The sequence below is a fragment of the Acanthopagrus latus genome, chromosome 22 (assembly GCF_904848185.1).
Source record: "Acanthopagrus latus isolate v.2019 chromosome 22, fAcaLat1.1, whole genome shotgun sequence".
Lineage (NCBI taxonomy): Eukaryota > Metazoa > Chordata > Actinopteri > Spariformes > Sparidae > Acanthopagrus > Acanthopagrus latus.
Window position 1 is genome coordinate 3,775,590 of NC_051060.1, and position 288,358 is coordinate 4,063,947.

The 288,358-nt window shown below is 41.5% G+C and overlaps 9 protein-coding genes and 1 long non-coding RNA gene across 12 annotated transcripts; 3 read left to right on the plus strand and 7 right to left on the minus strand.

Annotated features, from left to right (window-relative positions):
- Positions 1 to 27,810: 27,810 nt before the first annotated feature.
- On the minus strand, positions 27,811 to 29,660 carry LOC119012010. The gene is made up of 3 exons (XR_005072329.1): positions 29,273 to 29,660; positions 28,902 to 28,976; positions 27,811 to 28,072 (listed from the first exon to the last, which is right to left on the minus strand). It is a non-coding gene; the product is annotated as an uncharacterized LOC119012010 (long non-coding RNA).
- A 49,085-nt stretch (positions 29,661 to 78,745) lies between these two features.
- On the minus strand, positions 78,746 to 92,824 carry slc35f1 (solute carrier family 35 member F1). Its single transcript, XM_037087497.1, has 8 exons — positions 92,458 to 92,824; positions 90,049 to 90,224; positions 84,455 to 84,582; positions 83,729 to 83,888; positions 83,469 to 83,625; positions 82,510 to 82,562; positions 81,835 to 81,989; positions 78,746 to 81,314 (listed from the first exon to the last, which is right to left on the minus strand). Exons 1-8 carry the CDS (start codon positions 92,550 to 92,552, stop codon positions 81,081 to 81,083), a joined length of 1,158 nt encoding a protein of 385 aa, XP_036943392.1. The 5' UTR covers positions 92,553 to 92,824; the 3' UTR covers positions 78,746 to 81,080.
- Positions 92,825 to 93,851: 1,027 nt separating this feature from the next.
- Positions 93,852 to 101,011, minus strand: nus1 (NUS1 dehydrodolichyl diphosphate synthase subunit). The gene is made up of 5 exons (XM_037087198.1): positions 100,407 to 101,011; positions 99,205 to 99,336; positions 96,500 to 96,652; positions 95,310 to 95,409; positions 93,852 to 95,103 (listed from the first exon to the last, which is right to left on the minus strand). The coding sequence occupies exons 1-5, from the start codon at positions 100,804 to 100,806 to the stop codon at positions 95,013 to 95,015; spliced, it is 876 nt and encodes a 291-aa protein (XP_036943093.1). The 5' UTR covers positions 100,807 to 101,011; the 3' UTR covers positions 93,852 to 95,012.
- A 2,435-nt stretch (positions 101,012 to 103,446) lies between these two features.
- Positions 103,447 to 113,899, minus strand: serinc1 (serine incorporator 1). The gene is made up of 10 exons (XM_037086753.1): positions 113,741 to 113,899; positions 111,533 to 111,694; positions 109,052 to 109,245; positions 108,364 to 108,443; positions 107,676 to 107,813; positions 107,287 to 107,456; positions 106,674 to 106,764; positions 106,318 to 106,459; positions 105,930 to 106,154; positions 103,447 to 104,645 (listed from the first exon to the last, which is right to left on the minus strand). The coding sequence occupies exons 1-10, from the start codon at positions 113,777 to 113,779 to the stop codon at positions 104,507 to 104,509; spliced, it is 1,380 nt and encodes a 459-aa protein (XP_036942648.1). The 5' UTR covers positions 113,780 to 113,899; the 3' UTR covers positions 103,447 to 104,506.
- Positions 113,900 to 115,297: 1,398 nt separating this feature from the next.
- On the minus strand, positions 115,298 to 131,724 carry hsf2 (heat shock transcription factor 2). The gene is made up of 12 exons (XM_037086563.1): positions 131,632 to 131,724; positions 130,918 to 131,026; positions 128,060 to 128,187; positions 127,274 to 127,398; positions 125,607 to 125,682; positions 125,156 to 125,217; positions 124,454 to 124,532; positions 123,204 to 123,337; positions 121,675 to 121,959; positions 120,081 to 120,183; positions 118,481 to 118,547; positions 115,298 to 118,106 (listed from the first exon to the last, which is right to left on the minus strand). Exons 1-12 carry the CDS (start codon positions 131,722 to 131,724, stop codon positions 117,781 to 117,783), a joined length of 1,587 nt encoding a protein of 528 aa, XP_036942458.1. The 3' UTR covers positions 115,298 to 117,780.
- Positions 131,725 to 138,250: 6,526 nt separating this feature from the next.
- LOC119012894 (mRNA decay activator protein ZFP36L1-like) lies at positions 138,251 to 141,639 on the minus strand. The gene is made up of 2 exons (XM_037087106.1): positions 141,496 to 141,639; positions 138,251 to 140,282 (listed from the first exon to the last, which is right to left on the minus strand). The coding sequence occupies exons 1-2, from the start codon at positions 141,547 to 141,549 to the stop codon at positions 139,269 to 139,271; spliced, it is 1,068 nt and encodes a 355-aa protein (XP_036943001.1). The 5' UTR covers positions 141,550 to 141,639; the 3' UTR covers positions 138,251 to 139,268.
- A 2,059-nt stretch (positions 141,640 to 143,698) lies between these two features.
- On the plus strand, positions 143,699 to 151,528 carry psmc6 (proteasome 26S subunit, ATPase 6). The gene is made up of 14 exons (XM_037087193.1): positions 143,699 to 143,854; positions 144,228 to 144,307; positions 145,188 to 145,227; positions 146,090 to 146,142; positions 146,737 to 146,804; positions 147,313 to 147,427; positions 147,604 to 147,691; positions 147,850 to 147,911; positions 147,999 to 148,122; positions 148,373 to 148,434; positions 149,490 to 149,610; positions 149,700 to 149,780; positions 150,907 to 150,978; positions 151,075 to 151,528. The coding sequence occupies exons 1-14, from the start codon at positions 143,770 to 143,772 to the stop codon at positions 151,191 to 151,193; spliced, it is 1,170 nt and encodes a 389-aa protein (XP_036943088.1). The 5' UTR covers positions 143,699 to 143,769; the 3' UTR covers positions 151,194 to 151,528.
- Positions 151,529 to 153,943: 2,415 nt separating this feature from the next.
- On the minus strand, positions 153,944 to 203,589 carry tnfrsf21 (tumor necrosis factor receptor superfamily, member 21). The gene is made up of 6 exons (XM_037087470.1): positions 203,125 to 203,589; positions 191,143 to 191,851; positions 186,498 to 187,076; positions 170,037 to 170,302; positions 159,631 to 159,919; positions 153,944 to 156,508 (listed from the first exon to the last, which is right to left on the minus strand). Exons 1-6 carry the CDS (start codon positions 203,149 to 203,151, stop codon positions 156,279 to 156,281), a joined length of 2,100 nt encoding a protein of 699 aa, XP_036943365.1. The 5' UTR covers positions 203,152 to 203,589; the 3' UTR covers positions 153,944 to 156,278.
- Positions 203,590 to 215,049: 11,460 nt separating this feature from the next.
- On the plus strand, positions 215,050 to 272,555 carry LOC119012417 (CD2-associated protein). Of its 3 annotated transcripts, XM_037086236.1 has the most exons (19): positions 215,050 to 215,464; positions 229,083 to 229,240; positions 235,545 to 235,722; positions 238,869 to 238,969; positions 239,548 to 239,674; positions 240,053 to 240,231; positions 244,274 to 244,358; positions 244,746 to 244,840; positions 246,522 to 246,620; positions 248,300 to 248,353; positions 252,035 to 252,071; positions 252,891 to 252,953; positions 257,219 to 257,369; positions 257,623 to 257,732; positions 261,703 to 261,818; positions 262,588 to 262,671; positions 266,205 to 266,428; positions 266,982 to 267,045; positions 269,132 to 272,555. In XM_037086236.1, exons 1-19 carry the CDS (start codon positions 215,461 to 215,463, stop codon positions 269,171 to 269,173), a joined length of 1,971 nt encoding a protein of 656 aa, XP_036942131.1. In that variant the 5' UTR covers positions 215,050 to 215,460; the 3' UTR covers positions 269,174 to 272,555. The 3 variants fall into 3 exon arrangements, with proteins under 3 accessions (XP_036942131.1, XP_036942133.1, XP_036942132.1); XM_037086238.1 differs by lacking the exon at positions 229,083 to 229,240; XM_037086237.1 differs by lacking the exons at positions 215,050 to 215,464; positions 229,083 to 229,240 and adding an exon at positions 232,558 to 232,668.
- A 9,819-nt stretch (positions 272,556 to 282,374) lies between these two features.
- Positions 282,375 to 287,663, plus strand: LOC119012831. Its single transcript, XM_037086988.1, has 3 exons — positions 282,375 to 284,966; positions 287,210 to 287,370; positions 287,505 to 287,663. The coding sequence occupies exon 1, from the start codon at positions 282,562 to 282,564 to the stop codon at positions 284,416 to 284,418; it is 1,857 nt and encodes a 618-aa protein (XP_036942883.1). The 5' UTR covers positions 282,375 to 282,561; the 3' UTR covers positions 284,419 to 284,966; positions 287,210 to 287,370; positions 287,505 to 287,663.
- The last annotated feature ends 695 nt before the right edge of the window (positions 287,664 to 288,358 follow it).

A 288,358-nucleotide genomic window follows, 5' to 3' on the forward strand; every position in this document is an offset into this window, starting at 1 on the left:
GAAAACGTGAAAAGCACACTGAGAGGCCCAACCTCTGTGCTGCCTCTTTTAAGCCCCAGTTTGAGAGACTGTGCCAAAGTTGGAATGAAAAGCTCATTTTGCCTCTTCCTCTCAACAGCAAGGTATCCAGAAACCCCTCCAAGGTCTCCTCAATCCAAGAGCTGTGTTTTATGAAAAGGCAATATGCTTTGAACGCTGCGTTGACCTGTTTGGCTTAGGGTGTAATACTTTTATTTAAGCTGCTGAGAGGAATAGTATTTTTCAGTAGTTGTAAGTAGTTCTGAACATACACACACGCACGCACACACACACACACACACACACACACACACACACACACACACACACACACGCACACACACACACACACACACAAACACACATCTATACTGGATCTGGTATTTACTTCTCTAAAGCCACTCTTAGAAATAACTTTGATGCACTTCAAATGCTTCATGAGAACTTGGGGAATTCATGAGTGTAACCACTGGAGACGAAATGCTTGATGCAGCACAGACACTGTGACTGTGTGTTTTCTCTTGTTTTAAGTGAGTGAAGTGACTGAAATGCTGAGATTTTTTCTTTGCCTTCTGATGATGGTGTTCTAAAGCAACAAAATTAAAAAGGTCTTGGTACTAAACATAAGTACTCTGCACAATTAAATATAGCCACAAGCGGAAAATTGCAGGTTCAAGCCAGTTTTGCACTCAACAAAAGGAACAGCGCAATCAACCAAAATTACAGCCATGAGCAGCGACGAGTAGGTTTCAGATGGGGTGCAAAAAACTTTTGTCCCTGTTCAATTTGCCCTTCATTAGTTGTGAATGTAACTCAGTGTATATTCAGGAGATCCAAGGGTGTCACTAGTAAATTTATATTATATTGCCGGCCATTGCCATATTTAGGATTGCTTAAATACAGCTTGATTTATGAGCAAATATGCAATGAGCCTTGCGTATTACAAGCAATCAATATGTCATTTAAGATTTTTGTTCAGAGCATGCACACAAAATTGGAAATTCTGTTTTCTCGGTATGGGGAATATGTTTGGTATTTGTGGTGCCCCCTGAGTCTGGGCTCAAAATGCTTTGTTAGACCTATTAGCAAATAGTTACTGAAGATACTTACCAAGATGTATAATGATTAGACAAATAGTTGCGATTCTAAAAAACACTCTAAGAAGTTTTGGGACTGATACATATTTCTAAGTGAATCTCAGTCCCTCATTGCCGTATACTAAATTTGGTGTTGATCTAATGGAAATTTGAAAAAGTGTGTTTACATTACTGTTTCTCAGTTTGTGCAAAGAAGCACAAAAATCATGCAAGGATTTTATGGTCCAAAAAGCTTTTTTTGACAGCACATTGAACCTTAATTACATCACTACCAACTGGCCAATTTAGCTTTTTTGGACACACATCTCTTAAAAATAGCAAAAAGTGCTTGTAAGCTCTATAATTTGGTGATACCAGAATATAATGTACTGAAGCTCGCCAAATGTTTTAGAACAGTGTTTTCCACTGATGCCTTACTCACTGTGTCACAACCGAGATTACCAGTAATGTAGATCTGTTCTCTGTTTACGTGATAAGGAAATGTTAACACACATCAGGAACTACACAAATGCCGAGGAGCACAGACACCCATGATGCACAAGAGACATGGCACACAGATCTATCTCCCCTGGGAAGAAACGCAATCCCGTATGGTAAACTGAGACTTGGCATTTAATTTTATAGTAAGTTATTTTAATGTTTCACTTGCATCACCCAGAATATCTTCCCTTTTTTTATTAATTGCAGACATTTTTCATTGCATTAACCGTATCTCTTTATGACTCTAGCACAACGTGAGTGAGGACATAGGCAAATCGTCACCCCTAGTGAACGAGGCAGGGCCGAGCAGACCCCTCTGCCTGTGGGTGTACCTGATCAGCTGCTGTAGAGACACTGGCCTCACATCCATGGTCCCACTTTACTCATTTCCTTGACTATGCTTGGCTAAGTTTCGCAGGTGGGGATATCTCTGGCACTCCACTTCCCAGTTTCCACATTACATTCTGTGACAATAAATGGCCTAACATTGAGTGACTCAGCGTTTCCAGTTTGCTCATTGTGCACAAAAGTAGAATGTGCCATGTGACTGACAGATGTATAGTTTATGTGTTATATAATTCTACAGGTCTCTGAGCCAACTGTATTACTAGTCATTCTGACACCTGGCCACACCTTCATTTGGTGCTTGTTGCATACTCCTAACCAAAAAACACCAAATAATGTAATTTATTGCCTAGACCTCAATAATCAACATCACAATTTCATTCTCAGTAAAAAAATGTTTTTGTTTTTTTTGAAGCAGGATAAGGCCACTGTTATTTGGACAAAGGGTGACTCTATGTCAGCTCTATGTCCCATAAAGGAAACATGAAGAGAATATGTGGCATGAATACATTTTGTCACCATATGAAAGCTGCACAGGAGGCAGGGACAAAGGGTGGAGCCCCTTTGGAGCTTGAGGAGGAGGTTGGCAGCAGTGATCGAAAACCCTCAGGAGGCCAGACCACGAATGGAGAACCACGAGCTGAGGTCAGCCAGGCAACCAAGTGGAAACCGGGAGCTGATGTCGGCTGGATCGGCAATAGGACCAGAAAAGCAGGTGCCGGCAGAGCTGACGATGGGGAACGAAAAGACCCAGGGACTGGAGACGCCTGAACCAACCCAGCGTCTGGAGATTTGTCAGCAAACCCAGGACCACAAGGGGCGTCAGCCAACCCAAGAACAGATGAGCTGTTCCGCAAAAATGAGACTTGTGGAAATCATCTGAGGTGCAATTAGCCTGGAGGCTAGCGGACAGGCTGGCTGATTAAGGAGTTGGAGCTAGAGATAAGCAAGCTCAGGCTGACAGCTGGGAACCTGGAGCTAAGGCTTGAGCAAAGAGCTGGGAACACCGGCTTGAGGGTGCTGAAGAAGTCTTTGGCCCATGCAGCTAAAAAAAATACAAAGCCAGGGTAGTAAGGTCACTTTTTTTATCTGCAACTGATAGTGCAGCTTCTTTATGCCTCCACTAATCAGTCAGATGACCTGAATGAGCATTAGTTCTTCAATCAAGTCAAAAAGTGTATCTCAAATCATTCCTACAAGGTCCATGTCTGGTGGGATGGTACTGTCACAGTACCTAAGAGAAGGAACTGAACGCAGACACAGAGGCAGGCACTGAACCCATCCTGTGTGACAGCTCTTAGCCCCTGAACCTTGAGTTTTAGACCTTGCTCTTGGGTTCCTGGTTCAAATTCCACCCAGCCAAAACCACCAGATACACTCTTCCATACCCTCAATAATTTCACTGTGAAACTCCGAGCTCAGAAAAGGTAAAAAGTAGCAGCTCAACCAGCAAACCACACTTATTATATGATATGATGTATTTATTAGTAGGGACAAAAGAAATGCTCCTTTAATTCATCCTGCTGATTAGCTCATGTGTACAGGTGTGCACAGCAGCATTGATAATTTGACACTTAGCACAGACTTCTCCACCCAAACCCCAAACCCTTATTTTATAAACTTCTGGTAATGTTTGAATTTGTTCATGTTACTAATTTATCAAAAAGAGATTTAAAAAAAAAAAAAAAAAAAGCAAGACACACAGAGGCAGGAAGATTTTAAAAAAAAGGCAAGCTTTGTAAGCAGCTGTTGAAATCCCCAAATCAATAATGCTAAATGTAAGTGACAAATGTAAGGCAGGCAGAGGAAAGTCTAAGGAAAAAACTGAGGACAAATCAGAAGCCACAGAGAACAAAGCATTGCCACAGAGGACACATGAAGGCCGGGTCACAGGCACCGGAAGACAGGGGACACAGGGGACACAGATGAACCAACAAAGAGTGCAGGGAAAATGAAGGCTTAAATACACGGCAGGAAAAAGACACGGACAGGAAGTGGAAAGTAAAACATGACACATGAGGATATAATCTACGAAAGTAAAACACATCTAACCAAAAACCGAGACCATTTGGATAGAGATTGGGATTCGTCCTCCCCCAACCAGCAGAGTCTTTTCCACCAAATCCAACTTTGCTTTATTGTTAGCTTCTTGACATGACTGTCTCTGACAGTTATTTCAAAACAATGTAGACGTGGTTACACACCACTACGACTAATAAGACCTCTGTTGTAAAAACTGCACATGTTTAGCTTGGCTTTGATTTCCTGTAAAAGATACTAATAGTTTTTCCTCATTTCTTCAAACAATAAAGCATTTCCCAGGGGATCATAGTTAGTGCCTACATGGGGGAACTGTTGAGCACTGAGAATAGCCCCCATACTCCCTCATGTATAATTGTGAAGGATTTGCATGTTTCCACCACAGAATGGAGGATGTGAGGCATGTTTATATACAAGCAGATTTCTCCCTCTCTCCCCTTTACTCTGTGTGTGTGTGTGCGTGTGTGTGTGTGTCCAGCTCTTTGAGTCTTGTCTGAACCCCGCGTTACCCTCACACAGTTCCCATGGTGAGAAGTTTCTGTCATCCCACAGTGTGACACAGATGTTCACTTTTTTTTCATGTTTACTTTGTTGCAGGATGTTTTCCTGTGTGTCGGAGCTCTCTGCACGTGCTCTGACTTTCGTAGGCAGGGAAGCAGAAACCACATGACACATTCTTCCTGCTGAAGAGCTGCTGAAGACAAACAACCTCTACTGATCGAAAAAAGAACTACGGGACACTGCACATTGTGAGAGAATACCAAAAACGTTTGATATGAACTTATACATTGTATGAATGTACTGTGTTGTACATTTTATGTAAGCGCATTGCATGTCAAAATGTATTTCCTCAATTTCTTTTACTGGTATTTTTGTCTACTTTTTTGATCAAAGCTCAAAACAATGTAAGGGTATACCAATCAATTGTGCATCACTTTATCTACATCTGTTGAGGGCATTAACGCCAAAACCCTCCAAGATTCATCTTAATTGATCATAATATTATGCTAACATTTGTTTTTTTTAATGCTTGTGATGTCACTTATGCTGAAGCAGACATCTGTAAACTTAATGAGCAGTCAGACTCCTCTTCTGAAACCTGACCTTTGTCTGTGGTTGAAATCATGAAGACAGGGCTGTACAAAGGTACGCTAGCAAAGCTTTAATGGCAACACTTAATAAATGGTACATTCAGAGTTAATTCCAATTTGGGCAACAAACAATTAAACAATTTAAATCAGAAATTGAAGTTTGCCTTTCTAGTTTCCCTTTCCACCACTCTCAGTAACAATATCCAAACACACAACACTGTAAGGAACAGAATAAGGCGATATAATATGGCCAGTTAAAAGTCATCATAGCTCTGGTTTTTCTTGAAGACATTGTTTGAGAAGGCTTTTAAATACATGTTTTACATAAAGCACTCCTTATTGCAACTAATAGAGTAAATTGAGTTCCCTTCACTAAAAACATGTGTCCAAAGTGGTACGCCTATATAGCACTGATAAGTAAAATATAGGGCCCAGTGGAAGAAGCTTGAGCATATACAGGATTAGGTAAGGATATCTCTGTCTCAACTTTTTTTGTTCTTTTTTTTCAATTCTTTCTGTGCTAAGTCATCCAGCTTTACATTACAGCTCTCAGGACTGAAATTTCAAGCAAGTTTTTCTGTATATCACACACACAAAAAAGATATTCTGTGGCTTTATAAATATTACAATAAGAAAGAGTCTTAATATTTATGAATATAAGTGGTGATTATTTGTGTTGGCCATACCAAAATAAATGACTAAAAATCCAACCCTGTCTGTATTTCACAAAAATGTTTCAGCATTTTCAGTAACAAACCATATATTTTAATGATTTCTTAATATTTTCTGTCAGTTATTATCAATGTATTTGAGGTTAGAGTATCAATACTGATCAATTTCTGTCACTACAGTAACTTATTTCGGATCAGTATTCTTCATCATTGACTTAAATTAAGTAAACTCTGAGCTAAATTAAAAAAAAAAAAAAAAAAAGCTCCTCTGTACCTGAATGTAATCCACTGTCCCCCATGGAACAAAATCATTCAAACAAGTTCCCTTTAAAAATATGAAGGCTCCTGTCTAAAACGTGATCCTCCTCTAGCTAACCACAGTCAGGCCAGTTGTGCTAGCGGTAGTAATGTGAGATTGATTATTCATCACTCCATCATTGTTCTAGATGTTTTTGTTTTTTTTTTCCTTGTTTTTTTCCTCAAGGACGGTCAAGATGAGAAGAAAGATGTGAGAACTCAGAAGTAGGTAGTAAACCTTCACTATTTTTTCTCTCATTGTGCTTTAGCGCACCTGGTTTGTACTTCCTTCTCTCCAGTTTACCACTGAGCTTGATTACAATTTACACATGTTGGCTGTTGCCTGGTCTCTCTGCTTATTCCTATAATATAGGCTAATTCTTACATATACTTTGAAAATGAATATTTAGTACATAATAATATTAAATTACTAAACTATTAAACTTCTTTGATCTTGTTATCTCAATCAGTTCAAGTGATTTAAAAGATGTGATAGCTTAGAAATGTATTCAATATTACAAGTGTGAAAATGTTTCACCATAAAATTGAGTAGGCCTACATGTTTTTAAAGTTTAGTTTGAAGAGGCAAGGAATTAAACGGAAACATAAAGTGACATCTTGTTATATGTCTCCTCCCAGCACTAATTCCTCACATTAGTCACATATAGTCCACATAGTAATTTGTTCAATGCACACACTCAACATATACTCTCATGACCGACTGCCAGGTTAAAGTCTTGAACTAACATTAGCCTCTGCTCTGAGCTGCACATCTGTGTAAGTAAAATTAAAGGCTTGTGGTTGGCAAACACCACCGCAGGCTGTAAACTGGATTATACATAAACTTAAACATTTTGCACAGAGGATGAGACTGCTGAGCTCATCTGTTCTTCTTTGAAGAATGCCAATAAATAGGCTGAACTCAACTGCCATTATTTTGGATTAAAGAATCTCTGTGTGGAGTGACCATCATGTTATTCCTCAGCCGTCCAATGGTCAATTCACCAACTTCAGTTCAGTTTTTTCAGACAAATGGAACATTTATGATGGTGGGGGGTATTCCCCTAAATAATATTGCTAATAATAATAGCACCTTAAGTTATAGATTGTTTTAACAGATAAAGCAAAAGCAGGATTGACAGAATCAACTCAAACTCAACAGTTTGTTTCAAAGCAGAGGGGCCCTGATGACAAAACACGGTCGCCTTTGGCTTGACAACCTATGCACGTGTAACATTACAATTTTTCTGCAGCTTACAACCAGGAATGAGCGACAACAGGGGCCTCATTTAAGTATGGGCTATGCTGTGGAAATCAGCAAAACAAGCTATATTCTGGAAGTATACACACTGCACATTCTACACAGCATTCTACACTGCACACATCCCTATAACTGTTGCTGCTAGGTAGCTGGTAACTAGCATTAGCTGGTAGTTTGCTCAGAGCACTCTCGTATCTCTTATCTACTCTTGTAAATGCAAAAATGTCACCATCATGTCAACCCAACAAAACAGCTGTCACAAATGTACCTCAGTCTAAAAGGCTAGCCAGCATAACAGTTACTCCAGCTGTGACTTATGCTGACACCAACCGCCAAAGGAGGCTATTGCTGATGCCATAGATTTTTTTGGGCTCACAGGCTGCGTGCTTTGTGGTACTTTATGATGAATGCCAAATTTTGGGTGCACTACATCTGCTGCACTAGCTTGCTAATAGCTTTAGTAATACATCCATCTAGCCTTAAGGAAGACTCCGATCATACACACTGAGTGCAAAGTCCAAAGAAGTGCACGCAGGCCGGCAGACATAAAGACAGATCGCCTGATCTTATCATGACAGCCTGTTTGTAGAAATCATTGTAAAAAACCACGATATCAAAAATGGTTTCCTACCAGAGGGATGATTTACCATACATCAAGGAACAGTCCTTTATTGAAATTGTTACTGTCATATGTAGAACACCCAATTTTACTGTGAAAAACACAACATTTGTGTAAAGCTCAATGGGAAATAATGGGGAGTGATCAGACTGAAAAACTGACGTTATATTTCTGTCTGTATTCCAGATTTTGCTCATTTTAAAAATGTGCTAGTCCACATATTTTTTTTTTTTTAAGGCTTATTGGTAATAACCATACAATAGTATTTTACATAATGGCCCAGTAAATCAAGTGATTTCTAGTAAAAAAAAAAAAAAAAAATAGATTAAAAAAAAGGCCCATTTTTTACTGACATTGTTATATTTTAAAAACAGTGAATTGATTTTCCGTACAGTTATTTTTTTCTTCATGAGGTCAAATATATGCAAGGGCGACCAAAGGAACCCACAACAGGCGTATCATGTCATCCAGATAAAACTACAACAATTCAGAGAAAATTATGAAACGGCAGGGTGGCTTGCTAATTGTAAAGAGAGCGAGAAGAAACAGACAGATTAACTTACGAGGACAGAGAGGGGGAGACAGGGATACACTGAGACAGACTGACAGATGGAGAGAGGGAGGAGAGACATGACTCTCATCCAGTGATAATGGAAATCTATTAGGCTGGCCAACAAAATGTTTAGCTGTCATTTCTGTAGGAGGTCATTTTGTTTTTCACTTCAGAGGATGTCCTCCTTTCTTCTCTTATCCCCTTCTTTTTTTTCTTTTGCATCTCGCAACTTCTACCAGGGGTCGTACCTGACATGGATCTCATCAGCTTCTCTGTCGTACTACTAGTCCACTTTTCTGAACGGATGCCTTGTCAAGGATAAATAGCGGTGAGTGGCTGTAAAGTTCAGTATATCTGTCTATATCTAACATCATAAGGCTTGAGACTCATTAACACTGTCATGTTCGAACAGTGCAATAGCTGACATTAAGAAATGCATAAATCCCCGCATTGCACAATTTAATCGATTTCAGCTTTTTGTCCATCTCAGATATTCAAGTCCTTCTTTGGTTTTTGGTTTTTAATTAACTAGAATACTAGAATATAGATATTTTGTTCCTTATGGAGACTTGGCACAAACCAATGGATTGCTGCCCCCTGGTGCTTCCTTCACTACTTTGTCTATGTCTTTAACTGCTGTATTAAAAGATTTACATTAATATAGATGATTGCGCTGAATCCCAAGCCATGCAGTTTTTTAATCTATAAACTCATTCAACACTCACCTCAGCAACGTGCCGCTGGGAAAATCAAAGCTGCCAACTCTGCAGGAATGTGGGATGGCCAGCAGTCTAATTCATTTTCAATGTCAATATGTGCACATTTTCTGCAAATTCAATGAATAATCGAAAGTTTCCACAGTGAACGGCCTTCTTTTAAATTGCATTTTTAATTATATAATGGAATCATAAAAGGTACCTGCTCATATTTGGTTATTTTTCTCTTCTTGTGTAGAACCTTTGTGCAAAGAACAATTAAGTATGCAACAAAATATGAAATATTAATAAGTAAAATATTAAATGATAAATAATCCTTTTTATTTGTAAACAAAATAAATGTATGGCTAAAATGTGATTTTTGTGATGTCTGAGTCTGGGATTCATTTAAAGCACTTACATGTACTTTAGTGACTCTCATCTGTAGACTCTTACTCTCTAAAAAGAAGGTAAAAAGAAGTTTGTGTTGTTTGACTGTGTTAAGGCTACATGTCTGCGTTTTTCTGGTCCATGACAGACGTACATACCCAAGCCACATCCATGCAACAAAAGTAGCCCATCTCTTGGGTCTTGGCGGGTCGGGGTCCTTTTCCTGTTTGGTATCACCCCTGTTCTCCCCAAGGACGATGCAAAATGTTGTCCAGATGAGAAACTATTATCCTTAAGAGCTCTAATGCGACACACACACACACACACACACACACACACACACACACACACACACACACACACACACACACACACAAAACAACAACAACAGAGCACATACAGTACATCACATTAAATGTCATATTGCACAGCCTTGTATGTATTAACAATGATGTGGGAGAAAAGGAACAGCGTAAATTTCCACTGTTCTAGCTTGTATCAATACAGGAGGATTCAAATGTATATCTTAACTTAAACAGGACTTTACCATTAACCCTTTAGAGGCTATCATGCCAAGAACATCAAAGCCTGTTGAACAGTCTCGACATTCTTTCTGAACAGCTAAACTCAGAACTTTGCGTTGTGAAGGTTTTCAGACCTTTCCCTTAATCATTGTTGTATTCTAGTTGGCCTGCGGCTGAACAATTAATTTTTTTTGACATGCAAGTTATAAACAGGTTAGCAGACACATAGGCTGGAGGCTGGGCAATCTCTCACGGTAGGCTAAGAGTAGGTCAGCTGACCTGGGCAGCTTTGCTTGGTTCTGAATGTTCTGCCAGTCTCTTAAATTGGTTTATATAATGTAGAAAGCATTTTCCATGTTGTAGTTGGCCTACCTGGCTGATCAAGGACTCATTTTAGTCCTCTTTTTCCCAACTTTTGATCCAAAAGGCGATCGTCTGTTTTTGTGCGCAGCACCCCACAGTGTCTCCCTTTGAACTGCTCTGTTAACGGTTTTAAACAGCTCCTGATTAAGCTTTAAAAAGCTTTAATTCATTTAATGCTTTTTTTTTATTTGCAGATAGGATTCTGCTAGTCTAACAATTTTGAGCCATCAAGTGAAATGATGACAACGCCTAAACATCATACCATGTCTGTAGGAGTTTAATTTATGGTAAACAGTGGTTCAGTGAAGCAAATGATGCCAACAGGTTCAGAGAAGGAATCAAGGCTCTGGAATATAGTTTTGCACATTTTTAACAGGTATCAAGTAGACAGGCATGTGAGTCACTGTAAAATAAAATTCTATGCAATTTTAAGTGAAAATACTGACAGCTGTGGTTGCCAGAACTTCACTGTGAAAAAATATGGTTACAATGATATAACGGTACGTTTTTTTGGCTACTTTATTTTTCACAGGTTATGTTCTTTACCATAGTAGTACAGGTGATCACTACAAACACTTGAAGAAACTGTTTGTGAATTTACACATTCTGTTAACAGATAAAGAGTAACAGTCATTGAGTCAAGACTTTACTAAAGAGGGTGCTCAACATGGGATAGAGTCTCACACACAGACATGCCCAGTAAACTGGATCCTAAAGTGTGCACTTTCATCAGTTCTGCTTGAAACCTTGGCCTGGGACCCACTAGAAGGCGGCGAAGGTGAAGGCGAAGGCGAAGGCGAAGGCGAAGGCGAAGGCGAAGGCGAAGGTGAAGGCGAAGGCGAAGGCGAAGGTGAAGGTGAAGGCGAAGGCGAAGGCGAAGGCGAAGGTGAAGGCGAAGGCGAAGGCGAGGACCCACTGGAAGGTAGCGATGGTGAAGAAGAAGGCTGGGACCCACTGTGTTTTGCTGTGGAGGGCCCGAAATGAACATCAAACAGATGGTGGAGATAAAGGTGGGGATGTGGTCATTCACACCCTTGCTGTCTACACTGAGCATGAACTGCCTAGAGGCATAGCAGGAGGTTGAGAAAAGAAGAAGTACACCAAGACAACAAGAAGTAGAGAATAATGAACAGAAATCAAGTCATTACAATCCAAAAAGTAGTCTTAAAAACTGCTACCTATGGCTCTTCTCAGCACCTCAGAGTTCTCAGAGTTTCATCTGTCAACTCCTTTGCTTTGGCAAGAACAAGTGCTGTTCTGCACACGTTTGTTGTGCATTCTGTCCTTGTGAAATCTTTACAAACATTTTTCAGCCCAAAAATGTTATCTGCGTGTCCAAATACATTCGATTTGGTTTGGAGAAGACAATCCCACTGAAGCACTAGTTCTTGCTATGACGAATCTATTACACTTCAATGGAGGATAAAACACCACTGAATTGGGAAGAACCACAACAAGCACGTTAAAACATGACGTGCATTCCATATAATATGTATTTACATTAGACTAGACTAGACTAGAATAGAATAGAACAGATGTTTATTGTCATTGTTTGGAAAACAACAAAACACAGATAGCAGATCTTTGTTTGGCAAATAACTAAAATTTATGAACAAGTATGAAAATAGATAAAAGTAGTACAAATATATACAACAAAAGTAAAATATATACAACAAGATAAATACACAAAAATTCAAGTGAGTATATAAATGAGGTGTGTGAAGGGTGGTAGTGGGAGGTTTGCACTGAGTGGGGTCCTTAGCAATACAGCTCCACACGCTCCACTGCCCTCATCACCTGCTACAGGACCTTCCTGTCCTGTGCTGTGCAGCTAGAGAACCACACCTGCAGCAGCAGGTCAGAGGGCTGTCTATCGTTGACCAATAGAAGTTGGTCAGCAGGTAGTGAGGGAGGTGAGCATGCTTTAGCTTCCTGACGAAGTAAAGTCTCTGTTTGGCTTTCATGGTGAGATGTGTGTGGACCAGGTGAGGTCGGCAGAGATGTGAACCCAAAGGAACTTAAAGGTCTCTACTCTCTGTACCTCCTCCCGGTACATGTAAAGGGCAAAGAGTTCTGTGTGTTTGGATTTACGGAAATCTACAATCAGTTTCTTGGTTTTTGAGGCTTCCAGATTATTATCCGAACACCATTCTGTCTGATGCTGAATCTCCTCTCTGTAGGCTGACTCGCTGCTACTTGTTATCAGTCCTACTATTGTCGTGTAGCTCAGGCTCCTTCAGTAAAAACTGAATATAAACTTGCAACACACAATAATGCATGGTGTCACAAGAAAGATTTCAACACCCCTCTAACTGTCCTCTCAGAATGTACAGCTTGGTGACTGCCTGCAAAACTTGTTTGCTCTTCTCAACACAAATAAAGTGCTATAAAGTTCAAAAGGAGCCGACCCTTTTTTTTCTTTTAGTGATACCCCAGTGAGCTCTTGAAAGTGGACTGTCATGCCAATCTACTGGAACACAAAAGACCATTCCTCCATGACGGATTGCAGATCTGTTCTGTTGTTGTCTATCTCTTTTCATTGGAAGTTGTAGGTGCAATTCACAAGAGGTTAAAATACCCTAACCCCTAACCCTAACACTTACCTCACCTGGGCTGAAGTTAGAAGCTTCATTTTTCTTTCTTCTCCCATTTCTACCTTTTGGTGTTTCACTCACAGGTATGAATTTCATGTCCCAACTTTATGCAACCACAAGTGTCCTAAACAGCTGCTGCTTTTCTCAGCTGGGACTTCCTCTGAGTCATTCTGACCCCCATTTGAGCATGATTATCCTTGGAGCTGAAGGCTTACATAATAAACTTGAGCTTGTAACTTTCAGACCAGTGAGTAATATCATGCTCCCACCGAATCACCTTCTATGATCTCTTGCAATAACTGTTGACAATTGGCAACCATTTTTTTCTGGAGGCTTGTTTACAGAAGTACTAGCTTTCATCAGCTCAGAAACAACAATTCAGATCATCTCTCTCCATAACTGTAGGCTTGATCTTTTCCCCTCTGGATTCTGGAAGCTGTCTACCCCATCTGCAACACTGATCGAGTGGCTGGGCAAGTAAGAGAGAGTAGCCCCATCCACACTGCCCTTTCAGTACAGGAAAATGCACCAATTCACTGCATTGTCATCTTACCGCTGGAGGTAGTATCAGAGCCACAGCTGCGGCAAGATGGCTTCTGTGTGGAAAAGCCGGAGGACCGGATCGGGAGTGTGTCTGACTGATGGTATTAACAGTCTGACAGCAGATCCAACAGATCCTTCACTGTAATGTGGTAACTGGTAGTGTCTGGTAGCAACTTACATGATAAAACACCCAGATGTCAATGTCATTATGTGTGCCGTCACAACTGTTCTGGATCTACAGCGCTGGTGTGCTATATGAACTGATACACTGGTGTAGCTTTTCACCAGAGCTCTTTGCTTCAGTGTGTACAAACATAGGCAGAGAAATGCGATAATGCAGAGTCTCTTTGTGAAAAGGGCCAGAGAGTGAGGAGAGTGAGGAGGAGACTGGAGAGGTCAAGGCTGACTGGCTGTGGATTTCAATGTTCTGTGCTATAAAACAAAAAACTGAATTTTTGTAAAAATTAACCAACTGGTTTGTTACCAGGCAGCCACCAGTTTTCTTAGTTGGATCCTTTTTTGGATGAAGTTAAAATCCCTAGTGCTCTCCATCCCCAATGAGTGTAGTGTTTTCTCTGATTTACTTAGCATTGGGACTGGGAGGTCTGGCAACACCTTAATAATGGCACTGGATATGATCCTCATTAAGCTCAATTAACACCAGAATGATATCCCAAGACATTCGTTGAATGTGAATGTGATAACTGTGCTTCAATTGAACCCTTTGACATCCATCCATCCATCCTATGATGGAAATGGTTAGAAATCATTCAAGTCACTGATGTTCAGACACTGCATCTTTTCATTGTGTTTCCTAACTAAGTAAAGATGTCAATGTACATTGACACAAAAAAATTAACAGTGTCCTTTTTTATCAAAATAGGCACTAGTTCAAACTCCACTGTATCAATGTTTCCTATGACAAGGGATTGTCCTTTTTTGATGTTCCCTTATACAGTATTTCAACTGTGACCTTTGTGTTGGTCTCAGTGAAGCCAAGCCATCTTGAATGGCTTCACTGTATAAGTAAATTGAACATCCTTTGATTTGCAGGACAGCTTGACCAATTGATCCCACTGAATGCCTACAGCATCTGGTTTTTCTCAGAAAGAGTAAGGCAGAAGTTCTTCAAATTCCTTGCACGTCTCTTGAAATAGCTGTGCCTATTTGCAAGCACATTGTCAACAATGTCTTTCAGCTTCAGAGTCAACTGCCACACATCATCTGCTGTACTTTTTACTCTGTCGCCAATTATGACATGCAGCAGTCTCAGAAAATTCCAATTCTGTATGGCATGTCCTGACAGTTAAGCTGCTTGAGGGCTAACCCCACTTGGCTTTGTAGAACCGTAAGAGGTGCAGCATTTTAATTGTTTAATGCAGTGATTCAAAGTGAAGTAAGTTTACCATGACTTTTTCTTCATGAAATACTTTAGATTGTTTAGATTAGAGTGTAACATCATAAGACAAAACACCTTTGCAGATGTTATGTTCTAGACAAGGTGGCAAACCTGGCTGACAGACATTGAAGTACTTCAAATAATTGAATACTGACTCGAACTTTGCCCTCTCAACATCTGGTGATCCGGTATTTTCAGTCTGGAGGTGATCAACAGCAGATTTGTAGCTCTCAGTGGTGAGCCCTGGTCCGCACAGATTTGGATCATCACCCTGAAATTCAGATTGGGTTATTATGCAGTACCTACAGAAATATTGTGAGTGCCTGATATGAGGCCACATGATCTCCAGCAATGCAATACAATGTTCCTCTGACTACTGTCTCATCTAATACTACAGTCCCATTCTCCTCTGATTCCTTTAAGTCTGCTTGTAATTTAGAGAACACTTTTGCATGCCTAAATTCTTTGAAATCTTTCTGCCTGCACAATAAAACAAGTGAATGTAGTTTATCAGACCATACTTGAGATGGTAAATGGCATCCTAGTATAGCACTACTTTGAGACTGCACTCTTGAGTATGCTATCCTCATTTGCTCTGTATGACATGCAGAGAACAGATAAAAGCCCCAAAAACTTTAGAAATGTCCTCATCTGATAATTGTTATTATTATAAAAAGATCACTGAAATGTTCTGACTTCATCTATGCCAATATCTGAACCTGCCTCATACACGTGAGTGCCAAAAGCATCTGATTCAGTTGGAAAGGGTGATTACTAAGGAGCAGATTCTCAATACAAGTCACTGATATGAATATCTGCAAAATCTCTGTTTCCATAACATATGGACGGTAAATGAAGATTTGACCTTGAAAACGTGTGTAGCCTCTCACTGTACGTCCTTCCACTACATGCTCCCACAAGTGAGATATTAGATCTCTCATAACTTGACACAGGTTTGACACAACTTTGACACAACTCCATTGCATACTTAAAACCGTGCGGGGAGTAAGGTTAACAGGTTACATGTTGAATTTAAAATATTACCATAATTTACCAAAGGCACGTTTACATCAGGTGTTTTTAAATAGCAAGTCAAATGTCAAATTTGCAGTTGCCAAAACAACATCCTATGATATCTTTTACTTTTTCATTTTATTTTTTTTAATTGAGCAACCAAGGCTGCCTGTTTTATCATAAATCGTACAGATTTGTTTTTTACAACCACTTTGTCTGTTTCTTTTATCCCAAAGGTGGGAGCTGAGCTGAGGAATCTTGTGGGACCAAGACTTCAGAATTTTAACCTGAGGCAGTATGTATTCCTAACTGCGATACATTGGACCATTATAGAAGAATGGCCAACTAAAACAACTGGTTTTATTTACATTTGGACAGTGATTGATTGGCCAATTATTGTTCTGTATAACTGTATAGTTGAAATTATACAATATAAATATAAAGTTTTTTGTGCAGTTAAATCTTCAATTGTAATTGTAATTGTTGAGTTGAAACAGTAACTCTGTAAAAAAGTTGATAGTAACATTTCCATACAGTATTTTTATTGCAGTAATTTTGTTGTGGTAGTTATTACAGCAACTACAGGATAATTGTTGCTGGTAAGTTACTGTAAATTCAACAATAAACATTTTACACTCTAAGTTACAAGCCCTGCCTACTTATTAATAGAACCATATGTTTTACTCTGTCTATTTCATAGAACTGAGATCGGGATTTCTAGGTCAAATCAGGATTCTTACAGATGTAAGTGACAGCCATGTTGTTGACACTAGCTTTGTGGCAGTGGTGCCAACAGCAATACCATATTGATCAGAGAATGTGAAAAGGTTTCTGTTTTAACCTTTGGTATGCCGTAAGTGTAGAATGCCTTCTGTTGTGACGCACCTATGTCACAGTGAAGTAACTTTGGTATACAATGTACCTTGACTTGCGTGACTGAACATACACTGCTCAAAAAAAATTTAGGGAACACTTAAATCATTCATCAGATCTTGATAAACTAAATATTCATGTTGAAAAATATTTACAATTTACAATTAACATTGTATAATTTGTTGAGAACAAAATGATGTTACAACGGTCAATGGAAACCGAAATTATCAACTGACTAAAGGTTGGAGTCAAATAGAAATTGAAATAACAGGCTGATCCAACTTGTATAAATTTTATTGCAGCAAGTCATAATGTGACTCAGTAGTGTGTATAGCACCTGCATGCCCATGTGTACTCCCAACAAAGTCTGGGCATGTCCCTGATTAGTCAGTCTTAGAGAATAGTGTCCGAGAGGATCTCCTCCCAGACCTGGGTCAGGGCATCAGCTTCTGGACAGTCTGTGGCAGTAGTTTGCGGTGTCAGATACACAATGTCCAATAGGTGCTCAGTTGGATTTAGGTCAGGGGAATAAATTGGCCAGTAAATGGCACACTCAGGGCCCACTGCACCAGCATAAGGCCTGATGATGGTCCAAGGATATGCCTCCCCAGGCCATTACTAACTGGACAGAAACATATACACCAGTAGCCTGCTGGAGGTCATTTATTCATTTCTCCTTGCAGAAAGGAGCAGATATCAGTCCTACTACCTGTGTAATGGCCAATCTCCTGGTATCACATCAGTGCTATTGAGACTATGCTGGGAGACACAGCAAACATTTGTCCACCTGTGCAACCTGATTTGGCTGCAGGTACCGTCTCATGCTACCATTATTGACTAGCGACCAACCGATAGGGATTTTTTGGCCCGATAAAGATAGCCGATATTAGAGGGGGTGCAATCACCAATAGCCGAGTTATTAATTACACGGGAGATCTTGGCCGGGGACGCTTTTGAAAGGGGCAATGAAATGTGGCCTATAATTGTTGTTCCATGATGTTTTCATGTTTACAGTTACTTATTTCATAAACTAACATACCGTGGCTTGTGGAAAAGGGGGAAAAGTCCGCTGGTTGATCGGCTGACTGGTCAGGTGGTCAGGAGCTTTCGTGGTGTAGAGTAGGGGAGGGACTTCACTGAAATGTGAGCTGAGCCAAAGTCTCTGGCTGAGCTCAGCATGCCCCACTGGACAAAATAAATCAGTATACCAGAGCGTGATGTACTGATTGATAGAAATTGGGCCGTTCTATCAGGCCCCGATATATCGGTGGCCAATAATCGGTCGGTCACTATTATTGACGAGGACACTAGTAGAACACCAACCTAGAGAAGAATCAGCCAGGAATGATAAGGGGAGAGCATTTGTTTGTGGCCACCACATGCAAAACCATTCCCTTTTTGGAGGTTGCATTTCTTGCATTTGCCTCTCCATTGCACCCATTGTTACTTTCATTTGCACCAAAGCAGGTAAAATTGATTCACAATCACTTGTGCTTCCTAAATACATAGATTGATACTCCTAAATTTAACTGACTTGGTGTTATACTGTGACAATTAAGTGTACCCTTGTTTATTTGTTTTTAATCTGTGTACATATTTTAAGAGTATGTATGTATGTAAGTAAGTATGGTCTTTTCCTTCAACTAACCAAGTAGTTCTTGTGCGTTTAGTGCTGGTTGATTGAATTATATTGTGCCTAAACCTTCCCATACTGTGAACATTATTACCAGTCCAAAGTCATACAAGGGAACAGTATGTCAGTTGGCTTTATTTTGACAATCTAACTGGACGTTATTATTGCCAACTTGACAACAGAGCCATTCACTTTGAAAACTGATGCTAGGGGGTAGGTAGAGCATCATAGTTTGAAGCAGAAGACTACTGACCAAGCTGCCATATTTGACGTGTTAAGAGTGAGAAAGTGTTGCAGTGGTAAAACATAGAGCTCTATGCCAAAGGGAAATACGATTTAGCAGGCTTCGGCTACACAGATTATTCTTGTTAGTGTGATCAGTTTATGCTTGGTTTGGGTCTGGAATTTGTTGACCACAAGAAAAATATAGAACATCACTCGATTTATTCTTTAATCTCTTTCCAGTTATGAAAATCTGACAGTCAACCCACGCTTCACCCTCCACCCTTCTGGCTCCAGATACACATGACCAGTCTATAAAAAAGATGACAGCTTTGGGATGAGTGACATGTCAATTTGCAATTACCTAACCATGATTTGCATGAAGCGTGTGCTGAAAGTTAGGACATGCAAAAGATCCGATTTTTGTAAATTTCCTGCCTGGCTGGAGGAGTTCTCTGTTCTTATGTCTGAGCAGATCTGTATTCAGAGCCACAAAGTTCCTGCAGGAAAGAGCTGCTGCAACACTGGCCTGATTCTCTCTGTGCAGATTACAAATTAACATTTTTTCAAACTCGATGTAAAAGGGAAATAAAAAGGAAAAGGGGAAATAAAAGTGTTTTGATCACAAGGACGCACACACCCAGACACACAACTCAGAAAACAGTGTTGTGCTGTTTTAATGGTCTGGACAACTGAGCCCCTCTGCTGTTGGTTGTCCATTTAAGCAGCCAAACTTGGCAGCGGTTCAGATCCTCTCTTTACATGCCAACTTCTCTCTCGCTCACTCGCCTTTTGCCTCTCTCTCTATATCTCTCTGCCAACCTTGACGCCAGTCTGCCTGCCTGTCAGGACCAATGCTTCAGGCTGCCATTTAACAAGCCAAGCCCAACTATTCAGACAATGCCTCAATGTTCAGAGTTGCTAATGATTATCTTCTGGCTAAGTTCCTGCTGTCTTATCTAATATCGAATATGTCATTGTTTCCTATTAACTGCTTGAAGGAGATGAGTGGTGATATGCTAATAGTTTCAGTAATGGGGCAGGTAATGGTTAATGGTAATTATTTGCTTGCTAGTTACACTACTGAATCCTGTGGATCTGGTGAGGCTGCTGGACATAGCTTGAATACCAAAGCAACTTGAGGACACCCCTGCAAGCAAAGAAGAGTAACCCAGAGTGATATCCAGGCCAGGAAAATCCAGCAGACACCACAGATTTAATACACATGCCTTCCTCTCATCCTCAGTACACTTAGTCCTTTAGAAAACTGACCATTTACAGTTGTTTGTATTTATTTGCAAAGCCTGCAAACAACGAAATCATGCCTAAACCCTCACTGTCCAGTAAATCAACCTGGTTGTAATTTTACTCAAAACACTTATCTCCCAGTGACCGAAAGCACAACTGAATACACCTCAGTTCGGAAGGCACAGCCTTGATATCTTACACTGCATTCCCACCATCAGGTATTGTTGAAAGCAGCATCTTTTTTTCTGTCCAGCAGTTACTTAAAGGGAGCTCTCAAGTGCTTGGACTACAACTTAACCAAGGCCACAGTCTTCAACCTCTCTGAACGGGCAACAGACTGTTTTTGTGTTGAATAAAAACACAGCCTCTCATCCCTACCACGCTGGAGAAATGGACCATTGCTGAGCCTTGCTTTGTTCACCCGAGTGGACTCTGTGCTACAGCGGCAATGCCATTCATCCACACTGAGGAAACAAGCTTGATTAATGAGGCATACGGACACATGCAATTGCCAGTGCAATAAAAGTAAGAGAGGCTTCATTAGTGTCTGGGCCTAAGTAAGTATTGCAAGCTTAAAGATGCATTTATTATGGTTTTGTGGACTACAGTGTCCTGTTTTTGCGCTGCTTCTGAATACCTTAAAGTACTGTGAATGCTGTCTGCCCTTGTGCTCATCACAAACTGATGAGCTTTTCCATTTTGTTTTCCAACAAGGACCAGAGGAAGGTGACCAAGCCTGAGTTCATTCATCGGCATCTGAGCAATGGAGAAGCAACCATTATGTCCCTCAGAGGTCATTTCCTCCTCCCTGCTATATGCGGCGTATAAACTCTTTTTCCCTTTTCTGTCTTTTTCCTATCCACTAACCTATACATCCATGCACACCTCTAAGCCTCGAACATATGAGGTGGTATGCCAGTCAACAGCTTCACATCTTTACACCTTGGTGATGGTCAACTTATAGTGGCACAGTACACATGTTAGATTCAAGGCTACAACAAGCACCAGCAAACAGATATGCAATGCCATTGTATGAACTTTGTGAATTTAAATAGGCTATTGTACAGGCTCTAGTATATTGAGAAAGAGATCAATTTTCCACATAGAGAGGTATCGGCTAACAATATTGTCATCATAGTGTGTGCCTGACCTCAACACATCACTAGTTTAATTACATTATTAACGTCAAAGCCCGTCTAACATTATAATCATTTCATTCTTCCAGCAATCAAATTTACAGCTTTGACAACTGGATTTACTTATTATTTTGTATATGACGCATCTACCTTGCTCTTCCTGCTTACCTTATCGGTGACAGCCTTATGGCATGGGGCACACTGAAGCTGTATGTGCCAAATAATATGAAGTCAAACAAAGTTGTAGACTTGGCGCTACACTGTTCAACTGTGGTGCCTCCGCCACTGCCTCAGTTACATGGTAAGCTAGCTGGTAAGTCCACAGGATTGTTGACATTGTAGAAGAGGAACGCTGCCTTTTACAAAGGCAGCAAACAGCCTTTTCTTTGTGATTTTTGCCATCTACAGTCAAGAACCCAAAATACTACTTGTTACTGTCCACTCAGGACAGCTCTACTTACTATTTCCCCCTCATTTTTGTAGCAAAACAACACAATAGCAATGTTACATTAGCTTACGTTGCTGATAGGTCCTAGGTTAAGCTGGTTGTGAAATTTTAGAGCGCCCTCTGCTGGATCACAAGGCAATTGATGGCAAATAGCCAAATGTGCTTATAGACTGTACAGTTGTGACAAGTTATCACAGCTGTGAACAACACAGCAGTATGTTCCTTAGACACACACACACACACACACATCAAGGGCATTAATTGACCTTGCAGAAACACAGAGGGAAATCTAATTTTACTGGCCTCACATCCTAAATAAAATCAGTTTAGCCTTCATTTGCTTTCACAAACCATGTGATCCTGCTTACCCCACCCGCACACACAAAGAAACATGCACACATGCACACATACATGCACACACACAGACACCTTCAACATGTCGACAAGCCTTGTGACCTTGTCACAAGAACCGACATCAATTTAATTTAACTTTTGGACTGCTGTTGGTGGCAGCTTGTTTCCTATTTCCTTCCTAATTGGACCACTGCAGTACTGAGTTAAAAGATATATAGTGAAAAAAAAAAAACAGGATTTTTGCAGTTTCTTTTTCTCTAAGTTCTCTCTCTCTCTAGTTATTATGTATATGAGTAAATCAGAATCAGAAATCAGAATCAGAAATCAGAATCAGAATCAGAAAAAGCTTTATTGCCAAGTACGGTGTTACACATACGAGGAATTTGTTGTGGTGATATTGGTGCATGCATCAAATAACTATTAAGTGAAAATATAACAAATTAACAATATAAACTATTTAAAGAATAGAAAATATAACAAATTAACAATATAAACTATTTTAAAAAGTAGAAAATATAACTATACAATATAAATATATATACACAATCTGTTTTTTGGGTAAAAGGATAAAAGGATGTGTTGGTTTAACCCACCCAAGCTGTGTTAACTTGTTTTTAAAATAAATCAGTTGTGTACTCTCATATATTGTGCTGTAAGTAGATCTTACTCCCACATCACATTAACTTTTTCCCTTACAACTTGTCATCATATTATTTTCAAAAGTTAAATGAATGTGTGTCCTGATAAAAAGCAATTGAGGATGTCCATGCTGCAAGTGGGCAGAAAATACTTTTGCTCGATTCGTTTCCCCTCCAACCACACAATGGTAGACAACTGACAGCTCTAATTAGCTAACGTGACACAAGTAATTTTAGGTGATAATGGCAGCTGGTAGCATTATGATAATCCAAACTACAAGTTTGTTTAAGTGGTGGGAAATAACCCGATTCCACTGTCCCAGACCATGAATGAGCAGCTGGGAATAAGCACAGATAACTCCACTCCAACCCTTTTTATTAGATGCCTGAAAAACATAAAGTTGTAGTTATATGGAATTGTGTCAATGCAGGATGATTAATCAATCACATGTCACAAGGACACTGGCAGTTTGTGCTCATTTTCGATGATATGCAAATGTGATATTCCAACAAATTGTGAATATTTTCCGAAGACCTATAATAAATTCATTACTGAACCAAACTTTGTGAAGGTTTTTTTTTTTTTTTCTTTTTTGACAAAGTAGTATATGTTCCACTCATTCATCAAAGAAAAATGACAGCTGTAGAACTCATTGAAACTCAAAACTTCCATGATATACATTTCCAAGTGGATGGAACCTAATGCAGTTTTTGTCCGGGCTGAGGAACACTGGACCAGCTCGATACCCTCCGCAGGGTGCTCAAAGGTTCAATGAATGGATGGATGGTGGATGGAAACTTTTGACTGCAACTGTATATAACCCTTCCATTTACAGTCCTCTTATTACTAGGTATTTTTACCCAGTCATTACATATAGCATTTTATTGGGTAATCACCTCTAGAAATAAGTAAGTAACTACAGAGAAATAACTGCTGAAAAAAACTTCACTATTACCCATCAAATCAGTCAACTAAGTACTATGTAGTTGCGACCGGTTTAGGTTGGTAATAAGTGATAATTTTGAACATCCAAGGAAACTAGGCAACCAATTCTTGGAAACACCGTCTCTTATTACCCATCAATTCAAGTTACAGTTGTAGTTATCCATGGTCTATGTTGTAACAACCCAAGTTTGATTATGTATTATCTAGACATTGAGATAGTTTTTTCAAATAAATCACTTTTTTCTGATAAATGTCCATAATAAAGTTTATTTCATTCACCTTGGACACTATGCTTTTATTTAAGTTGAATAACTGCATCCCTCCTTAGTTGGTAACACACACTACCAGAACTGTAGAGTTGTCATTATGGTACATCCTCTTAAATACTGATGTTTTTACAATTTACTCAGTCAGTAAGATGAAGTTGGACTGTAACAAAAAAAAAAACCAACAAAAAAATAAATAAAAAACTGTCACTTTGGGGATCATTGTCAACATCTGGGGAACATTAATGGGAAACATTCTAGTATCCTTCCTGGAACATTTAACTAGCCTTCCCAGAACATGCCTGGAACAGAACAGTAAGATAGTTTGTACATCAGGAAAAAATTGACATTTTGACATCATGGGAACATTATGCATAAACATCTAGCAAATGTTTCCAGAACGAAAAGAAACATTCCCAGAATGTTTGAGGAACCAAAATTTGTTTCGGAGACCATTTGTATCTGGCACTGATGGTGTGAATTGTCCTGTAACTAATTCTCCAGCCATTTTTAAACACCTAGTAAGACGAGGGTTGCTTTGCTGGGATTTCATTGCAAATACTGGTAATCTGCATCATAAAACTGTTTGGTGTAATAAAATTGATTCAGGGATTAATTACAGAGTACTACTCAGATTGTGCTGCAAATACCTAATGTTTTTATGGGATCATTCACTGCAGTTTTACTTTTTCATTATGTGCCAAACATGCTGGTTTTGTACATTTGTGGACACACTCCCAAAGCCTGAAACAGGACACTTTTTTCGACTGGGAAGAAACATGGCAAGCAAAGCTTAGTTACAGCTCAGATGAGTGTTTAGATGGTGAGCTAGGGGACTTTACCACCTTGACAAGAATTCTAAACAGGATAAAGGTTTAGGTTTTAATGTGAGTGATATTAGTCTTGTCTTAAAAACTGTGGTTTGAGCTTATTCTGAGCAAAACTATCACTATCGAGGGAAAGATAGTCACAGGTTTGAAATGTAGACATTTTACCTAGCCCATACTGTGCCTTCCTCTTTAAGATCCCAACTACAGCACCAATTATTGTCAAAATGTAGGTATAATCCCAGTCTTACTCAGTGCATTAGTTAGTAGTTCCCATTGAAAAGTCACTTTGCAAAAAAACAGAGTACAATCCTGTGACCACCAAAGTGGACAGTCCACTTCTCAAATTTTGTCCATGAAAATCCCAGTCAGTCACAGAGAATTCATCTAACCTCCCGCCAATAATGCAGGATGTCTCAGAGCAACTCAATGGCCATGGGATAGAAACAATCGAAATGTATTTTTATTTTATTGTATTTTCTTTTTCTATAAGTAATGACTCAGCACAGTAAATTAATCCATTGACTTCCCCCTGATGCCTATTTTGTCCACAGGACCAGTCTAATATATGAAAGTGAGGACTCAAACCCATTTAGAACCAAGAAATGTTGGGCTGGAAAAGACACAGACCAAATCGGCACTGATTTCACAGGTGGTTGCTATTAACAATCAGTTGAATAGTTAGTCGCCTAATAGACATGACATATATAGCTGACCCTCTTTGACAAGACGGTTCATAGGTTTTCTGTTATTTCTCACTGACTGACTGATATGCTTTAAAAAAAGCAACACGTCTGCCTTAACCAGGTCAAACAGTTTGCCACAAATAATTCACAACAGCGTGTACTTTGTCCACAAATTGCATTAAGCAGGCTCAGACAGAAGACTGGTTGCCAGGTGTAACATCTTGGGTTTTTCATGTTTTTCACATTAGTGAAACAGGGTCCTGGGTACATATGTGTCAAGAGGGTTGTCGGAAGAACATTTAATAAGAATTAAAAATGCAGAGCTCGGCCAGAGATTATAATATATTGGCCATGATCAGACTAAAATGGTGTGTGTGTGTGTGTGTGTGTGTGTGTGTGTGTGTGTGTGTGTGTGTGTGTGTGTGTGTGTGTGTGTGTGTGTGTGTGTTTGTGTGTTCGCCTTGCCATTGTAGACTTGTCTTCCTCTACACCATATGAGTACTGTGAGTCAGGCCAGCTGCACTACCTGTTTGATCTTCAGTCGATCACAAAGGAGGACATGTGATGCTGTCACAATAGCCTCTTTCACATATGAACTCCAGAGAATATCCAGAGTATCAGGATCAGGATATTGTCCAGATTTATTTCTTCACACATGCATCACACAACAGGAGACCATCCATGTCAGGTGTGTTCACATATGTTGAAAATACTCTATATGGTTTGGGCAAGAAGCAGCACCTGGGTAGGTGGCTATGACAATCATTCTCCGTAATGATGACGCATTGACATAGATACTACTAGCAATTGGACATATCCACAATACAGACGAAATAGTGAAGTGTTATATACAGGTAAGCAGAGAAGAGTAACACTCGGTACATGAAGATCTCACCATAAAAAAGAAAGCGGCAGCATTTTGGATCTGTGTCCAGCAGCAGCATGAACGGGCAATGTGGAGGCATGAGAGACTGAGAGGGGAAATATTCTAGGCAGATGTTTTGCAGAACCTTGAAGGTGAACAGTTTAAACACCATTTTCACATGTCCTGGTGTATGTTTGTGTACGTGTTACAGCTGATTAAGCCAGCACTAACACAGAATATTACACATCGCCGACAATCCCCATCTGCCCTATTCACACATGTGACTCACCCGGATTTAGGGTGATTGAGCTGGCAGGGTAAAGTCTGGGGCAAATAATGCAGACATTTGTGTTCACACATACAGCTCCCCTAAGTAAACTCTGGATAAATCCAGAGTTACAGTGCATGTGTGGAAGGGGCTTACTACTCATCTCAACTGCAGTGGTGTGTGTGTGTGTGTGTGTGTGTGTGTGTGTGTGTGTGTGTGTGTGTGTGTGTGTGTGTGTGTGTGTGTGTGTGTGTCTAATCTTGTTGGGACCGGAAGTCCACACTGGTACCAAAAACCGGTCTTAATGCAGCAAAAACATAATTTCTGAGATCCTTGCTGAGGGTGAGGGTTTGGTGTGTGCGTGTGTGTACGTGCGTGTGTGAGAGAGAGAGGGAAATAGAGACACTGAGCACATGTGCATCACTTAAAGTCATGTTAATCCAATCAGCGTGGTTCTCAACAACTTCCACTTGTGTTTGGGTGTCTCTTCAGCACAGTGTATTCTTAGTCGCACACATGGATTAAACACAATGTGCTTTCTGTGGCCTGCACATGGTTTTTGCTTGCATCCTGTCTTGTTGTATCATCGTAATTTAATAAAGCTGCAGCTATTTTCAGTTATATGGCTGAACTCTCTCCTCTGTGTCAAACTTTCCACCTCTGCCTAGCCTATAGTGCTTCTCTTTGACCATTTTCACACCAGACACTGTGTATGTTTGGGCCCATCCAACGTGCGTAAACCAACCAAAAATAGATGACTGAAAGAGTGTGTCACGCTCAACCTCACATTATGGTCTGTTTTCTACTTTTCCAGAATGCTCTCCGGAGCAAGGGTAGTTTAGTAAATAGATCATATACCTTGTCAGACTACTTTATATCAGTATAATTCTTAATTCGATACATCATTTTTTTCAGACGTGATGATGGAAATATCCAAGGAGTCAGCCATTTTGCCTTCTTTCTTATCTCTGTTATGAGTTGCACAGTTGCAGTACCACTCAGGCAGCTGGCAAAGATCTCATACTGACATTGGGGTCACTTGCAATGTAATGTCGATTTTACTTTGATTTTCATTTGCCTGTCTTTTAAGGGAAATGCCAACTGAATCTTAATCAGTTCCGGCAATGGATGGTGAAACATTTATACACCAGCGTCCTCAACTTCAGCATGTGGAGTGGCAACGCACCAGGCCAGGGGTGAAAATCAATGTGTCGAGATCGGAGCTGGAGCTGATAAACAACCCCGACCCCGAAGGAATGCCGATTTTACCATTTCCCAATGAAGACAAAAGCCAGGGGTAAGTGGGTGTAAGTGGGTTTTTATCCAGTGCAAAAGGGGTATCTCCTCTTGCTCTCCCTCCTCCCCCCCCCCATCCCACCTCTCTCTGTGTGGGTGTGATTGTACACGTGTGTTGGAGCAGAGCCCCACCAGCTGCATCTGATCCTGTAATCGGGACTACAAGAACTCAGCTCTGCCTCGTCCACCTTGCCAGATCATAGTACCTGCTCAGTTAGTCTGCATGCCTAATCCTGTTCTCCTCTCCCAGTAGTTTTGTTGGCTCTGCTCTTGCCCCTCTGTCAAGCCTTCGGTGCCATCTACCCTGCTCTCCTGCCCTGGAGCCCCGCTCCGCTCAGCTACTCTCTGGATTCCTCAGCCACGGCTTCCTCTCTGCTAAGCACAACCAGGCACAAGCTCAGTTCCCCAAGCTTACAGCTTTCGCCTCTGCACGGCTCCTCTCTAGCTCACACCCCATCCCTTTAAAGCTGCAATAAATATTCTTCTTTTATTGAACTCCAGTCTTCTACCCTCCCTGTGTGTCACACTTGGATTCTTTAGCCTCGCCTTAACACAGAACACCATCTTGACTCCATTTATGGGATTCTCTGAGGAATAATCCACAGCAAAAACATCAAAACTGATCACCTGAGTTTGTAACATGTGCTATTTGTTGAGAACATACGCTGAAAACACCCACCACCCATGTGCATTTATTCATTACAGTGTGTGGGCTTTGTTGCAAGTCATTTCACTGTTTTTCCCGATGATTTTGTCTGTCTGTCATGTACAGTGGCCAACAGGTGCAAATCACAACAGCAAATCCTAATCACAACGTCAAGTTAAAAAACACCTCAGAAAGTGAGATAATCGACAGTTGGAAACCATCACTGCTAATTGCAAAACCACGACGACTTAAAGGAGAACTTTGATTTAATCATGCAGCTTCATTGCTCAAGCTACCCTTGACTTGCCAGTACCGAAGACGCAAACACATTTGGTCCAACCATTACAGGCTCTGTGAACAGAGAGTTAGCATTGACAGTTAACAGCATAGGGTCAGAACTTTACACTGTGTTTTAAGCTTCTTAACATGCTCCAAATCTCACCCCAAAAGTTATGCAACATCAGCAGACACCTTACAATACAGCACTGTAGCGTGTATGACTCAAAATGAATTAAAAAGTAGATAAAACAGTGTGTTTGTGCATGAGCTACATACCGGTTTGTTGACATCCGTGTCTTCCGGTAGCTAAACCAAACTAGTCAATCCGTCGAGCGTGCGCTTACTCCCTCACTGGCGGAGACAGAAACGTATTCCAGCATTTTCGTTTTTCTGTTCATAACGCATATGTCCATGTTACAGCCTGTCATGAGCCATGAGCCTTACAATAGCATGTTAAGCCTGTTGAGCACACGCTCGAGACAGGTTTAAGTGACGATATTAGTGATTTTTAGTGTGGTCTTAGACTGTTGACACTGCTGTATGCGTGTATAAATAACCATATACATATACATACATACACACATATGTGTACTATAGATAAAAACTGTAACATGAATTTCAAATGTGTGACAGCTTTTTGAACTTACCTAACCTTCAGTACATAAAATAGTCCTGTGCCAAAAGTGTGGCAAGTGGGCTACTCTTCGTCCAATATTCTTGTCATGAGAAAGTGTTTCTGGATGGTTGACTGATCTGCTTATATTGCGGTCATTATTGCCTGTCACATAGCATGTACACTAAAGATCTGCAGTATGTCTCATGACTTTGAACCCAGTGTTAAGATCTCCTGTGCCCTGGTTCAGGAATGAAGCTGAACTCCGTGGCAATTTGACATCTTGTGGATTTCTGTGTCTGTGAGAATAGAGGCTCTGGTACTGGTGTGGGAAGGCAGTGCATTTCTCGTCTAACAGCTGGGAACAAGGGTTGGACAGAGCCTGGTACACAGTGGTGCTATACTTTGTACCAATCCTGACACCTCAGGCCACCAAGAACGGCCCAGTATGGTGCCCTCTCATTCTAGTTTCCTGTGCAAGTTCCCCTGACAACATGACATCAAAGCAATTTTTGACTGGATTAATCTCACAAACCATATGCTTTGCAACTGTGGCATCTTGTGGCCCAGAGAAGGTTCAAGTCTTGTTAAAGACTGGTAAGGCTTTATGTTAAGGTCCTCATCATAAGCATTAGATGATAAACTTCAAAGTCCTTATTGGATGCTTATCAACACAATTAATCCTGTATGAGTGGGGGACAGCATAAAAATGTTTATTACCAAACTATTCATTAATAAGTACTAACAAGAAACTTGTTAAGACTTTTTACGAGAACGTAATAAGTTTTCTTTTTTTCTTTTTTCTGAATTTGAATCTGAATCTGAATTAAGTCTCACTCAATCTTTGCTTTAAGTGGGAGTAGTTCTGGCCATCCCAAAGCTCCATTCTTCCAAGGAGGGATACATGACAATAGCCTTCTTTCAGCTGAACACCATGACATATGATTACCCCACCCCTACATCTTCCAAATTTGATAAGATAGCGAATATCACCTTAGATGTTGCTACAGAGAATACATCATAACTCTCAACAAACACTTCCTCAATTCTTCTCTCTATCCGTGGTTTCACCGACCCATGCAATTTTGGTGGAGGTGGCCAAGTGAGGGAAACATGGATGTGAGTAAGAGACTTTGGATGTCACACTCTAGTGTATACCTGAGGAGCTGCTTCACCTATTTTCTCCATCACTATTTGAAAATAAGTTTCATGATAAGGAGTGTGGTGCAGGGTAAACGTTTGTTTCTGTCCATCATTCATTGATTTTTAAATGATGATTTCAAACATGTAAAAACAAAAACATGAGAAGAGCAATGAAAACGGAAAGAAAAGCAACCCTTGACAAGAAATTCAATTAACAAATAATAAAAAAAAAAGAAACAACAGTTGAAAAGGAACAGGAAGAAGTATACACTACAAATGTATCTTGCTCTTGCTGGTTTCTCCAATCTTACCAACCTAAGCTTTAACTGCAAACATCTCTGTGTAGCATGATTTGTTTTTCCACCTTACAAAGACTCAAAACAATAAATCATCACCTTGCTATTTTGCAGCGACCTAGAAAAAGCACAAGCGACAGAAAAAGTCTTCTGTCTCTTTGCACCTAAGTCACAAGAAATCAATGGGCAGTGTGACCAATACGTTGAACTCATTAGTGTGTGTGTGTGTGTGTGTGTGTGTGTGTGTGTGTGTGTGTGTGTGTGTGTGTGTGTGTGTGTGTGTGTGTGTGTGTGTGTGTGTGTGCGTGTGTTCGTGTGTGTGGGTGTAAGGCAGGCATTGATGTGAGTCTATGGCCCCGCATATATGTGTCCATGAATAACCCTTTGTCCAAATGATGTACTATCCAGTGGGTGCCAAGTATCTACCCAGTGTTTCAAAAGCCTGGTTAGTGGGCCTCCAAGCCTCATTATGAGCCTGACTGCTATTATGCCATGGACACACACACAGACACACACACACACATACACACTCACACACATGTGCATGCATATGAACTCAAACCTATAGCAAGACCAGTCCTAAACTTATCTTAACCCAAATCTGAAGATCGAACCTGCAGAAAAACAGGTCTTAGGTACAAGGTGCAGGAAAACCCACTAATCGAGGCAGCACCCAGCCAAAAGAGGCCTGGTCAGGGTGCCAGTGCCCAGGGCATCACCAGGGAGGTTGCACCCAACAACCCGGCACAAACACTGCATTTCTTCAGCAGCGAAAGATCCAGCTTAGCAACAGCTTTGTCTATGTCCTATTGGCCAAACTCAAACAGCACAAACAAACACATGCACAGATGCACAAGGAATATACACACACACATTATCCATACTCTCATTGATAGGCTTTTCATGTACAAACCTTGAACATTAGGAGCTGAAGAAATCTAGGGATACCAGGGGGTGTTACATAACACCAACTATTAAGATGAATGAAAAGCCCTTTAATAGTGATGAATATCTTTTGCAGCAGGAGTCAGAGAAAAACAGTCTCTATCATTCGATCTTTTTAAGACATCAACATCTCATTCCACTCTAGTTTTCCCCGGAGACATTCCCTAACATGCTGTGTATTGACTGCCACTTAATCCATAAAGCAAACAGTTGTATAACTCACCTCAGAAAAGACATCCGAGTGCGATGAACTAAAACAGAATGATATCCTCTTGTCCAGTCTTGTTGACAATGCCTCTGTTCAGGTGTGTCTGCTCCTTAATTTTTGGGATGAAAACTCAAGAGCTCCAGTCACCAGAAATACATTGCACATTATTTACCTGGTCGGGGTGTCCATCCCCCTGCTAGCTCAAAGCCGGGTCTTTAGCTGGAGCTGCCACCTAAGTCTTGAAACCCTTAGGATTGTGGGGAATTGAGTCTTTGGCCCCTTTTTTTGTAACAGACAGGGGGTATGTGGTCTCATAATAATATCAGTTTCAAAGCCACAATTAACGGATTCAGCTGTTCAAACACTGGCGATTTCAATCAAACAGACTTCAGAACTTTTTCACCCAAATGTCAGTGGCAGTAGTATTAGTAGTTAGTATTCTGCTAACTGAACATTTAGAGAAATCTACATTGTGTGCGGTAATGCAAAGCCAACTTTGGTGGAACGTAGGTCACAATGTGTGATGATTACAGATTTTCCTATTCCCACATTTCTGAATAGATTTTCTTTGTCATTGTATTGGTGTATACAATGGAATTCAGGTGCACTGCCTGTGCAGAGCTCCAACATACAAGACTATAAAAAAAAATTAACAAAAGCATAATAAAGAACAAGATAAAATAATGGGCTGTACATATAAATCTTACATGCAGCCAACTCAGTCATACACACCTGAATTCACATTTTGCTACCATATGCACCTATTGAGTTCTGCTGATACTGAGTCATAAGTAAGAATACAAAACTAACTTGTTTGTGTCCAGGTCAGAGTAGCATATCCATGGAGGATGGATAAATTATGCCTTCAGCATCTCCTGGCTGTGGCCCTGAGGTGAATTTACTTGGAATTACTTCACAGGGAGCATCCAGGACACATCTTGATAAGATGCCCAAATAACCTCAACTGCCTTCTGCACAAAAGAGCAGCAGATCCTCTTGTGGATGTTTGATCCATGTGCCTAAGGCTGAGCCCAGATGCTTTGTTGCTTGTATCTATGATTATTCAGTAATAAACGCGCTGTGCCTGGATGTGCCTTCACTGCCAGTGTCAGACACACACAGTGTTAAACACACACAAATAAATATATACACTTACCATTTAAAGCCTTATAAAATGTATTTATTGCAGGTACACTTTTTTTTTTTAATTCAAAGTAACTTTAGATGAATCTTGCCACTACTTTTCTGTTGTGATGATTGTTTATCCTGCCGCTATGGCAGGAAGAGGGGGGAAAGTTTGGAAGTCCTTGGTTCAGGGCTCCTTAATCCAGGGATCTATATGGCTCATCTGGTTTAGCTCACCATCAATCTTCAACTCAAGTTGAAAAACCTGACCTGCAGTCATTGGCATGGCCAGAATAGCTCATTAATCTATTGCCTTTGTCATAGGTTAGGCATTCTAAATTCCTTTAACTAAAACGCACACACACACACACACGCACGCACGCACACACATGCATGCACACACTCACACACGCACGCACACATGCACACATGCACACACACACACACATTTATTAAAAAAAAAGGTAAATTATACAATCAACGGATTTTAAATAACATAATAACAATAATGGATATCTAAGTAAAGTAAGACTACATTTCTTTATTTACATAACATGGTTTGCATGGATTACAAACTATAAAGGCAACAAGTGTCCATGTTGCTGGACATTTGTAGGATTCCATGCAAAAACTGATGTGAAATTGAACATACAATGTCTTGCAAAGCATTTCATGGGAATGTGTTGGCAGTGGATAATGTTGCAATTCAATACATAAGCATCTTTGACACGAAGCCAGAGCTGTTACTTTGTTACACTGTTGATTGGGTTAATGCATTTTTTGTTTTAAACTAAAATCATGTCCGGATCTTACTAGTTGCTCCTTAAAAGCTAAAAGTTTTGACAACACCTTTTCATCACAGCTATGCAATCAAATGGGCCTGTAGATTTTACAGTCTGTTGGGGTTTTACCACTCTTTTACCACACTACTGTGATAACTCCCTCCACCAGGGTTTGGGTAAGAGAGCCAATTTGGAAAGCCTCTGTGTACATATCCAAGAGTACTGGGGCCAGTTTACTCGCGTAACATTTAAAGAATTTGGCTGTGGAGCCATAGAGGCCAGGGGATTTACCAAATGGAAGGCTGTTAATGATGGCCACAACCTCCTCCACATTAATGGGTACATCTAATGAATCAGGTTGTTCTTCTCTTAGAGTAGGAAGTTTGAGGCAGCGAAGGAAGGGTCTAACATCTTCACTGTTTGCTTGTAACTCAAAAGCACACAAGTAGAAATACAAATATCTATACTCTGTACTACGTTAATGTCTGTAGAATTAGTTACAAGCTCCCCCCCACCCCCTTGATCTCTAATCACTGGGATGGCATTCATACTCTGTTTTATGTTATCTTGCCAACATTCTTCCTGCCTTGTCCCTCTCTTCAAACTGCCTCTGTCTGCCTTGGCTATGAATTGGGCATAATCAGCGTTCTCAGTGAGGACAGTGTTAAACTGAGGCTTAGGGAGGTTAAATGTATGGGTGTCATGTCTTGCTTATAGGCATCCTCTGCTCTCTGAATTTTCGGCTCTAATTCAAGTTGTTTTGCCATGTTTTGTTTTTTTCTTAAAGGGACAGTGTGTAATATATCAAGTATTTAGCACCATCTAGCTGTGAGGTTCTACATTGCAACACTCCTTTGCTTACCTCTCCCGTTCTGAAGACATTGGAGATGTTCCAGAAGCTACAGTGGCCCTGACGGACAGGAAAACATTTTCAAAATATCCCAACAGCGTCGAGTATTTCTACTGATTCAAGTAATGAGGTAAAGATGTAGTTAGTTATTAAGGCAGCGACGAGCGCTTTTGCTGAGCTCCCTCTCAGTTCCACAGTCAAGCTGGCTCTGAGCGAAAACGTGTTTAGCCTTACTATGTACAACCACATAGTGCTTTGTGTCCCTCTTGGCAGTCCATAGTTTTTTTTTAAATCTGGAAAGACATGGAGGCCTCCATAGAGCTTGCCCGTGCTATGTATATTCAGATAGGTAATTCTTCACTCAGGAGGATAAGTCAGATTGTTGGCAGAGGTAATCGTACACCAATGAGGACTTACTTATGAACAAAGACGTTGGTTGATTTGAGTTAATAAATGACTTAAATTGTTATACACTGTCCCATTGTGGCATGTTGAATGATATGCTCTGAGGAAAGTTTTCATGGCTTCCCATGATAGACCCATTAAACGGGCTGCTGGTGAGTTGGTTTCTTTGAAGAGGGTAATTGGGGCTCTCAAAGAGTCTCTGAAGCCAGTATCCAGAGGAAAGCTTGAATTCATTCTCCATCTTGGTCCTATTAAACGTATTAAGCGCAAGAATGTTGACAATCACTTGGGCATGATCGGGGATGTAAATACAATGCTACAGGATATTGTGAAGGATACAGTGGGATTGGAAAGAGCCATGAGGCAGGGATTGGTATGTACAGTGTAATATCTGAATGTTGGATTGACTTGCATAGATTGTGTTTATTACATAGTTTCTCCTTGATGTAATTAGGTATCTTACTCAACCACAGTGGAAGCACAAAAATCTTTCCGTTATTTATCATGTTCTAGTGTGTTTATTGTTTATATTTCCCGTTTAGTGTTTTATGTAGAAAACTGACCAGAGGCACTTTGCTGTTCAGTTGCTTCACTTCCTATCTGACTCGATCTGCTCTGTGTGGGTTGACTCGGTTGCAGTCCACTTCCAACAGAAATGGACGTTGTTGATGAATTTTTGTGTTTTTTGTGATATCTGGTCAATGCGGGTGAGAGAGGAGAGTTGGGAGACATGACGGCCTTAAATTAAAATATTTAATGAAGCTATATTGAGAAAAGCAAAGCTCAACAGTGTTCAGTAACATAATGCAGTTCTGAATGACACATCTCTAATGACTATGTGACTGTTTAACCTGCTACAGAAAACCCTTTGGAAACATGATGACCTAAGTCACGTTGAATCTGTTGGTTATGTAAGGAAAATTGGGCAGGAGGTAGACCCTGACCTGTTGCCCTGTTTCACTGACTCCATTCCGTTACCTCACTTGCATGTGACTGTCTCTTTGCTGCTTGTGCACAACACTAAAACCACTGCACTGCTTGAGTCAAAACAGTGCAAATGGACTGCATGGTTGGTCTTGGTCTTTCTCTGCTTGCTCTTGGTGAGTCTTAGGAGGGGATCAAGGATGGTTGTCATCTCCTCTGCTCTTGATGCAGGCTTTGTGTGTGCAGTGGAACATGTCCAGAATCTTTGCCTGGAACATGTTTGACTCCGATCTGTCAACATGTGCTTCCAGTGAGCCCTCGGAGTCAGGTCAACTGGTGACTCTTGTTCTAATTAAAGGGAAAAAGTTGTCAGTATATTTCTCATTTATTTCTCAAAAGTTCCCTTCTCCTCCTCATAGACCTGCAAATGTATAGTAATGCGGTTGTTCCAAAAAGAGAATAGGTTTTAGTAGTCAACAAAAAATAATTTGAACAATAAGAAGAAAGAAGAGCTATAAGTCTGAATTAATGGTGTCCGTGTGATCTCCTTCAGGTCCATCAGATTAATGTCACAATTAGTCAAATAGACTTGAAATCATGGGAACACGTGGTAGCTAGCTTCCTTTTAAATGTTCAACAATAATTAGATGTTTAAATAACTTGATACCAACCTGAGCTGTTGATAGAAGAGACCAAAGATTTTACCATGAGCCTCTGGCCGAGGATTCTCTTGATCATCAAACCTGAAATGCGTTTTCGTTTTACAACCAGCTCCACTTCGAGACTTCTATCATTTCTCTGACATGTACTGCTGTTTTAGACTCTTCCACTTGTTACACAAAATGGGGCAGGGTTTGTCAGATCCTTTCGATCCTTTCTTAAACCCTGGTAAATTGTGCACTTGCAACTTGCAATCTTTTTTATTCTTTTTTATTTAAAAAAAAAAAAACAAGCTTTAGATCTATATTCACTGTGTTATAGATTTAAAACATTCACTAAAACACTCTCCAACAGTGTACTCATAGTATGCACAATAATTTGCAGGCCAAGTTTGCTCGTTATTGGAAAGTTAACATTGTGCACCTTCCAACAGGCCAGCCATCTTCCTCTCCACTGATGGTAGGAGTCATAAGTAGCTGCTCAGCTCAGCTTCCATGGCATCCTCCAATTCCAGAGTCGATGGAGGGGAGACAGCACTGCTCTCAAAGAAGCTGCCCAAAGACTGCTTTCCCTTCTTAGTGAATAACTGTGCCTCTGCTGCACTTTAAGGCATCTGCGTGGACTACAGTTATGCGCTGCCGTGGCGGTCAGAGACAGACTTAACACAGATCTGGTGGAATTTGGAGGTTAAGAGCTCGGCACTGATCTAAAAGGGCCCATTATTAATTTGAATAAGTCAGGAAAGTCCCTTGGAGCCATTTCAAAGCAGGAACAGGTCCTAAGATCAACTGTACAAACAACTGTAACTATAAAGTGAACTGGTCAGGATGGACAGGGCTAGTCAAAAACCTGCACTGAATCAGAAGCTACAGGTGTCAGTGTCCAGGTGTGTGTCAGGTGTGTTTTACATCAACTTGGGCTGAGAGGCTGCTGTGCAAGAAAGAATCTCTTGTTCCAGAGGAGGCACCTTGGTCCTTACTTAAGTTTGCTGCTGATCACAAAATTAAAAAAAAAAAAAAAAACCTCCTGGAGGAAAAATCTGTGGTTAGTTGAAACAAAAATATACTTGTTTGGCCACAATGAGCAGCAAAATGTTTGAAGGAGAGAAGGTGAGACCTTTAACGCCAAGAGCGCCATACCTACTGTCAAGCATGGTGCTGGCAGTATTATGCTTTGGGGCTGTTTTGCTGCCAGTAGATCTGCTGCTCTAAATTAAGTAAATAGAATAATGAATAAGGAGGATTATCTCCAAATTCTTCAGTATTATAAAATCATCAGCAGAAGATTGGGTCTTGGGTGCAGTTGAGTGTTCCAACAGGACAATGATCCCAAACACAAATCAAAAGAGGTAAAGGAATTGCTTAAATCAGGTTAGAATTGAGGTTTTGGAATGGCCTTCTCAAAGTCCTGACGTGAACCCCATCAAGAACATGAGGACTGGGCAGGAGAAACAAGTCTGTTGGATTGTGAGATTTCTCAATTAGAACACAAAAGGGGCTTCATGCCAGCAACTTGAACATGCAACAGTCTGTGCAGGCCCGCATGGAAGGCCATTCTCTTACCAGGCTGAACTAAACCTCAGGACAAACTTCGAGCTGTGTTCAAAGTCACGAGGCTTGCAGAAAGCACAGAATCAAAACTAATGGTGACTAAATTCCAAAGAAACAACTACACTGTCATTGTCTAAATACTGGTTATGAAAATGTGGATGTGATGTTTTGTTTAGTTTTGTTTTGTAGGCAGAAATGGGCATGCCCTACTCCAGGAATGCTGCATTATATAAGGAAACGTGCAAAACACAGAAGGTCAGTTGGTAACAGTACCATGAACATAGCGACAGGTCTCTATGTCTTTGTGCATATTTGTGTGTTGTGTGTGTGCCTGTACGTAGTTATGCATGTGTATAATGCTGTGCACACACTGTCTGTGTTCACCACCGACATGTTTCTTCCTTCCTTCCTTTCTTTTCTCTTTTGTTCTTGCTTGTGACCTTGCTTCTTGCTGCCAAGCGCTTCATAGTTCACTGCTTTATGACTGCAGACTGGTAGATAAAAACACAGAACACAATGTTCACAAACTGTTAATCGGAGCTTTTGTGGCCAAATAAAATAAATAAATAGAATTTTCTTCGCAGCCTCATGTTGTTTACGGAGGCTTTTTTTTTTTTTTTTTACAGACTTACTTACAACTTTATCACACATTATCTTCATATATTCACATCTCATTCCTTATTTTTTGCAAGTCCAACATTTTTCCAACATTTGCAACTGTTGTGTGTCTGTGTGTGTGTGCTATGTGCGTGTATGTTGGCCCCCTCTCAGGGGGTATAATGCTTCCAGTCAAATCTCAGTGGATTTGTAAGTTTTTATTGAAGTAGAAGTAACTCAGCTGCTTTAAGGCTTCAGGAAATTGAAGCACTCTTGAAGGTGAATTTTTGAGGGGAGCACTTTGACTTTGTGGAGTCTAAAAGTACAGACAGGCATGTTTTGAGTCAAATAAAAACAAACACTGGGTTTGAAATGAAAGGTGAGTGAGTATGAGCAGCTATATTGTTTGTTCATGCCTCTGGTCAGCAAAGGGTGCAGTTCTTTTGATAGGTAATATGTTTAAAGGTATTTTCAGTTTCAGCTCAAAGTAAATTTTAATTTTAATGCAAAGACACAAGTAGATGTGCACAGGTACACACTTGTTCTCTGCAATGTCAACAGAAATGGAAATTTGTGTCAATTAAAAATTTTCAAATTATGTGGTTGACCTAATCTTATGTCCATTTAATTTTTCGACCAGAATTAAATTTGAAGAGACATTCACATCAGCTTGTCAGCGTCAGCTGACTCATACATATTCGTAATGCATTACTGGGCCACTTACAATAACGATATAGAATAATCAACTACAGTCTGAATCTGTATTATAAGCTGTTCAGACCTGATATCACAGTGTCTCTTGAGTGATCCGATTACAAGTGCGCAGCTCCAAATACAGGTGTGAACAGCCCAAGATGCACTGAGGACACATTTGTGATCGAGCCAGCTTGTCTGCTTCTGTGTCTAAAGTCTGTCTTGCCCCCCAAAGCTGTTTGAACACACTATTTCATGCCATTTAAATTTTTACACAAACAACATTTATTGACCATAAACATCAAATTTACAAATACACTAAACAGCTACTTATATAGGCTACTTATTTGATGCCTATAGAGAAAGTCCTCATAAAGAAAAATGTCTTGTTATTTCCTTTTCCTTTGAGTAAAAATTTGTCTGTCCAGTTATATATGTGTGTATTTACATCTAGAGCAGGGAAGTGAGTTCCCATCACAAGTGGTCACTCGAATCAAATTTAATGTGCATGTTAATGGTGTGAATTGAGTGCTGGTGTAAAGCTGTCCACTTGAGATCAGATCACTCAGGATAGATGTTAATACCAAATGTGAACAGCCTCCCAGATTCAAATTTCCAGTACCATTCATCGTCATCGCCATCATGTTGGTGTTTTTCCTGAATCTTCATAATAAAAGTTGCATAATGACATAATTGCAAATGACCAATTAATTTACATAATTACCTAGAATTTTGGTAAAAGACTGGAATAATGGAAGATGGTATCCATTATAGCATGCAGAAAACTAAAAACAAATGGAAAATAATAGGTGAACCTATAATAAATGAACAGTGTAATGAAGTATCACATAGCATCAAATGCTTTCTTTCACCTCCATAAAATGGGCCATATACATTTTATCAAAAAATCAGATGCTGAAATCCTCACACATGCCATAACTCCTTTAACTAAAGTTGAAGTTAAAGGAGAAATGTTCCAAGAGTAAAGTTAGTTACAGTGTTCCAGAAATACACCAACACAAGGTGCAAAGCTATGAAATCACAAGATTGTGATTGGTAAACTGCAATGATGGTCCTGAAACAACAAATATCACTCAAGTTCTCCCCACATGGGATTCGGGCATGTAATACAATCTTGGATCCTGATCATTTCTACTAGTCCAACAACCCAGTTTGTCCTCAGAGTTAAATTAAGTTAGAATACATATCATGGATGGATTATTGGACCCAGGATTACTGGGTTGTAGGCTTAGGCCCAAGGGCCTGTGATTTCAGTTAGCCCCTAAGCCTGAGCAAACACTTCCTTGTCAGAGAGTTAAAAGGTTCAGGCATATGTTATTATAAAGAAGATATTCACTTTAAAGTAGTCCCAGACAGTTTGCTGGATCAGATGGAAAAAAAAAATACCTCTTGCAGCCTAATGTTTTAAAGTCAGTGTTTAAAGGCCAAAACCTTTCTTCAAACCCTCCAGGCTCTGTGGGGGAGCAGAGAAAACAGCAGGATACATGTTCAAATATTAAAGTGGAGGTTGCTGTTTGTGTGAAAACCATAAACTTGTCCGGCAACCACAGTACCTCAGTTGGTAGAGTCCCATGCACAGGGGCTGTGTCCTCACTGCAGTGGCCCGGGGTTGAAGTCCAACCTGTGGCTATTTGCTGCATGTCATCCCTGTTCTCTCTCGTCCTGCTACTGTCATCTCTCAAGCTGTCTTATTGAATAAAGTCATAGAAGTCCAAAAGAAAACATGTCTCCTCGAGGTGAATTTTGTTTACACAAGAACTCAGTTCTAAGAAGCCAGTTTAGTTAGTTGGACCTTGACTTTGGCCCAAACTGAAATATATGACGACCATAAGATTACCGTGAGACTTTCTACAGTCATTTGGGGTCCTTAAACGCCCCTCAGGAGTATTTTGGTAATTTTATAATATTTGATATTTTCCCTGACAATGCTCTGCAAATTTTTTTTTTTTTTTTTTTAATAATGACATATGACTATAGCATAAGCTGTGTGTCATATGTCATCCTCTAGTGGGGCTTATAAAAGTGTTATGGCTCCTTTAAGAAACAGTGCATACTGTGCGAATGGTCAAGGAGGCAAGAGAGATAGCCCTGGTGCATCAGGCTTTATAATTTAATTTTAGTGCCTGGCTAAAAATGTAATTTTTGTAGTGGGCAAACCCCTGCAATTACACCATCACATGCACTGTGGCTCAAAAGCTTGCATTGTGACAGAGGGATGTTTAACACTCGGTAATTTTATTTGGAGCATCACAACCCCTGGCCATGAGTCATTTGGTTATCATAAATTAAGCCATTTGGTCCAATAAAATTAGGAAAGGCTAGAAGAGCCACGCGATTAAATTATTTTATTTCTATTCAAGTTAGTGTTAGTTAATCAAGTTAGTGGCGGAAGTCGCTCTATGGGCCCCACAACACAGAAGATCCAGGTGATTTAACGCTGGGTATTTGAGCCGTCTTGGCTTCATGTGTCACTGAGCAGCTTTCATAGGAATGAATGGGCCTCCACCTCCAACTCTGTGTCCAAAATTATAATATAACATATTAAGTTCAGAGGACCAAAGGGGAAAGTTCAGCAGAGAAGTCGTCTAGTGCCAATAACTGTACAGTACAGGCTACAGTTTGACCATGGATACACTCTGCTGCTCCTCCATACACAAGAAAACCTTCTGTTTCAGTGAAAGCACAGACCCTGCCAATATTCCTGCTTTTTGGCCATGGTAATAGCGATGCTATTGCTAATCCAGTCTAGTATTGTTGATCTTGACCTGTTGACTGTTAGACAGGAGGGCCTTTAAAGGGTAAACTGTATTAGACCTGGTGATCTCTTGACTTGTCACTTAGCACCATTGTCAAAATATCATCAGACATTAGCAAAATTAATTACATACGACTCACCCTGAGCTGTACTTGTTAGGCCTTTTTTTCCACTTGTTATTTCGAGTGTCTGACACTTCACAAAATGTGATTTAGTCCACTTTAGTTTGTACATCCATGCATGTTTGTTTGCCAGTTCACAAATCTGATTGGTTTTTGTTTTTTCTAGCCAGCACATTCACATCAGTAGCTGGCCCTCCTTCAGTTCAGAGGGTGGTCGTTATGCCCCTCAAGCTGTTTGGTGACTGCCAAATTTAACAGAATGTAAGTAAATGGAATGATAAATGGACTGCATTTCTAAAGCACATCTCTTGTCTTAGCCAGCATTCAAAGTGCTTTTCAACACAAGTCAGCGTTCACACATACATTCATGTAGCAAAGGCTAACATGCAATGCACCACCTGCTCATCAGGAGCGATAACCATTCATTACCACATTCACACACTGTTGGGACAGCCACCTGGAGCGATGTGGGCTTCAACATCTTCCCCAAGTTTGCCCCATAATGCAGACATCAGGAGTTGGACTGAGCCTGTGACAACTTGGTGGACGACTGCTCTACCTGCTGAACCATAGCCAGCAACAGAGACACTTTAGGTGGCTAAACATGAAACGTTGCCAACCCACACAATCAAAAGTTCAGGCCATCTTCGAATCCAATTTAAATTTTACTTTATTATTCATCATAAGTGGCTGACAATGTTGCCTCTTTAATGCTGCGACCAGGTCAGTGACATTACCTGCAGACTGCTATAACAGGGTGGTGGTTCCCATGGGAGAGCTGAAAACATGCTTCCCTTTCCTGAGACAGCTTATGTCGGGGTGCTAGAAAGAAGATCCTGACTGATCCAGATAAAAGAGAAGCAATGTGGGTCCACCCTGGTCATGTTACAGTCGACCACCTCGATAAGGCCATATGATCCATCTGGACCTTGTTTTAGCTCGCTTTGACATTGTAGTCTGCCACAGTGTCAGTAAGACCGGAACAAATGATGATTGCATAGAAATAGAAATGATTTCCTGGTCCTGGTAAGTCAAGAGATGTTTTTTTTAATGTGTGTGTGTGTGTGTGTGTGTGTGTTGTGTCTGTTGAACAGAGGAACTTATTTTGCACTGCCTTTACATGTGTATTTAGTAAGGGATTTTTTTTTTTTTTTAAAAAGGCCCTCTGCTGGACACAAACCCTGGACCTGTGAGACAACACACATACTCAGGACTACACATAAACAATCATACAGGCACACGGTGTGAGGGAGGGGATTAATTAAAGGCAGAGAGGAAGTTTCTATGAGACAACCAGGGGGTCTGTTTCAGGAAGGAGGCTGAGCTTAATTCTCAGCTCTTGAGATGACTAAACCTGAATTGATTAAACCTGAGACAGGAGTTTTTCAGTTCCAAAACATCGGATTAGAATTAGTTTAATCAACTCTGAGTATGTTGCCTGAGAGCCTGAGAGAAGTGTGTTGGGAATGATAAAAAGCCATCTTCATTGTTGTGTGCTGATAAGTTGTAATCATGTGGGGGGGGAAGTTTTACCAGAATAATCTAAGTTCCTTGATTTAGTTTCAGTCTTTAAAAAAAAGAAAAATCAAGCTTTTTAGAAACATTTTTTCATGTGTGACACCAAGTGACATGATATAATACACTATATTACCAAAAGTATTCGCTCACCCATTCAAATGATCAGAATCAGGTGTTCTAATCACTTGGCCTGGCCCCAGGTGTATAAATTCAAGCACTCAGGCATGCAGACTGTGAAACAAGACATTTGTGAAAGAATGGGCCGCTCTCAGGAGCTCAGTGAATTCCAGCGTGGAACTGTCATAGGATGCCACTTGTGCAACAAATCCAGTCGTGAAATTTCCTCGCTCCTAAATATTCCACAGTCAACTGTCAGCTCTATTATAACAAAATGGAAGCGTTTGGGAACAACAGCAACTCAGCCACGAAGTGGTAGGCCACGTAAAGTGACGGAGAGGGGTCAGCGGATGCTGAAGCGCATAGTGCAAAGAGGTCGCCGACTTTCTGCACAGTCAATTGCTAGAGAGCTACAAACTTCATGTGACCTTCAGATTAGCCCACGTACAGTACGCAGAGAGCTTCATGGAATGGGTTTCCATGGCCGAGCAGCTGCAGCCAAGCCACACATCACCAAGTGCAATGCAAGGCGTCGGATGCAATGGTGTAAAGCACGCCGTCACTGGCCTCTAGAGCAGTGGAGACGCGTTCTCTGGAGTGATGAATCACGCTTTTCCATCTGGCAATCTGATGGACGAGTCTGGGTTTGGAGGTTGCCAGGAGAACGGTACATTTCAGATTGCATTGTGCCAACTGTGAAATTTGGTGGAGGAGGAATTATGGTATGGGGTTGTTTTTCAGGAGCTGGGCTTGGCCCCTTAGTTCCAGTGAAAGGAACATTGAATGCTTCAGGATACCAAAACATTTTGGACAATTCCATGCTCCCAACCTTGTGGGAACAGTTTGGAGCGGGCCCCTTCCTCTTCCAACATGACTGTGCACCAGTGCACAAAGCAAGGTCCATAAAGACGTGGATGACAGAGTCTGGTGTGGATGAACTTGACTGGCCTGCACAGAGTCCTGACCTGAACCCGATAGAACACCTTTGGGATGAATTAGAGCGGAGACTGAGAGCCAGGCCTTCTCGACCAACATCAGTGTGTGACCTCACCTATAAACACTCTCCTCAACCTTGTGGACAGTCTTCCCAGAAGAGTTGAAGCTGTAATAGCTGCAAAAGGTGGACCGACATCATATTGAATTCTATGAGTTAGGAATGGGATGGCACTTCAGTTCATAGAATGAGTAAAGGCAGGTGAGCGAATACTTTTGGTAATATAGTGTGGATGCATCTTGTTTTTAGTGAGCAAGGAGAAATTAAAAGGCAGTGTTACACAAACAAAAAATGTTTCCTCTTGAAACACATTTTTTTGCGCTCGGCTTTATGCATATTTCCTGAATAAAAGTAATCACTCTGTTCCACAGATGAAAAACAATATATTTGTTCACCTGAAAAAAATATGGAAAACAAATTAAGGAATTAGAATGATTACCCTGTACAAACTTGTTTCCCACAAGCTTGCAAATCACAAACAGAGAGAAAATAACTTAGCTCAGACTTAGAAAAGGGATCACCACAATAATTGTTTCTCACTCGCCCCCCAGGCCTTCTGTAATACTATGATTCACCATGGCAAATGGTAAATAAAGAGTGGAGACTCCATTTTAATTCTACAGAGCTAGAAATATGAACGCAAGTAAATGCAGACCATGACATTTATCTTAAAGACAGGAGTGGAGAAAGGAGTCAATAAGTTTGCTAGTACATTTTATTCAGTATAATCCGCAAATGTAATGAAATTTTTTAAAAATTGAACCTTGCAGAACTTGGGAGCAGATCTATTGCTGCCGCAATTGCTTAGGGTGTTTTAACATATTAGCAAAACATTACAGACTGGACTGGAGAGCCGGAATCGACATCTGCAATGACCTAGTTAATGGTCCCATATTATACTTTTTTCATCAATGTCACCAGTTGTCAGAGGTCCAACAACACTATATTTGAAATGTATCGCCCCAAACCCATCTGTGGTCTTGAATTTCAGCTGTCTAAAAGTTGCTCAAGTGAGCTTTACTGAGAGCAGGCTGTTTCTGTGCCTGTACCTTTAAATGCTAACGAGGTCTGTCTGTCAATGTCTGCCTTGCCTGCTACATGTTTCAGAACGGTTAGTGTGTCTGAATATGTTTCTTAGCTTGTTCGTATGTGCTGTTATATTTACTACCATGTAGCTAATGGCTAACAGCTAGCAAAAGCTGTGTTTGTCTCCAACACAGTCTCTAAACTCTTGGACACTGTTCGCATCGTCTCTGTCTCCAGTCTGCACATGTTTCATGACTTTTTACTGTGACAACCAAGCTCCCTCGTAATATTAATCAGAGGTGGGGGACTCGAGGCACACGACTTGACTTGGAGGACTTGAGACTTACTTGACTAACACTGATGAAAGACTCGACTTGACTTAGACTTTACACAGATGACACAGTCTTGGCTTTTCTTTCTTTTTTTTTGCGCATATTGAGACTTTAGTTTCGTTTTTGATTCTTTGCCCTCTGCCACTGTATGATGCGGTGCGCGCCAGAGTGGCACTGTGGCAGACAGGATCAGTGGAGGAGAGGCAGCATGGAGGGAGCTCCGAAAATCATCAAATTTGGACTCAAAGATTATTTCAAGCCTGGGTGATTTTGGCCGCCGTCTTGGTTAAAGCGTGTGTGTGTGTTTCGATATAGTGTCTTCAGTGCGCACAAAGACATTATTTTAAATGTAGGCGCGCATTATGCGCAGTACGCAAAAAATTTGGACAAGCTAGCTTCATTTTCGAATAAGGTGCTGTGGACTGATGAAACAAAGATTGAGTTATTTGGTCATAACAAGGGGCATTATGCATGGTGGCAAAAGAACACAGCATTCCAAGAAAAACACTTGCTACCCGCAGTAAAATTTGGTGGAGGCTCCATCATGCTGTCGGGCTGTGTGGCCAGTGCCGGTACATGGAATATGGTTAATAAAGTTGAGGGTCGCATGGATTCCACTCAATATGAGCAGATTCCTGAGGATGATGTTCAAGAATCAGTCACAAAGTTGAAGTTACGCCGGGGCTGGCTATTTCAACAAGACAACAAACCAAAACACTGCACGAAATATACTCAGGCATTCATGCAGAGGAACAAGTACAATGTTCTGGAATGGCTATCCCAGTCCCCAGACCTGAATATCAGTGAAAATCTGTGGGATGATCTGAAGCAGGCTGTCCATGCTCGGCAACCATCAAACCTAACTGAACCGAAGATGTTTTGTATGGGGGTATGGTCCAAAAAACCTTCATCCAGAATCCAGACAGTCGTTAGAGGCTATAGTAAGCATGTAGAGGCTGTTATTTTTGCAAAAGGATGCTCTACTAAATACTGATGGCGTAGTCATACAATTCTATACCCTGACTTAAAGACTACATACACAATTAACAATGTATTGAGTTTCTTGGTGTATTTTAGAGCACATAAGAGGACACGCAGTGTTGTGGAGAGAGGAAGTGGCCATATGAAACGCAGATTTCATTTGCTACACAGTGAAATCAGACTAAGCCCAGAGAGAGACAGCAGAGTTATCACTGTGTGTGGTATTCTTCACAACATTTGCCAACAAAGGAATATCCCACAGCCAGAGGATGATAGTGACAATGATGGTGATGATGGTGATGATGATAATGACAATGTGTTCCACTTGGATGAAGTGAAACAAAGTGGACTGGCATACAGGGATCACTTTGTTAATACACTATGGTAAGACAAAATTATATAAAATACAGCAAACCGCATTTAATCCAAAGCCATTTATTCATTTTTCATTTTCTATATTCGTGAACTGTGATATTCACTCTTCAATTTCATGAGCTTCTCTTTTTTCTTTCAATACTTTCTTTTTCCATCCAAGCACATGCATTTCCAGCGTAATTTTTTCTCCGTCAGGGGTGAGGTAGTGGCACCTGCAGCAGAAAGGAGAGGGGTGGCAGGAGGTGACAGAGGCCCACAGCCACTGAAGGAAGGCTGGAAGAGGAGCTGCAAGAAGAGGAAGAGCATGTGGAGGTGGAAGAGGAGAACATGGAAGAGGAGGATGTGGGAGAGGAAGAGGGGGGCCTGCAGCTTCTGGGTGTTGATCCTCCCTGTAGGGGAGAGATATTGTAATTAGGATCCTTACCTGTGAATACGTTTTTGGTAGCTGGGTGTCATTTCCTGTTTCATTAAATATCACTATGCATACATTTTAGTGTCTGATTATTGCATAATGCTTACCCCTCTATCTCTGACAATAACAATAACATAGCTGGGTCAGCTGCACCCTCAACACCAGTGAAACTGTCTGTGTCTGTGTCTGACACCAGCATGCTGTACGCCACTGACGGGACTGGGGACAAAGGCTTTGGTGCTGAACCTGCTCCTGCACATATAATATTTCAATGATATGTAAAACATAGGCTACCTTACATTTAAACATCTTCATATCAAAATAGCACTTTGGATAAAACAAGACTGTAAACATAAAGATTAATTTGTATTTGGCTTTTGTAAATTGCATTGTAAATTAGCAATGTTAATTCCCACCTGTTTTCTCGATGGCTCGTTTGTAGGATGCAATCACAGCCAGTATGAGATTGCAACGAATACCACCGTTTCTTGCAGTCGGAACGTGATACTGCTGGGAACGTAGCGTTGATGTTGAAGCTGATGCTTTCTCATGCATCCCGTTTTGCTTTGCTTGTTACCCCGGAGCCAAATTTACCCTTGATTGTGTGTCTAAATTCAAGCACCAACTGGGCCGGGAGCAGCAACTGGTCCTGTGACCTATTGGGCTTTCTTGTCCTTTTCTTTGTTGTTTCCATTGTTTCCGTTGTTGAACTTGATCGGGCTATCATTTATAGTGTCACAACATAGTCCTATTGGATAATTGGCCTACGTGGACATGTTAACGTTTTTCATCGCAATCTTCTAATTTTATTTGGCCAATTGTGGAGCATGGAGATGCACGTAATTCTCCTCATAAATACATTTCTTTATCCAGTATCTTTTCATAGGCTTTGTCATGGGCTTGTAGGCAATTTCCTTATTTTCACTTCATGCATTGCGTAGCGTAAATGACTTTTCAATGGGCTGTCCTGTCACTCAACAACCAATCACCGTTGTCAACGCTTCTTAAGTGCGTCCTTATAAATTGACGTCATCCATAGCAACAGAGAGTTACTTCAAGTTTAGGAGTTCACTGTTTTCATAACTAAAAGTAGGTCTCCGCGGCTTTGTGAATTACTTTTAAGAAATGATTCCTACATAAAAAATTGTAGTCCAATTTAGGAGTACCCCTAACGTTAAGATAAAAGTCTTTGTGAATACAGGCCCTGGTCAGTAGCTCAACACTTGTTTAACGATCTAGGTATCCCTCAGGCATCAGTTCTTGAAGGGCTTGCTTAGTGAAGTAGTATAAAGAGAGCAAGAAAAGTTCAAGTTCGAGGATGGTTCGGGTGGTGGGGTCAAAAGTCAAGACTGATTTATGTAACGTAAGTGAACGTATGTTAGTGATGATTATTTATTTATTTTATTATTTTTTGCCTAAAACTTAACCAAACTGCAACAATTTGCCAGCATTACTAACATTGCAAAAGTCATATGTCATACATAGTCAGCACACTTTCTTTTGAAAGTCTTACCAGATGTTGCATGTAATATTGTAGTGCTAACCTGACTTTGGAGACTTGGAGAAACAAGCATGACTAAAAATAGAGCAATAGGTGGGGCGTCATAGTCTGAACCTTGACCTAAGCCTAAGTAGCGAGCTAACTGACAGAAAGTCATGCATGCTGACAGCAGTGCAGGTAACAACCCTGAGACAACATACCGGCTGGAGCATCGTCGGCGAGGAGTGGCTGAATGAGCAGGGTTGAAGTAATGCTAGCATGATGAGCTGATGGAAGCAGGTACATAAGCTGCCAGGCAGATGCAGTTGAACAGAAGGAGGGAGAGAGACACGCCCCCTGTTTTCACCAACGAACACAGACAGAGAGGAGGGAAAAACACTAGAGGAAAAAAAAAAACACAAGGAGGTTAATTAGTGTTATGGCACTATCATAAAATAACACGACATTTTCAAAATAAACAGGAAACAAAAGAAAGACCCAAAACCATGACATCTCTCAGAGTCTATCTCCTTTTGCTTCATGTCTCTGCGCATTTATGAGGACCAGTGATAAAGCTGCATTGTGAACAAAGTGTTGAAATGATTATGTAAGGAAACTGTCTAGAAAGAAAAAAAAATCTCAAACATTGTGACATGATACTTTCTGCAGCAATGAGACCAATCCTTAACACACAGATTTCAACGATCAAAGCTTTCAAGTTCAATTGAGAAATCCTAGCATATCACGGACCGTCTCTTCTGTTGGGCTCTCATCTCTGAGAGATGAGAGTAGGAAGAAGTGTTACTATGCTTTTGGCAACGAGAAGAGGAAAACCACAACAACATGACAGTTAATTGCAGGAACAGTAGCACGGTAAACCTGCGTATTTTCCCTCGACAAGTGCGATATCAGCAGTCAACAGCAATATTAAGTTCATGTGTACTAGCTTGTAGCGCCAGTGCATTTCTTTGTAGTCGAAGGGAAGCGGCATCATGCTAATGTCGCATGCTAAGAGGCTGCTCTCTGTGGTCTGTGACTTTGTACCTGACAGAACTGAGTGAAATACAATTATTTATGACATTTGATAAACACCAACAGCAGCGGTGTTCATAAACTGCAGTTCCGAAAAGACAACCATCCTGTGTGAACATGTGCACATGTGTACTCAAATGCAAGAAATGAAACTCGTGCTTTCCAGCAGCAACTTCTGTGGACTCAGTCCATACAATATATGGGCATGATGGCGCTTCCCTTAGGCGCACATCATGTTAAAGCAAGATGATTATTATTAAGTCTCTTAGTCAGGGCTCAGTCAGGGGTGGTAAAATATACCACACTGTGAAAATATACTCCAAGTAAAAGTATATTAAAATACAAAAGGTAAAAGTACTCTCTCTGCGGTAAAATAGTCTTTGTGTTAGATTGCTATTTTTGATGTTTGTGGATAAATATTACTGCTGAAACAGTGCAATAGTTGCCTCTAAGATATAGTGGAGTAGAAGTATAAAGTTAGATCAAATGAAAATACTCATGTAAAAACCAAGTTCCTCAAGTTTGAGCTAGAGTACAGTGCTTGAAGTAAATGTACTGAGTTACATTCCACCACTGGTTACAACTGTGGAATTCTTCAGTAAATGACAGCCCTGCAGGCTGTAAAGGTTTTATTTGACTATTTTAAGACATAAAGCTGCAGCCACAGCCTACACATACATTAATATGTATGTTGCATATTATCTAAACACTGCATTGTGTAGCCAAAGCTATGTGTATATTTTTGTGAGGACTGGACTCATTACCAGGCAACAGAGCAACAAGCTCAATTTTATATCTTATTATGTTTTAAATGAACCTTTTTTCGAAAATGTATTTTGTCAATGATAATATTCATTGATCTTGGTATTCTATAGAAGATATTCTATGTAGTACATGCATCATTACATATTATGTTGTATGTATTATCCTGAAATAATAGGGGCAACACTCATGGTTTTATACTTTTACTTATTTCACTTCAGGTGTTCAGAATATCAACACAGTTCAGTTAATATAATTGTACTGATCGAGATGCTGCCCTAGCTTCCTTCTCAGCTAAATCTATCACTGTGCTAAAATGCCTCTGCTATTATTAAGCCTGTGATTGCTCAAATGCTCCACAGATACAGTGAACACTGATGGAAGCACAACAGTCTGGTTTGGTTTCAACAAATCCAAGTTGAAGTTGCAGCTTTACACATACTGAGCTGCATGAGGTTTCCCTGACCCCAGAGCACAAAATTACCCACTGAATGCGTTTGGTTGTGTGAGAGGCGTAATTAACATTCCCTGAGTATTTACAGTCAATTATTCAACACAGTGGCTTTCTGTGGGAGCTACTCATTACTCTAACACTGTCACAGTGGGAACAAATCCTCTCTTTAAGGGAAAGGAATCTTCAGGAAAAGGTTTTTGCTCATAGGAGAAAGGGTTACGTTAAAGGCCTTTGAGCTGAGTACTCTTCATCTTAACAATGCTCAAAGGTTATTTGTTGCAGCACATTCATGAACAAATAATGAAAATAATGAAATGGCTCAGATTTTTAAATGAGAGATGATACACGGCCCGAATGATATCCACCAATCTCAAAAAATCATCTGAGCAAACGTTAAAAGAGAAAGTGAGTATTGTCGTTCATTGCTGCACAGCCTGGGATGGAGTGTTGAGTGGTTTAGCATTTTAAGCCCACGTAAATATACAGAACTGAGTCAAGCACTCTGAACTGCAGTTTCCCACACTGCTCAGGATATACAATCTTCCCTTGTCAAGGTTTACAGTTTGATAAGTGCATGCATGTTACAGGATCGTTGTGCGTATCCGTTGGTTTGATATAAAACAAACCGACTGCCACCCTGACCACCCAGATGCATAAGCGACGTACAGACACACTCAGAGGGTACATACTATAAAGACACACAGAGATACACACACGTTTAAACCCTTCGACCACTAAACAGGCATGTAGCTCTGAAGCAGCCAAGCAAACATGTAATTACACCTCGTTCTCAGATGCTCCTACTTCCTTTTTTACAGAGCCTCTCTTTTTTTTCTCTTCCTCCGAGTTCTTCTGAATGACCACAGGTTGTAACTCATGTGGTTGTAGAGACGCCACGAGGGAGGATATACATTGGGACATTAACATTCCTGATGGGTTGGCACAGGTTACTATGAAGGAGCTGCTTACAACTTAGTTAAAGTTGCTCACAAGCAGAAGGCAACTCCCACAACCAAGTTAATAGTTAACACAGGACTCCTTTCTTGAAAGCAAGCTTTATTGCAAAAGCAACCTGTTTATAAGCACAGTTACAGCAGCTTCTGTCAGCATCGCCACTGTGTCTACACATGATGTGTTCATCCGTTTTTTGGCATAGCTTAAAGCCCCTTTGCAATCACTGTAGTTATGCACTTAAAATGGAAGAAAATATACATTTACAGGTATGTATTTGGCAGAAACTTTGTCCAGAGAGATCATATAAGTTTAAATCCAGGTCACAGTAGATCAAGGAGAGGCCTTCAAGAATAAGTGCCTTGACCCCAAGTTCCACATTGCACCTGACACAGGGCTTACAGGTGCATGAAGTAATGTAAATCCTAGCAAATGTCATTTTTTGACAGTTACCAATGGATTAAGAAAAAAAGAGAGAGAGTAAGTTTGCTCTCTCTCATTGCACCAGCTGGGGAGATGATTACACTAGACCGGCCAGATCTCCAATCCACTCAGCTGGCCCTGTCTTTGGGCCAGTGCCGGTAGGTTTCATTCATTGCCTAAGAAACTGTATGACTCAGACACACTGCTGTATTATCGCTGTGGACTCCTGTTCTGGAGTCCTGGTATGTAAGTCTTGCCTTGCTGCCTGCACCACTGCCACTCTGAAAACAGCAGTTTGAATCAATTTATACGCAAGACAAAATAAACATCTTTGCTGCTATAGCTGTTTTTTGTTTTTCCTCAGTTTCATCTGACTTCATCAAAATTCACGGCTCCACTCACATCCCCATCCAGATGTGACAGCTGCCTTAGTCTGATCCAGCAAAGCTTGAACCTGTACCAAATCCGAGATGTGGAACGGATCCTCGACACTCTGGTCACCATGGGCCCTGCTGTCTCCATCTGCCAGAGAATTGGACTAAACATGTGTCACCACCTTCCACGTTGCAGACCACTGGAACTAGCTGGGAGCTAAGCGCCCCTTGTCTGAAGATCCCATGGACTTTTGCTAGCAGGGGTAAATGTGGTGGGAAACCCCTCTGCCTCCACCACCTCAGGACCTCTAGCTGATCAATACATTTTCCATTCTGGACAAGCAGGATTTCCCTAGTCAGTCGCCGCGACCCTCTTTGTCCATGGATTGAGATGGTCACAGGTCGCCTGCACCCTCGAAGGATCTGCCTGGGTTCCCCTCTTCACTTTGTCGTTGAATACCGTTCAACCCTCATCCCGAGACCAGATCTCCAACTGAGAGCCCCACTGCCAGGAAGGTTGCCACCCCCCCTCTGCAATAGTGCCAGGATCCACCTACCCATCTCCTAATGGCTAGCATAGTGCACACACGGTGGATGCCTTGCCGCTCACGCTTCTGACAATGCCCAGCCAGCACTCCCACGGCCACTCTTCTTTCCCACAACTTTGATCATCAGGGAAAGGAATGTGTGCTTTTAAAAAGCAGTTACACTCTTTTTTTCCCAGTGCCACAGTCACCACAGGAGTGGCTGCCATCACTCCGCTCCTCAGTTAAAAGAATAATTGTTCATGTGGGAACGAATGACACCCAACTTCTTCATTCGGAGGTGACAAAAGCTGTCTTTCTTTATGTCCTCAAACACTAAGGTCAAATCCAACCATTGTACGCGGTGCTGGTCAATTCAGCAGACTCTATAATCTTCACTCTTGGCTGCTGTCAGCTTGCAGAGCACAAAATGTGGCTTTTATCGGCAATTTTAATATATTCTGGAATAATGTGTCCTTTTTAACAAGGATGGTGCTCATCCAAACAAAGTGGGCACTCGGACGCTGGCTGCTAAAATGACTGTTTATGTCGCTCTCATACCCACCTGAAAGCCCCTCCTCTTCTTCTAGGGTTCCTAATCAATCTACCGACCTGCATATTGCTGCCCCCTGCCTTTCCCTTGCACTTTCACCAAGCTCTCCCCTGTGGAATGACCTGAGTGCTGTCCAACCCCTCTCTTTCCTTGTTTTCATTACCAGCAGGCATCATTACTCTAACAGGTCATATTGCTGTCCCCATGCAAAAGTAAAAACCTCAAGTTGTGGGATAAATGTTGCAAATTTCTGTTCATTACAGAAATCTTCTGGAAATACAAATTATTATCATGCTTCTCTGATTAGCTGTGCCCTCTTAAATACAGTCTGTGGCCAATAAAACTTTTATTCTAAATGATTTCATCTCCACCAGTACAACAGACTTCATGTCTCTTACTGAAACATGGCTTAGAGCTTGCAACTTAAGAGTTTTTCCTGAACTATTCCCTCGCAACTACATATTTTTTTCACTCTCCTAGACTCAGTGGTAGGGGAGGGGGACTTGCAGTTGTCTATAAACAAACATGAACTGTACCCTCATCTCAGTGGAAAATAAAACAAGCTTTGAAGCAATGATGTTCAAAATTACTCTTGAATCCCCCTGTGCTGTATTATTGACTTTTACCCTCCTAAACCAAATAGTAATTATTCTGAATGTGAATTTTCTGTTTTTATTTCTTTCATTTCTCCTCAGTTATGATGACATTTTATTGGTTGGTGATTTTGATATCTATGTTGATGACCCAAATAATTATTGTGCACTAAGTTAATGGTGGCACTCCATCATTCATTTTGGAAGGGAAATTGGGTAGCCATGGCTAGGACAGAAAAAACATTACAATTGGAAGAATGTGCCGTTCTTTTATGTCTGAGAAAGATTTTTTTTTTTAAAAAAATAAAAAATAGAGGCAGTGTCTGTGCTCAAATGCTTAAACTTTGATATCTTATGTGCAGTGCGTCTAGATCCTGAGACAGATCTTCCTGCCACTTGTTCAATGCAATACTTCAATTTCACCTTTACAATAGACTGCAGTGGTAGGGGAGGGGGACGTGCAGTTGTTGACAATTTGACAATTCTGTTGACAATTCTCCCTGACATAATTCAAATTGATCCACTGTCTACAAATGCTGTATATGACTGCTGTTCTACTCTTATACAAATTCTTATTGAACAACAGCATTGCTAATAGAGGCCAGCAGTTTGCCAACAAATGATGACAACTGAGCCATTTCCACGTTGTACAAGCAATTTCTATTCATGGCCCATAAGGCCCATAACGGTCTACAAAGTAGACCGTTTATCTGTTGTATTTGAATAACATTTTAGACAATAAGACACTAAATATTATCAATAACAAATATTGTTGTGATATGCTTAAAGGTACTATATGTAAGAAAAGTGGATTTTGGAGTTACTTCCCAATTTGTCAAATAACGATGCTTTGGGATTGTAGGATTGATAGATAGATAGATAGATAGATAGATAGATAGATAGATAGATAGATAGATAGATAGATAGATAGATAGATAGATAGATAGATACTTTATTGATCCCGATTGGTCCCAAAGCGTAAGTTTTTGACTAGTTGAGAATTAACCAAAAGATCTACTTTTATTACATATAGCACCTTTACAGCTGAGACATAACATTGATGAAGGATTGTACAGGAGTCAACAGATCTGACTTTCTAGAAAACAATTTTAAGGGGACTGCAGTGAATTAATTTTCACACCCTCTTTTTATCATTTCTTCATTTCATCCCTGTTCTCTATACAGGTTTACAAAGTAGCCTACCAATTAGGGCAGATACATCGCCCCTGCCTAACACAGAGAGAGAGCAGAGCACAGACCCCCCCCCTTAACAACTAAGCAAATGTTATTTCAGAGACAATCTGAGTATTTATAGCCTCAATAACTCAATCTGCTTCATTACACAATCACAAAATCACACTGGAGAGGCCTTTCACAGGCCTACAGAAGAAGAGTCCATTGTTGAACTCTTCTAAATCTAGGGCCCTGCTGCAGCTTCCACTATGCCATCATGCTTCAGCCGCGTTAGTCTTCCTGTAAAAGTTGATTGCAGTGAAAAGCAGTGATTAACTCACAAAGGTTACCGTCTCGTAGGCTTCAAGTGTGTGTGTGCGTGTGTGTGCATGTTGTGCTTGTGTCTGTTATTTGAGGCTGTGTGGTTAGGAGGATGTATCCAGAATGTCTAAGTAACTTCACAATAGGGGGTTGCCCTGTGAAAAGGCCAGAGCTGAGCCAAGACAAAGAGGAAAGCTTGCCTCTTGAAGTGCACCCATTTTGGTGGGGTGGGGGTGGAATTGGAAGGAACCTGCTGAGAGCAGTGTTTAATGGTACTTTTAAGAATTGAAGGTAAACCTATTCTAGTTAAGTTCTTGAGGTCATACTAGGAAGAAATGTCGATTTATAGAGCTTATACTTAAAGAATAGACTGCACTGGATTTCTGTATGTGTAACACCCTTCACTGTTGGGACCTCACCACACGGTCCTAACAATAGAGAGGCCTACACGTAAAGTCAAAATCCTAACATGAGGCCTCTGCGTACTACCAAAGCCTGCAAACAAAGGAAAAGCGTGACAAACCCAAGCAGTCCACTAAGTCACACCTGGTTGTTAGGTGTTTACAGATTCAAAATACTGGTGTATTAATTGGCTGAAAAGGCACATGAATGCACCACAACTGAGGGGCAACAACCATGATGTGAGAATAGTTTAAGTACACCTGCGACTCATGCAGTCCCACCTTAACATGTTGCTTGAATCATCAGCTTTCTTCTGCAGTGCAGTAGTTACTAAAATGGAGCACCCTAATATCTGGATTTCTGGAGATCTGCTTAGTGTTTACTAAACACTGCACCAACTGAGAACCGGGCTCCAAGTGTCTTTGATCTTGAGGCAGTGTCTAACACCATCATCTCGGGGGTAGACCAATTGACCCTCCTGCAGGGAAATATCTTTCACGCGTTGATCATGGAGCTTCTTACGTTGATCAGCTACAGCCTCCAAATGCTTTGTAGCACCCTTAAATGCATGACATAGCCAGGTCTGATGTTCCACAATCCAATCGTGGGTGCAGAAAATCAACAGGTAAATAAGGGTCTTGGCCAAACATCAAAAAGAATGGGGAGTCACCAGTGGACTGATGTACTGTGGTGTGGTATGAGAAGGTGACTTGTGGCAAGTAACATGACCAACCCCTTTTCTTGGTGGCAGGCAGAGTGTGCAAGAACTGCTCACATTGGCCACTACCAGCTGGATGGTAGGGGGTTGTGTGACTTTTATCAGTACCATGCATACTGCAGAGTTGTTGGATGAGGTTGCTCTCAAAATTCCTGCCTTGGTCTGAGTGGATACGACCAGGCACTCCAAACCTGCAGGACCACTTGTTGACCAACACCTTGGCCACTGTAGAAGCCCAGTTGTCATGGATGGGGACTGCTTGAGTGTATTTTGAGAAGACATCTGTCATCACAAGGACGTTCTCCATCCCATTCTTGGATGGCTCCAGCATTGTGAAGTCAAAAGCAAGTATTCGATTTGAGCGAGGGGCAAGCAGATGGTCCATGTAGTCTTGGGCAGCATGTCGGGTGTCTTTAGCTACCTGACAATGTTCACACACCTGGCACCACTGCTTGATATTATGGTGCATCCCAGGCCAATAGAGCACCACTGTCAGACCACATTAGTTGTTTGTTAAATGCCTTTATGCCCATGCTCATGATGCAGCTGTAGCAGGACCTGGCTCTTTAATGACATGGGTACCACTAGTTGCAGAACCTCCTCTCTCTGGGGCGGCAGACTTGGCAAAAGAGCACCCCATCTTGGTAAGGGAAATCTTAGATGGTAGCCTGAGTAGCCTGGGTGACTGGATTAACGTTGAAAGCCTGCTGCAGTAATTGTGGGATGGGAACACCAGAGGCTACAAAGTCTATTGCAAACAAACTGGCTGGATGTTGTTTGGAAAGGGTGCCAGCATTCTGATTGTTTCAACCTGGCTTGTACTTGATGGTAAAATCGAATGCTGCATGTTGGGCAGCCCAGTGCTATTCTGTAGCTTAGCTGTGGACAAATGACTGAGGGGGTTATTGTATGTGTAAACAACACATTTCTGTCTTAGTAGGTAATCTCAAAATGTTTCAGTCATGGCCCATTTTAGGACCAGGAACTCCAATTTCATTGAGCTATAGTTGTCCATGTTACGTTCTGTGGGCTTAAGGCCACAGCTAGCATAGGTGACAGGTCTGATGTTACCCTAATGTTCTTGTGAGAGCACTCAAGAGGGATAACTTTTCCAGTTTTGCTTTTAGGTTTTCTTGCTGCAGGCAGTCCAAAAGAGCATCCAACAACCCAACAGTGGAGGAGAAAACAACATCATCATCAAGGAACAGTAACTGTAACTGACAAAGGTTCTCTCCATTAACTTCTGGTAAGTACTTGGGGCATTGCACACCCAAATGGCATTCTGTTCCACTCGAACAGGCCAAAGGGACAGCAGCATGCACTCTTTATTTTGTTTTATGTCTGTGATTGGTACTTGGTTGTATCCAGCAGCCAAGTTGAGGGTTGAGAAACAGCGTGCCCCAGACAAGGCATCAAGGGACTCTTTAATATGGGGAAGGGCAAATGCATCCCTGTGGTCTTGCTGTGCAATACTGTGTAGTCCACACACAAACGGAGACTGCCATGTTTTTTCTTTACCAGCCAAATGGGGGAAGCAAAGGGGCAACTACTTTCCCTGCCGCCGAAGTTTGTGACATTTTCATCCCAGACTTTTGAGGGGAAGGAATTAAACGCCTGTCCCAAATTGCCAGCTGGTCCCAAATAAACGCCTGGTCTGTTAAGTGATTGAAACAAATAAACGCCCCGGCTATTATTTGGTATGTTACGGTATGATAACTCTCCCGGCCCGGGGAGAGAGACATGCATCGGTTCGGCCCACAGTGCTCAGCTGCAGACACAGCAGAGAGGTGACGAGACATGACTCATCATGACTAACAGGCATCAAGGCTACTCAACAGTACCTTACTGACCCGCCCCCAGCTATTTCATTCATAAAAACAGGGGCCTGTGGCAACTCTGGACAGCTGTTTTTTGTTGGGTTTTTTTTTTTCGTTTTTTTTTCTTCCTTCATGGGCCCCTGAGAGCATCTGGGCCCCAGTGCAGCTGCATTGGTTGCACCGCCGATACTTACGCCACTGGCCTCAACTACTTGCAAGAGTGGAGCTTCTCTTGGCCCCAAGGTTCAAGATGCTGCATAAAGAAACTCTCAGTTATGGTTGACACCGACACTGAACCAGACATGGAACTCCAACTCTCCCCATTAACACGGTAATGTGTGGGCAAGCTGCAACCAGATTTTCAGGATTAACAACAGAATCTGAGCCTGAGGAGCCCCAACCTGAACTTTGGCTCAGTGGTTCAAGGGGAGAAATTTTCCCTGGTTTGGAGGGTACTGCCTAACAATGGAGCTAGTGGGCTCAGTTACTGAAGTTGGCTGAGCAACTACATACACACCATTATACTGGGAGCTCCATTACACCCACACATAAAAAGGTCATAAAAATCCTGATCAATAACGGTGTGATGAGCGAGTGGGCAAAATAAATCCTTAATGAGGAAAATATTAACAACATTACCTGCAGTGGTCTTCCAGCAGCAGAAACCATATGTGTATTAACATGCACATTTGCACCGAAAAACTTTGATTATTTAAAACTCCTGACTTGCCGACAGCATCAGTTAGTATTTCATGTTAATGAATGTTCTGTGTTCTTTTACGCACAGAAAGGTCATACAGTCCATATTGATAAAGTAAACCAGTTTTGAATGAAGCAGCTATCCTGATAAATCCTGACATCCTGGTGAATATTGAATAAAGAATATTTATTTCAGAAGCTAAAAGTTTAGTTCTTTGTCTTCTGCAGACTTTCCTCTCTAGCTTTTAGTTTTGCCGATTAAACCTGGCACTATATTTGTTACAGTCACATTACTGTGCAGGGCAATGTTAATAATTGAAAGCAGCTTCTTTAATCATAAAATCAGAGTTTACGTGTGGTGTGAACCCGTCTGTGCTCTTTAAATAGCAGGAAACAGACTACACCTTTGACTTCAGACCAGCTTTTTGTTTGACATTTACAAATCAATAAGTTTTAGTTTGCACTGACCTGAGGATTCATCCTAAAGGCACGAAGAAGATCTTAAGACCAGATGGACAATGTTATCAAAGGCAGATAACTGTCTTTATCTTGCCTGTCTCTGCCTCCATCAGACAGTGGTCACACAGCTGAAACATTCAGCCCTATTAACACCAGGGGCCAGATGCAGACACAAAAACACCCAAACACATTGTCCCGCTCACTTTATTTTTTCCCTTTAATTTACCAGGAAGTCCCCTTTAGATCAAAATCTATTTTAGAGGAGGGATTTCAAGGTAGAAGCTTGACAATATACCTGGGTGCTGTATGGTCACTGCCCCGCTGCTCCTCAGGCATGGCTTAAATGCAGAATACATAACATTTGTCAAATCAATAATACAGGGGTGTAATGACTGCTTGGGCATTGGAGTTAATGGAGGCTCTTGCCAAATGGATAGAATTATCAATACAAGGATGTCTATATTACTTTATACCCAACAGCTAACTGTAAATCAACACAGTTCTACAATCACTGAGACTTAGAGAACTTTACCAAAATTTTGAATTATTCCTTTAACTTTGCTGTAGTTGCCATCCACAGGCATTAAAAAGTGTGTTGGACAGAGTACGAGAAGCAGTCTTTAATGGTTATTTTTTTCTGGTTTGTATTTGTATTTAATTCTCAACTCCTCTCCCACCATCTGCTTACAGGCCTGACCTCATTTCATGCAGTGTTGATACCATAGCCGTGACTTCAGCCCTCACTAATGATATCCTGTCTTTGTAGTACCCCACCTGACTGAGCTTACTTTCAATTGGCAGATGAGAGAATGGTACATTCTGGTGATTCCATATGGTTTTGCTCTGCTTCTTTCACACACACACACACACGCACACACACACACATTTTCACTACCACATGACAAAATCATAAGACATTATATTACCTTTACACCTCTTTGTCCTACAAATATCTAATATCCTGTTCAGTGGATGAGCTGTATGTCTAAAAATGTAAGCCTTTCACTGATTAGCCACCTGGGGTTGTTAAATGAAAGTGACTGAACTGTGACTCGGTCTCCCGGGGTGAACAGCAGAAAAGCATCAGTAAAAACAAAATGAATATACATACGAAAGTGTGCGGCAGCTGGCACACAGATTAAAAGCGATCACAACATTTCATGACAGTGACTCTTTGTACTGTGTGCAAAGAAACTTCTTTTTTAATAGTATTGTAACAGCTCTTGGCTTGGTCAAGCAAGATGCAAGTCTTGACTTCACAGTTTATCTTCTCTTTTATTGCATAATTTCAGGTTTGCAAAATACAATTAATGAATCATTAATCCGTTTATGTAGTAAAAAAAAAAAAAACATATATATTTAACTGTGTATGGGCTATTATCTTATTTATCTTTTTCTGTCATAACGTTGGTTAGGATTACTTATCATAGAGACCCCAACAGAACTCATATTATAACACAAACCCTGGTTTGAATGATACTGATACCATGTCAGACAGAATTCATGACTGCATAGCTAAACATTCAGCTGAGTAATGGTAAATAACGGCTATCAACCCATGTGTGTTCTTTGAATATCTCTGTGTGGGCTTCTGCTAGCATAACATACCTGAGATATGTGGGGAAATGGGAGAAGTACAAGCTCGGCTGTCAAACTGTGCATTCCTCCATCTGTATGTGATGTGGTTTCGCTTGAAGTTTTGAAAGATTGCTCGTGTTCCCGCGTTTACATGCAAAAGACTTGTTGCATATGTCTCAACTGGCATTGTCTGCATAGATTCTCATGAGGTATAACCATACTTGGCTTCCTCTCCGTCATTTCCACTCAGAGCTCTGTGTTTCTGTCTGTGCCAGCATGTGTGTGAAATGACGGACTTAATTTTTTCAATGCCGTCAGCAGAACTGATAACGACGGAGTTTATGAAGTGAAGTCAGAAAATGCAGTGCTTCCATGTAACAACATCAGTACATACAGTGCCTGTACCATTATTGGGAGCCAGATGAGTTGCAAGATATACAGTTGCAGCAATTACCAGTGGATATGTTCAAATCCTGCTGTATTATGTTGATATTTGACTCAGTTATATTAATGGCCTAATCATTCTGCTGTCACTAATCATTTTTTCAACTCATGTAATGAAATCCCACTGCAGCGTTCAGTCATTGCTTTTTGCAATGCTGTCTGAAGAGTGTCTTTGGAAGCTACACAGTAAGATGTGAGATCAATATAAGACAAACATTGAGTGCTCTGTGATGTGATGTAATGCTCGCAAATCATTGTCATCGCTATGTTGACTTATCCTGCACATATTTTCTTTTGCATTACATAAAATTTGTTGTGCTGCCACTTTTATCCAAAGTTTTAAAACAAGTTATATGTTAACAGTCACTGAACAACACTAGGGGTAGTACAACACTCAGTAGTCTAGTGTTTTTTTGTACCCCTTGAGTTCTGCGCCATGCCAGTGATGTTCTGGGCAGTTTTAATCACCCTTAAGTTTCTGTAAGAACATTTCTCGTCTTTTTTTTTCCTACCAAGGTGGTGATGTGACCATACAATGTAACGGTAGTTACATACTGTGATACAGGATCAGAGTTTAATAATGTACCGCGTACTTTGATATGGACTGAAGTGGACATACTGTACGTCGAAATAACAGTGTGTACCTAGTAATAGATAGATAGATAGATAGATACTTTATTGATCCCGGAGGAAATTCAAGAGTGCAGTCAGCAGGTCCAAGTACATCTTAGTGTGTGTTTGTGTAAAACAAGATCCATGAAGGCGTAAATCAGTGTACAAACCTACATTTTTTTAAACCCATTTCTCAAGTCACAAGTCCTAACACAGGCAATGGGAAATGATATATGTATTACTCTTTCACAGCAAAACATAAGAAAAACAAATGCATTATTTTATTCAAAAATATAAAATTATAGGATTGATTTTGTGAAATTTATTTGGTTCACATTGTAAACATGAAGCAGATACATGTCCTGTATGGCTTCCAGCTCTGGGTTACAAAACCAGCATAACATGGGAAATAGTGTGTGTGAAAAATAATTGTCTGAACCCACTATGTTCCAACAGAAGAGGTAAAGCCCCAGTAACCTCTGTCTAAAATGGCTTGTCAGACGGTCACATAGCTTTATGTAAGGGTCTCACCAGGCTCTGCCAGTGCGGCTGTGGTTCAGGAGGTAGCGCAGTCTACCACCAATTTGAGGGTTGCTGGTTTGATTCCCAGCCGCTGCAGCCTACATATTGAAGTGTCCCGTGCTCCCGTTGGGTCTCTTATCTGTTAGTGAGCATAAATGGTTATTATTATTGCTCCTGAAGCCTTGTTTAGTATGAATGGATGAATGATGACTTGTGTTGTAAAGCACTTTGATAAAGTCAGTAAGTCAATAAAGCTAGACAGGCAATATGTAATTACAGTCCATTAACCACTGAATTGCTTCTCAAGCTTGCTGTGTTTCTACACTGCACATTTTACAGTAGCCAACAGCCGTTAGACTACAAAAGAATTGGACACCGTGTGTACTAAATGGAAATCACAAGTGCTGAAACATGTGCTGTGTCTGTTGATTTGTTCTGGCTTGCAGCTTTGTCTCAAGTCATTTCCCAAACACATGAGAAATTATTTTCATGACCTTTCGAGAAAGAACTTCCTCTGAAAGGAGAGAGCCAAAGACAAAGAGAAATGGGTTTCATAATGTTTTGAAAAAGACCGTCCTTAAAGGATGAAGAGAGAGGAGGAGACGAAGTGCAAAAACCAAAGAGGTGTGTTTTATTGTGCACTACAATAAAAGGTAACACTTTTTGGTGAGATCATTTGTTTTGAATTTTGGGCAGGGTGGGGTGAAATACAGCACCAGTTAATAAAGATAAGTTAATAAGTTAATAAAAATAAAGAGGCATACCTATTGAGTTACATTTAATCAAACATTGTTTGAAAGTGCAGTAAAATTCAAGCTTTGGCAGTCTAGGGTGTGTAATACCTGCTTGGCCTACTCGAACATATTTATTCATGAGGCTAAAAAATAAATCTGCTGAGGTCAGCGGTAACACAAGTAACTTTTTTTTCTTCAGGGTCTTTTTTTGTGCTGCTAGACTTCAATATTAATCAGGTAATGAGAGAGAACAACAACTATAAAACCAGTGTCCAAGTACTCCATCCAATGGAAAATGTCTGTTCTTTCCAACTTCTCTGTGTTCCAGCTCCACAGCACAGTTCAGTATGCAGTCTCTTACCTGTTCGGACATCAACACACACACACACACACACACACACACAGGCCAGGTCTGCGTATTAGTCAGGAATGCTTTGGTCGTACCTACCTACATATTTAAAACATAGATCAACTCAGCTGACTGTATAACTGTGTGAGATGCCATAGCCATGAAGCTTTGGGACTGCGTTTCTGAGCTCATAAGTGAAGTTTGAATTACATGGAGGATAGTGGGTTTCAACCATGGAAACCATGAAAGCGGGGTTTGCTTCAATAAGATGATTTTTTTGTTTTTATCAATTAATCGAGATCTTGACTCATTTTCGACGCGTTACCCTTTTCCTGTGTTTTATCCTTTTAAGACCATCCCACTATCTGATTCAGAGAATGGAGCTTGGACAAAAAGGAAAAAAAAAGACTTCAATCAATCAATCAATCAATAATTCTGTCTTTATTTGTATAGCGCCAGTTCACAAAGAAAGGCATTTCACGACCCCCCTTTGAGCAGGTCTAAACCATTCCCCTTGATTAAGTTATTTACAGAGACCCAACCTTTCCCCCATGACCAGGCACTGGGCGACAGTCGCAAGAAAAAAACTGCCTTTTAACAGCAGAAACCTCCAAGCAGATCTGCCTCGACTGGTTAGGTTGAGAGAGAGACAGAGAGAGGGAGAGAGGGAGAGAGGGAGAGAGGGGCTTAGGGGCAGGAGCGGGGTGAGGGAGGATGGGGGAGGAGCAGTGGGAGAGACGGGGAAGGGGAGGTACAGCAGCCACAGCAGTAATATCAGCTTTACTAACTGAGATACGAGTATTAAAGCTAAAAGTATAATAATAATAATAATAATAATAATAATAATAATAATAGTAATAATAATAATAATAATAATAATAATAATAATAATAATGACAATGATAGTAGAAGTCAAGCAGGACCACAGCAGAACCTGCACAGAGACTCTGGGGAAGAATCTAAGTCAGTAATATGTATTAACGAGACATGAATGTGTACAGTTAGAGAGAGAAGAGCTTAGTGCATCATGGGAAATCCCAAATCCCAATTTGCAGGCACTAACTACAGGCTTCATCAAAAAGGAAAGGTTTAAATCTACTCTTAAACACAGAGAGGGTGTCTGCCTCCAGAACCGACAGTGGAAGGTGGTTGCACTACAGAGGAGCTTGATGGCTAAAGGCTTGACCCGGGTATTGAACTTCGGTCACGTGATATCTGCAGGTTTTTCTCAGCCAGTGTTTGTCAATAATCATTCCACAACTTCATTGCAGTTTTTTAATATGCAATGACCGCAGTTGTCCATTGAGGCGCTGTCTCAGCGCCTGACTATGTCCACATCCCAGAATGGAGGCAGAAAGAAAATCAACACTTAAAATTTTTTGGGAAGAGATTTCTTCCATACCAAAGAGCTTTCAGTGTCAGGCAGTGTCCTGATAGATGAACAGGTGAGGGGAGTATTGCATCTCTTAAAGGTCTTGCCTAAATGGTATGTATGGCCCATAAAATCAGCTATTAATTTAACATTGCAAAGCAAGTTCATTCTAGGCAGTTAAAAAGTAAGAATTCATGTTACTGACAAGATTCGGTAAATGGTTGAGGTCTAAAAAATATGGCTGCTCAATCGGAAGAGGTGGAGGGGGGCAGCAGAGTGCAGGGAAAGACAAGGAGTCAAGGCTAGGAATCGATTCAGCTGCAGTGGCATCAGGCGCATGTTAATGGAGAGCTGACTTTAACATGATATAAACATCACTTTTTATTCATCTTCCTAGATCCAATAAAGCCAGTGGTTCTGACCCACAATGGCTGGAAAAATTCACCTGGCTCAGACACAACGAGGAGGGAATGACGTGTTATGTATGCCAGAAGCATAGCAGCCCCACACAGCTTGCATCTGGCTTCGTGGGGGCAGCCGTCCACTGCTTACAGGCTGGACAATTTAAAAGGCCACGAGATGAGGGATTGCCATAAAGTGGCAGGAGAGAAGGAGAAACGCCTCAGAGAAGGTAGGACTTAAATTCAAGCTTTTCTCTAGAAGTAAAATACAAGTCATTAAAACTCGTTTGACAGAATGATCATTGAATAATGAAAAAATCATTAATTTTCTGTAGACGCACAGGTGGACATGGACCACAGGGCTCTTTAAGGCTGCTTTAAAAAAAATGAATGCCCGAAGCAGAAATGTTGAAGTGTCCTTGAGCAAGATACTGAACACCAACTTGCTCCTAAACAGTAGTTGGCACCTTGCATGGCAGCCTCTACCATCAGTGTATGAATGTATGGGTGAATGTGAGAAGTGCTTTGAGCACTGGAAAAGCACTATAGACATACAAGTCCATGTATTATATTGAAAGTCATCCAGGATGACAATAGACCTGTTGAGTTTGAGTATTTCATGGTGAAGAAATAAATGGAGTTGGAAAAAGGCTCCAGGATGCATTCCCTGGCCTGATAACTGTCCGCTGTGCGGCACATTGCCGCAATCTGGCGGTGTCAGACTGCATTAAGGGCAAGACGTGATGCTCCGCATTCTGCTGCCCGGAATGAGCCAACTGATCAAGGCTTATATGCCTTTGTCAGGGACCAGTTATTTCCCCTCTGCCCTTTGCCTGATGCAAGATCCACTGGAAAATGTTTGGTTTTCAAAAAAAGAAATGCATATCTTCTCCCAGCTGGATCAGGAGGTATGAGAACAATATCCAGGTCCTTGGTTTTCCGGTTAATTACCGATATTTCTAGCTGACCTATTATGTTTAACCTGAGGTCACCGTGCTGAAGACGTCCCTGACAGAGCTGAGAGAGAGCAGCATGGTGAAAGATTGCTGGCCTGGCTTCAGTCTAATACTGGTCTGAAGATTCCTGCATATTTCAAGGACGACGTCTGGGACAGATTCAAGAAAAATTTAAGTGTGAATGAATTTAAGTAGTTAATGTGGAAACATAATTGTTTGATATGTCTTCAAGTCTTTTTACAGCTGATGGAGCCATTTCTGACTGCACTGACTGAGAACATCAAGACCCAAAGACCAGCAGTTTATCAGTCTTCAGTGGGTTCTCTCCAAGACAGATTCTGACAATGTATCTGACAGCGTATTGGCAAGTGGGGAGGAAGAGACTGGCAGAGCAGTTCCCGGAGTCTGACCCTGTGAATGAGTGAGACTCCTACAGACTGAGGGTACAAAGCCCTGACCTGAAGGTGCTATATACCAGTTACACTAACTACTCAACCATGACCCATCTTGGTTGTGAAGAATAATTCTATTTTCGCCCTCACTTTGCTCCGCTGCCTCGGCTCGTATCCCCTGAGTCGTCAGAGCTGTTTCCAACCCTGAGCCTTGTAGCTGCCACTGCCCTCGCAGTCCTCCTGTCCAGACATCAGATGTGGACAGGCTATTTTCAGCACAAAAGATTTTATGATGTGATTGAAATCACTAGCACTATTTATTTCTCACTAGCGCTAGCATTTAAGTCTATCTGAACAGATTTTTCAATGCAGGAATTTGGTCTTTTGTCTCTTGAAAAGTTGAAGAGACCTCTGTGCAACAGACTGAAGGCGAGACATTTGGATATGTGCCGCAAGGTTTCCATTGATGGACCACACCAAGAGGACTACAAGGAGTGCATGAGGAGGTTTTATCTGATGAAAAATAGGAGGCTGAAATGTTCTGCCTCTGGCTATGAACCGTGTTGATAAAAACAATGCAACTACGCTGTAATGGGGCCACATTTTGATGGTTGTTATGTTTGAAGGCTTAATTTGTATCCTGTGAGCTGCTTTTCCTTTTCTTTAAAAAAGAACAAACAAAAAAAAACATTGGTGTTTAAAGGAAGGGACCGTTTAAGGTTTTGGCACTTCAACGGAAAATAAGTGTATTTCTATTTAAAGAACACACTTCAATAAAGATATACTTAAATACTTGAAACTGTGGTATGGGTAATTGGCATGAATTCAAAATGGTATGAAAATGACCAATCAAAAGATTTTTGTTAAATTTGGGCACAGCGGTGGCTGTACTGACCTCCTCCACGCACACTTTGATTTGCAATGTTGAAAAATAGTTATGCATTGTTCTTCTGTGAACCTGCTTGGAATACCTCACAACCGGGTTGGTTTAATATAAGTAACACCCAAATCACACCCATGACTAATTAAGAGTCTAAATACAACCTCTTCGTGGTGTCCGCCTCATTTTGCAGATCCCAGATTATTGGCAGTTTGACAACAAAAAGGGAGTTGGACAAGACCTGAACGCACTTGTACCATTCACCTTAGACTATGTGCCACAGATCATTTAAAATAAGGCCCCATCTGGTGACTGTTATCACTATCCCTGCTAATATCTCTATTAATATCAGTAGTATTGTTATCCACACTAACGTGAAGTGGCTAGAACTAACTAGAATGACAGAACAAATTGAAATTTCTTTGAATTTTGGATCTGTTTATTCTGAATGAGGTGTTGTACTCTCAATGGGCTTTTAAACTGATTATAATCACAACATTCAGCCCCATGTAAACACTGCCAGTGTCATATTCCAATCAGAAGGATTGTGAAACCGGCAAACAAATATACACATTTTAACAAAAAGCTGAATCATCTTTGAATTTGAAGAATTGTTACCTGTCATTTCTTACCAAGTTGCTATATCAGCATGAATTTTATTTTCAAAACATTTCACTCATAGGCTTTTGTTTCAAAATTCCTGTAAACGTGAATGAAAATGTGTCACCTGGATGGTTGTAATATGCTCTGATCCCTGCTCCTCCATAATCTCCTCTGTGTCCAAGTTAAAGAATGTCCTAATTACAGCCATTTTAAAAGCATGGGTGACGTCTTTTGATGTGATATTACCCTCCAATCCAATTATCCCAACACTTGTCAACCTCACTCAGCAGTCATGGCTACTAGCCTGAAAGTTAGGCCTGGCCACTTACTGTTTTTTTTTTTTTTAATTCTTTCAAATTCACCATGCCTCTATTGCCTCTATTGAGTGACTACACCAGTCTGAACCTCTCTGTCTACTTAAGGTTTATTACAGGATGATTAACAAGGCTGGAATTCACTTTTCTGCTCAGGAGAGAGTGACTCTGTATTTCAGGCTGTGTGATTTATCAAGCACTAACGTTTACTAGTCACACAGACAGCTGGCAATATGTTGAATAATTTGCTTGCTTACATTTAATGTTGGTTTGTTCTTAGTGAGCCTTTGTGTGAGGGCAGGAGGACTCACCCACACCTACAGTACCTAAGCACACAGGGAAAGTCAGACACACACACACACACACAAAGAAAAAAATATAGCTCAATGATACAATGATGACATTAATGATGGCCTCTGAACAGTGACAAAGCATATTGTAAAACAGAGTACGGAATTGTTGGGTTTGAAATTTGAAATATATGTTAAATAATAGACTCCACTTTAGAATACATGACATGTGAACGACACTTTTTGAAGATGTTCAGTTGCATAAAAACTACTGAAGGGATTTCCGTGAAACTTGAATGGGGGATGGGTCTCAGCCAAGAACAGACCCTATTTCCTTTTGGTGTTGATCGATCTGGATAAAGGAGTCCAGGAATTTCCTCACACTTTATCTAGTGTTGCAATATGTTTAGATAATGACAATCAGGCCTTTTAAGGTATACTGATATCTATGGGTGCATGCAGATCCAAATAAATTTAAATACATTTAACTTGATGTTGGAGTAGGCTTGATTGAATTAAAGGCGCTGTTGGGCCTTGGTGGAGGTATGCACTCCTTTGGGCAGTGTTGTTTAACCCCAAGCCAATAAAAGCAGCAGGATATGAGCTCAGGACAGCCCCTATACCAAAGGAGTTAGGATAAAGCCAAAAAACGCACGTAATAACAGAATGTGATAATTTGCTATTCGTTCATGACAAATACTCAGCTAAACGCAGTACAAAGACAATAAATGGAATGTTTTGCTCGTCAGTGTCATTTAGGTTCTAGCTCTTAGGACTATACACATTTATTTCATGCGATCAAATAAAACATCATGAAAGGGGGAGCATGGAATTAATTGAACATAACTCAATAACCTGAACCAATAATATCAAACTTCTGCAGATTTCTTCAGGCCATGGTTGGGTATAGGTATACAAAAGCATTTTGAACCACAACCATAGGGGGCGCCAAAAACACCAACACAATGTGTACCTCAAAACCTGGTGGACAGAATTTCCCAAATTTGACCAAATTTTCTTGGGTGAAAACAGCTTGAACCTGCCTAATATGCAGCTACATCTGATATTCATGAGTGTATGCTTTTTCGGTCTTGTTCAAACTGTGCCCTTCTCTCTCTCTTTCTATTGGTCTGTAGTCTGTCTGGGTGTGGTGCAAGTCAGCCTGCATGCCTGCAACCATCCGCTTGTGGACTGAACCCTCTCTGACATAATGTGTAATTTGTAAGTCATATGTAAAGTGATGTGTTCAGGTCAAGTCTTCGATGCTGTGAGACTGAAAGGTTAATACAAGCAGCTGATAGACAGGCCCAAAGACTACAACAGGAAAATGCATTTTGTACAGCCCATACAGCTACATGATGTGGTGGAATATTATTGGAATAATATCGTTATTCATTCTTCCCTCTGATCTCCAGTCCTCTCTGTTTGTTTGGAGCGGCTCTCTAAATCAGTCCGTCCATCTGTGCCACAAATCTTCATTTTAACTGGTTCATCCTGAGTGACTGATTGTCAATATCATGTTTCAAAGAGGCTGGGACAGCAGCAACAAAAGACAAGGAAAGTATTGGAGTGCTGCAAAACACCGGATTGGAACATTACTAAGGTAAACAGGTTCAGTGGTAACAGGTGACCAGTATGATAAGCAGGTATGAAAGGGGCGTTGTCCAAAAGCTCAATAGTTACAACCAATAATGATGTTCAGGTTGACCACATTGAAATACATTTCACAACACTTTGTACAAAGGATATAAATGTGTGTTAAGGAACACTTAATAAAGGACTGTCTGTAAACACACTTGATTTGCAAATGACTGCATTATATTTGTTTGACACAGCGTCACAACTTTTCTAGAATTGGGGTTGTACACCATCTCCCCTCTCATTAAAAGCTGCAGGTCTGTGTCTGCTTTGTTCTACCCAACACCACTCCCCCCCGCCCCCCCCCCCCCCCCCCCCCGCCCCCCGCCCCCCCCCCCCCCCCCCCCCCCCCCCCCCCCCCCCCCCCCCCCCCCCCCCCCCCGGAGACCCCGCCCGCCCCCCCACCCCCCCCCCCCTCTCTCTCTCTCTCTCTCTCTGTCTCTCTCTCTCTCTCTCTCTCTGTCTGTCTGTCTGTCTCTCTCTCTCTGTCTCTCTCTCTCTCTCTCTCTCTTTCTTTCTTTCTCCCTATCTCTCTTTCTATCTCTCTCTCCCTCTCTCTCTCTGATGTAGTGTGTAGATGGGGCTGTCTGTAGCTTGAGGGGGAACGAACAGGAGATGTTTTTATGAAAAGTTCCTGTAAGAGAAAGATTTTGAATGTGTGTGTGTGTGTGTTGTGTGTGTGTAGTGCTGTTATAAGTAGCTGGTACATATACTTTCATGAAAGAGGTTGAAAGTCATAAGTCTCTTTCTTTCTCTTTCTGTTGGTTGGTGTTAGGTCAGATTCATTCCTATGAAAGCTGCTCAGAGGCACAGGGATAAAAGTTGAACTTCCTGGGTAGAAAATTACCCGTATTTTCCACACTGTGGGGCCCGTAGAGAAGCTGCACTTGAGACACCCTGGCTTACCTCCACTAGCTCATGTTATCAGACAGAGTGGACTAAATTATAGTCCTTTCACATTGGTAATCCATCAAGGAGAAAACTTATTTTATTTTAATTGTTTTGTAATATAATCAACATTAACAAGGACACATTAACATTAATAATGGATTAATAATCCTTAACTAATAGTTAACTGATGTGTAAGTTGATCATTTACTACTGGTGTTTATGTTATTTAAGGTGGTTATTCATACATTATTTAACAGTTTATTTATAGTAACAATAATAAAAAAAAGTTACATTAATTGACAACAGGTGACCCAGTGGCATATATACTTCCACATCTGAACAAATATTAAGTGTTACCCTTATTATGATACCTCAACAATCTGTTAATTATGGTCGGGTAATTTTCAAGCAGAAACTGAACAGTTCTTCACATTTCAGTTAAGGTACTTACGTAATGTGGTTGAATAAGATGTTTGTTAATGTGTATGTATTTAAGTTTTCAACTTTGATAATATGTTTTTTATAATGTTTATTAAATACTTCACAATAATGGAACACTAATTTACATTAGTTAATGTATACATATTCTACAATAACTAGTGTAAATTAGTGTACCATTATTGTAAAGTGTTACCAATAACTGTGAATAGACTGTCAAGAAATGTGAATTAACAAATGAAAATGTCTGACTGACATGCACTGGTGCACTTTTCTACAGTAGATGTGATTCTGGCCTTGTTTGATTGGCATGATGTTGAAGTTGTAGATGTGATGCATTTGAATGATTGTGCATTTTTTGCTGAGTAACCCTGTACCAGGCCTTGCCCTTTGAATGCATTGTGCATTTAAATACTGTCACATCATAACATTGCCTAAAATCACAAAAAAATGTCTTTTCATAGAGAAATTGTTCATGAAATGACATGTAAAATGAACACCAGTGATCGTTTCATATTTTCAAATTTAGATCAGTGATCATCATGTAATTATACTAAGAGTGGACAACTTTCACCAGCAGCACTAAAGTTAGAAAGCCTAGATGCTCTTAAAGCTGATAGGCCATACAAACACATAAGACGAATGCATTCACTAGTGCTGGCAGCACACTGGCTCCGTTAACAGCAGTCAGGTTTTGCCATGAATCAAGGATTCCATCTAGTGGCCAATGATGACCACACATTTTCAGAAATGTTTTTCAGAACAGTAACAACCTCTTGAACTCTGACCGCTCTTCCTGTGATTAACTGCTGGAGGGCTCATAACTCTCATTTAGGGGAGATAATCCGGTTACAACAACCCAAATTCAAAACCTTGGAAAACAATGCAACAATTTGCAAATTTTCTAAAAACAGTAATATTAACTATTAAAAGGTTCACAGAATGAACATTTCTGCACGTAAAGGCCAAAACCAATAATGGATGCCTGTGATTCTCAGTGCATCAGGCAGCTCTGCATTAAAATCAGACATGTTTGTGCAGGATAACAACAAATTAGCTCTGAAAATCATTGTTGGCAAACATAGCCTGTCGCTGCATCTGTAAATGCAAGATTCTGACATAAAAAGAGTGACATATCAACAACATCCATAAAACACTGCCAACTTCTCTTCTGTGTGAGGCATAATTTAACCAACATCAGCTTAGCCATCTGGCAGGGCCAGCTACCAATACCTGACTACACAGAGATCACATTAACACTCAAACCATGAATAGACCAAATACACTCAACACATGTGCATTTCATCAACCACAGTTAACAGTCCTGTGCTTAGCCGTGCTACCTAAGCCCAGCTCAACTTTACCAGTCCTTGTAAAAAAAGGTGCTGGTGGTTCCTTAGCTGATGCCAGCCTGGGGAAAGTTTTAGTCCCAATGTTAAACAGTGGCATCCTGCTGTGCAGTGTCTAATGAGAGAAGGTGGAGGAAACGGGTTGCTTCCTGCCTTTGCAGAGGTAGCAGCTTTGTGCTCACTTGCATTTTGTTTCCTCTTGCTCGTGGAGTTACAGCTGGCCATGTCTGTGTCACAGCTGCTGATGCTAACTGAGCTTGGGTACTAGCAGGACGTTGCATCACACTAACATCTTCTAATTCCAACGATAATGTTGTCATTTTAGCTTATGTTTTAATGCTTGGTCCACATTTGGCCAAAAACTGTGATTACCCCTTTTCCTTTATTATACAGCAATGTCAGACCTAAATATTTAATAGTATAATCCCTCAGTGTTTTTTATCAAGTTTACTGTTGAAGAGCTCCAGATGTTGAGGTTATCACATTAGAAATAAATGTTACATAAGTGATAAGATAAACATTATCATGTGGAAATATAGGCATTGCTGCCTTATTTGCAGCAACAGTGCTGTGCTTTGCTGCAATAGGCTGCAATTTTTTCATATTGTCGTCAAAAGGGCTAAAATTGTCATTGCATTTTGTGAAATGACACACCAGACACCACCAGTCTAAAGAGGAAAGCCTGGGTTACCAAAGCAAGTTGATAACCATTGTGGTGCCATTGTCTCTGGCCAGGGTTTTTTTGGTTTTGTCGGGCCACCTCACGCAAAAATAAATGCATAGAACTTGCAGCTGCATGGCTCAGAGCTTCAGCGTCTCACTTAGTTCCCACATGTGAGGTGTGGTGCTGATTGGGTGATGTATATTTGAGTTACACTTGCTTCCTGTGTCATGGCGTAGAAAATTCACTGTGGTGTAATTGCCATAACCCGTTGCTGGAAGGCACATGTCCTCCAGGCAGATTTGACAATGTATAGATGAGTTAAAATAGCAAGTTACAATACTTCACATTCACCCATTCACACAGTGATGGCAGAGGCAGCCGTGCAAGGTGCTGTGATTTGTTGCTCTTGCCTGTACACACAACACCTATTGCATGTCTTTCAGCCACTACTGCTTCCGCTTATGTGTGTGTACTCAAACAAATTGAGCACTTTGGTGTATATTAACTCTGATTGCAGGTTAGGCTCTGTTTCTATTTGGTTTGGACAGAGCTGCACTCTATTCCACACCTGGTCAGTGCAGGATGATGATGGTCCACTTGGCACAAGTGTTCACTTTACATTTCAACACTTAACTGAAGAACATTTTAAACCTCGACACTAGGCACAAACCTGTCAGGCTGGGTGTTCTGACAAAGACACTTTATTTAAGTATAAGTAACACTGTTGTTAGTACATTGACAATGATCCAATGCACTACATCAATCAGAATACAAAAGCCAATGAAAAGAGGAGAGTAATGGAACCAGACCAAACCAACTGTACAGTCTTATTTAAGGTCCAGTCTGTTTCTCATGTAAATCAGAGGGCAACAGCAAAGTCCATGGCTTGCAACGTCATGTTTGAACAGTGTTTCAATTGGGACTCAAACAGTTAAAACAGACAAACGATACATGAGGCCATAGGATGCTCTCAGTCTGCACACTGTGTCTGTCTGGCATCACTGTGTTGGTGTTGTTCCTTGAACATCATAATTAAAGTTGTTCCAGGTCTGTCATTACAACTGACCAATCACGCTGTCGCGATGTCACTGCACTGATGGTGTTGTTCCAAACCTATCATGTGTACAAAAAAAAATAAATAAATAAAGTGATGTCTGGTTAGAAAACAAAAATACTTGGTAGACCAACATGGTTCGGGTAATAATAGACAATCGCAAAAAGGTTTAACAGATGTTACAAAGGTGAATTTCTCTAATGTACGTGTTTTGCAACATCAGTTATGATGGTCCAGGATCAACGCTCATGCTGTAAACTGAGCAGGATGGACCAACCAAGGTTTTACCCACTTATTTATTGTGATTTGGATGGTAAGGCATCCCAGTAGTGGCCATTGAAAACAACTACTAAAGACGTGTCACTGCAAGTGGTTGTTGTGTTGCAAATTGTGCTGATTTGGCTGCTCACACTGAAACTGCGAAACAATAAGAAAATGAATAAAGCTTGTCTTTCTTTTCCCCTTTCGACTGACAAACAGCAAAAATGGAGGGATCAGATTAACATTGGCAAATTGACTTCACTTATTTTGTCCTATCAATAAGGAGAAATGAAATAGAAGTACAAAAAAACATGAACCCTCAGAATGTTACCCATCAAGTAAAAGTATAAGAATACATCGATGACAAAGGCCCCCTAAAAATATGACTTCATAAAAAGGGGTTGCTGCGGCTAAACTCGGTCCAGGTCGGAGTACATTCATCTGAGTCAGTGCGTAAATTGAGTGATGTCGGGGAAAACAACTCATCAGAATCTTTAAATTTAAACCTCAACATAATTTAGCAAACTAATCTACCTCTTTCACAAAGTAATTGGATCATACATTGTCCTTTCCAAGTAGCTAACTTAAACATCATAGAATCAATCAAACAAAGCTTAACATTTAGAATTGTTTGCTGTTGCCACTGCTGAAACAATCTGTATGAGCAGCAGTAGTTAAAGCAGCGACAGGGAGTTTTTCCTGATGTCTCTTTATGACATACATAAGCAAATGAGACCATCAGTCAGATGATTGGCTATTTATATGCAGTTATTCTTGATTCCTGTCACAGCTCAGACTAAAGAATTTATAGCATGCAGACCAGGAGAGTCTGCTTATGTTTTCCCAGGGATTTTTTGCAGTTTGTAGTACAATAGTCAATGAAAAGGAAGCTCGAGGAGAAATGTCTTTTGATGGCAGACAAGTGACAGCATACAATCAAAAATTGATCAGTGGCCTTAAGCCTCAAACTATGTCGCTCTATTCCTCAAGCTTAAATTTTGCATGCAAAGGGATCTGTTAGCGATAATTCATAATATACAGAAAAACCTGTATACATAAGTAATATATAGATAAAACTGGCCAATTCCAATCCCTGGTCGGTCGATTGGTGCATTTCTAGATCAAATTACCAACATGTTTAACGCACACTTTTAGTGTGACATAACAGTCGTAATTCCCGGCAGTTAGACAATGTAATTTTACAGGCAAATACATTTTGTTTATGTAAAAATAAATAAAAACTATTTCTGCCATATGCCTCTATTCATCACAGCTAGACAGAAATGATGGCTACGTTTTGTTTTTTTTTAAATATGGTCACATGACAATAAATGTCCACGGTTGCCTAGAAACAGGAGATGGCCCATCTTACTCCACTCTCCCCTGTCGCTGTTTCTGCCAGAATGAGGGATTAATATGTGCTGTCAGATAGCACATATTAATCCTGTCACTTCCTGATTGGTGGTTTTGTTTGATTGAATACATCGCATTATCATTAGTGTGGTCAGAGTCAGCCCTGGGTATGGGCAGTATAGGCTAATGCTAGGGGGCGCTGTCATCCGCGGGGGGCGCCGAAAACAGTTTAGAAAAATAATAATAATAATAAAAAAATATTTATTTTTTTTTTACCAGTGCCAGTACTACTGTTATTTTTGAAATATCATATCAGCCCTCAGCAACATAACGTCATAGCAAAGAATATTAAATAACGGGGAGGCCTTTTTTTCTGGGGTGCCGACTAAAATCTTGCCTAGGGCACCAGATTTCTCAGGGCCGGCCACTGAGTGTGGTATCAATTGTGTATAAGTTTATAAGTCTGATGGTCAGATGAAGCCTTTGGGGATTTCTGAAGTGAACACAGTGACATCTTGTGGCTCATAAAACTTATAGCGGCTCTTTATAACCATCACACCTATCTATAAAGGTTGGAGTCTCAGAAGTGTGCAAAATGTTGGAGAAGTTTAAATAAATCTGCATGCTTTTGTTCTGCATTCAATTTAGTTATGTTACATCAAAACAATTATGCATTGTCCAAAAAGCCTAGATATATTAGAGTTTCTGGCATGAACCATCGATGTACCTTTTTGGTGTATTTGCTATGGAACACTGGTCATATTTTGAAGCCCCCTGGTCGCGGTTGATATTCAGGCTATCTGATATCTCATATGAGTCTCAATGTGATGGGACTGGAGAATGGAATGTGCCTACTTTATTTATTATATCATTACTTGGTATCACAAGGCAATGATTATTTCTCTAATGTACATCAATAAATGTGCAAATCGCAGACAGTTGGGTCAAAAAGTCTGAGACAACTAGCTAAATACTTCTACTTTGCTTTTTTATGTAATGCTATTTTCACTATGAATGATAATATCAGCTTAACAATACCATTTCTGAATGTGCATGACTCTCGGAATATCTCAGTATTTGGTTCGTCCCTCTACAGCGTAGCACTGGCTTCTGACTCATGATATCTCAGCATGATCTGACAGTGTTCCACAAAGCTTCTTGTGATGTCACAGGGTGCTCGGCTTTCTCAGTCTTCAAGTCTCCCCACACATGTTGAATGGGGTTGAGGTCAGGGGACTGTGGAGGACGGTCCAGGACAGTCAGGATTCCTTGGTCTTCCTTGGCCTTCAGTAGTCGTGTCAAAGCTTTGAGGTGTGTTTGGGCTCATTATGCTGCAGCAGTATGAATCCTTCTCCAGAAAGATGGAACCAGAGGGTGAAGCATGTCTCTGAATGATGGAGTGGTGCCTCTCCTCACTCAGGGTGGAGTCAGTTCTGTGCAGGAGTACGAAAACATCTTCCAGCACCGTGCTTCACTGTGGCGTTGAGACGCTGTGGTATCGTGCTCTCCTCTGTTCGTCTCCTTACGTAACACCCTTCTGCACACACACACTAATCTATCACTGTGATTCATCAGTAAGTAGACCTTTTTCATCATCCACTGTGAAATTCTGGCATTTCTGAGCCCACCTCGAGTGTTTGTCCTTGTTTCCCTCCTGAGAAGTGTTTTGGAAACTGCTGCTCATCCTCTGAGACACTATAAGACAGCCTTGTAGTCGTTTTTTTTTTTTTTTATCTCTCAGAGAACTAAACTTGACGTATTGATGTTCTGATGGCCGCCCTGATTGTCCCATTTCTGAGTTTCATGCACTGACCGCTGAGAAACGTTTAGTCTCTCCATGATTTGAAACTGAGAAAGCCCCTCTTTGCTACAAATAACAATTTGATTTCTGACACTGTGATTTACTTTCTGAATCATAAAGTTTATGATTATTTCCAGGTTTACATGACAAGATCTGAGAATTTCAATGTGCTATCAAACCTTTGGACCTCCTATTTAGTTAAGCTGTAAAACTTTCAAAGCCATCAAACTGATTGAAGCACTTTCCAAAGCAGCAGTTGTGTTTGATGCTTCGGCTGTCATCAGTGATGTGATATTATATGTTTGACACGAGCTCTGGAACAATGGATTCGAACAGTGCGCTTCACAGGACTGAAACAAGCTTCAGTAACATCTGGCCATCTCTAGTTAGAATTGCTCTAAATATGATGCGAATAACCTTCTCCCAGCCTGAGGAGGATCAATTACAACAACAGTGAAAATCAAGTCTTAAAAACATACAATGTGCATCCTGACTTCAAACATTTTTCCTTTACAGGAACAACAAATGCAGGGTCATAGCCACGAGTCAAACTCCCGCAAATACAGCTCCCTCCCAGCACTCCAGCAGACTCCAAACATAACATCTCTAATTGTATTTTATTATCATTATTCAGATCTTTCATCAGTTCATCGTGTATGTTTTTCCTGTAGACTCTATTTCTCAAGATAAAGTTGTTAATGTTGGTTTTAAGCCTTCATAATGACATTCTGGAGGATTAATACTGTTTGATAATTTGTTTGTTTTTTTGGTGTAAAAATAGTCATTTTTTTTAAATGCATTTAAATTCTCCTAGGACAAATGTATGATTTGACTCCAGTCTGTGTTTCACTTACTGAGCCTGTCTCTGAATTTGAGCAGGTGGATTTAGAAACACTGTAGAAATTAAATGAATACATCTTCAGCATATAAACGGGTATGAGGCACAGACATTCTTTACAGATAGAAAAAGAAAGCAAGAGATGTAGTAGAATTACAATACCTTACATGAATGATCATTTTCAGTCACTTCCGTCTGCTCACAGTCTTTGTTCACAGTGAACCCAACATTTTCACTCATGATGCTGCTTGTTTTAATTACATCTTGTTCATTCATTTTTCAGGTATTTTTTCAGGTATTTGGGTACGTGAATTTGTCATATATATATATATTTTTTTTTTCACTGAGGAGTTGGAGACTCTGTCTATTATTACAGGCCATAAATCAGAACCTAAACCTACTTGGGTGATCAGCCAGCTGCCCTGCACAGACTGGGTCCCATCAGCGCTGTTTCTTTGTATACAACTGCGGGTAGAATCTGGAGACTGCAGCTGACTCACTGATCCACCTGGCCGACAGACAAAAGTCCCTCCCACATGATCTTAGGCTACACGCACAGGAAGCTCCTCCCCTGCCTCAGGGCCCAGGCTGGTGTAGGTGACAGAGGGCTCCAGGACACCAGGACTGAGTGGAGGCTGGTCGGTGGCCGCCTGGCTACCTGTGTTCCTGAACTGCTTGTAGACTCTCGGGTCCTGGGCCACATAGGTAGACGAGGAGGAAAAAAGAACCAGGCCCAAGATAATAATGACGAAAGCCAACAGGTAGAGGCCCGAGAACTGCAACACAAAGGCAGACAGACTTAAACCTAATGGCTTATCTAAATGTAAGTAAATACAAATCACTGTGCCTGTTGTGTAGTGCTTATGATAGTGTTCCCCAGGGATCTATTCTAGGTCCACTATATATTGGTGACAACAGACTCATGAGGTTGCCTGGATCAGCTTTGGTTCTATTCATCCCTGTCAAAGGTGTGTGTGTGTGTGTGTGTGTGTGTGTGTGTGTGTGTGTGTGTGTGTGTATATATATATATATATATATATATATATATATATATATATATATATATATATATATATATATATATATACACACATACATACATACATACATACATACATACATACACACATGCATACATACATACATACATGTGGAGGAGCCATTAGATAATTACATCATAGTGTGCGTCTGTCTATTATCCAACCTAAAATTAACTTGACGTCTGATGTCTGGATGTCTAGACATCTTTTCACCTGCACATCTACAATGGAAGGCTGCCTGCCAGTGTGATACTACCTCGTAGTGAAAGAGGAAGAGGCCACAGAAGAGGCTGTACAGGTCAGCTGTGAGCAGAGACAGATTGACTGAGGTGGCACTTGTTCTCTTCATCACCACTGGCATGAAGCTGTAAAGGCTGAACATGAAGGCACTGAAACCAACATAGAAAAGACCTGCGAAAACACAGAGGGAGCAAATGATTTCACATTGCATTTACACCCCGCAGCACTGAAACCACTGACAGCTGATCTCGATACAAAGCAATGTTCTGCTGGGAAACCTTGGGTCCTGGTATTCACGTGGATGCCACTGGACAAAGAGCCCTGGCACACCACAAAAAGCACAAAAAAGAGCTTAAGGTGTTGACCTGGCCTCCAAATTCCCCAGGTCCTAATCAAACTTGATCACCTATTGGATGTGCTGGAACAAGTCCGATCCATCCCCACCCCCAAACATACAGGACCCAATGGATCAACAACAAAGGTCTTGGTGCCAGACACCACAGGACACCCCCAGAGGTCTTCAGACCATGCCTTCACAGGTCAGAGCTGTTTTTGCTGCACAAGGGGAACCTGCACATTATTAAGCAGGTGGTACATTGCTTTAAACGCCAGAATATTGCATTCTGTGATAATACCACTTGTGTGTATGACTCTAAACTTGTGTGAGTCTGAGTTTGAAATCCACGCTCACCTATCTGCCAGTCCCAGGGAACCTTCAGTAGCTCCTTGTGTTCCATGATGGCCCTGCAACAGAAATGACTAGAGCTATTTTCACAGTCCTTGCACAATGAGGTCCCTCAGGCTCCAGGGTGGCACATGCCCCCAACATTCTGTCAAGTGCAATTAAACATTTTCATTGGTCACACCAGTGCGCCAAATATTTAGCAGGCCTGATTCAAGAAATGTACACCAGCTGGGTGTATAGTGTATGCCTTTGTATTTTTTGTTGATTACGTTTAGTAGGATTTTATGCACATCTTGCACACGTTCTAACCCTAACCCGCATGAAAGTTTCAAGAAAACAATTTTTGCCTGGCTGCTGGGGCCATTCTGTGAGTCTGTGTTTGCTTCATCTACTTTCTTACTGAACATAGTTAATGCATGAATGTTTATGCTCAGCTGTCTAGGGCGCTGTATTGTTTTTTTCTTTTAACAGTTTAATTCAACTTCCAGCTGCTGAATGTTGGCAGACTCCAACAGTTTGCTCTCATGGAATTCTATCATCTCCACCTCTAGTGGCTGGCACAATGCTGTCCTCGGTGTGGCTGTTGAAGTGGGCTGGTCGAGGAGCGTTGTGGTCCGTGTGGGTATGGAGTGCTGGTAGCTAAAGGCTGGGCTGCTGAGTCTGATGGAGCTTCTCAAGACCAAAGTCAGCAAAATCATATTCATATTCATCATCATATTCATTTTGCAACCTGATAAAAACGGCATAAGATTAGAGTCAGTAAGACTTGTTGAGTTAGGGGAAACTTGATTAACTGAAAAACTGTCTACGACAAAACTCTTGACTGATTTATTAAATGCCTCAATTTAGTCTTCGCGTGTGCTCCAGCCTAGGCGTAAGATATCTGACCAGCTGGTGAACAGAAGGCTCAAGCCCTGGTGGTGCAACTGACCTCAGCGTATCTCACCCCCACCACACGAACTCACAGCTGGATGCCGCTGAAGAAGGATCCAAAAAGTCCCATCATGCCGAGAAACTCCACACGGCTCAGGTTCTTCACAATGAACTCCTCACAGACGTTGGAGATCCCGTACAGCGTAGCTCCCCCCAGAACCAAAAGATCCCCAAACAGCTTCTGCTCCCCTGGACAGATGAGGGACAACAAGAGACAAAGATGCGTCCACATATACCTGCATCTTGAGCTTCACACATACATACAGTACATATGCCAGATCAAGGTGCTCACCAAGGCCTGGCTGCCGACCAAGTAGGACGTCAGCTCCCACCATGCAGCCGACACCCAGCAAACAGAGTCCTGTCCCAACAAAATGGACAGTCTTGTACCTCACCAAGAGAAAGAACCAGGACAGCAGCAGAACCACCGGGATGATAAAGCAGTCTAACAGCTGAGGGGGAAGACCGAGACACAGAGACAAAAACGTTTTCAGGAAGTTGTTTGGGGCCACTTGTTCCAGTTTACTGTATGTTTACATGCATGCCATTTTGCATTTGGCAGGCCGTGTTTGCAATATTCTCGCTGCGTCACAAGGTGCTTTAGCTACAAAAGCTAGTTATCTGAGAACCAAGCATAACGTTTCTGATTCGCCAGGTTTGTTCGAGAGATAATGAAACATAACTGGGTTTCTGAAGACCTGGGTTTATTTTTCCTTTGGTCATTTTCAAATATACATGAATTAAAATGTACTTTACTTCATGAACATAAAGTTACAGAGAGGAAAAAGGGGCAAAAGAAGAGAGAAAAATGTGTGCTGTTGCTATCTAGTTTATGACTAATGTACAGTAAAGCATTGTGGCAGTTTGGGGGGAATAAATAGTAACGCAAATAAAAACACAAATGGTCCCATGGTCAAACTTGTGTGGGTGATGAGAGGCAAAGTTTTGCTTTTCTTTTTTCTATCTGTGTAAACACACCATTCGGGTAAATCAAGTTTTCACATACACACACACCGACCTGCACACTGGAGAGTGTGGTGTACTGGTAAGCTTTAAGGACCAGATAGTTGGCCTCGATGTCTATCAAACCCAGGATCATGTATTTCCACCAGCGCTGCTTCAGAATAGCCAGCAAGTTCCCCTCCCCTGGAAAAACAGAGACAGAGAAGATACAGAGATACTGAAGCATCATTGTGTTGAATACACGTCATCAGGACTATATACTGCATGTAATTTAATCACCTTTATATATTTAGGGGAGTTTCCGTGAGAGCAATACTCTCTCACTCAGGATTCCCTGATGACATTTACACAGTTCACTGCTCAGTACAATCACAGTCTGATCTGCCAGCCACTGGTAATATAACATATACTCAAATATGTATTTGGGTCAGAAAATTGTAACACTTAAGCTGAAGTCATTTAATTACTCATTTTTAACCAACTCTGTAGCAACCCTAGAGGTCATAAATGTTTCTATTTGTCTCTGTTTGTCTCTTTCTGGGTGCTGCCTTGAAGCCAGAAGTTAAGAGTCAGCTCCTCTCCAGTTCCTGTCAGCTCTCCTCTGCTGTCCCAGACTCCCAGCATGTGTGATTGTGCACAAACCATGTTTGTGCACAAGGAGGACAGGAAGAGGGGAGTCTCACTTTCATGTTGCGCCAGGGTTTCCCCCAGGCCCTGGTTGTAACAACCGGGGGCTTGTCTGAATTTGGATCTGAACCCGGGACCTCTCGCACCGAAGCAAGAATCATACCCCTAGACCCCGGACGAGCCCCCACTTGTTACAACCAGGGCCCAGGGGAAACCCTGGCACAACATGAAAGTGAGACTCCCCTCTTCCCATCCTCCAAGCACCACCAGCAGCGAAGCATTTTTAAATAGTTGTATTTACAAACATGGTTTGTGCACAGTCGCACATGCTGGCAGTCTGGGACAGCAGAGGAGAGCCTACAGGAACTGGAGAGGAGCCGGCCCCTTGAACTCTTCCAGGCAGGAACCAATCAGCTCACCGGGACAACCTACCATCACTCAGACACACCTGCAACCAATCACACACACTCATACTCTCACTCAGGTAAAGGAGGGTTAAAACAGACAAATTGAGACATTTATGACCTCTAGGGTCGTAACAACTCAAAGACTTTATGTTAAAATACAGTATAGGCAAGTCTGGGAATGTGATGAAAGAAATACAAGCTGAGATAAAGCAATAGCTCTATTATTTTTTTCTGACAAGAGGCAATCATATATGCATTTTTACTGATATTTTGACAGCACAATAGAACGAAACAATTGCGATATATTATCTTATATCATTTGAAAGTCATGGCTGTTCACTGTCCATGTTGTTTTTTTTCCTCACAGAGATTTCTCCCCTTAAATAAAACCAGGCTTCTGTGTTTTCTATTGGTTTGGCTTCATAGTTCTTCGTCTATGTATAACTATTTGTTACTTATTTTAGCGGTCTCATTTATTGCCATGTTGTCTTGTCTTCAGTGTGTTATGAATATTTTGCTGAAAGTGTGAACATTTGTTTTAAAACAAATCTCTATCCCTGTATTTATGTATTTAGAGGACCTCTGCATCAAATGCACAGGCTGAACAAGGCAATAAATAGATACATAGATACACTGTGTATATACACTCAAATACACTGTGTATTTACACTCAAATACACTGTATTCCTTTCGAATACAATGAGTACATACACTCTTAATACACAATGTACATAAATTAAATACACAGTGTATATACACTCGAAAATACAGTGTTTATACACTTGAATACACAGTGTATACACACTTGAATACACTAAGTATATACATTCGAATACACTGTGTTCTACACTGGAATACACAGTGTATATACAGTCGAATACATTCGAATACACTGTGTTCTACACTGGAATACACAGTGTATATACAGTCGAATACATTTGAATACACTGTGTTCTACACTGGAATACACAGTGTATATACAGTCGAATACATTTGAATACACTGTGTTCTACACTGGAATACACAGTGTATATACAGTCGAATACATTTGAATACACTGTGTACATACACTTGAATACAATGAGTACACACAATCATAATACACAATGTACATACATTAAATACACAATGTATATACACTCGAATTCACATTGTATTCGAAATCCACATATAAACATAGTTTTAATTAAGCAATATATTACACAAGAGGGTGTGCTTTACCATCATTATTGTCATAACAGTGATGCAGTCAGGACTGGGGTGCTTGAGTCAAACATATAATTCCACAACCGTTAGCAAGAAAAAGATAAAATCAGAATGAATGTTTTCATATTGTGAGGCAATTGGCTCTCAAAATAAATAAAAAACTTGCTGATTTTCTCTCAGTTAGTCCAGGGCAGGGTTACATGGGGTATGGCTAATAACTGGATCAGTCATGTCAGTAGATTTCTATGGAAGGGCAGCTAACTTGAGCTGACGATAATGTTTTCCAAGACATCATGGGAGTTCACAAAGTGATGAAATACCACACCTACAATGTCAAAACTGCCTTGCTAGCTTGATTTTGTTATAACTGTCGTGGCAACTGAAAACCAGTCGCTTGTCTAGTGCAGATGAGAGTCGGTCAGAACACCAAGTTCGACACAATATTTCTTTTCTAGACATGCCCTCGCGAGCAAGGGCCACACATCAGCAACTCATAGATGTTGACTGAAGAGACACTCTTTTCAGTTCTTTATACTACCAGAAAAACAATACTCATAATTATATCAGTCAGAAGATTAAACAGCAGCTCAATGAAAACAAAATTGCCAGCCTCTACACATCTCCTCAGGATAAACATAAAACTTCCTACACACCTTAACCATTGTTGTGTGTCATACATCAACTTATTCTCAGATACACAGAAGAGGCTTCACAAATCCCATTCAGGATGAACTATACCATATACTCTTCACACAAATACATCCATTCAAACTATGCAACCGGATGATTATTATAGGACAGAGCTCATGTCTGAAGCCAACAGACACAAGATTTCACTTAACATAATAAGGGACATTTGAGAATTTCAGAAAACACAGATTTAGCTTTTACTCCATGAACATGACATGTATCCTTAAGCTGTTTTCGGGTGTTTTCATATTAGGTATGATTGTTTCCAAAGTGTTACAGTGCACAAATGTACACACTCAGATAAAGTAGGTCACAGTATGCAACTAGTGGGTTTGCAATCTGCCAATATATACAAAGTAGCAAACGCTTCCTTCATCAACACAGCATAGCAGTCTTTGCAGTCCACGTCCATGGACTAGGTACAGTTGCTTACACCTCTGATTCGGACCATACGCAAGTACACGTGAGCTGATACCCAAGTACGGTACACTTGTATTGACACTGATCAAAGAAACTGGACTCATGTCAACTGCGCAGGGCTCCGGGCCTGGATCCCAGATGTGAAAGCACCCTAAAAGCACCATAAATGATATTCATTGCAGGCAGAGCAGTATTTCTACTGCTGAGCTTGATGTGCTGTCATGCTGATTTGTTATAATCTGATAAATCAATCAGATTGCTTGGTCAGAATGACTTGCTGTATGATGTGGCTTGTTTCCCTGTCAGCAACACCATTATCATGGTGATTTAACTGACAGAATGAGAGTGCTGTGTGTTTTTACTGACATGTTCATGGAATAATGTCACATTGGAGAATTTCCTCCTGAATCGGAGACAAATGATGTGTTTCCAATACACAATTTTTGCTTTTAAGTTTAATGCGGTTGTAAGAATGCCTCAGTCAGAGGCAGTCTGTCAATTGCCAAATGTGGGTATAGTTTCTGTAACGCTCTCCACCACACTGACAGCTAAACAGTCATGTAATAAAAAACTATCCTGAGAGTTGCGTTTGCTCTCATTTACATATCGACATAGATGTTTCTATGCTTTTCAGACAGAGATTCCGCAATATCGCCACAGCAAAGGCTCGCCTCCGCGACACCTTTATTTGTTCACACTGAACCAAGCAGCTTCAGCGTGTCATTTCATACAGCAAGCCGGGGTCGTGGAATCAAAAGAGGCGTGTTGGTACACATCATAACATTGAGATCAGTGTGCGTGTTTTTATGATGTGTTTCCACCTAGGAATCTAAAAATATCTCAGCAAACTGTAATGGATCGTGTTATATGGTGTTATAATGTGATGTGACTAAGATCCTGATCCACCATGCATCGCGGAAAGTGCTCTAAATGACATCACATTATCGCCATCAGTAAATAGCTAACCCTGTCCAGCTCTCACTTGTCGAGAGAGATGTTGTTTTCCCAGGGGGAAGTTCACTGAAGACTCTGTAAGAAGGGCTGGCCGTCCCAGTAATTTTTCCTCATTAAATGTAGTGACATATTTTTATATATAAGTTGCCAAAGATGATTTCTACAACAACACAGTAGGTCTCACTGGTGGGGACAGATTCTGTTTTTGTGCGGAAGAGTGACAAAGAGTGGGTAGGACAGACAGGATGACAGACACTTTCCACGTATAAATTTGGCATTTCTTGCCTCATATAAGATGCCAAAGACAATAGCTGCTAGCACATTACTATTGTCCGGTCTTGTAATGTTGCTATGTGGGCTGAAGTGTGAAACAATTTCACTGAAATCCATTGAAGGATCTGTTTAGTTGTCAGACTATGAACGCAATCCAAGTGTCACACCCCTATTCTGCACTGTCAGCTTACCCTTACACAGACGACAATTAGCCTCAACTCCAGGGGCGGAACAAAACTGTGCCCCAATTTTGCCTCAGTAACTTTTAAATAAACATCAAGAAAGAAACGGCGTAATATATCTGCCTTGATAAGGAGGTGTGAAAGGAGCAACAGACTGACAGGAACTTTAAATCTGTGCAAATGGCCACTGAGGTTTAAAATACAAAGGCCTACCTCTCTCATCACTTGTGCTTTCACCACAGCAATACCAGCCAATGAGACCATTATATTACAGTGTTATGTTTGTGAACCCCTGATCTATACAAGCGTCGCAGTTCCAAGGGTCAGCAATTCAGTATCTGACCAATGTTATGGCGTTGAATGACCAATTCAAAAGTGTTTTGTGAGGTCACAGTGACCCCTGACCGTTGACCAGGCAATTCTAATCAGCTCAGCCATGAGTCTGAGTGATTGTTTGGGCCAGATGTAATGACATATTCTCCAAGCTCTCCTGAGATATCGCACTCACAAGAATGGGAAAGTTATACGAACTGTTGCCACAGCATGGAATCCAGTACAAAATGAAGATGAACACAAAAAATAGTATATCTCTCTGGTTTCCTGCACAGAAATGATCTGAGTTTCACAACACGGACTTGTTTAAGGTAGAGATTAAGGTCGCCTCAGGCTGGCCGTAGTAGTGAGACTCAGAGGTGTGGTCTTGCTTACTATGGCCCTGCTCTTGAGAGGGTTCACCTCCCGGTTGGCTCAACTCGTTAAACTAGTAATGGAAAAATCAATAAACGTGGCAAGGCATGGCCAAAAGTGCTGCCCTAACCCCACCAGTTTCAGCATTATTGTATAACTCCGCACACACACACACACACCAAACACACTGTGTCTGTCTGTACCTTGCCGGACTGCCAGCGTGGTGGTGTAGACCAGAAACAGCAGGATGTAGTTGAGAAAGCTCTGGAACACCGGCGTGTTAGCGTGGAAGTCATCAGCCAGGTACTTGCTGGTCAGACTGATAGCGCAGATTAGTAAGGACAGGGCCTGACCCAGGGCCAGGGTCACCAACAGGTCCCTGCAGAGGACAAGAGACATGGACAAAGAGTCAGCGTTTCATTAAAGATGATTTCAGATCACAATCATAAGAAACAATATACTTGTTTACATCATCTGGCTAATGCTTTGTGTTTACATACACACATTACATTTTGAATTCTATTGAAGTCAGATCATTTCTTAGCTTTAAATCGTCATTCTGAAAAAATACTGATTTTAAGTATAATAGCTGTAATGAAATTACACCATCGGCATATAAATTGGTTCTCTATAAACCTCGCTTTCACTATGCCATTCAGCCTGCCAACCAGGCTGGAGGTTTTCTGCGAAAATGAAGGCAACATTACAGCAAACACAGGAAGCTTGTCTGCCATTCCATCACCAAAATAGGAACATGACCCTCTGACCCAGGAAGCGATAGAACAACTAAACAGATCGGGCATTCACTTGATGGAGAGCACCGGTGTTGTGTCAAAGTCTGGAGCTAATTTTGTGAAGAAAGGCACAAAATCAAATCTGATTGAAACCAATGAATGTAAAAAAGTTTTTAAAAAAAATAAAAAATAGATGGGTATGGTGCCTTCCCAGGGGCACCTCAACAGTGCCCAGGAAGTGAACTGGCACCTTTCATGCTACCAGCCTACGACTGGTCTGGGTTGTTCTTGAACCAGCAAATGAACTGAGGTGGATCATTTTGGCCCTCAGAGCAGTAAATGTGGTGAGGTGGTGTTTTCACCCATGACTGTTGTTTGTCGGCTGGTTTGTCGGCAGGACTGCACAAAATCGAACGAATGGTTTTCCATGAAACTAGGATGGCGGATGGGTTTGGACTCCACCATTAGTGCCACCACTTCGACCTTAAGTGCTGATCTGGATGAAGGGACGGATGCTGAGCTTTTTGTTCACTGTCTTTAATGTTGTGGGTGTCTGCACGGATCTCGATCAATAACATCAGCTGTCATTTGGTGGCCAGTTTCATGAGTGAGCGCAACTTGTTGCAGATACAGGGGACTGTTGGGCCTTGGCCAAGGTATGTGTCCTATGAGTGTCACTCTAGTTATGAATGGAATCCTTTGAAAACAAATCTGACCATCTGGAATAATGTCCAGCCTTTTCACTGCCTAATTAACTGTGGCTGAGAGATCGACCCAATACAGTGGATATGTTTTTCACATTCTTCACGGACACGGACTGTGTTGGATTTGTAGTCTGTCAACTTGCTTGACATGTTGTGTTCTTCGCATTGTATATGATCCTGCTTGGCTCAATCTGCCTACTTTCAGGGTGCAATCTGTATTTTTGGTGAAGAAATGGTAAGGAGACTATTTTATAACTGAATAAAGTGAATAGACAAACTGACCTTAAAGGACAACACGTATTGTGAATTCCATATCATGACCTCGTTCGTATCAAAATACCGAGTTTGAAATTCTTCTCCACAACTACACAGTGCTCTTTTAATAATTACATTACAGAACATTCCTCTGTGGCAGCACCAGTAACATCACCATGCACACAGACACACACATGCACACACGCACGCACGCACACACACACACACACACTCTGACATGGGACTAATATGATAGTCTCAAATTCAGTTTGCAGCCAAGTATCCAGTCCAACAGCCCCAGGCGCCACAGTCACAGAAGGAGCCAGGCATCAAAGACAAGGAGATGGCAGGTAAGGGTGGGGGGGGAGAGAGACAAGGTGTGTCTGTGTGTGTGTGTGTGTGTGTGTGTGTGTGTGTGTGTGTGTGTGTGTGTGTGTGTGTGTGCTCATCCAAGAGTACATGTCTGACTGAGGTGTGAGGCAGCTGGAGACCAAACAGGGAGAGCAGCCATTGTGCAGCACAGCCACAGTACAGGCTGATGAAGCAGCCATGGCATCCTCCTGTGCCAGCAGGCACCAGACCAGCACACCGTGCCCAGGCTGAGCTCCAGTAGCTCAGGGTGCAAAATGCCCCGACTCAAACACACGCGCGCGCGCGCGCACACGAACACACACACACACATACACGACGTGATGTTCTGCTAAGGTAAGATGCTGCAAGGTTGTTAGGCTGACATCTGTTGCACCACATGCTTCCTGCAGCAGCACACTGATGTGACGGTGTTACAGGTTGTGTGTGGAACAAAAGGCTCCGTGGCCGCAGTGATGCTGCTGCTCAGACTGAGCAGAGAGCGGACGGAGCCTCTGCTCGACTCAGATTAGCGCCGTCATCATCATCATCATCATCATCATCATCTTACCTGGTGAAGACCCTCCTGATCCGCTGGTAAAGGCTCGGAGCCGGGGTGCCCGTACCTCTGGGAGCGCTCTCCACAGTGGAGACGACAGAAATCATCCTTCCACAGACAGTGCGGAGATCAGCGCATTGTGCTCCGAGGAGGACCGGAGGAGGAGCGGGGGGAGAGTGAGCAGCGCAGCGGACCCTCCTGCTCTCTGACGCGGGCAGCAGAGCACAACACGGCGGCCCCGGGAGCGGTGGTGGCGCGGACCTGCTGCTGAGTGTCCTCCCCGATGACAAACCTGACCGAGAACCCGGAGCTGCATTTAACGCAGACGACGATGTGACCACGAGGTGGCGTCCTTTCACCCAGACAGCCTCCAGGGATGAAGACGTAATGGCTGATCAGCACACACACACACACACACACACACACACACACGTGTCCTAAAGAGTGTGTGTGGTTCTCTGCACACTGAGGCCTCTCCACAACTGAGGATATCAGTATATCATTTTACCTCGTGATTTATAACTGGAATCGTGTTTGGATTGTCCTCCCAGCCTCGCCCACTGTGTTTTCTTCTTCCAAATAATTTATCAGACAAACTCCACATTTGAAATTTCTTGAAGTTACCCCCCTCAAATGGCCACACTAATTACCTCAAAACGTACTGAAAATGATCCCAATCTTATTTTTCTGATATTTTTCCATTAAGCAGTTCATAAATAGCTGGTAGGCTAATTTCGTTAATACATTCCATCTGGATACTTCCTACTGGTTTCTCTGCTTATCCTGTAGAGCACTGGAAAAAAAAGGTGGAGTGAAATTTCCTTTTAAAATAAGCTTTTCCACTCAAAAAAAAATAAATTACACAGGTAAACTACATACACGCACATGACATTAGATTTGTTACATTGCCACTATCGCCGACATGTTTCTTTAAACTATGAAAATAACCCTCTAGTGGAGGATCATTCAAATAGTAGTTTGACAAAACAAACTAAACTCAGTGTCCACTTGCCAGCTTTTTAAGATTCATCATTTATCAAAAATCATCTCGGGTGCTGCACCGGCTGATGGAGCTTAGCCAAGTTGTCAACAGGAGACACTGATACTAAGTTAATCAACATTAGTTAGTATGCAGGTGAGTTAAGACTACCAGCAGTACCAGTACTGAGTCTGTGTTTGCATGTGGGTCGATGAGATTGTCATTCTAGCTAAATGTGGAAGACACAGATTCAAGGCAGATTTTGCTTTTTAAACAGAAAAATCTGAAACTCGAGAGGGCAATGGACAGTGTCGTCAGTAGTTCACATGCACCACTGTCGATAACCACATGTAGACCCCCTTGCTATTCAGGGGCTGGAAAGCAAGGGGGTGAACTTTAAAAAAAAAAAGAAGCGTAACGCAACCTCTGTTTCAAGGTTCATTTATTTGTCATTTGACAACACAGGGAACTATCACAGAAGCAGTTTTGAGAACCTGACACTACTACTCCTGATGTATATATGCCTGTTGACATGGGCACTGGAAGAAGAGCAGTAGGAAACAGAGAGGTCATTGCCCCTCTTCCCTCACTTTACACCCCTGTCCCACAACTGTTCTGAAGCGGTCATGAAACATTACAGGCGTGTAGTTGAAATCAAAATTAAGACCGAATTGATGGGTGCAGTCTGACCCATGAGCACTGACAAATCATGTAGTAACGACTCATGGGTCAACACGGTGATGAGCATCACAGCTGGTGTGATCCCCAAAAATGGACTCTACTTTGCCATGGAATTACAGAAAAGTCCATTTTGTGTCACTTAAGAATGAGAGTGTAGAGTCAGTAGACAAACAGTGCATTTCTTTATTTCAGAGCTTGGTCAGTCTAACGGGAGCTTTAAACAAACCTCTGTATGTGTCTTAAGCAACACTACACATGAACTCAAGACTGAAGCTGGAGGCCACAGGGACAAACACAGAGCCACATACATTTCTAATATTTACACATTATTAACCACTCTGTCCCAAAGCTCAACTTCAGCTGTTCATCTCCTGTGTTGATAGTTGAGATTCTCCCTAACATGCAGCTATATTTCCCAGGATGCCTCACGAGGACGGGTACAAAGCCTTGTTTCTTCTTTGATATCTGCTGAGTGAAGGCAGTAAACAGCAGCTGGAGACCGAACACTGAGACAGTGACCCAGAGGGTTTGAGAGGACAGAACAGGGTTTGTGGAACACTGAATCTGTGCAGACAGTCTTCTCATGTCAGTGTGTGTCTCTGATGTGCTATTGTCTCTTGGCTTGGAGAGTATGTTCCAGAGGTCCTGGAATGCAAGTTTATCATAAGACAAGAGCTGGCGGCAGGAAGTGAGCTGGCTGGCTGTGTCTCCTGGTTTCCTCGTCTTTTAGCTGTCTCAGTCTGTTAGAGAGCCAGGAGATGGACAGAGTCGGGGGGGAGGAGGAGGGTCGGGAAAGAGTAGTGAGAGACAGTGAGCCACGGAGGGGTCGCCGCCTGTTCAAACACCCCTCTGACTGTGAATCCCACACTTCTCTCGATATATTAAGAACCGGACGCTGGCCTGCACCTCACTGGCCAAGCCGCTGTTGACAGGTGCCGTACTGCTGCAGGGCGCCTAACAAGTCTTCGTAGGAGACATTTCTGTGGGAGGGTAGGGAGCTGAGGACACAGAGCAGGACACACATTTCAGACACGGGAAGTATTACACTGTACGCAAGCGAACACAGCCAGAGAGAAAAACACTTGCACCGAGAGCTCAACAGTGCCATCTGCTGTTAATGCTGAAGGGCAAATGCAGTGCCTCGGTCATCAATATATTTAGGGATACAGCAAACGCGTGGACTCAAAGATGCACAGCAGCTTACATGAATTCTGTGAGTCTGATGTGCCAGGGGAGGAAGCCCAGTGTGCTGTCCACCGGACCAAACTTCACCACCAGCTCCGGGTCTGGGATGTTCTTTGACTCTGAAACAAACACAAAGACACACAGCATGACTTCAACTCATTTATCCATATGAACTCTTTATCACCCTGACTTCAAACACAATATAGAGGTCAGCAGTTCAAAACATCAAACATGTGAAACTTGCATTCAACCCTACAAAACATCAACAACGGCCACCAGCTGCTAAAAATAGATGCTGTTCTAAAATGTTGAATAACCTTTAAACTGCTGATTTTCTCCACATGCTTCAAAACTTGTGTGAAGTTTGGTCAAAAGTTTCTCAGCTTTTCACTTGTATCACACGTCTTGTTTGGGCATTCAGGGGCTCTGCAGGGAACATGATTACCTGATCACGCTCTGCAGCATTGACTCGTCAGTGAAACCCACAGTTTCACCCACAGCGGGCAATGGTTGTAGCCATGCTACTGTTTTTGTTCACGTTCAGTGAATTTAATATTTATCTAATAAAAATATTTTACTTTTATTTCCTCTGTTATGATTCAGTAACCTTTCTATTTAGTCTCTGAACTTAACCCTAAACCTACATCTACGTGGTCAGTAAAGGAAATATGTCACCTGTTTTTCACTGAAAATCACGGAGGATAATATAATAGCTGTAACTGTCTTAGGAAAGGTCAGCTGAAGACAAAACATCATCCTTTTAATTAAAAATAATACAAAACTGAGCTGGTGAGTGCCCTCCCCAAACAGCTCAACAACCATTCTTACCTGGGCTCATCTCATCCGAGCAACCAGTGTGAAGGCTGGTTGGGTTGCAGCCCTAATGACTCTGAAACTCTGTCAGGACACTCCCACACAGAGTTTAAAAGACCACTACTCCCCTCCAATTAGTGAGAACTAAAGAAGCCTCTTGGATGAGAGGTGAAACATCTTCAAGAAACTGAAAGTCTGAAACTGAAAGACTGCTGCAGCTGTTTGCTCTGTTTTTATATACCGAATGCGAAGAACATATAAAGCTGAGTCATGCTTGACTTCATGTGTAAGTGATCACAAATCGCTCTGCATCCCACACACAAGACACATTCATTGTCCACCAGACAAATGAAAAGAAATAACATTTTACACAGACACCCAGCAGTAAAGTGGTACCTCTGAGCAGTATGTCCAGCATGGAGACGCTGATGTCCTGGGAGCTCCTCTCTTTGTTCTCCACAGAGCGACAGAGCTGCTGCGCTGCCTGGACGATGCTCTGCTTCCCGTCCTCTGGAGACAACACCTTCACTGTGGGCCTGCAGGAGACCACTGACACACCCACACCCACACACAAACACACACAGAGACACACACACACACACACACACACAGATACACGTACTGACTGTTACTGATGCACATTTCCCTAAGAAAGAACATCCACCCCTCATATTTTCAAATATAAAAATAGATAGTTGTGTTTCCTCTCTATGAAACCATGTTTGAGTGACTGTACAGCATCACTGGCTACAGGAAGTAAAATGTGAGGAAACATTAATGACACTAAAAAAGACAGGGAGGATTAAATATTATGCACCGTGCTGTATTTTAAGTCACCTGTTTTACAAATTTCAGTTTGTGCATAAAATCAGCTGGATGGAAAAGGCAAAAAATATATATTTTTTAAAAAGTAAATTCACATATGGATGCAACATCTCTAACAATACATGAAACAAGCAAATGCTATGTTTCTGTTATGTTATCTACACTGTACAAATGTGTGCCCTCTGCAACTCCTTAATGACATCTAACTACAGCAATAGCATTCTCAAAGTGTTTGTCTATCGCAGCTGTGGGTGGCCACAGGTTGTTTTCAGCTGGCTGTCTGTACATGTGGGGCACATTAGGGTTCCATTTGGATGGAAACACGGTTAATATTTAAGCTGGACCTGTCTTTTTATTTTCTATAGCACAGAAGAGTTTTACTCTGTACAGCTTATGGGCCCTATTTAAACAGTCACATAATCAAAAAGGCAAGGAGCTAGTGTGTATAGGGACTCCCTTTGCTGGTCAAACAGCAGATAATCAAAGAGACTGTATTCACACTCTTAATTAGTCATGGGTGGTTTTTTTTTTTTTGGGCACAACATATTAAACCAATCACAGGGTCACCTCCCATCCTCTTTCAGAGCCAGGTGTGACCAGATCTGGTGCATTGCTATTTATACAGCAGCGCTCTACCCTGCCATTTCACAATCATCTGTCCCATCAACAGCTCTGTTTGACTGCAAAAACGCTGAACCACAGTAATCCTAGTGGCTCTTCCATTTAGCTAGTAGTGAGTGTGTTTATGACAGATTGTTGCTCCTGATGAACAGGTGGCACACTGCATGGTAATCTCTGTAACCACTGTGTGTAAATAAGCGAATGCTGGAGACGCTGAATGCCTTGCAATGTGTCTTGAGAGGTGCGTGAAGTGTGCAATGTAAAAACAGCACATTTACCATTTGTCTGGTATCCTTCATCTCCCAAAACTACCTAGATGAAAAACTGATAAATACCTTTTGGATGTACTGAACTAGTGTGAGATAGAAAGCTGTGGAAATGGGTTTCTGTGAGTCAACTGGTTGGGTAAGTTCTTTGTGTCCTGGAAGAATGGCCTGAAAAACTAGTCTCCCACCACGTGGAGAAATGCAACACCTTTGTCCCGGTTTTCATCTGGTGAAACAACAGAACAGGGAAAATCCACTATACTGAACCTGTTCTTACATGCTCTTGTCATTCTGCAGTCTCTCTCCCACTCAAGACACACACACGTTTGCCAAAGGACAAAGATTTGAGGAGCTTTAGTTCATTTAATCCAGAGGAGATGATTTCAAGCAGATGCTAACATTATGTCCACCAGTTTATTACTTTTAGCACTTTAGTGACACATTTTGGATACAAATCAACTCTTCTGAAAGCATCAGTAGAGAACACTTTAGGTCGTGACAGTGTGTGAAATAGAAGCTAGTCTTGTTGTGGACTGGTATGTAGCGCTTTATAACCTCTACATGCCGTTTAACAAACAAGATTAGCATGATCCTCTATGTGATGTTTCAGTGTACAGTGAGCTGATGTGTCAAAGCAGAGTTAATGAAACTGTTATTGGGGCAGCTGTGGCTCAGGGGTAGAGCCAGCACCTTTTTAACGAAAGGTTGCTGGTTCGATTCCCCTCGTCTGCTTGTAGTGTCCTTGGGCAATGTGTGTGAATTTCTGTAAGTCACTTTGGACAAAGGCCAGAGATAATGTGGATGAATTGTAAAATCTAACCACTATAGTGTGAAAATACTGCTGTTACTTTTCAAAGCAATAATTCCCTAAAACTGTGCATAGTTGTAGTGAAAAGGCAGACAGATTTGTGCTGTGTTTGACAGAGCACCATTTAGTAAAATTCCATTAGTTGTGAGTTGAGTGGGCATTTTTTCATCATAGAAACAGATCATCAGATTGTGATGTTTACTGCAACCTGTAACAAGATCTATTGCCGTCCTTACGACACAAAGCTCTGCTCTCAGTGGAACTGCTCCAGTCTCAGACTCTGACAAGGTGCAAGGCTACAGAGTGATGCCATGGATGTATTACTAAAGAGCTTATAATACAATACGTAATATATTTTTTATATTATTACCTCTATGGTGGTTACTTTGGACAAAAAGTAGCACCCTTTTTAATTCATTCAATCCTGACCTGACTTTTGTTGATCCGGAAATGATCCAATCTGTGACTGAAATTTCTGATCAATCCGAACCGTGAGTTTGGTGAGCTGTTGCACGGACACTTGAGAACACGTACGCACACTGATTTTAAGAACAGGGGACCGAGCTTTGCCAAGTCCTTACCGTGGCGCTGGTGTTCATCTGTACCATTGGTCAGGAACTCCACATTGCATTTGGATCCCTCTACACCCAGCAAGTCTTGCTGCTGTCTTACTATCTCCTCCAGCATACGGGAGTTGTTCTTCCGGAAAATACCTGAGGGGAGAGGAGCAATGAGGACGATAAGCACATCATTCAATCTTGAGCAAAATATAGTTGCATTTATTCCAATAAGATGCTGGAGGGGAGAGAGGCAAAGTAACAGGTCTCACAGTATCACATACTGTAAGTGATCAATAAAAATGGCACCAGGATGTTCCAGGATGAACTTCATCATCTCCAACAGTGAGCCAAGAACAAGCATATGCAATGAGGAACCAGCATTGAGAGCTCTGCACTAACATTAGCTTATTATTCTCTTTTTTTCTATGTTCTTAGTTTTATCAATTTTAATCAAAATCTTCTGTAAAGTTTATTGAGCAGTGCTGGTTCTTAGTTAGACAGACAGGACACAGATACAGGAGACGAGTTGATGAGAATTGAGCATGCATCAAATGATATTTGAGAAAAAAAAAAGAAACAATAAAACAGGTTTACATTGGATCTGAAGACACACTTCAAGCGAAATGAAGTTGCTTTTGAAATTATCTCATTTATTCTGATCAATGATCTCTTGAGTTGGGGAATTAGTCTCCCTTTCTGCCCCAAAGGATCCCTGTTGAGACCACAGCTTGTGTTGTAAACCAGGAACATGTAGTCTACGTGTGTGTGTGGTCATCACAAGGTTTGACCAGGCGCAGTCTCTGCCTGATGGTACAACTGAGCCACGTAATGTAGAATGCACTAATATAACCTCTCCAGTCACATGACATGACTGAAATAAGCCCCAGGAGGTGGATCATCTTCCTGGTGGGAGGGAAGATCATTTTTCTACTTGTATAAATAATGTTCCCAGGAGTGATGAAACATCATGAAAGTCAAATAGACTTATCAAATCCCACACAAAGGGCTTCTTGATAACGAAAAGATAAGAAGAAGATTGAGCGATTCAAGTCTTATAAACTTCCCCATGAAGAAAACTTTAAAACCCAAATAAAATCATGGGCCTGAGGACAGCTCCTGTCTGCTGCTCTGTACTATAAATGTAGCTTTTTTTCTGATTTAAAAACCCATTTAACAACATCAGTGTTACGTTATTGTAGAAAGGTAAAGAGTAAAATGGTTACCGTGATGATCGTACACGCTGACATAAGATATACCGACAGCCATACACCAGACCACCAGGTTTGCGATGTCCGTGTAGCTGAGCTCTTCTTCCGCCACCAACAGGCCGATGTGTACCGGCAGCTTCTCCAGAGATCTGCCGTCAGACAGCCACCGTGAGCGGCGACTGGCAGTGCGCTTTCCGGTCACCGGGTTAGCGTTAGCATCGGGGTTACCATTCAACTTCTTCTGCTGGTCTGGGAACCCGGCCAGAGCCAGAGGCAGGAGCAGAGCGGCCACTGCCCGCTCCCACAGCCGGCCCTTCCAGCTCCGTAGCCGGACACGGAGCCAGGAGACGAGCGCTCTATTGACGTGGACCAAAAGCAGCAAAAGCCGCCATAACAAGCCGTACAGCAGCGCCATTAGTTCCCTTACTTCTTCGAAGTAAGGTGTGCAGGGAGACCGCTCAGAGTTGGTGGTACAGGGGCTGTAATCTTCTGTATTAGCTGCCTACTAAATCAGTGTCGGCGTTGCTTACAGCTCAGTCCACCTGCCGCCATCTTCCTGTCTGCTTGGCAACCCCTGACCCTCAGCGTGGTACACGTAGCACGCTGATTGGACGATGTGAGAGCGACGCGATGCTGCGTCTTCTTCTTCGGTGGCTTCGTTTACGTTGCATGACTCCCTCTGCTGGTCGGCTATGTCTTAGAAAGTTGCCAGGTTTGCCCTCATCGAAATCATCATGTCTGAAAAAAAAAAAAAACCTTCACTCGCCATTATCTGGAAAAATGCAAATATTGAATTAAAGTAAGACTAAGTCAAGTCTTCCATCAGGGTTAGTAAAGTCATGTGACTGAGTCCTCCACCTCTAATAGGCAGGCACTTGATTGTAAATATTAATATCTTCTTACTCATTTATTCTAATGTTTCCAATTGTTTAAAAAAAAGGGTGACACTGAACATGAGTGGGGTGAAGACAGTATATTTTGGCCTATAGGCAATAAGTAATTGAGCTTATGAAATAGTCACATGATTCTTAAATAAAATTGTATTTGTTGGTAATTAGCGATTCATGGTGTCTAAGTAAAAGCCACAAATGGATTGGACTGATCTGCTCAAGAGATGGTCAAAATATAAACAGCTAGAAACTTCTGGTAGAGTTATTCTTGACAGAAATTTGGCATTTTGTAGCTAAAGAGTCAAAGTCATGGACCTTATTTCCAAAAACATTTGTGCAGTAGTCAGTGGAGAGAGACAATTAAAGTCAATAAAATCACAGTTTGTTGTAGAGAAGAAGGTGAAATATCATGTCGTTTTTGTTAAAGCGCTCAGGGAGCTACATCGTCCCACTCAACATACATCACCAACACCAACATGGCCGCCAACGGGGCTCACAAAATGTAGTAAGAAAGGTGACAATCACAATAAATCTGTTCATATTTACAAATGCAATTGTGTGAAAAGAGAGTTGGTCAGTTCTGTGAGCTTCTAATATACAGGAGCAGCTCTACAATGTTTTAGTCAACAGTTGGAATGTTGGCTGTGCTTTTTAGTCTTATCATTGGTTTTATGACAAACTGTCACTTTCTCGAGTTTGAAAATAATCTTTTTAATTCAGAAAACATCATTTGTGGGGGCATCGTGGAAGCTGTGAAAGCAGAAGACATGCACTCATATCCAACCTCAACCCAGAGGTTACTCCACTCCCTGATTCAACTCAGTGTAGGCCTACACCAGTTCAAAAGGCAGCGAAAAGCAAGACTACTTACTCCAAGTTGCAAGACAGTTTTGAGGGAAAGAAGTGCAACTGCAATGAAAACTGCAAAGCAAGCCGGTGATGACTATCAGAAAAGAGTTACAGTCCTGGAGGACAAAATGACTGAGACTGAACACTGTAACAGGAGATGGAACCTGAGGCTCTAAGGTGTATTGCAGAAAGAAGCTCCAGAGGTTAAACAGCGCTTTGTGGACGTCTGTAGAGAAATCCCAAAGATCGGAGAAGACTTATGTCTCCACAGTGACATGAGTCATTGATTAGAAAGAGAGAGGGCAGCCAGACTGGGCTGGTAGTAACAGGGCTTACATCCAGATCATCAGAAGAAAGACTGCCGAAATAAGCACAGGAGTCAGTGGCATAACCAATATTAGGAGGTAAAAAATTCTATGATCAATATTCAAACATTTTTCGCAGTTGTTCCTCTGATGGGCTTATCAAACACTTGTGACAAAGATATATAACGGAAGCAGGATATTTGACAGGTTATCAAACACATTAATAGTCTAAAATGACAGCAGTGCACCGAAACAGTAAACGTCTATGGAAACTTAATAATATGAATCAGCCCAAGCATCTTTCTCTACACTGTGTTTTTTGAAGCCAAGTTTTCAACAGCAGGAATTGGAGGATAGAGTAGGAGTAGGAGAGACACTGTCCTTATTATCCACAGCCATGCTGGGATATTTGGGAACGACTTTGACGTCAACATCAATATACTCTGATGTATTATGTCGCTGATGATGTATACTCTTTGTACTTCTTTTTATATGCCAGTCTGTGCACTCTTGTGAATCTCTGTGTGTGTGGCATTTTGGCAAAATGTGGTCTTGGACACAACTTCTTCACAGGGAGTGGCAAGTGAGATTTTTTCTCAGGTGTGATCCAAGTGATTTCATTTCCTGTGTTGATGCCTTGGAGGGAAAAAAGTTTTTGTCAGGATAATCATTTAGTTATCTTAATTTTCTTTCCATCTGTGGAAACATATAAAACTAAGAATAAATAAAGTATAGTATAAATAAAATCATTTGTGAAACTGAGCAGAATCTGAGTTTAAAAAAAAAAAAAAAATCAAGTCAATGTCAAGTCAAAATGATGGCTGACATTTAGAGTTCCACTGATACTTTCATGTTTCAATCAGTGCAAAGTGAATATTAGAAAACATCTGCTGCCCTAATGAAATATGCTCGGCAAGATCAACAATAATCCACAGGACACGCAGCAAAGATTTTTCATTCTAATAGCTGGCACAGGGCCCAGCAACACAGGCAAGGAGCAAAACACGTTGGCCTTTTTTTTTTGGGTCAGTTTTATTAAACGATTTACAATATACTTTTACATGTCAAGAAGAAAATCATACGAGAAGGAAAGCACAGGTGAGACACAGGTGAGAGCAAAAGTCTAGCCACAATATCTCTGCCAAGTCTGTGAGAAACTACATGCTAATGCTAAAACAATACCAAATAATTTATCCACAAGTTTTCAAACAATCAATTTCAATTGAACATTTGAAGTTATAATTCAACGCAAAATCAGAAGCAACAAAAACAGGAATGCCTTTGTTTGTGTGTATGTGCCCAGGAGTGTGCAAGCTCCAGAGTAAACACAGGATAACAGATGAAGAGAACACCACCCGCACGGCGCTGCACAGCACTGCTCACGCCTGGTGATGGTACAAGTTAGTGAATAACACTGAGTCGCTCTGCTGTGCTCACCTGTCAGTGCCACAGCTGGAGTCCTGCCATACACAGTTCAGATCAAAGCATTTTCTCCCTTATTTTACAAATAACAGCATGTTCATATGTAATACTACAGTCAGATTTAATCTGCCGCTGCCGACGGAGGGGGGGGTGGGGGGGCACCCATCTAAGCCATTATCATCATCCTCAGTAAGTCTTAAGATACAGCTACTGTTAATGTCACATCAAGTTTGAAAGGAACAGCATGCAGCTCTGTCTTTATAGAAAGAAAACAAAACCATCCACGAGTAAAACACAGGATATTTACAATGTCACTGGCATGGGGAACCACGACAACAGGCTGCTGAGGATTCACAATGATATTACACCAGAAGAGACCGGGCTGCCATCAGAACGGGGACAAGTCGCTTTTTAACATCCTTGTTAGCTCTCTATTCATCAGCCCCGCAGCGAGGGAGCTCCATCAGACTATAGACAATCATCACCAAACCAACAGCCCTGAAGCATTCCAGCCAATCTGATCGCAGCCCTAGCCTCTTCAGCACTAAATGATGCAGGGTTAGCCATCTAATGTTTTACTGACTGATGAAACATAACACGGGTGAAGCAGAGCATTAATGAGTGTGTGAGCTGAGGGACAATGTGTGTTTCAGTCAAAGTCTCTGTTGACCAGGACCAGCGGAGCCACCAGCGTCCACACGTACAGGGCGATGCAGATCCAGCTGGAAGAGATCTTCACCCACACCGACGGCCACTTGCTGGTCATGGCCTCGTAGTTGGAGTCAGGGCTGCAAGGAGAACAGACAACAGAGGCACACATTAGCCAACAGAATTCTACTCAATTCCAACTAAATAAAAAAAAGTGCGGTACTAAAATACTAAGAAAAAACCTCACTGAAGCAGAAATATGAAATATTTGAGTGAGACCACATACAAACATGTGGCCATCAATATTTTTTGGGGAGGAGTTAAGCGTGAGAAAAGCAGAGGATTAACTTGAAGTAATCTGGTCATTTCACATACCATCAGTAAATGTCAGGTTATCAGCCAGAAATCTAAGCAGAAACTTAAAGGTCGCTCATTTTCAAGTTGATGATTTTATTTTTGGTTTGAACACTTGCTTTGGTTTACACAGTTTAATGCTCTAACACACGTTTTTTCATTATATCCAGTGCTGCAGATCGTCCAGATCCAGGACCATAGCAGTGTAATGGCAGGGAGAACCCTGCAGTGTTGGAATGGAGGAAGAAATCTGGACTAATAAAAAATTTAAAAAAACAAAAACATCCACAGACACCCCTCCAGGGACACTTAAAAAAACATTATTTTCTTTGTGGCTGTTCTGGCAATATCTGGACAGACCGTAAGTGTCTGTGTCTAAAACATTCAAGTGCCAGTAGTTGAAGCCACAGAGAGTTTAGAGCAGGGAGAAGAAAGATAAAACTAAGCAGGTGTAATGCCACTCCAGAGGAGGACAGACTTTGTTTATTGTGTGAGCGAGGTGAAATGGAGAATGCTGTTCATGTCTTGTTTTGCTCTCCTGTCTGTGACGATGTTAGAGATGTACTTTTTACTCATATATCTTCCGTTTATGCTGATTTCTTTTGGTTGGATGATTATAACAAAATGTGAGCTGTGCTTCAGGAGGGGAACCTTCTCTGTTGCAGAATTCTCTGTAAAGCTCAGGAGAGGAAGCAGAATATTTTGTTTTGGACGGAGCGTCAAAATAATTTGTAATTTTGGAATGAAATGAACAGTTCGACCCCTGCAGCTGTACTTCTAGTTTCATGTAAACCCCAGTTTCTCTGTGCCATGAAGCTTCTTTGTATTCCAGTTTACTAAAACACATCAATGAGTCACCTTGCACTGGGTGAACTGTTCCTTCATTACCATAAACACACACAAGTCTATTTTGACACAGTCCCACATGCCACATGCACTACTTCCTCCTGTTTGCTGATCGTTTTCTTCTTCTTCTTCTTTGTTACATTAACCCTTTAACTGCATTACTTCTGACTGTGTGGCAGTACTGTGATGTACAAACAGCAGCTCCTCTGCAGAGTGAAGCCTACCTGTACCAGTTGGTAAGTGTCATCATGATGTAGAGCGACGCCAAGAACAGCATGAAGTGGAAGAAAGAGTAGGAGTAGGTGACGGCCTCCTTCTCATTGTCCACGGCTCTGTTGGGACCGTTGTCCTCCTCGAAGCTGTCAGTCTGAGGCCCGTCCTCGATCAGAGCCGACTCGTCGCTGGTCAGGGTCAACTTGTTCACCTGGGCATTGGAAGAATTACGAATGCTGGTGGACAAACAGGGGAACAGAGAGAAGACAGAGAACATGCTGCTATTAACTGTCTCATTAAACAACACAAGAGACCAACAGTCATTGTAAGCACCCTGCAGGCTGGTCTGCAAGTTTCCATAGGTGAAAACTCCAGAGGTACTTAAAAAGACTCCCTCACCTGGAGTAGAGGACACACATGAGGAAGAGGATCAGTCCCACAATCCCCTGGGCATCCCACCACTGAACCACACGCTCCTGACCTGCAGGTGTGGTGCTGTTCAGCCCAATAATACCCAGAAGGCTTGGATTACATTTCCTGTCTGTGAGACACAAGAAAACAGTTACTCACTGCTGACATGTATTCACTTTTCATTATATGTACATCACTCATGGGTTACTGTAGGCTGCCTTTACGTTTTGGGGCCTTGACAATCAAAACTAAGAGCTCAGCACAGATTACTCATGTACCTGGGAACTAGGGATGCACTGAAAGCTCTCCTGTACACAGTTTAAAAGTTGTGAATGTCATGTTACCAGGTTCATTGGTCATGGCAGACCAGGTGAGATACATGGTGTAAAGGGTGACCAGGGAGGACTGCAGCAGGCCGGATCTGGGCTGGGACTCCTTTATACAGAGAGCAGCTGGCATTAGTAAAAGCAATTCCCTACGGTCCATTCTACGTGCTTTAACATCACACGTTTTGCATTCTGTCATCTGTACATCAGTGACATTCTAAATCTTATGACCTTTAGACTGAAATGTTATAAAGTGAAAATTAGAGATGCACTAACTGAATGGACAGGGGCTGGCGTCTGTATAGTCCTGGATTTACCAGTATACACTGCATAAATGCTTATAGGAGGAAGCTAAAATTCACTAAATTCACACAAATTTGGTCACAGGTAACTAATTTACTCAGACATCTTTTTTTTTTTTTAAAAGAAATCAGAATTGACCAAGAAATGTCCCAGTGATAATCACCAGTGATAACGTCAAAGTTTCTTAGGTTTAAGTTAATTACAGTCCATACATTTGCACACACTTCTGATCATCCTGATAAGGCCACCCATGGCTGAATTCCCTGTCTCCAACTGAGTCATGCACATTCCTGCTCAAAAATAAATGTAAAAGAGAAGTGGTGTGAACCTGGATCTGAGGCAGGATGGACAACACAGAGGCGCCGACACAGAGGAGCATGTTGATGCTGATGAAGACCTTGTTCTCAGTGCAACCATCAGAGTGGGTGTAGTAGACGTAGAACAGGACCAGAGACACCAGAGACAACAAGTAGTTCAGTGCTGTGACCGACAGCAGGGCTGTGGACACACAACGTAACTTCATTATACATGTGCCTGGCAGACTGAAAAACGGCTCTCAACAGAGACCAGATTTTCCATTTTCTACTTCAAGTCCTTTTAAATACATTTCAGGTATTGTTTAAATCCATCACTGTTAGATGAAACAGCTCTTGTCGGATTGTTACTCATCAAGTTTCCACCCATATGTTTAGCCTCATAGGAACACTGTCACCATACCTGCATACCAGCAGCGAGAATTGCCTTCCTCCATCTTCTCCACCCAGGATTCATTCCAGGAGTGGGCGAAGTCAATGAGTAAAACCAGCTGGATGAGAATGAAGCAGAAGGCTCCAGCCATGCCGGCATAGAACCACACTGTGGAACACATACATAACAGGGAACTTTACTTCACCATCACAATATCCGCAGGTGTCCATACCCCCATAATAAGACATTAAGGACACAATTACTGCCATATAAAACGAATTTAAAAACCAGAATGAAGACACAAATATACGAAACGTGTTTTGTGGACACTACATTGGCCAGCACAAGCTAACTCTTTGTTGACATGACAGAAACAGAGTAAAACCTTGAAATTTGGTGATCTGTGTATTCAGATGAACTGCAAGGCTCTTTTTCTGTCTTTAGTTGTTTATCTATATAATATAATATAATAACATTTACAAAAGTTAGTAGTGAAAACAGTGTTCTGTACTTATCTATTGCAACGTCCACCTTAATCCCACCCATTCCTCCGGGCCCTACCTCCACCCACAACATTGGGCTATATCTTTTTTTAAAAAAACATGTTGGACGTTACAAAAAACTTAGATGAGATTGGCTAATTCCTGTAATGTGTCAGTGCAATTTATGTTGCGTTTCATTTAAGAGGAAAAACACAAGAATGGAGAGGAATAGTTACCAGTGGTGAAGGGGCCTTCTGCGATGAAAAATGATCCGATAGTCAGGGCAGCTGCTGCAGCAAACTTGAAGAACCAAAACCTGCAATAAACAAAAACAAAAAATTTTTTTAAAGTCTGAAAGAGTTCCCTGGCAATCACTTCCAACAGTTCTTACATCAACCTCTAACAAGGATCAAGAAACCAAAGACTTTCTCATCCAGTTATACACTCATGACAACACCGGTGTAACTGATTACACCGAACTATATGTAGCGTGCTGTGCTGAGTTCCAGCTAATGTAAACACGAGTTTACTTTAATTATGATGTAGACCAGTCACGGAGATGTGATGTGTATAGTGAATTCAGCACTAACAATAACAACAGTTATTCTGAGCATTTGCCGACACAATCAGTTTGAAATATGAGAAAGGTTAATTTCTCAATGAGGCAACAACTCCGCAATCAGTTCCATGGTATCATCCGTGCAGTAGCTGCACAGCACATGAGAGTGATGCACCATCTAGTGACCACGAGGCTCTCCTATTTTTTTCTTCCTCTGTAACGATCATGTGATCCTCTTTACAGATCAAACCCCATTCGGTAAGATTGCTGGCAGTAGCAGTACTGCTGCAGAAACAGCATCTGTGCGGTAACAACGGCAGTGGGTCCCAGGCGTGAGGTCCTGCGTTGGATGGATTCTGACTCACCCATTGTGCAGTGCTGCTCGGGGGTCCTGGCTGCTCTTAACTTTGACCATGAGCAGAGAGAAGAGCAGGAAGAACATGGCCATGCCGAAGCAAACGCGGTACACAGCCTTGTAGCCAACCAGCACATCGCAGTTCACATGACCCTCCACACCGGGAATAGACGAGCCCATCCCTCCTTCACAGAAACCTGGAATCTACAGCGGCACACAGAGCACAAGCCATGACACAGCAGCAAGAAACAAGAAAATCACCTTATATGAGAACTGGCAAGTAATGCAGAACAGTGTCCCACGTGCACTAAGAGAGCTGGATCATGATGTGGTTGATTATTTCTAGCATCAAGGAAAATTATAATGAAGCAATTGTTTTACACATTTCATACTGAGTTTTACAATGTCACGTCCATAATGCAATGAATTGTGAGAAATTAAATGAGTGAAGTCTGGTGAAGTCAGAACCCCCAAGGCAGACTCTCTGGAAGTCTGCAGAATATCCCGTTGACGTCCTTTACAAAGGGCCCTTGTGGACAGTATGAATTCTGGGTTTGGACGGCCCTCAGCACTCACGGAATTCCCACCAACGCGCCTGCAAATTCTGCAGTCTAAAAGGTCAGAGAAGTCTGAACATTTGGATGCAGCTTAACAATTTTAAACAGGGAAACTAGTTAAATCCTTCACTGTGTCAGTTTGGATTTCAGTGAAATACCTCACTGATCTTTGATTTAATTTCTAAAAACTGATATACAAAGACAAATCAAACACCTGCAGAACGTCGCATATCAGTCAGGCACTCTGACTGCTGTGGTGTTACAACAAAAGTCGTGAAAGCAATGTTTTCTGTTGCTGCAGATGTAGAATTTTAGCATCAACATCGGGGTAATGGCAGAATAATAGACGGAATGAAAAATCAGAAAAAGAAATGTAAACAAATAGAATAATGTAGTCCTAAAATCACTTAGCATGTTAGCACATCCGATTCCCTCATCTTAAAGTCTGCAAGGTTTTTATGTGTTTTCAGTTAAATGTGTGAAGTAAGATGTGTGGTTACCGCAGGCTGGAGATATTCACATGTTGTCAGGGACATTAAATGTCATCACAGTGAACACGGAGACTCATCTGCTCATTAGTTCGTCTTTACAGGCCGACTTTAGTTACAAATTATTCTAACTCTGACTTTACAACTTGGACCTCGATCAGTTTATGGAAAACGTGTATAGTAATTGTGCAGTAAGAAGCTACGCAGTTGGAACATTTAAGTCATGTGACCGTAATGTAGTCTGTTTATAGCCCAACATTACCTTTCTACTGCTAGAGATTTAATTTACTCTTTGAAAAACACAAAAGAGGTTGCTGAAGAAAACACGTTAGTATAGTAAACTCATAAGCAAATGAGTTTGTCACAGAGATTATTTTCAATAATAATCCCAAATCCAATTCAGTAATCAGTAAAAGAACTTTGGGGTTAGCTACAAAAACTTCATCGCTACACCACTCCAAAAAAATGTAACAAAAGAATCATGACAATTCATCAGCAACTTCAGCACAAGACGGGATGTGGATGAAAAGTGTTAAACGTGCTAGCAGTTCTGAAACAAACCATGTTTGCCTTCATTATTGCGGCCAGTTAAGACCAATATACTCTGTTTTCTATCAAGCAAAAAACTTTTGGCTTCTAAGATAAAGATACATGAACACAAGTTCAGAAATGAACACGTATATTAAAAAACAAATTATCATCTCTGCCATTTTCTACACCTTCACCCAGTAAAGGTTATTATGAACCTCCACATGTAGCAATAAAAAAGTAAATAGAACAGGGTTCCAGTTCTTGTATCTAACAGCAGTGTAGTTATTTGTTCCGAGTCCCAAGTCAAGTCACTCCCTCCCTCAGGATACTGCAGTCTGTCCTACAGTATCTGGTCTTTATGAAGGGAAAGACAAGGTATCAGTATCTGCCTGACACTGATTTTATTTGCCAATTTATCTCACATGTTCAAAAGGCATAATAATGAATTGTATGTGTTCTAACTGTATTGTATTCTAATTATTAATGATCACTTAAACAAATGTAATCTGACAACACATTTACAACATAGTTTTTTGCGTCTGTATACCCTATTTTAATCTCAATCAAAAATGATTCCCCCCCTTCACTTTTAAACAGAAAACCTAACAATCAAAATGAAATAAAATCAAAAACTCAACTGAAAAAAATCAAATGAACATCTGAGTCCGTAGAGTTGTCATGTCTTAAGTTTAGTCAAGTCATCAGTCTTCAACTTCAAAGTTATTGTGTCAAGTTACAAATTATCAAACAGTGACTCGAGTCCACATCTCTGATAATCAGCAATAATGTGAAATTTCACATCAACATCGGTCATCCAGACCATACAGTCATTCTCCTGTCATTGTGACCTGTGCAGAAATAATTCACTGGCCACTTGATATACTGCACGTATGTCATATGAGGAATCTTACGTACCTTCTTAAGCTGCCCCTCCATGCCAGGCATCAACATAATACAGGCAATACCCACTCCCAGCAGCAGGAAGAAGGCATAGATGAGACGAGTCACTGTCGAATTATTTCCACTGGGACAGCATCGACACAGCAGGCAGGGGGCGCTGCCGCACAGGCACGGGATCTACATAAACAAATCAGTATTGGTATTAATAACTTAGTCATTACTGTTACTACTGGGCAAATAGACAGACAGAAAGACAGACAGACAGACAGGCAGACAGACAGAGAACCACTTGCCCTCTACCTCCTGTCAGTGCTACGCATGTGGAGTCAATGTGAAGTAACAACACTAATCAGTAACAATTCTCTACACTTACTTATAGTTTTTCTTTCTTTTGAGGCCAAAATTATTCAATACATTTTGGCAGACAGTATAGCAACATTGGCAAATGCAGTGTTGTGCTCCAAATGAACGACATATCATACTGTGTTGACACTTGTGATTTAACACCTCCCCCCCAATAATTCTTCTTAATAAAGCTTCATTTTATAGGTCTGGAAAAGTCATGGAAAGTACGTGGTAATAACAAACACTGTGAAATTTCTTGGCATTATCCCCAAATTACCACATAGTTGTTAAGTAAGGATATGACACCTCCAGACACTGGGTGGGGTCGTTTGTCCACTCTGATGGAGGCAGACTGAGCTTTAGCATTTTAATTTAATTCCTATTTCTATTTGATTTAAAATACAATTTATTTGATTCTTGGCAAATATCTAATTCTATACTGAATTACCTTTTAAAGCCATTTCCATTCTCATCAATTCAACAAATCCACCATTTTAAATGTACTGTTATCTCAAAATATAAAGAGTGACATTAAACTTGAGTGGGGTGAAGACAGTATTACTGGGCCTCAATAGACAATGATGGAATTAAACTTGGGACATGGGACATTAGTCAGTTCATCCCTAATTTTAAACTTGTGTTTGCTGGTAATCATAAATGTACAGTGGCTAACTGTATTGACAATTCTGAAAATTGCTCCAAATTTGGACTGAAGTGAACTGAACTGAAGATTATGAGGATGTAAACAATATTAACCGACTGAGTTAACCGACCTGCAGGCGTTAAGACGCAGACCAGTTGAATGTTTCCTGAAAATATATTCAAGAAATTACCAGCTTCTGATGCATCAGTTCTTAGAAAATAATTGTATTTTTTCATACTAGGGTAAATTTCAATACTGTGGTCATTTGTACTACCTACCTATCATGGAATTTGCAGACCTGTAAAAAGAGTGTTGCCTAACTCTGTTTATTTTTATCTTAGTTAAGCTTCGGTGTCCTTGTTTGTATCCCTGTAAACTGTTCTTGGAACAGTGCTTCAGTAGATGGGAGGGACACTTAAAACTCGAGTCAAATTCCTCGCACACACGCACACACACTTGGCTCTGCGGGCTGATTCGGGCAGCTTGGGCCTGAGTGTATGTTGATGCTCTCTCTCTGAGTCTTATGTCGCAATAGGAGCAGCCTGCTGACTGCGGCTCGTGTATTTCTGTACCTGTTTACATGACAGCGCTGCTTTCACTGGCGCTTTGCTGACGTCATCTTCAGCTACATGTTTACAATCGTCAAAAACTGCAGAGAGCACTCGAACAGACACACAGAGATACACATAGATACATACACACATACATAAATGCATACACACATACATAGATAGATACAAACAAACACACGCACACATAAATGCATACACACATACAAAGACACACACACACACATACATATAAACATATATGTATACATACATACATGTTGTAGGCTGCCACATTTGTCAGGGCTAATACGTCATCAACAACAGCGGCTACATGGCAGTCTGTCTGTCTGTCTGCTGTCTGTGGTTATGTAGGTTAACGTTAGCTGGTATCTAGACAAAGGCAGCCGTCATGTAGTCAGAGGTTTCTTCCGTCATTACACGACACCAGTATCTATTCAAATTTTTCACTCAACCCTTTGTAAGATGATGAAAAACAGCCGGTAAGCGAATAATAAGCAGCTCTGTTGTTTATGTCTGTCTGCGCCACAGTCTCTCAGCCTGGCGGCCTGCTGCTTTGTGTTATTGCGCAGTCATGACCGCGTTTGTTAAGTCGAAGCAGACACACACACACACACACACACACACACATACACAAACGGCACCGTCCACGTAAAGGCTACTTACCCAGCTCGCCATGGAGCACAGTCCCAGAACGGCTCCCATGATGGCCGATGTTTGTTCTCGTTAATGTAAGGTGAGGCCAGATAACTGCTGCTCCTCGGGCTCCGATGTGTTGTATTCCCAGAAGATGGATGATGCTATCCTCTCACTTCTTCTTGTGAGAGGGCCGCTGGTTTAGATGTACATACTTGGGTTGCTGCCCTCCACAGGATGACTGAAGAACTGCACCCTGCACCCAGTCTTCACCCAAATAGACTTCCTGCCTTAAATGTATGATAGGCTGAAAAAGTTCCAGTTGATTATTTAATGTTATGTATTTATTTATTTATTTGTTTATTTATTTATTATCATTAAACTTGGCACAATAACTGGATGGTGTGCAAATGAGTTCCAGGAAATATGAGCCATGTGTGCCACATGGTAGTGCTATAATCCACAAAACAGCATTCAATTTTGGAAACATTTTGCAAATAAGGACAGTATGTCTGATTGACTTGAAATTAGACGAACAATTTCAGGCGAAGTCGCAAAATGTACTCCTGGATCCTTAATGCAATGTCCTTCCTTGTACCATGTTGGTCTGCCATGTTTGATTTCATGCCAATTAGCATAAACTGAAGAACACTAAAGTGACTACTTTTTCAAATTTGATTCAACAAACACCAAATTGGGTATACCGTGTTGTGGGAATAGGATACACATTTCTTTAACTGTTTAGCAAAATCAGTAGGGCTGCTATCAGTCATATCATCAGACAAGAGAATAAACAAGATACTGTCAGGGGCAAATAAGGTCTCAGAATGCTGCGTGAGATAGAGCAGTGGCATGGTCCAACATTAAGTAAAAAAAAAAAAATTAAATTATGTTGTCCTTCAAGGTTAATTTATTTATTCAGTTTATTCAGTCATGAAAACAGAGAGTTTATTAATTTAGTTCGTTTAGAACTCTTTATGAACATCCTTCTCTACTCATTAAAAATGTCCTCAATAAAATGACATAGGCCACCTTTAAAGTACTCCTTTTAGGTGTGTTTATGGTCATTTTCTTGCTGCAGTAGAAATGCAAATCATGGATAGACTACGTTTTTGTAAGGGGGCAGTTTCAGAATTCTGATCAGTTGTATCCAAAGTGGGACCGTACTGTCGGAAGTTCCGAGGTAATTGGAGATCCTCTCTTAAAAGGCAAGAAATCATTTGTAGGTTTCATGTGACTTCTTCACAATTTTAAGAAAGTACATTCTTATCAATGTGCAACAACAAAATCATTGTTATTGAACAAACTTGAGCAACATATCACCAGAGTAACTCCACACTCCTGCTGATCACAGCACATCCAACAGCTCTTGAAAAACAATGCTGAGGAAAAACTGAAGTTCATGACAGTAAGATTTATTGCAGGACTGTTGTATTAGACTGGTTTTAGCTTGGTGTACCCCACAAACTGGACCCTGAGTACACGACTCCATTCATAGGATCAGTTGTTTGGTGCTGCACATAGGTATAACAGAGAAATGAAATAGTTTCGCTCTCCTCAATGTAATAAGAAGCATTACAATTGAAGTTTCTTAAAATGTTTTATTGTAACTGCAAGACTCGCAACAATGACAGACAGCTTGTGAGATGTGAGCAGGGCACAGAGAGGTCATGTCACCCCTGTGACGTGTACCGCAGACTATAAACAGCATTTGTGTTTTTCTACTAGGGGTAACAGACAAAGGATGCAGGCACTTCTATATCAGAAAAGAGACACGAGGAGTTTCCCTTTATCAAATTATATACGACAAATACTGAGGCTACCTAACAGCCCCAGCTCTATACCAGAAAATTGAGGGAGAATCATTTACAGCTATTCCACAGGAAACAGTGACTTCTTGATTCTGTTTTCCTTCCAAACTGGGAACTCTGCTGACTTGAACAGAAATGGAGGAGGTTTGGGTATTTGAGGAACAACTGACAGAATCAAGGAGTGTTTGAAGATGTGCTGAGTTGGTTTTCATGGTTGGTTTCATCCATGACAACCCTCAAGTTGCCATGCATGTCCAGAAATACTATACAACTAACTGCTGACATAGCTAATTTATTACTGTGTATGTGTCACATTCCATCACCATGACCTGTAAAGATTTTTGTTGTTTCATGACTCGTATCAAGCACGTGAAAACGTCTGATGCTTTAACAGCGTGGCTCCCGATTACCCCTCAAATCAACAAATGTGATCAATTTAGCTCTTACTTATGCTGGATACTTATACAGCAAGTCTGCCGTAATCATTTAAAGGGATAGTTAAGATTACACGGAAGAATTGGGGTCGTATGAGTTACTTATCCATAGGCAGTGTATCACTTACATTTGAGGGCGAGCCACCAAACTGCTTTGATGAAAACAGTAATTTTAGCTCACTCCACACAGGGAGTGTTGGTCTTGTGAGAGAGCAATATAATGGTACAAAACAAACTCTCAAACTACTTTTACTCAGACCATTCAGTTATATTACTGTAACGCTAAAGCAATGCAGACCATTACAGGTGTTCAGTTCAGATCTGATGTGGTTTTGTGTTTGCGAATGGACACAGACGTTTCATCAGTCCCCACAGTCAGTTATCTACAGCCTGAGAGGTGAAGCCAACACTGTCCACACGTGTGGACACTGGGAAACAGCTTTTGGTTATGTGACTCTTGCTCAACAGGTTAATGTACAGTCATTAGTGAGGATCATGTTTCATCCCAGTCTCTAGAATTTCCATAAACGGGTTGAAAAAAATTCACTGCCACTAGGCCGAACACAGAGAGCAGTCAGCCCCGGCTGAAAACAACCCATCTGAAGGAATGTTGCTTTGTGAAGAGTGTCAGCTCTGTGAACAGAAATGTAGCAAAAATAAACAAAAGTCAAAATAAATACATTTTAACAAATACATACAAAGTTTCTGTCAGTCTCAACACAGGTCAGAGACCAGATGTGTTGCAATGCTTTATGAGACAGTGAGCTTCTGTCTTCAGATCCAAGAGATGGAGAAGCCGTGCGGTGGACATCAGCGTGCTGGTGTCCTGTGCTTACACCAGACACAATTTGTGCCTCTCATGTCATTTTTACATACAAGACCATTGCGTTGAAGAAACCATTCAAGTCCTGAAGATAACGATGGTGACCCCCTCAAAAGGAAGGGTTTCACTTTCAAACACATGGCAGTCAAATCTGTTTAACCTATTGAACCCTTGTATTTATACAGGACAGTTTTTTTATGAATAATGGGTTACACACAGCACAGAGAAGATGTGATGGAGGGAAAAGATGGAGACAGACAGTGTCCCAGGGATATGAGAATCATGGGATATTCTAAACTGTGGTAATGCCAGAAAACTACTGCTTATGTAAAACAAAACAAAAAATGTCATGGTCTTGTCACTTGCCAAGTTATTGTTTTTCTTTTTATTCTATGAGACAAGACTGTTTTGTGTTTTTGTACAAAAATTAGTTAGCATTATTGCACTTGCTGTTCTCTTGTGTGTTTAGTGACTTGCTTTTCTCTAATGTGTTTAGTGAATTGCTAGATTTTCAGTGCTACAACATTAAATATGTTAATGAATACCCCATGTTTGAATGATCAAGTGTTTATGTTATTCAAAAGGAAGCTGCTCAATCAGACTACAGTGGTTTCCATGTTCAGTACACTGAACATGGAAACATGGAGGTTTCTGGATGTTAATTCTTTATGAAAAGATATAACGATACTATATGTATAAGATGTGTGTGCATTCTGTTTTGACTGAGTTTATGACTCTGAGAAGAAAAAATGCCATTATTAGGTTCAAAGGGTTAATAACCAGCCAGTGATTGTTAATCTAGTACTATTATTCTATTTGAAGAAAGCATGGCTTATTTCTGTAACTCAAATGTTATCTTCAGTGCAAAAGTCATCCATTTAAAAATGTGTACATGACACAAACCACAGATCTTCTTCCACCAGCCCTGTGCTTTCCTCAGTTCTGTTCATGCCTCTCAAAAAACGTACATCTCAGTTCTGTTCTTGCTCACACTCTGTCAAGCTAAGTGGACTCTCGGGTCTCGGGACCAGCAGGACTGAGTTCACACAGGTAGAAGAGTGTCTCTGCGCTGGCCTCGGCCTCTGTCAGAGGCTCCAGGCGGATCAGGGAGCTGCAAGGTCGCTGCCTCAACTCGAAGCTGTTGTCCAGCAGCTCTGAGGGTGGCTCAGCCTCCACCCGAGTATCAGAGCTGGAAGAGGGCTGGAGGTGACTGGAGGAGTCGGCGCTGCTGCTGCTGCTGCTGGTGGCCAGATCCAGCTCTTGAGGAGAGGTAGTGCCATCGAGGAAGGCCAGCAATGGACAAGTGGTGTACTGGATCAACTGCTTATCTGAGAACAGGACAGAGGGGGAATCAGCTGTAATGACAATACAGCTCAACACTTGCTAAACAGCCCACCATCACTGTTATGTTGTAAAAGAATGCTGTTCATCCCTCCAGTGCAGTTTCTCACATGAATAGTAACATAAAACGTTTCAGGTATTGGGGAAGGAAAAGTAGTTAAGCAACCATGCTGCATAACCATGCAGGCTACGATCAGGCGGCAACAAACAATTCACTAACCGATTAATCAGTTGATAACTTCTCCAAGTAATCAGTCATTTAATAAATACTTAGTAAGGTGCTTGAAGGTGATGCAGTTGTATGTTCTTGTTCCATGTAAGTTAAGGCAGAAGTGCGACTGTCAGAGTTTCCTCCACTTACCTGTGTTGCCTTCGTCTGTCCTGCCTCTGTTTAGCTGCGCCGTGTTCTCTTTGCAGGACAAACTCTCCTGGAAATACCAGGAGAAAAAAAGATGAATACAAAACTAGCTTCAAACCAAACAAAAAGTAACAGTCTCGTTTTTAAAAATATAGATGGGGACTGAAGCATAGTTTTACATTTTCTGAAAACTGTCTTACAGACAAAGTAAATTGATGAAGCCACGTATGACAGCCAATGGTCACGGTAATCTTTCCATCTGTCCACATAAAGCAATCACTCGGAGTTCTAAAGCTCAGCTGAGACTCATGAGGCTTCAGCAGTCTTAGTTAGATCAAGTGGATATTTTGCAGAATAACTTTATTTCACAGCACTTATACTTGGATGACCTCCACACTGACATACACAGTTTGCACTTGTAGACTCTTTTTCATCCTCAGTGCTTTATAGCATTTAATCATTACTGTACTGCCCTCGTCCTTTCCAACTGCTCTAAGACTTGACACAGCACTATCTGCTACCAAGCTACCATTAAAGCTACCATGTGCAGTTTGAGGAGGTATTTGAGGGGTGTACTACAATATAAAATCAATAGGTTAGCGATATATGTTGAGCCTCAAGCCAGAGTTTTCAAAGTCATTGAGGTGGCTCTTTTTAACATGGCTAGATCACCATGCGATTCACACCTAATCAGGCTATATAATGTGCCTCTGCACAGCACGGTCCCATAACAAAAGCTCTTCCCTTTAATTCACACAGATTCTCATCTCAGGGAATATGTTATTCATGGCAACTTGTTGTGAAACACAGTAATGTCACAGAATAATGCCACGTAAACCACACGCATCTCGTATTTCTGTTGCCACGGGAAACTACATGCAGTCAGTTGGTGAAAACTGTTTTTCATTTACATTACAAAACCATATCATCCATACACTCCAAGGATCATTGTCCAACAGATTTTATGTTTTCAAGCTTGGTCCTGATTTGCAGTCAAGTACAGTTTATAATGCTGGTATTGCAGGTAATAGATGCCCATTAGAAAACATATTATAATATATGTAATTGTCACAGATATTTTTCAATCAATAACATTATATGGCTAAAAGCTTAAGTGAATTTCATGTACATATGTCTTCAATTATGGGTCAGTGTGAGACCCACTGAGACAACGAGTCGAAATACTTTTATTTTGCTAATTTGGATCTATGGATCTACTTTGACAAGTGGCCTCAGATTTTTTGACCCTACTGTAGACAGTGAGTGATAAAACACACTGATAATTTTCTGCCACCATTCTTCCTACTCTGCCTCATTTGCAGCAAAAGTGTTGCTTATTCCTTTAAGAGCTGTTATATATTAAACATAATATATTATTAATACATACAATATTATTTATATTATGTTCCTCTTGACTAATGTAGGTGGATCATGATCAGTCCTTTTTGTGGAGAAGTGCATAGGAACCTCATGAGGACAATTTGGGTTAACAAAGAATGTTTTTTAGGTTTTGTCAAGTGAGCTCACACAGAGAGACATCACCTGTGCTCTGTAATGCACCCCTCAGGTGAACAGTTTTTAGTTTTGTGTGGGATAATTTTACCTCTAGGGGATCAAAATCCATGCTGAACTGTTTTCCATAAAGCATGGCCTGGAAATCCTCCAGACTGCAATCGATACTGTCCAGATAGTCCATCAGCTCTACCCTGAGAAGACACGCACGCACGCACGCACGCACGCACGCACGCACGCACGCACGCACGCACGCACGCACGCACGCACGCACGCACACACACAAAAGCTCCATCAATAACCAATGACAAGTCTCACCCAATTGAAGACATGACTGACATGCCGGAGGACTAGCTTGTCAGAAATATTGGTTGTTTGCTTTGTCCTCGAATAGAATGAATTGTGACTGGCAGTTAAATGCTGATCTGGACAAGCAGCTGAGGTTTCCAGAGCACAGCGCCCAAACAACACTGTCCAGATACAATCATCCTTTATAATGCCACCAAGCAGGTGATCATGTTAGAGCTCACTGAACCCTAGGAAGAGTGCATCGATGAAGCGCACAAGCATAAATGCATCACCATGTCTGGGCTTTGCAGGCCAGCCACTCTGCAGAGCCATGAACCAATATTAACTAGTGGTACTGACAGATAAGAGGGCCATCAAGTCGATCACAGATGCCGCTGAGAAAGACGCCAGGTGGCTTCTTGGTTAAGCGTTGCTGGGGTGCAAACCGGAGACTGATCACCCCAGCTGGGTCGCCTGAGTGAGTGTGTCTGATGTTGAAAGACATGAAACACTTGATTACACCAGGTTACATCACTAATGATGCATCCCAGCGCATCAAAAAGGATGCCTTGTTAAGGCAAAGTACCATCTCCATCATGATAGAAGCCTTCACTGCATTATCTAACGTTATTTGGTCATTCTATGTTTTGCATTGTATTGACATCCAAGCATGAGTGATAAAATGGCTTAAAGTGAAGTTACAGACTGTTGTTACAGTCTGACATTCCTTTAATTAAATTCACCACACCACATCAATGTAAAAAGCACATTTGCAAGTACATCTTACTTCAGTGTTTAAATAGCTCCATAAACATTTAGTATTAAGTCAATACTAAAGAAAAGTCTATGTATGTGTAATGCTGCCATAGAAATACAGTGATACATTATTTTCCTGATAAGACATCTGACATACAGGGTCTGTTATTTTCATTAATATCACACTAGATGTAAGATAATGATTAGATGATTGAATAAAACATTAAAATATTAATTAAACACATGATAGCTATAGATTGATATCTATGTTGGTTAAATGAATTGTAATATTAATCTGGCAATAAAAAACATGTCTACTTTACTTATCATAAAGGAAAGGCTAGATTAATGAATTAAGCCCCAAACTACATTATACCAGCGTGGAGTGGAGTGAAGCAGTTTGGGTGAACAGTACTTGAAAAAGCTGCAAGCAGAAATACCAGGAGCCAAGCAACATGGTCGTTCTATACAGGCACTGCACCAGTATAACAGAAAATAAAAAAGTTTATCAGTTTTAAAATTGAATTCAATTAAATATAGGTTTTACAATGATTGCATTCTCTTTTGAACTATATTTTTTTGTTGTAGGTATCAGGGTTGTGTGTATTTCTAACAGAACAAGAATTATGGTTCACACTTACTTGCCCAGCAGGTTAATGTTCTGCGATATTGCTCCATTCTCATTTAATATGGAGTCCATCATCTTGACAGGGTCCTCTAGACTGAGGAAAGAGGGTTTATTGAGCTGCAGGGCGCTGGTTGGTTCGCTGCTGTCTGAAGTCCTGCTTCTTTGGCTGTCATCTGCTGCTGAGCCACCAGCCTCTGTTTGAGTCTGTTTGATGTCAGCTGTGCAGCTGGTGCTCACCTCCGTCTCTGCTGGCTGCAGCGCACAGCTGTCCAGCTCCACTTCCATGATTTCCACATCTCTGAAGGAGGATAAGGGATATTTTCAAACAGCGTGTCAGTAAAAAATATACTTCTGCCAATTTAAAAGACTGAATTGATGAGGTTGCAACACTGTAAATTGTCTGAGGGAGATGTGAATCTTTGGCACAGTTATTGATTACTTTTTACATTTTTTTATTTACATGTACAGTGTATTTATCTGTCTTTTGGGGGGGGGGGGGATGTGTATTGCTACTGGACTGCAGATTTCATTATGAAGGACTTGGGCAACACAGTTTACTAATCTAGTTTTACCACTTTGTTCTCATATCCAGTTTGCCCCCATCATCTGCCTGTATCTATGTGAATGCAGCATAAGTCATGTATTACTTTTCAGATTACATTTTTAATATCCTTTCTATCAAGTTAAAAACCATAGACCTCCGGACTTTGGGAAATTTCAATGACATTTTTAAAAACTCTCTCAGATCATTGATACAATGCATTGCCACAGGGCTGAAAACAGGGCTGTTTTTCTGAGTTAATTAAAAGTTGACTTTTCAGATGATGATGTTCTTGACTGTGATGCAATGTAGTAGATTAAACTGTTCAACAGTATATAAAGTAGTTCAAATTAGCTAAACCTTAAACAACATCAGTATTAACACTGAACAGATTCATCAATGCAGCAGTGATATTACTCCAAAAACATCAAATAAAGTAGTAAAAGATTGACATACTGTTTTATGTTTAAAACAATAAACCGGCAATTAATCTATTAAGTTAACAAGAGGCCTGTTTGTGCTGTCACCATGGAATGCACTCTACTCATAACTCACACAGAGCAAGGCAGACATGGTAGTATAGAAATGTATAAAACATTATATAAACAAAATTCTTAATTTATACTTTTCGCTCACTGGCCCAGTGGCCATACTGGTTATGTACTGACCCAATGCTACATTTTACTGGCTTTAAACCACTGGGCAAACCATTGGGTAACATTTCAGTTTTTTTTCCATCTACATGGCAAGATTTTCCTCACTTGAATAGAGGGTCTAACTACCACAGAAGTTGTCATTCACTGTACAGATTGTAAAGCCCATTGAGGCGATGTTATTGTGATTTTGGGCTACATGAATAAAATGTATTTGATTTGATTAAATGTCCCCCAGTTTTTAAATACAAAAGTTTCCTAAACAGCTAAGCATAATGGCTAAATATAGATATAGATATAGATAAATATCCCATCCCACAAACTTTTTGTCTCGTTAAATAGTCTCACCCTTGTTCGACGGCTCTGGGTGAACCCTCTGTGATTTCAGCTGTCACTTCAGCGTCATTCTCAGTCAGATTACAGATGATAACTTCATCTGATGTCTCTGAGACCTTCACACCATTCAGACTGTTGACAGATGACTAAACAGGATATAAACCATCAAAATCAGAACACTTCCTCTAGAACACATCACACATTCAACACAATTTATTTTTTTACAAAAACAAAAACATAAAGGCTTAATAATAAACTATGAGAAGTAACTGATTAGGTCAGGAATACTCTGATTCACTATCTGTATTATTTTCCATGTGTATTAGTGATGATACACCTACATTCTCACAAGACCTGCCCTACACCACCTCTGATTGGTTGAGCTTTTTATCAACTTGGTAGCTCACTGTTACCAGACTGGTAATGTCTGTTTCCAGTCTTGTGAGGATACACGCCAACCTCTTCTGCTGCTCCTTTTTGGGTCACTCATCCTCAGAGCCCCTCTACACTGTCAGAGTGTTTCTGGGCTTACCAAGTAGAGCCCAGAGACACTGCAGCTGCAACAGCCAGTTGTGGTGGTGTGTTTCCCTTGGCAACTACAGCACACAGTCTGCTGCATGAGCTCCACCGTGGGTTGTTGGTTTTAGCAAGCAAAAAGCAACCACAGCCTATTTTCACCAGATAGCCGCTGAACATATACTGAGGAAAAGCACACCAGAGAGCTAATTCTTGTGTTTTTTTATGGTCTGATTAACAGCACATTTATTGTGTCCCAGTGAGCTCCCTTGATCTGTCTGGTTGTACAGAGGACTTCAAGGTAACACTGGGTTATGTAGGACAGGAGGACTTTCTCAGGGTTGTTTAAAATAGCTAGCGGTGGAGCTGATGTAGTGGACTTTGAGCCGTAGAGCCCCAGTAAACACACCATTATTACTGGTTGATACAGCTGCAGTGTCTCTGGGCTTGTCTGGTAGACAGGACTGACTGGGTGGTGAAGCAGTGGCAGGGTAATCCAGGTGATCCAGACAGAAGGGGCAGAAGACCAGGAGAGAGGCTGAAGAGGTTGATATGTATACCTGCAAAACTACTTACTGCTTAACTGTCAAAAACAGACATAACTTGGCTACTGTGTGTTTTAAAAGTTGAAGTCGAACATTGAGAATGCAACCAACAAAGTGAACTGACCAGATCAGAGGGGGAGTAGGGCAAGTCCTGCGAGAATATAGGATCCACAATAACGCATCATCGCGCCATTTACTGACCTGCTCCACACACACTTTCTCATCATAGATCTGATCAATGTATTTGGGCTTTTTTCCATTGCTGTTCATAAGAACTGGCCTGTCAAAAAGATGGTGACATATTAATATTTAAATAAAAAAAAAACAAAAAAGGTTAATCAAGTCCAAATTATTACATGACGAAAACAATCATTTGCTGTAGTTCCATTATTTATATATCATTAAACACCAACAACAGTTACAGTTGAAGTGCATTTCAAAGTTAACACTAAGTCAAACAACTGATGTCTGTAATGGTGCCTGTGGGAGTGATTCAGCTTCATTCAGTCATTTGACATGTTAACATGAAACAGTTTGTTATTCTGTCCACAAAGAATGTGATTATTTGGTCAACGTAACTCAAACCACAGTGTTAGTAATCAAATAAGCCATCAATTTCAACATTTTGAAGTGAGATACTGTAAATTTGACTTTGTATTTCAATGCTCAGATTTGGTGATGGTCTTATTGAAAATAGGAAATAATTCAAACAGCTACTGTGTAATCTTAAATCAGTTTAAACTCGATTTTTGGAAAAGGTGACAGCCCTAATACTGACCCATTGATTTTAGATAGTGACCACTTCGCCAATGCTAAGGACTGTGTGTTTTGATAGTAAATCATTAAAAAGGAGCAGTACTCTTTCTAATCCCAGCTAAAGGATATAATCTAGTGTGAACTCACCTTTTGCGCTTTAAATTCAGGATGCGGTTGTTCTGTACCAATGTGACGATGAAATGTATCAGCTGAAAAAAGAACAGACTTAGACTGAGCAGAAAATCATTCGCTAAGATGCCAATGATGAACACAATCTGCTAGCTTTGGTTACATTAGACATTTCAAAACAAATGTACTGGTGTGTTCAACACTTAAAGTGTCAAGAGTATATCTGAGGCCAAAAATCACAAAATAACAATTGAAGCCACCAATGAGTTCATGGTTTGTATGCTTATCAACAGGTCATATGTGTATGTAATATTTTTCAAACTGTCATTCTAAGAAAAGAGGTGCTTTCTTAGCATCAAATCATCACTAGACTAAATGTTTCCAATTGGACAACTTGATTGGAATTCTTACCCCCAGAAACACAACAAAGATAGATTGTGTAAATGGATCGATGCCGTGAAGTTCTTACCTTTTTGATGAGCTGTTGTTGGTGTGCGTGTTTCTGTCTGAGATCTGAGATCTCCCTCCACAGGGCTTCATTCTCCCTAAACGACAAAACAAGTTACATTTTCAGTTGAGAGCTTGAACTGCAGAAACAACCCCATCTCCTATGATTCCTGTAGCATCAATGTCATTTTGCTCACTGACAATGTTCAGTACTAATCAGATTCTGTTCACACATGAAATCAGAAATGTGTTTTGGTGGTGGTGTTTTATTCTATTGCTTTATATTAACCAGAGTTTCTAACACTCTGTCCCTCTAATGCCAGGGAACACAACTTCAGAAAGACCTAAATGTAATAATGTATGCAGCTAACACAATAACAAGTTAGAAATTAAGTTTCTGACATCAACATCAGGAAATATGTGGAAATTAAGACATATGCGACTTTAACCAGGTTACAAATTCTTTCATAGTTCAGAGGGAGATGGCATTTGACTCCTGGACACAAAAATATCAGTCACAACAAGTTCAATCTTGAACTTCGAGCTTAAGCCTGGTTTAAACAACAGTCTAGACTTTGGGGGAAAAAAAAAAAAGATTAGTTCACACTGTTGGAATGATGGCAGGAGGTACCGCAGTGTTACCTTTTAAACAGCAGGTTTCTTAAGTGGGCGGTGTTACCAGTAACATTTCATGGTTTCAGTCTTCCAAATGCGAGGATTTTCTACTTCTACTTCTAAATTAATTAAAAGAATTCCATAACTTAAATTCTTTATTTTGTTTTATTTTTTAGGTCTGGACTTTTGAAAGTCTCACTTGAGGCTCTGGGTTTAAGTGCCATCCAAACAATCAATGCATTATTAAAATAATTATACATTGCAATCCTATGCAAAATAGTTCACTACCACAGCCAACTATAGTAAAATCATGCTTCAACATAACTGCATGAATCATAATAACCTGACAATATTGTGTATAATATTTCTGTAGTAACAGTCAAAGATGACAATTTTCTGCTAAAACCCAGATTCTAAAACAATGCTATGAAAAACAAAAAATAAACAGAATGCAGTGATTTGTAAATTCTTTCTATCAACTGAATTTAGTGCTTGAGGTGAAAAACAACGTGTTGGAACTCCCCTTAGGCCTCGTTTCTTGACTTTTTAAGAACAAAAGAGTGAGATCTTTATAATAAATTTGTGAATTTATAGCATATAGTCTTTTATGCGTTCCATGATACGCAGTGCGTGGATTCTTCTGCAACAATGAAGTTAAAAGGACTAAAGACTTATGTGATGTGTGATGATGTGAGGGGAGGGGTTAGCAGTGCACCAGGGCACTTGTAACAAGGGCTTTATGAAGCGTGGAGAAAACGGTAACAGCAGCCACTATACTCCAATTAACTGTCCTATCTTAGAGCAGAATTTCTATCATTTAACCATGACATGGGTGTTTCCATAATCTTAACCAAGCTCATTTACTTGACTAACTTTAACAACACTTAACAGAACACATTCTCAAATTCGTACTCAAAGGGGTGTAAATCTTTTCAGCCGTGCATTGTATGTTTGTTCTTCACTGATGGAATTCTCTAAATGCAACTTTCCCAGTGTTGCTGGGTTTTTGGTCACTGCTTTCAATAAACTGTATTTTTCTATTTTGGAATGACCATTAATGAGATTCACACTCACCTCTTGAGTGTTGCTAGCCTGACATCAATGTTCTCCTGTTTGCTATGTACACTCTGAACACTAGCCAAGATCTTGGACAGGTCCTCTTGTCGAATCTTTGTGTCCTCTGGCCGAGTGTTAGAAACCTGAAAGACAGAACTACAATCAAATCTTGTGTTTACAGTATAACACTGAAAGCATAAAGGAATGAAAAACTAGGATCTTGAGGAATATGTGTTTATTCAGGAGTTTTTGTACAGATGTGAAAATGAACAGACAGAGGAGTCAAATGTCTTGAGAAAGAATAGAAAAAGAATATTTAAGAACAACAAGCTTTAATTTGTCTTGACAAGCATTTTGTCTCAAACTAGGAGAGATAAATGATGACTCATTGATTGATTAATCACAGTTAATATTCTAACTGAAAACATACTGACTGACAATCAGAGAGAGGCACAAACACATCAAAAAGTATCTTAATACAATTACAGATACTTGCTTATCAAATATATCAAAATAGATTACTGGTACGAGAAAATGTATTTAATGAAAACACATACAGGTAACTGTTCATTTAAAAAATATTTTTTTAAAAAACATTCTTCATAAATTGACATTATTACATTTTAGCCATTTAAAAGCCTCAATATGGGCTGGATTGCAGATTGTTCATATGACATTTTTGACAGGTGGATGACAATCCGCCTTCAACAATGTTTGAGTTCAGGTTATATGAGTGACCACTTGCGTTTTTAAAATATTGCACCTCTGGATGACTGAAAAAAGATATCAGAGAGATGACTCCACCTTCCTCTTGATGTTTTCCAGCAGGTCATCCTGTCCATGTTTGAAGTAGGGGTGCTGAAACTCTACTGGACCGTCCCGCTCCTGTTTCACTATTCCAGTGTCAATGTGCATCACTTTACGAAATCCATCTGAGTGCACCAAGCACGCACGTACACACGCACACACGCAAGCGAGTGCCAGACACACACACACACACACACACACACACACACACACACACACACACACACACAAACAGATAACATAATTTAACAAGCGCAGAAACAGAATTAAAGCTGCAAAGGAGGTTGAGTGGGCCCTCCAACCCTGCACATAGAAGCATGCCATTGCCACGGCCTCATTCCAAAAACATTGTCGATTAAGATAGAGCTCTGAATTTTCATACATTTTAGGCACTGCACAAAAGATTTCCAGGTGACCCCCTGTGTCCACTATATAACATGATATAGTCATAATTCACTAACTAATTGTAGACTATATGACTATACCTCCTAATCGCATAGACGTGTCTTCAGGGCCAGGACTGTAATTACACACACAATTTGGACAAGGTACACTCTATAGTATAGTATAGTATAGTATAGTATAGTATTAAAGATTAGGTTGCCAATTTACTACGAAGGCAAGGACCTGAGAAAGTGATGAAATGTATGATGTCATCAAACGTAACACAGCAAAGCAACTGGATGGAAATTTTATAGTATAGAGCTGCCGGTAATATATGCCAGAATTCTTCCTCTGGTGGGGATCTGGATCTGGGACAACCCTCAGAACTGTTTTTGCTTTTTTTTATTGCATCAGCATGTCCAGATCCCCACCAGAGGAAGAAATAACCTGGACAATGTGTATACAAATACTCCTGGCAGCACCCAAGCCGTCCCCATCCTCATTTCGGCCTATTAGATCATATTTTCATTCTTCTTCTGCCTACTTACAGCTGATTAAAAAAAGGTGAGACTGCAGTCTTTACAGCTGCCCTGCATAACTGTTCTGATAAGTGCGCACAGACTGGTGAAGGTTCAGAAATGCTACCACTAAGGATAACAATATCAGTCTTGAGGAATGTACATTTTTAGTGACATCATATATCAGCAAATGTGTTGATGATGTGGTGATCACAAAGACAGTCAGATCATTCAACAATCATAAGGCCTGGATGAATGGACAGATGAAGGATCTATCCAGGGTCAAAACAGCTGTCCTTCATTTAGGTGACAAGGACGTATACACAACACTGCCAGAGAAAGACTGAAAGCTGGTATCAAGGAGGCAAAGAAGGGACGTCAGCAGAAACTGTAGAGCAACCTCAACAGAAACAACACAGGGCTGTGTGCTCAGTTGCCTCCTGGTAACACTGTACACCAAAGACTGCACTCCCAGACATCAGGAAAACTCTATGGTGAAGTATGCGTGCAAAACCACCATCATCGGCTGCATTATGAACAAGGATGACAGTTCACGTTGGGAGGAATTCAACAATCGTGAACATGCAACCCTTAAAGGGTTAGAAATACACAGCTGTTAAAAACACAACATATTATATACTAGGGGTGTAACGATATATCGATCCAGATTGATATATCAATCACTGACCAACGATCCAATAGCATCGATGTAAAGTAAAAACATCGATTCATATTGCAACCATTGATAAGATAAGCCTTTATTTTGAAATTCCCATGGCACATCTGTGTCAATATTTCCTTCTTAACTGGTGCTCCCTTCTTATTGAAAAAAATTTGACTGTCTTCCATTTAAATGTCTGAAACCATTGATAAAAGAATTTTGCCACTGAAGAGTTTTCTAATAAAATTGTTAAATCATATTTTAGTTGCTTTTTGTGAGGCGATATAAATGTATCTGATTGTGTTAAATGGGCATATGATATCATCTCATATCGCAGGCCCCTGTATTGAAGTGAATCAAAATCGTTTTGTGGCAGACTGTGTGACATCGCCAAATATCGTATTGTTGTCTTAAGAATCGATATAATTGATGAAACTTGAGACTTAAATCCCTAATATGTATTCTAAATGCACTAATATTGGATCAGTTCTCTGTATCAGATGATCTGCAAGTTAAGGTATTGGAATACACAGCCACCCAGAGCCACAGTCTGTTCACCCTGCTGCCATCTGACAACAGAAACTGAATTATCTGCTGCTGTACCGCCAGAGACTTCATTCTTCAGACTGTGTGAATCCTGAACTCATCCTCATCACTTGACCAAAAAAATTGTTTTATTTTTATGACTTAATATTTTTTTCTGTCCATTCACAGCACTGAAGGAGTACTGCTACAATTTTGTGCAGTGTAATAACAACCTAACTGAGTGTGTCTCCTCCTGCTGAATACAAAGTACCTTACAATGATTAGCACAGCATTTGATCATGGTTACCATAGTATGTGCCCCTGCATATACTGAGCACTGTTTCACACTGAAAACACCCTGGTTCTAGAGTTGCAATGATAGATGAAAAAGGTAACCATTTTTGAAAAATCAAGTTGCTTCAAACTGGGTTGGACTCTCATCATTAGTTGCATGCCTCCACGGTTCTGACCTTGCTGTTTGGCTCTGTGGCGAGGTAGTTCAGTATTTGGACAGTCACCTGCCAGCCTTGTTACCTGCTTGTCATCCACTGAAACTAATTCTGACTGTACATGTTTACTGGCTCATGTGTCATTCCTCAACCGCAAACTGGGTTACCTGAGTGTGGTTGAAGATTGGGAGCAACAAAGCAGCCCTATCCACGCACAACTCTGATATCTGTAAACTGTAAAGCACTGACTAACATCAGATCGCTGTGCTCCTTTAGGAACAACTAGAAACAAAGACACGGCGAGGGAGGCTGTCTTACACATGTTGAGCTGCCTGATGAAACTGGCCATGTTGTTGTGCTTGAAGAACTTCGGGAGGATCTCCTTTGCAAAACGCTGCTCATCAAGCACGAGGAAGCTGGTGCCCTCCTGGAAGCAAAGAAAACACCACACTCACAGTCAGAATTGCATGTCATTTTACTCCACCCACCCCACACACAATCGTTCTAGTGTTATGTATCACGCCCTCACTATGATGAATATGACTTGTCACTATCAGGACTTAGGTAAAGGGACTTCCCTTGGCCAGAGATCCTCTGTAACTTCTATTATAGCTATGTTAAAATCTTGTGATGGTACGTGTCACTTGCGCATGTATATATTCAGATAATATTCTTTGCTGTAGGCAATGATTTAGGACAATGTGTTGTTAGATGTGTCTATGACTAATTGTTGTGATGTTCTGGTTGATGGTGGCAGACAGAGACCAGAGGTGGCTGAGCTAGCTAACTAACTAACTAACTAACTCGCAGCAACACAATAAACACAACAACTGACATTTAGCTCCAACTAATGCTCGCCGACCGCTGTCTATACTGAAGCAAATAGGCAACGTCAGGGACAAATGCTGTTTAATTACACGTGCTGTCGTGTAACTGTTATTGTTATGACGAGACGTGGCGACATGCTACGCTCGTCTGATTTGCGTTAGCTTCTTGAGCTGCATGCTAACAGTAGACCGTCTGCAGCGTTACCTGACTCCAGCAAATAAATTCATTGGTGTCTTCATCCTCGACCAGTGTCCACAGCTTGGTGAGGAAAGCCGGGACGTTCGAGTTGTGTTTCATCTCTCAAATTCAAGGACGAACACACTTTGATTAATAATGCGCAATGTTTGCTCTGTTTTGTAGCCTTCACGACGGGCTTCTTCTTCTGCTGTCTTTTCCTCCGCTGCTTCTGCTGCCTCTTCTTCTTCGTCGGGTTTTCGGGGTAGTTGCCAAATCAGCTTCTATGCGCTTTACCGCGACTTACTGGACTGGAGGGTGGAGTAGTAAATCAGCAGGAAAAAACATATGTTCTCTCTTTTATTCATGTAGATTTACATGAATAAAAGAATTAAGGGGGGGTTTGTTATGTATAACAGTATTTTCATCAGTTTAAAATCACCTGAAATGAGAATTTGTTGTTATAAAATGAGCTTTAAATATCTACTGAGAGAGCAAACCAAACGCTGTGCTTTTTGTGTTTTCAGTGTCCAGCGATTCTCCTGTGTGCTTGAGAGGGCAGTCTGAGCCAAGGGGTATTCAGTTGGTTGTAGTCTGAAGAAGAAGAAGAAGAAGAAGAAGAAGAAGAAGAAGAAGAAGAAGAAGGATTGCTATGCACACACCTGAAACTAAACTTCAGCCACCCTGCTGTCCACCCTAATGCGCAAATAAAATTGATCCAGTTTCCTCTCTCATATGTCACTTAACTACCATTTGTTACTATTGACGCATGTTTGAATTCATACACATGCCTACCTTTCCTGTCTTTGGCCCACCAATGTGGTTGTTTTGTCCAGATTACTCATTTAGCATTTACACTAGCTTCTATTTCTATCTTTCTTTTCTTTAATCCCCTCTTTGCCAGCTCATCCACCATTAGATTCCCCTTCATCCCCTGGGTGTGTGCTTGAACAAACAGCAATCTCCCTGATTTGCTTTTCTCATACCTGACTGGCGAACTTCACGCAGTACATCTTGACAACTGATACTTTCTCCTCTAGTGGTCAAAATGAGTATTACAAAAACAGACACAAACGTTGTTGTTCCTCTCTTGCTGTCTGGGAGTGCAGTCATGATGTACAGAGTGAACCGGAGGGGGCTGAGCACACAGCCCTTGGGGGCTTCAGTGTTGAACACCAGCATAAAGGAGTTGTGACTGCCAATCAGTATTCTCTGGGATTTGTGAGGAAGTCATATAGCCAGTTGCAGAGTGTTGTACTCAAGCCCAGAGTGTTTAGCTTTCCAATCAGCAGTGACGTGTTAAATGATGAGCTGAAATCAACAACCAGCATCAAGGTGCGTGAAGACTGAGTGTAGAGCAGTGGATCTGGCAGCCTCTGTGGGTCTGTTGGTTCTGAAAGCATACTGGTGAGGGTCAGGCTGGCAGAGATGTTGTCTTTGGTGTGCTGGAGAACCAGTTTCTCAAAGCACTTGATCAGGATGGTGGTGAGAGCCACAGGGTGGTAGTCATTAAGACTGGACACAGCAGACTTTACTGGTACAGGGACGATGGTGGCTGTTTGGAGGCAGTCTCTCACTCTGAGCTAGATGTTATATAGCTGCTCTGCACATGTTAACAGTAAAGTACACGGCCGGGTGTATTATCTGGACCAGCAGCCTTATTTTATTTTCTCACATCCGCTGTGGTTACTGACAGTGGCCGGTCCACTAAATGCAATGTAGACTTCACAACTGAGTCTTTGTTTATGAGAGCAAAGTGAGCATAAAATCTGCTCAGGTCATCTGGCCACATGGCCTCACACATGATGGGGCCGCTCCTCAGGGCTTCATTTATACTGGAACAACATCACTTGAGCAGCCATGTGGTTTATGCTTTTTAAAGTCTTAAAATTTTGGCTTATAGTCACTGTAAACTCCACAGTAAGTTAGCAATTGTGCTGCAAAATGATGTAATGAGTATGGTTAGTTCAAGATGTGTATGCAAGGTGCGATGCTGTCCACAGTACTGAAACAGGTTGGAAGCTATTCATCAGAAGAACACATGGACGGAATACGTCACTTTGGTTTCTTAGCTCACTGCTTTTCATTGTTGTTGTAGATATTTTGGCCCGAATTCCATTTCCCCCATTGTCCACTAACAGAGGGATGGCAGGTCAACAGGGAGGTGAAGGGAAAGTCAAGGAGAGAGAAAGAGATAGAAAGGAGAGCAATGTAAAACATAATCAGCTGCTACTACCCTGCTGATTTTGAGTAATGATTGAGAATGCTCTGATTAATAAATGTCAATATATAATGCTCAGTTTGTAACAGGTTTAGTTTTGTCAATTGCTAGCCCACAGGCATTGTCCAATGTGGTCCAGGCACTGTGGATTTTTCATGTGTTCCCTGATTTTTAGTGCTCCAACTGAAACAGCACCCTGCTTTTGTAGTCTGTAACATTTAGTGCCATTGGTGTTGATGTCTCTCTCTAATCTTTGCTGATGTCTCCTCCTTGCCTCGTTGATGCCTGCTTCTCGTCAGGTGGAGTGTTGTGCTTACTTGTCAACGGACCGCGAGACAGCTTTTTTTTCGCTATGAAAAGGTTTTCCTGGCCAGAGAATGACTTACCGTCTTTGTGATCACCACATTTACTGATATATAATGTCACTAAAGATGTGCAGTATATCCCTCAAGATTGATGTGGTTATCCTGAGTGGCAACATCTCTGAACATTTACCAGTCTGTGCAGTCAAAACAGTCCTGCTGCTGTAGCTTTATACATTTCATCTGATGGTTTGTCCCTCTTCATCAACTGTAAGTCGGCAGAAGGAGCAGATAAATATGTTCTGATGGGAATGAGGATGTGAGAGGGTGTGGCAACTGCCAGATGGCTGAATATTCATTTATACACGGTCAAGGATATTTCTTCCTCTAGTGGGGGTCTGAACATGCTGAGGGAATTTAGCTTAAACACTTCCATTCCATTCCATCAGGTTTTGCCATAGTACATGTAACGTCATGCACAATTCCTGGGGTTTGAGTTTGCATCTGAGGGAATGTAAACAGCAAAAAAAATGTATATATAAAAGGTGAACGCTCTGGGCAGATAGTACGGTCAACATCTTGGCGTCAGACCATCCACTGTATTTATTTATGTAGACACAGAGCCCCCCTCCTCCCCTTGTACTGGAGTTTTGTGTTCTGTCCACCCATCCAGAAGCGCCCTGCATTCCATTGTAAGAGAATTACCATTATTCAGATCAATCAACCCATTGTGCTCACTAGCTAGGCTGAATGGTGAGGTTCTCCCGATGTCAGTCCTAAATGATTCACTACGGCTTTGACACCCTACTGCATTTGATTATCTTTTGACTTTACTTAAGCCCTACTGTTAATTACTTGTGTTGTAGCTCTTTTACCCCCATTGCTCCCATTCTTACAGCTTCTGCATAAATTACCCATCATTCCACACTTGCTTTTGGGTTAGCGTTCCCCCGTCTCATAATCTCACACACACACACACCATATGCAATACTATTGACTTCGCAGACTCATTCCACACTTTCCATACTCACCCCTTCATCAAGCACATCGCCTCTGCACAGCCTCTTAACACTTGTTGGCTGTGTCAGAACCTGTGAAGTACCTCTGTGAGTTTGGCACGTACACTATGACCAGGTCATAAAATCATCCTTCCTTAAAACTCAGTCAATATTGTTTAATTTTGTTTTTGGTCTTAGTTATTTTTCTATTTTGTGCTCCCACTCTCTCTGTTCTTTCCACCTTATGTTTTCATACCTCCCTCAGCTTTCTCAAGCTCTTCTCCATTCACTAATTTACTTAATAAATAACCATCATTCCGCATGTCTTCATCTGGGTTTATGGCCAAACGGTTGCCTTGCTGATGATGCTGATTTTGCTCTAACAAAAAACATTCATGTTGGATAAGCAACTTTGCACTATGTCAAAAAAAGTTCATTCGCAGAATCTCACATATTCAGTAAATATTTTATTGGCTTTAACTGGAATCTGGTCATCACTGTAGTTACAGCAACAGCTTGTGGAGAATACATTCAACAGTTGCTTTTTGTGTGTAAATCCCATGAACCTCAAACCCACACAAACACATTTTTACACAAGGCTTTTTATCTGCTGTTATAGACGAATAGGAAGGCACAACATCTAGGAAACATGGAATGTATTTAAAGGCACTTAATGGGGGAAGTGGTCAAAAAGAAAATTTACAACGTCATTAAATCCGTGCTAATACAGCAAGTTGTGCACAATACTGTGGAACAGGAAGGCTTCTATCATCCTTTCAGAATAAGAGCTTACAATGCTTATCTGACATTAAAATTGAGTGTGAAGTGATTCTGACACTCAAATAAAAAATCATCTTGACATTGGTTTGAGACATAATTTACATTCTAGAGAAGACATTCAAAGCTATGGTTAATGTGCAGCGTTGCAATCTGTAATTTGACATTTTATAAGGTGCAGGTGTGACATGCAAAAAGGCTTCTGTTCCAACATTGTAGGGGTTATTACACACAAAAATTTCAGGCTGGGCAATATAGTCTCATAATAATAATATTGGAATATTTATATGTATCAAGATACATGTCTTGATACTTTATATCTCTGCAGAAGCACTTCATAAATACTAGAACTGGGTGACAAAATCAAATATCACAATGCCAGTATCAATATTGCAATACTGAAGTAGTGACTATTAGTACTTTGACAAAGTATGAACACAATAACATTTCTGATAAATAATCATTAGTACTGTGGATATAATGACTAAGACAAGATTTAGAACAAGTAAAACAGTATGGCAAGTTCAGAAAATGACATCACTTTAATGTAATGTGGCCTTTAAAACCAGGAAAAGACAACACTCATTACATAACCATATCTGAAATCCAAGCCCATATATATATATAACAATCTAAAATTGATAGTGCCCAGCCCCACTTTGAGCTCTGTCAAGTTTAAATTTAGTAGATCACTATCAGTACTGTGGCTTTTGAATATTGTGCTGTTGAATATTATTATTCATGTAGATACAGAGGCTTTCTCTCCAGTGCATTGGTATTACTGAAGTATAAAAAACCACTATGTATCATTCAATGTATCTGTGTTTGAAGAATACAAAAATATTCCATATACATTTTATTTCCAAAGATGGTTTCAAGGTCTTCTGAATATTTAAATCTAAATATCCATTTAGGCATTTAAATACATTCACAGCAAATTTTAATCAGACACTATATGTAAAGATAAGTGAGTGGGGAACAGAGCTACAGGTGAATCGCTCCAGACACAGAAGAACCCTTTAAACCAGCACCGACTGCACCCTGAGTGCATTCACACCTGCCCGTATTTTAACAACCGTATGCCACTAGCTTTGCAATCTATTAGATTGTAATGACTGCATTAGCTTTTTGCTTCATTTGAACTTGATTTTGGCCACTGGAGAACCTCAGAATCCCCTCACTGAAAAGACAAAAAATGTGTGATGCCTCGAGCATGCACTTTGCCTTCTCCCCGAGTAGTGAATTCAGACTGCAATAGGCAACCTCAAGCTGCATTCTAACATGTGAGAGGGGCACAGCAAATACAAGGAACTACATATTATATTGTTTCATTACTAAATAAATACAAATAATGCTTGAGATCAACAATAAATACATTTTGATAAATAAGCAGTCAAAGCCATAGCCTTTACCCTGAAGGCTCTGCGAAATAATTAGACAATAATAATAATAATAATAATAATAATAATAATAATAATAATAATAATAATAATAATAATAACAACAACATGATGGAATCATCAGGGTTTTTTTTATGTTCTTTTGATTTCAGAACTGCTATTATCAACTAATCAAAAAGCAGCTAAGTTTTTAATCCAAAGGCCAGAAGCAAATTAACACAAGGAACCTGGCGACTGCTACCAACTTAAAAAAATTCAAGTCTCCATGTTCCTTCTACTCCATAGACTGAACTACTTTGTACAAAACAAAAAGTTGGTATGAAAAATTGTTGTTAAAGTTACATGCATGCATACAGTGGTATGCTTTAATGCTGTGAGCACAAACTAAATTTACCCCATCCCCACAGTATTAGGATGGAGGGAGAAATATCAGACATGGGCCCGCTCCAAACTGTTCCCACAAGGTTGGGAGCATGGAATTGTCCAAAATGTTTTGGTATCCTGAAGCATTCAATGTTCCTTTCACTGGAACTAAGGGGCCAAGCCCAGCTCCTGAAAAACAACCCCATACCATAATTCCTCCTCCACCAAATTTCACAGTTGGCACAATGCAATCTGAAATGTACCGTTCTCCTGGCAACCTCCAAACCCAGACTCGTCCATCAGATTGCCAGATGGAAAAGCGTGATTCATCACTCCAGAGAACGCGTCTCCACTGCTCTAGAGGCCAGTGACGGCGTGCTTTACACCATTGCATCCGACGCCTTGCATTGCACTTGGTGATGTGTGGCTTGGCTGCAGCTGCTCGGCCATGGAAACCCATTCCATGAAGCTCTCTGCGTACTGTACTTGGGCTAATCTGAAGGTCACATGAAGTTTGTAGCTCTCTAGCAATTGACTGTGCAGAAAGTCGGCGACCTCTTTGCACTATGCGCTTCAGCATCCATTTCCAAACCTGGACATAAAAAACAAAACAAACTGTCTGCCTAGCTAGAAAGTAAACTCTAACTTAGGGAATGCTTTCTTGTAATTTGCTCTAATGCATGCAATGACACTTGCACTCTGCGCTGAACTGCACTAAGCGCAAGATAGAGCTGATAGACTTTGAGATGAGTGAACTGGATGTGCAAAAATGATTGAAAAATGAAGTTATTTCCAGGTTTTAGGACTACAACTTCCACCCCTCTACTGAAAGATTATGTGCATTTAAGACCCCCAACACTGGCTTTTTTTAAAATATAACATCTCTGGAGAGATTTCCCCATAGAGTGATAACTGACCACCAGCTCCATGAAACAAGGTACAGAGCACCAACAGTCCAGCCTGATTGATGGAAAGTAATCTGCAGGATGGCCTCTTCAACAGCACGGTCACCATGACACCAGTGAAAGGAAAAGGAAACTGAGCATGATTACAAGTGAAAAACAAACATACTGTTGGCTTCTTGACATAAATTAACTGCAAGGCACTTTCATAATCTCACCATCTACTGATTTCTCTTGGTGATAACCTTTAAAATGGAGCACCAAGTTGTCACAAGCCTCTATGAGGTGGAAAGGTTGTGGCACAGGCAATCATTACAAAATTGGCTGTCCATAGAAACGCAATACTGCAACACCCTGAGAGCAGCACAGAGACACCCTGCGCTGATCACACACACACGCACGCACACGCACGCACGCACACACACACACACACACACACAGATCTCAGGAATACTGCCCAGAATAAGTCACTTTAAACTACCTCACATTCATTCCACAATGGCACATGCACAGCACATGTAAGTGAACAGGATCACTGTCACTGTGAAGGCAATCCTCACAAGACAGAAGGTGTCCGGTGAACTGACGTGACTCACTTGCTACAACAATGCACAGGGCTCAGAGGAGTAGGAGTTGAATGGTCTCCATCTCCCTCCTTCCCTCTTTCTATTTCACTCCCAGCTCAGGGCAAGGGATGAAGAATCCTAATCATCAGAAAGACAGACCCTGCTGAAGATGGGAAGGAGGCGGGACGCATCCAGGAGGGGGGAATCAGACCCACTCTGACTGTCCAGGCTGCTATGGTACCCCTCCCGGTCAGACATAGAGTCAGCAGAGCTGGGGGTGCTGTCTGATGTGGGCTCAAAAAAGCAGGGGGTTGTTGGGGATGATGGGGCCGCACCCTGTGGCTCAGACACAGGAGGGGGCTCCAAGCTAGGGCTGAAGAGGCTGGTGAGCTCCTGACTGGAGTAGGTGAAGGGGTTGCTCTGCCACTGTGTGAGGTCTGTGGTGGAGAACATGAGTGGAGGTGCGATGGAGGTAGGGCTATCCTGCAGACGGCTGCTGGGGAAGCCTGCAAAACTGAAGCTGTGCTGCAGCGGAGGACGTTCCATCTTGTTGAAGGTCGAGAGGGGAGGGGGCCCGCGGCGCTCCTCTGTGATGTGGATGAAGTGGCAGCGCGGCCCATAGGGGCAGAAACCGATGGAGTGGAAGGTGCGGCACAGCTCTGTCTTGTACTTGGGGTGACGGCTCAAGCTGCGCAACTCATGCATGCCATGGGCAAACTGGCACTTATCACCATACTTACAGGTGTTACTCTCCTGAAAGGGCCGGCACAGCTCTGTCTTATAGCGGCTCGAGTTGACCTGGCTGCTGCCACCCACACATGCTTGACCGCCAGGCCGCAGCCCATCCACGAGCTCTGAGAGGGAGCACTCACGGAGACGGTTCTCCTTGTTGTTGGTGCTACAGCAGCTACCTACCCAGACAGAGCGATCACTATTAAGGCTGTTGACAAACTGGTTCTGGCTTAACTTTGTGCTGGGGAGGCTGACTGAGTGACGGCGTTGGAACAGGCCTCCTGCAGAGGGGGCCCCCACCGCCTTCCTGTCCAGCAGGGACCCGGTGTGGGCGCAGGAAGAGAGGCTGGCATTGGAACACGGGACAGACGTCAGCTGAGGTCCACCAAGACTGTTGTTGTAGTTCAACATCTTATTGTTCTGTGAAGACAAACAAGTCATTTAGAAAACTAATAAGCGCACCCTGTGGTTAACCTCATGTCTGCATTCCAGCACAACTGCGATCACTTCTGTGATTATGGCTTTTTCCCTTGTAATTACGACTTACAGTGGGAATATTTCTCATGTTATCCTTTTCTTTAACTGGTGGAAATAGGCTTCAATATTTACCACCGTGAACCTCATCTGAAGCCTTTCGGACCCTACACTTTTGGAGTTGATGATAACATACAGGTGGGATGATGTTTTATTCAAAGCAGCTGCTATGCCCTGTAACTCTTGTCATAATGTTTTTCACAGTGAATATTTTTGCCACTGCATATGTCAGAGCAGAAACTCCTGCCTGGACATGTTTTAATTGAATACAGGTTCAGAGTTTGTTGGCTCAGGTCCTAAAACACAGCTGCTGCCTTTATCTTCCTGTTCAGTCAATCTTAAGTTACCTGCTCTAGGTGTGTGTGGGTCGGAACTCACACACATTCGTGTCCAGCGAGCTGCACATGCAGAGCTGTTCGGCCTTGGTGATGACAATATGTCAACCTTTGTTCAAAACTGTTCCAAACCGCTGAGTAGTTTTAGAAATTCATCGCTTTGATAATCTACCATTAACCAGATGATGTACACCGAGCATGTCATTTCATCCACTTGGAGCAAACGCAGCTTTCCGCGATCGCTCAACTATAAACCTGCGATCACTGCTCTGACAGACAGCACGTCAACGTCACAGAGGGTACCACGCAGTATAACGGTTGGCAACAGCAAGTTAGATATGACACTGTTCAGGCTGCATTCAGACACTGAGCCAGGGAGTCACAGTACAGTTGACTCGCAGAAGCTTCCTGTTGACAGCTAGCTGGTGTTACCTCACTTCAGTGTTACCACAGACGTTAACGTTACTCGGTCTGTGTGCGTCACACTCAAGAAAGAAAAAAAAAACTTGCACAAACTTGTGAACACATTAGCCGGCAGACCAACACGTATAAAACCAATGTTCAATTATTTACAGGAGCTCAATGGCACTTGACGTCGAAAAAAAAATATACTGCGACAACTCAACAATCACGGCTGAAGTTACTGTCCTCGAAAGCTTAGCAGAAAACTTGCAGGGAGAAAAGCGGCTAGGCTAATGCTAGCACTTTCTCCAGAAAAGGAAAACAGTCAGCGGGCCGACTCCTCCCGGATAGCCGCCATTTACCTTGTAAGACTCGTCTGTGCATTCGAAGAAAGGAGGAATAATAGTCGCTGTCATGTTTGTTTGCAGAGAGAAAGAATAACAGGTGGTGGTTTTCAGAGTCTTGCGCCCTGCGGACAACCCCTCCTCACTTCTCTTCTTCTTTCTCTTCTTCTCCAGTTTCTGCCACTTTGGGCGCTCGGAGGTGTCTCACTGCCCCCTGCAGGACAGATTCGACTGACACACCACACTTCATATTGTCACATACAGTAAATCTGTGTCATGCAGGAGCTGTAAGACTGCTTTTGCTTTTTTCTGCTTTTAGAAACAGAATCCCAGGTCTGACAGCCTCTCATAAAAAAGGTTTTCCTCTCTGCATTATATTTGTGACATTAAAGGAACACATGCTTGCCTGTTTCAGGGCGTCCATATTCACATTATCCAGTGGGATATTTTCCCATAATGTGCAAGTGATTTAACCCACAATGACAAGCCTCAGTCTGAAACATTTTTATATTTAGTCTCTTTGAACTGGCTTTTATAACCTGAGCATGGATAGAAAATACAGTGTCTTCCTTTACTTCCCCCATCCATAAATCGTTGCCATTCTCTTCAGCACCCACCCTGATTTTTCTTCTAAATTCCCCTTTTCCCATAGTTACACTCTAATTAGGATTGCCTTTGTTATATAATCAGAAAATTCATTTCCCGCAACTCCAACATGTCAAGGAAGCTGTCAGAGCAGCTGCTGAATGAGAACTTCATCTGGCATCATGGCCCCCACAAAGCCCAAAGAATTGCTAATAATTATGGAGTGAAAACAGAGCTTTTATGTGATAAAGTCATCAATCCTATGTCCAAACTGAGCCTTATACATCCAAATCCTGCCACGATCTGGATCCCTCAAACGTGTCATTTTGCATTTTAGGAAGTGACTTACAGTAATTTATACACTGTTGGCGGTGGCTGCCATGCAGGGTGCCAACCAGCACATCAGGAGCAGTTTGGGGTTCAATATCTTGCCCAAGATCATTTTGACATGCAGACCAGGGGAATCGAACCATATAAAATAAAAGATGCTGGCTCTACCCCTGAGCCCAGTAGATCAATGTCAGACTTTTTCTTAGCCTCAAAGGTACACATAAGCAGTCCATATGTTTTGCCATGCTTTGCTGCCCCATTCTTAGTTTCCCAGCTCACTGATTTAGACTGCATTTGATCTTCTGACCACATTCCTATGATTCCAAGGAACACCTAGCAGGGAAGGTTTGATTAGAGCCACTTAGTGTAGTTTAACTCAGTACTGCAGCCAAAATGTCCTATTGGGAAGGTTTCAAAAGCCCCACAACAGAGCATCGATGACTTGGTGTGCAGAATATCTCATTTTCCAAATGGTGACTTAGCAGCAGAGCCAAAAAACAAAAAAAGAAAAAACAACAACAATAACAACAACAACAAAACATCCAGTACAGATCATTGCCTGGTATATGGAATGCATGGTCACATCCAACCAGTCTTCCCATGACATTTAAACTTGAAAATCTCAAGTCATTCATACATATATCAAAGAAACACCCAATAACTTAGAATCTTTCACTCACACTGAAGGAGATTTGAGAGTGGGATATACCGATATACAGACATTCCTTGGAGAGATAGACTGTGAGGGCCCTCGTCCACTGGAGTCCTTCCCTCAGCCTGATGATCCACAAGGCAGTTTATCCCGTGAAGCAGAATCCCAGAAAAAAGTGTGTTGATTCCTTGGTGGAATAAAATATGTGATGAAGCTGTATACAGCATGTTCGGGGTGGACCAATCATCGGTCGATATTCAGCATCTTTTCGATCATCAGTGCCTGTGTTTTTTGTGTCTGGTTATCGATTAGATTAAATATGGGGCACTTTGGGTCTGACACAGCATCCTTTCTCTGTTAGTGGTCACAACTCTGTGGTTTGTAATTGCACTACTTCCATCACTGGTTATTCTCAACTCTGAGAGTAAGATCTTTATTTTTCCTGTATGTTTATTGGTTCCAATTGTGAATTGTCGGTCTCACAGATTTTTTGCCCTTTGGCCATCAGACTTGGGCTGCTACTAGCCATAAATCCACATGGTGCTCTTATGTTATATATAAAAAAAAACAGAATTGGCATTAACCGCCGGGCAGAGGGGCTATTTTCACCCAAAACGGGGCGGGGCACCACACAGGGGCAAAGTACCCGGATAGGATGCTCTCTGACAGCAAAACAGTGACCTATCGTAGTGACGCAGCGCTTTCCCAGAATTCAACGAGGCATCATGGCGGACACCAGGGAGAAAGCGCTGCAGGACTACAGGAAAAAATTACTCGAACACAAAGAAGTTGACGGGCGGTTAAAAGAATGTAAGGAGCTGGCGACAATTTAATACGGACGTTTTGGCGTGTCAACAAACCACCGCGTTTGTTTAGATGAGAGGCAGATTACTGTAGCAGCATCAGCTAGCTGGCGAGCTACCTAGTGCTTTGTCATGCAGTTAGCATCCTCGTAGAAATGAATGGAGGCAAACAGGTTCTCGCTAGCAGGGCTATCTTAGCTTCACTCCAGGAGCAGCGCTGGTTGTGTTTGTATAATTGTGTTGTCTCGTGTCAGCCTGACATCGAGCATAATTTGTTACTTTAGCTTTATCGACTAGCTTCTTGGCTGTTCCTTATTTTAATATCGAAAAGTAGATACAATAACGATACATTCAGGGTGTCCGTCTCACTTGTTTTTCAGTGAGAGAACAGCTGAGAGAACAAACTAAACAGTACGAGAAGTCAGAGAATGATCTGAAGGCTCTTCAGAGTGTCGGCCAGGTAAGAGTATTAACCATACCTTATTTGCATTTTAGCCATTTGAACTTACTTGTGTGTTACATTTTTCAAGGAGCTGCAACATTATTGGGCCAGAACAGTGAGTTTTGGCACCGAAAATGATTCAATGCCAATGCTATCTTTTTTCTTAGTTCAAATTTTGTTTTCAATTACCAATTTATTTATTTTTTTAAAGTTGTTGATGCCATAGTTCAATGTCACTGTTTAAGGTCCATACAACAGTAGATTAAGGCAGATTTTTGATGATGAACACATTTAATGGACTTAACTGAAAGACTCATTTTTGCTCATAAACAGGCCTGGATTTAAGTCATTATGAGGCTGTTTTGGCCATGTATTCGAACTGATTCGAGTCAGTGCGGATGTCACGGTTCGGTGTCATATGACAAATACGTTTTACATAGGGAGCGAGCATATGTGAACGGATGAAATCATAACTGTGCTGACACATCCTCCTTTGTGATTGCACGCACAGGAGACACAATATTATTATCCTTGCGGTGAGGGTACAGAAACCCTCCCTACCTCTATCTTGGGGAGAGTTTCTATACAACACTGTATTGTTAAATACATATTTGATATGCTAAAGGATTTTTTTGGATGATGATTTATAACATGCATTGGGAAGAGTATGAGTCCTTATTTTTTCAGCATGTTTTTTCCCACATCACATTTTCTCTTTATCAGCAAGCCTAACGGAGAACGAAACAGTTTGGTCTGAGTGTATGTGGGTGAAGGGGGGGAGAGGAGTTTAGTGGATGGAGACGGGGAAAGGGACCTAACTATTCAAACAGAAAGGAGAGGACCGGAAGCTGATTTTATTCTATCTTAACTAACTACAACTGTGTCCGATTCCTTGCAGATTGTTGGAGAAGTGCTCAAACAGCTGACTGAGGAGAAATGTAAGTTTGTTGGTGGTTATATTACGTTTACATGTGTCACAGCACAGGTAGTAGGAGCAAAATTATTTTACACCTAGGAGATTTAATTACTACAGACCTTTGCCTTTATCAGAACTAGTGCTGTACACTATAGTGTTTGATACTGAACTTGTTACTTTTAAGGGTACCGACTGAATTATGTTGGTCCTACTGATTCCCTTTTAATCGATTGGTACCAAATCTTGGTAGCTGAGATTGCATTTTTACAGTTGCATTATATCAACAATGAACAACAGCATTTTACATTACATCCTTTTTAGCTGATGTATTGTCCTGCGTGCTGATAATGTCCACCCTGCCACCTTTTTTTGTTGGGTCTGGTGAGAGGAATAGCCAGGTAAATTATGGAAAGAAATAAAAAACAACAGAAATAACAGAAGTTCCATTTTAGAGGACATAGTCACATAGTGAGGAATGCAGCACTCATCTCGATGACAGAGAGGGAGTATGCAACATGATACAATCACTTTTTAAAATTGGTATTAAGGCATTTGAACACAAAGTCTAATTTCTCCTGTGTTTTTTAGTCTGTCATTCATTAAAAAAAGACGTTACGCACAGAAATGTTACAAAGGAGTTACTAAGCAGTGAAGCTGTGCTTGTGGTCCTTTCACTTAAAGTAAATGAAAACAGGAGGCTTACTGCATCTATCGAATCCTGAAAACAAGACAAGAGCAGAGTTTCACCTGCTGATAAAAGAGCTGCAGAAGTATCCTGATGCTTCGAGATGTATTTCTAATGACAACCAGTTAATGTGACACATGGTCAGCTGTGTTTACCTAAAATATGTGATGCTTATATCTGCTTTTTTTTTTTTTTTCAGTCATTGTTAAGGCCACCAATGGCCCCCGATACGTGGTTGGATGCCGCCGACAGGTAAATCATATTGTGATTATTGTTACAGACGTTGAATTGCAATATGGTTCGAGATTAACAGGAACCATAATTTTTATATCATGGAGAAATGTGAGGAATGTTTAACAATATAAAAAAATGAAAACCACCCAGTAATAGGTTATTGCTATAGTCATTGTTCTTGGTGTGGACAATCCTGTACTCCGGCGTATTGGAAAAACTATTATAAAGCCATAAGAGTCTTCATCAGGAACAGTGTGACGTCTGAAAAATATCCTCAAGTGATGTCACTTGAGTGGCCATTGATCAGGTCTGAAGAATATAAATTTGAAAGGGAAAAAAAATCTCCGGTTGTGGCACTCCAGCCCTCTGTTGTCCACCCCTCAACACTACTTAAAGCTAAAATGTCTATTTTGATACTTTTTTTAACTGTTCATTTTCGATCAGTGTTATAGTAGTGCAATTCTTTATTGGAGGAGTACTTTTTTATGTAGGAAAAAAAGTTGAAGTAACACAAGTTGCTTGCTCTTTATTGATATAGGCTTCTTATGCAGTAAAAATTACATTTGCTGCATTGGCAACAACCCTGCTAATCTGTAACATTTTTGCTCCCAGTTGGACAAGTCACAGCTGAAGCCAGGCACCAGAGTGGCTTTGGACATGACAACACTCACAATAATGAGGTAGGCTGAATGTATTTATCACTTAGAATTAGTTAACAGTGTTTGATGCTAATAAGGATCTAACACTACACACGTTTATGCTGAACCACTGAACTGGATAATTATAGACTATATGTGCGTTGCCATATGGCATTCAAGCAGTATCTTGCTGCAGATGTACACAGAACAGATTGATGATAGACATCATATCTGTTTGTCACACAAGATGGTCAGCCATCCAGATCCTGACCTATCCTTTCTCCTCATAAATCTATAAGGAGGTGATGGCCTCAACACAAGGGCGTATTCTCTTACTGAGCATTTAAATCACCAGAAGGTGAACTTTTTTTAATGTTCAGAATGTCAGTGACTCTTGGCACCCATTAGTTGGTAGAGCGGGTGTTCCATGTGCAGAGGCCTTGTCCTTGCTGCTTCACCCCTCAAGCTGTATTGTGGTTTGATAAACCATACAATGTACCATAAACAAAGCTGGGTGTGTGCTCATCCTGTGCTTAACATTGTTTCAAAGGTACCTGCCCAGAGAGGTGGACCCTCTGGTGTACAACATGTCCCATGAGGACCCTGGCAGTGTCTCCTACTCTGAGATTGGAGGCTTGTCTGAACAGATCCGTGAGCTGAGAGAGGTACAACCAAGCCTGAGCAATGAGACCATACAAGACACCAATTTTTGGATTTGCATGGTTAAGCTTTGTTTGGAGGGATTCTGTTTTAGATGAGAAAGGCGTTGAGACCAGGTAATACATTTTGATGTTATTTTTCATTCATGGTGCACAAACAACACTGCTTTTGTTTGTGGCAGGTGATAGAGCTGCCTCTGACCAACCCTGAGCTTTTCCAGAGAGTAGGGATCATCCCGCCTAAAGGCTGTCTGCTCTACGGGCCTCCAGGTTAGTAGATAAGCGAAAAGATGATGTGGCTGAACAGGATCATTATGAGAGGAGGGTTCACACTATGTATCTGAAATTTATTATACAAAAATATTCCACCCTTAAAAATAGCAGTTTTGAATTTGCTATTTGTGTTGATGAGATTCCTTCTTTGACAGGCACTGGGAAGACTCTTCTTGCCAGAGCAGTGGCTAGTCAGCTGGACTGTAACTTCCTCAAGGTGAGTGTTGTCACCAATTTCAGATTGTACTGGCACACTGCAGTGCAGTCAGCTGATGATATCCGTGTGTGTGTGTGTCTGCCACAGGTGGTGTCCAGCTCTATTGTGGACAAGTACATTGGTGAGAGTGCCAGGCTGATCAGAGAGATGTTCAACTACGCTCGAGACCACCAGCCATGCATCATTTTTATGGATGAGATCGATGCCATCGGTAAGTGAAGCTGAGGATCTGGTTTGGTTTTTGTCATCACTGTCAGGCTGTCACATTTGAGCAAAAAAAAAAAAAGAGCACTATATAAAGTCCAATGATTGTATTTTATCATTAAAAACAGGGAGCTTCATATCAATACAGGGATAAAGACTCTCCACTCGGGACTTAATCACTTAACATAGAACCTGCCATCCTGTGTGCTCAATATAATATCTCACTGAATGTCATGTTTGTGTGTTGTTCCCTGTAGGTGGCCGTCGTTTCTCTGAGGGAACCTCTGCTGACAGAGAGATCCAGAGGACTCTGATGGAGGTAACTGACTCAAATTGTCCTATGCTTTCAAGAGCCAAATGCACATCAGTCTGGCAAAGACTGGAAACTGCATGGCACCTTTCAAGTGTTTAAATAAAAAAAAATTCCTCCAAAGGAAAGTGTTAATTAAGACATAAAGTATACATAGTATACAAGTATACATAAAATGATTAAACATGATTTATTTATTAAACATGATTTATTTAAGCACAGGTCAGACCTTGCTGTCTGTCTGTGCATATTTCACTCTTCTGGCTCCACTTTTTGGTAAAACAAAAGGGCACCGAGCTTAATGGACAACTTGAAGACAACTGTGATGAAGGAAAACGCCAACAAATAGATACCAACAGAAGAGTCACATGACATGGAAGCTACTCAAATTGAGGCTGAATTTTCATAAAAATATGACTAAATAAAAATAACCATTAAATAGAAGCATGTATTTTTAGTCCAGTGTAGTGATACACTTTGTTGAATTTAGCCCACTTAGTGTTTCTGTTTATGCAGGTTTAATTGATTTTTGGAGGATCGTTATATGCAGACAGAGGGACACTTTGTGCAGGAAGTCAGCTAATTAAGGGTTCTTGAGATCTGAGACCTATTGCATCTTAACAATACAATGCAAAAGGGCTTTGACTTTGGCCTGTGCCCAACATCAAGTTTTAGTCCCTGCAATGGAAAAAAGGCAACCCCTGATTTAGAACAATTGAAGTACCCTGTCCACATAGACCAGCGTCTTTGTCAAATGATCCTGATGAGTACTTTGGTTATCTATGGATCATGTAATCGCCCACTATTCTCCTTGCTCTGAAGTCCCAATGTCAAATAAAAACAAAAAACAAAATAGTAAACCACAAAGGAGCAGTGTGAATCATACAGCAGCGGTTGTCAAGATGTTGTTGTCATTCAAACAAGACGCACGCTTGGCATTTTCTCTCTCAGCATACAAACACTTCATCTCAAAAACATTTCCAGATGGTAAATGTAAATATAATGATCTTACCCACATCCCATCTGTACACATTATATTTCGGTGTTTATTTGTGTCGTGTCAGCTGCTGAACCAGATGGACGGCTTCGACACACTACACAGAGTCAAGATGATCATGGCCACCAACAGACCGGACACTTTGGACCCAGCCTTGTTGCGGCCTGGAAGACTGGATCGTAAAATCCGTAAGATTTCCACTGTTCCCGTTGATCCTCTGTGTGTCAGCTTTGTGTGAGCGCACACAGCAGATCTAATATTCACTTCTGATCTCCAGACATCGAACTGCCCAATGAACAGGCTCGTCTGGACATCCTCAAGATCCACTCCAGTCCCATTACCAAGCACGGAGAAATAGGTGAGTGAGCACAGCGGAGTTTCCCTCCTCTGCAGCTCTGCTGTGCCCCTGTATTCAAAATGTGCTGATGGCAGCGGTCTTCATCAGTTGTTCTCTGCCCTCCATTATCATGAGGATGTCTCATGTTTTATTAGATCTGTTGAGTTTTATAGTTGTAGGATAGCCCCATTAACTCTGAATTTTGAAGTACCCATCCTCCATCCATGAAATCCGGTCAGTAGACCCTGCCGACAATCCAACCACCAGACAAAGATAAGCTCCCTGGTGGATGAATTAATACCGCAAAAATAAAACACTATATGCAGAAATGTATATCAGAGGGACATTTAATAGACACATCTATGTATTAAAGAAGTGAATATTGGAGCAGCCTACATACACGTATACTCTTATAGTTGATATACTCTTTAAACTGTATTTGAATTGAATTACTGTAACAGAAAGTCAGTAACTAGCTAGTGAGGCCAATGCTACTAATGCTAACAGGTGCAGGAAATGGCTGAACAGTCTAACTAAAGCTATAACATACAAACAAACTGATATTATTTGGCTGTAATTTGGCCATACTGCCCAGCCCTAATAAGACCCAGTCAGGAAGCAAAAGTAAATATCTGTGTTATTGTGTCTAAAAGTCCCCATCTAAACCCGTCGGGACTAAAATGCGGCCCCGGGGTTTTGGGAGTAAATCAGGGTTTCTGTGTTTCCAAAAGTCTTCTTTTTAGAGGTCCTGAGACACAGGAGGGCTGTGGATGCTGGTCAGTAATGTAGCATGCATCTCATCGGAAATGTATTTCTCTGAAAGCAGCGGCCACAGATTTTGGTGTTTGAGCCAAGATCCTTCTTTTGCAGTAGTTAAGCAAATACATTTTTTTTTAAATTTCTATGCATTAAGCAAATAGTAGTAGAAGTAATAGGAGATAAGGAATTTCTATTGATTGTTGGAGCTGTTCAACAGAAAAAAGCTTTCAGAACATTTTCTTGTGTGTGTGTGTGGGGGGGTTAATTGAACAGCAAACATTAACAAATTAATTGATAATGAAAATAATCATTAGATACAGCCCCGTTGTTTTTTTCTTCTTTATTGTCATCAGAGTCCTTATCTCAAGCTATGATTGTCTGTTTTCAGATTTTGAAGCCATTGTGAAGCTGTCAGATGGTTTCAATGGAGCTGATCTGAGAAACGTGTGCACAGAAGCAGGTTGGACATCAAACGTTCATTCAGTGTCGTCATTATCTTCATTTTGTCAGTCCATGTCGTCTGTGAACAGCTGATTCATGTTGTGTTTGCTTACAGGTTTGTTTGCCATCCGCTCTGACCGTGAGTATGTCACCCAGGAAGACTTCATGAAGGCTGTGAGGAAGGTGGCTGATTCTAAGAAGCTGGAGTCCAAGCTTGACTACAAGCCTGTATAAATCCTCTCTGTGTCATAGTCCTTCTCTCATGTTTTCATTGCATTTTCATGCATTTGCTGTGTTCGATTGCTCCAAGGCCAGAAAAAAAACTGTTTATATTTGTTGGAAGCAACAGAAAAAGTAATTTTTTTTTCTCACAATAAATTGACTTTCACTCAGTAACCGTAACTGTGTTTCCACCTGTTAGTCCAACCCATGTTCTATATTCTGAATCTTTCATATAGTCATTCATGATTATTCAGCAGTTTCTTTTATTACCTTCAAGTAAGTGTGATGGACCTGCAGCATCTCTTAACTATATTGTCAAAAACTAATTAAACATATTACTTTTTGGATGTGGATGTTTATTCCTGACATTTTGAAATGGTAATTTGAGACCAACACAATAAATCAGGGGGGAACTTCCATTCCAGTTCCATTTAGAAGACAACTGAGCCTTTTAACTGACTCCATCGTCTGATAACTGAAAGTTTTCAAAAGTGTTATGGCAGCTAATTGGTGATCAGTGTTCTATCTGCGTTATAAAACATTTGAGTGAGATGACTGACTCTGGACAGAATTGTAATCACAGTGAATGGTCATGGACAATCAGCAGGACAAGGCTGAAATCCAGAGATATTTATCGTCCATAAACATCCATAAATCTTCTATGAAAGAGAGACTGTGCTTGTTTACTGCGTCTCAAAGTGATCCAGTGTAGCTGGCTGTGCATCCATGGGTACACTGCAAAGAGGAGATTCTGTAAGGCGGATCTTCTAAATATGAATGAATAAAGATATATATATACAAAACAAAAGGGTCAAAAAAGCACAACAGTACATATGACATCACATCTGACGCACTACTACATTTTCTTTGATTTTTACAACAAAGAGGCGTAACAACTGTCATACATTCAGTCTAAAGATACAGAGCGGCTTTATACGAGACACAGGAGTGCAGCGTTCATTCATTGTGAGTTCAAATAAAATGTTCTTCCTCTAAACACCGAACGTCTTCGAAGCTTTTTTATTGTTCACGTTTAAATGAGGTGCCAAACTGTTTGAGTTCAATAGTAAATAGAACCATCGCATTCAGATCAGTTACACATCATTTTTGTGTACCAACTGACAAACCAACAGAAGTCCACTGAAACCCATGAGTGATGAAACGGGTTATTATTGTGTATAATTGGGATTAATTGGGTTATTTTGTCCAAAAAAGTCAACACCACCAGTAAAACTGAGGTGACTGAGAACCTTCATCAACATGAAAATAAGGTCACGGAACACTGTTTGAAGCTAGAAAGGTGGCAGGGTCCGCCATATATAAACAAAGTAAAACAATATAAACTGTGTTGCCCGTTAAGGTTGTTTATAAAGTTTAGTCGGTTGTGAACACGAAGAGAGTTTGTTTGTTTGTTTAGGCAGAAAATTCAGTCATTCAATCAAGAGAAGTGATGTGTCACAGGCAGTTGAACTCTTAAAGACATCTCACCTCTCATCCAAGGGGCTTCTTCAGTTCTAACTAAATGGTAACTTGTGTTACACCTTGCTGAAACTGTCATTGTTATTGATTAGGTTTTAGTTCACATGTAAAGGGTGCATGGCAAGGTTCCAGACTGTCAGCAGTCAGAAAGGCAGGGCACTTTTCACGACTTAATTGAATATCTGGACTTTTACTTTCTGTGTCTCATTAGTGGTTAATTAGGAGTCGACATTGAAGGCATAAAATTTTAGATATTTATTAAAAGATTAGCATGATAGGTCTTGTGTACGCAAGCAGCATCGATAATGATTTCATCCTGGAGGAAATGGCCCTATAACAGGAGAGAGATAAAGCCATATCGATACTGCAAAACACAAGTATTCAAATGGATTAAAATATTCAGAATGGATATGTATCACTATTTATTTGACAACAGTAATTAGGAGTCATACCAAGCTTGCCATTGAACCCTTGAGGTGCAATAGGTAAGAATTTTTAGTTGAAACGAACTAAAATTATAAACAGTCTGGGAAGTGTAACAGTTCTTATACTATGATGTCTATGTGCTGTGCTGCAGAGATACTGAAGTTAGCATGTAGCCAGCTAGCCCTGGCCACAGCAGCTACAGTTAGCAGCAGTCAGCTGTTACTCTGGTAATATACTGATCTGCTGGAACTATGACTTCAGCGGCTTGCCAACTCTTACATATCACACCTTTGATGGTGGACCAGAAGCAAGCACCTAGATACAAAATATGAAAGTGAGACAAGAAAAAAATGTTCTAAGCCTGATCTAAAATGTTTTCTTTCCTGTGTTTATGACTTAGGAACAGATAAAAGAATGACATTTTTGCCCCATTCTTTATGATTTTTGCTATCAGGACTTCCATCTTAACAGGATTCCAGTGTCCTTCAAAGGTAAACCATTTTCACACATTTCAATGTGTTTACAGGTCTTCGGGTGTATGACCATATACGTGAAAAATGAGTGTAAAGTCTTAAGTGGCTTCAGAGAATGCTGCGTATAATCAGATAAATTACCTCCAGTGATGTCACTCAGTGGCTACATTGCATTGTGGGCAATGCTGACACCAGGATTACATGACGAGCCAACTTTGGCCTGCAGGTCCTGCTCTAAACTACAGGTTCCCCAAAGTCTGAGCCATGTACAGACTGATGTTAATATGGAAACAAAGAATTTATCAACATTTTCATTATTTTAAAAAGTTTGGCTTTAACTTAGTGAGGGGTTAGTCTAATAGAATAAGTGACAACCACACAGAGTTATGACAAATATTTTAAGCTTTAATTGGTTGATTTTAAGAGGTTACATAGTAGTAAACATACTGGTTACACACGTGAAATTTCATGAAATCATCCACTCGAGCTGCATGTGCGTTTTACACCTCAACTTCATCCTTTCAGACTTTCTTAGAAAATAAAAATCGAACACCCTGCAGTTTGGGTCTCCACAGCGACGTGGAGAGCGAGCTCACACATTCTCATCCTCACCATCACCATCGGTAACACTGTCAGCACCCCTACGGTCTACCCAGCAGCACAACCTTCACCCGTCTTCACTCAGTCTGGAATACTTTAAATAGTCATTAGTCTGGGGTTAAGACCCCCTGCGTCAGGCCAACTGGTGAGAGTTCACATCTAGCACCACTGGAGTCCATCACGTGTTGCTCTCATGGCACCTGTAGAAATCCTCCCCAGATGTGGATGAGTTTTTTTGTTTTTTTTGTTTTGTTTTGTTTTGTTTTTTTTTGGTGGTGCTTTTAAGTTTTGTTATTATTTTAAGAACGTCAAACTCGGAAGGAACTGAAAGAGTACATTATTTCTTCCTCATTTTAAATCAAGTAACACAAGCAGACAGACTTCAAGTAGAGTATGGAGTATGCATATCTTACATCCCAGCCAGGTCATCGTGTCACGCCGAGCAGGGTTGGGGGATGGGGAATACATGTGAATGCCCATGAAAACACGAGATAGAACAAAGTCAAAATGATAACAAGGAGGTGCTACGATAACATAAGGAATCCAACTAAATGTAGAAAACGTTACATTAAAATCAAATGTTAGTTAACAGCATTTCAGTGTGAAAGAAAGAGAAAAATGAAGGACACAGAACATACATGTCTGCCTCCCCGATAGAAAATAGAATTAGTGCATCATTATTACATTTTAACCGCATGGAGCATGTAGCAACATACCACTGCATGAGAAAATCACTTGTAGTCTATTATTTTTTTTGTACTATAGTGCTGAAACAGACACCCACCACGCTGACATGAAGCTCCAAAATGTCTCATGAACACTTTATCAACGCTACATTTGTTGAGGCGAACAGGTCTAGCTAGCAGAGAATGTGCGTACCGGCAGAAGTGTTTATTGTGTACTGTCCACGAGTCCAAAACAGAGCCTCGGAGCTTCCAAAGCGACGTATCTAAACGGTTTTAGATATATGGCTTTGGTTCCAGAGAAGTGGGCAGGGAGGTGAACACTTCCTGTCCGGTTCATTGTTAAGTTTTGGACCTTTTGTCCAAAACAGTCCCCCCAAAAAAACCCCAAAACAAAACAAAACAAAAAAAAACAAAGCCATATATCAGAATATTAGATACGGTAAATTACTTCAGTATCGTAATTCTGAATTATTTTGACGTTAAATCCAGTATTTTTTTTTTTTTTTGATATATGGCTTTTTTGTTCCAGAGCAGCAGGCCAGCTCTGTCATCTAACACTGCCCCCTGCTGGTCTGGCACCGTGGTTACAGTTACAGGCAACCGGAAGGAGGGGTCGGAAGGAAAAAAAAACCAGATGGCTCAGAAAGAGCTGAGAAAAGGGGACATGTAACAAGCTCAGGCACATGACTTTTGGGTCAGTTCATACCTGGGAAATGTATCTATGAATGTGGTTTACAAGAAGCTTAAACCCCTTAAAATCCCAAGAATAATACCAGCGTTGTTTAGTGTGTAGCTTATTTACTCTTGTCTGTGCAGGGTTTTCCTTTCTTGCCACCATTTAGCATTAACCTCAGCCATGGTAAAATACAGTTTTTAGCATGGTGTTAAAGGCAGGCCTGGATGATTGGTACAAACCAACGAAAAACACTGGTATTATCCTTTAAAGGTGAAGGCATTGGCCAGATACGTTACAGAAAGTGCTTTTAATGTTGTTCCACTGAATTTTTTTTGAGGCTCTTGAGCCACATTTTTAAGGTCACAATGCTCGTGTAACACCACCATAAACAAGGCCGAACATACTCAAGAAAAGTGAAAAAAAAAAAAAGGAGTCCTTGCTGTGACACTCTCTCACTCGCGCCTCAGTTACACTGAGTGTTGACCCTGTAACATGACAGAGGATGGAGGTGTTTCGAAGGAGTAATAGTGTGTGCACACAAGACAACAGAAGATTGGAGGACAAAGAGTCATCGGGAATCTAGATCTACCTACAGGACCTAGCTTGAATCATGTGACAAAGTGACATGACGAGTCGGAGTGTGTCTGATCAACGGTCAACCCCAGTCCTAATTTATCTGATTCAGCCCTCCCGCTGAGACATTCCTGCCTGTTCCCGCGCTGGTTCTCATCCGTATGGACTCTCCCTCCTCCTTCCACTATAACAGATCAGGGAGGTGGCTGTAGACCGAGTCCAGCAGCGTTTGGCTGGCCTCCTGACTCTTGACCCCCGCGATCTCGAACAAGCGGTCCAGCTTGTCCTCTGCGGCCGGGATCTCCTCTATGACGTGCAGCTCCTCGGGGTTCAGGATGTGTAGCATGTCGTCGAAGATGGGCTGCAGGTCGCACGGGTCCAGACGCACCTGTCGGAGCACCGTGTCTTTCTTCTCTGGAGGGGAGACAGACGGGGGAAACAGACGTTATAACCATCTTCAGGGCATAGTATGTCATTTCTGCCAGTGGGGGTCTCTCACAACAGAACAACAGAAAAAGATGGAAGCAGCATGGGATCATGGGAGTACGCTTTACAGCCACCATCACGGATGAAAAGCTATCTGATGTGACTCAGGCAGCAATGTCCATGGATGAGGTAAAGCTCATGTTTTTTTAGTGTTTGAAGCAGGGTCAGGGTCAGGGTCCGCCACATACACACAAAGTAAAACTGTATAAGTTGTGTTGTTCTTTAAGGTCAGTTTAATTAGTTTGTTTAGGCAGAAAAATAATCAGCCGATGAAGAACTTTCTCCTCTCATTAACATTTCTTCAACAGAACTACAGAGTGCTCCTTTGACTATGATAATATTTCTATATTAACAATGGATCAAATGACTAGGTGTAATGTGAAAGGCCTTAACTTGTGGCGTTGAACCCACACAGAATCATCACCAGAATTGTACCATCCTTTAGCTCTAATTAAACATGTTTCCAGACACAAAGGCCAGCTGTTTTCATTTGGTATTGTTCCATCTTCCTTGTACTAATCTGCAAAGCTCCTAACTTAGCTGCTGAACATTGTAGGGCCTTTTAGCAGTTAAAAGCAACAGGAGTGGGTGAAAACCAAAACAGAGAATGCATATAGAGCCATACCCAGACTTTCTTCCACCAGAGCGTAAAAACTGTTCTAGTTTGCTGACAGCTGTAAGACGGTGGCTGATTACATTAAGACACCTTTTGGAAAAACTGAACTTTGAGCTTATTGCTTGTTAGCTTGCGTAGTCGAAGGACTTGTGAACCGGACCGTTTTCTTGTTTGCTAACTGACCATATCGAGTGTCTAAACTAAACCAACAAAAGGGCACAGTCAAGAAAACATAGGAAGACCTAGTGACTACACTTTTTATTTTTCTTTATTTTTAATTCATATTTCACCGGAAATGTCGTTGCAGGATAAAAACAGAAGCATGTATTTACATCAAAATAAATAAATAAACAAATCGATTAATTAATATCAATATGTTTACATAAATGCTAAATAAAATATAAAATATATTGGACATGGGTATTTTTTGTTGCACAGTCAAGTGAAGCAGCCCTGAGTTGGTGTATGTGGGTGTGTGAGGGAGGATGGAAGGATTTTATTTTGTGTTCAACCGTCTTATGGCTTGTGGGAAGAAGCTGTTATAGAACCTGGCTGATCTAGAACCGCAGATTTTGTTTAGAGGCACGGATGAGGATGGTGTGAGCATGTCTTTAGCCCACTCTGCTTGACTTTGAGGGACAAAATCGTTAAAGACGTGCTTTTCAAGGGAAAAAAATGGGACATTTTTGTGGCGGCTACACTACACTCAGGGAAAGAAAAAGGCCTAAATGACAAAAACAGAGACTGAAGGCTGCTAGAAGACACACAGGGTGTACAATTTTGCTTATTGTATTTTTATCCTAAAAACTGAGAGCTCATACCCCAGTCAGCTAAGAGATAAAGCATGCTGTTTGATTTAAAAGCACTACTCAGAATGACCACATGGGGGCAGTCAGCACCCAATGTCTGAACTGAGGGCCCTGTTGACGCATCATCTTCACTTGCTGTGTGAGACACATCAGTGAGTGTCTGAACAACTTGCTCGGAGTGTGAAGAATGTGAAACTGCTGACGATCAGTATCCACACAGGCCGCTGCCACCACACCGGAGTGGGTTTCTGGTCCTGGCTACCAAAAACGCCTCGTCAGATACACATTGGACATCAGGGAGTGAGTCTCCAGTGGAATTTTTGTACTTTAAAGTCACTTTAGGGAATTTTAAACTAATTCAAACGCTCTCTTTAATGCAAGTTTGACATGCTCATGAGTACAACAACAACACTGATCACAAAGCCATTATAGGTCACTCGATATGCTGACGGTTTCCGCACAGACACCTGTTCCGTTCATAGTAACAGGATATATTCAACAACGTGTCAAACGCACCGTTAAGAACTGCTGGGAAATGCGAGTGTCCCTGTCATACCGACACTCACACAGCAGAGAGGACACACAGTGGGCTTACTGTGTTCGTCCCCTGATACTCTCACGTGGCACAACAACTCTGTTTTTAGGAGACAAGTCTGAATCTCATCCTGAGCGTTAAACTCGCGTTAAACTCACATGTAGATTATGTTCGGTACGGCACACAGACTGGCCTGGCTGGGACACACACTGACACACTGTGCTCAATGATGCTACTGTGCTGTTATTGTACGGTTATGAGTCAGCTTCAGTTTTACCTCATTCCGCTAGGTGGGGGCACCTTCAACCAAAAACATGCACATTTGATGCTGACCCAGCACAATAAAATAATATATGAATTAAAAATGCTGAAATGAGTATCATCAACATAGACAGTTGGTAGAAGTGTCCCCAGTGTCTCTGTGGACCAGGTCGGAAAGCCTTCTTTACAAAGACAATGTGACCAACATGCACTAATGGCATCTATAACTAGATATAAATGATCTTCCTCTGAACTCTGCTTGCGTCAGCTGTCACAATATTATTCAAATGAACTATTTCAGCGTGGTGTGTTTATGCCGCACGTGTTTCAGCACACAGCAGAACTGGAGGTAGAAAAAGGGAAGTGAAGAACTCGGACATGTTGATGTTTTGTGTTACGACATAAAAACTTTGCAACCTCTGTACTGAGCGGTTCACGGTAAAGTGTGTAGTGCCGCGCAACAGGAAGCTCAGTGCTGGTGTTGCTGAAGTCATGAGGACCGCGGTGTAGTGATGTTTGCTTTTTACTGGCGGCGGTTTCATTTACAATGTGTTGTTTGTCTGTGAAGATCGTCTTGTTAAACAAATTGTGTGAGCATCATAAACTTGTGTTTGTCACTGTTCAGATGCCAAAATCCAATTCGAGAATCCCGTAACATTTCTGGAGGGGATGCTAACGTACAGGTTAGCCTAGGAACAATGCACCATCCTTGCTGCTCTCTGCTGGGGCCCTGAAACTTGAGTTTGTTAACGATTATTCACATCAATAAATAAAGCTGTACGTATTCAAACCTGGGGTCACGATTCGCTGTTGGTACAATGACGCTCACCTTTGGTAATGAAGGACCCGTTCCTGCTGAGGGCGGAGTCCTTGCTGGAGGTGGAGTCGCAGCGGAGCAGCGGCTCCGATTCGTCGGGGAAGAAGCCTTTGGTGCGGTCCACCGGCGACTGCTCCACGCCCACGCCGCTGGCCCCGCCCACACTGCCACCGCCCATGCTGCCGCCGCTGCTGCCGCTGTGACTGCCGCTGCCGACGCTGCTGGGAGACTCGAGCGGCTTGTGGATGGGACTGAGGCTTTGGCTTACATTCACCGAGGTCATCAGCTGGTTGATGTCAAACTGCAGATGGAAACGGAGAGATAAAGGATGAGGAGGGGGAGCGAGACGAGGAGGAAGACACGGGACCGACCGATGCTCGGGCACACAGGCTGGTGTCGCCCACGGAGCGCATGAGCTCCCACATCCAGAAAACGCTGAATTCACCATCTTTGTCCTGTATCTCTTCATCTCTCAACTCCTATGCCCCCCTTTGCTCAACAGCCAACAGATAATAAAGCTGATTCACGAGGGAGCAACAAATTGTAAAACATGGACACTTCTTACACATGTTCACCCCGGCAGCACAGAAGGTCCTAACAATCGGCGCGGGCTGAAGGTGAACGCTCAAGATTGTCGTCACAAATTCAACCACGTCGAGTCACGCTGTTTAGTAAGGGCGAGAAAACACTGTTATGTCACACTGTCCACGTGAACATTTTGTGCCAGATTTGAAGAAATACACGGGAGAGGCCCTCCTGGGATATCAAGTTCACAAGAGTGAGACGGACGACGGGTGAAAATACAGAGCCTATGGAGTAAGAAAGGCGAACCACGTGAGGAAACACACTGGAAAGACTAAATCCACACATATTACATGGGAGGTCAAACTGTATGTGAGGTTTGCATGGGCCTCTCCTCGTATTCTGTTCTTCCTGCTATTAACACCTGTAACTGTGCAGCCGCTCGGCATATTTCACTTCTCCCACTCCTTTGCATTCATCAGCTCCGATCCTTTCATCCCGGCGTCGTTTTTTTTTTTTTTGTTTTTCAACTTTGATTCTTTCTGTGAGTTTGCTTGACATCTTTTCACGCTCGCCTCCTTGCTTCCATTTCACTCATTTCTGCGCTCTTCCAACCTCCTCGTCGCTGTTTGTATCGCTCCCGTTTGTTGTCTCCTTCTCTGTTCCCTGTGACGGCTCTTTTTTTTTTTTGTTCATCTCCGTGTTCGCCTTTGTTCTCTCTCCCTCTCTTCTTTTCATCCTTTTTACATCCCCCCTTTTAAAGTTTCATCACTTTTTACTGTGTGCTAGTTTCCCAGTCTGTCGCTCTCTCTCTCTCTCTCTCTCTCTCCTCCCTCATTGTGAGCCCCCCTCCTCTCCTCTCCCCCCCACCTCCCCTCCCCTCTCTCTTTGGTGTGGTAATGAACCTGTGGTTTGAACCAGCAGTGACTGGTTTGCGGGGGTGAGATCATGGGAGTACATCTTGTTTTTCCCAGCGTGGACCCGGCTGGGCCCAGAGGTCGCAGCAGCACAGAGGTCACTTCATTCAGAGCAGAGACAACAAACAAAGGGACAAAAAAAAAGACAGAAAGATGCAACTGGGCCACAAACTTCTGATGAACACGCGGTGGAACCGATTCAATCCGCTATGATGGATTTCCAGCTCAATATCAACCCCGCTGAACGAGCTGCGAGGCGAGGCGAGGTGAGGGCGCGGCGCAGAAAAAAAGCACCACCGCTGCTCCCGTTCTCTCGCGTTTCCCTCCCTCTGCTCCGTAACGTCTGGGTCACTGGGGCTGCAGCGTGTGACACGACTTGCGTGATTCTGACAAAACAACCACGCTCTGTTTGACCCACAAAGGAGTGTGTACAAACACGCACGCGCAGAATCACCCAAGACACGCACCGTGACAGAGGCGCGCCGGCTTTCACACAGCCGCAGATGTAACTGGAACAGATAAAGATTTTTTTTTTTTTTTTTAAGAGCAGATGCAGAAAAGAAAACCAAATGGGGCCCATGAGGGAGCACAGATGCAGCAGCCTCAGGGGACGGCAAATCTGAGCATTCTGTAAAACACTAGATGATACGATCTGAAACTCGACTTAGACACAGATCTAAACATAATGGATTAAGTTTGTTGGTTCCCTGCCATTTTTGCCAATACAAATATTCATTTTTATTTAACTAATTCATCACATTTACCTTATTTGGTCTTTTTCCATACTTCTTTGTCTAGACCAGCAAGTGAGTGATTCCATCAACATCTGCCGAATGCTGTGTGAGTAGGGGCCAGGAGGAGCAGGGGCCCCTGGCGCCTCTCAGAGCCGATGATTTTAAGCTTTACTCACGCTAAGTCTCATTCACCAACTTCCCCTGTCAAATGTAAACGTTGCTGATTTCTCTGATTTGAACAATATGGCAACGCAACTCATCAAAATATATATTTTTTTAAAAAAGGTCTAGTTGTTTCAGACATTTTGATGCAGTAATCTTATCAATAATCAATCTGGCCAGTATTACTCCAGTTTCCAGTCTCCTGACTACTAGACGCGGCATCAAGTCAACCCTGTAACAGAGCTGGATCGGGTGCTGAAGGGCCCGCCTTCGTTTGGAGCAACCGTCATCATCATCATCTACTTCATCATCAGCATCCAAAAATAGCAACAAGACGGAATCACTGTTAAATATGTAGCCTACAATTAGTGCTTAATTATGGTTCTCCAAAAAGAAAGTCTCAGCTCTGCGAACAGCTTAATGGTAAAAGCCTGTTGGAGTCTGCTTGGGTTTTTTCCTTTTTTCTCAAGAGCACTGGACGACGGTAGAGTGAGTCATGCACTATCCATGGTATATTCACTTTGAAGTGAAGCCTTCCAGTGTCAAACACACTTCTGTGCACTTTAAAGCGTCAGCTAGCCGTAATTACAGAACATTTACCTGTTGGTATCTGTTCATGCAGGCAGTTGTGGTTTTATGTGTGAGGGGTTCAGATTTTCTTTTATGGAGCTCACAGGACTGGAAAAATAACACCGTCGACAGTTTGCACTGCGTGTACCTTTGTTAAAACAGCATGTCCCTGCCTTATCCAAAGCAGAGGGGCAATGTTTCTGTGAAGCCAAGTCGTCCTTTCTGTCAGTTCCGTCACATCTGTTGTATTAGGGTGAGGGGAGAAAAGACGGATGTCGACGCTGCAAGAGTTTTGCAGTTTAGATCAAACATGTTTTTGACAAGGCTGTTATTACGCCGACGCTGTTGTTATTTCCATATAACATTACCAGCCCACTGCTATTCCGAAAAAGCTCAGTCCCCTCTGCCCACCCAGGTAGAGCACAGAGTAAGTCTGCCACTCTGTCTGAGAGCCGCTCACACCACGCCGAGTCTGATTTCCTCATGTTGGCAGCCTCGGACCGCTTCGAGCTGAGCTACTGAGGACGGAGCCGGAGCACAGGGGTCACTGCGAGGGAGAACAGCACTGCTGTTCCAGAAAGCTTCCAGCCTCTGTGTGTGTGTGTGTGTGTGTGTGTGTGTGTGTGTGAGAGAGAGAGAGAGAGAGAGAGAGAGAGAGAGAGAGAGAGAGAGAGAGAGAGAGAGAGAGAGAGAGAAGGATCAGGACGAGTTGCTGACGACTCCTGTCAGCACAACAGGGACAGGGATTCAGGCACACACACACACACACACACACACACACACACACACACACGAAGACACACATGCACAGGGCACACAGTCCGGCACTCATGTACACACACTTACCATGTACACACACTTACGCACTGTGCCAGCTAGCTTCACTGGCAGAGTTGGCAGATTGCTGCAGTATGAAGGGTGCAGGGGACAGGACAGGCAGGCACGCTGGGGATATTTTTGATTAATTAGGTCCAAAACGTTACAGTGAAGAATCTCACCCAGCTGTAATTACTCTCGAAACAGATGAGCTTTTAACTAAGATACAGCGGAGACAGAAAAAGTGTAGAGCGAGGCTTCGACCCCACACTGTCAGATAGATTGTAGTCCATCTCTGTCCCCAAAGGTGCAATCTACACCGATGTACCTCTGAGAGATAAATACTGGACCAGGGCCTAAAAGGTGCATATATCTTCCCTTATGAATCTTTGAAAGTGTTAAGAATGTATGAAAAAAAGAAAAAAAGAATGTAATTGACAAAACTCTGGTGGTGCTACCCCGGCGACGAGCTGTTGCACCCCTAAACGTACAAATGTAGCACGTTATTTCTGACAGTGCACCCGTCTATGATGCCATGCTACAGTACGTTCAGCCTTTACCACTAATTCATCTGTGACATTTAAAGCAGATCCTCAATGGATAAGCCTGCTCCCAGACTTCATTAAAGCCTTGTTAATGTCAAACACACCCACAAATATTTGCAGATAATCTCACCGAATTAGCTTTAAAAGAACAAATGCCGTTTCTGGGAATTTTTTTGTCCTTTTCCCCAGAAAGCACTGGATGTGGTTTCATTTTATGATCTTATAGGCCTCGTTACAGAAGGACTGAAAGGCATCTAATGGGACCTCGGTCATTAGCACCCAATTAGGGTAGAAATTGCATTTGATTGCGCATCATTGTGGCGGGAAGGGAGGGTGCATTTGGAAAGTATAGAGGAGAAAGAGGAAGGAGGAGGACAAACAGAGAGTAGGTGAGGGACTACGTCCGTGCGTTTGTCTTTTGCTTTGTGTGCCTCCTGTGAATAATCCAATCACTGAAAACCAGACTCCATCTCCAAAGAAAAACTCAAATGTATTATTGTATAATGCACATAAAAAAAAAAAGGTTGATTCCTGGGCTGCTCATGTTGCAGACTGAATTGTAATTCAATAGGTGTCCTTAAAAGCAATTATGTTTTGATAAAAGAGCTGTGTGTTCCTTTCTTTTTGGGCTTTTGGTTTTGTATTTCTCCTGATGAGGGCGGCTGTGCTTTAATGATTAGTGTTTGATATCGAACACTCATTCAGTTTTTCAGGATTGTTTTTATCTTGAGTATATCCGTTTTGATGATAAAGATACATTTTAAAAAAAAGCAATAATTACTAAAATATCTGATTTACATTTTCCATCTCCACTCAGGACTTGAGCAGTGTGCTTCTCCAAACAAATCATTTACATTTACCTTTGTCCTGACTCATCACCTCTTATATTTCCAGCTATGCTAGCAGCATTGATCTTAGCTATGCCAGTGTTGGTCAGTCAGTAAGTGTATTGAATCTTGACAAATCACTATTGGATGCATTATTTTGAAATTTGGCACAGACATTCATGATCCCCAGAGGATGAATCTTACTGACCTTGTGTCTTTCATCAGACATTTCATCATCAACATCAGCTACCATGTTTGGTCCAAAATTCGGTACAGCCATTTTTTGTCCCAAGAGGATGATTTATACTGACTTGGGTTAGTCATCTGTCTTTTCATTCAGCGGCACAAGAAAGAGAATATTCTCATTCATTCAGTGAAATATCTCAACATCAGCTATTCGGATTGGTCCAAAATCTGTCACAGACGGTGATGTTCCCCAGAGGATGAACTGTAATAACTTGGGTTCATCATAGTGAAATGAGTAAACTATCAGAGTACTCTGACATCTTTGCTTCCAGATGGACTAAGCTTAAGTTTAAGACCTGCAGTTCAGCCTCATGTCCTCTCTTGGTGATATTGTTGGTGCGTCACAAAGCGGAATAACTGCTTTTTAGCCACGCTGTTTCCTGCCCAGATCTCAAGAATTCACAAAAATAAGACCCAAGTTGCAATAAAGTGGAATCATTTGTCAGTCCAGCACAGCATAAAAGTTCTCCTATCACAAAGATCGCACAACCAGCCTCCTAAGTGCGTCAGCTGCACATCAACACATACTCATAACTCACGGGCTGACTGTCTCAAGTTGTTGGTCATCGGCCATCTTCAAATTTTAATTAGCTGGGCACATCTTGTTCGAAAACAGAATGAAAATACTCGTTCAGAGCCAGAATTCTCAGCACTTGGCCAAGTAATTGTTGAGTCACTGGACTGGATCAACAATCCCATCAACAGACTGCAGCAGTGTGTTTTTTTGTGTCTTTGTGCTTTAGACTAAAAGGATTCTACTTTGTGCCTTAGCCACTCGCATCTTTCTACTTGTATCTGCCCCTTTCAAAGGATACCAAACTTTTACAACCTCTGTAGACTATTACCCACAGGTAATCAATTAATCAACACTGCTATCATAAGTCAAGAGGCCTTTGTTAACCCAGAGTACACCAGCTTTGGACAACCGCCCAGTAAATGCATAAACCTTTATTAGATTTTGACTCCAAGATCAACAGTCATGTTCAATATTCTCAAGCCTGGCTGCTTTCTTGTTTGTCTGTTTTTTTTTTCTTTGCCCTTTTGAGTTGTTCCTTGACTTTTAAAGGACTTTCAGAAACTGACTCGACTTTGCGTTTACGGAAAAGACAGGGCAGCAAAAATTCACCATCTTTCCCCTTCACTGAATCCTTCTGCAGTCTCTGAAATAATGCATCCATTAGGCACACACAGGAGACTTATCGAAACGAAACAGCACGGCTGCTCTGTAATCAGTTATTTGTACATACTGACGACTGGGCCAGAAAAGAAGCGGGCACAGCGGTAACTCTATTAAAAATTCATTTAAAGCATGAATAAAACATGCGTGTTTAACCTTACTGAGGTTTAGTATGATGTCAGCAGTCATGTTAAGATTCGCCAACTTCCTGTCAATTTTTCAGGATACATTTTGCTGCCTTGTCAGTGCACATTAGGCCAGATCTTTGACTTCCTGTCACACACACACCACATATGTTAGCACTGCAATTAGTAGTGGGTAATCAGTTGTATATCCTCCATCTGGATATGGACCAGAACCATTGTGGTGATTACACCCAGTCAAGGGCATATATCTGACTGCTTTGCCTCATACTTCGCAGTGAGGAGGAACAGGAACGAGAGTGAAGAGAATCGCATCTGCCACTCTGCTGTCTAGTTTCAACTCTCACGCAGCGGCAGAGATAAAAATAGATGCATCCATCAGACAGCTGACACTCTGTTGTTCCCATGGGAATACCATCAATACAGTGAGAATGTTTTTGTTTTTTTTTAGTTTTTTTTTAGACGTCAGTGTCATACATTACTGTAATGTAACTGCAGCACTGACATCAGCGAGTCACACTGAGCTGGTGTGAAATGAGGGAGAACCTGACCTTTACCTATGTCAACACCGCATGGCTCTCTTTGTCTCTCTCTTTGTTGAAGGCAATAGCTGTGGTCGCCTTTCACCATCTTGAAGTTTCCCTCCACACTCTTTATCGTGTTCCAGGTGCTTTTGATAGTTCTACATTGTTCACCTGCTGCACTTGTCAGAACATAAAACATAAAATGCACGATGAAAGGCAAACGAACATGATTGATTGTAAGGCTGAGGCGATACGGCCAACAGTGTTATCACGATATGTTTTTTTATATTGATCGATGTCAATAATTATCAAGCTATATATTTAACAATAATAATAATGTTGAATTTACAGTTTTAAGAGTTTTAATTAGGTTAATTATGGTTTATAAAATACATGTATCTATTGTCAGAATGAGTAGATGAAAAACATTCAACAGAACCAACCAACCAAATCTGTTACGCCTGTAGTCTGTCCATTCCGGGAGATGGATACCTTCTCTGTGGTTCTTCCTGAGTCTATGGACACAGAGTGTCATACACTGTGGGTATTATACAGCCCCCTGAGGCATCGTTATTTTTAATGACTTGACTATGTCAGACCAAAGCAGAGAGATGTGATGTGGATTTACCATTAGAATCAATTACCCTGGACTGGTCCTAAATTGATACCAGCTCCCAATTGGGCAGAAGTATAATAGTGATCATCTCCTACACACTCTGCACTGTTGCCAGGACCGTTATTTTTTTTCTTTAAAAAAAGTTTTAAATGAACTTTTTTTTCCATTTGTGAAGCCTTTCGTTAAAGGAGCACTCTGTAGTTTTGTTGAAGAAATGGTCATGAGAAGAGAAAGAGCTTCATTGGCTGATTTTCTTCTAAACAAACTAAATAAACAAACTCTCTTTGTTTTCATGACTGAACAAACCTGGATAAACAAACTGAGCAAGGTCTGAGACAAGGTTTTACTTTGTTTACATGTGGCGGACCCAGCCACCTTTCTTCAAACAGTGTTCTGGGGCCTTATTTTCTTCTGAGAACAGCTTGTTTGCTCTCTTAAGAAATTTTTTTTTGTATTATTACCTCATTCATATTGTAATATCAAAACCCTTCACTAAAACTACAGTGTTCCTTTAACAATGTTGTATGTGTTCATTGGCATAGTGATTGTGGTGACATTCTGAGGACCGTATTGAAATGCTCTGAAGGTCAAGCTCAGGGCTCCATACAGGCCCGTAAAGTTCTTCCACTCTAAACAGAAGAAAACCGTTCCTGAAGGAGCTTTTGTATGTGGGGGCATTGTCATACATAACCCTCAAACCAAAGGGACACAAAATGATGTGTCCACATACTTTTGGCGACAGAGCGCATCCGTCCATCTTATATCGGGTAAGTTGAGTTATGAATCTCCTTAAATTGTTCCAGCAGTACTGTGCTGCCTGTGGTCCCTTTAACCCACTGAATTCTCCATAGTTACCATGCCTCCCCCTCACCAAACAATTTTATCTTCTGCCATCTTATCCACGATGGGTCCAGTAGGACGGACAGAAAACTACTGACGCTCATTATTAAGCTGCGATGAAGAGCTAGGGCAGCGGGTGTAACTTTTCCACAAAAGCAGAACAAGGCTGTAACTGTGCGGCGTTGACCTTGGAGAGCGCCGCCAAGGACGCTCATTTGATATGCATCACCGGAAAGTTAAAGTAAGTAAGTAAGAAGGAAGAAAGTGAGTGGTGATGAAGGAGTCTGTGTGTCCCCCGTGTCCTCTGTGTTTTTTTCGGCTTTCAGTTTATGTGTGTGTGTGTGTGTGTGTGTGTGAGAGAGAGAGAGAGAGAGAAAAGCAAAGATGAGTAAAGATAGAAGTAATATTATGAGCTTGTTCTTAGGGAACATGCAGTTCGAAACGTGAACTTTGTGGTTTGTGGTGAACCACCGATCAGCCAGAGTCGTTGGGCCTTGCTTAGAGCTCTGAGATACGGCAGGATGAAAAACAGCCAGACTGATGTGACAGCATCACTGCAGTCTGCCTTCTGTATCACACTTGTTCCTTCAAACATGTTAAATGTCCCTTTGTCCCTTTCATGAGACGAGAAAACCATCCCAAATAATGAGATCACAAAAGTTCAGTCACATATCAAACCTTGCAGCACCTGACTGTAAATGCATCTCATCATGCATGTTGTAACCCCTTTAGATCAAACCCTCACCGCTCTACATACACCTACATCATTGGGAGAAACAGGTATGTTTATTACACAAAGAAGAATATCTTCATGTATAATGGTTGCCGAATAAAGAAATACAGCCGAATAGTTAAGAATGTGCTGCAGACAGACTTTCACTGAGTTCATACAGGTTCTCCTGACGCCACAAGTCTCAAAACTGAGCGTTTTTCAAGGGAGTCTGGTGACTTTCTACACTCTTCTTTCTCCAAACAAGTAGCCTGTATCAGTTACTGTTAATGTTAATGTTTACCGTCAGTATGTCATGTTCTTTAATACAATTGGTGTAAATGGTGGAATCGGTTGAAACAGTGTTCAGACAGCTGCTGGGAGGTCAGACCCACTTGGGATACGGAAGCACACGGGATGCATTTGAAACACAAAAAAACAGGCAGGCTTTTACAGCGATGCTGCAACGAAGTGACACTTTTAAAAAAGGTAAGAAACATTTTAATGTGTTGTATTCAGTGCAAAACCTTCAAGAAGGCGCCGATGATTGGGACATTTTGCTGCAGCCGCTTCTCACAGTTTGTAACAACTAAGTGTGTCTCAATCAACGGAGTAACAGCAGACCAACAGGTCAAACGTTGCCCACACTGGCCCCGCCTACGCTGATGACATCACAGTACCTTTTTGAAGATTCACTCAGGCCTCAAAACTCTGATCCAAGGTGTCGCCGCTTCCTCCCTCACTAACTCACTCATCCCGACAAGCAGTTTTCCAGAACTGTGCAGACCAGCCATCCAACCATTCCCCCAAAGAGAACTGTTGCTTTAATGTGAGGAATGCTGCTAAACCACAGGGACTGGCTCCTGACACCAGACAGCTTTCCTCACAGATTAGATATCAGTGAGGGGAAAAAACCCCCCCAAAAAACCTCAAAGAACAGTGTGTACTACAGCGTGTGCCAGAGATCTTGACAGAGCTGGAGATGGAAAAGACCTGAAGTCAGAAAAGGTCAAAGCTATTTCATGCTCTGAACAGAACGGATTCTTGCCCATGCGTCCGTGCAAGCCCACCTGTGGGTTGTCCTCCATGACACAGCGGATCTTCTCCACCACGTCAATGCGGCGCTGGCGATGCAGGGCGTTGATCAGCTTGGCCAGGTTGGCATCGCCGTCGCGGATGGTCCAGTGCTGCAGCGCGGCATACGCCCGCTCGTGATCTGACGAGTAGCCGTTTGAGAAGGCGGCGACCTCCCTCTCCGTGGCGTTGGCCAGCGACTGATACATGTCTATCCACTGGGTGCCCACCTGAGCCGCCACCAGCTTCAAGATATCCACCCCTGGGCAGAGAAGGAGAAGGAAACATTGTGAATTATTTGTTCAACCACTAATCAGCCATTCACTATAAAAAAAGGGGAGGAAAATGAGACTCAGATGACTGCTGGATTTCCTTGTAATTGAAGAATGTAGGCCAGTGGCTGTAAGCTGTGCTAACTAACAGGATGCGGTGGCAAACAAATTGCCTAATTTCTAAGTAATGTAGTCCTCATGCTCACGCTCCGCACAAAACACCATTGTTCTCTCTCTATCATTACACTTCACGTCTGTATGCTGTGTGCATAAGAGTGACTCTGGAGTTAGATTCTTTCAGCGTATGCCACTAGTTCGTTATGTAAAGAAACCTGTAAACTGACTGACTGACTTTTCCTCCGTTGCCACCATCTGGCTAACATTTGGGGGAAAATGTGGAGTGAAATGTCAAACAGGTATTGGATGATGGCTACAGATCATTTTGCATTATTTTTTTCATTGTATGTTAGCATTCATTTTACAGCTGTGATTAAATGTACTTAAACTTACTTGCAAATGTACTCATTAACTCTGTGCACATGCGCCACCGCGCAAGCAGCCTGACGCGGTCGCTCCCGCTTGTTTTCACACTTTAAGACTTTTGAATGGGAGCAGCTGTAACACAAGCATTTTCCCTTCAGGTATCAATGAAGTACTTGATTAACCGCTGCACTTACTTGAAAAAAAAAATTAAGTTTTTCCATTTTCTGAAACTTTATACTTCTACTCTACTGTTGTACTTTTATCCCACTACATTTATTAGATAATTTTAATAGCTAGTTACTTTGCTGCATCAGAATCACAATTGGCTGGACTAATAAAAGGCATGCAATACATACATAAGTAAATATACATATGCTTTACATTTATCGTAAGACTTTCACTGAAGTACTTGGGGGTGAATTTCACTTTTGCCTGAGTAATGTTTTTAAAAGCAACATATGAATTGTGGGTACTTTTTACAACACTGGTTCAAAGCAAAAAAAATCTGCATTTTGCTGTAATTGCAGTACCAACACACTGAAGTACATTTACTTTGAAAATTAGACTAGGAATTACTTTGATGATTGAAATCAGCAGACCCTCTCAGACATAAAGCCCTACTGCACAGCTCGTGCAGATGGAGTGCTTTCCCCGTCATGTCATCCAACTAAGTCATGAGGCCAGTGGCACTCAAGGAGCAGAAAGAATCTCCTCGGTGCAACAGATCCACCTCTTAACACCTTGGCTTTCCCGTCGCACGCTACAGATTGCACATACACGCGAGGTGTTGCAAGAGGAAGCATGTCATGCCATCAGTCTTGTATCTCGCTGGATCAGCTGGGGCCGTCTCGTGTTTCCGTCTGTAGACGAACACCTGGTGTGTGGTTGGCAGGTCCTGAGGACAGACAGCTGTTGAGCCACTGCAGAATCTGATTCTTGGGAGCTTTTTTTTTTTTTTTTTGCGATTACGCCAAACACGTCAGGTTGGATCTCATTCTAATCGATCACAGGGGAGATTGTTTGTAGATTGACCTTCCCGTGAATCTTTCAAGCCAGCATCCGCCCCAAAACTGAATCGGACACTCAGTAGGAGGGCTCAACAGTCCCAGTGCTTCAGGATTTATAGGTTTGTTTTCTTTTTTTTTGTGAGAATTTGGTCACACCACCGTTTTTTTTTTCGAGGAAAAGCAGGGCTTTTATACAGAAGTCACATGGACTCACAAGTGCTTTGTTGTGTAACAGCGCAGGAAGTCAAAAATTGTAGCCTATGGGAAGAGGTCAAAACAAAAACTTTAACAGGAAAAACATGATGAAGTCAAGGATCTGTCAAGACTTGTTATCCATCTGGTGCTAAGAATCCCTAAAGAAATACCAGAAGAAGATAGTATTTTAGTCTTGAATCTATTTAGTCATTCTATTAACAATCGTTCACATAGCTGTCTAATTATGTTCATAAATCTACACAGTTCTATTGTATTTTGCCCTCTAAGATTTTCTACTGTTGTTTTAAATCACGTTTCTTTTGAAAGAGTGAGGCCAATATAAGGAGGTTCATACCCTTAGCATACACTAAGCCCACTTAATACCTATGCCATTCAATCAGATAGAGTGTAAATGTAGCTGTGAACCATAGCAAACAGATTCAAATCTGATTGCATCAGTAGAGATTCTTAAGTAATCCATATTTCTTCCAGGTGTACGTATGTCATTGAGAGGGCTGTGGAAAGAGCCACCTACTTACAGCCACTCCCTACTTACTCATGGTCTGTCCTCTGGGACAATATCGGCTGACGTGACCCAGATAATTATACTGAAAGGAAGAATAACGGTTCCAAAATGTGGATATTTAGCATTTATCTGCGGATTCCTGATCAGTGCAAACTCTCCATGAACTGCGTGCTTGAGAGGGGGTTGATATGGCCTCGACTGAGAAAGCAGGTTATTACAACCCATATTTTGTTTGTTTGATAAGCAGTGACCTCCAGTGGCTATAGTAATTCCTAGCAGGCAAAGGAGGAAGTCAGGCATGGTAGTATGAAGAGCAACAAAATCTGCATATGGAGGATGGGTGGTTGGGTCAAACAAAGAACAACAATTTGGTAATTTAGGGATTGAGGATGTGCTAGTATTGCAAAAGGAGTGTCACAAGTGAGAGGTACCGTACAGAAGTCAAACTTTTATCTATATCCATGTGTTTGTGTTGGTTTATGAAGAGGTGTTAGCTAAACTATAATAGTCAGTAGGTGATTTGAGGGGGGATGAGGGGGGATGCTGTCCCCCTTGTGAGCAAAATGACCAAAAAGCATCCGCCTTGTTAACCTGACATCACTCTCCTTCCCCTAGTAGCAGATAGTATGTTACAAATCACAAGCAGCCATGATCAGCTCCGGCGCACTGTGGAGTGAAGCCGGGCACGGCTGCTTTGCGATCCGGCTGCCTGGTTTATTTTTAACAAAAGCAACAACAAGCTGCACCGGGCAGATCAGGACCAACAGGAGGTCAGAGACACAGGAACGGCGTAGAGCATCCGGCCAATTTGCAAAATAAAACACCCTGTGCAGACTCCCTATTGTATAAACATGAAACATTACCAGATCAACAAAGTTGGGCCGGCAAAAGGCTTCTGAAACGTTCCTGCTATGAATCTTGTTCTTTTTATACATTCATGGTATGATGCCGTGCGGAGGGCGGAATAAAACCTGTAGCACCTGACGCACATGATTATTTTCAGTAATGTTCAAGTTTTTTCAGAGATGAGTTTTTTCTGACAGTTTAATACAATTGTAAGTTTGCAGTTTGTAAATATAAGGTCTTCATATCTGACAGTATATACGCTGATACCGATATATATATATATATATATATATATATATATATATATATATATATATATATATATATATATATATATATATATATATATGACATATGTAATATTGGCCGGGCTTTACCATTTTGCACAATGTTCATTGTGTGTCCATCTCAATGCAGTATATATTCTTTAACATTTCACTTGGGGAAATTAAACCTAGTCAATCGTTCATTAAACACTGTGAAAGCTAAAGTTAACTTGTCTTCTTTGGTTTTTGGAACCACTTTTTAACTTGGCATCAATTGATTGATTCGTTTCTAAACACTTTGTTGGTATATCTTTCTGAGTATCCACTTTTTCTGTGTTGAAATTCCCCCCAGAATTTACAGAATAAATAATTCTAAATTTGACAAGACCGACTTACATGTTGGATTAAACAAAGAATATTAAATAAACTGCACTGACACAACTAGCTGGTCCTTTGCAGCTGTTTTCTCAGCATGCACACCCTGAGGCTGCATGGCTGTCAGATTTGTATCTGGTTACTGGATCAAGTTGCCATGGAAATACAACTCATTTCAGCTAGGACGCCTTTTCATCTCATTGGTACATGAGATGTTACTTTTCTCTGATTTTAACTGTATGTGTGTCACTGTAAATATATGTATCTCCCTGCTGAGACACACACACACACATCACCACCTGGTGTTTCTCTTTAGCCACAAGGACTGATTTTTAATGCGCAGCTCTCTCCCTCAGACGTTCTGCTGCCTGTTAACACACACACACACACACACACACACACACACACACACACTCTGCTCCACTTCCTCCCTGACCGTTATGTGACTTGACAATGACTTGGCTGGAAATATAAATGCTGACTCATCTGTTTGTCGAGCAAAAATATAGTATCTCAGTTGCTTTGCGTGACAGAGAAAAGGTTATTATTGTGCTCCTTTATGCATTTTAAACACTTTCACTGGTGTGTGTATACAGGATTTTATCATGCAGCCCATGACAAAAAAAACACAATAATCATTAGTGATTGATACGCATGCAGCATGAAAAAAGTACGTCTCATCAGAGTATTTCACGTGACAGAAAATATGCTGATGGCTCCAGAGTGTTCAGGAAGTAGAGTTGTTATGAACAATTAGGTCAAGAGGCATTTCTTAACCTAATTACCTGAACCGTTTTTTTGTGTGTAGCCTGGTGGTTTACTTACCATCTGACTTTTGTCTGGTCCGCTCGTCCCTTTTTTATTTGTATATCAGACTGGCGACCATCTTGTGACGACATTGCACCAGCCGCTTTGCTAAATTGGTGTGTATGGTGTAATGGAAAACAACTGTGTCAGATCTGAATATGTGTATTGCTTGTTTGATGCAAGGAATGTGTAAAATTAAACACCTGTTTTGCCAAACTCACCTCTCTCCTGTCATGTGCTCCAGTGCACAGTATGCACCTATTTATCACTGCCGCCAGTGTCATCCCATTGCAAGCTGCTCTGTAGTTCAACCCAGTGTTTTAAAGTGGACAGAAATGATTGAAAGTGGAATAAAGTGATCTGTAACTCAATGGACCCTTCCATCGTGCGTACCACAACAACCCTGTGACAACCATCGTTTTACTCAGCCTTCATTTTGTTTTAAACGACACACCTGTCAAGCTTCATGACTGCGTCTTGTGCTGTTGTGCTGCTTCATCATGGTGATGAAATCCAGTCTTTCCCACACATTAATATATTTGTGGTGTGACAGCAAGACAGCACACCCGTCTTGAATGAATGGCATGAAGCTATATATATGATACAGGCGGTGTGGTTTTTAGTCTGCCTGTAAAACCGACGAGTTTGGAAAAATCCAGTGTTTCCCACACATTATCTGTGGGAAACGCTGCATCTGATCTGTCTGCCAACAGACACAAACACCCGGCAAAGTGCTCAAAACTGTGACATTGCTGTTGCTGGTAATAAACCAGCACTTAGCAAGACTTTTATTTAAGTTGTGCTGCCCTGCTACTATTCCTAGCTATTTGCCTATTTAGATAGCAAAATAGAGGAAGCAGAGAAAGTTAATGTAACTTAATTGTGTTACACCATTCACTTTTATTTACCGATCAATTATTTATGTTTTCAATCCTACAGTTTCCAAGGGAGGTCGCTGAGGAGGTTATGGGGAAATGGTTACTGACTGCACTGCTTCCAGTGTCGGTGGAACCAGCGTAGGTAAGTATCATAAAAACAGATGCAGTGGTGACACTTTCAAGGCTTTAAAAGTGTTTCTGATGACAGAATCAAAATTTTAAAACTAATGTTCTGTCAAGATTAAATGAAAATGTTACCCTCTGCAGGCCCCCTGAGCTCCACAGTCATTACACTCCACAGCATCAGTACAGAATTAATTCACCACTTTTGCATCAGGTTGATCCCTGATTAACATTTAGTGTAGCAGACATGCAAAGTGCATAAATCCAGGCATAAATCCAGGATGAGAGGCAGAGATTAAATGGATGTAAGCCAGTGGTGGTAACTCTATGGCTCGACACAAGTGTACAAATGTATACAGACAAGGGAGAGCAAGCACACACACACAAGCCTAGAGGCACGTATAAATAGACATGTGAAGCCTGCACACATGGTTACAGTGCAGAGACCCCCTGACATGCTACACACACTACAGGAATACAACAACACTCTACCACTCACCTTCAAACCCTCACCACAACCTCAACCTTTACCCGTACTGAATTCTTATTTTAACCCTCAACCCAAGTCATAAACCTTAACTAAACTAACCATTAATCCTGACCCCAAACCCGAATCTGAATCCTAAACTGGCCCTTTGTAACACAGCTTCATTTGACCTCTTTTTGCAGTGTCCTCACTCAAAATGGCTTAAAAACTCAAATATAGAGAAGAAAACATACATTCACACACACACACATGCACGCGCACACCCATACACACACACACGCACACACACACACAATCTCCTTTTGCTCAAAATTAATAAACTTGCATGAATCCCAGAGGACCCAGAGAACCCTCGCGTGCCGGCCTTGTTGGCCTAAGAGCCTGTCGACTCTCATCCACAGCACACGGGGACAGAGGAGAAATCCCCTCGCTCTGCATGCCTCACTGCTAGCTGACCACATTTAAATGACCTATATAAGTCTCGTGATGATTCAGTGTGTCAGCCTGCGGATGTGTTCATGTGTTTTGCATGGGGAAGTAGTGGGATGAAGTGTGCTTATGTGTGAGTATCAGGGTGTGTGCACTTGTCGCTGAATTCAGCAGTCAGATGCGAGACGCTACTTGCTGTCAGTCACTGGTGTTTATCCAAACGGCGATGTTTTGTCAAACTTTCATAGCACGATACAGCTGCCCAGGGAGGACAAGCTGTTCACTATCCTGGAGGCGCGTCACGAGAAGCGAGTGTCATTTCTGCTCGCATTACAGCACACAATGAGACAAACGCTTTTGTTAACATTTGTCATGTTGGAAAGAAACACAAATGTGTCATTTTCTTCCCTATCCCCATTATGTGTTGGAAATGACTCATCTTATTTGGCAGTGCAGGTGATAATGACTTCTGCTGTGATGCTAATTGCTTTGTATTTTCTGTCAGCCAGTAAAAAGAAGTAGAGAGCCCCGACAGCGGGAGTGAAGTTCACTTGGCTATATCTGTTGCAAAGTTACTATTCCAAGTTTCTGGTGCTCTGAGCTCGGCAGCAAGCTCTTCCCACTGACACAGTAAGGAGGAAGTTCAACACTCAAAAGAAAGTTTCTCAGTGGGTATCATGTATCTTTGTAGATATGTGGCACGAATGAGACCAAACGTGATTCAGGATCTGATGTGCTGATTCATTCAACACACACTTCTTTGATATTTAAAACCAATCAGGTTTAGCACGACGAAGGTACAAATACTAAAACTGAGAAGGATTTATTAGAATCCAGTTAAGTATTGGTAAATTCAGTCAATTAACAGAAAACAATTAAGAAAACTTATCATTTAGCAGTTTGTTAAGCTAACACTGCTTAGGTTAAAAATGTTTATATGTTTATTTATGTTTACAGTGGCTGTAGATTTGGGTCAGTCCCAAGTTAATGTACTTCAAATCCCTTTTTTTAATGAGGATTTTTGGAAGTTTGGCCATCTGACCTAATTGCATCCTTTTTGTGATCCTTTTGTTTAGAAGCCTCACCAAACCCAGAAGAAAAAATGAATTAAAAAATCAAGTAAATCCACAACATGAACTGCGAAATGTTCGTAATTCTGGGTGAGTTTGCACGGAATTACCCTTTTGCTTGATCACGCTCACATTCATTCACGACATCAATGGGAACATCATTGGCTTTGCAGCTAGTTGGACCTAAAGCCACCAAGTATTGAATAAATACAAATCAAGATCAAAAGAGAAAAGTCAGAGAATGACAGTCACAGTTTCATAGAAATCCATCCAATGGCTGTTTTTCAAGATATTTCAGACCAAAGTGGTGAAATGACCAACTTGCTGTTATGACGATTTTGTCACGTAACGGTGAGATAAAAACATCAGTGTGGTGATGGGGAGCAGCACAGATGTACAATTAGTGCAGTTTGATGAGAATGGAGCTGGTTTTAGTTTCAGTAAAGTCAACAGTGAGGAGGCAATCCAGCCACATCAGCTCTGACCAGAACAGGTGCCGCTTGATCCTCCTGCCTCTGGGCCACCCAATACACATACACAACCACCAACGGGAGTCTTGGGTTTCGTCTTTGTCATTATAAAAAGTTGTGTTTCGTGTCTATACACCTTTAAAACTCTGCTGCAATGCCTGGATCACATGATGGAACAATCAAGCAAGTTAAAATAATCCACATGGATATATTTAGTAATGAAAACCCACACACTGGTACTCTTTCTCAACAACAGTGCCTCTGTTATATATAGCACTCCAAAACCAACCAAGGAAAACACTCATCCCCACCTCTGACGAAACTGAACTCCTTGTTTGGCTTAACAACAGCAACCCACCTGTCTACCTCAGGTTACTGAGGTCTAGCATCCACACAAGAAAGAGTCTCTCCTCTGTAATGAGTATCGCATTCACATGTTATTTGTTCTCATAAATAACAACATCTAATTGGTGTTCACAACATCAGAGCAAAGCTAGATAAGTAGATACTAGGAAACATGCAAATTTATTTCTCAGCAGTTACAGCTAACGTAACAGGCACTTGACTCCCAGCTGCTCCAGTAGACCTTTTGTGTTTTTAACAATCTCACATCTTTGGATGTACATGGAAGCGTTTGAGGTTCATGTGGGCGGCAATCCAATCATCCATGTACCACTGCTAATCCAGGTCTAGGACACAGTAGCAGAAGGATAAGCAAGGTAGCGCCAGGCATCCTTCCAAGCCACAACCTCTCTCTCTTATTGGAGGATCCCTTCATCTTGAAGGTGTAATCCCTCCAACTTGTTGGGTCTGACCTTGGGTCTTAAGAATTTGAAATGCCTGAAAAATCTCCCCAAGAAGGTCCAGTCCAGGAGGCGCCAAAGCCCTTCAAACTGTTCCGTTGAACAAGGAAGTGCAGCACTTCCATTCTGATGTCTTTCCTGTCGTCCGAGCTCCTCACACTATCCCTAAACCTGAGCTCAGACACCCTGAGTAGGAATTTCATTTGAGCCCCTTGTACACCAACCTCATTCGTTCGCTCACCACCCAAAGCTTGTGAATCTCACCTTCTCATTCACATTCACTAGGTAAAATTCTTCTCTCCTTCTCAACATCAGGAGAAAGATGACCCCTAGTTGCTCTACTTTTCCCAGTAACTGACTTTGGTTGTATTGGGAAATTCCCTGGGATAATTTGGACAGGCAGCCATAACTCATCTGTTCATTTACCGCTTCTTATTCAGATCACAGTGGCCGCAAACAAAGCCATGTAGTTCTAGCCATGTCCTTCAGCGTTTTTCCTGGGGAATCCAGGGGTGACTATTTATGAGTCTCCCCAAGCAACCCCTTCCAGTTTGATAATGGCCAGAAAACCTCTAAAGGGAGGCATCAGCGAGGCCTAGTCAGATGCTAGAACATCTTCAATTGACTTTTTTTTGCCACAAAACAAGAACAGATTGTACACGAAACTCCTTCCAGATGCCTGAGCTCCCCATACTATCCCCAAGAGCCTCTGAAGCTCAGCCACTCTGCAAAAAAAAAAGAAAAAAAAATCTAAGAGTGTATCCGCTATCACATTTGTTGTCATTACCATCCTCTTATGACCACAAGTGATGCTTTAAATGTATTGAGGATTGATTGGTAAGTCAAGATCTTCGCCTTCAAGGTCAGCTCTTGTCTAAAGGATCATTGGCGTCATAGCAATCCATCTGTTGATTGTTCAATCTTAACCTCACTCATGAGTAAGACCCCAAGAACTCCTTAATTTGGGGCAGTGGCTCACTTCATTGGTTTGTGGGGGAAATGTATTAAAATGTACAATTCTGTTGCCCACTCAGAAATGCTGGAGAAGAATGTAACCTTCAGTCAGAAAAATTGTTAAATGTTGAGCTTTCTTTGAAGAACTGAGCATTTTGAAGCAATTCAATTCAGGATATTTAATCAGTTCAAGAACTTCCCAGATCTGACGACAGTGATAGTGACACAGCATTCAGGATACAGTAGCACAAGTGTCCAATACAACATGCAAACAATGTGATTTGGATGGATTATAATTGACCATATAAGAAGAATTTTATATTGCTGTAATGTCTGGGACTCTCCTGATTCTGATTTAAGCAACACTGAGGTTTTTTTCTTAAAGAATGATAAAGGAATAAAACATGTATCCAACAGGTGGTCTCACCCTATTATTGTGTGTAACATGATGGGAAGCAGGTCGCTGTGTGCGTCAGCATCTTTAAAAATACCATTCTCTTAATCACATCACATGGTCTTCTCAAGTTCATTCCAATTTGGGAACACACAACGTTAAATTGGTGAAATGTGTGTGTGGCTTTGTGAGAGCACAACACGTGTTGTATACCTCCAAACCGGCAACAACCCCCCCCAAAACCCTGCTCTTCACAATCAAACCCAGGCTGAACTGAAAGCAGGCTACCTCGGCCCACCCTGGTACCGCAAAGTGCAGTATATTCGAACTCGTGGCTCCCCGCTGGGCTTGGATGTGGAGCTTGGCATCATTAACGGTGTGGATGTTTAACGAGGGAGGATAGTGGGCAGGTAGAGTGTTGTTTTCCTTCATGTTTTCCTCTAAAATCTGCATCTTACTTTGGAAATATAGTATGTTGTAAATAATATGGCTGATTACCACACAAAGCCCAACCTGCCTCTACCTGGTGTTCTCTTAAAGGACCATTATGATGTTTCCATAATGGGTGTTTTTTTTTTCAAGTATTCCATAGGGTTACAACAATTCTCTTTAAATCTTGAGGAGCAGGCAGCTACATGATATACTTTACGCTATAAGTGATATAATGACACGACTGTTTGTAGTGATGACAGAAATCTTGTGAAAACGCGGTTTTAATAGCAAGGTTAGCTTACTGTAGCCTCAAGCTGACCTTCATGCAACATGTTTGTGATTCCCTTTCAGTTAATTTGACTGCTGTATCCTTATTTCAGATAAACAAATGTGTTTCTTAAATCCTATGCAATAAAAATCTGGAGCATGGCCCTGGAAAGCCCCACTCGGCCCTGCTGTGGAGGAGTAGCACTTTTCACTATTTCCTGACTGCCTCTGAGCAAATGCCAAGTGCTGTTTGTGTGTGATCTGTGCTTTGACGTTTCCCTTCTCTTTTTCCTTTATTACCCGTGTGTTTTAACTACTCTAGTAAAGGGGCATTACAACCTTCAAGGGGAGCCAGCCACGCACCTTGGAAGGATTAAGAAGCTGTTTCGTTTTATGTTCCAAAGAATAAATAGTGGTGTAAAATAGCTATTTGGGTTAGATGTGCATACATACATCTCCAAGTAAATACATACACATGGGCACAAGATTACTCATCCAATCAGGAGAACACACACAAACACGCACAAACCAAAACCCCCTCAAAATGTTTAGATTTTCTTGACGAGTGTTTGGTTTTGGTTGTGCAAATGGCGTGTTCAACCACAGTACTGTCACAACCAAATAAGTGAATTAACGCATGAGAGAATTATTGTTTAGATTAAATTGAAGAGAATCTGTTCTGTCTGACACTGGCATTTGTAATCTGTTATAATACCATCCATGAGAAAACACTGGTTTCTTTTAAAAAGGAGTCTAACCAAACCTTAACTAAAGAGGTAGCACATAAGAAAGCACAAAAAATTATTGTTTTTGTCATATCGAGTTTTAGAGGGCAATTACATATAACCAATTTTACACAGAGTAAAAGCTAAGCATCAGTTATGAGCACCAGAGCTTTATGTTGAAACGTGAAGTGCAGAGGCTGGTACATGCTGCAACTTTCCCACTAATGGTTTAATTACGTGGATCTTTTTGAAGAAAATGATGCTGCTTTAAGTGCTATTTCTTTAAGCTGGCTCATTCTAATTACAGCAAAACACCATGAAAGCAGCATTTTCCTTTTATTCCTTTTTTCCCCCTTTTTGGCCACTTTGGTATAACAGAACTTGCTGTAAACAAAACACGAACACTGACTTACAAAGTTATGACAAAATATCGCAGGCAATTTCTTTTTTAAAAATCAAAAAAAAAACAAAAAAACATTATTGGTATTAAATCAAAATGCTTTTGATGCACCCTGATGAATTTAAGTTCAATAGTCATTCTCCCTTCCGCTCTGTTTTGGTCTCAATCAGCACCTGGCTCTTTAGCTGCCAAAAGCTCTATTAGTTGCTAACTTTATCTGTCTGTTGGGTGCTGGGTTGGTGCACATGGCTGGTATGTTGGGGGTGAAATTGTGCCTGAAAAGATGCTGAAGAGGGCAGTGAGAATGAACCAAGCAGTGAAGTTGCTGATCGCTAGATAGATAGATAGATAGATAGATAGATAGATAGATAGATAGATAGATAGATACTTTATTGATCCCGGAAGAAATTCAAGAAACTGCACGTACGGAGCTACTGGATCAGCGTCCTGCTCGCTCGAGCGTAAGGCTAATGTCTTAACATTAATCTGAGAGATGCTAATGCACTCTGTAGAGCTGAGAGTGACTGCAAAGTTGGTCGGTGACCATTGTCATCACTGTAAGTGACCCAGCAGATAGGGTGGGACTCGTTGACTGATGTTTACAGTACCTAGTAGCCCCTGCCATGGAGCTAGCAGTCCGCTGACTTCCCCTAGGCTGGAAGCCGCTGGTGAACAGTGTCCAACCTGGATGGTAAAGCGCAGACTGGAAAGACGGAGGCCAATTTGACATCACAGAATACAGTACCGAGGTGGTTTTCTTGCCAGGTTTGGTTCTTATCTGAGTCAGCCAAGAATTTCTAACTTAGTTGCACTTTCTTTACCTGACGACTGTGACATTAAGCAGCTGTATGTTGGCTGTTATCTTAGCAACAAAGCAACTGGGATCATTAATCATCTTGGTGCTGGCGTGGCCAAAGTCAAGGTGTCTGTTGAGAAGCTGCTGGTTAGCAACAGTTAGCAATTACTCTAGCAACAAGTAAAGCTATTTGTTCAGATTTGAAGGCGGGCGGGCAGAGGACAACAGAACTACTACAGAAAATATCAAGTTTCACTCAAACCAGTGAATCAAGTTCTAAAGTTTTGTTTGTCTACAGTAATCTGTTGGCATCTTTTATGTTATACATATGGTTTACACCCATATCAACATTTTGCCTATTGTTGTCCAGGAAGTTAGAAACTCTGAGATATAGGGAAAGACATATGCGATAAAAACACTTACACCTTGATTTAAATTTCATGAGAACTTTAACAAAAATTATACTTTTTGATTAGGCACTTGCATACAGTAATCACAGTAAGCACTGCCCCAAACCAAGATGGGTTTTTTTTGCTAATTTGTTCTCTTTTTGCGTAACTACCTGCACTCATCCTAAACTTTATCCCCATCCCTCTCTCCATCAGCACCTTTATTATCCGAGCGAACAAAGGTTGCTAGGTAACGGCAGGGAAGCCCCATGTGAGTTTAGCCAACAACTGTACATCACAACATTTCCCCCTGTCCATCCCCCACCCCAAAACCCCTCCACCCTCTCACTCTCTCTCCTCATTTCCATCCCCCTATGTATGTCTTTGTCGCCCTGTAAGAGACCCGATTGACCCACTAATGTGCCTTGCCAACCAACCAACAACCCTGATGCAGCTGAAACCAGATTATTCCAGTTCTCTGTGGTCAGGCACTGAGGGAGCAGAGAGAGGGTGGCGGGTGGCCCGGCTTTATCACAGCGCACACACACACACACACACACACACACACACACACACACACACACACACACACACACACACACTTGTACAGAATTTCAAAGAAGAGATTCAAGTGTCTCACATAGGAGGTGTCTCCTGGGTTTGTGTCTCTTTCAGTGTGAAATTAAGCACTCAGCTGTGGGGCACAATGCACTCCACCTGTTGAAAGCCACAGGTTCAACAGACGGGAGCTGTACAGAGGGTGACAAGTAGGGATGTCCCGATCAGGGTTTTTTTGCCCCTGAGTCTGAGACAGAGTCATTTGATATTGAGTATTTGCCGATACTGAGTCCCGACCTGATACTTCTATAATACATTTAAAAAATGAAGAAGAGCAAACAAACAGATCCAGGATGTCCCTCATCTTTTATCTTATTCACCTTTTTTATCATTTAACACTTATCATAGGTGTGATTGGCAAAGGACAAAAAAGCAGGAAAATATAAGGCTCCACTATGTCTCTCTTTACATTTATTTTGTCCCATTGTTGGTTTCAGCTAAGAAAGAAATATTTCACCCCACCCATCCAAAATTCTTAGAACACAGTGTTTTCTCCTAGATTTTTTTTTTATTGAAATGATTTTTATGATTGTTATATTGAAAAAACTGCAATTATTTTGTATTAATATATTAAGTCATTGAATAACGGACCCATAATCAGTTTCCAGCAATTCAGCGCGAGACTCTGGGAGGTGAGCTGACCGTCCTCCTGGTGCTAACACTGGGCAAACCTCAGTAAAGTCGCGGCTGGACCCGACTGAATATCCACCGAATATCCAACCTGAAACTAACTTCACCCCGCTTTGATGAGTCGCCTGTTGCAGCCTTTGAATAGGATGACGAGGATTTCAGTCACTCATCTTAAATGGTGATTTGTAGCAATTATACAAATAGTAGTAATGAAAAAAAAATCAATTTCAAGATAACTTAGGGTGTAGTGCTTTCACTGCATATAGGGGAAACACTGACACATCAGAAACCTTCCGCAGTGATTGCAGGCTTTTTGGTGGAGCTCTGCTTTGACTGAAGTTCTGTCGTGACAAATGAATGGACTACTTGCGGAGTGTCAAGAAGACAGGAATCATAGTAAATGAAACAAAAAATGGGTGAAAGAACAAAACAGAAAGAGAAAGTGAGCTTAAATAAAAGAAGAGAGAAACAAGGGAAGAGGGCAGTGACTCAGAACAAGACAGCCAGACAAGGAAAGGAAGGAGACACCAAGAGGAAATTGAAGACCTGAGAGCAGTAAGTCAACCAGTGTTTGTCCGTGTTGGGGGTGGATAGTGACAGCAGGGTGGTACTACAACAGGGTCATGTCCTTGCTTGTGTAACCACTGCCTTCCACACCATGCGCTGTGGGGCAGAATTGATTAGATCGGATACCCACAGCGGTGCGATCACACCAACAGATTGTTCTATACAGTTCAGGGGCAGAAGATGTCATTACACTAGACTGGGGCATCCAGTATGCACTTAGAAGTCCATGAACCCCCCATGTTGGCTGCAGACGTACACCATATAAGCAGTGTGGAGAACACTAAAAACAGCACAGCAGAGCTATGAAAAGCCACTTTCTCTGAGGGCATACCGTCTGTCTTATCACTATGTGTGTAAACTTCAACTGAGCCTTGTATGAGGTTCAATACTTAACATTGCTCAAGAACCTATAATGACTTGTTGTTAAACTGTTTATCCAGGATTGAAAAGAGTAGAGGTTACATAAAGATGATAGTCGTTTTGACATTTGAAATCGAAAGTCACCAACTCCTAACCCAACTGAACACGTATCAGAGATCTTGAGACAATCTGTAGGACCCTGATCTCCAACATCATCACCAAACCATGAAATGAAAGATCATCTTTTTATAGATTAGATTTCTAGAGACACTTAGAATCTATGCTGAGAAGTTCTAAAACTGTTCTGGGAGCTTGTGGTGGTCCAAGATATTTTGACAGTTCTGTCCCAATTGTGTGTTGAATAGGGTTGGAGCTATAGAACAAGCCTCTGTCCATCGGGATGGCTGAAAGTCCTCGACCTCTGAGTCCTGTACCACCTTTTTTTGCAGGTTGCTGGTAATGTCTTTCTGTCAATCATGTCGGTCAGTATAACTAGCTGGCTATCTTTGTTCCAAGATTCTGAGGCTGTACACAACTAAGGCACAGACATGTGATGCAGAGACAAAGACTGTTTTAAACCATACACAGGGATGTATGTCAGTGGTGACAGGTGACACAGTTTCTCATTTGGGTGAAATCAGTGAGTAGCACTGGGGAAAAAATGGTGATTACAGTGGTGAGCTAATGAGCAACCCCTCCCTTACGGCAGCTCTGAGGAGACACTCTACCCCATCACTATCAACAACAATGCCATTGCTCATTATGATGTTTAACCATGGACCTCGCCATATACCAGCTTAGACATCACCCAACCCTAGGGTCAGAGCACTTTCCCACAATGTTTCACTATAACGACCCTTGTGGAAAGCAAAGAAGAAATGGGCTTACCCTGTCCGTTGGAGTAGTAGATCCACTTCTCCTTGGCCTGTGTTGGAGGCGCAGATGGTTTCTTCTGAATTGCCTTCTCCATGATGCTGCTGGGGTCCTGCACGGGGCCCTTCTTCAGCACACGAGAGCTCCGCTTCACACTGCACACCACGATCACGACCAGCACCAGCAGGAGCAGCAGCACTATCATCCAGGGCAGGTGCTCATTGATGTCAAAGTCATTATGGGTGCTCGGCCTTGGGGAGCCCCTGCGAGTTGGCCTGTAGTAGCTGGAAACCCCTCCTCCACTGCCACCACTTCCTTGCCCGACTACCTTGCTGATACCTGTCCCAACCCTCTCTATCCCTGCACCCTCCATTGCCCTCTTGCTGGGGCCTGGCACAGGGTCAGAACTGGATTGCCCCTGCTGGAGCTCACGGTCCATCAGTTGCTTGCGAGCTGTGGAAGGTGGAGTCCGTGAGGCATCTTGATTTGTTGGGGTGGGATTCCCAGGCCAGCTGAGGTGGAGCCCCTCCGCATGGTGGTCTTTCCCACCCAGGTTACCCCTCAGCTGAATAGCTGCTGACTGGCTGTAGGTGCCTGTGATGAGAGACAAAAGGATCGATAGAGAAGAGATAGGGCAAGCAAGAGTAAGAGAGATGAGGGAGAACAAAGAGAGCAAAGAGACAAGATAGTACAGAAGTAAGAGATGAGAGACAACACAGACAGAGAGGGAATTAAATTCACTCACTCCAGAGACTTGCTTCACTCAGACAACGAAAACAGAAGGCATCACGGGAGGGCGGCCTAACACTTTAATCCATGCAAGCAATCTGGCACACAAACAGAAGAAGGGATAACCTCCTGCCTCTCCTTTCACTCATCTGCTCCTCCTGCTGACTTCCTCCATTCTTGGGCAGTGTACTTTAAAAGCTGGAGCCAGACCAATTCTAGGTTTTTGAGGCTAAACCATCATCTATCCGCCAAATTTTCAGCATAGACACATAACACAATTAAATGACAAACTCTTAAATTTGATTAGCAACTGAATTGACATTCACAAAACATCCCTGGTAGGCGTAGATAGGTCATGTGTGAATTAGGTACAATTCAGGCCCCAAAAGTTCAGGTAGAAACCACTAATTGCTGCAAAGCTCAATTTTGAATTCCGTCTAAAATAAGTGCCAGAAGGTTGCAGAAAAAAAAGACACACATAAGTGTGTAGCCTATTTTACAACCAGGGCACAATGCAAGAGAGGAGATTGGATCAAGATTTTCTGTCTCACAGGACTAGCTGATGTTCACTGCCTGACTGTTGTGAAACCTGGAATAGGTGAGTGTCACCTCATTGACAACCTTAAACTTAATATCAATCCTACACATTTTAGAACATTTGCTAATGTTTCAATATGCATGCTGGCCTGTCAGAGGGGCAATACCAGAGTCAAGGTGAGGGAAGACAATGCCTACACAGGGAGTTAACCGATATACTTCCTAAGACCTAATAATTCTGATGTTATATAGTGGAAAGTGACACAAGTGAGAAATAAAAAATGTAATATGCTCAAGTGTCCAAATGGTGAGCCAGTTATGACAGAATTTCCAGGAAACTGTCAGAAGAAAATGTAAATGAATGTGCATTTCCATCCACAACTCTCAGGAGATGGTTCTTAAAGAAGCACAGCTGGCAAATTGTTTGTATTAACATACAGCTTCTCTATCTCAGCCATGCACAACACACTTTTTTAAGGATATCAAGAGTTTAACACTTTGTTATAACGATCATTAATACATTTTTGACTTTTTAGTCACTCAGACTTTAGTTATCACTTATTTGACAGTCAGCAAACAATGAATTGCTTTAAACACCATTTATCAATTCATTGTTTACAGTTAGCTTGCAGCTGATGCGTATAAACTGCAAACAAAGTACAATCTGCCTCCACTTGTTGAGGTCCAGCTGTGCTCATCCTCCTAATCTCACAGCAGATGAGCTCTGAGTTGCTCACCCCACAGTCTGGCCCTTGATTAAGCTTAAACTGGGACCAATCTTACCAGATGTAGGAATAATTTGAAATAATCTTCAGTGGTAGAATGGATTGGTCAAATGACTCACAATTCACAGCCAAACAGTCTGTCACCTGTTGAAATGGCTGACTGACTAAAAGGATTGTCCCATTTGAAATAAACAGCGGCAGGGACAGTGTTTTTCAGACACTGGAGCGAACTGTAATGGCCAGTGGACCTTTAGTGCACCACCAACTATCGATTATCAATATGGCTGCTACCACCTCCCTGCTGCTCACTCTGTGACTGTGTGCTGCTGCTAATGGGATTGGTGTTGTATAATGACATTAGATCATAAATGGGCTGCTGCTTATTAGGATCGTCACTTGGATGAGTGTTAATCCCTCTTATCCTCTTATCAGCAGACAGGTACGCAGGTGCAGGTCTAATCCTAAATTTAGGCTCATGTTTGGCTCGCAACAAAAAGTCTTTAATAACCAACATTTTAGAATAATACAGAAGACTTGCATGGGATGTAATGCAGTCCAGCAACCACAGTGGAAGTAGTCAGCTTTTGAGCATCAGTGATTGGGGATAAATGTGATTGTACATGCAAAACGTAGTTAGTCCAGCTAAAGATTCACACTGTATCAACATACTTGGAAAAACAAAACTTCTGATGAGGTTCTGTTCATGCTTTTGTCTTCCCGTGCCGAGCACTTCTTTCTCCATTTTGTGTTGTGATAGCTGTGGATTTACTGGCATGGTGCTATATCCACTCCAGTTGAATTCATTGTTCACGAGGTACTGCTATGTGTTCCTCATGGACCCAGTTGGTATATTCAAACATTCATACCAAATTCTTTGCTTGCATCTATGGTTGCTCTGAGATATATGATGTAATAACAAAGCCCCTTACGTCTAGTGACGTGAAATATAGTGAATACAGTTAGGCTTTTATTGCCGCTCTTATTGTTGTGCAAAGTGGCTACAGACATTTTGGTTTGCTCCTTTTCCAAAGCGGCCCTTCCATCCTCATCACTGAGAGCAAAAGATGGGTGAAAAATAGCAGTCATGGGAGCGTAGCACCCACACCCACCCACCCCCACTTTCCCTCTTACAGCACAGACAGGGTCAGATTAACTGGCTGAGAGGCCATCGATCCTATGCCAACACAAACACTGGTGACAGTATTATAGGTGTGAGGGTCTCTGTGGGAAGGGGGGGGTTGTAATACTGGCTATGGATGGTTGATTTTGAGAAATGACTGGCTGAGACAGGACTGATGTAATAACAGGGATGACAAGGGAAGGTGGAGGACAGAGTGCAGGAAAGTAAGGTGTTTTCACATTCTCTGATCTAAAGGTAAGGCGGGAGGGGAAAAGACAAACAGAGTGTGACGGAGAAAGACAGAAATACCCATAACTCCTCCTGACCACATATAGTAACATTCCTGAGATAAGGAGCTGCCACCAGTTTGTTTCCATGCCTACCAATCTCCATGAATCTCTGAAAACATGCAGTATGTTTTCATTGTTATTCTGCTGTGTTTTGAGGCACCCAAGTCACAATTTTCAACATTAGAACTTCATTTAAACACAAGAATATTCAGCTATTGTACATTTTAACCTCTCATCTACTCATTAACGCCTGCAGCTAAAAACACTATTCAAACAGTGAAATATTTCACATCTTTCTTACATTTTTGGGGTATTATTCAACTTTCAATAATCCCTACTTCCTCTGAAACTTGGCAGTCAATTAGAAAACCCTTCAAACCTACTCATCTTCAGCTTCTTCCCACTCATTCATTCAATCAAATAGAAGATGCGTTTCAACTTTAAGACATTCATGACACTGGGGAATCCAACTTATTCATATCATTAATACTTTTTCCACAAGTTCTGCTTTAAGTTTCATGCAACGTTCAACCTTTCTCAGATTGTTACCGTGCATCCCGTTGTCCCTCGCTCTAGCATGATGTTATATTTAATGCAGTTAGCTTGACTGTAAGTTCCTCTGCAACGAGGATGGCTGGCCTCATCGTCAAAATCAAGCCTCTACAAAGAGCGCAAATCCTTAAAGACAATTTTTGTCATGGCCAAGCCATGTAATTACATCATCATGTGATACACCGGGGGCTTTTTCCCAAAAGCTAACATTGTGAAATACGTGTCCTTAAAACAATAATAAAGGCTTAACAAACACCCAAAATGACTTGTTTTACAGTCAGAATTTGGCCTATCTGGTCCAATAAAATTTGGAGAGTCTAGAAGAGCCACCTGATCACATTTTATTCCCATTCAAGTTAGCTTGGCGCCAAACAGGAAGTTTGCCGACTTGGTCGGTGGAAGTCTCGAGTGCGCCTGCTCTATGGCACCACAGCCTGACAGCCACCGCCACAATTAAAGTCTGATTCTGTGGGAAACTCTGTGTACACCCATACTTAGATGAACACCTATTAGGTTAATTTAGCCCAGTTCAGAATTTAGCCAATTTGAAGTCATCCGGAGTAATAACGACACTATTGGATACTGAGCTACCAGAAAAGTGACGTGAAACATATAATCAATTTAATCATTTTACTCAGCATAAATGTGAAAATGCTGAAATGAACTACATTGAATATAACAGTGAAAAACAAGATCTCTGTTCTCACCTTTGTGTTCAGGTCCAATCAGTGATGATGAAGAGGATGAAGAGGTCACAGGTTCCTGTACGAGCACAGCCTGTGCAGGCACCAGTGGGGTGGTTAAGGAGACAGACGATGAGGAAGAGGGGGCTGTGGGAGATGGTCCACAGACGTTATCTGTATTTCTAGTCCCCGGAGTGAGCAGCACCAGCCCCTGAGCTTGGCAGTCTGTGTGGGTTCGGCACCTCATTGCACTCGACTCCATGTCTGAGAAAGTCCCCTTGGTGCACTGCTTACAGACCACGTCCTCTGTTCCACTGCCCCGCTTTTTCACCCTGGTCCCTGGTGGGCACAGTGAGTGGGGCTTACACTCTGTGCCACCATCACCCGACAAGAAGCTGTTCGGAGGACATGTGCAGACACGGTCTTGGATGGCCGTGCAGGGCGCTTTCTCCATGAAGCCTGCAGGACATGGAGCCCGACAGCGATGGCATTGCTGGACCCCGTTCTCACCCCTTGTGAAGGTGCCTTCAGGGCAAGGGCTGCACTCCCTCACAGCTGTCAGGGAGCAGTGTGAAGACACGTAGGTGCCTGCCGGGCACTTGTCGCAGACCAGCTGGGTGCCCGAGTCTGGGTCAGTGTGCTGATAGCGGCGTGGAGAAAGGAGAGGCTGGTCAGCTGGGCTGCTGGTGGTCAAAGCCCGGGCTGAGATCTGAACAAGCACCGTGGATAAGAGCTGAGAAGAGAGGAAAGCGTGGAAGTTAGAGAAATCAAAAAAACTGACTACTGTATCTATCTAAGATAAAAGATTTTCATTCACCAAGACTGGAACCTGAAGCGTCAGAATGCTTATTTGCTATTGAAGGATATCGAAACGGACACCACCACCCAACCCTGGTTTGTACGCTGATCAGGTCACAAATGAGGACCTCCAAAACTTAAACATGTCATCATCCCATCCAAAACTGTTTCCTGACCAGCAAGGAGCAAGCCTCACACAACCAGACCAATCAGTCTCCATGTCAGAGTTCCACTTTTATAATTTTGTATGAGACGCCGCAGGCCAAGCAGGCAGGCAGTGTGAGTGTGCTGTGGGTCAGGTTAAAGGAGATTCCTGGAAGTCCAATTTCCAAGGCTGCTGTTTGGGTCCTGACTGTATGAGTCTGCTTTGATGGGATTTTTGGGAAGTATCTCTGTCAGAGACCCATTTAATTCAATGTCATTTCATTTACTGACTCCCCTGACTCAGCCTGCAACCCCCCGCCCCGCCAAGTTGAGTGCCTAACAGTGCACACTGACTTTACGACCAGAACTGAGATTTTAATCAGACACATGACTCGTCCTTCCTTTATATCCAGGCTCCCCCTCATCTCTGCTGGGAAGTCGACAGCTCACTGGGTTTAGGGGAGTAACCCACACATGTCTAAGGTTACACACACACACACACTGTGAGTCATTTCAGAGCAACAACATCAGTGGAGAACTCTCTCCAACAATGCTGGAGCACTGACGGTGCTTTACTATGCAGTTACTATGCCACAATTTAAAACAGGGCCCTAGTTTCCAATCCTTCACTTCATCCTGTGTTGACCAGCTGGGTCAGTGTTCGTAATGTGCTCACCTTGTGAGTCTGTCTCTGTGTCCTGGACATGTTTTTTTGTAATGGAAACTAACACAGAAGCAGTTTTGAATATTTTGCCAGGTGGTTACGGTTTGCACCAGCACACTGAGCAAGATACAGTCATGAAGCTTAACTGGTATGTAGTTGCGATCAAAATGAAGGCCAATGCAAGAGATGGGCTTGCTCCAACTGTGTAGTATAGTGCAGTTATGGCTATCGAGTAGTCATGGGTCAGCTGGGAACAGCTGATGGCTGGTGTCATCCCACAATGGTCTCTTTTTTTTTTTATTTTCGAATCTTTTCAACTCGTTCTGAACTTAAGGGCATATGTTTTTGTTTGCTTGTAATGTCTTGCAGCCAGTAATTTATGAGTCTCATATTGTCTTGTCTTAAAAATAACTCCCATACAGCCGGTGCTTCTGAGGGACAAGCTGGAGCACTCATCCTGGTTCCTGGACTACATCACCACTACCTTGTGGGGCACGAGACTGTTAGCTGGATTAGGTCGTCTGCAGTTTGGGGGCCCAGCAGGGAACCATCGTGGCTCCTTTTCTCTTCACTCTCTGCACTGCAGACTTTAAGAACATCTCTGACAACTGCCACCTACAGCTGCTCTGTGATGACTCTGCCTGTCGGCCTCATCAGAGATGAGGATGACACAGAGACAGTACAGAGAACTGACCCTGGACTTTGTGGACTGGTGCCAGTAGAACTGCCTCAAGCTTAATGGAAGACCAAAGAGCTGTAAGTGGATTTCTTCTGACTCTTTTGTGGCATCAGCCATGTTCTATGGAGTGGTCTGCTGGGGCAGCAGCATCGCAACTGCTGACAGGAAGAGACTTCCAAACTGATCAAGAAGGCCATCTCTGCCTTTGGATGGCCCCGTCAACTCAGTGAAGGTGGTGGGAGAAAGCCGGATGATAGCTAAGCTATTATTCCTGATAGAGGACAGCTCCCACCCCACAGGACACTATAAGAGAGCTGGAGAGCTCCTTCAGCGACAGGCTGCTTAGTGATAAGTGTGCAAAAGGAGCGACATCGCAGGTCCTCCGTTCCTGCTGCTGTTTGCCTGCACAACCAGCTCTGCTCCCAGTAAAGTAACACACCAAATTCACTTCAAACTCATTTTCCCAATGTGCAATTTCTGCATCTCAATATACAATGCTGTAAATATTCTCTATAGTGTAAAGGAAAGTAGGAGTACTTGTTTCTTATTTATATTGTTTCTACAGCGTTATACTTGTATGTGTATATTACTATTCATTACTACTGTTTTAATTGATGCTCTCTATTTCTGCTGTCCCCTTTGCTGCTCTAATATTGCACATTTCCCCATTGTGGGACTAATAAAGGATCATCTTATTTTATCTTATCTTAACTTGAGTCTGATTCAAGACGTAAGCTTCAGAGACATGCAAACCATTCCAAACAAAACAACGCCTGGAAGTAAATTGGAATTTATTGCTAGTTCAACATAACATATTTTATATAAAAAGCAGGGAGGGAAGGATTGAGAAAAGCAAGCGGCGAAAGACAGCAAGAAAGAAACACAGACATGGATGGAGACAGGTCAGACAAAACGTGGATCTGTGTGCAGAAACGTGTGTTTAAATGTGTTGTGTTTTTTCACACAATTGTGAATGGAGATTAGCGGCTTGTGTGTGTATGCCAGAGCAAACAGGGCCGGTAGGTTTGAAGTGGTGCAGTGAGGGGGGAATTTTGCTGATGACGCACGTGAATGTTGGACATCCACGGGCACAGATCCACATTATTTGGACATCCCCTGTACAATCAGCTGAGAAAATTAGGTTTTTCAAGACCTCCACGAGGACAGCAGGGTCCAAGCACTAATTTCCCACAAGCCTCTGTCAATTAAACTGTCAAAGGAACACAAACTGGTTTTATGATTGGTGCTAATAAGAATAAAGCTGTCCTTTCTTTCACCACTCCAGTGCCCTTTCACCAAACCACCCCTTCATTCTTTGTTTTCTTTCCCAGAACCTCATCCATAAACATCAGAGTATGCTCTCGACATGCGGCTCATAACTCTGTTGCGTCAGCAACATCAATGCATTCATTCACATCCATGTTCAAAGTGAGACACTGGTAGCGTAGAGTACACGAGCAGCCTTAAATGGGAACATTCTGCTTGTTACAGGACAAAGGATGGTCCCCCCGTGGTTCTTTCTGCTTGTTTGTAGAACTTTATTATTGGAACGGCATGCACTGAACATTACCATAATTGAGGTGTATCACTCACTATTTAATGTGAAGCTGTTGAGCAGACGGCATGCTGAGGTATTAAACAGGAACTTTCTGATTGCTTTGGATACCGTAACCCACGGTGCTGATTTTTTGCTTTGTCTGGGGAAGCGGGCTCATTAAAAAATACCAAGCATCTCCTAAGAGTCAAGAGAAAAGAGCGTAATAACTCTACTACTATTAGTAAACACTGTCATAGAAAACTGCATGAGTTTCATCTGCAAAAACACAAAAAACACAATGCTGTGGTGCAGACATCACGATGACGTGTTACAATAAGTATTTTCACGCGTGCAGTATATGTATAGAGTAAAAAAACATATCAATACAGCGCATCGTTATCGGAGACTGCACATTAACTCGTCTTAGATTTTGGATATCGTCATATGGTGACAAGTCATACTTGTGTTCCAAGTTGAAGATAAATAACAGGATTGGCGTTCTTTGGAGTAAGTCTTTCTTTTTACGAGTAAATACAGAGGGAAGAAGTTTGACCACAGAGCTCGTGTCCGGGGACTGGACCACAAGATCAGCGGTTCAAATGCTTTGGTAAGACAATGTGAGGCAATTTCTGCATTTCTAGCCATGAGCTATTTCAGCATTGTTCATTGGGTCACCAGCTTAGTACTGGGACACCTGTGGGTTGTCAGCTGGAGTATTTTATGTTTGAGTGTTTGAGAAAACTGGTTGTTTTATGAATGTTTTTCATTCTTCCCTATTAGTCCTTTTGGATGAACACAGCTACAGCAGCCCATCAAGTACTCGTGGCAAAATGTGTACGTAATCTACAGTTCTGTGATGCACTATGAGACAAGGAGATGTAAATGGATTGGTTATCTGCACTGGATAACCATTGCTCCCCTTTAGGGATCAATAAAGTATTGCTGATTCAGATTTCTGATAAACAGTGACCTACTTCGTTTATGTTTGAAGTGCTGTTGTTGTTACCTTAGTATTAAGATCTCATCAACGCAACTCATTGGCTGTAACTAGATATTACAAGCTCACAATTAATGGGATTTTCCATATTCCTGTAAATATTCATCACTATCTACAGTAGATTTCTGAAAGACTAGAACTCTGGAAACAAATAGAAGGGAACCCTCAGGCTTTCATCAGTAACCAGTAACTAAACAGGTGATACGAGGAGATGCGTTACCACTCTCATGTCTGCACGCTAAAATGTGACGCTACTGCTAGCAGGTGGTTAGCTTAATTTACTGACTGGAAGCAGGGGCAAACAGCCAGCCTGGCTCTGTTCAAAGAATAAAAAAAAACATCTGCCTACCAGCACCTATAAAAGACAAGAATAAACAGATCATATGTCGTTTGTGTGATCTGTCCAAAAAAACGCCTTTTAAACTGAAAATAAGGGGTGTTACTGGTAGATTTCTTTTCTTCTTCCCTTTCTTTTCTTTTCATCATACACCTGGTGAAGTCTGCACTGACACGAAGCTAGTTATAACATTTCCAGTCACATACTGACATGCTGGAAACCAATACTCACCTCTCACACAATGTTAATTATTAATCACTGGCCTTAAAAAGAGTCTCGCCCATATTAAGTTACACACATTTACTGTTACTTTATCCAGAATGTATATATATATATATATATATATATATATATATATATATATATATATATATATATATATATATATATATATGCCACAATCATTTGTGTCAGTCTAGATGTATCTAAAAACAGAGAGCTTCCTATGCTGAGCCAACATGTATATACCCTCCACTATCACATAGCTCATTGGGTATTATGATATTTGAAGTACATTGAGGGCAGGACAGTCAAAAGAAAGTGAGTGAAAAACAACTGCGGCGCACATTTCTTCATCGAGCCTACCCAGCTGTGCCACAGTTTCAAACCAATGAGGATCGTTACTGCGACGGCTGCTATTCAATATGTCAGGGTAAGAGTGCCCTGAGCTAATGGCTCACATTTGGTCTGTGTGTGTCTTTCCGAGGGTGTGTCTCGACACAATCAACCGGTCTCATGTAACTGCATTTCCTGTTGGCCATTAGGAAAATAAAACGCCAACAAAGACACAAAAAAGGAGAAGAGGAAACAAAGTGCGGTGCTGGCACTTTGTCAGTGCATTCCTGCTTGCACGTGCACACACACACACACACACACACACACACACACACACACACAAGCACACACACACGCGCGCGTGCGCACACCCTCTACACAGCTACCTCTGCAGCTAAGCGGAGCATGAATCAATTTCAGTCTTAGTGCTGCCAGCCTTCCTCTTATTATGCCAACTTTGTCTCTGTGTCTGCCGCATAAACTACATCATCTGCCTGGTGCGCGGGCCAGACAGCCAATCAGACAGCTCGACACGAAGGGATCTACCCTGTGAAGGCACATGAACCAGACGCAGTGACAGGGATGAGAAGGCCAGCCTCTTCCAGGAGACGTTAGAAAATTGTGTTTGATGGAAGGCAATTTTACAGATGGAGATCAGCCTTTTGTATGCCGTTGTCTGTGTCTCTGCAGAATACTGATGATGTTATTGACACCGTCAGGATTACTTGGGGTTTGGAGATGACACATTTGACGAGAGAGATACAGAAAACGTGTTTCAAACAGCGAGTGTGGAGTTTATCGGACTAGACTTCATGCTGTAATCCATTGCAACTCGAAGGTTGATGCTTCCACGTTGATAGAGATATTCCAATAAAAATAGGGTCCCAGTGCATCTGTTTGGTAAAACAAACATGGCAAATGGATGTTTGTATGCCGAGTCTTTAAACTTCGCACACAACTGCGGCGGCTGACTTAACAGATCAGCACTCCTTAATAAAGACACAGGGAGTAGGCTCAGACCACATGCTTGAAAGGGCAGCATGCTTCATGACACAAATTCTACGTAAATGAGCTACACTGTGCTGCGACTCTGCTGCTGGCGCTGCAGAGCAGACGAGTGTGTTACTGTAACTTCAGTTGTCCGAGTCCAAATCTCAATTGAGTTATCAGAATTGGTGCTTAATAATGTAAAGGTGACTAAAAAAAACAAAACAAATATGGCTGGAGTCCATTGTCAGGGTACACAACCCAAATTTAATGGATATAGTGTTCGTCACACAACCAACTCTATTGTTATACAGAGTTACTGATACTAAAGTAGGTACAATACTACAATACTAAATTGCTGTGCATCTTTTATAGCAATCAGTTTGAAAAAGAAAAAAAAAAACTTGTTTAGTGACAGGGAAATTGATCTGATGTGAACAGCTCCCCAATTATGTCTGTGCATCATTTTCTATTGTTGGTTGGAACGCCGTCTTACTTGTGGGAGCAGCTACAGATGCTAATTCTGACCAGACTTCACACGTTACTGATCGCTAAAATGCCATAATCTCCAGGTGTAGGTAAGGATTTGATCACTGATCAACTGGTGCAACCCCGTCCCCGCTTAGCTTTTGCTGTGCGTTATGCTGAGGTGCAATGTGCCGGTGGAAAATGTGGAGGACTTTGGAGCTAATGCCTCTGTGACTCACTGACAGAGTAAAGGACGGAACACAGGGTGGAGGGAGAGATCTGAGGGTGGAGTCGCCAGTCAGGCAGCTCTTGTTTACATCATATAGGCACCAGTGTGGCACCACTGCACCACTGCAGAGCAGGTTCCTGTTGAGCACACCCACCCCCACACACTCTCACACACACACACACACACACACACACACACACACACACACACACACACACACACAATGAAACAAATACCTCAACCCCCCCCCGACTTTGTGACTCCCTGCTTGCAGCTTCACAGAACACCCTGTAATTCTACCTCCAGCAGGGGCTGCACGGACCCGCCCAGGACCGCGTTTGCATGCAGGCATCACAGAACAGAGGTGCAACTGATAGGTCAAATCTTTTTTTAGGCAACGGGCAGCCATGCGGGAGGCTCTTTCACTTCCATGTTTTTGTGCTTGAGCATCAACAGCCAGTCGTCTGCACATTTCTGGCATGTGAGGGGCTGCCAGGTCTGCACACATTAGACCATGTGTGTTTTGACTGGTATGAGAGTACAGGGCGAGTGCAAAGAGTGCACCAACGTAGCAGTGACACAGGGAGTGTTCATACCGGTGTGTTTACTCCTAATCGCACATGTAATATGCACCGGTCCTTCTCTCCTCAGTGTGGTGCACGCATGGGTCGCCCAGAGCATGTTTTCACACCATTATTGATGTCTCGTACGTTGGTAGAATTACAGCAAGCAACAAATGTCTCATGACACAAAACCTGGATTTACTTTCAGCCTCGGCAGCAGGTTCACTATCTCGTTCTCGATCCACAATTTTCCCAATTCTCGTCAAATTTCAAGTGGAGCCTGGGTGGAGCTGAGCGTGGCAAATAACGACTAGGTGGATGCCAGACAATCGAACTGGCATTAGTCAAGAAAGTCCCCAAATTGAATTTATCTGGTTTCAGAGTGTTACCATTCAATTAATTACATTTCATAGTCAGCATCAGCTAAGATACAGACTGATCTGCATCAAAACCAGACACTCAAGGTCCTAAATTTAGCGGGAAAAACATAATAATATGTAAAGAAAAAAAAAAAAAAGACATTTCCCATTAAATTCAATACAGGTTGTGTTTTCTTTAAGCTAGAACCTAGTGGCCATTAGAGGAAATGCAGAAAGCGTAGAAGCCCACAGTGTGGACTTGTGACAGACATAGGCCTTTACCCTACAGGGAGACTAACAAACAAAGGACACCATTAAGTTGCATCATGGGAAATATAGGATCCAGTGCATTTGGAGCTTGACTGATATCAGGGACTCAGCCTCTGCTGACCATTGCTTTTTAAATGTTTGCCTAGTGCATGCCTGGTTCATGCCTATGTCATTCCTATTATTGTTGAGTCAGAGAGGTAGGGCGAAGTGTTAGGGCTACACTATCCCCCAAACAGAGCAGTTTCATAGGCACACTTCAAGAGGAACAAAGAGAGAGTGCTGCTTTTAATAATTCTATGTTTTCCTCTTTGACCTGAGACTGGCAGTGTTTTCTGGGTAAATACTTCTGTGCATGCTGCTGTCAATCTCCCATTTTTTTTTCCAGACTCTATTCCTTCGGCCTGTTATCTGCCATCATGAGAAATTCTGATGCCTGCATCTCTGTTTGTGTTGAAAGCACAGTGATAACCCTCCTGTTGACCCCTAATGTATAGCACTTCAATGTTGGAATCGATTTCATTATGGTACACGCTGCACTTTTGACCACTGCCTAAACTGCCGGGCCTGGAGCAAACTGGGTATCATGACTACCACACAAAGGGCAGAGGAGCCCACTCGCCTGAAACTCGAGATGGACAACAGACAGAGGCACCTTCCAGTGTCTTCATATTTCCCGGAACGTCCTAAAATAAGCAGTGAGCGGGCACGTGGACACAGAGCGCATGCCACGACACGCGGCCTGTCAGCGTCAAGGAAGTGCTGCCCATCTGCAAGTGCAAGGCAGCACCCGCCGCCGCACAGACTGCACCCAGTCGCACGGTGGGACGAGGCCTTTGGTTTACTTTCTGATTCATGCTCAGCAGCGACAGATCAGACCGCAGAGCAGGAAGCAGACTGCGGTCTAACGTGAGCCTCAGATGTCTCCAGTATTGTAAACCTTTTTGAAAACTTTGAGGGTGTCTCAGGAACGACTTAATTAACTGAAAAACGCTGGATCATGACAAAACAATCAAGCTACTGTTTAGGCTGCTGTGTGTGTGTGTGTGTGTGTGTGTGTGTGTGTGTGGTGGAGCACGTGTGTCGGATAATGAGGTGTGTGCATACAGACAGTTGGGTGTGGGTGGGATGTTTGTGTGTGTGGCAGACATTAAGTTGTAATTACTATCCAATTAAAGTGGGGCCCACCACAAATACACACACACACACACACACACGCACTGGCACAAAAACACACACGCGCACTCCTACGTGCACTTACTCACTGACCCACCCCCCCACCTTCTCGCCGGACACGCACGCACATTTCCCCACACAGACAGCAGGCGGCACCTGTTGCTGCGTGTCCTCGTGTCATCCCGCCTGAGTCGCAGCTCACTCCGGCTCGCAGAAAAAGAGACTCTGTTTGGATTCAGTCGCGCTGAATTCATCACCGACAATAGCCGGAGAAGATCGTGTGTGTAGATGTGCGAGTTTGCGGCTGATTACTGAAGCACGAAGCACTGGGGAGGAATTGAGCTCATCTATTATGAAAATACAAGTTGTAAAAAAAAAAAAAAAAAATCTCTGTTGCTGTTTGGTTCGTTAGTTTGACTTTATTCCTAAATGTGAGAGGAGCAATAATGTGACTCAACTTGTTTTCAGCAATGTAGGGCTATAAACTGACTTTATTTCATCCATGTCTATTAACCATTAACCATTATCTTCGCAGGCTAATGCCATCCACTGGCTACAATATAGCTCCTTCCCTGTTCCCACCGGCCGTCGCGGATCTACGTAAAACACACGACGTGCACAACATTGAGTGGAATCACGGAGAGAAAGTATGAAAAGATCTTTATAAATTCTATCGCGTAACAAAATATCAATACGTTCTCACTCTGAACTTCTCAAAAAAAGCAGTTTGCTCGGTGACCTTGAGCGTCAGACTATTCTCAGACAGTCTACCACAATAATACATTTGCAACATCCAGTTACGAAATATAGAAATAAACACATATCGTAACTTTTGGACTGTCAGTGTTGTGAGGTAAAAAACATCTTTACTAGGATAAGGCACAAAAACTCCTTAGTTGGGTTTAGGAAAACATTGTGTTTATATTAACCACGTTCAGTCACTAGCTAACACTAACTTATTTAATGTAACTTAAGTAACTAAAGTAACCCCACGTGCCCCCTGATGGAGTCTTTGAGGGGCACTTTCACAAAGCACAGTAGAAGGGTATCTATATGCGTAACACTTAGAAGTGTGAGGCTAGTGATCGGTACGAAAGGGCTGGAAAGTAAAAAAGAAACAAAGAAAAAAAACATGATTGATCAAAGCCTTTGAGTTTTGGGTCAGGTATTAGGACTTAAGATGCAGATATAGTCCAAACGATGCATTTGAGTTTATACGTCACATGCGTTGGATCTTTGCATGAGCTTGCGATGCGTGTTCACGCAATACACGTTTACATTCTGTGATTCTTGTTCTCGTTTCTACACATTTCTCACACGTGGCCCCAAACAAACCTTTTGTTGTGATCAAAAGTTATCGTAATCCCACGTGGCGAAGATTTTTGCCAGCTTCTTTCGCTCAAAAATTGAAAAGAGAATTTAGTAAAACAGATGCTTAACGTGACGTTGTAATCATCATCCCGCCTTCATATCAAAACACACCAAACTCAGATCTCCGAGCTTGATCTGCGTGGCCCTGACAGACATGACTCTTTGTCGGAAAAGTCGACATCACCACAGCTCTACGGCAGCCTTCATGCTCTGAGACCAGGGACAAAGTCCCTGTGCTGGAGCTGGAGCCTCGTCTGTCTCACCAGGCGTGATGGCACGTTGAGCTCCAGCAGCTTCTGAGCCAACTATTCAACACATCACTGGGATAACAAAAGGACACCTCCACCATGTCAGTGAGGGAAATCCTGCCTGGCGCGGAAACACCCCTCCATCCTTGACACTTCATATATGATGACAGTAAAACATCCTATTCTATCAAAATAAGTGTGTTGTTGTTTGTTCAGAAGCCATTTAGCCAGACGAACTGTGTTTCCTTTCTCTTTGTTCATTCAAGCCGTGTCACTGACAGTCAACAGACAAGAGGCAGCTGACTGGGTGTACCATGGGGGTAAACAATAGACTACTGGGTGCCCTTTCTTTCTCCATCCTTCCACTGGGGACTCTTTTGTGCCCTCAACACACAGATGGATGAGTGACACGCCAATAACATGTTAAATCTGAACTGAAAAACGGTGGGAGCATGTCCGGAGTTTACTGAACAGTGACAATTATTTGGGATACTTGATTTGAAGTTCAGCCTGGGACGCAAAACAAAAACAGGCGCTGTCCCTTTAAATGGAGAACCTGCTGGAGGACTCCTTAGAATAAAGACTGAAAACAGGCAAGGGGAGGTGAGGAAATGATGACGGACTCACCACTGCGGACACACACATGGCAGGCATCGTCCTGGTTTTACAAAACACGGATGAGGCTCGGGCGCACGTCCAAGTTGTCTGCTGGGGAAACACTTGTCATCTCTAGATGTTTCCCATCCTCCTCCTCCTGGGCTCACTGGAGGAGAGAAGCTGAGCCGGGCTCTGGAGGAGCGACACTCTCAACTGCAGTGTTTTATAGTCCGTGTCTCCAGGTGGACCGGTTTCAGATAGTACGGGATCAGGGCTTGGTTCAGAAAGAACGCTGTGGTAATTCCCATAGCGATGATGGATGAGGGCCACGCCGGGATCGCTGCCTCGCCCCGTCCAGGCTTTGCAGTGCGGCTCTCCCTCAGCGCTGCAGAGCGCCACGGACAACTGCCGCGGTGACGTGGACGCAGAGGGGCGGGGCTGGCGACGCGCCGCAGCCAATCGCGGCGCCCGGAAAGCCGTGCACGTGTGTTGAGTCCGGTCCTGTGTGGAGAGAGGGGATGTGTCCCGCAGGTGAACCCGCGTCCAGGCCCAGAGTGACATGTCGCCTATGTGCTGTCAGGTTTAACTGGGAGAGTGCTACCGATCACTTATTAAAGGAGCATTCTGTAGTTTTGCTGAAGAAACGCTGATGAGAAGAGAAAGATGTTCATTGGCTGATTTCTTCTTCTTCTGCCGAAACAAACTAAATAAACAAAGTCTCTCTGATTTGTCAGGTGTGATCGTTTATTTGAGAGAAGACAGACTACGACGTACTGTTTACCATTTATTTAGAATTGTATCATTAAGTAAAAGCTCGATCGAGGAGCCGTGGTTTGAACCCGGCTCTCCCACCGTGGGTGCCCCAGCTGGTCCTGGCCCCTTGGCAACCCGATTCCCTGGAGGGAAAAAAAGAAAACGTCCCTGTCCTGTCCTCCTGCTCATGCACATCTGCACTTGTTTAAGTTTCTCGGCTGACTCCCTCGAGCTCACCTCAATGGTTCTGGGGGAAAAAACGAGTGTTATCTTTGACCTCGGGACCTCTACTGTGCATGTAGCTGTGTTCTCTCCCATACCCCGGCTTTTCTCGCCTATGTATTAGTCCCTCGTAAAAGGACTAACGCTCATTTGTCAACAGGATATGTACAACTCTTTTAATAATGCAGGTTATTGGTTAAAAACGCAATCAATAATACAGTCCATTGTAACATAGCAGTTAAGTCATATTGTCTCAGACTTCATCATTTTAATGAGTAGTGTGGTGGTGCACACTGGTGTGATAGTCACAGTGTCTTAGACTCAAAAACAGCCACATAAATCTGACAGGTTTATGACAGGTGTATATAAGTGCACAGTACACTATGGTCAGGGGTTATAGGTGCACAGTGATTCGTCACAGTGCCCAGGCAATGCTCTGACAGCTGAAATTAAATCGTGTAAATCCCTGAATAAACAAAGTGACCTTAAAGGACAACACAGTGTTTTTTTTTTTTTTACTGTTTTACTTTCTTTACATGTGGCGGACCCTGACACTTTTCTACCCTCAAACAGTGTTCTGGGATCTTATTTTCCTCAGAGAACAGCTTGTTTATTCACTTGTGGAAAAAAAGTTTGTATTTTTACTTGTACATAAATAGTGTGAGTTTGAATTTCATCTCCAAAACTACACAGTGCCCCTTTAAATATGTGGAATATTTTTGTTTTGGTTTATTGGTTATTTATTTATTTAAATGTACGAGCAACATAGATAAACTATCTCAGCTAAATATAGTCTGACAGACTACTGCATCTAACCTGTGTCTAAAACTACTATCATCAGTTATTCCATGTGTAAGGTACATGTTTCTAAAGCAATAACATGTTGAAATATGGCCACGTTAGTGTAGTGTTTTCATCAGTATTATATGTTGCTTTGACAAACGTTACTAATACAACTAACCAGGTCCAGTTTCATAGTCCACAAAACATTTCAAGAGGTTAACAGCAAATCCACGGTGCCGCATTCACTTAAACTCCTGAAGTAGCTGGAGACTTGTTATAAACAATACAGTTCAATAAATTAAAAGAATAAATAAATAGCACAGTGTTTTATGGACTACGAAATTTCCCATGAGTTTCCATCGGCATTGGTTGGGTGAGCTGTTTCTTTAACTTCCTGTCCTGTTTCTACTTCTGTGTTGCTGGACACACTGGACCGGCCTGTAGTTTATTCCGTGCGTTAGTGTGTTTCATTTAAGTGGTTTGTCCAGTCAGTCCATGGTATACTCTCCGTGCCTCTCGTATTTCTGGTCAGGTAAGTCAGTGAAGTCACTCGGTTCTGCTGCGGTTCAGCTTGCAGCAATTTGAGTTCACTCATATTTTGATGATCTCTTTAAGGATCCAGATGGAAAAAGTGATGGTGTCGTTACATTGTGCAATCAAAATTTGAATTCAGCAAACTGAGGATGGTAAGTAAGGGCTTTGTGAGCCACAGGCGACCGCGTGGTTTGGGGCTTGAAACGGGGTTGGCGAGAGAGTTTCAGAGATGGCCATTTTAATGTTGTACCCAGGTTTATTAGATCCATGCCACAAAGTGAGTTTGCGAAAAAAAAAAACCATGAAATTGTGAAAGCAAATCCATTCGGGCAAAGGAAATTATCAGAAGATAATCCAAGGGTGGTGAGGCAGGCATAAGGCATCAGTTGAGTGGGATACTCAAAACGCAGTAGACATAAGCCTATACATCAGTCCTGTCCTCCAGTCCTGAGCATATGTAACCACGTACAGTAAACATACTGAGCATATCAAACAAACTATATAAAGACACTGGGTCATCATTGAGAGTGACATCATTTCAAGTTAACTGTTTCCTGAACCCCCTGTGATTAGATATATCAGTATTCATGTCTTCCAGCAGACAAGTAAGGTACTCAGTTGACCAGGCCGGCTGGCTCTCACCGTGTTAATGTTCTGCAAACTAAAGCTTTAGTTAATGGTCACACAAACACAACTAATAAACATGTGATTTCATTAACTGCACCACCACTTTAGACATAAAGCATCTGTCCTATCCACATGTGGAGGGCATCTTCTACACAGGCCGTACCAAAAGACGTGTGACGGGTCACCTTCACCAAGCATGAATGTACTGTACCATCAGAACCAGGAATCACGATAGACACAACTGTTCTGTTGGTAAACACTGTTGTGGACCATGTACACACCCCCTCATCACAACAACACTACCTGATGGCAGCGGCCCCCCAGCAGGACAATGTGCCCTGACACACCACAAACACTGCTCAGGAACAGCTCGAGGGAACACAATAAAGGGCCCAAAGTGTTGACTGGGCCTCCAGTTCCCCAGATCCCAATCTGATCGAGCATCTGTAAGACGTGTTGCTGCAGGTCTGATCCATGGAGGCTCCACCACCCAACATACAGGACCCAGAGGATCCACTTAAAACGCCCTGATGCCAGACACCACAGGACTTCCTCAGACGTCTAAAGTCCATGTCCTGACAGGTCAGACCTTCACAATATTAGGCAGGTGGTCATAATCTTATCCCTGATTGGTGTAGATCCTGGTTTTAATGAGGACATAGACTTCACATGTTTTCTGGCATTTACTGTTTCCATAAAGGCTTCCCTCCTCCTTTTTAGTCAGCCTTTTAGGGTATTATATTATTTATCTTTTTTGTATTCTGTTGGCGTGTATACATTTTTGTGGCTTATTATCTCTTATCACATTGTTTCATTGCTTCATTGACTTGAATTTGTTGCACCTGCGTCATGTGAATGCCTCTTACTGCCTGAGGTCACTACAGACGTGGTGCCCTGATGGTCTTTAGTTATTGGCGTTTTAATGATTTTGCTGCTACAATAAAGGTTTTTGATATTCCCTTCCTTGTCCCCTGATACATTCTATGTGCCTGAGTCTTTTTAAAAATAACCCTTTTCTCCTGTTTTCTGAGAAAACCCAACACAGCCTTTTGCCACCATTGTGTTTAATAAAGCAACCAGTCATCTTCTCTTATTTCAAACTTGTAAAAAAAATTGCTGAACTCTCACATTAAACAACGATCCACTTCTCACTCACAGCCACATGCGATTGGTCCAGGTTTCTATTGGACTAGTCTTGCATCACATCCACCACTGTCCCATATGTGTCACTGGGGCAAACACGGAGGCCTGAGCAGCTTGGGTCATCTGTTCGCAGCAGTCAACCTGTCATCCATCCAGTTACCATCCTCCTGTCGAGATATCCAGACACAACGCGTACAGTGTGTCGGCCCGTCGGACGGGCCGTTGGTAAACAGTCTGCATACGCACAAGCTGGCGAGCTTATAGCCTCAGATGTTACTGCAAATAGCAGCCATCTGCCCTGCACGTGGAGCGGAAGTGAGTGGACAGGGAGCAGCGGGGAGGAGGGCGAGGAGGGGGGTAGAGATAAAGGGATGAAACGTGCTGCTTTGCTTTTGCTGCTGGGAAAGAGCTGAGAATAAGTGGGTCAGTGACTCAGTCAGATGATGGGAGACGAAGGGAAAAGCCACGAAAAGTTGAGAATGAACGCAATCCTCTTGGATATTAGGCCCCGGTATGGGAAAGACAGGAAGAGCGGCCTCAGAGAGCAGAATCAGAGGGATATGTTGCACACACACGCCCTGAGTAACGCCGCTGCTCACTCATGCTGCAGCAGAGCTGACGTTCAGTGGGCCACACAGCCTGCAGCCCCACACACATCCTCAGACTGCAGTTACTAGGTGAAGCTGCCATATATAGAGCGCAATGTAAAAACAGGCTATTATGGGCCAAACAGTGTGGGTTTGAAAAAGTGTGTGTACACTGAACTGGTAAGAAAGAATGTTTGTGCTTGCACATGCTTTCGCGCGCACACACACACACACACACACACACACACACACACACACACACACACACACACGCTCAACACATGCATGCAACCATCTCCCATCAACACCCACAAACAGCAGCCCACCCTGCACACAAACATGCCGCTTTCTTAATCACTGGTGTAGTCATCCTTTCTAAAGGATAATTCTGCTTTATTACAGCTCGGGTTTTATATTTTCATAGTCTTGGCGACATTGGTATAAAGAATGTAAAGGAGGCATGGCATATGTATATATACTTCAAGTTGTAAACAAACACCCAGGTTAGTCAAACAAACACAGGCAAACAGTGAAATTGTAACCCCAAATCTAATCTACTGTACTTATACTGCTGTTGTGCACACACAATTTTGCTCTGCTGTAAAGGGATATTGAGAATCTTTTAGGATTTTTACCTCCAGGGAAGTTGGTCTAGACAGTCTGGCTAAGATTGGAGAGAAGATGTGTTTACAATCTGTCTATTAGTGCTATGTTTCTTGCACTGTCCTGCTTTTATGTTCAGTATACCCAGATCTCCAGTCATGTCAGAGGGTAGCTAACTTAGCTAGCCGATGTTAGCTGCTGTCTGTTCATCATCGCTAGCCTCGGTGTTCCTGCACCGGGAGCCCTTTCTCCTAAATGATTATTGACACTTACAGCGGATTTGGAAAATACATTTAAATACAAACTCAAAACTATTCATGAGGTAAGGCTACAAACTCAGACTTGTAAACAAGAGTCATTTTACGTGTCTTAAAAATGCGAGGAGGGGGTCTTTACAATGGACAGAAAGGTGTGTGTCAGCAGCACCCCATGTTCGGCACGGTTTAACTTGCTTTTCATTCTGGTGTATTTGGGATGAAAGGATCAGTTTTCAGACAGAGAGAGAGAGAGAGGGAGGGAAGGACAGAGACTCTGTCTGATATTGATACTGCTCGTGTGGCTTGCTGCTTTAAAATGCTTATTTAATGGTGTTTACTACTGCGGCTGAAACCACCATGATCCTGTCACAAGCATTATTCTTTCAAAATGTCACACCTTTGGTGCCTGAGATGAGACGGCAAATGAACTTGGAAGCATTTTTTTTTTTTTTTACCCTGTCCTTCGCACAGTTTCCACTCTTCAACAATCAGCGCACGTATGCACGTACATTTTGGTTCCGGAGGACGGAAAAATCAAATAGCCGAGAGGTGCTTTCTGTGGTTATGCACATTATTCATCTTCACAGCACGTCTCCGTCGGGGGGTCTGCTGTAATCAAACGGCTCACTCTGCTCTGTTGTGGAAATGTGACTTCATTGTTTCCGCCATTACAGGCCTGAAGGCACAAGTCTCTGTGCCAGGAACCTGCTGGCGTGTTTGCATTGAGAGGGACTGATGCCTCCACTGTGATTACCCTACATTTCTTTCTGCCTCTTTAAATCTACCAGTCCTTAACACTCACACACAACACACATATAGTTATGTGTTGATTGATGCTGTAATTCTTGACTAACTTGTCTCACTCCAGTCTAAATCTCTGCCCCACAAAAGCTCCATTGTTTAATATTCGTAATAATTGAAAGTCTCATTGCATTCTCTACAGGATAACGTGGCCAAATGTTGTTTTTAGCTCTGCCTGAATTCAGAGCTTCCACCCATGGTGCATGTGAAGAGGCTGAAGGTGTGGTCTCAATGCTTTGATGACTTCTAGTAAATACTTAAGTCCCTCGGGCAACCAAAGCAAAGCTCCTCAATGCAAATCTGTTGCCGTTTTAAGGCGTCGGCGGCAGCTGTCAAGTTGAGTCTCCTGGTAACAGACCAAACGCCAACCCAAGTGTCCAACACACAAGGGCCTAAAGGTGTCGTAAGGGAGACACTAACATCCACAAGGGGTAGATTCTAAAGCAGATCCCTCTTGAGTTGGTTTGGACGTTTGCAACTGAAACAAAATAGTTATTCATTACATAGACAAACACACTTCAAAGTGAGTCAGTGGGTGGCACAGTTTCCCTGCTTTAAGAGGTAGCTCCAAATGTAAGCTTTGGACAGACTTGTGTCAACAAGTGGGAGAACACTTATTTATTATATGCAGCACCGGGTGGCACATGGAACACCTCAAGTGGCAGATAAGAATAGATTCTGACTGTTAGATCGCCTGTAGCAAGACATATCTCACTGTTTTCAACTGAGGAACGTAATCAATGCAGTGCCAAACTAAATTATCATGCACACCATGTACACGTTTATGTGAACATTTACAATAAAGACTCGATACGAAAGCTTTTGTCCTGTGGATACAACACTGTAACAGATTTTCAGGGACTTCGTTGTGATGCTTAAAAGGTGTCAGAATAACAGGGAGAGAAAACTTGTTGCTCAAGTTGATCATCTGTCAAAGCATTACCAGAGTTAGCCTGACCTCTACTGGACAAACTTCATCACACCTCAAACATGGTCCCAAACGCTCCCTAGTTCCTGCCTCATTATATCAATAAATATGATGATGTGAGTAATAGCCTACACCCTTTTGATTAGATCTTTATTTAATGATACGATTACATGAAACAGTGAATACCACACACTAGAGTCAAAAGCAAAAAGGTTTATCGTGTTGTGTGTTATCCTCTCGACATGAATGTAGTTGCCTGTTACCAAAAAAAAACAACAAAAAACAGGACAGCACTGGGTTATTTAATTGGTAAGCGTTAGAGTTAGAACTTAGAACTTTTTCTAATGTAAAAGCAACATACATTTTCTAATGTGTAACAGATTGAACTGAACTGTCTAGACTGCTCGGTCTAAATGTAGATAAATGTTATTGGATGCAAAAGTTTAAAGCAGTGTGTTATGCCTACAAGGCTCCATGCTGACTGGCTACAAATGACATGCGCTTTCAGAAAAATACAAGAATTTAGTTACCATTGAGTTCTTCTCACCTTTGTTTTATTGTTTTTTTTATTATTATCATCATTATATTGCTATCATATAGCACAGTAATAACATGGTCAGCAAACCAGTTACCTGTAGTTTTAGCACTGTGGCAGGTGCCAACGCCTGCTGCAAAAGGATATCAGCATCTCCATACGGTATGGAGATTGCTGATATCTTTTTCCCAGCAGGACTAGTGACTGGATTGCTGACCATGGTATCACAGCGCCACAGATGAGCTGAAGGCTGCTATCAAAGCAACGTTGGCATCCGTAACACCTGAGCAGCGCCACAGGCTGATTGCCTCCATGCCACGCCGCACTGGTGCAGTAATTCAGGAAGCCAAACTAAGATTTGAGTGCATAAATGAACACGCTTCAGAAGGTCAACATTTCTGCATTATAAATCATTGGTCTTATGTAATATTCTAATATTCTGAGATACAAGATTTTTGAAAAGTTTCACTTTTTGAAGTCACAGAAAAAGATCAACTTTTTCATGATGCTCTTATTTTTTGGTGTATGCAGGCTGATGTATGAGCTGACATATTGTTTGCACTTTCACATTTTAACCACAGGGTGGCTGTCGAGCACACAGTGAGGCCCTGTCTTGTTGAGCCACAGGTGTTTTTTGATCCTCACAGTTACTGAAGAAGATGCAGTAAGAGGAGACTGTATAAATATAAGCCTTTGTTATCATCCATTTACTGTCCGTTATCTGAGTCTGTCTTTGTTTTTACAGACAGTCACAGGACAGTTTAGTGCAAAATCCAAATTGGGAACAGCTCTCTTCACTGCTGGGCACTGAGCATCTGTCAAGTGTTGATGCAAGTTGCTCTTTTTCCAGGCTCCTTGATTTGATCACAGCTTTGTATACAGAAACTGCTGCTGCCATAAGGAAAATGTTGATTACGTAGAAGAACTGCTCTATTAAAACTTACCTAAAATAGACTGAAAATAAATAATCAGTCATTAATAATTGAACATTTATGACTGTGTCCACCCAGCTGCCATCTGTTAAAAGATACAGAAGTTTCCACTGGTGTACCAGCGGACTACAGAGGAGCTTCATTCCTCAGGCTGTGACACTCCTGAACTCATCCTCAAAAATCCACCGCCCTTTGTTGCAGAATGACAGTTAAATGCACCATGGATCTTACTGACAATTATTAAATTAGAGGTGCCAGTTACACATTGCGTCTATATTCCTGACAATTAATGCTCAACTAACTGAGTTCTTGTTTTAAGAAACTTTAGGGAGCTAAGTAGGTAACTGCAGACAGATCCAATAAAACATTACTGAGGAGTTTCCGATCTAACCAATGACTAATGAATGAACATTGATGTTTGTTGACTGGCTTTTTATACGAGAATGTCCCTATTATCTTTACAATTAGCACTAAACTACATAGATTGTTTTAGTTTATTTATGGGATCATCGGGCAGCACCTAGTCTTCATATATCATGTAGAATTTTTTCAGGTTCAGCTGACATCCTGTGCTGTTATGTTAAAAACCTACACTTTCCATATTACCTTAAATGTATTGATTGGTTAAAGGGAATGTGCCTTTGGTGATGTCCAAACTCTATGAATAAATGCATAGATAAAGATAACACGTGGGCTGCCGAAAAGAGAAAGCGCAGATGTTTGAATGAATGAGAGTAAATAATAATTGCTGTGGTTCCCATAATCCACTTGGACAGCCAGGCTTCCACTGCATGTTATTCAAATTGGTGTGTGTGTGTGTGTGTGTGTGTGTGTGTGTGTGTGTGTGTGGTCAAACATATTTGCATAGCATTTTTTTGAAAGATTGTTGACATTTTGATTGTAAATGGATCCTGTCAGGATGAATTCACCCTCAACTACTTCCTTCTTTAACAGTTCACTCTCGGGCCATAGAGAGAAAAAAATGGCCAATTGACTGCAGGCGACTGAGCAGTGACGCCAGAGCAGAGAGGGCCTGATCACAGTGGCAACCCGAGACATATGAATGAACATGCTTTTAGTATCAGAATCCTTTAAGTGTGAAAATCAGTGTTGTCTGACATTTTTCTATGGTTTGTCAGACAGACATTCTCCCACAGGCTCGGCCCTGTGTTTGTGTCATGAGGACGAGGCAGTGTTCGCGTCGTCTCCTGTCCAGTAATCACTTTGTTTGGGGAGTGGCGTGAATGTTTGACATAGCGCGTTGTCACTCAACAGATGTGACGGAGGATCCTATTGTGCCCTTTGATGCCAAACCATTTATAACACTGCCAGAACGCATCCCATCAAAATGGTTTTAAATCAGACACACGCCCCTCTCTGTGTTCAATCCCGATTTCAATCCTGTTTGATGGAAATGAAATGGGGTTGGGGTGGTGTGTGTGTGTGTGTGTGTGTGTGTGTGTGTGTTGGCGGGGGAGTTAAATTAGAAGAGCAGAGGATATTTTGTGGTCAAGCAACTGAGATTATTTTCAGGGTCGACTGGCCACTGAAATAACCCCAAACACCATGATGACGCCTCTCTCTGTCTTCTTTGTCTGCCAATGGCTTTTTGACAAGTGAGAACAGATGAGGTTAGTCGGTGCCTGGTGTCTTTCTCACCCTGACCCACAAACCACCACAGACAGCCTGCATTGCAAAAGGTAAACCCTATGCACTCCCTTTTCATACGAAATAGTATTGTCTTATTAGGTCATAATGTGTGTATATCATACAGACTGCACATTTATTACAGGACTAGGCACTGCATTAGTATTATCATTAACATTCTTGGATTTTAGATATCACTATATGGTGATTTGACAGAAGTGTTGTCTTTTCCTGGTTTTAAAGGCTTCATTACAGTCAAGTGATGTCACTTTCTGAACTCACCAGGCTGTTCTACTGGTCCTAATGCCGTACTTGTCTTTACACACAGTCATTATATCCACATTCATTACTGATGATTTCTTTTGAATAAAAACTTTCACTTTGTCATTATTTGGTAAAAGTACCAATACTCATGCCTACCTCCATGTTGAGGTATTTGGTCAAAAACGTAGATTTCAAAATAACAAGGTTTATATCTTGTATAATGATATAGCTTAAAAATATACTGATAATATTCTAAGGCCATATTGCCCAGCTCGAATAAATTACACAAAACACTGTATAGTTAATTTGCTGTTAAATTTATGTTCATTTATGCTATGTAGTAGAATACAGTTTACACAGTGTGTTAACAGGAGCTGCACTGCTAGATGTCTTTTGCACAATTCATGTGTGCAGTCTCAGACATTGTCTTATGTTATTTGATTAAATTTGTTTAGACATAAAAAAAAAAACAGTCATTGAAGATCTGTTCTTTTCTTTACTGTGAACCATCATATCTAGTCAACTACACGTCCTCCACCAGTGAGGTTGATCCAATGCCTGTATCTGGTTTAACATACAATCTCATTTCATCAATATATGATTGTTAGTGCTAATGTATGTTCTTTTTTTTTCTTTAATTACATGAGCACCCCTGTAGTTTTGGTGAAGAAATGTCAATGAGAAAAGAAAGATGTTTGTTGGCTGATTTGTTTCTGGCTACACACAAACTAGATAAACAAACCGAACTTAGAGGAGAACACATTTCATACTGTTTACCTTTCCTTATATGTGGCGGACCCTGCCACTTCTCTAGCTCCAAACAGTCTTCTGGGACCTTGTTTTCCTCTGAGAATGGCTGCTTTATTCACTTATGGAAAAAAATAAGAAAAAGTTTGTATCATTACCTCGTTAATGGTAATGTCCAGAACCACACAGGTGCACGCCAAATGCTACTTTGACTTTTGGGGTTTTCACTGTGCACACTTTTCATCTGTTAACTTGTCATTTCTACATGTTGATGTGCATTTAGGGATCACTTCCTCTGTTCTCCCCTCCAACAGGCTTCAGGTGCATGCTTAACTCTCAGTCAGTCAGTGGCATCCGAGACTTATGGAGGAGGGAAGGCCCTTCATCGGTTCGTGAGTGCTGTGAGGAGCCTATTTGTAGGCGAGGCTGCTGCGTTTCTTTTTATTTCACACACCCGTGCAGCTCCTGACAGCCTCATGATGAGTGGATCGCAGCAGTGGGTGTGAAGTAAGTGTCTCCCGGGCTCACACAGGCGCGCACCCGTGCAGCAGTTACTGTACTTGCTGAGTGGGCCGTTAATACAGGGAGAGGGGGGGGGGAGATCAACATTCCATTAAACATTCCTCTCGCGGGACTGTCCGGCCTGAAACATCGCGTAGTTTGCCCCCTATATACTGTAATTTGGTGGCAGGCAGGCAGGCAGGCAGCAGCAACCCGTGGAGGCAAGTCCAAGAAAGGTGGAGACTCCTGGTCAACTTCCTGCACAATAATCTTGAAGCACCACCGAGAGAGAACTCGGGAGGCTGCTTCTGCTGCTGCTGCTGGGGAAAGGGGCGAATGGATATACGGCCCACTTGACTTCTTTTTTTTCGGCAGTGAATCGACAGGAAAATCACTTTGTGGTTAATTATCCACATCTACCTGGCTAGTAGCTAGCTAGCAGCGAGGCTGCTGGAAGAAGAGATTCCCGACGTTTGATAGCGAGGCGGTGCGAAGGACAGGAATGGGTGAGTTTTCCATGATGTGGCGCTTGTGTTGCGTTCATATGTTCACTGCTCCTTATTTTCGACCGTGCTCGGAAAGCAAGCCGAACACGCCTCGGGCATTAAACCAAGTGTCAGTGACATAAGTCAGGTTATCGTCATTTTGCCAGAAGGGAGTTAAAGTTAGCAAGCCAGATAGCTAGCTGGTTAGCCTAGCCAGCTAGCCGTTCGGTTAACTGGATAACGCCACCTCCATCCTTGGATTTGGCTGCAGTTTGAGCTAATGTTAACACAAGCTACCTTTCCAAGCTGATGTCAACACGGCCTCTGCAAAACCACTGAAGATCATGGCACTACTGTGGTCTCCTTGAAATCCCCAGTTTATTCACGTCACTGTAATGAAAAGTTGGGACTCTGCAGTAACTCCACAGACAGGAAGCATCTGTTTCAAAGTTAGCTTATTTTGATAGGATGGGTGAATTTTTCCCATTTGAATTTTGCTTTAGGTTTGATATAAGGAAAAGTACAATATTATAGTTCACACCGTGTGTCGTCAAACAGCCTACATTCTTTCCATGACAGTGGCAATTTTACTGTAAGCTCCCACACCCAAAGACTTGCACTACTGTATTTGTCTCCACTTAACACTGGATCAGGCTTAGGGGTTGCCAAACTTGAAACCAAAGAGTTAAAAGTTGTCTTTGAGTTTAAAAACAGACACAAGGAGTGGGTGAGGCTTGTTCTTACAGAGTGGATGTTGTGATGGTCATGCTGACTGAATTGCAAAGGAAACATATTGCACAGCTCCTTTGTCAAGAAGCCAGCTTACTGCATCTCGCTTCATGTGCAGTCGGTGGTTTGTGTGGTTGTGTGCAGGAGGACTGTGCTATGTTGTCAAACAGGTTTTGAGCTCAGCTCTGCTTAGACTTCAGATGCGTAATGTAGCAGACTGTGGTTTTACATATGGAGTCAAGAGAACTGCTTCAAGCACAACTGCTTTGCTTACGCTTAGTGTTAAACGCTGCAGTGATGCGCCTCAGTGAGAATCCCGGAGACACAGGAAACTAACACTGTGCTTAAATTGCGGAGTAACAGTAACCGTGCAGACGGAAATTGGACATCAAGCAGAGAGACCCAGGAGAAAAATAATCTCTTTCTTGGACTTTTATGATGTGTGACAATGACTCTGTCTTGGAATACACTGAAACAGGTGCCTGAAACGACACTCAAAAATGAAATCACCTCATTATATACGCAGCCTCATGCTGATGGAAAGTCAGGTGAAGTTTTGTTGTCCACAAGAGTTTTCTGGAGCTTCACAGCAAAATGTGCATGGGGACTTGTTTTAAAACTTAAAAAAGACCATAGAATGGCTTGATCCATCTCATCCGGCATCATCCAAGTCTCAGGAAGCCCCTGAGGGTCTGCATTGAGTTCGAAAGACAATATTTACTTCCTTGTTGTTTCATTTTTTTGGTGAACTATTACCTTCTCTAGTGTTCATTTATGGGAGACATGAGTTTCTAATGCTTTCCTCAGGTTGCTGAAGATATCTCGGCTGTGTTTGAACATGTCCAACCACAGTGTGTGTGTGAGAGAGAGCCCCCGACATACTATGTTTGCTTTCTCTGAACTTAGCTCAGGCTACAGGCAGCCCACTACTGCTTGATCAACTAAAATCCACAAACTTGAATTTTGTTTTGTGCTGTCAAGCGGTTGGAAGTACCAGTACTTTGTCTAGGGATGCCAATTTGGGCATTTTTCCACTGATTGGCAATCTTGAATGTGGACCCAAGTCTAATTATTATTTTTTTTTTTTATGGCAGAACTGAGATGCGTTATTAACGTTACTCTGGCAAATTTGTGAGTAAAATGTCTGCGGAATTAACTTAAATTAGAACACAAAAGTAGTCCAACGGCGACATGTAACATCTGCAGTCCAACCGCTGTACGAGGGGGTAAAAGAAGAGCTACATTTACTACTAGACATTTGGTCGGACAAAATATTACAGAGAAGGTAATTAAATCATTCTGGATAACCAGCTCATTTCGGTGGTTGAGGATCAGGGTTTTCTTCGTCATCTTGAGTTTTTGAATCCCCGGTATGCCCTACCATCTTGTCGTTACATTACATTGACTCCACTTTCGAGTTACAACTTGTGGGTATGCGCATTAGTTTGGTGGGTCTCATACAGTGGAGCAGGTAGAACAGGCAATTGAGGAGATGCTGAATGTGTGTAAAATAGACAAGCAGCGGGTCGGTGTAATTTTTCATGACAACATAAGGAATATGAAAAAAGCAATTTATGATATGGAGGCACTAAGCGTAGGCTGCGTCTCACACACACTTCAGCTGACTGTATACGAGGGTCTGCTGTCACAGTGCAGCGTCACAGAATCACCTGCTAACACAAGAAAGGTAGTAGGCCAATGTTGCAATAGCATATGCAGAATAAGAAAAAGCCATATGAAATTATATACTTTGTTTCAACAAAATTAAAAAACCTATGATGGAACAATCCCCTTTTATTTTGATAGTGGAGAGTATGGAGGGAGATGGAAATGAGAAGAGAGAGAGCAAGGATGATATGCAACAAAGGTCCCTAGCTAGACATAGACTGTGGACATTGTGATTACATGGACCCCAGGCCACTAGGACGTCCTAGTTACTGGTCTGTTTTATTAACCAACTAAACTGCAGGAGTCCAGAGAACCACCTAAACAAAGACTGGACATGTGCCAAAATGTCTGATTAAACATTAACCCCACTGGCCCTGAACAATATTTACCAGCAGGGTTTGTGTGAATTTCCCACCCTGGTTTAACTGAACCAGTGAAGGCCAGTTTACCTCGTCTGGTTAATCTGGTGCTTGAAACTTCATTGCACCCATAGAGTTTTTTGTATTATGATTAATGTATTTTGCACATATTCACAAGATAAATGAAAAAAATGAAACAGGTATCACTAATGTGTGAAAATACACATTGTTGAATTACGCAAAATTATTATTGGCCTGTACATGTTCTAGTGAGTTGTAAACATCATGGCTTTGATCACTGTGATCATTGTGCTGTTGGAGCTCTGCAGGTCTTCTCTTTTGATGGTGAATCTTCATCATCACTGCAGTTATACTGTCCTCTGTTTTAATCAGAGCAGATCATTATCATTGGATGTTATGCACGTATTCGTCACATCTTATCTGAACCAAGAGCTGCTCTGACGTGTGGTAATGCCAATTGCATGAAACCAGACATTTCAGATATTCGAGAATGAGGGATCACTTTGCACCATGTCTTAAATGGAAGGGAGCGCCTCAATATATTGTCATGTATTACATTCTCTGTCCAAACTAACTAGTGTGAATGCTGTTCAGCGTTCAGAGTTCAGCAGTGTCTCTCCTGTTGCTCACTGTATAAATATTTTGGCCATAATCATTACAGTTTTTTCAAGACGTGCAGGAGTTTGGGAGGTGTTTTTCTATGTAAATAAAAAGTTGCCTATTCATTCTTAAAAGTAATTTTTCACGCTACTGCAACAGCATATATTCAGCTAGAGAAACCATTCAGCTTATTACTTTTCAGCCTTTCTGCCTTTTCAGCTTTTTAGAATATATAATAAATATATATATAATCTTTTTCAAAAAGTAAACTGAGAAATCCAATCCTCTTCAAACCCACCCCACTCTTCAACCTTTTACTTCTACTATGACTACATGAGGGTTATTCAGCAGTGTAGTGCAATGTGCTATCTATTAAAAATGCATTTTGCTAGTCATTTAAGACAAGCCATATATCTTCCAGCTTCGCACTGGTCATCGGCCTGGAGATGTAACCACTCAAGTACAAGATGCCAGCTGCCAACTTATTTGGACTTTTGTGGTAAAATGAGACGGTATTGTATAAACAACTCCCTTTTCAACTTCATCAATTATCTTTTTCTCATTTCTGCAGTGCTTTCTAGGTGTTAAATACAAACAGGGTGTCAGACAAAAGTTAAGCTCAAAATAGTGTGCCCTGTTGCTCTGTGCAGTTCTGCAAGGCTCTCAGCCATTTAGGAACTGATGCTCACTTGTGTCACAGTCAGTTAGAGCAATGTGTTGGAAATGTTCACACATGTGTATTATAAATTTGGTTTAATGTGAAAGTCCCCACACTAACACTCCTCCTCCCTGAATGGCTGCAACTAACTGGTCTTCTCAGTTTGGATTGATCCATTGGTTATTTTCTTGATCAGTTGTTTGGCCTATAGAACAATAAAGAATATAAAGCCTGCCCATCACAATTTTTCTCATCACATCATTTTGCCTTTTATTTGACTTGAACAATAATTTGATATAAAAAGGTAGTTGCTCAATAATTCTCCTATACTTAACTGATCTATTAATTGACTCATCTGTTAATTACCACTGTAGATTAATATGTCAGTTGTTTTTTGAGCTATTGTTTTACCTAAATGATAAAACATATCACTACACTTTCCAAAAAACCTGTGTATATTTAGCATTTTTCTCAACAAAGAAGAAGAAAAAAGAATTTGTTAACACATAAGTGCTCAGGCAGTGCTCAACACACAACCACTATCTTTGTGTAACAGAAGATTAGACTTGAAGTGTAAAAATATGCTTTGGGTTATGGTTACACATGTACACTGTGAGTTAAAATTACATGGAAAACCTGTTGGTTTGTTTTGCCACGCAGTGATGATGAGGGAGGAGCTATTGTCAAAAAAGCATGCAATATCTACTCCTGGTATATATTTGACCATCTGTTAAGCTCCTGGACTCCCTTAGCTGGCTACGTTTTTCCCCTGGTTGGCTACTCTCTATCTTTATGGAAAGCCCTTTTTGTTCCCTGAAGTTTTCTACCAGCTTCCAAAGTTGTAATTTTGGTAAGCTACCCTTTTGCATACTGATTGTACCATAACCAAGCTGAAGTTGTTAATATTGCTCCTATAAATTATTTACGCTGTGTTGTCACAGTGTAACAGTGTTACGTCTCCTCTCACACTCCCATGACATTTCTAGTCTTTGACTTTTGACAGGCACAGCCGTTGTTTGCTCACGGAATTATTGGTTATGTAATTTGTGAAGCAGGACAGGTTTATTAATAGTCAGAGTTCAAGGTGTGCTTGACTGTCGAGGTTTCCAGACATAGCTGCCAGGTGTGTAATGTGTGACGAGGCTTTTGGTATATGGGACATGTTGAGCTGGGATCAGATACATGTGAACAGGAGCTTCCATTTCGAACAGAAGCAGCTCTCTGTCTCCATCTAACTTGATTTCTCCTGGTAACACTTCATATCAGCCACCACTCAGATCAGTGCGAAGGAATGCAGTTATGAGTTTCCTCTTTACTGATTGTGTGGCTGCGAGAAGCACAGAGAGCACTGATTTAGACAGTCTGCCTGGCAGTCAGCTCGCCTGCGTGGCCTTGTGTATCCCCCCCCCCATCCCCCTTCTCTTCCTTCCTCTCCCCCCCTCTCTCGCTCTGCTGTAACATCCTCCTGTCTGACACTGGCTTATATAAGAACCATATTGTACAAACTTTTTACCTGGAAGCACTGTGCAAGGATAGGGAAACAATGACCTGGAAATTCTTTCCCTTCTGCTGAACTTGGCAGGAAGTGAGATCAAAATTTGGCGTGCACTCTGGGGAGTTTTATTATTACACTTGAAAGCAAAAGCAACACACTGAAATGAATAACACTGATATAAAACATTGGCAAATCTGTCTAGAGAGACATGCTTCGGCTTGAATGCTGGCCATAAAAGTGAGCGATGCTAGAATAGCTCTCTTGATTGAATTCCTGTTTCACTGTGTGTGTGTTTAGTGAATTGACACTGAGGGGTGGAGAAAGAAAGATAAATTGTATCTGATAAGAACGACACAATGCAAAGCAAGACTGGGCATGATGGAGGTATGCTGAACAGACAGCATACACTCATGAAGAGACACTCATCTCTGCGCACTGGCAACAGCGTTAATGTAAATTCTCTTTGATTAGAGTAATTGAAAGTACTTTTATAGAATATATTTAAAGAGACAAAGGAATTGGACACATACTTTAATTGACTTGTGTTCAGGACAGTGTATTGTATGAAATGCTTGTGTGTGTGCAGGTATCTTATGAACTAAGCTAATCGACAGAGTGTGAGGAAACAACAGTGGTGATGTTATATACCATGTTGCAGAGATACCTAGTGAAGTTAACCAGCCCCAGATCATACCATCTCGTAATATGACTTAATACCGCAAGAAACACTTGTCCGGTAGTATAGCCACTGTAGTTTCAGCTGGGAGAAATAGGTAGTGGTATCTCTGCTGTTGCACAAGCTCTCTTGGCAGTGAATGAAATTAATGGACAAGACAGATAAAAAATGTCAAGAAAGGAAATACTCTTTACAAATACAATTATGTCTATTTTACCTACAAAACAGAAAAAACCCCATCTGAATTCAAGTTTTCACAAGTTTTCTAAGTGTACCATGTGTATCACGTAGGATGAAATAAACAAATAACACTCTATTGAAAGAACCAGGGTGGGTTGAAGAACACAAAATTGTCAAGAGTTCACTGAAATCTCTTGGAGTGCTATCACAGCAGGGCATTTAGTTGTGTGTGCGTCTGCAGGGTGAAATGCAAGGGTCCATAAGAGGACATTTGTTAGCCTATTTTCGCTCAAAACTTTATGGAATACCTCCTTTAGCTTTTAATCACCTCCGTCTGTCTTTCTCACTCATGTGGCTCAGCTGCTGCAAATATGCCAGGAATCCTCAGCCACCACTCCCCAAGGCTGAGGTGTGATGCTGCTGTGAACGAGAAAGATAGCAGACTTCTGAGCATGCATTTGTGTTCTTCTTTTTTCCTGTCACTCCTTCCTTCGTCATTATCGCTTAGCACCCTTTTAACGTTTTCATCAGAGACATAAAAAAAACCCATGAGATTTCCTGCTCTGAGTTAATTGTTAAAATCTCAGCGCAACTTCCTGAAAGTCCACTCAGGGCAGTGCCTGCCTTGTACAGGGCAAGATGAGGATTTGATGCCCTTCACTTGTGGCTTCTCTCATCTGTTAAACATCACCACATGCTTGGGATTTTATTTTTTTAGTTTGTTTAATTGTTAAATACATTTTCATTGTATAACTCTAACCATATAACATCAAACACAAGTTTGACACTACAGTTTTTCAGAAAATAAACATTTTGTTGGGGATGTGTCCTCAGTAAGTATTTTTAAAGTGTGGAGACCTTTTCCAGAAGACTGCAGGGGGATGCTGCGGGACACCCAGCACCCAGTCTTCCCTTGCTTATGTAGCTCATCTAATGCTTGTGCAGTCTTTCTACTCTCATCATCTGCTTGACAGCACACCATTTAGTGGATGCGCTTTTGGCCATAGCTCTTAGCTTTTTGACCCATTTCTGCATTTGTGGCAGGACAACAGAACAAGTCCTGCAGTGTGGCTGACACTGCAATGATGTTTTCAAAGCTGTAGGTAGAGTCCTGCAGCATTGAACAATGTGTTCAGATTAGACTTAAGTCAAAAGTTTAAGGTATATTTAATGTACAATGAAATGCAAGTTGTAGTTCCTTCAGCCTGCACAAGAAAGAAATCCCAGTGATGGTTGATTTGTTGAGGTCGACTTCAGGAGTCTCCCAGCCTGAGGATGTAGCTACTTTCTAGCTAAAGTGAAGAGTGATGAAAATCATTTCACACCATTGACTTCTTTTGAGGACTCTGCAGCATGTAAGCATCAGATTATACTGTTGTACAATGTGACATCAAATAGGCCCTGAATGACTAGCAGACCCGCTGACCACTTTAGCAATGAGTGCTGTTGGGCTTTAACACATTAAATTATTGAATTAGCAACTGACTAACATTCAAAAAGACATGCATGATATTAAGCCAGTATGAATACCACAGTTAAGGCACTGCAGCTTGTTCATGGGAGAGCGACCAGCAGAGGATGAATCAAGTAATTCTCCAATCTTGGCACAAACCTCAGGGGCAAACCCTGATTGAAGGCCCTTATGATTTGACCTTGGACCATTGTAGTCCAATTTACTTTGCTGTAAGCTGGCTATTCTTCACTTTCATTACTCAAGAAAAGTCTCAGCTCTGCCACTTCATAAGTCTGTAGAACTATTTAGGCCAGAATCCCCCTGCTGCTGCCTGACTGCAGTGAACTGGCAGGAAGTTTGCCACACACAAACACACACATGCACACGCGCACAAACACACATTTACACACAAACCACCTGTATACTGACTTTTTTGGCTGTGTCTGAATGTATTCAGAAAGGCATTTCCTCTGAGGAACAAACCAAGAAGACTTTGTCCACGGCCCCTCTGCTGGTATTTCACAGGCCGACACCCATCATTCACTCTACTCATTCAGTAGCAGAGTTGGTGAGAAAAATGCCCGACTCCTAGAACCATCAGAGTGAATCTGCATTTTGCTTGTTCTCACAAAAAAGAGACATTTTGTTTTTACCCCCAGGGCTCAAATACCAAAAACCTAGTAGTTGGGCCTGTCTCCTAAAAGATGTTTGCCTCTCACCTTAATATCTACACAGCATTGACTGAAAACATAGAGTGTGCGCACCACCAGTTAGTTTACTTCCTCTTTGAGCAGAAATATTTGACAGTGGAACGTCGTCCAACTTTCTGCATAATAGTGTTAGCTAGGTGGCCACAGTGGGCGAATACAAGTTTAAGAAGGCTGACTAGACAAATCGAAAACCTGGTTGGCTAAAGATTCCACATGGGAAAAGGCTGGTTGTCAAACTTTGTTTTGATTGTTCAACATTTCCACTATGGGGAAGGCGGCAAGTAATCTATCTGCAAGGAGGATGGTTCTGCCTTCTTGTCACAGCTACCTCTGCATTCAGGCCCACAATGTTTTTCTCCCAGCACAGTGTGTTTTGAGACTGAATAATACACTAACACAGACTGCCCTCTTGTAAGGGCTCATTGAACATCATGATCAACACAAACATATCAGATTTCACTCTCAGTAGAAAAAAGTTAATCTATACTCTGCTACCACTGTTATGGCTGTGTAACTACATAGCACAATATACAACTCAGCTGGCAGATATTCTGACATGAGACTCCTTCAACTTGTCATTCAATGTCATGTGTAGAAACATTCCATGGGTCTCTGTTTAGATTGTTACCATAGATGGTTAGACCAGGTAACACTGGTCTAACTATGTAAAGTAACTAATGTTAAATGAGTAATTTGAATCTGATTGTTAGATCAAATTTCTAAATCGCTGCTCTGAAAGCCAACATAAGAAATTGCGCTTTGCTACCCCTGGCAACTACTGTTATTTAGAGCGGCGTAGAAGTTGATTTCATGTGAGTCAGATGGGATAGCAACATGCAAGGCTGTAATTTGGAGCAGTGGCCCCAGTGTTGCCAGTTTCGAACGCTAGCAACATTATGAAGCATTTGAAGATGCTTCATGCTAGCACAACAAAACTACTCCCGCCAAACTTAATGAGACATCGAGGGAACACATTTCATGTAGGCTGAAAGACGGGCAGGCAATCAGCTTTACTACTGATGTTTGGACCTCCAGTGTGTGCCCCATAGCTTGGCAGAGTCTAAACACTGGGTGGAAGCACTATTGCTGTCAACATTTGCCCTTCAAAGTGCAGTGCTGCAAGCAAACAATTTTTAAGGGAATTATTTATTCCTAAAATTGCTGTTGCACTACTTACTACTGTATTTGTTCTTTTTTTGTTCTTTTTTGTTCTTTTTTTTTGTCAAAATAGATAATAATAAAAGAATGTGGCATGGCAGTTGTTCTCTTTAATCATATCACGTCCATACAGGGTCAGTAATATATACAGCCCTGTAAGGAGTAAAAATCTTGTTTCTTTCCATATGCACTGGTATTGGATTGGTACTCGGTATTTGCTGAACCACAGCCCAGCTGTCAAAATTGATATTGAGAAGGAAAAAAGTAGGGATTGTGTTTTGTGCTTTGTTGAGCCATTTGCACAGTACCGCCTTAATTTAAAGAAATGGTTTCAAATGGTTCTAAAATGTGACAAAAATGCCTTAAACTGTTGTGTAATCATTGGCTTTTCCCCCAGTGAAGATAACAGTAATTTTAGCAACATTATATTACCGGGTAGCAGAATCCAAAACATGATGCATGAGTAGGTGTATAGCAATGTGTTTAGAGGTGGTTGAAGTGATGGTGATTTGGCCGTCCTGCGTTCCTCGTGCGGGGTGTGTTTGTGTGGTTGCTGAGGCGCTGTAATCTGTGTGGTTGCAGAAAGTCCCTCTGCGCCACATGGAGTCATCTGGAAGATGAGGACTACCCTGTGTGTTGCACTAACTCAATAGAGTATCACTCTGTCTGTCAACGTTGTTTACTGCTGCAGACCGTATCTCTTCCTGTGGTTACATAGACAGATAGTTCCAAATTACTGTCTGGGGTCTTGGCTCAGTTGTTTATTTGACTTTCCGCACCTCATTCGTCTGGACTCTTACAGTGTACTGCTCAGAGCTGACCAGTTTATGAGTGCTGTTGGAAAAGTAAGTTCATCGTAGCTAGAAATCACTGGACAGCAGCTGGACTTATTAATGATACTGACTGAGAGTAAATGAGTGGTAGTGAACTCGCCTGGAAGTAAATTTGTCCCCAAGCGGTTCACTGCCTGTTCCATTATGTCTGCCTGGTCCCCACATAACTGTCAACTGAGCCAGGTTGTTATCCTGTTCATACATGACGGTGTTGGTGACTATGCTGGGACTGAAGTGGGACACCGTATGATTAACAGGCACCAGAATTGTTGAGTTGCTTGTGGTGAGTGAATGCTGGGCTCCTGTAGTAACATACTACCAGCTGATTGAGGTGACAGGCCATATTCTGCCTCAAACAAGAAGTATTTGTAGGATTGTTTTTGTCTGAATTTAGATGGTCTAGTCCAGAGTGTAAGTCAGTGAGTCAGAATCTTATTTTTTCATGTATCAGCTGCTTCAGTTTCAGTTTTGCAGCTGCAAAACAAGCAGAGCTGCAGAATCCACTGCCAAAAGTCATCATCAGAGTGTTGAAACTGCTCTGAGATCATCCAGAGAGGCATGAAGGGGAGGAATATCTGACTAGAATTTACAAAAGGCAAGAGCACAGGTGCCAAATGTTATGGAATACAGCAAGCTGTTAGAAAAGGCTTTTGAAATGGTGCGTGTTAATATTTTGGAGTTGTGGATCCAGCTTTCACATAGCCTGCATTACACTTGTTGCTTTGCCTGTTTCTTGCAGTTTTGCAGATCTTGCAGACAGCAGTAACCCTTGTGTTCTGTTATAGGCAGAGCAGATGTTCACACTGGGCCAGACAGCCACTGCTGTGGTAGAGACACAGACACTGAGCAACAGCCTACATAAGCCCGTCCTGTTAGTCTCAACCGTATCTAAAAAGATAAACACACATCTCGTTGTGCTGTTTAGCTTGTTGACGCATCCACCAAACAAACATTCACCAGGGAAAGGTGTTCCCCTGCTTATGTCAGTGTGTGTGAGGTATCATCGCAATCAGAAATTTGCTGTACTTCAGACAGAGAAGTTCAACTAAAAGGCTGATGTGAAGGGTTTTCTGACTCTTACTTGTGATTACAGTGATTGTAATATGGCACAAATGTGATATTATGTGAGAACTCACTGAAAGAACGGGAGCCAACTGGTGGTTGTCGTATGCTTTATCAACCTACTCTACTGACACCAGTTTGATATGGCGTTGTGATGATCAATATGGAACATCCTGGATTCCTTCAGCATAGTATAAAATGCTATGAACCCTCAGTGCAGTGAAGCCTGTTTGTTTTGTCTCAGTCTGCACAACACAGTAGAGCAGGCACTGCACTTTCTCCCTCCCCTCAACTGCCCTTATCCTCTTTTCAAAGGCTTAAATACTGTGTCGAGGGGAGAGCTGGTTTGAGATCATTGGTCAGGGCCAGTTTCTCTTTGGAGGAAGGCCCAAGTGCGGTAGTGCTGGTGATGTCATGGGAGAGTAGAGCCACACCCACAAACGCATGTACCAACAGTCAGAACTGAGCCAAGTTAAACTTGGTGTTGCTTGACCAACGTAGTTTAGTGCTGAATGACTCTGCCCAGATGTCTGTGTGTGTGTGTGCGTGCGCGCGCGTGTGTGTTTTGTGGGATTCGTAGGGTATGTGTGTGTAAGTTAGAAAGTGACGCAGACAGTTTGCAGTGTAGCCGTCATCTTTTTGTTTTGGCTGTGCTTGCCAGTGGAGTCTCTGTGCTGTGAGTCATGTGTTACAGGGCCACGGCACCATGTAGTTAACCACCTCGCTACCAGTTAGTCCTCTGTAGCCCGCTTATTTTTAGAGGCTGCTCAACCTGCTGCACTGGAAGCAGTCGGGCACCCTGCCAGTCTTCATCACCTCTCTCTCTTCAAGTCAGTGTTTGCTGTTATCCTTGTGTTCAGAAAGGTAATTTAGCCAATCAGAGGGTTCCACACATTGTATACAGCCTGGCCCTTATTTACAGCACTGTCAAATGATTTTAAAAATTAAAGTCAAACGACAGCAGTGTTTCCCACACATTGATTAATTTGTGGCAGTGCAGCACAGAATCAGCACCTCCTGTCACATATTTTGTTTCCTTTTTGGATTTTTCTTTTAATGCTACCTAAAAACTCAGCGTATTCATTCGGCTGCATTTCCTTTCCCTACTGTCTCTCCATCACTCCTGTGTTGCACACACACTGCCCCTTCCCTCTGTGGACAACATGCATGTCTCCATGAAAACAAAATCATGGAAGGTAGATATATGTGCAGATGGCTGACGCCAGTCACGAGTTCACGAAAGCGATTTCCCGTCGGCATTCCTTCCTTATCTTGTAATGTTGGTACATGTAAGAAAACAAAAAGTTAGAATTTATATTGGTTCTGCGTTGTGTTAAACATAGTTTTTTTTTTTTTTTTTTAAATCATAGGCGGCAACACCGGATATTAACTTAAGTTTCCATAGTTGCAATGTCACTGGATATTTTTTCTTTTTCAATAACCAGTCATAGAGTTTAGTATCCAAGTTTTAGAATGACTGCAGTGATTTCTGCTAACACCCTGAATTTACTCATAAGATGGTAAGAACATTTGTCTGGAGGCCACACAACTAAACTGTTGGGAACTATGATAACCAATGACATTTAACAAGACGATTAAATAACCAATCATTGCAGAGTCCAGTCCACAAGTTTCCTTCTGTGCTGATTATTGCAGGCAATTGTTGAAATACTCACGAGTTTTCTACAAAAATAGCTGTTCCTGCCAAAATTACAAAAGGAGTTATCAGTAATTGTCAGTACAGTAATTACCATTATGTTTGATCACTCTGGAATAGATGCAACAAAGGAGAAACATGAGTTGTTAATATCTGTATCTTTGTTTCTCTTATCACTCTTTCACCCCCTTTCTTGCCCTGAACTTCTCTTCTTATCACCCTTACCCCTATGACCTTCATACAACTGTCACTTCCTTCTGCTTTCTCACCTCTTCCTGCCTATCTACTCTTTGTATCGACTTCCCTTCTGCCCAACACCATTCTTTCCCTTTCCTTGTCTTTCCCCTCATCCATTTCCTCCCTCATCCTGTCTCGAGTAGAGGTTGTGGTGGAGTATGATTATGACGCGCTCCATGATGATGAGCTGACACTGCGGCCGGGTGACATCATCAAGAACGTGCGGTATATAGAGGAGGATGGCTGGATGGAGGGAGACCTCAACGGGAAGAGGGGCCTTTTCCCTGACAACTTTGTTAAGGTGAGGAGAAGAAACATGTTCATTTTTAGAATATCACTCTGCTGTCATGCCACTTACTTGATCATATTAACTTCTGGGTTTTAATGGAGTTTGCTTGTTGTAGAGCTGACTGTGCACTTCCTCTTTGGTTTCAAATGCCTTTGTCTGTTGTTGTTCCATTAGAGATAATTCTATTGGTGCAGCAGCCGTTATCAGACCGTAGCAGTTTGTGGCTGAGAGTGTTGGTAGCACGCTGCAGCAGATGTGGCTGCTGATTTCACAGAGGTTTGTACAGCAGACCAACATCTGGGAGTGCTCGATGCTTGGTTGAGATGAAAGGAAGACATTTCTATATTGAATTATTTAAATGCTTCTGCAAAAAAAAAATAAAAAAAAAAATGAGCAGGTGTTAGGATTTATGGTGTGCGGATGACCTCATTTTACTAGATTTTTCATTATCCAGTCTACGTCTACTGCTCTTATGCAAAGTTTTATCTGAAGTTGTGAAAAGAAGAAGAGTACTGTGCAGAGTAATTGCAGACTTTTTACCAGCGGTTGCTCGATTGACTTATGAGTGCAAGTTGACTGTTTGGACAAGCATGTTTGTGAAGATGCTGTGAGGAAAAAGTTAGTCCTCTTGGTCCCAGCAGTACAATTCAGTTATCAGGAAGCTTTTGGTTTCTCTGGTTGTTCAAGGGGTACTGTGCAGTTTTGGGGAAGAAATTCAAACTCAGAATATTAATATTTACAACATTAATGAGGTAAAATGCAAACTTTTTCAATAAGTGAATAAATAAGTTGTTCTTGGAGGAAAATAAGGTCCCAGAACACTGTTGGAAGGGTCCACCACATATAAACTAGAGGTATGAATCTTGTCTGGCCTCACTGTTCGACTCGGCGGACGTTGATTCAAATACAAAACAATTCTCGATACATCTTGATTCATCTTAGTGTATTGCATCGTCAGTTATCTATGTTATTGCACACGGCTACTTTTTCATCATTTTAATTTCCCTTTTATTCAGAAAGGCCTTCCAATAATCAGACTACAGCAATATACAAAATAAAAGCTGTGTCTTTTAAATATCTGTACCTCAGTACATAAATGTGTGTCCTTCTGCACTGCCTTGCAGGTTTGTGATCTACAATGATGCTGTTTTCACATGGCAGTTTTAAGATAAAGCATCTATTGACTCTGATGGACACCGGAGCATGTGAGCGGAGCGGCGAGAATTTCGTCTCCCTGTTTATGTGGGTGTTCGCTCCTTCGCGCCATCGCTCAAAGTTATACCAGACAGCCCCGCTCAAAGACCGCTCTCCGCTCACCTAAAATTTCATTCAGCTCTGGTGAAATCGCTCCACGCTCGCTCAAATTTAAAAGAGGGAGCAATTCCTGACGTTTTCCAACGAATTAGACACACTGCCTGATGTGGCCTAAACTGACGTGCAGCGGCTTTGTTGCTGGAGAGAGCCTGTCGATTGAAACCCCTTTCAGTTCAGATTGTTTTGGGCTGTCACCTCGTCCTCTTTCTGTGTTCTGTCTGTTTGAGCCAGTGGATGGCCTTGTACTGCCAGCGGAATCGGAATGGAAGTGGAGCGAAACGGAACCATCACTCTGGCCTTTGGATTTACAAGATAACCTTGTCTGATATAACACATTTTACTCGAATTCAAGGGTTTTGGGATACATAGAGTTGTTGCTTATGAGCGACATGCAGGCTTTGTATGCAAAAGCAGGTGAGTTTTCAGAGAGGCCAGTGTTGTTTTGTGGAGGAGAGTTATGGCAGGTTTACCCTTGACATCTTTATGAATTGTCTTTCTTTCTGTTGTTGGGAACTGTATTGTAACTGGATTGTCTAGAACACAAAACAGACTCTTTCCCAAGTGGACTGTACTCTGAGAGTTTTTCACACACTCAGACCCACACATTGGTTTGGTACTGAATTGTTATTTGTTTGTTTTCACAGATTTTTCTCAGCCTTGTTTTCACTGGTTTTGAATGATGTCTGTAATTACTTGTAAGACATGACTGTGACTGGCACTTCTCTTCATTTAATATTTTCAAAGTCACAGCATTACAACAACATTAAGTTATCACAATGTGTACAAAAAACATACATATATGAAGACTGGCTACATTAAAAGTCTTGAGTTCTGAAAGCATGTACTTACCCACCACAGTTTAAGGGACTGATGTTACCCCCAGTGTCTTGGCAAGTTGATTCAGGCTATCTCTTAGTGAATTTAACAGTTAAATCTACAAGAGAATCATGATTAATGCTCTTCATGAGGAATCATCTGTGGTTATGATAGGTGATGCCACAGGAGTCTGCAGTGCTCGGATTCTACTTTGTTCGCCTTGCCAATAGATATCAAGTGGCAAATGTTAGCTAGCTAGCTGTCTGCAGATAACAGGCGATGAGACTGATTATTAAAGTGGATGAATGTGTTTTGCTCAGTTGAAGCATCTTGCACTGAAATCCAATGGGATGAACAGGGTAACCTGTAATTTTAGATATACACAACGATAACTTGTGGGTGGTGCAATCCTTTTATCATTCTCACTCAACTGTGTTGTACACGAACACCAAAGAAATATCTTCTTTTTTTATCATTATTTTTTGTTGGCTGTACCACGTAGCTCTAACACAGAGACAGCACTATGATGAGCAATATTCACAATCCCACCAAAGTTAAATACTGCACCTGTCTGGAGTGTTGTACTTTCCTACCTTTAGTGAATTTACTATCATGAGATTCTCTTTCAAAACCAAGTGAATTTAAAGTTAAATGTAAGTGGAGGATTGACAGGGTTCAATGTTACATTAAAATCAGTTGCTAAAAATGCAACAGGTCAACATCCTTTTCATTTAATGTCCTGTAGAAAGTTTATTTTAAATCCAAATTGGAGACCCAGTTTGCAGCCAGTGGTTACACTCTGATAACTACGCAGATGGCGACCAATACATACACAGTACCTGTGGCTTCGGAAGAGTTACATCATAGTTCCCTGTGGTTATGACTCAGTCGTTCGCTTGAGGCACCTGAGTTCTCAACCGATATTTAAACTGCTAATGCACTGTGAAATTAGTCTCTTCTCTTCGCTTCTCTTCTCTTCGCTTCTCTTCTCTTCTCTTCTCTTCTCTTCTCTGCTCTGCTCTGCTCTGCTCTGCTCTGCTCTGCTCTTCTCTGCTCTCCTCTCCTCTCCTCTCCTCTCCTCTCCTGATTTTCTCATTCTATAATCCCACATAGTGAGATAGGTAATCAGCTAAACAGCCTGGCCCAGTCACTGAGCTTGGATAGCTAATCCACTAAGGAGCCCTTGGGCCGTTGAACTTTGCCCGTGACAGCATTACTGTCGTCTGCAATGTTGTCCTCTTCCTGCTCTTCCTTATTGCCGTTTTAGCAGATCGATAGAGGGGACATGAAACATGCCGGGGATTGAGCTGGTAAGGAATTTAAAAGTAACTAAACTGACATGAATGAATCTTGTTGTTGTACCCTTAAAATGAATGTAATCAACGGAAGATAGGAAGGTCTTTGTATTTCTGTGGCTGTAATGCTGGCACAGTGTTTCTGGGTGTGTAAGATTTGATGTGACTCAGTGCACATGACATACTGGATTGGGCGATTTTTTTAAATGTTCTGTGATGATGATGATGATGATGATGATATTAACTTGTGATTAGACCTTTTTAAAATAAAGGACACCTTTAGGATACAATGTAATGTGCATCAAAATGTAAATGTGTTAAGTAGGAGAATTATATGTTGCTTCTAGCTGAAACCACACCACCGAACCTTATGGGCAAACCATGTAATAAATTCCTTTTCTGTGGACAGACTATCCTCTATCAGAGGATACTTTCAATTATGTTGAAATTTGAATGATAAAAATTGTAACTAATCTGTTAAAAATGTTTAATAGAGTAATGTTTGGTAATAGCTCTCTCAATAATTACCAAGAAAATATGCAGTTCATATCAAATGTTTCTTCTTCAGTAAAGAGCATAGTGTTTCTCAGATATTAAGCTGTTCATTACTTTAACCATAACAGGACATACTGAGAAAAATGATTTGTTAGCTGAGCCATGAAGAAGACATGATGCCTGTGCAACCTAATTAACACCCACAGTGGAGTGAAAAATGTGTTTGTAGGTGTGTTTCTTCACTTGTCTATTTTCTGCAAGCTGTGGGTCTGAAGCTGTTAACTTAACTAGTCCGTCTCTGCCTGTGAAGCGCGCGCACACACACACACGCACGCACACACACGCACACACACACACACACACACACACACACACAGCTTCCTCTCCAGTACAATTGCAGAGTCAGCATGTGTGAACAGGAAGTGTATAGTGAACTGGGTTATTGGCCAGCCGCACATACATACACACATGATGACACACACATTTAATCGCTCCCGTATCCAAATGAACCAAGAGGGCACTATCATTTACATCAGCAGCTAAGAGGAGGTCATTACACACGTTTGAATCCTGCAAGAACAACACATTGAATTTGGATTTATTCCACAAAGACTACTGTATAAACCACTATGATCTCCTTCAGCAAGTTTAATAGTTACCACATAGCCAAGCCATTTGCTGCTGTGTCTAGGGCTGAGTTTAAAAGAAATTGATTTTCTCATTTAAATGGATTTTCATTCGAACGATCTAATGCCAACATACAGTGCAGTCAGCAATCTTTAAGTTTCTTCCTGTGAATGCATGTTAGGATCCATGATAAACACCCGCCAAGCACCAAATGTGGATAGACCAAAATAGTTATGTAATTTAAAATCTACGCTGAGCTTCTCTCCTGCTTTTTGAAGTCATTTACGGGTGCACTGATTCTATGCTGTGTTGTCTGTTGGTGTTGGCACAGGGACAAGGACTGCATGGTAAACTAAACTGGCCTTGTAAACTTGGAAATATAACACTGAATGAATACAAAGGCTGTTTAAAACAGGAAGATTATCCTTATTTCTTTGTTAAGGTACATAGGTGTATATCAGTCATTACTTTCTTGTTCTTTCACTACAGAAACTTGATGTGTACAATCATGATAATATCCTATTGTCCTATCGGTCTATAGGCAGTTTTTAACCACAAAGTGGTCTCCAAAACCATCTAATTTATTTCTTAATGTAACATTGTTTCAAAGAATGCACCACATTTGAGGGATTCCTTTTCCAATTGACAGCATTAGTTTTCTCAATTTTCTCTTCGATGTCCGTGAAAAAATATATAATTACTGAAATCAGAAATGAAAGAGATGAGGACCTTGTGAATCAGAATTGATCAATACTGGAATTCTATGGCCATACACAGCTCTGGTTGTGACAAAAATGTCACATGTACGCTTTCAGAGGTGGCCAGTGGTTGAGGTCTCAACATGCTTCAGTCAAAAGCCGTGTTCAGACCAACCTGAGTTTGAGTGTAAAACGCAGCCTGTCAGTGTCCTTTGGGTGTTTGAGTTTCTTCCCACAGCCCCAAATGTAAATACAGATACACACATGGTTGTCTGACTGTATTTGTTTAGTCCGGTGATTGACTTGTGATCGGTCCAATGTGTGCTCCACCTACTCCCTAGAGCATGTGGGGGTGATTATAGAAAATTGACTAAAGTGTACATAATCTCCTCATATCCCCCATCTGGATACTCTGCAGGTATGATGTGGACTTTGTGCTATTTTCAGGGAGTTTCCCCGGCTGGGAGAATGTGGCAGCTGTTTTACAGCCGGCCTTGTGACATGATTGGGTCTATTAGCAGAAGCCACATTTAGCATGAGTGGGCTGGAACCAGTACAATGCTGCATTGACCACTGATGCAGGTTGCCATAGTTGTGGTTTACATTGTGTTTCTTTTGCTCCCGAGAATGCAGCTTGTCACATATCACTTCCCCTTATGTCATGCTATATGTTTCCAGGTTTTTCTAAATGATGACACTGTTTTGGCTGCGGTCCTGCTCATGGTTGTTTTTTTTTTTCTTAAATTGTGCCCCAGTTAAATTTTCCTGACAGTTTTCCGCCCAGCTCCAAACATCAGTCAGCATGACAGAACCCAACACCACTTTCTTGAGTACTGTTTTCAAAGGTCAAAAGTATGTCAGCTCTCTAAAACAACAAATGTCCACTGTTGTTATAATGACTCTATAAGGAGTATGAGGACTAGCAGCATTCAGTGAATCTGTATATCTGAAGTGGAATTAAGAATATAAATGTAAAATAATTTGTGTGACATCTTGATGGTAGAATGAAAGTTTAATGAAAGAGACACTTAAGAATGAGTAAAAATACAATGCTGGTGTCTTGTTTTTTAGGAACTGAAGAAAGACTCCAAAGAGGTCAAGGAAACAAAGAGTGAGCCAAAAGAAGAAACCTCTCAGCCTTCAAGGAGAGAGAAGAGTGCAGGGAACGTGGCTCACCTGGTTCAGAGGATGAGCACCATTGGCATCCCAACGGGTGGCTTCCTGCCTCAGCCACCAGCAGCTGCAAAGAGTAAGATGCCTTAGTATTATCTGTTGACGATCATTTACAGGTATTAATTCACACAGATTTTTCCTGGTGTACAGGATGAATTTGGTTTACATTCAGCTGATGATAAGATCATAACTCAACAATGATGGTTTTATATGTTCATCTCATTTTCAGTAAAATCCATGCATTTTAAAGACAAAAAAGACCATTATTAGTATTTTTAATGGCAAAAAGTCTTGAATTGATTATAGATTTAGGAGCACTGTGTAGCTGTAGAGAAGAAATTCAAACTCAGATATTATAAATAAAAATCATTACCATTACTTACACGTACAGTATAAAAAGAGGTAATGATACAAACTTAGAAATTTGTGTTTCTCCATAAGTTAATAACCAAGCTGCAAGGTGGCAGGGTCCGACACACATAAACAAAGTAAAACGGTATACTTTGTGTTGTCCTTTAAGGTCAGTTTATTGATTATGCTATTTAGTCATGATTTAGTTTTATTTGGTTTGTTTAGGCAGAAAAAAATCAGCCATTCAAAATCTAATTTCTTCACCAGCATCAGAGTGCTCCTTTAAAGTAATGTCCTCTTAAGTGATTATATAAAGATACTGTTGAATCCTCTTTTGAGGAAGCAGTAGTTGAAGGCTTATAAATACTTTAAATAGTCTTTGTATTTCTGCCACTGCATTTTCTCACAGTAAGTACCATTAATGTAGCTTTGGGCAGGTTAAAAGTGCAAATATTATTTCACCTGTGTCTGCTGTGTATGAGCTCCAGTGTACTTTCATGCATACATCTGTGTGTTGCATACCTACACCATGTCCTGTCTTGCTCCAAGATTCTTCCAAGAGTGCACTTTTATATTTGCCTTTTCCACTTAGTTACTGTTACTATAGCCCTTTTCACACAGAGATTCTGCAGGAGGGCTGCAACTAAAGCTCTCCTCTACACTGTTTGTTCACACTGAACCAAGCAGCTCAAGTGTGTTAGTTCATACAACATGCTGGTGTTGTGGAACCATAAGAGTCTTGAAGGTAAATGTAAACATTTTTTCTCAGTAAACCGCTTGTTTCGTTCCCTGCTTTAAATGACATCACATAATTGCCTTTAATTGCTCGAGAGTTTCTGTCACTGCATTGCGCTGAGCCTCTCAGGAGATACTGTTTCTCACACTGAGAGATTATGTATGGTTTTGTTTATTTCAGGTATCTTAAAGTAGCTTTGGACCATCGCTGGTATTGTGTCTCGCACAACAAGTACAAGTGCAACAAGAAAGGGCAGTGTTTCTGAAGATTCAGTTTTTATTTCCTTTATTAACAAAGGGCCAGCAGCAGAGTGGCAGCACAGAGTAACAGGAGTCACATTTAACTTTTAGCAAGATGATGGTGGAGGATTTCTTGTCAAATGGACAAACGAAGTGTAGTTTGAAATATGTCATATTTAAACTGATGCAAAACCTGATGACGTTAATGGGGTAAAAGGAGTTATGACCGTACTGAGAAACTGGAGGTGTGCAGCCTGTCTCCTGCAACTCTTCATCATCAGCTCCTTCTTGCTCAGTACTCCCACAGACTGAATACAACTACTGCCCATGGATGCATACCCCTTGTTTATTTAAATTAGAGTCTGCATCAGTTAAATCCAGCTGAGACCACACTGTCACCTGTGGATGAGCTCCCCATCAGCCTTTCATGTCAGATATCGGTGATTGAACACGAAGATGACTGCCCAAACCTTTTGAATTGAAGGACGGTAGCATTTGGAAGAAGTCCAATATGAGACTATTAAGTCATTTCCAGGGCAAAGATCATAATGATTACAAGATTATGAGATTATTTTCTTACTCTAGGACACATGCGCCTTAAACAAAGACGACTGGTATTCTTACCATGTGGTAGTGATCGGAGAGGAAATGCAAATTTTGACAATTGAGTCAAAGTGCAAATCTTAGCAAGATGTTGGGCCACTGCTTCAGTGCACCTTGACATTTATTCTATACGTCTGTGCAACTCTGCTTAGGATTGTCCCTCATTTTGGTGTTTTTATAATGATGGCGCTGTCAAACACATTGGTGACACGCAAGGGAACAAGTGGTACTAAAACCGTCCCAAAATTAAAATGTTGGTTTATCATCTATAGCAGTTGTTAAAAGTGCTGACATTCAAAATGCCTTTACCTCCAACCTGTAGTCATCTGAACTACTTTTGTACATTTATTTACTATAAACTTGTTGTGTTGTCACAACAAAAAGTCTCAGTCCTGTTGTGTGCTCAGCTGTTGGCTTTGTCATCTTCTTTAGCTATTAGCCTCCTCAGCCAAACACACCACAGGACTCTGCCTCCCACTGACTGCTAATAACAGCAGCTAACTCGCCCTCCTTCATCACAGATTTGCTAGGGTGTGTCCCCAATTAATGGTGGGTTCACTGCCCCCTTTTCGGATCTGCTTCATGATCCGAAAAGGGGGCAGTGAAGGCATATGTAGGGAAAACATATGGTACTTCACTTCGTAGATTTGCTAAGCAACATATGAAAATTCCTTTCGTCCTGGATCACTGTTAATCCTGAACGCATTTTCTATTGTCTATGGGACAACTGGACACCGTTAGTTTTGAGTCCTGCCAGTATAAAGGATTGCTCTCTAGTTTGGGTTTTAATAAGACGCTCCTGGCTGTTGTCATAAGTTGTGGTAAAAGGGGACCAGGTTGTTGCAGACTTTCCCTGGTACGGTCTCCATTGTAGCCAAACTCTAACACCAGCTCAGATTGATGCAGTGTCCTGTGCTGTCCTCGTTGAAGTTTTTTTTCCCGCATTCACATCAACGCCATTCCCTCTGTGGCTGTTCCGTTTTCAATGTGCGACTCTGCTTGTTTTAAATGACGTGTCTGGTGCCTGCCACTCGATCACCTTGCAGAAAACTCCCAGAGCTCTTTGTTAGGAGGCTAAGGGTTCTTTTACACCTTGTTTGCTTTAAAACCTGTCGCAGTTCTCACACCGCCTCCTTTGCCATTCCACAGGAGACAGAGACATGCCCATACACACAGCATAGCTCTTACCATTTGATAAAAAAAAACAGCGACTGACACTAGCTCACATGCACTTTTGAGGACGCCACACAGGAGGTTGGTTGACTGAACTGTTTTCTGTTCTGCCTCTCACAGAGCCGAAGAAGAGACAGTGCAAGGTGCTGTTTGACTATCAACCAGTGAATGAAGATGAGTTGGAGCTGAAGGTTGGAGACATCATTGAAATCATTGAAGAGGTACATGATAGATTATAGCAATGTCTAACACTCTAATATAACTGTTTTCTTTGGGAAACCCTTAACCTGGGATATGCACATTGGTGTGTAATTTGAGACATGCGGATGTAAGTGGAATATTTACCACCACTTAATGTATTTAACCACCAAAGATACAGCAACTGTTAAGTGGAGTTATTTGTGGTGTGGCAAGTCAGAACAAGTAATGGACAGGACTGTGCTGCAGTTAGCACTGTGAGGAACAAGGAGTTCTAATAATCTGTTTGTTGAAGGGAAAGGATCTTAAAACATGTTAATCATAGTACTTATCGCAACAGATACAAAACATTTATTTATTTATTTAGAATGTTCTATATTTGCTGGCAGATCCTGATAGATTTTGTTTTATTTTTTAACTAAGAAAAACGTGGTCATACATCTTTCGATCGTATATCTACAGCACCTAGGGGGATTTTGGTAGAAAAGTGGAACCTAAGTCTTCACTCCCTGAGGAGGACCTTAGAATAATCACATTTCTTATATTAAAAAAACACAGAGACAAAACAACATTTTCATCAGGGACTATCTTCTCTGTGCAGGTTGAAGAGGGTTGGTGGAGCGGCAGCTCGAACAGCAAGTCCGGACTGTTTCCCTCCAACTTTGTCAAAGAGCTGGATGCCACAGGAGAGGAGGCAGAGTCCAACGACACGACCGCAGATGAGACGGGTAAGACAGCAGCAGCAGCCACATTAAAGCGAAGGGTGCAGCAGCAGCTAAGTTGGAAAAACACTGGAGAATGTGTATTGGAATTTTCTGTTTGGTAAGATTACATATCACACAAAGCGTAAGACAGGTTCACTTGCTACAGTTCTGGAAACAGATTGTTTTTTGTTGTTCTGAGATTCAAATGCGACTGTAGAGCACTTGTGCATGTGCACATATTTGAAGATCCAGAGCTTGAGGTTAGATATTGATCAACTTCTGGTGGCTTGAAAACAATGAACTGTATTTTCCAAAGTATGCTGTCCTATACAGTTTTGCAGTAAGATGTGATATGCATGGATTACCTCGCCCCCTTCTCACCCTGTTGTATCTCCTCTCCAGATGGAAGTGGAATGGAAAGCGCCACCACCCCCACATCGCCTCAGCCTGCCTCAGGGAACGGAGTTATCGCTCAGCCCAAGAAGATCCGAGGTGTCGGCTTCGGAGACATCTTCAGTCAAGGGTCGGTCAAACTAAAGGCCCGACTGCCAAGCCCCGACAAAGAAGAAAAGAAGGAAAAAGTAAGTGTGAGATTAATTTTGGATATTCGGTGTATGAAACACATTATTGTTGTGAAAGCATCATGACGTGTCCTTTTTGCATATTTATATATGTTCCAGGTGATTTACGATTATACAACACATGGTTGCATAACAAAATAAAAATATTCTAAACTCCTTCATGCTACACAAACATAGAACAAATATACAGTCATTTATATATATAAATGTGTGGTATGGGGGGGACTATAAATAGCGGCTGCAAAATGGTGACGATTATAGGGTCAGCATCTTTACATTAAAAGTTAAGCATCAGGTAAACACTGTCCATCCACTTAGACTGTGTTTGAGCACCAAGCATCAGTGAAATAAACAGAGTCCACCTCTCCTCATCTGCTGTCGGTCTCTGATGTCCCGTCCCATTTGTCCATTTAATTTTTCTGCAACCAGACCTTATCCAGGAGCAGCCCTCAAACCAAGCTTGATTAGCATTGCTCTGTTCCTCTCACTGTGGTGGTCTGATTGGTCAGACTGATTATTGAAAAGATGCCACGGACAGTGATTGTCTCAGTGTCTGCTGAGAGCTTCATTCTCCAATGCTGATGATATAATTTCTGCCATAGGCAATATGTGTTTCACAACACAACAGTTAAAAAACAAAATATGATATGAAATATGAAGTTATTACCGGGTGCTGCATCTGCATGAGACAATAAAATATTAGCAACATTGGTGAAGGAGACAGAGACAGAAATTTTACATGAAAAAATCTCCAAAAGGGAAGCATGTTTTTTGAATAGTTGTAGACCCATTGAATTATACTGAGAAGTAAAATTACCATACCACTTAAAGAATATGAAACTTTTTCAAAGAATATACATTAGGATTCAATATGCTAATGATTATGACTATGATTTGCTTGTTAGGACATACATTTTTCAGTGAAAATATACAAAGAGACATCAAAACGTTACAACATTTAAGACATGTGCTTAAAACAGTGCAATCCTTGTCCTAGTTTAGCTGTCAGATTTGGTGCACATTTTGGGATCATAACTTATTTGGTCTGGTTGAAGTGCTGTTGAGATCAGTTAATTTGAAAATAAAAATATAGGGAGAACCTTTACTGAGCGTGTGCAGCCCTTTTTGATACTACAGTTAGGGTTTGGTTTGGCTTGTGCGGTATGTTTAAGACTTCCTTTATAGAGGGGCAAAACATAATTGCAGACACGACAGAAGAAATTAAAACTGGACATGGCGGCAACAGCAGGTGTGAACTGTATGTCACTTTGATGATACTCACATGAAGGGTGAAAGACTAAAGCATGTCTAAAAGGGCCCGTATACTTTCTCCGAACTGCTTGTCAGAAGGTTGAACAGCTTCGGTAACCCTGTGCCCTGCACCTCTCTAATGTCAAAATGTCTGGTACTTTACAAAACAGTGTGATACTTCCATCAGTTCATGAAGTGATTGGTCTTGTGATCAAAGGTGAGAAAGAGGCTCTCTGTAGCACGCTTTTTTCAGCTAGTACGCAACACTTTGTGTCACTTTTCATGTTCACAGTGCAACACTATGAATGCCCTCCAGGAAATACTGTCAGAAAATGTGCTCTTTTCTATAACAGCCCTCCCTCTGTGTGACAGCCAGCCTTCTCTTGTTCCTACAACTATGGCTGTTCATGATACATATGAACAATCAACGGCCTTCAAACTCAGCTAACTACTGGTTCATAGTGAAAACATTTCAGTGATACCAGTAAAGGAGATTTATTTTACAATAGCTCTGTGTTCAGCCCTACATCACAAGCAGCAACAGAAACAGCCTGGTCATCTTCACATGACTCTACCTTTCTGTTTCCCTTCTGTGTTCTCTTGCCTTGAGTGTTTATTTTTACACACTTTAAGTGACTTACAAGCTCCAGTTCACTGTGATATAAAAGTGTAAACTTGAAAATCATGTGACGACATCTTCATATAATTTTTTTTTTTACCTGTTAGTCCAAATAGTCTTGTTAAAGGTATTTATAACATAGGTTTCCTAAATTTCATTCAGCCTCTCATCTTTTTCTTGAGCTGGTAACAGTTTAGTATTTCTTCACTCACAGCTCTGTTGAGATTAATACATGTGTAACACTTGTAACTGTATTCAACAACAACAATGTATGCTCATCAGATGAACTGTGGTGGGCTTATTTATATCTTTAGTCTTAGTGAACAAATTCCACTGAGATGATGCAGCTAGGCAATGATTAGATTGTATAATCTATTAAATGATAAATAAATCAAGAGAAAAATAATTGGCAACTATTTGACAATCATTTAATTGTTGCAGTCATTTGTAAGCAAAACGTCAAATATTTGGTCGGCTTCCGCTTTTCTTTGTCACTTATGACAGTAAAAGAGTACTTGGGTTTTGATCTGTACTTAATAATTTATTGTCAATTATTTGGCATTTAATCTATAACGAAAATAACCATTAGTTGCAGCCATCCTAGGACCTGTGTCCCATAGCCATTTTGATGGGCAGAAAAACACCGGGTGTGCCTTCAGGAGTGCTGAGATTTAACACTGCCCATGTATTTTGTATCTGACAACAAATATCCTGACAATTGCCCCTGTATGATCCACACTGTCCCTTTGAGTTTCAGTTCAGTTTTTATTTGACACCAGGACATCAGAGCAAGGAGGATGCAGGTGCATGACATGATCTAGGAGACAAAATACAGAGAATATTATTGCCTTAGCCAGGAAAAAGAAAAAGAGCCACAGTGACGTCACCAGAGCCTTTCTGAAAAGTTGAGAAATGCTCAACTTGTGGCACCTCAACGAGTGGGGGCAGTGCCTTTTCTCTTGGCAGCTGCCTGATGCCACAGAAACTCGCACCTCATTGGGGACTAAAAAAGACGCAGGGGCTCAGAAAAAACTCTATGTGGACACAGAGCCTTGCTCTCAGTAACAGTGTTGTAGGGTCAGCTTGACACAGATCTACTTTTTGAGAGCTCTGGTGTTTAGTGTCTACAATGAAAGCAGACATGAGTATTGACATAAAAAAAATGCTTTCATTGTAGATACTAAACACCAGAACTCTCAAAAAGTAGATCTGTGTCAAGCTGACCCGAACATGAGCACGACATTGTATTTTAGGCATGAAATAGCCTTCAAGCTAGTTGGAACTTTTTTCTGTATACCATTTATGTCTAAATTGGAATCTTGAAGAAAACCCACACTTTCTTTTCTTTTTTTTAATCTATTCACTTCTGTGAAATTGACCTACGAGACACAAGGAGTCTCACACTGTAGTCTCATTAGTGGTTTGTTGATAATAACACATAGACATACAGGTATAGACTCTCAATTTACTTAGTTTATCATGTAACTGTGTTCTGACACTGTCCCCTCTTTTCCCTCTCTCTCCTCTTCACAACAGCCCTCACACTCTCTTTCACCACTAACACGGCTTCCTTCACTCTCCTTCACTCTCCTCCACTCCTCACAAACCACCACATGTTGCATGTTCTCGCACTCTCCTCTCCTCAGGATTTTTCCATTTGACCTTGATCAGAAAACATAATCCTGTGCTCCCCTCTACCTGCAGTCGTACCCGGACATAAAGCATCCTGCTTGTGACATTTTTGACATTTATTTGGCCCTTTTTTGGATGATTTTCTGAGAATCCGAAAAGTTCTGTTATGCCTGTCAGGAACTTGTAACGGGTCAAACGTAGTATGGTCTTGTTTCTCTCTATAGTCTTTGTTGCCTGTGACTCACTAATCATCACTTCCGAGTTGTGACATCAGGCAGAAATGGTGCAAGCCTTCTGTGTTTGACTGTTTACTTTCTTTCAGTAATTATTGTTTCTTTCCATATCCTCAACAGTCTCTACTCTGCTAACCCCATAATTAACAGCATCATTCATAAACATTTCTACTTGAATAGACAGAGTCATGATCAGATGATGCCACACAATTGGGTGCATAGACAGGACCTGGCCCGTCCACATGAAGCCACATATCCACTCATGTGCGATAAATCATTTCCATCTGTATGGTTTGCTTCATTTTAGCCAATCCCATCATTACCATCAGCTGCAAAGCCCGCCCATCCCAACATGACAGACTCAAGAGCAGATGGCGACAACAAGTCCAAAGGTAAAATCCCGTAAAAGTACTGAAACAGGATGCTTTGACATGTGCAAATTGTATTTAATGACGCCAATTCCTTGTCATGTGAGAGGCAAAACAGTTCTTCTGTTTTTACATGTAAAGTTACCGTGTTAGCCTTGTTAGCCTGGTTTGCATCTGTCATTACTTACGGCTCCATTGCAGAGTTTGAATCCAACTTGCTTGCAAATGCTGAAAACATGTTTACAGTTTTCTCCAGTTATTCAAAAAGAATTGTCAAGAATCGTATGTGCCATGTGTCTGTGCTTATCTGTGTGCTCGCATTAAAACCAAATAGCTGTAATTATGTGTATGTACATCTAGTACGCTCTGTTTGTTCCTATCAGTGAATCCTTGTTATTTCTGTTTCCTTAGCTAAAGAGTACTGCAAAGTTACGTTTGCGTTTGAGGCTTCGAATGAGGATGAACTAACCCTGAAGGAGGGCGATATCATCCACATCCTGAGCAAGGTACGTTTTCATGGCTGTCCTCATTAAAGCTGTGGAACAAGACAAATGTTCAGTGAAGCCAGTGAATCTCAACTGGAGAACAGGAAGACAGCACTGAGCCAGATGAGCTGCACTAACCTGCTAGATTGGTTTTCTTAGGGCACCCTGTGTGCTTGCTCTTAACTGCAGAACTGATATTAGTTTTTGTATGATAGCCAAGGTGACAATAGCCTTTCCACGCCTCATCTGTCCATTGTAGCCTGAACTCAAGTCTTCCGGGTGCTCTTCTCCGACATTGGTGTAACTCATTCCTACACTGGATTGAATGTATTAGCTTCTCACTAGGCTGTCATTACTGGATAAACACAGCAACAGTCATCAAAATGTTTGTCAGATTTCTCTTAACTTCATTTTAAAACCGTAACACAATATTGTCTTTTAACAACATAACATATGGGATCAGGATCTAACAACCGAGTGAATTTTCAACAAACCTGTCTAACCTGCTGCAAAAGCTACTAGGGGAAGGCAAAACAACTAAATTGACTTCTCATGCTGGGTAAACATGGTGTCAAAATCCACAGCACTTCTTTTATTCAGAACTTATGATTAAAACTACGCATGTCATGTAAACCATTATTAGCCCAAGCCCTTATTATGACCAGCAGTCTCAGTTTTCAGAATCAAATTAGAAAACTTGCTTGCATTAGAGCTGTTCCCATTCAACCTCAAGAAATATGCAAGGTAGTATTTAAGGTAAAAGCTAAATGTATGTATCTGTTTATTTAACAGTAGGGTTTTAAAACAAAATGAGGTTTGAGTCCCTTTATGCTACATGTATGTAATCATCATAAGAGTCTGTAATATGATACCAGCTCTGTAAATGAATAGATGTCGTGGGTTAAGTTAGGGCTTTTGCTGAGGGGATTCCAGTGTACTCAGCATTCATTTCAAAATCAACAGAGCAGACTTGCAGCACCATTGCCAAAGACATTACCAGAGAACGTTCTTTTTGGTTTCCAGAGATAGGTCAGAGTCACTGAATGACACTATCATGTTTGAGGAAGTAGCAGATCTATTCTGAGAAGATGGCAGTAACCTGTCACTTGTTAAATGCATTGAATGTCTTCTTATGGAGAAAAAACAGGGGATTGCTAAAAGCAAGAAAGTGTTATTCTCTATTTTCTAGTATTGTCACTAGAATTATTTCATACAACATTATGGTGCTTCTTGTTAAAATGACTGTCACAAAGTGAGTAAATGTTACATTGTCACACCTCTGTGCTTTTGTAAAGCCCCATTTAGTCAACTGATTTTATCCAGAGAAGGGTTACTCAGGTGTTGTTTTGTAGCAGACACTCATGGTGACACATAACCTTGACTCCTTCAGATTCTCTGCTGAGAATAGTTAAGAAAGCTACCACCATCTAGTGGTGACTGTTGAGAAGTGCTTGTTAAATGATCTGCCATGAACTCCTTTTTCACCTTGTTTAATTCTAGAGCCATCTTACATCTTTCTTCCTCCACGCTACAGCAAAGATTTGTTTCGTTTTCTTTTTTTCTTTTTTAAATCTGCTTCTTATTGCAAAAATAAAAAGAAGAACAAGAGAGACATTAGACAGAAAGAGACAAAACCAAGACCATAGTTTGATTACCTAAAATGTTGTCACCTTGCACTTTTTTGCAATGTATTCTCTAACAGGACACAGGAGAACCTGGCTGGTGGAGAGGAGAGATTGGGGGAAGAGAAGGTGTGTTTCCTGACAACTTTGTCTCCATCCTGTCTGAAGCAGAGAAAGAGGTGAGCGAATTGTTTCAGTCATTTTTTTTAAGCAAACATGTCCAACATTTGCTGAATTTGCTGCTTATCTTTATCATTTACAATATGAATGAAGAGTCTTTGGGTTTTAGAATGATTTTGGCACTTTTTGGCAATTTTGACAAGGGCACTTTGGGCTCTGGCAAATTAGAATTATATATATATATATATTTAGATGATTAATCACTTCATTATGACAATAACTGTCAGATTAATCTGTAATGACAGTAATTGTTAGTTGCAGCCTTATGTTGTCTAACACATTTTTTAAGAAACCTGAAATATTTTTTCCTTGTTCCAGCTTTCAGTTCTGATAATGACCTGCTTTTATGAATATATTTGGGCTTTGGACTCTTTTTCACACAAAACAATCGGTGTGGACTGTTGTATTTTTAACAGTGTTCTGACATATGTGGCATATCATTAGTTAATCAATGGATCATGACACTGACATTAGTAGCTGCCCTTAAATATTCTGTAATCATTTTTCTGATATGAAATATTCAGTAAATCTGTGAATGGTATGCTTGTCTATTTGACACATGTCCAGCATCTCCTCAATTGCCTGTTTTACATGCTCCTCTATGTGAGACCCACCAAACTAATGCGCAAGTTGTAACTCGAAAGTGGAATTAATTTCATGTTATTCTGAGATGGTAGGGCATACCGGGGATTCAAAAACTCAAGATGACGAAGAAAACCCTGATCCTCTTGAGAGATGAGCTTGTTATCCAGAGCAATGAATTCAGTTACCTTCTTACCTTCTTCTATTTTTGGCCAGTGGCTGTCTCGAGGATACTTCTCTTTTCTTTTGAAAGTATCCATGAGTGTTTGTTACTTTGGTGCCTTTGCCTGTATTACTTTGAGTGTTTTTGTTTTTATGTGCTGTTTCAAATTTGTAGTATTAAATGAAGCTGTTGTTACCCCTCAACGCAACCGTCTTATTGCAGATGTTACAGATCGCCGCTGGACTGCTGGTGGCATACTGTGCTCCACCGAGCATTCCATTTAAATCAATAGCAGTGAAATGCCAACATTATAATTGAGTTTAGTTATTTTTAATGATAAACTTCTTAACAACTTAACAAGGTAAAAAGTTTACCTATGTATCGAAAAATAGGCCATGAATGATGCTGAGGAAAACGGGTAAGAACAAAACAAAACTATAATAGCTAAAACATAACTATAACTTGGAGCGGAGTGGAGTTGACACCATAATGATTCAGCTCCCCCCACACTGCTCATTTCATCTCAGCTGTGCCACATGGCATGCTGTACCTTACATCTAATTAATGTTATGGAGCAGTAAGGATGGCTTACAAATGCAAAAATCATGTTTGATTTCTTCTGAAGGCTTTTCCACATGGGTAATAAGGTCTCATGATAACCAGCCAGATGCCCTTTGGGGTTGAGCTTATTGTCAAGAATCCACCTCCAGGCATCCTTAATTAAATGTAACACAGTCATTTTATTAGCATATATAGTATTAGTGATCATACAGGGTAAGTGCTCTGTGGGTGTTTTGTTCTCAATGAAATGGACCCATTTCTAATTTCTAGTTCTCCATGTTGATCTAAAGGACTCTTGAGGTGTAGTCAGAGAAGGTGATCTGAGGTTTTACACTGGTGCTATTTCATGATAATATTCTTTGTTTTTTTAAGACTCCCACATCAAGAGGGTCACTGAAGTCATCACCTAAGCAGGAGTCAGAGGAGGTAAGCTGTTTGAGTCTATGAGTCTATTCATGCACACAAATAGTCTCAAATCAAGAAGCAGTTTTTTGCCAAAGCTAGCTATTCCATCTGCGATATGTTATGTAGTAAACTCTGTGTACACAAACAATGTTCTGAATGCTCGTGTTCATGTGTAGAGACCCTGGTGATACTACGATCATAGTAGGGCCCCTAGCACTCCACTGAAAATGATTTTGACCCGAGAACGAAAATACGGTCAATCTTAAAGGTGGTGCATTCATCATAATTATGCTTTTAAACAAATGTTTGACTTGGGTACATTCACAAAAGACCCTAGGTTGCCTTTTGGTGAGAGTTTCACTTTAATGGAAATCAGCAATTAGCCAATCATTCCTCGTCGCTCAGCCTGCAGGGACTCTACTTGCTGTCGTAAAATATTAAAATGATAGTGATGATGTTGATGAAGTCAGAAGCCATTAAATGTCTGTCTCACAAGCAAAAAAATCATTGAAATATTTCACTTTATGTAATGAGTCTAGAATATTATGAAACTTTTTAATTAAATTACAGGGAAAAAAAATTACTTTTCAATCATTATTTTTTGAAATGCAGTGTATATACACTGCTCAAAATAATTCAAAATGCTTAATCATCACAGCATCATTTTAAGTAGTCATTGAAAATCACTTTCACCTACTTTGGTGCTAATTAAAGTGACAGGTGAAATGGAGAGGCAAAAGCATGACAACCCCCAAAAAGAGAGGTTTTGTAGGAGGTGGCCACAGACAATTGCTCTCTCCTCATCCTTCCTGACTGATTCTTCTGTAGTTATGTCTTTTGTCAGTGTCCTTGTCACTACTCGTAGCATGAGGCCATTTGCTGTGTCTCCTAGCACAATCTCAAGAGCATGGAGGAGATAGCAGTAACCTGCTATTACATGAGAAGAGCTGGACAGGGCGGCAGAAGAACATCAACCCAGCAGCAGATCTTCAGCAGGCTACTAGTGTGCGTTTTTCTGACCAAACTGTCAGGCTTTAGGGCCCAATGTCCTCTAGTGGGCCCTGTGCTCACAGCCCAGCACCGTGCAGTTCGATCAGGAGAATAACATCATTGGCCTGCCATTTAGGCCCTGTTCTCTTCACAGATGAGGGCAGTGTTTTGCACCAAGCACATGTGGCAGGCATGAAAGAGTCTGGAGACACTTGGTTGAATGTCATGCTGCCTATAACATCATCCAGTATGACTGACTTGGCGTTGGGTCATTGATGGTCTGGGGAGACATATCCTTGGAAGGTCGCACAGACCTCCATATAGGCAACAGTACTGCTGTTATGTACTGTGATAAAATCCTCAGAGCGATTGTCAGACTTTATGCTGTTGCAGCACGTTCCTCCTGGTGCAGGACATTGCCTGGCCTCTTGTGGCCAGAGTGTGTAGCGTGTTCCTGGATGATTAAGGTATTGATGCCATTGATTGGTCCTCTCGTTCCCCTGACCTAATTCCAATTAAGCACCTATGGAATGTTATGTACAGTGCATCCAAAGCTGCCAAGTACGGCTACAGAGTGTCCAGGAGCTTACTGAAGCCCTGATTGACACCACCCGCCGACTCATCAGGGGCATGCATGAAATTGTACATATAGGCATGCGGGGGGCATACACACTACCGAGTCACAATATGAGTTGTGCGGATATAATTAACACAAGTTGGATCAGCCTGTGATTAAAATTTTTTACTTTGACTTTTGATATGATTGTGATGATTTTGGTTTTCAATGACTGCTGTTACATCATTTCGTTCTCAATAGTTTTTAAATTGTACTTTCTACCTTCTTTGACGAATTACTGCTCACATTCACACTTTTATAAAATTGTACCAGTACAGTTATTTAAACAGTCACTGCAGCCCCACGTCTGCTGTTAGTGCTGCTTCAGGCACTAATGTTATCAGACATAGACAGTATGTCATGCCTACTGTTGCAGCCGGGTTGAATCAGGGTAACCACAGTGAGTCTGACTAGTTTAATCAGTCTGCTATACATGTGAGTGAAACTTGGAGACTGCAGATGGCGAACATACCTGTCATGTTCAGATGGCAATCAGCTGAAAGGGAAGCTTTAGATGTGTCTTCAGGAAGAATACACCAACAAAGTAAAGTGATTGTAGGATTAAGGAATGTTCTAAATCTTCCTTATTTCACATTGAAATCTTTTATTGAGTTTTTTGAACAACACTTTGAATTTCAGTAGATAGATTTTTATCATGTCATCACCCTAGAAACAAATTATTGAGCAAATTCCTCAGTTTGAATAAACTGTTTCATTGGATTAAATGGAACACATGGCACATAATTTGATCTTTTTGTTGTTGTACTGGCGTCCGTAATTCACCATAATAATAGAGTTAGAGCTGAAATGATTATTGTGGTCATATAAATGTAATTTATGGCGCTATTAGATAGCCGCTAGACCGGCTTTATACAGGCTTGTGCCTCCCTGTGTGTGTGGAAAATGGAAGAGTGAACAGATTTTTGACCACTGTTAAAAAATGCAATTTTTTAAAGGCTGACCACCAACATCAAATGGGCTGGAGCAGAATATGGCATTAGATATAAACAAGTTTTGAAATTGGGAACTGATTACATCTATCTTTTTGTCCATAGATTTTGACTTGAAATGTGACTGGAAATGTTTTATTTTACAAATAGAATGATGATCATAATATTAATGTAGCCCAATATTTATTTGCAACTGTGCAGAAATACCAGGTTTAAACAGAATAAATACAAATGAAAGTAGTAAAGGAAAACTGCAAAGCATTCGAATGCTGATTTAGAATTAGACGCTAAATGTTGTGATGGAGCTTTGAACTTATCAGTACAGCCCTATTAGGAGTGATTTATAGGACGGGGTCTTCACTAGTTCAAGCAGTGAAAGGAATTTGAATTTGAAAGTAGCATCCATCCTGCCTGCCTCCCTAAGCAAATAAATGTTACATGGTGCAAAATTCATTCTGGCCTGCTATATTTCCGACAAGTCTAGATTTACCTACTTCACTCAAGCTCATCTCTCCAAGCACAGACAATAAGTTCTGTGTACTCTTCTGTCATCCCCGTCCCTGATGAGATGTAATAATACAAGCCAAAAATGTATGACCATTTAACCGGATGTCATTCAAGACCTGATCTTGACGTGCAAACTGTTCCTGTCAGTTTCATTTGCCACGTTGTGTGACTGCTGAAATGTCTCAACAAATTCTTTATTCCCCCCGGGGATTAATAAAGTACTCTGAATCTGAATCTGAATCAAATGATATGAAAAAAACTTTGATTGTAATCTGATTAAGTATAGTGTCTAGGATACACAATAAGCTAAAACTGTATGATTTTGTGAGTCTTAAAATATAGTTTGCTTTAGACACTAGAATTGGGCATCACTGTATAACAAGTTCTTCATATTATTAGTGAATCGCATGCAGCCTTAAACATAATTTCTCCACTTGTTATCCCTTAAAGCTCTCTAACTATAAAGGGTTTACGCTTTCGGCTGTAATCTCACATATCATTAGATTTTTCTAGTTTGAACCAAACCAAACTTGTTGTTCTTTTCTCCTTCCCTCGCAGATGTTAATGAGTGCATTCACCATCCACTTTCATGTCATGCTGACCTATTTTTTTTTCTCTCCCCCTTTCCTTTTCTGTTAGAAGCCGAAGAAGCCACCTCCACCATCAAAAAGCATAGGTAAGGCACACTTTGCACCCAACACCTCATTAAGTGCTCGCAGCTCAGTGGTAAGTGTGGGGCGATGGTGCTACTTGATGTATCTTGCTGTAGTGCTCCAACAAAATCTTCTTACTATTTAATTTGTTCACCAAATTCTGCCAGGATACGCAGAGGTGTACTGCTAAACATCAAGGGTGAGGAAAATAGACCTAACATGATGTCTTTCTGTCCATAGACTTATTTCATGACTTGGCTGTGAAGCCTAACAAAAACAGGGCAGACGTGTAATATATGATAATAGTATATAAATCCATTTCACCAAAGTCTCATTAGGTTCCTGTTGTGGAAAGGGGGTAATTGTTTTATGGTGGTTACCATGAAATCAGCAGTGCTGCATATCAGCACGTAGGTTTGCAAATGCACCCTTGCATCGCTGTTTTCTTGTCTGCACAGGAAGTAACAGTATGTCTATGTCTGTTTCTGAGACACCAGCATATGTGTGTACACGACTTCCTCTCAGTGTTGAGATTTATTTTATTAGGTCTACATGTCTTGCTCAAGTAAAGCCTAAAACAGAGTAAACAGCCTTGTATGGATAAGGAGGTGTTTATCTGGCATAAAAAATACAAAGAAATCTGTGTGTGTGTGTGTGTGTGAGCGCACGCGCGCATGTGTGTGTGTGTGTGTGTGTGTGTGTGTGTGTGTGTGTGTGTGTCAGAGAACAGTGGTTTCAGTGTGTGACTGTGCTTGTGGACGTGTGCAAGCTCTTTGTCTTTGTCTGGGGACTGTTATGTCAGACAGGTGAAGTGACTCTCTGGACCATGTTTCGATTTTCAGCTCTCAAGCCGGACATCCCCAGTGGCGACAAGAAGCCTCACCCCATCAGGCCAGAGGACAGAGGTAGGGCACATAACCCTCGTGTTTTATCCTAATTTTTCATGTTGTTCACAGCTTTGCACCACACCCCAGAAATTACCCCCTTTTTTCCCCCAAATTTGGAACACTCATTTTTATCCAGGGGCTTTTGTGTCTCCTTGCTATTCTCCTGTGCATTTCTGTCCAGCGTATTCATTCTTTCTACTTTTGCTCTCAGTGCTTTATTCTTTATCTTCCTTAACCCATCCGGGTCTCCCTCCTGGTGTGCCTGGTGTGAGTAGCAGTGCTTTGAGACTCATGAAGACAGTATTGTCTCTTACTCAGTACACTGTTGTATTTGCACTCTTCTTCTTTGCTCCTTTGAGAATGGAGATACTGTACTGTAACACAACTGGCATTGGTCAAGACAAAACTTAAGCCATCAGGGCTGTAGTGCCAGATTCTATGACTATGATTCTATGCAACCAAAATACCTGAGCATGTCATTGGTCACACCAGTGCGCCTGACATTTAGTTATTCATTTAGTTATTTTTATTGAGTTTATTGCAATTTGTTGTTGCTCTGCTGCGATTTATAAGAAAAGCATGCATTTGATTTCTGTTTACAATGACTTAGACAACAGTTTAAATGTATGATTAGGTGTACACAAATTATGTCCTGGTGAACTTTGATAAAAAAAAAACAAAAAAACTTCACTGGCACTCCCATGAAATCAATGTGAAAAGTTATTGTAGAGCCCTGACAATAACTATCTGGATTGTGTCCAGCAAAATTGTTCCCTCAGTTCTGTGAAAGTTTGTTTTTAATTTCCTGTTTAATTTCCTAATTTTCTTTTTAATCTGTTTCTATTCTATTGTTTTCCTCTTTTACTCACTCTGAGTTGATTTAATTCTCATTAATCTACTGAAATGAAAGCAATTTTAGGTTAAAATGACACATATTTCTGACATTGTGTTTTTAGTATGTCATGGCATGTTAAAAACAAGCATAGACAAAACTGATATAACATTTGGAATCAGTGAAGGTACCAACAGTCCACTTTAACCCATACTGTAATACTAAATAACATCCAAAGCTAAATAACTTCCAAAGCAAAGCTGTGAGGAACAGATGAGCGAAATTCAGCTGGACTAAAATTGATTTGCCATGAACAGATATAAAAAGAAATGAATAGATTGAAATAGCTTTCCTTTTGGCTGATGCCTGAGGTCACTTTATTGTAGTTATGGAGTCATTGTTGGTAAGGAGACAGTGCTTACAGTGCAGTCTTGCTGTGCCACACACAGGACGTGCTCTCTGTGTGTGTGTGTGTGTGTGTGTGTGTGTGTGTGTGTGTGTGTGTGTGTGAGAGTGTGTCTCTTTGTGTTTGTGTGCTCTGCCAGTATCTTTTGTACCTTGAAAGAATGTCAGACCTAATTAGTTGTCCATTCAGTGTGTCTCTATAGAGCTTTTAATCTATATTAAAAATGGTAACCAGTGGTAGGATTTTAATAATGATAGTTCATTATTTATTTATTATTATTTATTTATTATTATGTATTTATTATTTACAAAACATATAAAAATATTTGATATTCCTGGAGAATAATTATAACAGACTTGCATTTATGTAGTACTTTTCTGCTCAGACCAGTCAGAGATTTGCAGCACATGTAACATTCAACAGTTCACACACACATTCACACACTGATGGCAGAGACTGCTATGCAGGGTGCTGACCTGGTCATCAGGAGCGCGACAGAGCTTCCTAACCAGTGCTCTATGATATTTCTTTGCTGCCAATGCAAGTTATGAGGATCATAAATCATTAAACTAATAACAATAACAATATAGTTAAGATATATATTATCTGATTGATGAATTCAGACGGTGTGTATTCTATGCGGTTGTTTTTTCTGATCTCATGTGATAGCGTGACTGTAGTTCTGTTATTCTGTCTTTCTACTGACTAAATCTATGTCATCTTCTTATATTATGCCTTCAGCTTTAATCAGAAAAAACATCACTAATCTTTAATTTCCTAGTTGCATCTACCACTACTCGAAGATATTCTAACATCTGGTTCAGCCCAGTAGTGATGTCTTTTTAGCATCAGTTAGCATCACTCATTTTAGAAAATTTCCCCTCAGTTAACATCTCCATTTCAGATGCAAATTATACAGAACATTTAGACCATATAAAAAACCCCCCACACATATGGCATATCCAGCGTGGCTATTATTAACTGTAACCTGTAGCTAACTTTGCCCTTTCTTAAATATAAGCAAAACAGATAATATGTTCTGGACTTGTTCAGTTCATTGGGCTTGATAGTATGAAAGTATTGGCATTCTCAAAGTCTATACAAGAAGACATATTCTGGTTTTTCAATGAAGCAGAGAAAAAAAAGGAATACTATAATTTACAAGAAGTCCTCTGAGATTCTGTTGTTGTTCGTAATGGAAAACATTTTTATTTGTTTTGATGAAGGCACCAAAGCAGGCAGTTATCACTCAAGCTAGTCACATGACAGAAGACAGATCAAAGACAGATCAAGTGATATGAAGCTGCTAAAGGCAACCAGACAGATCAGTTGCAAATCAGCACAACTTTATTATCAAGTTAATTATCTTTGAAAAAACAATGTTTTCTGTTTGGACCAAGTTGGTGGTTTCAGTGCCCTGTCTACTTTATGTTTAGTTAATAGCATAACAGGCTGGCCACACTGGCTGCCTGTATACTGCGTCACTGAGCTGCTGCGGCTCACTCACTCCTGATGGCTCCTGCCAGCTCTATCTGTTTGGATGGAGTTTGACTTTGATGAATATGACGACGGGTTTTTCTTTATCCCAGCTAAAGAGTGAGAAAATGGTAGGGAGAAAGAGAGAGAAGGGGGCAGAGATGGAAAAAGGGAGTGCGCAGAAAGAAAAACTGCCCTCCACCTGTTGTGTTTATTCTCTCTGTGTCTGTGACATATTCTACACAGACTGACTTTAAAACTAGAGTGAAATGCTGGTATGATGTCCATATGACTGTCTGTAGGTTGTTTTCAGGTCTATTTTTGCAGAGATCTGCACTCGTATTGTGGTAAAATAGGTGGGACTGAATCTCTAGATGAAGTGGCGCTGCAGCCTCGCTTCACACAAGTTTAAGAAGCATGACTCCCACCGTCAGTGTAGCTGGTCTAACCTGTTGACATGGAAGCTTGAATGAAAAGCAAGACTTTATACCTAGCACTGCACACACAGCCAGCATGTCCAGCCTGTTTCCAATCCTACATGTGAAACTTGTCGTGTCAAATTTGTCTTAGTGCATGAACTTGATAAAAGCATGACCCCTGTTTCTTGAAGAAGGCAAGCTCGATGACAAGCAATGATATGGATGGTGCTAAACTCTCCATCAACCACTAACATGGAGGCAGCTGGTCTTTTCACTTCTTGCTCCCCCTCAGATTGAGTGTATTAGAACAATTCTGCAATAATTTAGAACTGGAGGAAGGAGATCTGCGTCAGCTCAAAATTCAAACAAGAGTTTAATCTTGTACAAGAGGAGCATTCACAGAGCAACACGCAGGTCGGCTACAAAGTGAAGACTCAATGTCTGAGGAGAAAAGCTTGGTATTTATCTGTCTCTGTGAGTGTGTTATTACTCTGCCCTCCTGTACTTAAAGGAAGCTTTCACAAAGAAGTGATAACCTTAAGCAAATATTCAAAACCTTGAGTGCTTATTCAGTGCCTTACATGTGTCTTAAAACAACACAAAGGGTCACAGGTGACATTACACAATTACATCGAACATTCCTGCGCGTGAATTCTATTCACATCTCTCTTCATGAAGTACAAAATTTCATTCACAGCGTGAAAGCTTTCCATGACTGTAGTTACATCCCCTACATATTTGCCATCTCTGTTCAGAAATAGTGCAGTTAGAACACAATATCATCATGAGGTAAAGAAGGTAATAGGTCTGACTATTCACTAGAAGTTCAGATGTGACAAACTTTAACAGCAGACAAGCTTGTTGAACATCAGTCATTTGGTCATTTGAGCTATGCACTAAAACAAATTGACTTTTGTGAACTGGACCTCTGCCCTCGGTTACTGTGTGTGATTGTAAAGTGATAGCAGGGAGGTGAAATTTAGCTTCATTGTTCTCTGGGAGACATGTTTGACGTTGTTGATTGTCAAGATTAAAAAAGGGTGTTTAAATTATATATCTGTGAGATTTCTCCTCTCTGCCGTTGTGTGTATTGTTTCTCCCATTTACACAAATTCACCCCCCCCCCCCCATTTCAACTCTTCACTTTCAGGAGACAGGCCTATGCCAGATCACAAACCATCCAAGCCTGCAGCACCGCTGGTCCCACCCAAGAAGCCGATTCCCCCTCCTGGGAAAGGCAGACCGGGAAGCCTCCCACCAAAGAGGCCCGACAAGCCTCTTGCTCCCTCACCAAACCACAAGTAAGCTCACCATTTTTTTTATCTAGGCAGCCTAATTGACTTTTTGTCTGATCGCCACAGACGTTTGACACTGTAAACTCAAACCTCCATTGCCTTTTGGTCCATACAGCACTAACGCATGTCCTGGCTTTTGTAACAGAAATGAAGATGTCTCAAAAAGACATGTTATTCTATTGAAAGGATAGGACAGTTCCTTGTTTAAACAGTAAATATTTCCTCCCTTTCTTTTCCAATTTTTCTCTCATATTTGCAGGCACAATGGAGAGGTGCCTTCTACACGACCAAAGTCTGACTTTGAGCCATCATTGCCCACCAAACCCAAAACTCTGTCTGGGGACTGGGGGGAGAAGTCCATGGATATTGGTGCGTACAGCTTGGCCTACAGACGACTGACTGTCAATGTATTTTGTGAATATGTCACACATGGCCCCTTCAAGGATAATGCTAATGTTAATGAAGTGGAACACCCGAAACAATGCACCATACAGCAAAATGAAATGTCCTGAGCTTGTACAGAGTTGTAGATTACCATTGCTGTCCCGGGTACAAACAAAGCAGCAGGTAGAGAGTTCTCCTAGATGAAATATAACCTAGCAACCCAGCTGAGTGAGCCATTATTATACATTATTATATTATAGCGGATTGAACTGAATTGACTTGAGGTGGAGACACTCTTTTAAAGAATACCTTGTTCCTCATCAACCGTCAGAACACTGGCAATCAACAGACTGCAGCTGTCAGGTTTTGCATATTGTGGCTGTAAATGTGAGTTTGGGAACATTGATTGGAACGTCAAAAACTAAATGTGTTGTTAATAAAATGGTGGGAGACATGGAGCGCTTTAACTGACATGACCTTCACAAGAAAAGCTAAACTTGGTTAAGTCAGGGAAATCAAAAAAGACGGGGTGGTGGTGTAACTGTGAAAAGAAGCAGGCACGGACATGATTGAAGGTTGATGTTTCGAGAGTGGAAAAAACAAGTTCAGTGATGAATTGAGGCACAAGGGAACAGATAGGGAGGCTGAAAGGTCACAGAGAAGAGACATCATCAGAGATGTATTTAATAGAGCTGATCTGAAGGTTTATCACTGGTGAGTTCTGTTTGTGACAGATGCCCTAGGAAGGTGATAGATGGGTGCTAAAATTCCACACTTCTCACCAGAAGTCAGTCTGACACGCATCAGCATGGAACAAGAAAATTCCATCTTTCCTGCAGTAAAAGGCAATATTCTCTAACAGCAGCAGTTTACCACAGTGTAGCTGCAAAGTGCTGTTACACAACAGTCCCTAGAGTTTTGCATCAAAAAAGTGGGAATGAATCATGTTTTCCTCCATTTATGTGTACTAGTGCATTGCCCGTAGGAAGTTATGTGTTCCTATAGAAAAGTGGGAGGTTAAGTAGCTTTTTCATGGACAGCCAAATGAGGCTGTGTTTGAAGGTGGGACGTCAGGGATTTTTGATTTTGCCATGTGTGACTGTAAAGTTATTTTTTCATTTTGACCTACTGTATTAACACAATGGACCCAAGATCACAAAAAACATAAAATCCAAGTAGGAAAATGTTAGATTTTTTACTCTGAAAACTACAAATACGTTTAACGAACCGTTTATGTTACTTATAATATAATTACTTATATTACTTATAATGCAAATATAAATTGTTGTTTGCTAAATTTGTGCATAAGTGTTTGAAATTTACAAAGTTATATGTAAGTATTTACATTTAAATGCAGTCAATGCCTCAGGCCTCCCTCAGCTCTCCTGCCTGCTCCACATTCAGCAGTGTCCTCATTGTTTTGCCTCATTAGACAAAAAAACGACTCCACTACACACTAAACACACTACATCAAACTATCTATCTACTCTATCACCGTCACTGTCACTGTCACTCTTCCGCCGCCGTCCCTCCCACAACTTTCCTCTGTTCCTCAACAACCAAATCACGTAGTTTGCCATATTATTTTGGGATTGGTTGGTATGGTGCCTTTTTCCACCAATAGGAAAGGGAGTTGCACGTTTTTTTGCTTGCAAACGCTTCCTGCTTGCGGACACTTTCTTGAAAAAAGCCTGTTTTTGCCATTTCTTCCTGCAGAAAACGTGCAGAAAATGTGACGGCAATGTTTGAGAAAAAGCATGGCGGACACTATTTATTATGAGTCCGATTTTACATGGCCTATAAACCCGATTTAAAAACTGTTATGTAGGTCCACTACACAATACACACGTCGGAACCAAGACTCACGGAGGCTGCGTCTTGCTGCTACTTCATCTTAAATTGGTCATGTGATTTGGATGCACCGGTGCGTCGACTCAGAAGGTCAGGCGTGGGGGTGGGCTCTGCAGTGATTGGCTCTGGTGCGCATGAGGCTATGGTTGACAGTGCTAGCAGAATTGGTAAATCATTTATAAAATAATTTAACGGCATCTTTGTAGTCCAAACAAATCCGACGTTGCACACCCTTGAACCACTCAGCAGCCATGTTGACAATCTCAGATCAATCTGATCCTGATCAGCAGAGATATTTGAGGCACACACACAGACAGACAGACACTTTTATAGAGAGATTGTGCTCATATGTACACAGCCACAAACAGACTTCCTTGTAAATTCTCAGTGGCCTTCATTTCCATCCACATAGTCCTTAACATCCCCGTCTTTATGCCTCACCAGGTCCGGAGGCATTATGTTGTTTGACCATTCAGACCATTCTCTTGCTTGCGATATCGTATGCCTCACTGAGGCATATAAGTGCCAGGCATTAGTTCAAGTTACACATTTATTTTAGAGGACTGTCAGTTCTACAAAGACACGAATCGATTAAATTCAGATCAATTTAAATTTTAACATTTTTTCAGCACTGATTGTTATATGGTTGTTCAACCATCAAATTGACAAATGCTTAGTCTTATGCCCTGATATCTGGTAATTACTCTTTCAAATTCTTCTTTAAAAAGAGACTTCTTTGTATCAAGTGTGATATAACCATTATTTTATTACATCATTTTATTTTGTTGATTTATTTTTTGGTGGAAGTTTCCACATTAAGACAATAGAGTCCAAATTGTATGTGTAAATTTATATGATTTGGTTCATTGGGGACTGAAACTGCCAAAAGTACACAATTAAGTAAATTAATAACTTAATAAATAAATTAGTGTGGCGCTAGATGAACCAAAAATAAATAAAAAATATGTTTAGGTAATAATTCATATATAACTGTGACATACATAGATTTTTCTGCTTTGAATTACCTTTGCATTTATTTACCTTTGGAATTTTTTGATTTATATCTGTATTCTTCCCCATTTGCATTTAAAAAAACACAGCAACAGTTTAAGTTAAGTTGCTGATATTGCACATACTGCAATACCACTATTGTGTTGATGCTGAAGCGATATATCGTGCAGCCCTACTGTGGGCAAAAATTTGAGAGACAGTAACTTGGAGATTTAGCTACAAAGTTTACTGACGGAAACAAACAGCTTTAGCATTACTTGTTGCTTAGCTATTTAGCCGCTAATTGGTTATGTGATAATCAACTTGATTATAAGTAAGGAAGATCGGCACTGCATGCGTGCATATTTCAATGTTAATGAAACCAAGCATGAAAGTTCAAGCCATCTGAACACTGCTAATGTTTGATACACATCTTTCAGGTACCATGAAAATTTAGAATATGTCCTTATACAACCTGAAGAAAAGGAGAGGAAAGCATTACCTTGTTTAATCCTTCATCTCTCTGTAGGAAAAAAAAAGAAAAAACCTGCCATGGTGAGCAACAACGCCTCTCTGGTAGAAGAAATTAACTCTTCTCTGGTGCTTAGGCAGCTTTCTCAGGCTAGCTTCAGCCTGTTGCCAATGCACCAAAGGAGGGAAATTCTGCCGCAAGAAGTCCATGGGCACAGTTTGAACATTAAAGTTTATATAAGAACACGAAATGTGTTTTCTCCCCTAAAACCAGAAAATCTAGGCTGCTGCTCAAAAGTAATGTACTGTCTGTATATTTCCTGTCTTTTTTGGAATGTGGATGAATTTAATGAAATGTGCAGTGTTTGTCTATTTGATTGACCCATTCAGACAAAAATATGTGCGTTCTAAAAAGTTGATTTTCCGTTATGCTGCCATTAATATCATTCGTATCATGGTATATCATTCAGTGGCAGGAAATGCACCCGGGCCCAAGCTGTTCACCAGCATTAGACTGCATTCTAAAAAAATTAAATCAGATTAGAGGTGTTGATTTCACTCTAGGATGTTTCCTGAGCCAAGACTGAAGTATACCTCTTTTAAAAACAATTTCCTCTATGCCTCCCTCTTCTGCTCTCAACAGACCTGATGAGTTTTGATGAGCTGTCGTCTACCTCGGAGAAGCTCTCTCACCCCACTGTTAGCAGACCAAAGATGCCTGGCAGGAGGCTGCCTGCCCAGTTTGGGGGAGGACACTCGGTGAGCACAAACAACTACTCTGTCACAGGTTATGACTGCAGATGAACAAAGTATGAAGATTTTAGTGATTTTCAGCTCCTTTGTACATGATGGGATGTTAAGAAAAAGCAAAATATATAAAGTTGGTGCTATTTCTTTCAGATCTGGATTGGATCTTTGAGTTTTAGTTAATTGTAACTTTAGATGAGAGTTTGATTTAATTAAATCCAATCAGGAATGTCAAAGGTTCCAGAACCAAAAATGATTCCCCGCCTAACCTGCTGCACAACATTCACCAGATTTCTCCTTAGTCTGTTGGTTTGTTATGCTCCAGTACCTCATTTCATTATCACATTTCTTTTTTTTCTTTTCTCACTCTCTTCTCAAATTGATGTGGGTCTTCATGGATTCGTTTGGTCTCTGATGGCACTCAGCTCTCTGTGACCTGTCACTTCCCATTACTTCCCCACCCTCATTTAAGGTTGTGTGAGGAGGCAGAAGCTTTCCCATGTTTTCCCTTACCACCAGTGTGTGTGTGTTTGTGTGTGTTTACTGAAACACAAATTTGCAATTTGCGCGTTCACAGCCACTTTGTGACCATATGATTTGTTGTGAAATGTCCTCTCCTCACACGGGGTTCTGATCGCAGACCCTCCTCTCAGTCAAGACGTTCCCTGAATGCTGACAGATTATCAAATCAAATCTTCTAGGCTGTGAAGTTGAGGTGAAAACTGAAACTCAAGTGAAAAATTGATGTAAATCATGAATTAATAAGACTCTTCCCTTGCAGCCCAACAAGGAAGTAAGCGTGGAGAAATCCTTCAAGGTCGATGAAGAGGACACAGCCAAACCAAAGCTAACAGAAACCAGAAAGGTAACTTAGAGCACCGTTATTCACCCATTGCATGAAACTTACGGAGGGTAAACACTACAAAGAGCTTGATATCCTTTTAACTGAAAACTCAGTGCCAGGGCATGTTTTGTCACTATGTCACTGTAATGGTTTAGTAGAGAGAGAGAGAGAAACATCACTTTATTGTTTTTGATGTTAAGACAAGAATTACATTCAGTTGACCGGCCACCAGGGCTTCTCTCTCACTTGGTTCTAAATGATGTAACTTGAAGATCAAGGTTTTCTAGAAATAGAGTTTACAGGCATAAGTTTCTTCCAGTCTCTCTCTCTCTCTCTCTCTCTCTCTCTCTCTCTCTCTCTCTCTCTCTCTCTCTTTCTCTTTCTCATGAAAAGTTTTGGAAATTAGTAGTGGATGTAGATGCCATAGACAAGATGATAAACAATAATAGTGGAAGTTAAAGCTGGTTAGAGCCCGTCAATTTTAGTTTGACATTATTTTTTTTCTTCATTTTAAAAGTTATTTTTGTTAATTAGTTACATGAGTATGTGACACACATGCAAATTAACATGTGCTGTATGCTGGTGATAAGTTTTTTCTGAATACAGCTGAATTGTAATGATCTCTGGAATGTGGTTCTAACAAATTATTGTCCCGGTGTTTATTGTACCCATTGGTTGGAGTGGTATCCCACTTAAAGCCTGCTAAGATCAGGCTTTTCTGTGCAATGTGAATGTGTAACTCACCATTTACACCCAGGTCAGTTGACTCTGCAGTAGTCCTGGGTTTTTATCACCCTGACTCAGCTGAGCCAAGGTGGTAAAAAAGGTAAGACCCGGGTAATGCGCTAAATTCTGCTGTGCAAAGTGATGACGCATTGTCAATATCTGGTGGTGCCGCGTAAATAAGAAAGGAATTTTGGATGCAGTCAACTCAAGGACGTTTTATTACTGGACACGTTCATTCCTATGAAAGCTGCTCACTGGTGTTTTGAAGTCAATAAAGCTTGACTTCTTAGCTATCAAATAGCGTTGTGACGTGTCTTTCACAATGGGTCTATTAATGTTTTCTTTTCTGTTAGAACTGTTTCAGCCCCATTCTTGGCGTGAAACATGACGTCAGTTACGTACAACTTAACACTTAGATAAAAATCAGACTTCCTTGTCTACAAGAAATGGGAATGGTGTTAATAGGTGGTTTAAGCGGGTGAACCTGCATTCAAAAAACAAAACAAAACAAAACAAAAAACCCTTTCCAGAATATCCTGCTTGAAAAAAGGAAATCATTGCAGCTGCTCTGTTATTCCACTTGTGATAAAACCAAAAGTTAATAAAAAGTCACTGGCAGAAATGCCAGACTCTCAGCAACTAAAAGGGACAATGTATCAACAACATGAAAGCTATGAAAAGGTTTTTACCCACAACCAAACTCACTAAACCTCAGCTGACCTGACAAACACAATTTGCACCTTTAGACAGGTTGACACCATTCTGCGTTGTGTGTGGGTGACAGAAGGTGGGAAGGAGAGGGGAAATAGACAGAGAAAGAGGGGATGGCCACCTGCTGTCCTGTCTTCCTGTTCAGCATTTCATTAATTGCTTTCGATGCTATCTAATCTCGATTTGTCATGGTCAACCAAGACTAATTAGACCTCACTGTTCAGCTGGGGGTATACAGCATCATGCCACAGTATAGTTAAAGAACACACACACACACACACACACACACACACACACACACACACGGAGTTAGACAAAGCAGTGAAAACAAAGCCTAGCTTGGAGCACTCATAACTCAGTGGTTCAGACTTCTAGAGGTAAAATGATGAGATGTGGACTCCTATGTCCCTCTACTACTAACCCTTTCATTGTTTCAAAATGAGATTCTAACCCTTGTAACATTTCATACAAGCAAGAATATATAATATTATTCAGGCAAGAGCAGAATAGAGTGTGTGAGCCCTCTAGGGCAGGAGACATGAATTCCTTGTTTAAAAACAAAAAAACAGGAGCTGCTGAAGTACACAGTGAAACACTACTTTATTTAAACAAATACTCCAGGAATATGATAGTATTCTAACAGGCAATTTCCTCAACTGTGTCAGAAATTGATTGAAAAAGTACAATTTGAAGGTTTGATCTTGAATTACAAAAAAATCTAAAATATTTTCAAAATAAAGATAAGGAAAAGGTTCAATTTAAATCTAATGATTAATTTTCAAGTATGCTTTTGGTCTTTCGTGGCTTTATTCATAGGCTAGTTTGGAGAGATGACAGGAAATACGATGAGAGAGTTGGGATGTAATGAAGCAGCGGGCTGTCTCAAACCCTGGGCCACTGCAGTGGGTTGTGCAAATAACATTTTTTTAGGGTTCTGATTTCTTTTCACTTTCAGATCCTATTCCTGTAAGTTTCAAAGTTTTGAATTATCGCACTGGTTTAAGTGTGTTGGGATTCTGTGTGATCACATTTAGAGGTGCTCACACCAGCTGGCTGCTGCACAACTGACTGAAACACAGATGCATTACAGATATTTAGTATGATTTTCCACAGTCCCTCTTCTAAAAATAGGACTGTGCCAGCAGGTTGTCCAGGTGAGGAGGAGGTCATTGTAATCTGTGATACTGTGCTCTGTTCACAGTCTTATATGCAAATGGGAAACATCAGTTTTTAAAGCATGGCTGTTAAACGTCACAGTCTATCATATTTTACTGCTCTTATATATTGATAATTGATCTCGATGATGAGGCCAGCTGTCTGAAGAAGTTACGGTCAAGCCAACTCTGTTAAATACGCCTTCTCCTCTTCTTCGTTGGTTATCGGCACATTAAAAACCACACAACCATCCACCGTATCGGCATCGCTACATTTTAAGCACCATAGTTCTACTAATTGCCAAACAAGTTGAATTACAATGGACTATCACCAGGACTGTGTATCACATCAACTATTTTAGGTGCATTTAGCCATCATTTAAAGAGATTGCTTCAAATCACTACTGGTTGTCAAAAACTCAGCAGTGTACCTTTAAGTTCTTTACATGGCAAATGGCAGTCATGTGAGTCACCTGGTGTACATTTTAACATGGGATGAAACTGAAACTTTTCTATTTCATGACAGATTTCATGACAGCTTAAAAAGAACTTGACGATGCATGATGTGATCATACTGCCGATGTTTGGGTGAAAACTACAAAGAAAGGAATATTTTATTTCATATATTTCATAAAGATTCTCTTTGTAAGTGGGAATGTTCATTTGACAGTTCAGTGATGCAGAAAATGAAGTCACAGTCATCAGTTATATATACTATATTCTTGACATCTGTCCCCTTAGGAGGAAGGGTCACTGCAAACCCAATAATTGTTACGCTCTGTGATCAGCTTTATCTTGTAATGAATCATTTCTATCATAGCCCTGCATAAAGGATCACTGAGTGATTTTATGTGTATGAAGATGACATGAATAGTTCATGTCCCATGGCCAGATATCATGCTGTTCATCCCTCCAGTAGAGTTCCACACAGTTGTAATCTGTATGTCCTCTTCATCTTCACAGCCTTCCACAAACACCTTATCCCACTCACCGTCACTCCAAAGGCCTGCAATGGCCAGCACCGAGGCCAAGCCGAGCCACGCTCCAGCCCCAAGCTCAGATGTCGTCACTTCGCTGGGTGGCAGGGCCCGGCTGGAGTCCGAAGAGTCCAACTCTCAGCTGGATGAGCTGAAGAGCCAGATGAAGGAGCTGCTGATGTCTGTGGAGCTGCTCAAGGCCCAGCAAATGTAATGAAACTTAATGAGGATGAGAAAATGCTAGCTTGAAAAGCTGAGGCGACTGAATGTGTCAAGCAATGATCAAGCTTGATGAAAATTGCTTTCACATCCATCTCTTACAAAGAGCACATACTGTAGATCTGTTTTGACAGTGACAGGACAAACCTGAGTGACGGAATAACATCTGACAGAAGTTACATGCTGCTTTTCAGCCTGAGATTTCCCGTTCACATTACACAATACTCCAGTCACTCTAAATTACCTTTCACTTTAAATTCTGACAAGCATTTACATGGCCTACAGCAATTTTCCAACCTACGGTTCCCCATATCCCACATCATAGGGCTATTAAATATGATAATATTGTGCATACAGGACAGGCTGTCACTTTAAATATTGTGAACTGGCTGTTTAAAATAATGTCACAGTAGAAACATATATATGTAATGTGGGTCACTGAGCATTAACCATAATTTTAGTGATTTAGATACAGTGACTCATGCAAGGTTTTACAGTGCTAATTAGTGTGTGTGTGTGTGTGTCCGTGTGTGTGTGTGTCCAGGAAAGAGATAGCAGAGCTACGAGGAGAGCTGGATGAGGAGAGGCTAAAGCGCGTTGCTCTGCAGGTAACATTGATCCCCATAACGACACATGCTGGGCTGTCTATATTCATTTCTGTCATTAGTTTAGCCAAATATTGATAATATCTGTTCACATATGAGGACTGGCAGGCAGACAATGAATGCAGTACAGAACTGACAGGCACTTGTAGTCGTGACTTCTCGACTCCATACAGACCGGGAATTACAGCAGTGAGAGGGTTGATGAGAATGGTTGACAGATGCGAGCAAAGACACAGCAGGACCCCTTTCACACTGGACAAAACCCACCACATCTGGCTTTTTTCTTCAGTTGGAAAGGGTACAGTCGGCATTCACACCCTCAACAAATGATTCTGAAGAAGACTCATGCATTTGGTGCTCAGCGGCTCTAGCTCTGATTGGCGGTGATGGGAGCGTGACATGGGAGAAGATGCTAAGTTTTGCTCCCTTACCCCCTCAGTGCTAATATGCACATTTTAAGTCTAGGATGTTGGCATATTAATACTTCTCCATCCGTCACCAATCAAGCAGCACCCTTCAGATTCTCCCTCGCTGCAGTCAACAGATTCAGTCCTCTGCCGTGAACCCGCGCCAGGAGACTGACCATTGGATTTCTCTGTTGAAATCGCAGAGGACACAGCCCGGCCCTTCCCAGCAGGGCACCGATATAAATCACATCACAGGAGGAGAGATCCCCTGCAGAGAACCCCAGGCTTACACAGTCCACACACATAATGAGAAAAGAACATAGCTGCAGATTTGTTCAAACCCCCTACGGTTAACACCTACTTCCACAGATTTGCAGGAAGAGATGAACAAACCAGGAAAGAAGCCACAGATTATGAAATAAATTAGGATTTCCATCACACTTCTCATCCTTCCGGACTTTATAAGCTTTCTTCTTGATTCTCATTCAGATATTTCCATAGTAGCAGTTATCATTCTGGTACAACCCCAATTCCAACAAATGACAAAAGAAAGTTGTGAATTGCTCCAAAAACACGTGTTTGGAACATTCGACAGGTAAACAGGCTTATTGTTTACTGGTAATAGTGTAATGTTTGGGTATGAAAGGGTCATCCTCGAAAGGTAGGTTAGGTACTCACAAGCGAGGATGGAGAGAGGTTCAGCGCTTCTTAAAAAAAGTGCATGGAGTCTCAAAGAGTCTCGCAGTTGCAAAGAATTTAGGTATTTTGCCATCATCAGTCTGTAATATCAAAAGAGTTAGAGTATCCAGAGAAATCTTTGCATGAAAACCTACATTAAATGCCCCTGACCTTGATTCCTCAGGCAACTCTACATTAACAACAGGCATGGTTTTATTAATGATATTACTAGATAAAACCAATGTCTGTAAAAACGAAAAAAAAAAAGAAAAAAAAAAGCATATGGTCTAAACATGCTTTATATGAAACGTGTCAGGAGATAACTTTTATTGTTATTTGGAGATAGATAAGTCAAATGGACTGAATCATAGTTCATCGTTGCATTTACAATGCACATTAAGACTGTACAACTATGTTGCCAACTTCTCTGGGCTTGAGTTTATCCAAGATGTTCTGACACAAAGTGGAAACGTGATGTGTGGTGTGGATCATGGACATCGTGTTGGGTTGGGCTGATAGACGACGTCATCGTCCATCGCTGATGCCAAACACGCCACAAACACAAACGCTGTCTTGGCATTTCTGAAATGTCTTGCAGGTATCAAACTCGAAGTGTGTATATTTACAAAAAACAACTTTGAATGTTAGATATCTTGTCTTTCTACTGGTTTCAACTGAATATAGGTCAAAAATAATCTGTTTTCATTTACATTTAACTCAGCATCCCAACTTTTTTTGCAATTAGGGTTGTGCTTTGTCAAAGACACTCGCAGCTCCAGCTCGTGTCTTCATTGTGATTCCAGCTCTCCTAATCTCTGCCGCAGCATGGTGCCGCAGCAGTGCTGTGCCTCACAGCAGGGGTGAAGTTTGGCTGAATCTTGGGCTCAAACTTCTCTGGCGGATACAGCACTTTGTGTTGTTCTGCCAGAGTGGGTCTACTTTTCCAGTGTCATAATCTCCATTCTGTGTGTGTTGTGTGTGTCTGTGCAATTTTGTCCTCGCAGATGGAGATAGAGAAACTAAAGCGGAGCGTCCACTCGACGTGAAAGCGTCGCTCCAATCAACAGCAAGCCTCAAGGTCAGCCGCTGGCCTGTCGACCAACCAGAGCGCAGGAGGGCGGTGACAGGGCAGACAGAATGGACGGAGAGAGGGTGGGGAATCAGATGAACCACCCCGAGCACAATCCTTTCCCAGTGATCTACAAAAACAAACTCTCCCCTTCTTTGTAAGATTTACATTTTGCACATATAATTTTTTTGTTTCAAGCTAGATGTAATTAAGTTACAGATGTATATGTTTCTCTTTATTTCTTTAATTTTTTTTTATTTTGCCAACACAAAAAAACAAACAAACTGAGGCCTTACTTTAAACTACTGCGCTGGACAACTCTGCCGCTCACGCTCTCTCCCCTTCACTCCAGCGTTCCTTGAGCCCCTCAGGGAGGAGGTCCGCTCTCAGTACTACTGACTTTTGTATAAAGCAGGGGAAGCTTGTTTTTCCCTCGCCTGATTTTCTTTCTCATATTTTATGTGATGCACAAATAGTTAATTTTAAAAATAAGGACATGTTTGATTTCAGTTAGCCTCTTTTGATCCGAAAAGCAAATTATTTTCCTTTCCTACACGGCGCCTGCAGCCACAGCTGCAGCACCTCGTAGTTTTTCTTCGTCTTTTATATGGTTTCTAGCATTCCTATCCAGGGTAACACTACTGTGCCTGTTAAAAACAAAATGATATTAAGTGTTTGTACTGGGAGCTCACATATACCATGATGGTGTCTGGAAATTTTGCAGCATGATATTGTATATCTATATTTTTTAAGTCTACTGACATGCCTAGTCAAATACTATATAGAGGGCCTCTTCTGTGCTGGTGTCTTCTATTTTTGTCAAACTGTCTCACCCTCTGAGAATGTTCGAACAGGTGTAGCTAGAGTTATAGTCTGCAGGTAATACAGGCACAGTCCACAGCCCACAAGAAAGGAGAGAAAGACTGCATCCTGGCATAGTCATCCTGATCATCTCTTCTTTTTAATCTGGCCACCCTCCCTCTAATTCCTGTCACGGCCCATTCTCCCCCCACCCCCCTCTTTGATTTCAAGTGAATCACATAATCTGCGAGGAGCCTTCCTGCTCTGTAACGTCTAATGCATGAGTCTGCACAGCACTCATCAATTGTCCTGTCCTTATTGTACATGTCTGTCTTCTAGTCTGCATATCTTTCCACATTCCAAATTCACGTGATGCAAACTGGAAGCCCTCAGTAGGGAGCAACAAAAAAAAATTGAAATGAACTCATATCTGTTCATGCTAACTGTGTCAGAGCAGCGCTGAGTTCAAACCCCCATGTGTAGAATTTTAATGTGTTCATATAATCCTCCAAATGATTCCTTTGTGTACGTACAAAAATGTGACAGTCCCAGTGCATCGGTATAGTCTGTGCCTCTGACAGTCACAGAGCTCTAGAGATGACAAAACGAACAGTCCAGCAGTTGATTTGTCGATACTCCTCTTTGGTTCAGACTGAAACATGTTATTAAATATGGGACAGATTGTCAAGACATTTTGTATAGATATTCACAGTCTGAGAGGATGAATCCTAATGAAGTCAGTGATCAAGATTTTAAGGTAACTTAACACCAGGCTGGAGAGCAGTCTGTCATTGCCCTCTCGGGTTGAAAGATTCATGTCCATTTTACGTCTGAGTGAACGTGGCAACTTCACAGTGTACTGACGCACCTTGGAGTACACCTCTACGTCACTGCAGCAAGTCGATATTTCTGACGGTGTTAACTGTCTCTTTGATCTTTCCGATACTCCGCTAAACAACATTCCCAATCAGCCACAGCCCAACTCTCTGGCATACCCCTGACACTCCAAACCAATGTTAAAGAAGTAGCGGTGGCAAAGTCTGACCGCGTGGCCTCATGTCACCTTGAACACACCACAAAGACTGCAGACGGCTAACTAGCTTGTGCTTATTGGGCCTGCTTGAGGTGAAATAACTCCCCATACCACCAGGTGGCGGTAGACTGAACTTATCAATCAGCAAGGGAAGCAAACAATCTGATAACACAACAGCAACACTCATTTTTCCCCTTCTGACTGAAATACACTCTGCATCTCACACATTTTACACATTAACTCTAATTGAGCTGGGCAATATATGGATAGTGTACTGTTATTGTGATATGAGACTATGTATCATCTTAGACTGTGGACGCTGTGACACAACTGTTGTCCTTTCCTGGTTTTAAAGGCTCGTCACAGTTAAGTGCTGTCATTTCCTGAACTTACCAGACTGACTGATGCTTGTTCTAATACCCATCTTTACCCACACCTATACCCATACTGATGAATTCAAAATGTCAAGATATATATCATGTATCACAATGAGCCTGAAAGTATCACATTTTCATACAGCCCTACTTTTGTGCAAACAAAACATGTATTTGTTGTCCCATTTTAGCACTTAGCTCAAAGAATGAATTACTGCCTCAGAAACAGTTAGACTTGTTTGATACGACCATACGTTAAAATCCCACACAGGGGCTTTAAATCGACGCTCAGACCGATGAAAAATGGGTCACTTTCTTACTGTACATTGCTGTTTTTTTTTTTTTTTTTATTACTTAGAAGCTATTTCAGCTGCCCTCACTTTTCTTTAACACCCGGCTAAACTGGACTCGTTCAGGGCGATAGTGCAAGTCGAACTAATGCATTGTGGGATGTGTCACCCTCTGTCGGCTCTGACCTGTAGCCCTGAGCTCTCAATGGACATTTTGTGGTTCTGCTCAGCTTCTGAGAAATTGAGACGGCTACAGAACCAAGTGCAAGCCCCCCTCCCCCCCTCCGGCCTTCACACGGGTTAGAAGAAAACTTTCAGCCCTCATTTCAGCTCAGATGTTTTATAACTTTTATTTTTTTGTCTTTCTACATATCTCACAGATATATATCGCCTTTAAAGAGTTAATTTGCTGTTTGAATTATCCTCAGGCTTCATTGTGTGTTTCGATGTGTGTGTGTGCACGCTTCTGCTGACAAACATTCAAACAGAACAGCATCCACAGCGTTGAAGTCTCGACTCCAGAGTGCTTTGACCTGAATGAGCATGACATTATTGCATTATGTCAATGCCTAACGTAAATTCCTTTTAAGCACAGCAGCTCTTTAACCGTGTGGATGGGCGATGAAATAATCACAGTGTGGGGAAAGAGGGACTGTGGGCTTTGGGTGACGGCTCTTGGTGTTCTGTCTGTAAAGCAGCTTAACTTCCATATATTGTACATTCCAGAGTTTGACACCGACAAAAAGAAATCTGTGCACATTTATAACATATTTTCAAGTGATTTTGTTTACAAGAGCTGTATACTTGCATGAGCTGAGATTCTTCTCAAAAATGAATAAATATCATCTTTATCTACTGTCACGGACTCTCCTCTTTGTTTCCCCTGCCTTTGAACTGAGCATCACTGCGGTTTTCACAGCCGCACAGCAACCTTGAGGCTTCTTCATGCTTGAAATCGGCAGCATTCTTGTAAGTATTGAGTGAAAAGTATCGACAGCTCAGATGAGAGACAGAGTTTCTGAGAAATTGCAGCTCACAGTGAAATTAGACGGGTGATGTGTTGCGTCTGTTATCGTATCTGACTCCTGTCTGTGGGGTGTAGTAGCGGACTCTTGGGGTGAAGAGGGAACTGAGCCGGAAGGCAAACTTGGAGATTTACTGGTCAATCTCCGTTCCAACCCCTAACCTATATGGTTTTGAGCTCTGGCCAGTGACCAAAAGAATGTGGTTTAAAATGAGTTTCCTCCTTAGGGCGTCTGGGCTCAGCTACAGTACAGATAGGGTAAGGAGCTCGGATCAGAGCCTTTATGCTTCTATGCATCGAAGCCGGCTCAGGTTGGGGGATAAAAATGGAGATTTATATTGCTGCCTCAAGACATTCTCTCTAATCCAAACTAAGACTCCGAGTCTTGCTGCAATATTCTGCATCTGTGAAACATCTGAGCGGTATGGCCACCAGCATGCAGGACTCTGCCCTCTTATATACAGATACATTTCTGACTTTTATCTCCCTCAGAGTTGACATATATAACCTCTGAGAACTTGAATTTAATGCTATTTCTGCACACCTATTCAAGACATCAACAAGAAGTATACTGTTTATAACATTTCATTAAACCAGCACTCTGTAGTTTGGTTGAAGAAATGTGAATAAGAACAGAAGGATGTTCATTGGCTGATTTTTTTTTTTTTTTTCTGCCTAAACAACTCCATGATGAATTAAACTGAATTAACAAACTGACCTTAAAGAACAATGCTGTTTTACTTTGTTTAGATGTGGCGGACCCTGCCACCTTTCTAGATTCAAACAATTTTCTTGGACCTTATTTTCCTCTGAGAACAGCTTGTTTATTCTCTTATGGAAAATGTTTGTATTATTATTATTATTATTATTATTATTATTATTATTATTATTATTATTATTATTATTATTTATTATTGTAAATACTTAAATTCTCAGTTTGATCTGCAAAACAACAGAGTGCCTCTTTAAAGATGCAAGAATCAGACATGACATTTTCAGTACAGATAACTGAAGATTCCTGTGATAAACACATTGTTAAGGCATCAGTCTGCAACCAATCAAAAGGCAACACAAGCTGTTTCACAGGGATGTTGGAGAGACACACAGGAAAGAATCCATCACCGAAGCCGGAAGCTGTCTTCCCTCAGTGGACCAGAATGCAATGCAGCCTCAGTTTACACTGCACCTGTCTGAAGAATGTGAAACAGAGCAGACCAGAAGATGGAGATGATCAGCCCGTCGTGATGATCTCTGGAGGGGTCTGCTACACTGCTGCTGCTGCCGCCGGCTCTCTCATGCAGCACTGTGCAGTTAGAGGCTTTTAAAGGTCATCCTCTCTCTGACACGAGGGCCACCTTCAATTGAAGAAGATTCCAATTAATCAGAACCCAGGACATCTCCCGGAGGTCAGGTCAGTCGGTGTCCAGTTTTCATTTTATTTAAAAAAAAAAAAAAAAAAAAAGCTGACAGAGGGTTGGGAGAAGCTGAAGTCAGCCATCTGTGTGCATCAGAACATGTTTGTGAGAGTTTGCTCAGATAGTGAGACCCTTTTAGCAGAGATCAGAGGCCCCCCGCTGCGCTGGAATGAAACCACTCTGTAGGGAAATGGAGCATTTCTGCGGCGAGCAGCAGGGCAGGTTTTAGAATGCCTTTGAAGTCAAATGATGGGAAATCTGAATTTCCTCCTTTTCTCTTCCACTGCCGCTCCTTTCATTCAGGTCTTGCTGCGTCGAGCCACTTGTAAGTGTCATGGAACATTGTCTCTGTTGGCCTCCTCACATCTTGTCCACATCTTGCAACTTGCTGCAGATGAGTCCGGATACAATTGGATAAATATGACTTTTCGGAAATATTATGTTTAAATATGTATTTTTTAGTTAAACAATTAAATCAAATGAATAGCAGTCTGTTTAAAAAAAAAAAAACAGGAAATAGATAAAAAGTGGGCTGCTAAATGATGTAAAATCAAAGGCTGTTGAGACCACAGAGACATGTCTGCACCACAGGTGGAGTTTGACATTTTGGTTGGAGCAGATCAAACATTTTTATACCGACATGAGCAGCCTATCAGGAGACAGTCGCACCATCCTTGCCATATACCCAAACAGAAGAGCATAGTATTTGTTTCTGACCGCTGAGGGTATTTGTCTTTCACACAGAGGTGCATACAACTGGAACACCTTAACTCTCCTCCAGGTTACGACGCATTCTGAGATCGATACTTCTCAGCTGCTGTGACGGCTGCGAGCGGAACAAGCTAGTGCTAATGTGAGTTGTTCAAAAACCTTCTTTTTAGTAAACTCTGTGTACACAAACAATGTTCTCAATGCTCGTGTTCATGTGTAGAGACCCTGGTGATACTGCGAGCAAAGTTTCATGTTGTGTCGAGCCTTCTTAGAGTTTTAAAAATAGCTATTTTGACTCTATTGCTAAAGTGCCACAAGCACTCCCTCTAAAAATGAGTTTGAACCAAAAAACGAAAATAAATGTGAATCTTAAAAGTGCCTCTTTCGCCATCATTAGGCTTTTACATGAAGGCTTGACTCATATACATTCGCAAAAAAAGCCTAGGCTGCATTTTGGAGAGAGTTTCACTTTAAAGGTTTCTTTGCAACCCTGTGTTGTGTAATGACAGCTACATTACCTTGTAGTGTTGGAGGTTTTAACTGAAGTAATTTACTTGAGGGTGTCTCTTTTTATCTCTTCCATTAATGAGAAAATATTGTCAACAGCCATACAAAATAAAATGTTGCCATATCTTGGCAATAAAATACTGGATTACATCAGGTTTGAGTGATATATGAACAAACTCATTTGTGAAAATCTTAATAATGAGAAAGGAATTAACCTGAAAAGCTTGGTGTATGTAAATGCTATCAACGTGGCCTTGAAAGACATGTTTTTGTCTTTTAATTTCATGTAGTGTAGTTTAGACAACCGAGCCGAATTGGGCTAAAATGTCGACAAAAAGATATCACCATGAAACTTCCCCAGTTTATTTCATGCATATTATTTTGTGTTGATGATGACTGATGAGGTTTCCCTTATCAGGAGCTGATAAGGGAGGCCTGAGCCATCCGACGCACAGGATTTGCAGGCGTGTCCAGAACAGAAATATCAGCCAAAATGTCCATTTAAATGCTTATTTCAGACATTTTTGTTCATTCCCTTTTTTGTGAACACCTTCCTATATTTCACTCTGATGGTTATAAGCTGTTCTCTGCGTATTCAGAACACACAATCAAATTAACACGTCTACTGTTCTGTAGGCGACAAGTATATTTGATCTTAAATGTGCAACAGCATTTTAAAAAAAAAATGACTAAAGTAATCAACAGCATTTGAAGAAAAAAAAGTGTTTCGATGTTACGATGTCAATAACAGATGTCTACTGAAGATAGCTTGCTAACCAGCCAGCCTCGGCTTGCACAGTCCAAGGCTACTGTGCTAGCTCCTGTGCTAGCTCCTGTGCTAACGGTGCTAACAACAACACTCCCCCACACGGCTGACTGAGCTTACTACCTAGTGTTAGCAGCAGTTAGCAGCAGTTAGCAGTCACTCTGGTAATATGCTGCCCCCTGTTGGTTTGGAGTATCAATTCAACAGGTGGCCATTCTTACATGTTGCACCTTTAAATAAGACAGAACCACTAAGTTGTTAACATGTGTATGATATTAAACGTCCCTCTTAGCTGCAGCAGTTTGCTCTGTAACAGCACAGGACTTTAAGTTTACGTGTGAGCGGGGGAAGGAGACAGCGCGGTGTCATATGCGGTCAGTAGGCCAGCATCACAGTAGACTGATGGAGTGTTTCATAATCCAGTTCCGGTCTCCGCTAACGGGTTTGGTGGCGGTGGCCGGTGGGGGTTTGAGGAAGGCCAGTGTCGTCTCACGTGGCTTCAGCCGGCTGACACGTGCACCTGAAAGCACTTATCTGTCGGGGAAATCAGGGTCGTTATCTACGCCTGATTGACCTTGTGTCCTCGATGGTTTGATAACATACTGCCTAACCTACAGCACATGTACACCTAAATCAAGTTGAACAGTACATCCTGTCTGTGTTTGAGTCTCAAACAGTAGATCTCTTGAGATGAAGGACTTTCACTAAGGAGAAATACTTTATCTAAAGGGTTTATCGCACAGGTACAGTAAATGCACAGAACCATGTGGAGGACTGAAATGGTCAGAGCGGACTCAGACGCTGCCTTAAATGTAGCTGGATAACAGAACGCCATGCAAAACCTTTTGGCTCATATTGTTACATGCATGCCTGCTTCATCTGCTGCAGGATAATGTCAGCTTTCCACAAATCTGCACTCTGCGATCTTGAGCGAACATTTCTTTGCTTATTTTTTCGAGGGTGCAACCAGGGGAAATAACAGTCAGGGCATTTTTTTTTTTTTTTTTTGCTGCACAGTTATCTCTAAACTAAGAATGAATATGCACTGATACAGAATAGTACATAGCAAAACTTTAAAAAAAAAAAAAAAAGACATCAAGAAAAACATTTTAAAAACGTGTTAAAAAAGGGTTTTCTACTTGTCTTTAATTTGTTTGACCTAAAGATACCATATGTTTGAATTCTGCATTAAGCTGTCTAATAACAACTAGACCCTTTTTACATGTTTTGTTGAGTTGTATACTTCCATTCCCAAATGTTTCCTACAAAATCCAAACACAGAGAAATCCACAAGTTCACTCAAGGTAACGCCGCATTTCATTTGGTCTGCTGTCGCTACTTCCTGGATACTTGAACTTAACACTTATAAAACTTAATTACCTTACCTTACCTTGAACATTTGTTCCTAAGTCATATCAGATGGTGATGACTGATGTATGCATTCATCGCCAGCCATGTCAGTTGAACTGCAGGATCATTTGTGTTAATTCACATTACTGACACGCTGTTCGTCTGCCACAAACAGCAGGGCCACTTACCTGGACATTGGCTGTAAGCTAGTATTAGGGAGCAACGGAACACTAAGAGGGTGTGTATGTTGGTGTTGTGATTCAGGTTAACTGTCGGTGAACTTGACCCTCACGGGAGACTCTGGTTCTCGCTCTTGTTTTCCACCTCTCCTCTTTTGCAGCCAACATAATATTAACACAGACGACTGTAGTTGACCTCCGCTGATGGCTGCTGCAGTCAGGTTGATAAACAGGAGTGAACATCCCAAAAGTTAAAAAGTAGTCACTGAGCTCTCCTCCTGTCAGTAAATGGCTGTGGATTAAAGCAGATTTGGATGTGATTCCAGGGGCTAGAAGTGAAAAACTCATTTTCAGGTGTAAAATTATATGTACACACAAAACAGAAAGCATGCATACAACGTCTTTTCATCAGATTTATAAAACCCAACGTGCATCTGCTCCCATCATCTCAGTCATCCTGAAATTTTATGCACAAGCACGAGCAGTCTGACCACCCCCACAATTTACTATAAATGGATCTAAACGTCCCCCCCAGTTGCCTGGTTTGCATATAAAAGGCCAGAATTTCGTTGAGTTCTGAGGAGAAATGTCTGAAGCGAAATGGAAGTCGCTCTATCAAGAGCTGAAGAATCTTACCGACCGTGAACTTGAGGTAATGATTGCTCAAACTGAAAAATAGTGTTATTTGGAGGCTTAAGCGAATAGTTAAGCATGTGAAATGGCACAAAGTGACAGAAGCCGCGACGGCTGTGGGTTCAGAGCCACTGACTTTGGAGGAGGTAAAAAAAAAAAAAATCACTTCAAGTGGGAGGCCAATAAGTAGGAGAGAGGATTACAGAGAGTGACAGAAGTTGTGTGAACAGGTCTGATAGCAGCTTCAGTCGAGGAAAAAGCAGAAAATATCAGTAAACTGGATTATAGCGCCAAAACTTCGGCATGCTTTAATATGAGTCGAATCTCAGAAGAAAAAACATGACAGCTATCTGTGTCGGCTGTTTATATTGCCACAATTCTTCAACTTCTTCCAGATATTAAGTTTATTGTGACTTTGCTGTTGTGAAACATTGCTATTCCTACTCACATTCAGAGTAGCCGTCACACTCATTTCTTGGTTTTGTCACAGTTATAGATGTGTAGCCTAGTTGCACTTGCTCTCCAATAAATAGCCTAATAATAAACCAGAGTTTCATTGCTTTTAAAGAATTGCAGCTGAATTGCATGTCTTTTGAACCTCAGTGTTATGATGATCTGAATAAACTCATGTTGACAACAATCTGTTGACACAAAAGAAATGGCAATTGCATTTCACTCACAGCCACACAGGATACACAGCTAAGTAGTTAGCTTTCTATAAGTACTTCGTTTATTAATTTTACACGAATTAATCTATATATGTGCACGTCCCTGATCTCCTGTGATAAACATACAGGTCTTGATGAGGGAAACCAAACCAAAATATAACAGAGTATTATAGTGATTATTTTCTAAGGGAGCTGTCTGACTGAGTGTGTTTATTTCTCTCATTAATCTGCTGCATGTTGTTTGTGGATCTGATGGAGACACATAAGAAAACAACTCATCTAAACCTATGAATATATACAGTCAGTGTACTTAAAGGATGTGATCCCATGACAGCATCCACACACCAGTCAGTGATCCACTAACTGGTTTCACAGACTTGTTTTCTGCTCTCAGCCATTCTGTTTTGCCTCTTAACTATTCTAACATTACTGCCCAACGTACTGATGCGCACAAACCTAACTAAAAATTCAGAGAGGGAAGATAAGACACTTGCAGCATCCTCCTTCTCTGAACTCACTATCTGAAGACTGCAACTGATAACAAAAGGCTCCTGAAAACAAATCTCCAAAATGTTTCATGAGTTAAGACAGTTTAGCAGTGAATTTGTGAAGGTCTTAAATGCGTTTATGCGTTAAAACAAATTCTGTTAAAAGTCGAAATTTTGACTATTTTTCATGTTTGTTACATTAGACATGTAAATTCACAATGTATTTGTGTAACAGCCATTTTGAAACAAGACATGCATGACAAAAGAAAAATGGCTGTTGTGCCTAGCAACAGTTGCTATGCTGCTGTGTGGGGGAGGGACTAAGGTTCTAGAACGTCTCTGATGTATGACCTAAGGTTCTAGAACGTCTCTGATGTATGACCTAAGGTTCTAGAACGTCTCTGATGTATGACCTAAGGTTCTAGAACGTCTCTGATGTATGACCTAAGGTTCTAGAACAGACATGGGCATACTACGGCCCGCGGGCCATATATGGCCCGTTGGTCTTTTTAATCCGGCCCGCCAAACATCTCCCAGTTATATCAAAATATAAAATTAATAATATCGTTACCGGCAAACCTTGTTCATTTACTTTCCCCTGTAATGCCCACATTTCCCCAATAGATGGCGCGCTTGAGCATTTGCCCCCCTCTTCTTCGCGGTTAAGCTTTTCCCAGAAGAAGCACTCTCTTCTTCTCGTTTCCCGCGGTAAAGCTTTCCCCCTTCTAAAAACAAACATGAGTTTATCAAAGAAAAGAAAAGTTGACAGTGAGTGCCGAGTGTTTAACACAGAATGGACAACAAAATATTTTTTCAAAGAAGTCCGATCAAAGGCTGTATGCTTGATATGCCAAGAAAGTGTCGCGGTTTTTAAGGAGTACAATATTAGCCGTCACTTTGCTACGAAGCATGCCAATTACGCCAGCAAGCTGTCGGCGCAAGAACGGGCAGCTACGGCTGAGAGGTTGGCAGCCAATTTACTGACCCAGCAAAATTTTTTTCACCGACAAACTGCGCTTCAGGAGTCAACTACCAAGGCAAGCTTTTTGCTGGCATTCAAATTAGCAAAAGCTAGCAAGCCTCTCTCCGAAGGTGAGTTTTTGAAAGACTGCATGGTGGAGACTGCAGGTGTTCTGTGTCCGGAAAGTCAAGGCAAGTTTGAAAAAATCAGTTTGTCACGTCGGACTGTGACTTGCCGTGTGGAACTAATTGATGAACATATAGCCAGCCAGCTAAACAAAAAGGCAGAGTTCTTTCAGTTATATTCACTCGCACTGGATGAAAGTAATGATATCAAAGACACAGCGCAGCTCCTAATTTTTATCCGAGGAATAAATGACAGCTTTGAGATAACGGAGGAGTTTTTGACCATGGAGTCCCTGAAGGGAACAACGCGGGGAGAGGATTTGTATGACAAGGTGTCTGCTGCCATCGAGAAACATAAACTACCTTGGAGTAAACTTGCCAATGTCACGACGGATGGATCACCAAATTTAACAGGAAAAAACGTTGGGCTGCTGAAACGAATCCAGGATAAAGTAAAAGAGGAAAACCCTGAACAGGATGTTATTTTCCTTCACTGTATCATCCATCAGGAATCACTTTGCAAGTCTGTATTGCAGCTTAACCATGTTGTGAATCCAGTCGTAAAACTTGTGAACTTTATACGCGCAAGGGGACTCCAGCATCGTCAGTTCATCACGTTCCTGGAGGAAATTGATGCGGATCATCAGGACTTACTTTACCACTCTCGTGTCCGGTGGTTAAGTTTGGGCAAAGTGTTTCAACGCGTGTGGGACCTGAAAGTGGAGATCGGCGCATTTTTAGAGTTCAATGAGAAATCTGACGAATTTCCTGAGCTACGAGACCAGAACTGGCTTTGTGATTTTGCGTTTGCTGTGGACGTATTTTCACACTTGAATGAGCTGAATGTGAAACTGCAGGGGAAAGATCAGTTTGTGCACGACATGTACAAACATGTTACAGCGTTCAAATCTAAGCTCGTTTTATTCTCGCATCCTTCACTCATTTCGCCACACTTGACACTCAGAAAGAGGTGACGCGATATGCAAAGAAATACAGCAAATCACTGGATGACCTGCACAGAGAATTCAGTCGCCGGTTCTCTGATTTTGAAAACATTGAAAAGTCACTTCAGCTTGTGTCTTGTCCCTTCTCACAAGACCCTGAAACAGTACCACATGAGGTGCAATTGGAACTAATCGATCTTCAGTCTGACGCCATCTTGAAGGAAAAGTTCAACACTCTTAAACTTAACGACTTTTATGCTTCACTGAACGAAGCCACCTTTCCAAACCTACGGAGGACGGCACAGAAGATGCTGGCCTTGTTTGGCTCGACCTATGTATGTGAGCAGACATTCAGTGTTATGAACATGAACAAAGCCCGTCACAGATCCAGGATAACTGACCAACACCTCGGATCTATCCTGAGAATCGCCACAACAAACCTTACTCCAGACTTTGATGCACTGACAAAACAGGGAGATCAACAACACTGTTCCCACTGAAACTGATGGTGAGTTTTCCCTGCTGTGTTTATTCAACTGAAATGTAATTAAATTAATCATTAATCATTAATAGGTCAAATCCTGTATGTAATTTATATAACACTCCATCCATCTGTTCTTGGCTCGGCCCCTCTGTCAAATTTTAGAACTCATTGTGGCCCTCGAGTCAAAAAGTTTGCCACCCCTGTTCTAGAACGTCTCTGATGTATGACCTAAGGTTCTAGAACGTCTCTGATGTATGACCTAAGGTTCTAGAACGTCTCTGATGTATGACCTAAGGTTCTAGAATGGCTTTGATGTATGACCTAAGGTTCTAGAACGTCTCTGATGTATGACCTAAGGTTCTAGAATGGCTTTGATGTATGACACGTGAACAGAATGTCTTTGATGTCTGACCTGATAAAATATTAGACCAGGTTTCAACACACGCACATTTGGTTGTAGACCTCATTACTGCTCAGATCAGTACGTGGAAACTACGCTTTGTCATTGGGAGACGAATCACACACATTTTGTGGTAGACTTATTTTCTGCTAGTGTTAAAACTCAGACTAGTACGTGGAAACTACGTTAAGTTACTGAGAGACGATTCAAAGATGATCGATCAGAATCCAGCTACGGGCAGCATGGAAACAACAGCCACACAGGACACAACTCAGACACAGGAGCCATTTGGCACTGATACTTTTCGACCACAGGTTGAATCCTTTTTTCAAAGGATGACACCAGAAAGATGGCGAATGCTGAGTTTTGGTACTCCTGATGGGGCCACAAAGATTATGCTGGCAGACCTGCTTTTACACATTAAAACATCTGTGTGTAAAGAGTTGCTGGCCCATCTTAGGAGACGTGCAGGTGTGACTTTGGACAGTCACACACTAGATGCGTACAATGTTACCGACGGACTTACTCAGACTTTCGCTGAGACTCTGGGTGTTTCAGATCCAGTCCAGTCTGTCAGCTCGAAAGCGTTGTCAGACTTGGTGGACAAAGAGATCTCAGAGTCCGTCAACTCTGCTCTCTCCTCTAGTGCAGACAGCAGGGAGCACATCACTCCCCCCAGCAGACTTAACGCTATGGTTGAACATGCCAGCAGAATATTAAAGGCATTCGCAGCCAAGATTAAGTTTTCTTCCAGTCCTGTGTTAGGTGGACGGAAGAAGGATGAAAAACTTAAATCTGCGTCAGTCAGTCAGTCATCACTTGAAACAGTGGAATCAGACGGCCAAGAGAATATCTCATCAGAGGACAGCTTTGTGAGAGCAACATCTAAAGCTGCCATGAGAATAATTAGGAAAGAGCTGGATGACATTGCAGAACCTGTTTTGGATGACGTGTCGGCATGTGAGACGCTGCAATCCGAAAGCTCTCAGCAGATTATGGTTGTTGCAGATGACTTCGCTGAGCTGATTGTTGAAAAGACTGCAAGTTTGGAAGAGACAGGCTTTGCAAGTTCCAGTCCAAAACCCAAACAGCAGCAAAAACTGAAAATAGTGTGCAGCAAGATAAAAACCTTTCTTGCTAAGAGTCTTGCCAGGGCCGGCATTTGTCGCATCGCAGCAAACCTAAAGGCACAGTTCCTTCAGGACATGGACGATGACAGCAGTCAGTCGTTGCAGTCGCTCATAGATAGTATTGACTCTTTAATTGAGACAGACCAGTGTGAAAATGATGCGGATGAGCAGGCTTCGATTCCTTGGTTCGAAAAGATCTCCAGTGGTGAATCCCAGGAGGTCACGCGGGAACTGAGTGATGTCCTCTACAGTCACCTCACAAATGGAGACACCCCCGAGGTTTTCCAAGAAATACAAACACCTGGGGCACAAACCTGGTCGAACAGAGAGGTTGCCATTTCACGCTCTGTCATGTATGCTGACATAGAGATGCAAGTGAGGAATTTTCTAGCCCTAATGAGCTGGTGGCTGTATACTCAGAGTGACAGCCACAGTCAAAGTGTGACACGGACTTTAATGGACCAGGTGCCAAAGTCTCCCAAGACAGCCTCCAGAGTTGAGGACACACCAAAGGTGGTACAAAACAAATTGTCTGTCCGACTGCTCGTTGAGATGGTGGTTTGGGACACATTCGTAAAAGTCCATGTGATTCCTGAAAAAAAAGAGGACATCATTCAGCGTTTATTTAAAACCATATGGGCTAAGGTTGAAGGTGCAGATTTATACATCAAATCGTTAAAAAACCTCAGAAAGGCAATTTTTAAAGAACTGTGTTTAATTTCAGGCAGTGCAGAGACACTATTGCTTGCAATGAATATGGACGACCCAAGACTTGATAGTTGCATTGCACTGATATTTAAAGATCACTTGACGACACCACCAAAACAACCTTGCGCCATCAGCAGGTTCTTCTCCTCTGTGGGCGAATTCATCTCCAAATCCTTCAGAGGTAGACGAAAGATTGGTGTCCTGCCTACTGACAATTTTCAACCTGTGTAAAACACGGGGTTAGGCAGAGAGAAATTGTCCCCACCTTCAAAGATCATCTGACGACACCACCAAAACAACATAACGTCATCTGCAGGTTCTGTGGCCCGTTAACAGCCTGAGACCTGACGTGACATGGGTTTACTCCGGGATGCTCCGGTTTCTCCCACTTTCCTTGCAACCATGAAGCTGATGGGGGCTTTAAAGCCCTCAAAAGCTAATTGGTAGCAGGAGGCTACCTTGATGTCCAGGCTACTTCCTACTCCACTGGCCTCTGTCAATGTATAGAGCCCAGTGGAGCAGGAGGCGACCTAGATGTCCAGGATAGCTTAAAAAAAACAACTTCTTTTCCTACTTTCCATAGGAAATAGACAATTGGAAACTAGCCCATAATGGCCTGAGACCTGAGCCTATCTGAATTTGGGTGTTTCTTCTGTAATGACATGGGGTTTACTCCGGGATGCTCCGGTTTTTCCCACTTTCCTTGCAACCATGAAGCTGATGGGGGCTTTAAAGCCCTCAAAAGCTAATTGGTTGCAGGAGGCTACCTTGATGTCCAGGTTAGCTTTAAAAAACGTCACACAAAACTAAAAATAACAGCTTCTTCTCCCACTTTCCATAGGAAATAGACAACTGGAAACTGGCCCGTAACGGCCAGAGGCCTGAGCTTCTCTTAATTTTTGATGTATCTTCTGTAATGACATGGGTTTTACTCCGGGATGCTCCGGTTTCTCCCACTTTCCTTGCAACCATAAAGCCAATAGGGGCTTTAAAGCCCTCAAAAGCTAATTGGTAGCAGGAGGCTACCTTGATATCCAGGCTACTTCCTACTCCACTGGCCTCTGTCAATGTATAGAGCCCAGTGGAGCAGGAGGCGACCTTGATGTCCAGGTTAGCTTAAAAAAACTTTATACAAAACTAAAAATAACAGCTTCTTCTCCCACTTTCCATAGGAATTAGACGGCTGGAAACTGGCCCATAACGGCCAGAGGCCTGAACTTCTCTGAATTTTTTATGTATCTTCTGTATTGACATGGGGTTTACTCCGGGATGCTCCGGTTTCTCCCACTTTCCTCGCAACCATGAAGCCAATGGGGGCTTTAATGCCCTTAAAAGCTAATTGGTAGCAGGAGGCTACCTTGATATCCAGGCTACTTCCTACTCCACTGGCCTCTGTCAATGTATAGAAACCAGTGGAGCAGGAGGCGACCTTGATGATGTAGCTTTAAAAACCTTTAAAAAAAAAAATCTTTTTAAAAATAACTTTTTCCCCCACATTCTATAGGAAATAAACAATCAGAAACTTTTAATAATAGACCATCAGAATACAAATATTAATAAACAGTGATTCAAAATCAAAATCTACAGTTGTGATGAGTGCCCACCACTTATTTATCCAAAGGAATGTACGATTTTTAATTACCCTATTCAAGATTGTTTAATCGCTTTTCACTAAAAAGGATGTTAGTAAAATGTAAGATGCAGTGATTGCAGTATGTTGAAGGGCCATTTAAAGAGGATAGCATGATAACATCCTGACCCATGAATACATGATGTTTAATAATGTAGTCATGTGTCAAAGTTGCCAATAGAGTGTTGCAGGGATGATGTATTATTGTAGGCTAACCAAGAAGTTAGCATCCCCCTGGTTCCATCGACAAAAAGCTAATCTCGGTGGAAAACATACATGTTAGATATTTACAAATTTTGTTCATCAAGATAATCTTCATAAATCTACCTCTTTTGAGATTTTTGAAGTGTAAATTAAATTGCTAGATGTAAGGTTATAAACAGACTACATTGCCGTCACATGACTTAAAGCTGCAGTCTGGAGTTACAAGAAAAACATGGACTCAGCGGGGATTATTGCAGATTACTTAAATGATACAGTTCCCAGGTCAGACACCAGATAACCAAGATGTCACATTCAAAATAACAACAACAGCATAAACCCAAACTGTTCCATTTCTGACCAATACAACTAAATTATAGTGACAGGTGCCTGATGCCGAGTCACTGTAGTGACCCGGGTAACAAACAATATTCCTCACATGGCGGGAAACAGAGTTACCACAGTGCAGCGCCATGTTGTCTTTCTGAAGCATGAGCTAACCAGTAGCCATAAACACAATGCTAAACACTGGGGTTAGCATACAAGCTAACAAGCTAGATTTACCAACAAGCTACATAGCTTGACTGCAACATCGTACGGCCATATGCACTATTGCGAGTATTACTGTAACCACCGACACCAAAGCCTTGTGGTTAAAACATAGAATTAAACATATATCAAGCAGGGGTCCTTACTTGTCCAGCAGAAAAGCAGCTAACTCCGCTTTGCTTTGCTTCGATATTTATCCTTGTCTTCTCTCTGCTGCTGCTTTTCTTCGTCAGTCTTCTTAAATCTTCACTTTGACGTGGGCAATGGTGGGACATTTTTCAGCTCTGTTGTTGTTGTTGTTGTCTGCCATTGTTTACAGTTTGGGCTTGATCATATCTGACCAGGTAAGAGCAGGCACTGCTAACAACATGCACGTGCTAGAGAATGATTGACAATTCTCAGACACTCCCTTTGGCTCTGATTGGTTGTGTTGATCCGGGAGCAGTGGATTCTTGCAAATCAAATTAGGGCCACCGGATGGAGCCAAGGACAGTGGATTTTTACACATCTAACCTGTATCTTGTTCTACTGTCAGATCATTATGACAATTTTAGCAAATGTAACAGAAAATAGTTACAGACTACAGTTTTAACTTTGACAGCCTGTAATAAGCGACACAAACTTCTTTTCTTTCCATCCGAGAACTGCATGGAGAGGTTGAACAACCCAGCAGCAGAGGTAAAGGAGGACCTGAAGAGACCACTGCTCCTGTACCACAACAGATCAACACTCCTCTCCGCAGATACACTGAACATTACAGAACGCTAAAATATATCACATCGAATCATCAAATAAAGCTTCAGGTGCAGACGCTACCTTTTAAAACCAGTTATTCTGCTGCCAAACTGATTCAGTGTGACTGTTAATATTAGATTGGATTTGAACTCTGATGTGAAGAAAATGACTTTTAATCGAGTTTTGTGTTAACTTCAAACAGGTCTCTGGCTCAGGGGCTCGGTCAGTGATCCCTCCATGCCTCCAGTCTTCACACCTGTGCAGGATTAAAGGGAATCAAAGACTGAGCTATCATCTCCCAGTTTGATCTGATCCAGTCAGTCGGCACAGAACAAGTCTCAATAAATTAATATCCTGTGAAGTTTGTCCCTTTTCTTCTAGGATAAGTACTAATCTCAGTCCACACTTTAACTTTGAGCACCCATCTATGATCTTAGGAGACAGAATAGGTAAAAGCAGTCCAGTATCACAACCTTCAAGGATGTCACATAGTGAACAACCTATGGCAGGAGTTTTCAGGTCTACAAATATTTAAGTTTTTTTTTTCTCCAAGATCGTAAGACGCGAAAAACTTCCAAACATTTCCCATAAGGAATGAATGGGACGAGGTCAAAAAAGTCACAAATCTTCAACATTTTTCAAACATCTCCTGCTCTGGCATACGCTGACCTAGACACACCATTCAAACTATAAAATGTAGCTAAAACTCCAAATTATCAACGTGATGTCATACTTTTGCCTTAGCTTTCATAGTTTTTTCGACACGGGGCAAAGCGCACAGCCCACTCTCGCGATTCCCCGGCGGGGAATTGTCTAGTTCTCATTATAATTGTCATAATGCTGACAAACAAGAAGACAGTCAAAACAAGGGTAACAACTCGTGCATCACTGTGTGAACACAGTGAAGGCTTTACAAACTACAGATGTAATCATAACACAATTTAGTAAACAAAACAAAAAAACAAACAGCAACCCAGATTCAAATCTTTATTTTCCCTTTTAGCCATCTCACAACATCACAATAATAAGAATGAAAGGACTATGTGCTGTAGTGGC

Excerpts from the sequence above, each read along its gene's own strand:
- slc35f1 (XM_037087497.1), bottom strand. The coding sequence starts at position 92,552 with ATGATTTCTGTCGTCTCCACTGTGGAGAGCGCTCCCAGAGGTACGGGC. Across the intron at positions 84,583-90,048 it reads CACGCTGGCAGTCCGGCAAG|GGGAGGGGAACTTGCTGGCT; the intron begins GTACAGACAGAC and ends CTGTTTTTCCAG. Across the intron at positions 83,889-84,454 it reads CCACACTCTCCAGTGTGCAG|CTGTTAGACTGCTTTATCAT; the intron begins GTCGGTGTGTGT and ends CTTCCCCCTCAG.
- nus1 (XM_037087198.1), bottom strand. The coding sequence starts at position 100,806 with ATGGCGCTGCTGTACGGCTTGTTATGGCGGCTTTTGCTGCTTTTGGTC. Across the intron at positions 99,337-100,406 it reads CAGCGTGTACGATCATCACG|GTATTTTCCGGAAGAACAAC; the intron begins GTAACCATTTTA and ends CTCTCCCCTCAG. Across the intron at positions 96,653-99,204 it reads AGATGAACACCAGCGCCACG|TGGTCTCCTGCAGGCCCACA; the intron begins GTAAGGACTTGG and ends TGGGTGTGTCAG.
- serinc1 (XM_037086753.1), bottom strand. The coding sequence starts at position 113,779 with ATGGGAGCCGTTCTGGGACTGTGCTCCATGGCGAGCTGG. Across the intron at positions 111,695-113,740 it reads TGTGCTCCATGGCGAGCTGG|ATCCCGTGCCTGTGCGGCAG; the intron begins GTAAGTAGCCTT and ends TTGTTTATGTAG. Across the intron at positions 107,457-107,675 it reads TTCTCGCTGCTGGTATGCAG|CCCTGCTGTCGGTCACAGCA; the intron begins GTATGGTGACAG and ends GTGTGTCCACAG.
- hsf2 (XM_037086563.1), bottom strand. The coding sequence starts at position 131,724 with ATGAAACACAACTCGAACGTCCCGGCTTTCCTCACCAAGCTGTGGACA. Across the intron at positions 123,338-124,453 it reads AGAAAGTGTGTGTGGAGCAG|TCATCTGTCAACAGTCTGAA; the intron begins GTCAGTAAATGG and ends TATCCTGTTTAG. Across the intron at positions 118,548-120,080 it reads TGGATTTTGATCCCCTAGAG|GAGAGTTTGTCCTGCAAAGA; the intron begins GTAAAATTATCC and ends TGGTATTTCCAG.
- LOC119012894 (XM_037087106.1), bottom strand. The coding sequence starts at position 141,549 with ATGACAGCGACTATTATTCCTCCTTTCTTCGAATGCACAGACGAGTCT. Across the intron at positions 140,283-141,495 it reads GCACAGACGAGTCTTACAAG|AACAATAAGATGTTGAACTA; the intron begins GTAAATGGCGGC and ends TTGTCTTCACAG.
- psmc6 (XM_037087193.1), top strand. The coding sequence starts at position 143,770 with ATGGCGGACACCAGGGAGAAAGCGCTGCAGGACTACAGGAAAAAATTA. Across the intron at positions 143,855-144,227 it reads TGACGGGCGGTTAAAAGAAT|TGAGAGAACAGCTGAGAGAA; the intron begins GTAAGGAGCTGG and ends CTTGTTTTTCAG. Across the intron at positions 148,123-148,372 it reads GGATGAGATCGATGCCATCG|GTGGCCGTCGTTTCTCTGAG; the intron begins GTAAGTGAAGCT and ends TGTTCCCTGTAG.
- tnfrsf21 (XM_037087470.1), bottom strand. The coding sequence starts at position 203,151 with ATGCCTGCCATGTGTGTGTCCGCAGTG. Across the intron at positions 170,303-186,497 it reads CTACTACTCCAACGGACAGG|GGGTGGATATCTTGAAGCTG; the intron begins GTAAGCCCATTT and ends TTCTCTGCCCAG. Across the intron at positions 159,920-170,036 it reads TCATGGAGGACAACCCACAG|TTTGACATCAACCAGCTGAT; the intron begins GTGGGCTTGCAC and ends TTCCATCTGCAG.
- LOC119012417 (XM_037086236.1), top strand. Across the intron at positions 248,354-252,034 it reads CTAAGCAGGAGTCAGAGGAG|AAGCCGAAGAAGCCACCTCC; the intron begins GTAAGCTGTTTG and ends CTTTTCTGTTAG. Across the intron at positions 262,672-266,204 it reads AGCTAACAGAAACCAGAAAG|CCTTCCACAAACACCTTATC; the intron begins GTAACTTAGAGC and ends TCATCTTCACAG.
- LOC119012831 (XM_037086988.1), top strand. The coding sequence starts at position 282,562 with ATGATCGATCAGAATCCAGCTACGGGCAGCATGGAAACAACAGCCACA.